This window comes from Lepidochelys kempii, chromosome 6 (assembly GCF_965140265.1).
Source record: "Lepidochelys kempii isolate rLepKem1 chromosome 6, rLepKem1.hap2, whole genome shotgun sequence".
NCBI classification, from domain to species: domain Eukaryota; kingdom Metazoa; phylum Chordata; order Testudines; family Cheloniidae; genus Lepidochelys; species Lepidochelys kempii.
Genome location: NC_133261.1, coordinates 98,341,393 through 98,629,750, shown reverse-complemented (window position 1 = coordinate 98,629,750; position 288,358 = coordinate 98,341,393).

Sequence of the window (288,358 nt, the reverse complement as noted above, 5' to 3'; positions counted from 1 at the left end):
AGGAAGTGAAGACCAAAAGATAAATCCCTTTCCTCTTTCTTACAATACCTGGGTAAGTGTAATAAAGAAACATTGGACCTGATTTTCCTTTCACTAAATTGCTGTAAAGTAGGACTAGCGTAATGGGTGCTGATGGAGTTACGTGAGTGTAAAACTGGGGTAGGTGAGAAGAGAATCAGGTCCATTCAGCTGATAAAAGCATATGCAGTTCATTACTTATTCTGACTAGTTAAGAGTTTGGGCTGGAGGATACAGACCTGGATATAGACTGGGTCTCTCTCTCTCACTTGCATTTCCTCTGTGTCTCAGACATCAAGCCCAATCCTGAGAGCTGCTGAAAACCAAAATTCCCACACTGACACTAGTAGGAGTTGTGAATGGTCAGCACTCCTTAGGATTAATTCAAACGATTAGTGTAACATCAGGGATGAAGTCCTGTCCCCATTTAAATCAACGGAAGCTATGCCACTGACTTCTGTAGAGCCTGTATTTCACCCAAGGTGTCTAGTCATGGAGAGCTTACTCACACAACTCAGACAAGTAGTCCCATCACAAAAAATTACTGTTGTACTTTGCCTTTGTGATCATTAGTATAATAATATTTGCTAAGCCTTATAAAGCCCCATTAGGATAGAGACCATTATTGGAATGGGCTGGAAAATAAGAATTCTGTTTCATGAAAAAAATTGAGTTTTCAAAATTTGTTTTCATTCTGCACTGGAATGAAAACACGCTTTGGTGACAAAACCCCAGAAAGAGTGGGAGACGTCCTCTTGTTTTGATCAGAAATTCCATCTTGGACCTGCAACACCTTTTTGATGAAAATTTTATCAAACCTGATATGTTTCCATGAAAGGTTTTTGTTTTGACAAATTGGCTTTATGGAAAAAAATGCTAGGTTGAAAATTTTCAACCAGCTCTAATTGCTATACAGATCAGAGATGTTGGCCCAGGAAGCCCCTAATAGCCATAAGGAAACAGCACCACTATTTTATTCCATAGGAGAATCTCTCTCTAGATGTCTGATAAACAGATGAAATAAATAAAGTACCTTTTCAAAATGTAACACAACAAGTAAAATGACTATTTTGGTTAATGTATAATGGGATTTATGCGCTCATGAAATGCCAATGGAAAATATACTCCTTGGCTTTTAACCAGATCTCATGGTGAGAAAAATTTCTCCTCCAATTCATTTTTATGTCTAGTTCTTTCCTGTTCTTTTCCCTCTGTTTCTGTGTATGTGTTGCTAAAAATTGATGAGAGCACGTGCCACTGTCATCTGAGAATTAACTATGATTCTGTAACAGCAGAGGCAAGAGTGACAAATTGGTTGGGGGTATTTTGCTCTGCTTCCCTAGAAAGCTTCAGTTCCAAAAAGTTACCCGATCAGATTGATTGCATGAATGGACTATAAGACGGACAGAGAGCTGGCTAGATCGTCAAACTCAATGGGTAGTAATCAATGGCTCAATGTCTAGTTGGCAGCTGGTATCAAGCGGAGTGTCCCAGGGGTCGGTCCTGGGGCTGGTTTTGTTTAATATCTTCATTAATGATCTGGATGATGAGATGGATTGTACCCTCAGCAACTTTGCAGATGACACTAAGCTGGGTGGAGAGGTAGATACTCTGGAGGGTAGGGACAGGGTCCAGAATGATCTAGACAAATTGGAGGATTGGGCCAAAAGAAATCTGATGAGGTTCAACAAGGACAAGTGCAGAGTCCTGAACTTAGAATGGAAGACTCCCATGCACTGCTACAGGCTGGGGACTGACTGGCTAAGGGGCAGTTCTGCAGAAAAGGACCTGGGGATTACAGTGGACAAGAAGCTGGATATGAGTCAACAGTGTGCCCTTGTTGCCAAGAAGGCTAATGGCATATGGGTATGCATTAGTAAGAGCATTGTCATCAGATTGAGGGAAGTGATTATTACCCTCTGTTAGGCACTGGTGAGGCCACATCTGGAGTATTGCAACCAGTTATGGTCCCCCCACTACAGAAAGGATGTGGACATATTGGAGACAGTCCAGCAGAGGGAAACAAAAATGATTAGGGGGCTGGGGAACATGACTTACTAGGATAAGATGAGGGAACTGGGCTTATTTAGTCTTCAGAAGAGAAGAGTGAGGGGGGATTTGATAGTCTTCAGCTACCTGAAGGGGGATTCCAAGAATCATAGAATATTAGGGTTGGAAGAAACCTCAGGAGGTCCTCTAGTCCTATCCCCTGCTCAAAGCAGGACCTACACCAACTAAACCATCCCAGCCAAGGCTAGAGCCATCCCAGATTGAGCTTGACTGTTCTCAGTGGTGGCAGATGACGGAACAAGAACCAGTGGTCTCAAGTTTCAGTGGGGAAGGTCCAGGTTGGATATTAGGAAAAACTATTTCACTAGGAGGGTAATGAAACACTGGAATGGGTTACCTAGGGAGGTGGTGGAATTTCCATCCTTAGAGGTTTTTAAGGCCCAGCCTGACAAAGCCCTGGCTGGGATGATTTACTTGGGGTTGGTCCTGCTTTGAGCAGGGGATTGGACTTGATGACCTCCTGAGGTCTCTTCCAACCCTAATATTCTAGGATTCTATGACTGGATGGAGTAGAGTAGTCATGAGGATGGACAAAGAGATCCCTTCCTTCTCTAATATATTTTATTCCTATCCTTGGGGATAAATAACTCTCCTAGGAAATATGAATAGGTCTTTGTGTGCCCATCAGTGGGAGACTGGAGAATAAGGTCCAGTCACGCAAACCCTTTACTCATGCCTTCAGAATTAAATGGAGAAAAATGTTCACTATAACTGTAGGTCTGAATGGAAGTTAGGTCTGAATGAAAGAACCCAATTTGCAGACTTCAAACACATTCAGATGCTACTCCCCCTGACATCTTCTTCAAAATTCCCATTGAGCCCCTTATTCTGGATGCAGCACATGGCTACATCACCCATAGAATCAAGGAATCATAGATTTTAAGGTCAGAAGGGACCATTATGATCGTCTAGTCTGACCTCCTGCAAAACGCAGGCCACAGAATCTCACGCACCCACTCCTGTAACAAACCCCCAACTTATGTCTAAGCTATTGAAGTCCTCAAATCGTGGTTTAAAGCCTTCAAGGTGCACAGAATCCTCCAGCAAGTGACCCGTGCCCAACACTGCAGAGGAAGGAGAAAAACCCCCATGGCCTCTGCCAATCTGCCCTGGAGGAAAATTCGTTCCCGACCCCAAATATGGCAATCAGCTAAAGCCTGAGCATGTGGGCAAGACTCATCAGCCAGGCACCCAGGAATTAATTCTCTGTAGTAACTCAGATCCCACCCCATCTAACATCTCTTCAAAGGCCATTGGGCATATCTACCACTAATAGTCAAAGATCTATTAATTGCCAAAATTAGGCTATCCCATCATATCATTTCTTCCATAAACTTATCAAGCTTAGTTTTGAAGTCAGATATGTCTTTTGCCCCTGCTTCTTCCCTTGGAAGGCTGTTCCAGAACTTCACTCCTCTGATGGTTAGAAACCTTTGTCTAATTTCAAGTCTAAACTTCCTGATGGCCAGTTTATATCCATTTGTTCTTGTGTCCACATTGGTACTGAGCTTAAATAATTCTTCTCTCTCTGTGGATTTATCCCTCTAATATATTTATAGATAGCAGTGATATCTCCTCTCAGCCTTCTTTTGGTTAGGCTAAAAAAGCCAAGCTCCTTGAGTCTCCTTTCATAAGACAGGTTTTCCATTCCTCAGATCATCCTAGTAGCCCTTCTCTGTACCTGTTCCAGTTTGAATTCATCCTTCTTAAACATGGGAGATTAGAACTGCACACAATATTCCAAATGAGGTCTCACCAGTGCCTTGTATAACGGTACTAACACCTCCTTATCTCTACTGGAAATATCTCACCTGATGCATCCCAAGATCGCATTAGCTTTTTTCATGGCCATATCACATTGGTGGCTCATAGTCATCCTGTGATCAACCAATACTCTGAAGTCCTTCTTCTCCTCTGTTACTTCGAAGCGATGTGTCCCCAGTTTATAACAGAAATTCTTGTTATTAACCCCTAAATGCATGACTTTGCACTTTTCACTATTAAATTTCATCCTATTACTATTACTCCAGTTTACAAGGTCATCCAGATCTTCCTGTATGATATCCCAGTCCTTCTCTGTATTGGCAATACCTCCCAGCTTTGTGTCATCCACAAACTTTATTAGCACATTCCCACTTTTTGTGCCAAGGTCAGTAATAAAAAGATTAAATAAGACTGATCCCAAAACCGATCCTTGAGGAACTCCACTAGTAACCTCCTTCCAGCCTGACAGTTAACTTTTCAGTGTGACCTACTGTAGTCTCCCTTTTAACCAGTTCCTTATCCACCTTTCAATTTTCATGTTGATCCCCATCTTTTCCAATTCAGCTAATAATTCTCCATGTGGAACTGTATCAAACGCCTTATTGAAATCGAGGTAAATTAGATCCACTGCGCTCCCTTTGTCTAAAAAATCTGTTACCTTCTCAAAGAAGGAGAAGGCTTTTCTAAAGCCATGCTGTATTTTGTCCCAGTTACCATTGACCTCAATGTCCTTAACTACTTTCTCCTTCAAAATTTTTCCCAAGACCTTGCATACTACAGATGTCAAACTAACAGGCCTGTAGTTACCCGGATCACTTTTTTTACCTTTCTTAAAAATAGGAACTATGTTCGCAATTTTCCAGTCATACGGTACAGTCCCTGAGTTTACAGATTCATTAAAAATTCTTGCTAATGGGCTTGCAATTTCATGTGCCAGTTCCTTTAATATTCTTGGATGAAGATTATCTGGGCCCCCCGATTTAGTCCTATTAAGCTTTTCTAGTTTGGCTTCTACCTCGGATGTGGTAATATCCTCCATATCCTCATTCCCATTTGTCATGCTACCATTAGCCCTAAGATCCTCATTAGCCTCGTTAAAGACTGAGGAAAAGTATTTGTTTAGATATTGGGCCATGCCTAGATTATCCTTAACCTCCACTCCATCCTCAGTGTTAAGTGGTCCCATTTCTTCTTTCTTTGTTTTCTTCTTATTTATATGGCTGTAGAACCTTTTACTATTGCTTTTAATTCCCTTTGCAAGGTCCAACTCTACATGGCTTTTGGCCTTTCTCACTTTATCTCTACATGTTTTGACCTCAGTAAGGTAGCTTTCCTTGCTAATCCCTCCCATCTTCCATTCCTTGTAGGCTTTCTGCTTTTTATTAATCACCTCTCCGAGATGCTTGCTCATCCAGCTTGGTCTACAACTCCTGCCTATGATTTTTTCCCCCTTTCTTGGGATGCAGGCTTCTGATAGTTTCTGCAACTTTGACTTGAAGTTTCTGCAACTTTGACTTGGGATGCAGGCTTCTGATAGTTTCTGCAACTTTGACTTCTGATAGTTTCTGCAACTTTGACTCCTCCGCCTTTAGATCTACAAGTTTTTCAGTCCAATCCACTTCCTGAACTAATTTTCTTAATTTTTTAGTTAGCCTTTTTGAAATCAAAAGCCCTAGTCACAGATCTATTTTTGTTTATCCTTCCATTTAGTTTGAACTGAATTAGCTCATGATCACTCGAACCAAGGTTTTCCCCTACAACCATTTCTTCTATGAGGTCCTCACTGCTCACCAAAAACAAATCTAAAATGCATCCCCTCTTGTCGGTTCAGCAACTACTTGGTAAAGGAATCCATCAGCTATCGTATCCAAGAAGCCGCGATCGACCGAACCTGCGGATGCGGTAGGTAAACAAACCGGCCTGGCCCGCCAGGGGCTTTCCCTGCACAAGCGGCAGAACAAGTTTGGGAATCACTGGTGTACAAACATCTTAATTTTTGCTGTTTGGCTTTGCTCACATTCTTTACCCGATTGGGCACAGACATTCTACTGCCAGTATTACCTATTAGGTTGGTATATACACTGCCCTTCTGCCTTATGTCCATTCTCCTACCCATGGCTGTATCCTTTCTTACTTCATTTTCTTCCCCCTCAAAGAGAAAATCTGGTGTGGAGATTACCTGGACATCTCCCAAACATCTCCGCTGAATTCCTAGTTTAAAGCTCTCTTGATCAGTTGTGCCATCCTCCGTCCTAGAAGTCTATTTCCCTCCTTACTCAGGTGAAGTCCATCCTGAGAGAACAGTCCTCTGTCCATGAATGCTTCCCAGTGGCCATACATCCCAAAGCCCTCCTTATAGCACCATTGCCTGAGCCATCTTTTGAGCATCATAATCTTGTCACACCTTTGTTGCCCTTCTTTAGGAACAGGCAGAATCCCACTGAAGATCACCTGAGCCTTGATTTCCTTAAGCGTCTTCCCCAGCCTGGCATAGTCTCCCTTGATATGTTCCAGTGAGAATCTGGCCATACCATTTGTTCCCCCATGAAGGATAATCAATGGATTCTTTCCTGCTCCTGTTAGGATCCTCTTCAGCCTCAAGTCCACATCTCATATCTTAGGACCTGACAGACCAACACATCCTTCTGTTCTCTGGATCAGCTCTTGTTACAGGCCTGTCTATTCTTCTCAGTAATTAGTCCCCAATCACGTAGACCTGCCTTTTCCTGGCGATGGTGCGATTCTCCAATCTATCCCCTGTTCCATCTGGCTGCAAGTCCTTTCCATCTGGCTGCAAGTCCTCTCTATTCCTATTGTCCCTTGCAATCCTCTGCAACCTATCCCGTATCCTTCTGGGGCTCATATTTGGTGTTATCTCCATTGACTTTTGCCCTCTTCCTATAGGACTATCTGCTCTTCTCTTCTTCCTTGCCCTCTCACCTTCAGTGACCACCTGCTGTGCCCCGTCTTCATTTTCCAACTCCGCAAACCTGTTCCTGAGCTCTATTTCTCTTTCACTGGCCCGTCTTTTCCTCTGCCTGGTTCTCTTAGTCACATGCTTCCATTGTCCACTTTCCTTACCCAGCAGTATCTCCTCAGAGTTCTTTGGTCCTGCCTCCATCTGCAAGTCTGAGCTTTTCCCTTCATCCTCCTCATGTCTTTGCTTCACCATCCACTCAAACCCCCTTCGAAACTCAACCAGAGTCTCCACCTGCATCTCCAATCCTCGGATCTTCTCTTCCATCAGCTCTGTCACGCGGAACTTCATGCGGACAAATGCCCTTTTCATTTTAGGAAAGTTGATATTTAATAATGTTTAATATTTAAACATCACCTTGATTTTATGGATCAGTTAATTACTGTCCTGTGTTAGGAAGTTTGTGCTACATAGGGAGCTCTGACATTTGCATCATTCCTTGGGGGTGGGGAGCAGATACATTTGCCTCTACAACTTGTCAGCTCTGCAGTCTGTGTGTGCGCATGGCCCCATTACTTCCCTGGCCCGTGATGGATGGCCTATCTGTCAATCACAGGTACTTACATGGCCCCCATTACCATTGTATCTGAGTGCCTCACAATCTTTTATATATTTATCCACAAGCACTTGGTGAGATTGGGAAGTGCCATTATTCCCATGTTTCAGATGAGGAACTAAGGTGCACAGAGAAGCTAAGTGACTTCCTCAAGGTCACACAGGAAGCTTATAGCACAGAAGAGAATTTTACCCAGCTCTCCCACATTCTACGCTAGGGCACTAAACACTGGACCATCCTTCTTCTCTGGCACTCCAGAAGATATTTTCAGGGGGCACTTCCTGTGCTTGGGGAAGTATTTGCACTGCATTTGTGGCTAGCACAATGGGGGCGAAAAGGCCAACAACAATCCACCCATAAATATATTCTTCATGTCCCTTTAAAAAGCTAAGGAAATCCTTTAAAGACCCTGTTTGGATGTCTGCAATAAAATGTTTACTTCTGGGAATTGTCTTTGATTCGGTGCAAGGTGAGTCTACCTTTCAAATAATGAAACATTATCGTCTTTCTTGTTTACTTGCATAGTTTGTTCTGCTTATTTAACGAAGAAGAAATTACTGAAAGGCAAACAGCATCCCTACAGCTCAGTGAGGCAGCTTTATCCATGCCTTACTGAACTCTGAAGTCACTGAGCTGTATGCACACATACAGCGCTATAAATGCGCTCATTGTAACATGAAATAAATATTGTCTATAAGCACTGGGCTCTGAAAAACACGCGCTCTTAAAAAGGTTCAAAGACTTACTGTACTTTAAAATCTAGTAATATCAATGTTGCTTGACTTCAACATCTGTTCAGAACATTCCTTTAGTCAGCACTGCTCCATTTTACAAGGAAAAATCTGAGGAAAATGTCAAACCATTACCATTACATCATGTTACTGACTTTTCACACCTCTATAAGGTACAAGTTTATACAAGCTTTAAAAAAAAATCAATAAGCTTGAAGTGAAAGCTTTCCCCCATTTTGTGCACAGCGGCATTCCTGCACTGATAGGCAAAGGATTTCTTGGCTAGACAAAGGCTTTTAAATGGCATTTGTAAATAAAGTGTTTTTAATAGAAATCAGCATTTTGTAACAAGCTGCTGGACAGCTTCCATCTTGCTGAGAAAGCAACATCATATGAGACTCTATCAGAATATCTGTTGTCAGAGACCATATTGTGGCATCAGCAGGGGGAAGTTCATAGCCATTTAAAATATAACTGAAGAAGAGAGGCAATATGTAGCCTGTGGGATTCAGACCTGCACATAGTAACCCAAATGGATACCTAGTGTGTCACCTTAACTTCTCAGGCAGAACTACAGGATTATTTGTGTGTGTGTGTCCTGCTTTAGCGAGGCTTTAAGGATAATCGGTTCTGATGCTACAGAGCATGAGCTTGTCAGCAGTGTAGCAGGGATAGAGAAGAGATTTTCCCCAACACAGAACTGGCTGGTGTTGGGACTTACCTTCTTCTGAATCGATAGGTAGACTGATATTAAGCTATAGTACCAAAGAAAAATGTCATGTATCTCACTGTTTTATAGTGATTCTTTTTTATTCTTGTTCAGTGTCACTAGATCATTTCTATCTATAGGAGTCTAAACTGCCTATCATCACAATGTCTGGGCACATGTTATGGATGGCTTCTTGGATCATCTCATACCTGGGCATCTCTTTTTTCCCCTCTATGTATCTATTTTATTTTGTATTTCTATACACATATTTCACAAGCCAATAAAGCTTCTAAACAAAAACATTATACATGTCTCTGTGGTTCCCAGTTCCAGCTGGGACCAGAAGAGACAGAAGAACACCCAGAGAAAGTCTGTTCTTTTGGTACTTTATACATGACCAGTAAGTACTAAGATCTCACAAAGGAGATTGTTCCCTGTGCATTTAGCCTGATTTTATAGGGTCAAGAGTTGTGACTAGTTCAGCTAAAGTTTAGATAAACAGCCAAACTATGGCTTACTTATTTGCTCCACATTGAACCTTTGAAACATTTGTGGTTCATTCATCACTAATGTATTTTTTACACTCATCAGTTCTGATTTTTTATATATATATGTTTGCTCTTCTGGTAAAACATGAAGTTGTCATCATTGTCATCATTCATAAAATAATAAATTTTGAGGCCAAAAGGGACCATAATAATCAGCTATTCTGCCCTCCTGCACCATGAAGGCAGGTTTTAGCCTAAACTGTCCCATTTCTTTACAATATGGCAAGATATTTGTCCATTAAAGGAAAAAGTATGAACAGAAATCTTGCCATTCACTTGGAATGGAGCAAGACTCACCTTCTGCTGGGCAGATGTAGGACTAGATCCTTAGCCAGTGTAAATCATCTTAGATCCATTGAAGTCAAAGGAGTAAAGCTAGCTTACATGGGCTGAAAGTCTAGTCTATAGACATTTTTTTTTCCAGTTTTACCCTTTCTAGCATTTGAGGGCAAATTTCTCTCCACCCATGTAAAGCCCTAGTATTTCACAGGTGAAGTGTGAGGGAAAAGGCCTGGCCAGAATGTGGGTGTAGTGTGCTTCATAATAAAGAAGGAAAGATGTGGTTAGACTAAATACAAAGAAGAAATGTTTATTCAAGCTGCTAGATGCTGATAGACCCTTGTTTAAAACCTGGGAAGGGATTATGTAGTGGATAAATAGTCCCAGCCCACGTATACCACTAGCACAGGATGTTACTATGTACCTGTAAGTCCCGTTGCTCTGTCCGCTCTCTCTATTATTCAGGACTCATGCAGAGAACAGTAGTAGAGGCCCCACTATGCAAGCAGTCCAGCAGTGCCCCCTCCACAGTCCCATTGCAGTGATAAAGAGATTTGTCGTTATTATTTACTTTCTTTTTTTTATTATTGCTATGTTATATTTGCTCATCTCTGAGTTTTTTCATTAAATCCCATCTTGAAAGAAGGGACTATATGCTACTTTAAAATCCTTCCTAATAAGGATATTCTGTTTGATCCCTAGAGTATTTTCCCTTATTTGTTTGTGCCTCTAAAAGCTTTCTCCAGTATTCAGCTGAACACTTGTGTTATTCATTTATGAATGGAGGTTTCCTTCTGTTAATATTTTAATATTTACTTTACAAAACTGCTGACCTTCTGTTTCTTCTTAGTCTTTTTCTTCTCAAACACCATCTTTGGTGCTTGAGAGGAAATAGAAAAGCCCTGGCCATTCAACAGGAAAAAAAATAAATCCTCCAGAATAAATCTTCCAGTCAGCAGAGCATGTTTAGTGTCTGGACTGTTTATAAAAAGCTTCAAAGTGATAAAGGGTCAAATTTCAGACAATAACCATCTAATACAGTTGAGAGGATGGATATTTGCATGGTCTTTTGCAGGCAAACATTGCAAAAAATATTCAAATAAGGTTCAGTCCATTTTTTTTTATTGCTTCAACTATTTTAACACCAGTTTGATGTTTGCTTTTAGTGAATATTTTATTGAACAAGTTTACTGGCAAGAATGTTCATGAAAACAACACACTTTAAGTGAATATTGCAGTAAGTACATTGTTAATTCATAATTGAAAAAAATTGGACCAATAATCTGAATCTAAGAATTAATTTATCCTGTCAGGAAACAGAAAAACACCATGCACCTAATCTAACACTTGAGCTGTGATCTTCAGTCTCAATGCAAAAATAGTAATTTCTTAAATTTCATGCAAAAGTAAAATTAAAGAAGGGCAAATTTCTCCTAAATTAAATGGCAAAGTTGTTTGTGGTGGATTTTGTAGAGAAATTTACATAAATCACCCACAGTTCTAATTGGAAATTTGGTGATCTCTAATCTGGTTTTTAAAATCCTTTTTATGTTCTTGACACAACAGTGAACAAAATGAGACTAAATTTAATTATATACTTACATTACTGGAACAATTTGTATAGTGGGGGTGCTGAGAACCATTGAACCAAACTGTAAACCCTGTCTATGATGGAAATCACTTCGAGCCAGGGGGTACAGCAGCACCCCCAGCACCCCTAGTTCCAGCACCTCTAGTTGGAATCCAGGTCTAATGATCCATTTGGGGCCCTTTTTGGTTGCTGTATAAAGATACTTATAGGTAGATCCATGGAAAGAGTGCCATCCCCAAAGTTGGACATGTAAAATGTCCAATGCATCATTAGATATGAGGCTGGATGAAAGCACCAGATTTAGACTTCCACAGACTTGGAGAAAGTCTGGGTCTAGGTCCAGATCTGAAGCCAAGCAACACAACTGGCCTCAATACTTATAATGGACCCAATTAGAACACAAGCCCAAATCCCTAAAATACAGGAAGGCTGTCCTAGGGCTTGGGAGACATGGAATTGAAATTCCTTGCTCTGCCACAGACTTCCTGTGTGACAAAAGGCAAGTCACTTAGCTCATCTGTGCCTGTTTCCCATCTGTAAAATGGGTATCATAGTACTTCAGTGCAACACAGGGTGTTTTGAGGTTAATTATCTTAAAGATTATGCTGTGCTCAAATACTACAATAATGAAGGCCAAATAAGAAACTAAGATAGAAATTTGGGGAATTTGAACAAAGATTCAGTTCTGAACCCCACACTTTGGGCCATCTATCACTGTAATAGTTATCTGAGTATCAAGGCAAATCAGTCACATTGGTCAGCCACATTATAATTGGCTTCAGCTAACATTCCAAAAACTGTAATATTTTTGCCTGCAGATTAGTGGCACAACAAAAGGTTTTAAATTCTTTCCTGCCTTTAAAACATCAAAGAAAACACTTCCAGCCTCACCCTTAAAAGCAATAGCCCTTTGGTCAGTATAAGTAGATGCAGACATATCCTGAGCCATGGGAGCTAGCATTTGGATTTGGTCCATGCTCAGTAGTCAAATGATCACGATACACGTGGGTATGTGGAAAGTAAAAGAAACACCAGAAATAATGAGTTTCAAATAGCAAGAAGGTTACTGTGATTAAGTCCTTGACTATGTTGTTGAAACCTTCAGTAGTATAACTGCATCTTTGGTACTGTCTATGTGGACACTAAGATTTACTAACGTGTTCCTCAGCATATGTATAGGGTTTTTTTTTAATTTTTTTTGTTTTTAAAGAGAGGCACTGCTTATAATCAATGAAGACTACCCCTTACAGGGGAAATGGGCCTTCTTTTGCTGTCCTATGAATTCAAGATCCTACACTGAAGGAGCAGTTGGCTAAAAAAAAATAATTTACAATACACCTATCAATTTTACTATTCAACATCCAATACCATCTCTCTGTGGCGATGGAGCTGCTGTACAGTCACAATAATTAATAGTTCTGTATAGTTGTCACCCTGTACACCCTAAGGAAATGGTGAGCATGTTTAGCTAAAGGCAGTCCGATGAGTTCAGAGACATCAGTTAAACAGGATGCAGTTATTCAATTTCCATTTCTTTTGGGACTACATAAAATTAGATTTAAGGTTGAGCTGTGAAATTTGGGTATAACTAGAGACTACTGAAAAAGCCAAAGAGTTGTTCTGATGCAGATTTGGAGTAAGAGCCCTTTAAAATAAAATTCAGATCAGTATCTAAAACAGGATTAGAGCTGGTCAGCGTTTTACATTCAAACCATTTATTTAAATGAAAAATTAATTTTTTGGTGTCAAACTGGAAATTTTTTGGAAAATCCATTTTCAATTAAGAGTTCTGTGTTTTCTGTCAAAAAAACTCAAAATCATGAAAACTGATTTTTTTTCCATTTTATTTTATTTTATTGGTTACAGCAACCAAAAAAAAAAAAAAAAAAAAAAGCTTAGGTGGCTAAAATGTCTCAGTATAACATTTTATTTTATTTATTTATTTTTGCCCAGCCGGCTGAATTTTTATTTATTTATTTATTTTATTTTTGGTTTTTCAACAAATGCTTATTTAATATGTTTATTTACTTATTTATTTAATGGGGGAGCAAAATATTTCCCAACTGGCTCTAAAATAGACTATCAACCCAAACACTCCATTGGGGTTGAGGTGTGGTATTTTTATTTGGATCTGTGCACTCGCATCTCAGCACAGGAAGGGCCTTACAAGTGAAACATCACGGTTTATAGAAAATTTATTTCAGGTCAGTTTTAGAGATTTCCAAAATGTAATACTATTTTTTTCCTCTTTCTCTGTGGACTCTACTGTTCGCTTTGGGTACTATGAGATTCTAGATTTATAGTGGACGGAACAGGAAAAATAGCACCAATAACATTTTTTGTTAGAACTCTCCAAAGCTTTTCTAAAATACATTTTTTGGGGGTAAAATATGGCCTTGTATGGGCTATAGTATGGTGTATTATAGTATAAAGGGTATATTGAATCACTTAATTAGGGCCTTGCCACTGGTGAGTAATTCGTCCATCCCAAATGGATACAGATACAATATTTACTCCCTACTACACTGTCCCAGTGGAGATGGGTAATATTATGCAGACTGTTATAGGTGAGGATGAGGATCTTGAATGTGATGCTGGTAGAATCATAAATCACATTCTTTGCCTCTCAAATACGTAAACACATATATTATAATACACCCATTTAACTGAAAAATGTGATGGACTCTTAACTATGGCCTTGGCCTTGCTGCCTTTCACTATTATATCACCACATATAGCAGTGGTGTCCAATTATTTTAGCCTGAGAGCTGAACATATTTTTAGAAAGGTCAAGAGGTCACAATCAGTACACTCAGGCAGCACAAATGGAGTAGAAACAACCCACAAGTCCCTTATTTGGGATTTTGGAGGCCTTATGATTGGCTGAAGATCCAATGTAACCAACTCCTACATTTTCTTTCCTGAAGTCCCTGCTGTAGTTAAGTGTGTCACACCATCTGGAATGGCTGACGACCATGAGTGCCAACCTCAGGTCCAACACCCCAAAGCGGTGGTATGTTCTGTAATTACATTTCACCAACCCAGTAACCAATGTGAACTCCTGAAGTACCACAACAATCTTACCATAGAGTCACAGACAGTCCCCTGAGGCACTCCAGTCTATCTTGCCACTCAGGCAAATTGGACTTAGTGATAAATGGTCATTTACACCAAAGATCAAAAAATATTGAGGTTGCTCCGAGTGGCAAGAGACCAGTCACTTATCCCAGGTCAATTTGTACTTTAGATCTCACACCAAAGACAACATTTGTAGCCAATGCTATAGTCAACTAAGTTAAGGATTAATTAACTAGGAAAAAGAAATAAGACATTATTTACAGGTTAAAGCAGGCTACATCTCTGTCACTTTTTGGAACCACAGATTGTAACTCATTATATATATAATGAGTTACAATATATATAAATATATATAAATTATGAGTTACAATATATATAAATTAGTTATGGTCTGTGGTTCCAAAAGGTCACAGATGTACTGATCTGTCAAAATTAAATGTCTTTTAGGGCTAACCCAGGTTGACTCTGGGGATCTCTGCTTTTGTTTCCTGTCTCCAGCTCTGTGAGAGTCCAAACAACAAAGAGAGAAAAAAAAGTTCATGTCAGCTATCTTTATTTCCCTTTTTCAGAATACATACTGATAGGATGAGCCCTTCTGCACGTAATATGTGTAAGGGCAGATAGCAAACTGTTTTTATCATGGTGTTTCACAATAGCCTATTTAGTTTTGATAGTCCTCCTTGATGGGTGGGGTGAACCACTCCTGCCTGAGTTCACAAGTTCAAAGCAGGGATTTTTACAGTAAAGCAAAATTTACATATTACCTCATAGCATGGGTACGGACGTGACAAGTCAGATGAATGCATGTAGCAACTTACCAGCATTTTATAGAGTATAAACACTAAACATATCCTTACAAGTCTAACACCTATCTTGAGCAATACCATCATACTAGATGAGCTAGTCTGGTTTCCAGCTATCAATTTGTAGGTGCTTAGCTGACACCTACAGCATTAGGTAGGCACCCAAGAGCTGGCACCTAGTTTACCAACATCACAGAGTGGCTGGAATGTGCTGTGCTCTGGCAATTCCCCGCTGGCCTGTGGTCAGTTAGGCCAAGTAACAGAAGACCTTTACATACATTTTTTTTCGTAACACAGTCACCCTTAAAAGCCATAGATTGGACACCACAGCTACATAATTATACTATATTAAATTATTATTATAAATCACTTATACGGCACCAGTTAAGATGGATGCTTGGAGTTAGAAGGATATACCATGTTCAGAACAAATGAATTAGGGGAAGTATGAAGGTGGTCCTAATTGCAGAAAAGCTGAGGAAATCCATGATTAGGTGGTTAGGGTATGTGAAAAGAAGACAATAAGAATACATAGGAAACATGGTGTTACACTTAGAAGTGGAGGGTTAGAGAAAGGTTGAAAGATCCAAAACTAGATGAGTGATTGTCATACCTTTTCGATCTGATGAGCTGCAGAGGGTCTGAGGAACCCTGCATGATGGCTGGAGTATGTGTGAGAGAAAGCTGTTGAGAGAGGAAGGAGTAGTTATTTAAATGATCTATTTTACAACTGGCCAAAATTTTCTGAAATTAGGTTTTTGACCGGTTTTAGCTAAGATTTTGACTTTCAATGAGGGTGGGGGGAATCAGCTAATATTCTGGGGAGCTGTTCGTCCAACCAGAGAGCTGGTTGGGATTTTTATTTATTAATTTTTGAAGAAGTAAAAAAAAATTGAAAAAAGTTATTTTTTTGCCAGTTTTTCCAACCAGCTCCATTCTATCATAATATGGACTATAAAACTAGATAGTCTGTTTCCTAAAGCCCCAGGCCTGGAAGGGCACCATCAGATAAGAGGAAAACAAGGGGGGGGGAATCTTTAATGCTCTGGAGGAACTGGAGATGCCTCTGTAGATCACAAGGAGCTGATGGAGGTGTCATTGCTAATAAGTGAAGGCTGATTTTTTGCCAATGGTTTGAAACTTTGATATCTCAAAAAATAAGATGGATGTGAATCAAAAACAAGCCTGAACACAGGCAGTTTCTAGAGAGGTGCTAGGATGAGTCTTAACAAAATACCAAGTGCCATCCTTTAAGACAATTTCAAACATAAGGTCCCTTTATACATTAACTACAGCATCAGTCTCTGCACAGTGCACCTAGAAAAAGAGGCCCTTTATATATATTAAGATGCCACACGGGAGCTGTTTATTTGCTTACCCCTCCTCCCCCCCGAGCCACCCAGCTGTTCCTTCCATTTGTGGTTTTAGCATTAATTACATGATGTCCTTAATTTATACCCACTGGTAAATCAGATCAGAGCATTACCTGGAGGGCAAGATTTAATTAGAGGAATTTCAGAACAAATTGCCTAAAACCCTTGTTTAGTGTGATTAAATGCAAGTGATTCTCCCCCCCCCCCCCCCAAAAAAAAACATGAATATTTACTTTGCACTAAAACCCGGCAGATTAAAAAAATAAAAAATAAAAACATCAGTTCAAAAGAAAAGACTATAAAGTGAGTAGTAGAATCACCAAAATAGCAAACTGGGTTTTCTTATCTGCAAGTGAACATCTATACAGTCGAATGCTGCACACTGTCTGGGCATCTCTGTCAGAAATAACAAAGTGAAACACTAACTGCATCGTCAAGGGGGCAGGGAAGAGGAAGGAAAGGGCAGGGAAACCAGTGCACCTCCAAATATGTACGCCTGTCAACAACATGTTTTTTGGGGGAGGACGCAAAAAGATTAAAAGCAGCACCTTTCCTCTGAGGCTCAACTATTGTTTTGCAAAAAATTAATCAAGTCCCACACACCCCTATGGGGCAGTGTTTCCTTATTCTGATGGGTAAACTTAGGTGCAGAGTGGTTAATGGCCATATTGTTACTCTGCTGCACAGCCCAATAAGGGCTGTAAGTGGGAATAACCGCCCTCTTGCCTCAGCTGTGAGAGAAAGGGCTGAGCTAATTGTATAAGCAGGTGGGGAGTTCTGGCTCCCCTCACCCCACCTCACTGACCAGAGTAGCTGGTTGGGTGCATAGGAAGGTGGAAGGGCCTTCATGAAAATATGTGAAGGAACTCTTTTCTATACAGCAAGGATAAGGAACCAGGGAAGGATTGTGAGGCCATGTGTACGCTATAAAATTGTAGACTTAAGTTGCGTCGATATACAGCTGCCACAGTAATTACATCAGCAGTGCACATCCTCACCAGGGGCGCTTGCACCCATTGAACTGTTAGTGTGGGGCACTGTGGGATGACTTCTGAAAGCCAGCTACAGTCAATATAAGCAATATAAGGCTTGTTTTCTCTACCAGGGTAAGTCGACTTAAGTTACGCTACTCCAGCTATGTGAATAACGTAGCAGGAGTTGACGTAGCTTAGGTCGACATACCCCCGTGTTTTCACTGTGCTGCATCGATGGGAGATGCTCTCTGGTCGACTTCCCTTACTCATCTCAGAGAACTGGAGTACCGGGGTCAACCAGAGAGTGCTTTGCCATTGATTCAGCAGGTCTTCACTAGACTTTTGAGATCAGTGATTTTAGTGCACATAGGCATGTATAGCACTGTAAGTGCTGCACTTACAGTCCTAGATTTATATCAGTTAGTGACTTTTGACTTCAAGAAGAGTTATGCCTCAGTAAAGCTAGATTAAGGAGTCCAGGATTGGGTCCATACCGATTAAACTGCTACTTAGCAGCATAAGCTGTGGACAGTATTTGATTCAAGTGCCCTGCTCCTAACTCTAGCTCCATGACCACTCTTGACAACTGTGTTTCACTGGAACTGTGGAACAACTATCACCCACAAGAGTGAGACCAGTGAGTTCTGAGGCAGAGCTGTCTTGGCCCTTGACTCATGACTATGGAGCTGTGTCCTGGATCCCATCAGAACGAGCGTGGATGGACCTCAGTGCCTTCAGAACAGAATGCAAATCATGCCTGTGGAACAGCTACAGAAGCAAAGATTACATTTGCTCAATCTGACTTTCCCTCAGTAATCACACAATTAAACAAATACACAAAAGATTTCCCTCTCTGAGACTAGTGATGGGGACAAAATAGGATCTTGTGTGTTTAGGATAAAATGTGCAAGGTACTGAAATATTTGTACATGGTGATCAGAGGAAGGTTGGCACTGGTTGGGGAATTAGAAGATCTAGGTTTAATGCCAAGCTCTGCCAGAGACTTATATGTGACTTTGGTCAAGTGATATAGTCTCTGTGCCTTGGTTTTTCATCCATGAAATAGAGATAACAATCACACCTTTCTCCCACACTTTATCTGACTTATGTATGTAAATATTTTTGGTGCAGGGAATATATTTTATTCAGTACTTATATAACATCTTACGTGATAGGGCCCTGATCTTGTTTGACACCTCTAGGCAGAATTGTAAAAAATAAAATAAAAAATGTATTGATACATTTTTGAGGAGTGCAATACATAAAACAACACTGCTTAGATAGATTCACATAGACAGAACTGAAGTGTAAAAAATGAATTGTGACACTGTCTACAAAGCCAAGAATATACAGACATTGAAAAGTATACTTTAAGCGTGAGATTTTCCATGGAACAAATTGGTGTTAGGCACCGAACTCCCACCTACACTCAGTGAGAGTTAGCCACTTAACTGTCATTTGTGTCTTTGAAAATCTCCCTTTAAATTAATACAGAAAAGGAATAGATATTCAGCAATAACATAGCAAACTTTAATTTCCGAACTATGCTTAGGGGCCATATCAACCTTGTGTTGTTACATTACACAAATGATTTTATGTTTGAGGTGCATATACCTTTGATGCAACAAACTACCAAAAACATTACTGAATAATAACATGGAGTTCACATATAAGGTTCACAATCAGGACAAGTAATCAGGGTTACTTAAGATAGTAGGCAACAAAATGTGTGCAACCCAAGCTCAGTTTCATATGCCTAGGTGAATCTGTTTGAATTAGTGAGGGTGTCAGGAAGGAATGCCTAACTTTATAAACTTGATTCACATCCTTCCTGCTAACTACTCTATCAGGACAGTGATGTTTATATTGCTTGATTGGAAGTTTATTTTATTTGTCCAGACATGAAGGAAAGATTGTACTTTTGCTTGACTGTGCCTATAAAATGGTCGTATCTTGGTGTTGGTACCCAATAAAATAAAACAAACTGACTAACTTTTCACTGGTATCCAATCAATACTCTGTTTCAGAGTAGCAGCCGTGTTAGTCTATATCTGCAAAAAGAAGAGGAGGACTTGTGGCATCTTAGAGACTAACACATTTATTTACTCTGTAAATACTCTGTAACCTGAAAAAGAGCTAGAAGTGCAGGATTATGAGGATTTTTTAAAATCTCTCTGTCTGTAAAGAGGCAAAAGGGAAAAATAGATTTGTGTGTGGGGGGGTGGACTTAAGATCCTTGAACCTGACATTCAGAGGTGTTGAGCATCCATAACTCCAAGTGAAATTAATAGAATCTATGAATACTGATAGATTTATATAGTCAAAGGCCAGAAGGGACCATGGTGATCATCTGGTCTGGTATCCTATATAACACAGGCCACAGACTTCTCCAAAACAATTCCTAGAGCAGATCTTTTAGAACAGGGATCGGCAAAGTTTGGCCCGTGGCCCACCAGGGTAAGCCCCCTGGCAGGCCGAGCCAGTTTGTTTACCTGCCGCATTCACAGGTTCGGCCAATTGCAGCTCCCACTGGCCACAGCTTGCTGCTCCAGGCCAATGGGGGCTGCTGAAAGCGGTGGACAGCACATCCCTCAGCCCGCGCTGCTTCCCGCAGCCCCCATTGGCCCGGAGCAGCGAACAATGGCCAGTGGGAGCTGTGATCGGCCGAACCTGCAGATGCAGCAGGTAAACAAACCAGCCTGGCCCACCGGGGGCTTACCCTGGCGGGCTGCATGCCAAACGTTGCCGATCCCTGTTTTAGAAGAATATCCAATCTTGATTTAAAAATTGTCAGTGATGGAAAATCCACAAAAATCGTTGCTAAATTGTTCCAATGGTTAATTACTATGACTGAGGGCAGGGAGAAGCCCTTATTTCCACTCGGAGGGTGCCTAGCCTCAACTTCCAGCCATTGGATCCTTTTATCTGCCAGATTGAAGAGCCCATTATTAAATATCTGTTCCCCAGGTACATATTTATATAGTGTGATCAAGTCACCCCTTAACCATCTTTGTTAAGATAAATAGATTGAGCTCCTTGAGTCTATCACTAATTCTTTACTCATTCTCGTGGCTCTTCTCTAGACCCTCTACAATTTATCAACATCCTTCTTAAATTGTGGACACCAGAACTAGACACAGAATTCCAGCAGTTGTCACACCAGTGCCAAATACAGATATAAAATAACCTCTCAACTCCTATTTAAGATTCCCCCTTTTATGTATTCAAGGATCACATTAGTCATTTTGGCCAGTGTCACACTGGAGCTCCTGTTCAACTTATTATCCATCATGACCCACACATCTTTTTTCAGTCACTACTTTTCAGGATAGTGTCCTCCATTATGTAAGTATGACCTATATTTTTTGTTCCTAGATGTATACATTTACATTTAGCCATATTAAAGCACGTTTTGTTTGTTTGCACCCAGTTTTTCAAGCAATCCAGATAACTCTGAATCAGTGATCTGCCCGCTTCATTATTTATCACACTCCCCCACCCTTTTTTTTGTGTGTGTCAACTGCAAACTTTATCAGTGGTAATTTTGTGTTTTCTTCCAGGTCATTATTTACAAAAGATTAAATAGTGCACGGTCGAGAAGCAATCCCTGTGGGACCCCACTAGAGAAACACCCACATTTTGATGATTCAATTTGTTGTACAATTACATTTTGAGATCTATCAGTCAACCAGCTTTTAATCCATTTAATGTGTACCATGTTAACTTTATATCTTACTTAGTTTTTAATCAAAATACCAAGTGGTACCAAGTCAAATGCCTTACAGAAGCCTAAGTATATTATATCAGAAATATCAAGTTAGTTTGACAGGATCTATTTTCCATAAACCCATGCTGATTGGCATTAATTGTATTACCCTCCTTTACAAATCGGAGTTAAAGTGTTTCATGTTGGGCACCCAAAACAGTGAGAGACCCAACATCACTGGCCACTTTTGAAATGTTGGCCCTAATTTCTGCAAGGTTGAGCTTTGCATTGATGGTACTCATGACTTTACAGAAAGAGCTCAGCACCACACATGATTGGACTCTGAATCCAAATTCACTTAATCTGTAAAACTGGTGGGAAAATCTCATTAAAATAGACTTTCTGATTGCTTTGCTGCACTATTTTTTCTAAGTATGGGAAGAATCATGGAATGTAGAAGGAAAATGAAATTTGTTTCCATTATTATTGTTATTCAATAACAGTAACAAGGTGTTTGACACTTTGTGATCAAATAATAATACTTAACACTTCTATAGATCCTCCCATCCAAGGATAGCAATCACTTTACAGCTGCTTATGAATAAACTTCACAACACATGATAGTATCATATTTTTAGATATCTGGAAGTTGAGGCACAGAAAAGATAAGGCCAAACTTTTCAAAAATAGCCACTAAATAAGGGTTCCTTAATTTTGGGGCCTCATGGAAGCTAGTCAGGACATTAATAGTTGCATTGTCAAGCATCCACAAGGTACAGTAAAAGATGAGTTCAACTTCATTAGAAACATATTTGTTGAGAATCTGAATAATTTAGTTAAATTTTCTTTGTTCATATTCATGAATCTTCACAAGTGCTGGTTCTGGAAAGAACTTGTTGAAGAATCGCAGAAATACTTTGAGGGACTGATCTTCGAATATTTTCACAAATCTTTTTCTTATTAGACTTCTAGATCCATTGCAAAGGAGTTCTGGAAAACCACCATAACTTTTGGATTCTTTCCTTGACCCTGGGGTTCTGCAGAGTCTTCTTTCTTATTCTGAACCCAAAACAACAACAACAAAAAGGGAGAAAAGAAAGATGGTCAGGTGAGAAAGGAACAGAAGGAGTTTTTACATATCTTGGATGAAATCACTGAAGTGATGACTTCAATGGAGTCATGGATTTCTCCTTGTTAACTATGGTGTTCTGCTCTCTGATGAACATACTGGTTCAAAAGCATATCTGTTCTCATTCCTCTGAGCTATAGAATATGGTTGATCTTTTTGGTTTTAATAACAAATGGCATTGATTTCACATGCAATTTTATACTACTAAATATAAATGGTAGATGTGTTAGGATAGCCACTCAACATTACTTTAAATATTAATTGATTATTAAAGACATTTTCATTTCATTATCATTGAGTACTCATAACTCTTTTACTGTTAATCTTCTGCAATATGGTTAATCAGTTTAAATTAAGTTGTTATATAGTCAATAACTGTGTCAATGTACAATAAGAGAAAGAGGAAAGGTCCAGGAAAAGGGCAACATAAAATAATTAGTTTCAGAGTAGCAGCCATGTGAGTCTGTATCTGTAAAAAGAAAAGGAGTACTTGTGGCACCTTAGAGACTAACAAATTTATTAGAGTGTAAGTTTTCATGAGCTACAGCTCACTTCATTGGCTGCATACAGTGGAAAATGTAGTGGGGAGATTTTATATACACAGAGAAAATGAAACAATGGGTGTTACCATACACACTGTAACTAAGGTGCCACAAATACTCCTTTTCTTTTTATAAAATGATTAGGTGCATTTGGGATGGGAAAGGAAGGAAAAGGTATTTTACAAAGTGATGCAGATTAGGGCTATTTAGTTTGGAAAAGTTAAGGGTAAAAATGTGTAGTGTATGAGATGCTTAGTTAATAGTACAGGGAAGACCACTTAAGCTCTCCCATTCACCCTTTTCCATAATTCAAGAAAAGAAACACTTGAATACATTTATAGGAATATTATTTTTAAAAGGAAATTTATACAAAGAATAATCCACCTGTGGATTTCTCTGCCATGGGAAAATATTGAGGGAAATGTTTCAGAAAGATTCAGATAAGTATTAGACTTTTATTTGAATAACAGTGACATCTGGATTTACCATAGCTAGGATAAAAAACTACAAAGGCTATTTCAGTCCTAATTATTCTGGGCATAAACCAAACACAAGCTGGAGTGAGTGTGGGGGGAAAAATCCACCAGTGCTGTCATAATGCCCAAGTAGGTGCATTGTGCAGCTGTTTCATCTTTCTCTGATGCAACCAACTTCCTAGTTGTTGGAGCATAATACTGAAATAGAAGGACCACAAGTCTTTTCTGATAATTACAATTTCTATGGGCTCATCTTGTTGCCTTCCTCTACACAAAACACCCATTGACTTCAACTGGAGTTCTGCACATGTAATACATTTAGAAGATTGGACCCTTTGTTCTTTGCCAAATACACTTTTAATTTAGGCTAATCAGTAAGACCTGATCCTGTGAGGTGCTCCTCTGAGGTGCAACCATTAAAATTCTAACTCCTTCAGCTCCTTTCAGGACCTCAGCCCTGTGTCACAACTGATGCACAAATAGTCCTTTTGTAATAATCTGTTATTGCAGAGCAGTAAGTGCATGGATATGTTCCAGGTGCCCTTTACATCATTCAGTCACCTTTCTGTCCCCTTGTCCTTACCTGACCTCAATGTGCCAATCATTTATAACTACAGATCATGTTGTCATGATAGGAACGTTTATAAAAAATGAACAACCTGCAGACTCTGACAAGAGGGCCATATTTTATGTCTTATGTGAGCATAGCTGGACACTGCATCAAAAGCAAAAGGTTGAATTATCAAAATAAATGTTATTAACTAAAGCACTCTTAATTTAGAAGAAACCAGATATGCACAATCACCGACTGGTCATCCACTTTCCTCCCTTCTGCTTGGTGCAATGCAGAGTTTGGAATAATCTGATGTTCAAATGAAAGCCACTTCATACGTGGTTTCAGTTAACTCAGGCATGCTATAGTAAGGAGAAATGCTTTCATGCCATAGACTTCCAGTCCGGATGTAGATTTCAAGCATTTCAGGTCTGTGGATTTGGCGGGTTGGTTTGGCTCATTATAACGATATGGGCTGATTGTGAAATTCAGAATAGGATCTGGGTTTGAAATTGCAGATATCGCCATGGTTTAAGGATGGCTGGATTTGAGATTTTGGTTCAGGCACATCTTCTCGTAAAAAGTCCTTTCTGGCAACCAGGGGAACCTGTAGGGATTTTATTAAAAAGGCAACAGTCTGATAGTGGAAAATTTCCATGAATAAGAATGTATTCATACCATTTGTTCAAATACATTGTTTTGTAAGTTACACCTGAATCTGATTCTGCAGGCTCATTGTACAGGAAGGTAAAGTGTGGCCAAACCAAAGTGAGTTTATATTTGGGGAAGAAGGTGTTAATTTTCTCTTTGTTTTGGGAAAGTTTTTAGTTGTTTGAGAGAAACATGATCCATGTACAGAACACTTGTTTTCTCTAACGCTGTTCCTATAAGTTCCTAAATCATTAAAGTCCTGAGCTCCCATAACTAGTGGGGAGATAGTGGTACATAGTGATAATGTCTCATGGTTACAAGAGGGCCTAGAGTCATAAAACTCAGTGATTTAAGTTCAAAGTTGTTCCGGATTTTTTTTTAAAACCCTTTTGTTTTGTAGTAATAATTATAAGAGTTCTCCCTACCTCAGCTTTGTTTTGAACTTCAGGCTCAAATGAACTTGAAAAATGCAAAGCAGAATGGAGTTGAAACAGTCATTTTTTTTTCTGGATTTGGGTCAAAAGTATATGAACTACCCCAAATCACGAATCCTTCTTTGGCACGTGAAACTTGGCCCAGGTTTTAGAAACTTGCGGAGCATATTGAAAAACTAGGGCCAACATTTAGTTTTGTAGGGGAAGTTTGTCACACAGCTCTACCCCAGGGTTCTTTTCCTTGCTTCAGTGACTCACTGTGGACTTTGGGCAAGTTAGTTAGGGTATGTCTACACTGCAATTAGACACCCATGGCTGGCCTGTGCCAACTGATTCAGTCTTGCAGGACTTGGGCTAAAAGGCTGTTTAATTGTGGTGCAGACGTTCGGATTCAAGCTCTGGCTGCAGCTTGAGCTCTGGGACCCTCCGACCTCCCAGGGTCATAGAGCCCAGGCTCCATCCAGAGACCAAATATCTACATTGCAGTTAAACAGACCATTAGCCCAAGTCCCAGGAGCCCAAGTCAGTTGGCCCATGCCAGCTTTTTTGGGGGGGAGGGAGGGGACGGAGGGGTAATTGCAGCATAGACATCTGGTCTCTGGATGGAGTCTGGGCTCTATTTCCAATTAGCTTCTTTACCTCAGTTTCCTCATATGTACGATGGGAATAATAAATATTCCCTACTGTACTCCCCTACGGTGTTCTGAATTGTAATTCATGAAGGATCATCATGAGCTTTGAATTCCTTGGAAGGAAAGTGTTTTATACAATACATGTAAAGTATTATAACCTCAGTGATTTTATAGTAAGAATTAGAGGTGTATGAATACTTCTATAAATATTCTTTCACGTGTTTAAAAAATTGGCCTTGCATGTGCCCCATTTGTTTTCATTCCCCACACCATTTTTTACGAATGGGTTTTGCTGGCTTGAATGATTGCAGAAACAAAATTTCACGTTTACACATAGAATCATAGAAGATTAGGGATGAAAGAGACCTCAGGAGGTCATCTAGTCTGACCCCCTGATCAAAGCAGGACCAATACCCACTAAATCATCCCAGCCAGGGCTTTGTCAAGCTGGGCCTTAAAAACCTCTAAGAATGGAGATTCCACCACCTCCCTAAGTAACCCATTCCAGTGCTTCACCACCTTCCTAGTGAAATAGTGTTTCCTAATATCCAACCTAGACCTCTCCCACTGCAACTTGAGACCACCATTACTTCTTGTTCTGTCATCTGCCACCACTGAGAGCAGCCTAGCTCCATTGTCTTTGGAACCCCCCTTCAGGTAGTTGAAGGCTGCTATCAAATCCCCCTTCACTCTTCTCTTCTGCAGACTAATCAAGCCAAGTTCCCTCAGACTCTCTGTGCAGAGAGAGCTCTGTTCGTAGCATTGTGGAGAGAGGGGCCTGCTAGCCAGAGCAGCCACTGGGGAGGAGAAGTTAGAACCCCAGGAGCAGGTGACATACGAGTAAGAGACTGTTTGCAACTGAGCCCGAAGGAAAAGCCAGGGTGCCTCATGGGAAGATTGGTGGGCAGCCAAGTATTGAACTGTTTGCTTTATGTTTAGAACATTTTGGGGCTAGGTTCCTCCAACCCCCTTCCCACCCCCTGATAGAGATAGGACTAAATGGACAATTAGCTGGTGGGCTGGAGCGCACCTCAGCACACACGTGAAGCAGAGATTTCTTCACCCCAGGGGGATGTGTGGGTGTGTTGGGACACGTGGTAAATCTATTAGAGGGTGCTGCTTCAGACAAGCTATTACAAACCCCACCATGAGAAATGCAACTGAAACACAGAGCACTTATAAATTCAAATGCTCCTATCCAAATAAGAAGACTATACAATTTCTATTTACTATAATCTACTTGATAGACAATGCTTACCCAAGGGCTAACCAGGTGGGGTACTTGAAAAAGAGTGATCACACATTCAAGTAAGGATGGGTTATTTTCCATCCTTTTAAAGAATATGCTCCATTTATTCACATTTACAACAAGAGCCAGTGAAACCGCTAATAGAGACGCTACATTGTAAAGGAGAGTTCGGTGCTGAAAGTGAAGGGTTCTATTCATGGATTCAGTCTAGCCTTGATTATGATTAATATTAATGTAAACCTAACAGAAAAATGTGATCTCAAACATCTCAAGAGTTTACCTAATGCATGAAAAATGCACAGAAAGCTTGTACTACAGAAAGATTGTACCTCAGGCACAAAAGCTGGATGCAAAGATTGAATCCCATGCTGATTTAATGTACAGTAACTTGTTCTGGACTGTATTTTATTTTGTATTATGTTATTAGAAGGGTGAACTGGTTCTGGTTCAGATAAAACGTGAACTGACCCCAAACTTTCATCCAGATCTCAAACCAAACTGAACCCAAACTATCCATAATATGAAGTTTAGTTGAATGCTCCCCAGAAAACTGTGCATGCTCTTTCTATTTCTTTCCAAAGGACACTCCTCCCTTTGGGTGATATTCTTCCTGTAGATTCCTGCAGGGAAATCACACACAAATATGACTAGCAGCATTTGGCCCTTTGCTTTTTATGTTAGTAAGTTTACAATCAACGCTGCAAAACAGGTTACTTACAAAGGTCACCATAGTGCAGAATTTCCTATTTTTATGAAGGAAGGGTCTGTTGAACTGTCCTATATCAGTCTGTGTCAGTGGTTCTCAACCTGCGGCCCAATCAGCACAGCTCTGTGGCACATGTGACTTCCTCAGGGCCATACACATAGTATTGGATGCTGCCCACAATGATAAATAGGTTGAGGACCACTGGTCTGTATCATTCCTACAAGTGAGTGAATAATTCACAATGAATAATTTTCTACTGATCTTTCCCTCTTTTTCTGCTCATGAAACATCTCTGATCAGACTGATATTTCTTTAAATGTATGTGTACTTGAAAATTTTCAATTAACAATTTTTTTACTGGTTAGATTGACAATGAAGAGTTCGCCACATGTATGCAGTGTGATCCAGATTGATACACTCATTTATAGCGTAGTAGCTTGCACTGTGAGATCCCATTGAAGCCAACTGGACTACTCATGGAGTATTATACTATTCAGTTGTGAGTGATGGTGGAAAACTCTCCCCTATGTGATATTTGCTATGTGAGATGTTGGTTATGATGTGTCAGGTAAGCCATATGAACTACTACAATACGATGGATGACTAAGAAAGTCCTCTAGGCACAGATACTCCATAGTCAGGAAAAGTGTGGGATCCTTATTGAATGGAGGAGGCAGCCTAGTGACAGATGATGTGGAAAAAGGTGAACTACTCAATGTTTTTTTTTGCCTTAATCTTCACAGACAAGGTCAACTCCCAGACTACTGCACTGGGCAGCACAGTATGGGGAGGAGGTGAGCAACCCCCAGTGGTAACAGAACAGGTTTAGGACTATTTAGAAAAGCTGGACAAGCACAAGTCCTTGGGGCTGGATGTAATGTATCCAAGTGTGCTGGCTGATGTGATTGCAGAGCCATTGGCCATTATCTTTGAAATATCATGGCAATCGGGGGAGCTCCCGGCTAATGGGAAAAAGGCAAATGTAGTGCCCATCTTTTAAAAAGGGAAGAAGGAGAACCCAGGGAACTACAGACTGGTCAGCCTCACCTCAGTCCCCGTAAAAATCATGGAGCAGATCCTAAAGAAATCCATTTTGAAGCACTTGGAGGAGAGGAAGGTGATTAGGTACAGTCAACATGGATTCACCAAGGGCAAGTCATGCCTGACCAACCTGATTGCCTTCTAGGACGAGATTACTGGCTCTGTGGACATGGGGAAAGTGGTGGATGTGATATATCTTGACTTTAGCAAAGCTTTTGATACAGTCTCCCACAGTACTCTTTCCAGCAAGTTAAAGACATATGGATTGGATGAATGGACTACAAGGTGGATAGAAAGCTGGCTAGATTGTTGGGCTCAACGGGTAATGATCACCAGCTCAATGTCTAGTTGGCAGCCGGTATCAAGCAGAGTGCCCCAGGGGTTGGTCTTAGGGCCAGTTTTGTTCAGCATCTTCATTGACGATCTGGATGATGGGATAGATTGCACCCTCAGCAAGTTCGCGAATGGCACTAAGTTGGAGGGTAGGGATAGGGTCCAGAGTGACCTAGACAAATTGGAGGATTGGGCCAAAAGAAATCTGATGAGGTTCAACAAGTGCAGAGTCTTGAATTTAGGAAGGAAGAATACCAGGCACCACTACAGGCTGGGGACCGACTGGCTAAGTGGCAGTTCTGCAGAAGAGGACCTGGGGATTACAATGGACAAGAAGCTGGATATGAGTCAACAGTGAGCCTTTGTCGCTAAGAAGCCTAATGGCATATTGGATTGCATTAGTAGGAGCATTGCCATCAGATTGAGGGAAGTGATTATTCCCCTCTATTCAGCACTGGTGAGGCCACATCTGGAGTATTGTGTCCAATTTTGGGCCCCCCATTACAGAAAGGATGTGGACAATTTAGAGAGAGTCCAGAGGAGGGCAACAGAAATTATTAGGGGCACATGACTTATGAGGAGTAGCTGAGGGAACTGGGCTTATTTAGTCTGCAGAAGAGAAGAGAAGAGAAGAGAAGAGAAGAGAAGAGAAGAGAAGAGAAGAGAAGAGAAGAGAAGAGAAGAGTGAGGGGGGATTTGATAGCAGTCTTCAACTCCCTGAAGGGGGTTTCCAAAGAGGATAGTGCTAGCCTGCTCTCAGTGGTGGCAGATGACAGAACAAGAGGCAATGGTCTCAAGTTGCAGTGGGGGAGGTCTAGGTTGGATATTAGGAAACACTATTTCACTAGGAGGGTGGTGAAGCACTGGAAGGAGTTACCGAGGAAGGTGGTGGAATCTTCATCCTTAGAGGTTTTTAAGGCCCAGCTTGACAAAGCCCTGGCTGGGATGATTTAGTTGGGGTTGCTCCTGCTTTGAGCAGGGGGTTGGACTAGATGACCTCCTAAGGTCTAAAATCCTTTGGCACCTAAATTTCCACTGTACAAGTCCCTTAGGTGCATATATTTCTGCCACTGAGTATGTGGACAATGCCTGAGTGTAGGTGTCTAGGAGCAAAAAGAAAAGGAGTACTTGCGGCACCTTAGAGACTAACCAATTTATTTGAGCATAAGCTTTCGTGAGCTACAGCTCACTTCACTGTAGCTCACGAAAGCTTATGCTCAAATAAATTGGTTAGTCTCTAAGGTGCCGCAAGTACTCCTTTTCTTTTTGCGAATACAGACTAACAAGGCTGTTACTCTGAAACGTGTCTAGGTGCCTATCTCTTGCTGAAGCCACAGCAGGATCCTCAAACCAGGTGAAGATAAACTTTGCGCTGCTTATCTTGCCTGTGGGGCTTAATCCATTAGCATGCCGAACTCAACACAAAATATCCAAGGGGAAGTGGGGCCTTGGTAAATTACTTGAACTACTTAGTCCTTTGGATTATTACTTGACCTACTTGGAAATCATTAAATTGAAATCCTTACAGGAAGTGATGCTGGATGTGTCATATATATATATATGATTATTTATTGTTTTTGATAGTGACCACAACGTGCTAGGTGCCTTCCAGACACAATAAAAAGGTATAGTCCCTTACTGTGACTGAGGAACTCACAATCACCCTGACAATTTCTTTCACATCTGACTGCCATTGGGAGTGGTTATTAATTATTATTTTATTATTATATTAATGACAGCTTGTTTACATAGCACCCAAAATCTACTGGGTTCTTTACAGACAAGCCTTGCAGAGAAGAATCTTATTCCAAAGATCTTGTAGGCTGTGACTACGATCTTGCAAAAAACATATGTATATATTTAGCTTTACACACCAGGAACAGTCTTATTGAGTAGTCAGCTGCTTAGATGCTAAAGTAATATACAATTCAGCTGCAAAAGAACTCTGTGGTTCCTTTGAAAATCAGGAGCCTAGTTCCAAGAATTACAAGAATCCACTTTCCACATGCATTGCATGTGGAAAGTTGTTTGCACCCTGAATAATGGAACAGGAGGCAAGACTGGGTGTGCACATGTAGCCATAGCGTCCTACCATCACCTTTGGATGGTGATAAAAATTCCTCCCTGTACATGTTCTTTCACACTTAGTAATTTAGAACATTCCTCCTAACCCAAACATATTGAGCCACAATGAAACTTCATTCTGAATGCTGATTAGCGTTGACCTTTCCTGTTGCGTTCAGGAAGGTACACATGTCTTCTACTTTATCTCGCAAAATTGTAATTAAAAAGGGTGCGGGGGAGAGTTACATGTGTGAAATTTTAATAGAGGTTCCCAGTGCAGCAATTGTACAGTATGTCATCTTGGATGCATTTTGACTGAATTTGCTTTACAAAATACCCACCAGACCTGCTTCTAGAGGCTGTTTTGCCATCTGCCCTATTAAAGCATCTCCATTAAGTGTGCCTGGGGTCTAATCTTTCACAATTGATTACAAATTGTCCATAACACAGAGGCTGAAATAGAATTACAGGAATTCATTTTCAAAATTTAAAGGTGCAAATTCATTAAATAGAAAACAAAAGGATATCTCTACTATAATCATTTTCATCTGGATTGGATGCTGATTAGGATGATAAACAGGCACCAGTAATAAAGCTCAGATGTTAATACTAACATTTGCCTCGTTGATGATCATGAAAGTTTTAATGTGTTCGTAGTGTAAACTTTGCAGCAGCTCTTCCTTTTTTCTTGTCTGCCTGAGAGAATCCCTCTACAAAAGAGTCTATGCCCCACCAGTACAGTTACATGCTGTACATTCTTTCCTAATGAGAATTAACCATGCCAAAAATGTAACCACACACCAGACATCTGCTAAGTTTGTTTTATTTTGTTCTTCTGTATCCCCTCAGCAACTCTCTGCCCATTGAACAATCTTCCTCTGTTATGCCTTTGGAAAAGGACACAGATCAAGCAAGAAGCTGATAGGAATTATTACCTAGTGCTGAGAACACAGAACTGAAAATAAGAATTTTGGGATTCAATTCCTGGCTATATTGCTGACACTTTCTTTTTCTTTGGGCAAATCACCTACTTCTCTGTGTCTGTTTCCCTATCTGTAAAATGGAAATAATATTAAGCTACCTCACTTAAGGCTTGGTTGTACTTTAAGACACACTGGAACTGGTGTGGAGTCTGACTGTGCTACACCATTTCAACATGGCCAGCACACTATACACTGTGCCCTTGGCCAGTGTATGAAGGTCTTTCCCTGCCCCTTTCGGTTATCTTATGCCCCAGCGTACACAGAAAGGGTAGTCTCTTTGCTGCAATTATGGAGTTAAGTACCACCCAATGTTGTAGAATCATAGAAATGTAGGGCTGGAAGGGACCTCGAGAGGTCATCAAGTCTAGCTCCCTGCACTGAAGCAGGATCGAGTATATCTAGACTATCATTACATGCAGTTTGTTGTAGACATGTCACTCCCAGGATATTAGAGAGATAAGGTGGGTGAGGTGATATCTTTTATTGGACCAACTTCTGTTGGTGAGAGAGACAAACTTTCAAGCTACAAAAAGCTCTTCTACAGGTGAGAGAAACATATTCAGCATGTCACAGCTAAATACGAGGTAGAACAGATTGTTTAGCTTAAGTAATTACAACATATTTCAAGTGACCATCCCAGGTGAAGTGGCGCAGTAACAGCCCTCCATGGGAGGGAAAAAGGAAATTGGGACAGTGGGATTGCTAGTGAGTTATAGATTGTTGTAACAAGCCATAGATCCAGTGTTTCTGTTCAGTGCATGATTTTTAATGTTTAGCAAAGTCATGAATTTAAGCTTCTGGGCCCATCTTTTGAAAGTGTTGTGCAAGTTTCCTTTGAGAATGAAGACTGATAGGTCAGATAGAGAGTGACCACTTTGTGAAAAGTATTCACCCACAGGTGATACAGTGTTTTTGTCATTTATCATTTTCCTTGTGTGAGTTCATTTGAGAGTGTAGTGATTGTCTGGTGTCACCCACATAGTTATTGTTGGGGAATTTAGTGCACTGGATGAGGTACACCACATGTTGAGAGCTGTTTGTCTAATTTGTCCTTAAAAACCTCAAATGAGGGGGATTCCAGTACTTAACTATCTTTATAGTTAAACAGTTTTTTTCTGATATCTAACCTAAATCTCCCTTGCTGAAGATGAAACTGATTACTTGTCCTACCTTCAGTGGACATGGAGAATAACTGATCACTGTCCTCTTTATTACAACCCTAAACATATTTGAAGACTGTTGTTAGGTCCCCCCTCAGTCTTCTTTTCTCAAGACTAAACATGCCCAGTTCTTTCTATCTTTCCTCAGAAATCAGGATTTCTGAACTTTTTAACATTTTTGTTGCGCTCCTCTGGACTCTTTCGAAATTGTCCAATCTTTCCTGAAATGTGGCACCCAGATTTGGACATTACTTCAGCTGAGGCCTCACCAGTGCTGAGAAGAGTGGGACAATTACATCCCATGTCTTACATATAATGCTCCTGTTAATACACTCCAGAATATTAGCCTTTTTTTGCAACATATTCAATTTGTGATCCACCATAACCCCCTTTTCAGCAGTACTACTGCCTAACCAGTTAGTCTCCATTTTGTAGTTTTGCATTTGTTTTTGTTTTTCTTCCTATGTTTAGTACTTTCCACTTGTCTTTACTGAATTTCGTCATGTTGATTTCAGACCAATTCTTCAATTTGTCAAGGTTGATTACCATTCTAAACCTGTCCTTCAGTGTTAGCAACCCCTCCCAGCTTGGAGTCATCAAAAAAAAATTAAGCATACTCTCCACTCCATTATCCAAGTCATTAATAAGAATGTTGAATAGTATCAGAGCCAGGACAGACCCTTGTGGGACTGCACTAGAAACTTCCTCCCAGTTTGGCAGCAAGCAGTTGAAGCCTGCTCTTTGAGTATGGTCTTTCAGCAAGTTTTGCACCACCTTATATTTATTTCATCTAGACCACATTTCCCTAGTTTGCTAATGAGAATGTTATATGGGACTGTGTCAAAAATCTTACAAGAAATCAAGATATATCATGTCTACTACTTCCCCATCCCCATCCATTAGGCCAGTAACTCTGTCGTTTAAAGTGAAAAAAGTGCAGTTGAAGCCAAAAAGACTAATGAAAACATTACAAGATGGTGCTAATGGATATTTATAATAATATGCATTGGAAATAAAAGTATAGTGACCCTGGCACAAATAATAATATTTAGCACCTATAAAGAATCTTTCATCTTCAACATGCTTAACAAACTTAAAGCCATTAATCCTCACAACCCCATTGTTAGGTAATTAATTATTAGCCCCATTTTACACATGAGACAAATGTTATAGACAAGTTATAACTCAGGCATTCCTGCTCTCAGTCCAGTGCTCCTGCCTGTTGTCCCTATTTCACACCACCCCTTCCTGACAACCCTGGGTCATCTCTAATGGATGCTAGCTAGTGTAAATGCCAAGTTTCAGCCAAAGGCTTGTGGGTCATTTTGGAACTTGTTAAATGTCTAAGCCTACATTTGAGCAAGTCGACTGGTTACAGCAAGCCTCATATGAGTAGAAGAAGGGCACTGAAAACCACAAGTTAGCACACTGGTGTTAGGTGGATCACTGCCTGCAAAAATGTCATGTCCATCCCCTAGTAAGTAGCTAACATATACATGGTATTCACTAAAGGAAGAATGAGGTTGCCGGCTTGGAAATTTTATGACAGTCTGACCTAAACATGTCTGTATTTCAAATCTCATAGAGTGTAGGAGTGGGTTCTGTCATGGGTTAGACCAAATGCCAAGACAAGTCCCTTTGGAACTTCTGATGAGGATATGGATTTTGAACCCTCCCAAAATTAAATGGTATTCGAGTCTGGGCCCATCTCTGTTAACAAAGAACAGGAAAAGTGAAAGAGGGAGGAGGCAAAGGGAGAAGATATATTGAAAGCTGATCAAAGAAAAGGGGGGAAGGGCCATCTGAATAGAATTTTCCCAAACTATCATGAACTTTGAGGCATGCTCTCAATGCAATTATATATATATATATATATATATATATATATATATATATATATATATAATGACTCCATGCAGATTTGCCTTTAGGGGCACAAGAAATAAGCAGCCTCCTGGGATCTGAGGGTGGTAGTCATGCTTGGGAGTGGCCATCCCAACATTCGCATATGGAGCAGTATTCTATATTTTGGTGGGGTACATAAAAGGTGCTCTGTCTTTCTCTGTCTTTCTGAATGTTTCAACATATCTCAAGATCCACTGCTTCAGTCATGAAGACACAGTCCCAGTCAGAAGGTGTTTTAAGCCTAAAGTAACAGACTAGAAATTTGAGCCTCCCGTGTGATAGGTGTGGTGAAGATGCAGGGAACTCCCAGTCCTATTCTAGCTCACCTGTGCAGGAGGAAGGCAGAATATAGACTCAGTGCTCTCTTAATGGCTAGACCATTGGACCAGCAACATGCTCATGACTAAAGTGTTCCTAATGCTCAAGTGAGCCAGGCCAACTCCTCTCCACCTCCTTGCTAGCACACACAGAAGCAGGCTGTATTGGGAGTTTGAAGGGGTAGGTTAGTGCACACTAATTGTCTGCAGCTGGTGTAGAGTGTGCTGATCAGCCTGCACCCTCATCCCTCATGTGCTTCTGAGTCATTGCACTGCCTGGATGCTACTTTCCCTGCCCTCTGACACAGTGCACACCACAGAATGGCAATATCAAGAAGAAACAAGACCTAAACAGCTCAAAGGGCATGCCAAAAGCTCTCTCAGCAATGGGGAAATGACTCAATAGGGAAATGACACAAAGAGAGACTTTGACACATGTCTCTTTAGACAGATGCAGACAGATATCTATTCATTCAGAAACACTAGGTGTGTCAGCCCTCCCCCTGTGATCTTGAATCCAATCAAAACAGCAGCTTCTTGTAATGTTACCAAATAAGGTAACACAGTGAAGAAGCCCAAATAAACAGACGCATCATGCAGCCACCTTTTTTTTCAACAGCATCAGTATGTCAGGGTGGAGGGCAGATTACTCAATATCAAACACTCTTTGAGATCACTTTGCTCTAACAGTTTGAACAACAGTTAATTGGGTAGAGCAAGAAGTCTGTTCAGTCCTAATACCCCTAATGGGCCAGACAGACTAGCCCCTACACACCCTCTTTAAAATGTATCTAGTTTCATCCTGCAGAATCTCAGTTTACAAGGCAAAAAGGACATACATATTCCAAACTGTACACAGCAAAGGTTCTCACAGCCCAGCTGGAAAGGATGGGGGGAATCAGGAAGGTGGAATTTCGGGGCAGGGGAGGAGTATGAACAAATGTGGAGGATAAGTGGCCTCTCTGGATGTACTGACACCAGATATCTGCTGTGGAGTGAACATGCCTCGGAAGAGGTTTGTTCCCCCCCTATTATAAACAATATGCAGAATGCCAATAGGAGAAAACAATGCAGAGAGAACCGAACAAGCAGACGCCATGACATGCTGATTCACACTTTAAAAAAAATCCGTAGTGACTCTGGTAAATCAATCTGCAGCCGCAGGGATTTGCTGTGAGTTCTGCTGAGGGAGGAGAAATGAAGTCTTGTTTTGAGGCTGCAGCCTGGACACGCCTCGAAGTTGGCCCTTCCTCCGGGCTGTTGAAAGCTTTCTAATTCTGGCTTCCACCTGCTTGAACATATCACAATTCACGTATATGCTAGAGTCTATCTTTAGCTTCTCCACAGTGGATATTTTAGGGAATGGCAGATTAAGACAAGGCAGTACAGTTTTTAGTACTGCCTATACCATCAGCAACTAGCTCTCAGTATTGACAAGAACATAAAAAAAAGTGATTGTTGCTTTGCAGTGTTTGTGATTAATTGGCTTTTGTTAAGGGATGAGGGAAGAGTGTTTCCAGCTAAATAATAGAAATGATCTTCTCTATAAAATTTCATTGTGCCATGTCAGAATACTTTAGCATTTGTATGAGCAAGAGGATCTAAGCATCACAAAGAAACACGGGAAAAGATGGTTTGAGTGACGTAAATGTGCTGTACTTAATATTGCTACTGCACACAAAGTCCAAGTACAGCTGGTGCGGAAATGCTTGTGTGAACCAAAGATAGGCTAAAGAGACTGCTTTCAGATCTGGATTAGTTTCATGTTAGGGTTCAAGGCAGAAGGCAAGGATTTGGGTTTAGATTTAATGGCTATAAAATTTAAAAGATGTTCTCAGGCCATTGTGTGCCTAAAACATGAACTTTTTTGTGAGCTCAGCATTCCTTTAAGATTTCTGCTATTCTGGGGCACAGCCACCACTGAAGTAGAGCTGTATCTTGTTTTATATCTGCCCTGAAATCCGAACCTTTTGGGATGTATTTGAGTTTAGGAATTCAGTCTGGAAAACCTGACCTTCCATGGGTTAGACTTGAAGATCTATTATTATTATCACTAGGTTGGATTACTCATCTGCACGCCCCTTTACCTCTGAGTAGAGGAGACTCTTAATGCATGGATGTCCCTACCTTTGATATGGAAGCAGGATCTGCCTGCCCTTTCAACCTGTATTTGGCAGAGCATCTCCATGAATCTGGGATCCATACTTGAGGAGAAGTGTGAGGAGGTTGGTTGGGTCAAAGGGAAGAGTGGCTAGGCTAGAGGAGGAGTCAGCAAGCTGTGGCCAAGGGTTACAGGAACCCATAAGTGCAAAATCTTCAATGAAGCTTAGTTGTGGCTGGTGCTAGAAATGAGAAGATTTAGGGGCAATTTTTTTCTGAGTAATTCCACACATATCCATGTTAGTAACCCTATTGATTAGGTGGAGATGGTCACTGTGGTCTATTTAGACCAAACTCTTATCTCATTTACACTGCTGCTGCAAATCCAAAGTGACTCAATTGATTTACACCAGTGTAAATCTGGAATACCTCAATAAGAGAGATCTGAGCCCGGTATAATATTGTCTTTCTTTTTCAAACTTCCAAGAGGGAAAACAATTTACCATTTAGGATGCCATATCTCATTAACTTTCTCATGTCATGATGGAGGTGAGTTTTTTGTAAAGTTTAAAGATAATCCATTCATCTGCTTTTCAGCTGTCAGGGAGAGGAGAAATTATGTTTTATGCTCTGAAAAATTTTCACAGCATAGTGTGCTTAGATAACTCAAAAACAGCTTTGATTTAAATAAGGTCTTTGTCCATAATGAGAAGAGTGCTTTGCCTTGTCTGAAGAAATAATGGATGTGTGCCCATTTGAAAATCAGATATTAATCGTTTACAGTACACTGTTCTCCTGATTTATTTAAAGATGTACCACAAAGTGGATTACTCTCACAGTGCACCAGTGGTCTATAGTTCAGAGGAGCAATCAAAATTTCCATACTGATCTTAACTTTTTCTGAACTATCCAAACCTTGTGGGAACTTGGGACTCTTGCACAAAGCAAGCTTACTCATCAGACTGCCTTTATCTCCTACCTCCAGTCAAGTTAAAAAAGAAGTATGTGCATCATAACTAAGGAGAAAAAAATGGACTTAATAGAGAGGTAACTGGGTGACATTGTATGGCCTCTGTTTTACAAGAAGACAGAATAGATGATGCAGTGCTCCCTTCTCACCTTAAAATCTATGAACCTTGAGATGTACTGAATGTGCAGTAACTTCCCACTTAATGTCCTCTCGCTTAACGTTGTTTCGATGTTACGTCCCTGGTCAGTTAGAGAACATGCTCCATTTAAAGTTGTGCAATGCTTTACTATAATGTCGTTTGGCTGCCTGCTTTGTTCACAGCTGGCAGCCCCCTATCAGCTCCCCTACGACTCCCCCACAGACCCCACCCGCCAGCTGACCCTGCAGATCAGCGCCTTCCCCCACTTTCCTGTGCCTCCTGCCCGCAGCAATCAGCTGGCTTGCGGTGTTCAGGAGGCAGGAGAGGGAGGGGGAGCCTGAGCACCGTGTCCTCGCTCCTCCCTCCTGCCTCCTGGACACGCAAGCCAGCTGATTGCTGAGGGCCGGAGGCAGGAGAGGGACAGGGGAGGAGCAAGGATGCGGTGTGCAGAGTAAAGGAGGAGGAGGGGGAAGAAGAGGCAGGTTAAGGGTGGGGGCTTGGGGGAAGGGGTGGAGTGGGCGGGCCAAGTGTTGAGCCCCCTGCCCCTGGTGCTTGAAGAGTAGGAGAAGCTGCCGCTGCTGCTGCACAACGTGCTTCTCCTAGCCTACAACACCTTCAGCCTCCTTGCCTGCCTCGTTGTCTCCAGTGCCAGTGGGCTGTGCCAGTGTGGGGTAAGGCGGGGGCACCTCCCAACTATAGTATTGTACTGTATGGCAAAAAAAAATTCCCTGAAACCTAACACCCCCATTTACATTCATTCTTATGGGGAAACTGGACTCGCTTAACATCGTTTCACTTAAAGTCGCAATTTTCAGGAATATAGCTACAACGTTAAGTGAGGAGTTACTGTATTCACTATCGCAAGTTCCATCAGAATGAGCTTAATTTTTATAATTAAGTGGACATAGCTGTACAAATGATGTGCAGGTGCAGTTATCACCACTGAGGACATGATCTGGGAAACTTCATATGCAAATTGTCCCCCCAGCTAAAGATGAACAGGAATGATGCTTGTGAGAGTTGATGTAACTGTGGGAAAAAAATGTACATTTGGAACAGCTAACACTGATCTAGCATCATCTCTACCAGTGAGAGCACTGAGGGTAGGAAATCAGGGTGTGACTCCAACTATTTGGTTACCATATGCATATTTTATAGCTTAACCTTCATGAATAAGAACTCATGTGCATGATTTAAACATCATAATTTTTTTACAAGTTACTCCAAGCAGTACTGGGACCTTATGGACAAACAACATGTTGTCTCTTCTGTTCTTGCAATTGTAGAGCACAGGGATTCAGCTGGTTCTGTCTTTTGGTCCTGGATAGTTTTCCATCCCTGGGCAACACTTTGTGAATGTCATGTGCATCATGTGTGTTTCATGTTTTACATATGTATGGAAGATATATTAAAAAAAAACAACCCAACAACACAACATTCCAGCCCCTGCCTACAACCCACACTGACAGCGCCGTCTGAATTGTCTGTTTTGTCCATTGTCAGCTTGACTTGCAACCATTCCTCCTCTGAGAATGATTTTTTTTCATTCTGGCAATAGTGGTTATTACTTAGGGAAACAGAGCAGGATTCTGGAGATCTGGAATACATGTAACAGGAGACCTATTTTATCAACTTGTGAAACGTTGAACCATAATTTATCTAGTTATGTATAATGACATATTAATTAGTGTCAATTCAAATAACATAACTAGATATTCTCTAGAAACAGCATTTTTTATTGTATTAATCATTTTTGAATCCATCTCTGATGGGTTTAGACCTGTTTCAGATATATTAGATACCTTAGCAAATTGTGGCACTCTGCCTAGCCATATGGAGTTTTGTTTACTGTTTTAGCAAGAACACTTTCCAGAAATTTGAGTTAAATTTCCAAGTTCTGGACCACTTTATTTGAATCAGTGAAATATTAAAGTTGAAACCAAACAAACTGAGCCAATGGATATTGACTTTAGCATCATGAAAAGAGAACAGGAGTACTTGTGGCACCTTAGAGACTAACAAATTTATTTGAGCATAAGCTTTCACGGGCTACAGCTCACTTCATCGGATGCATAGAATGGAACATAGAGTGAGAAGATATATATATATATATATATATATATATATACATACAAAGAATATGAAAAGGAGGCTAATTATTTAAGATGAGCTATTATCAGCAGGAGAAAAAAAACTTTTGTAGTGATAATCAAGATGGCCCATTTAGACAGGTGACAAGAAGGTGTGAGGATACTTAATGTTGACGCTTCTCTTCCTAAAATTGTAGGGGACAGGGATTCAGCTCGTTCTGTCTTTGGATCCTGGGTAGTTTTCCTCCCCTGGGTAGCAGCCGCTCCCCCTCTGAACACAAGTGTCGCCTTTTTAATTTATAGGAGCCTTTTAAAATTTTTGCTCACCCGGCAGTGCCCCGGGTCTCCAGCAGCAGGGGCCATCATGCGCTCCGGCTCCTCGGCGGTGGGGACCTTCATGCACTCCAGCTCGGCAGGGGCCTTCACTCGCTCTGGGTCCTCGGCGGCATTTCAGTGGCAGGGGCCTTCAGTGCCACCAAGGACCCAGAGAGCTGCCCAGTGAGTACAAGCGAGTGGCACCTTTTTTTATGTCCGCTGCCCCGTTCGCTCCACCTAGCTACACCACTGGCACTGTGTAAATGTCAAGTGCATCATGCGTGTTTCATGTTTTGTGTTTGAGGGGATATACTTAATTTTCCTATAATGAAGTAGGTGTTTCATATTTTTACATGTTCCCTTCTTAGAGGCGGGATGAGGAGAAAAGACAAATACTAAAGAAACTCTGCAGGGCTTCTCTCATGGTCCCACCGGCATGTGCTCGATGCTCCCCTCCAGATCTACCATGGATTCAGATATGGAGTAAGGCTTGGAAACCCTCCAGACCCTTAAGTTCAGTGCAGAAACCAGACTCTTCACAGCTCCTTGGACAGATGACTAGGAGGTCTGGTTGTTCCAGGCTAACCACTGACCTCCTCCTGGCAAAGAGCCATACTGTCATTGGCTGTCCCCGCTTTTCACCACTTTACCTCCCCAGCAGAAGGTGCACAAGAGAATTAACACTTGTCCAACTAGCACAAACTACTTGTAAATTTACACTAGGAAATCTACAAGTATCTCAGGAGAATGTTCAATGTACGTGCACTAACTGTTCCCTGGATTTTTCTCCTTCTTTCCCTAACATGACTCTGCATCCCTGAGCTGTAAATTGTAATATGTTGCCTGGGGGATAAAAGGGATGGGAAGCTCACATGATGTCTAAAAAGGCCCACATTCTCCCATTAGCTACACCCATTCATCTGGGGGACATTATCAACTTTATTTTGTTTAATCTGATTTATATATATATATATTTCTGTTTATATGATGTTTACAAGGATCTTTTCAGCAAGGAAGGAACTGGATATACAGGGGAGAGAATGAAACAGAATACACACACGCTGTTGCCAATTGTACAAAAAAAAATGGAAAAAATAGTTATGGGAATCTTAGCTGTTCATTTAAACTGTAGTAGCCACAAACCGAGAGATATGTGATTTTTCCTTTTAAGGTAGTAAGGGACTGTGCGCACATATTCTTCGAGGCAGTATTTGGCCCTAATTCTTGATACTACAGACAAAAGCAGAATAATTTGTGTATTAGCCTCTGGCCTTCTGGACACAAATTTGCAAGAAATTAGTTGGGAAGTTCAAAGCTTTTGCTGAGGATATGTTCTTGGGTGGCTGGTGCTGAGAATATATATAGGGAAAAAGCATATGTTAAGGATTTATTTTATTAGAGTAGAATGATTTTTTTTTATTGAGGCTCTTTCATAGTCATAGAAATATTTTAAGAATAGAAGTAGAAAAAGCATACAAGCAAGTAGATTAAACTTTGTTACTACGCTGGTCAAAATAAATAGATAATGATTTCTCAGTTTGTGGCACATATGAAATCGTCTCACACACTGAGAGCTAAACTATATGGAAACATCTAAAAATACAGCTTTATTTTGCCATATATCAGAGAACAGACTGCTGTGCCTCTTTCTTTTTTTTTCTTTTTTTTTTAAAGACATGTTCTTCAACTGGCATAAACAGTCATTGATAGTAATAGAGCTATGTCAGTTTACACAGGCTGAAAATCTGGAACTTTTTAAGATCTCAGATCAGTAAGGAAACCATTCATGAAAGCATTCCTATTTAGGAAAGCACTTATGCACATATTCAGTTCACACTGAAGTCAATAACACATAAGGACTTGCTGAATTGGGGCCTATCAGAACATCGGTGCAGTCTTGGCAGTTGTAATATATTATATTTTTTAAAGAAAATAGGAACAAAGGTAACAAGTTAAACTGTTAATTATCATAGCCCCCAAAGTGCTAAATTTGTGATTATGCATTTTCACAGCAAAAGTTGAGGAAAGCATAGACAGCTAAACTAAAGTAAATAATTGACTAATGTTCTATGGATCACCACTGCCTTGGTACAGGAAATAATCATTATGGATCTATATATGGATCTACAAGGAGTTGTTCAATGGAGCTTCTCATGGGTTGGACTCCCCAAGGAGCCCTATTGAAGTCCAAGGAGCTGGGGCTGTCCATGTGGAGTTCTCTGCACGATCAAGACCTATACTGATAACAGCTAATGGAGAGTGTCCTTTAAATGGAATAGTAGGGACATGTGGCTTTAGAACAGTAATCAATTCTATTATTTATTAGCATCTTTATACAGCACCCTGCACCATGGTGCCAAACTTTTCTCATGGAAAATTATGATTTTTCAGACTTCCTCTCCCATGATTCACCCCAGTCTTGCCTCTTGGTGAGGGGAGGTTGTATATCATTAGGGTCCCTGATCATTGTGTATCATGGGATACGTGTTGTACATTTGGGGATCCCAGCCCATAGAGGAGAATTGGAACACAAGGAAACCACCTAAAACTCCCAAGAAGCACCGCAGCAAGCTATCCAAATGGAAGTATTTTGTTTTTAGCTGAAGTATTTCTAGTTTGGGATGCTTAGTTCTTCAATGAAAAGTCAAAATTTTCCACAGAAAATTGACATTTTTAAGGGAAAAATCACTTGGGAAAACTCAGTTTTCTTTTGAAAAACAATTTTGACAGAAATTTTTCAACCAGTCCTATTCTATCCCAGTTCTTGCTGTGAAGTTCTGAGTGTCCTTTGTGAGCAGCAAAGTGTGACAACTACGAAGTCCTAGATAACTAGTTTATTACAATAACAAGGATGAATGCCTTACTCTGCTTTCTATGTTAGTGGTCTGATCATAGCACTACACACAACCCTGAACTCATAGAATCATAGAATCAGCTCTTTTCAGGAATGTATGAAAGACCTTTTTATTTTGAATTCCTTTGCTATAAGCTAAAGTTATGTGTCACTCCTATCTTCACTTGTACCCTCTGATGATCTTATATCACTTTATTATTATTATTATTATTATTATTATTATTATTACTATTACTATTATTACTAATTGTTGCAATTCACCTTCAAATCTTTAAACAAGTAGCAATGACTTACATACATTAAAAACGTGTACAGTTATCTACCATATAATAAAAATTGATTACTTTAGTGTATAAAATAAACAAGTAAGTACTTGCGTGACATAAAACCCCCAGATCTTGCTGGAATCTGGTGTCTGAGATTACGAGTGGTTTATTTTTCATACCTCTCTCTTCTTACTATTGTATATTCCAGTTACGGAGCTTGATATTAAATTGCACACAGTTTTAAACACATAGCTCTGTGGGCTGCAATGTTCTCCCACCACATTGCAAATGCTGCAGTAAACACCATACATGTGGTACTCATTTCACGTATATTTCAGTTGCTGATCTGTGGTTACTGTCATTCGTTCAAGATAACAAACACAAAATTATGGAGCGCAATGTGGTGCAAAGTAGCCTGGGAGTTTTCCGCAGAGCACGTCTTTTATATCTGGAGTTGTAATCCAGCTCACAGGAATGCCTTTCATGTATGAAAAAAGAGGTTATTATCCTATCAGCATACAATCTGTTAATAACAAACATCAGGAGAGAACAATTCATTTAGCCTGACAGCTTTGTTGAACAGGCTTAGTAACTGTTGTGAGCAATAGAATACACTAAGAAAAATATTATTTATTTCAGAAGACAGAGAGTATGTTTTCCTTTCTGGAATGGGGAATTGTTTTTTTTAGCCAAAACATAGCAAATTTCCCAAATTATTGTTTTACCTAGATTAAATTAAAGACTGGCCTCCTTATTTCTACCTGAAATGTGATGGCAAAATTTGTGTCGTTTGGGCACCTTTGTACCTGATTTATGTGCACAATATTTGAATGATCCCAATTATGCCCACATATATTTCTCCTGCAACATTGTGGGTACAAAAATGAGGCAGAGTTAAGGCCCAGATGAAAATCTGCCGCTTAAAGTCCTACTTTTGCCCTCTGTGTGGGGTTTTTTGCCACATGAATGTCTCCTTTCACACAATCTGTGCCTCTCCTGGATTCTGTGGCCCCACCCTACCCACTTTCTTAACTGCTAAGGTTAGTCCTAGATTCCTTGATGGAATGGGAGTTTCAGGAGGTTTGCACTCCTATGCCCCAAGGGCTCACACCCCAGCTTCTGTCGACAGAAATAAATCATCAACATGGATATGTGTGTTTACTGTAACACACAGTGTTTCGACTTTGTTGAATTTCCATATATTGGACAGCCTCTTTCTTGCCATTTACTATTCTGTTTATCTCTAATAAAATATAATTAGTATCACAAAGAAAAAAGGGTGTGTGTGTGTTTTATTCACAGCCTGAGTGACATAAGTTATACTGACATAATTGGTAGTGTAGGCATAGCCTTAACTGACAAAGAGCAGGAGGAGGAAAAGGGGCTAAGTGAAGTGACTTATCCCTGGTGATACAATGGGTCAATAGCAGAAATGGGACTAAATCCCAACTCGCCTGAATTACTGTCTACTGCCTTAACCACTGGACCATGCTGCCTCTCAAAGCTTTTACACATAAAAGGTCATGAGGTAATATATCTAATGTGAAAACTACGACTTAAAACTTTCATTGTTGTGTGTGTGTTTGATGTGAGTCAGAACCACATTTTTCTTTTAAAATCTGTCTATCCTCCCCCAATGCTTGTGAATGAGTTCTTATAGTTGTTCCATAAATAAGTCCTTCCCACCTATTATTTTACTAGTGTGACTAGCTCATGCAATGAGCCCTTGTGAATTGGGGCCTAGAAAACTTTATTATTTTTTCACTACTATATTGTAAAATACATAATAGGTTTCTGTCCATGTTCTTTATGCTTTCAAATTCGATGTAATATTTTCAAAGAAGTTAGGTGAAAGATTTAAGAAGGGCCAGATATAACAAGCTCAGTGTTCCATTTATGAAATACACGCCGGTGTCCTGTGGCAATGCAGGAGTTCAGCAACACAATTAAAGCTGTATTGATCTCTTACGGTCATTACAATGTAGACAGACTGACTATAAGTTATTTTCATTACAAACATTTACCCGCACCTCATTATTATTACTGTTTTTTAACTGAACTGAGTGCTGGTGAAAGATGCTGGGTTGGCAGGCTGAAGTCCTTTGTTTATCCAAAAGACAAGTACAGCAGCGGCAGCCAGCAATCTAAGTTTCCCCAAACTGCCTCATGAACGTTGCCTCAACCATTAGCTGAAAGGGATAGGGATAAGAGATTAGTGCTTCATAGCTGAGACTGAGACATAGTATTGCTCTGAGACCACCCGTTGTGGGGGTGACTTGGTGATGTCTGCTGCAAACCAGTCAGACACCACCACATAGTTTCACAAAAAGACCACTGTAGAGTCATCAGATATAGTAACAAATTTCATTACTGTTGGATCTGAGTCAGTTTTGAATCAGTCATCCAGAGGTGAGACATTCTATCCCAATGGCAATTCTCGATCAGATTTCCATCTCCAGTATTACCACTTTACAGAGATTACACACACACATGCACTATGGTCCACATTTTTTACAAGACTCCGTTGACTCTTCCACAGAACTAGTGGGTGAATCCAGGTGTGTGGGTGAAGACCATTTCCATGGTCAAATTGGTGAATCACACACCTACCTCCCCAAGGTGCATGCCTAAACTGGGGTGAGGATAGGGAGTCATCAAACACAAACAGCTGCACCTGCACATTTTGTGCATGCATATGGGAAGGCCCACTGAAAATAATAGTATTTATTCAGATGCTCAGGTAATTAGGAAGAATACGGGAAGAGTTCCCCTACTCTGAGAAAACCACTACCATCAAACCCACCCATAAATATATTTGTCTTCTTGTTAAGTAATCTGTTAGGTGGCTTTCTACAATGGCCCTCTGTGACATTTATGAAAAAGAGAAAAAAACAACAGCCCTTCTTACAAGTTCACACAGAGGCAGATGGGTGGGCTTCAGCTGAGACATCCCACATTAGTCCAAAATCAAATATGCTTTCAAAGGGAAACTCCCTTTTTTACTGAGCCTACTGTGATTATACTATAGGTTTTCAGTTGGATTTGATCCCAGGCCTTACTTGCTGAGGCATCTGCAGCAAACATTTCTGCTGCTCGCTGACATGTTAGCACTGTGGAGAATTGCCAAATCATACACTCCCACGCTTATGCTTAGGTCTTTGTATTTGCAAACTAACTTCCCCTTTTAAATGCTATATAAATGGAAAGCTCTGATACTGACAGAGCTCTGAACAGAGGGGTCTGCAGAGGTTGGGAAAAAAACAGTTTAGAAAATGACTCAGAGATACGGTTTTGATTCAGGAAGACTAGCATTAGTGGCACTTGAATCAAGAGGCTGCATGGAGCACAAAAGTGGAAGAGGGACTCAGATAAAGTTGGCAAGCTTTTCCATACTTATGAAATACTTTGTTTTCAAAGTACTCTAAAGACATGAGCTAATCTTCACTCCACCACTGTGAGACGGATCCCCATTGTAGATTTGCAGTGGGAGAGGTTTAGATTGGATATTAGGAAAAACTTTTTCACTAAGAGGGTGGTGAAACACTGGAATGCGTTACCTAGGGAGGTGGTAGAATCTCCTTCCTTAGAGGTTTTTAAGGTCAGGCTTGACAAAGCCCTGGCTGGGATGATTTAACTGGGAATTGGTCCTGCTTCGAGCAGGGGGTTGGACTAGATGACCTTCTGGGGTCCCTTCCAACCTGATATTCTATGATTCTATGATTCTATGGGCAACCCAAGACTATGGGAGATTAAGTGATTTATCCAAAACCACACAGTGATTCAATAGCAAAGTTAGGATTATAAAACAGTTCTCGTATCCTACTGTGCTACACCACACCGCATCTTCAGACACTTATTTTCATTCTATTAAACATAGTCAGAAAAAGGAGTGGAGAAAAAAATCTTCAGAATGGATAGCTTTTCCAGACAATTATTCACATTAGGGAGAGGCAGGCAGTTGCATGTATATATATGCACAAGCACAGAGACACAGCCCCACACCCACTATATTAAAATGTTTTGGAACTGAGTAACATTTTACATTTCTCTACTGTCTTTCCTCTGAAAACCCAAAGTGTCATGTATACATGCGGTATCACTGAAATACAGAGACCTCACGGAGGGGGGCGGTGGTTGGCAATTAACTGAAACCCAGTACCTTGAACACCAGTGGGGAAGGTGGATATTTTATTCAAAGACACTAGGACAAATATCCTACATTTACAAAAGGATCTTTAATGTTCAGGAAGGATTTAATGTGCCAAAGGGTCTTTAATGTTCAGGAAGAACAGAATGGACCTTCTCTGTGTCTTAAAGTCTCATCAGGAAAGTGCATGGTGCTCAATTCATATGCCTCAGCAAGCCTGGGATTTGAACAGAGGGTTCCAGGGACTGCAGATTTAAACCGAGTGCTTAATCCACCAAGGGTATGTCTACATTTCACTTAGTTGCCTGCAGCTGGCCTGTGCCAGTTGACGTGCTCATGGGGCTTGGGTTGTACAGATGTTTAAGTGTGTGTAGACATTCAGACTTGGGCTGCAGCCCAAGCTCTGGTATCCTCCCACCTCACAGAGTCCTGGAACCTGGGGCCAAACAACTATACCTCAGTTAAACAGGCCCTTAGCCCATCCCACATGAGCATGAGTTGGCTGGCACGGGCCAGCCGTGAGTGTCTAATTGCAATGTAGACATACCCCAAGAAACTCCAGCAGCTAAAAATGTTATGAGGCACTTTACCCCGTGATAAAGTCTGAGGTTCTCACTTAGTACTTACTGTGTCCTAAGTCTAGTTGACATATGTGGAAATTTGTGAGGACTGAGTAAAAACTGAATAAAGACTTCAGGAGTTGGCCCGCTAATTGAATAATGGTCTCATGAATTATTCGCTTTACATTCATTATATTTTTGTTATGGTAAATTAATTGAGAAATATCTCTTCCCTGGTGTATATCCAGTATTGATATCATCGTTCTGGAGGACCCTACTAAGACCAGAAGTATTTTCCAATAGTTGGGGAAATAGGCTAACATTTGGGAGACCCAGACTCAATTACCTGCTCTAACATTGACTTCCTGTGTGATGCTGGGCAAGTCACTTAGTTCACTGTGTCTCAGTTCCCCATCTGTAAAATGGGGGTAATATCACTTCCTTACCCCATCAGGGAGTGGTAAGGATATGTATATTAAAGATTATAAAACACTGTGAGATATACTGACTAAAAACTGTGATATATGAGTTAGATATTACTATTCCATTTTTTACTTAGTCTTTATTCAAACAAAACTCCTGTGGAAAATAGAAATTTGCCTGAGTAAGAGATAAATTAAAATTGAGTAAGGACTAGAGCTGGATAAATCCTGTGTATTTACTCTGATGTTATTTGTAAGCTATTTCTTTCACTTTCCACTGACAGTTGTGCAGGTAGATTTTTGTTTTCAGAAAACATTTGTAAAGAAAGCGAAAGCATTGCAAATATGTCTTCACACAAATGTCTGAGCTGGAAATCTTTGTGTGGCCACCTTAAAACCTCTTTTCAGGTTTGTGTGTCATCCAGTTAGGAAGCAGGAAAAAAACAACTTAAGTGACCAACCATGCAACAAGTATAGCAAAATATCAATAAGCGACCACACTCAACAATATCCATGATGAGTAGTATATAATCAATTCATAGATTAGGCTGAAATAGATTTACCTCATACAGTTGAGGCTCATCTGAAGCCCACTGAAGTACATAGGAGTATTTAGGCTTTGGATCAAGCTCTTGTTAATTAATTTTGAATTAGGAACACATTAGTCAAAATTGAAATCTGTTCACTAATTTAAAGGGGAAAAATGTTTGCAGCAAATAATTTGACTAGTGTTATTAAAGACCTCAGGATTTGGCTCATTATTATTTATATAGCGTCGGCATTGTGTTAGATGTTTCATGTGATTTGGCCTTTGGAGTGTCTTGTTAATTTAGAATGTCTTTTAAATGAAAACCATTGTGTTTCTTTTGGTAGCTTGTCTGAAATGTTTTTGTTTGTTTGTTTGTTTTGTTTTCCCCAAGGACCTTTTGCTGCAGCTTAGCATGCAGTGGTATTTCTTTCACGAATGTAGGCCAATTTTAAAAGTTCGTAACACTTGACATTTTATTTTCATCTCTCATTTTCAGTATAAACAACAACATGTCTGCTATTTAGATGATTGTCACTTGTAGTAATTATGCCATTATCTTTTAGTTTATCAGGCTTTCACAAGGCATTCATTATGGCACTAGTGGGGCAGGTGACCAATTGAGGATAAAATAACAAATGACCCAAACCTTGGCCAAAAATTCTTGTGAAGATGGCATTATTTAAAGAAAGAAAGAAAGAAAGAAAGAAAGAAAGAAAGAAAGAAAGAAAGAAAGAAAGAAAGAAAGAAAGAAAGAAAGAAAGAAAGGTATCTCTTTTCCCTACACAGAACCAGAACCATAAGTATCAAAATATTATGATGAAGACTATTGATAACAGGATGAAGACTATTGAAAACAGTGGCTCCATTGAAGTCAATGTCAAAACTCCCAATGACTTCAAAAGAGCCAGGATTTCACCATGACCTTTACTGGGAGTATATAAACTACAAAATATTGGATGAGGTAACAATGGTTACATTTCCCTTTTCTCTGTACTGGACATTTATGTTATTGTCTGCTGGAGTAGCTAGCTCACATTACGTGAGTCAGAGTTGATGCAGCATGTTACAGAGAAACACACATTATACTCTCTAATGCAGTTTTACAATTGCTATTTGTTCTGTTGCTTCCCTTAATCTAAAATAAATAATTCAGATTGAAAGCATATGTTTGGGTTTTTTTATATCCACAAAAAAGGCTCAGAACAAACTGCGTAAATAGGCTTCCCTTCCATAACCTGCCAGTGGGCTTCATCTGCGACCACTATTTCCCGCTCTGTGATATATTTAGTCTTCAGCTAGTATAATGAGGATCTAGGAATCATGCTACTAATGCATCATTTAAATATTATTGTTACACAATTTGTTTCTGGGGGTGCACACAGTGTGCTAAGGCACTGTGAAAATTCAAAAGAAGGTAAGACCATGCCCTGAGGACCTTGCGGTATTTAATAGTTAATAATAGTTTATGTAGCTGTGTTTTTTCTTAGTTTGTTTGAGCACTACTTTTTTGTCTCCACAGTTTATTAAAACTCCAAGATTAGAAAAAAAATTACTTTAAAATATGTCAGTTTTGCCTACCACATTGTTGTCTCTCCATATACCTAGACTCATGCATCACGCCTCCTACCACCTCCATACACAAATCTAAACACAGTCTTTAAAATAAATAAATGAATTCCTTAGCACATAACAACAGTGGCAGCCTTACCAAATCATTTGGTTTAGCATGAATAACGTAGACTAGAATCCGTTTTTGTTGAATCTCTCTTTAAAATGAACATTAATAAGACCATAGCCTCTGCAGTGGATTTCTTACTATAAACCTATATTCAATGGTCCTGATTCTCTTAACATTGGTTTTATAACAGTGTTAACAGAGTTTGAGTTCACCAACTTTGTGATAAATCAAGATCATGAAGCTTTGCAGACCAAATGTGCTAATCTGCTCTGGAATGTTGCCTCCTCCCATTTCAAACATCTGTATTTGTATTTAAGGTATAATAGTAATAACAAACTAGGGCAACTTTTGCTTCCAAGGCTCACTGAAGACATTTTAAAGCCTCATCATGCTAGAGGCCTCATTTTTCATCATAACATTCAGGTATCAATCAATTCTACAAACGTACACTATGTATATCACTTAGGTGTCAGAGATTTTCATCTCAGCCTTCTCCACGCATGGAATTAAACCAACAAAACCATTTTTTTCCCTCTCTTGCAGGGCTAAGATCCCTAATCTTAAAAACTGGAAGCCTGAGTGGGCTGAGATCCATTGCCCAGGACAAGGATAGTGCTTTTAAAACTCAGAGCAAGTCAAGCCGTGCATTTTCTTGTTTATAAAAGGCAACAAAGATAAGGGTGTACAGACAAATTACACTTCCATAATGATAATGTAATTAAAGGCATGTCTACACAGCCCCTGGCAATAAGGTTCCCAGCCCGAGTTGATAGACTCAGGCTAGCAGGGCTTATGCGAGCACTCTAAAAATAACTGTGTAGACAGTGCTTTGAAGTCGCGCCTTGGGCTGGAGCTCAGGCTCTGAACCTCAGGGAGTGGGATGGGCTTCAGAGACTGAGCCACAACTTCAGAGTGCTCTCTACACAGAGTGCTGGTGTGAACCCCACTAGCCCGAGTTTGCCAATCCAGGCTGGGCTGCTCGCTGCCATGAGCTGTGTAGACTTATGATCCCCTATATATATATTTATGAACTGCAATTCGATTGTATGTGACATTGGCCTGTGCTTTCTTGCAATGCATTAAAAGAAACGTCTTACAACGTTTAGAGAAGTTAAAGTGCTTTTCATATTCTTGCTCTTAACAAAACAAATGCATCTTGCTGGGCATATTCCTTAATGGAACTTGCATCTAATTGCTTACTTCAACAGGCTCTTCTCAATAATGAAATTTGAACACAGTCATTAACAGGTTACATTACTAAAACTGACAGAAGCATTGCATAGTTCATAATGTATATGTGTATACATGCACACACACACATAATATCACACGTAAAAAGCTATGTTAACATACCACAAGGCACGGGAGGCAAACTGCAGCCCAGGTGCTGTGCCCACGAGCTGCCGTTCTACAAAGACCTGGACGTGATACTCGGTGATGACCCCACCTCCACTGTGGATATTTGGAAGGCCACTGTGGATACTTTGTTGGCTTGTCTGCTAGGTGAGAGTGGACTGAGCTAGGAAGAGGAAATCTTGGACGAGGATGTGGAGTGGGAGGGGGACCCAGAGGCAGAGGATTATTTGGAGGTAAGAGATGCATGCAGCTAGGAGCTCTTCTCTACCCTGGAGGTGGCTAGCCAGTCACAGCTGTTGGAGCTTGACGAAGCGCAAATAATAGAGGAGGCCCCTGGTAAGTGGCTTTGATTTTGGGAATTGCTGATGCAAGTTGTTGGGGGCAGGAGGGTTGCAGAAACCAGGCTTGTGTCTGTCTGATGGGCGTACCACCACATGCCTAGTCTGAGTGGCGGAATAGGGTGTTGATTGACTCCCTCTCTTCTTTGGCAGAGCTTCTTTGTTCCTTGCCCCACTAAAGGCAACTTTCCCGGACCACTCTGCCATCACAGGGGGGTGTGAGGGGTTGGTTTGAAATCAATTTTTATTCCATTAATTGAAAGCAAACAGAGCCCTGCAAAGCAACAGGCAATTTTCCTAAACCTTCACAGTGCATCATCTGCACCAATCACAATCACCTCCTAGCATGACAAGCACTGGACTCCCAAGCATAGCAACAAATATTAGTGGCTTTCAGCTTCAAATTGCTGCCTCAAGGCATCCCTGATCCTTATAGCCCCATGCTGTGCCCCCTAATAGCCCTGGTCTCTGGCTGTTCAAATTCAGCCTCCAGGTGCTGGGCCTCAGCGGTCCATCCCTGAGTGAAGCTTTCACCCTTCCCTTCCCAAATATTATGGCGCGTACAGCACGCGGCTATAAGCATAGGAATATTGTAATCAGCCAGGTCCAGCTTCCCATAGAGGCAGTGCCAGTAAGTCTTTAAATGGCCAAAAGCACACTCCACAGTCATTTTGCACTTGCTCAGACCGTTGTTGAACCGCTCCTTGCTGCTGTCAAGATGCCCAGTGTATGGCTTCATAAACCACTTCATTAAGGGGTAGGCAGGGACTCCCAGGATCACAATGGGCATTTTGACTTCCCCTATGGTGATCTTCTGGTCCATGAAGAAAGTCCCTGCTTGCAGCTTCCTGAACAGGCCAGTGTTCCAAAAGATGCTTGCATCATGCACCTTTCCAGACCATCCTGCGTTAATGTCTGTGAAGCACCCATGGTGATCCACAAGTGTCTGGAGAACCATAGAGAAATAACCCTTGCTATTAATGTACTCGGTGGCTAGGTGGTCTGGTGCCAGGATTGGAATATGCATGCCATCTATCGCCCCTTTTCAGTTAAGGAAGCCCATTTGTGCAAAGCCATCCACAATGTCATGGTCTGCTGGACCAGGATGTGATTAAAGGCCCTGCACACTTCCGTCAACACGAGTCCAACGGTCAACTTTCCCACTCTGAACTGGTTAGTGACCGAACGGTTGCAGTCTGGAATAGCCAGCTTCCATAATGCAATCACCAAGAGCTTCTCCAGCGACAAGGTAGCTCTCATTCTTGTGTCCTTGCACCGCATCACACAGTCCCATGAATGAGGCTTTCCTCATCCGAAAGTTCTGCAGCCATGACTCATCGTCCCAGACATGCATCACGATGTGATCCCACCACTCAGTGCTTGTTTCCCAAGCTCAAAAGCAGCGTTCCACTGTGGTCAGCACCTCCGTGAATGCCCCAAGCAATCTCATGTTGTAGCTACTACACATGGTGAGATCAATGTCAAACTCCTTCTGCCTTTGTAGTTTCAGGAATAATTCCATGGCCACTCATGATGTGTTAGTGAGAGTGAGCAGCATAGTGGTCAACAGTGCAGGATCCATTCCTGCAGACCGAAGAGGCAGAGCGCCCAGTACACAAACCGTTGAAAGATGGTGCCAAATGTAGACGGAAGCACAGGGATTGCTGGGATGCGAAGCAATGCATCATGGGACACTGGAACAGGAACCAGGATGCCCCGTGATCCCCTCCGCCTTCCCACAACTCTTAGCGGCATAAGAGGAAGAGATGCTCTGTGGGATAGCTGCTCAGAGCTCCGAATACTGCTGCTAGTGCCCCAAGTGTAAACACACTATTGTGCAGGCAGCTGACAGTGTGAACACACAACAGCGGTTTCCCTTCAGCGCTCTCTGAGCGGCACTGTACCTGCTGGTGCTGTAACTCTGCCAGTGTAAACATACCTTCATTCTCCAGGCAAAGTTGAGCAATTCCCCTCAATTCCCCCTGCTTGAGGCCTGGTGTGGCCTCATGCAGATGAGTCACTGAATTGTAGTTCCCTTGTTGGACAATAGCTGTTGATGGGTTGTTTGACACCCTGCCCGGGCGCTGGTTACTTTCTTTGCTGTTGCCTCTGGGGAGCTAATGTCTGTCTGATTCCCCAATTTACAGCATATTTTAGTGACAACCATACAACACAATTCTCATAACTTCATATGCATTAATGATATACATATATGGATAGAGAAATGAATTTAAACCGATCATAATCTTTCCGATGACACCTTAAAAGGCATGCTCTATATGTAAGATAACGATTATATAAAAATGAGGAATATGGGGGTTACAGGATGCTCCCCCAAGGTATAGAATGTCACAATCATTACATATTATTTTTTCTTCAGGACTCCTTCCTCATTTAGAGCACAGAATGGATGGAACTCACTTAAGGAGTTCATTATTTTGTTTTCTCTTCATTGTTCAATGTGTGGCCCTAGGCCCTATTCCTATTTACGGCAAGCTATTCAAAGCTTGCTCTGAAGACATATTTATTAATTTCCTCATGGGTTCTTCCATGGTGTTCATCATTATAGGATTTGAGTGCTTCACAAATATTTATGAATTTATTTTAACAGCTGTGTGAGATGAGGGGTTATCATTGTCCAAGTTTTACATATGGGAAACTGAAGTACAGAGAGATTAGGGTCAAAAGTATCCACTAATTTTGAGTACCACATTTAAGACACCTAGGACCTGATGTTTCAGAGTACTTAGCATTATACAGCACTTTTTATGTCCAAGCCACGGCTCCCATTGACTTCAGTGGCAGGTGTCAGTGCTCACTCCTTCTGTAAATCAGACTCCCAGAAAGTGAAGAACACACGATCAGTGACCACCTTTGGAAAGTTTCATGTAAGTGGCTTGTCCAGAATCATATAGGAATTCTATGGCAGAGGCTTCTCCAGGCCCAAGTTAACCAATGTGCACGTGGGCACAGGGCCCCTGTTTCATATTCAGCCTGAGGCAGGCGTCTGACATGGAAAATTTCAGCCCAAGCTGTTGAAGTTTGACGAAATTATAAGCAACTGAAAACAGTTTGGTGTAATAGGAAGTGTCAGGCCATCTTAATAATAAGCAGCGCTACCAGCTCTGCCTATAATATATAATAAGTAACATTTTTCACTCTCAGAGACTTCTGACATTTTAAATCTTTAAATAATGCTGCATTTGTTGTCTAGTTAGAAAGGAAGAAAGACTAAAACTCCCTGGTTAAAGTAAGGTAAAAGCCAGGCCAGGCTAATGAGTTAAAAGTTGGAGTGAAAATGCTTTAGAGTGTTAATGATGACCAGATGAATCCAGGTACTACAGACAACAGATACAGTTATTATGTTACTATAATCTAGATAACTAAATAAACATACACACACCCTTCAAGAACTGGGAACTTCAACCTTCATCTGTCAGATCCAAAAGCACAGGTTGTTGCCATTTGAGATAAATCAAAATGCCTTTAAAAAACAATGGCTCAGATTTTGGTTAAGATTTTATGATCATTCAAGGTAGCAAAATGGCGGAAGACACTTCCTTACTACCTTGCACTGGCTACCCTTACTGCCGCTCAAAGTTTTAGTTTTTAAGTTTAGGGGGTTCTTTTGTTTGTTTTCTTCCTCCCTTCACCCCCAACTTCTTTCTGTTATTTTTTTACATGACAATTTTTCCATCTGTCAAAACATGTTTCTTGAAAAAAAGGTTTTTGACGAAAATTTCTAGACTAAAGTCTACCCTTCATAAACAACCCTAACCAGGGCTTTCTTTGTGAATCAAGTGTCCTCAAAAATACAACCCCCTGACTTAATTACAGTCTATAAGTGCCTATACGGGGAACAAACATTTGATAACACGATCCAATAGCTGAAAATTGAAGCTAAACAACTTCAGACAGAAAATAAGGCATCATTAATCATTCGTAAACATTGACTAAGTGTAGTGGTGGATTCTTCATCCCTGGTAATTTTTAAATCAAGATTGGAAGTTTTGTTTCTAAAAGATCTGCTCTAGGAATTATTTTGGGGAAATTCTTCTGCCTGTGTTATGCATGAGGTCAGACTAGATGATTGCAATGGTCCCTTCCGTCCTGGGAATTTATAAATCTATGAATCTTTCCCCCACCCACAAAAAGACAACAAAAATCCAACCACTATATTGCAGTGCTTGTTACACTGCCTCCACCCCCCAATGCTAAAACTATGGACTAGAATTCTCTCCCCCATTCCAGCCCCTGCTCAATGCTCTGATAATGCAAAGGGGAGGTAAAGCCACCAGATCTCCCCAGTGGGAATGTCTCCAGCAAAAGAATATCCCCAAACTAGCACAGAGCTGTCATAGCCAGATTCTACACAGCCCTCTTATTTAATCCTTTGTATGGGTGGCACATCAGGAATGGGAAAGTGGCCCTCTGGCTGCTTGATAGCGCCTGGGAGGTCACGCCAGCTGGCATACTTTAAGAAGCCTCAAGGCCACAGGGCCAGTACAGAACCAACAAGCTCTTTTGGGCTCCCCACTGTTGCGCTTAGTATCTGGCCCTATCACCCTAACTGAGAGAAACCAGTCTGGCAAAGGTTCTATAGGTGAAATCCTGGCCCCACTGAAGTCAATGGCAAAACTCCCATTAATCCAAATAGGACCAATATTGCACCCTGTTTTTTTTGTTTGTTTGGTGTTTGTTTTTTTTTAATAAACCCTCTCCACCATGAATATGGCTTATGTGATAATATGAATATTATCACCAGATTGATTAAGTTGTGAGGGTGTAGATACCCCTAAGCAGAAAATAGACTGAGATCACAGGCTCCCTTCACATAATGTAGGCCACTAAACAGCCATAACTTAAGACTCAGGGCTAGTATCTTCACAAAGTTGTCCCAGTTTAACTATTTCAGTTAGAGGGCTTTTATTTGTTTATTTTTTTTTTACCAATATAGCCTCCTAATGTGGACACAGTTATGCTTTATACCTTCTACCTTCTACCAGCATAGTTTATTCCCCTTTCCGAGGAAACTCAATCTTCTGAGTTTTTAATTACATTTTAAATCTTTCCAGAATCATTTGTCATATGAAATGTGGACTTTTTTCCACAGCAGCAATCCTACCCTCTTTGTGAATTATAAGCAGTATATAGAAGCAGGATTATACCACATGAAATGAATACCGTAGTGTCTAATCTTCTACAATGTGTAACCTTGACCAATGGAGTTTGAATAATAACACTACTGTAGAGGAAAAAATTCAATCTGTTTTGGGTGGAGACAAAAAAATCACTTCTAATTTTAAAAGTAAACAGTTTTGATCCATTTAATGAGTTTAAAATGGGTTCTTTCCCCGTAAGTGATTGTAGCAAATATATGTTTATCACAGTTTGACAGCAATAATAAACTGAAAGTTATGAAAAGAAAAAGAGAGAGAAAAAAGAAGCAAACCTTTTTTCCATCCAATATGTGTGATTGGAGCCCATATGAACTTCTAACAGCTTCTTTTCAGTGACAGACCTGATTAACTCAGGGAAAGGCGGGGGGAGGGGAGTTGCGGGGGAGGGGAGAATGTATCCTACCCCCTCACTCTCAAGGGGAGAGGTGGGTGCTTTGTCAAAAGAGCTTCCTTGCTGTCTGGAGGGCATATGAGTAAACAAGACAGCAGTCACACAATTCGTGGGAAAGAAAACACAAAATGTTTGAAAACCTGGCACTCGGCAGTGTGAGATCCATCCTCACTACCGGAGGTTCAGGACACAGGGGTCGGGAAATGGGGAGTTCTAAGCCCCCCCACATGTAAAGAGAGATCATGACTTCAGGAAAAAGACAAATAAATTCAAAGTAGTCATTTAGGCTCTTCACTTCCTGAGTTGTCGTCATTTGTGTGTGTGTGTGTGTGTGTACCAGAAAGTCTTTCACTCATAGAAAACTTGGCATGAAATGGAAAGGTCTTGGGCCAACTGCATAATTGTACTGTAACTCCAGACCTTAAAAAAAGGTTTTATATAATTATTTTGGAAGGTGTTTTTATTAGGGCATCATAATCTCCCACCTAAAAGAAGCCACTTCTCTGGCACTCAGGATTAATGTCATCATTTAATACTCTGGTTTCAATACTGACAATATTTTACTACAGATTTCTTAGAAAACCAAAGTGGAGAATGTTTTGCTTTCCAAAACAAGACTGAGCTGCTTGGTATAATTTCATATATAAGCAAGCTAAGAAACAACATATACCAACATTTCCAATGTGCTATACTTTGTGCCAAATCTTGCTGTCCTTACTCATGTAAAACACTCAGGCAGGATCAGGCCTGGTAGTTTCCTACTGCAGAAAGATTTAGAAATTTACTAGAAAAAACAGTGGCCTTCTGAAGAGGTTTACATATATGATTCCATTAATTTCCTCAGGAGAATAGGGATTAAATCGACTGTTGGAAAGGTAAAAAGCAAATACTTGTACTTAATGGGTGAAATCCTGGCCCCATTAAAGTCAATAGCTAAACTCCCATTAGGTTCAATGGCTCCAGAATTTCAACCAATATGGTCAAAGTCCTGAAGTTACTAATTACCCTTTACTCTCTCTTAACTAAACGAAACTCTTACTGACTTCAAAGGAATTGTATCCACCTTACCGTTGACCCCAGATGCCAAATTAAGACCATGATATCTATTTCAGTGACTAATGAACTTGACAAATTGGTCTACAATCAGCAAAATGAAATTCAATAAAGACAAATGCAAAGAACTACATTTGGGAAGGAAAAATCAAATGCACTAATAAAATGTGGAATAACTGACTAGACAATAGTACTGCTGAAAAGGATCTGGGGTTATAGTGAATCACAAATTGAATACGAGCCAGCAATGTGATGTAATTTCAAAAAAATGGTTAATATCACTGTGGGGTGTATTAACAGGACTGTCATATGTAAAATATGACAGGTAATTTTCCCACTCTACTTGACACAAGTGAGTTCTCAGCTGAGGTATTGTGTCCAGTTTTGGGTGCCACATTTTAAGAAAGATATGGACAAATTGGAGAGTCCAGAGGAGAGCAACAAAAATGATAAAAATGTTTAGAAATCCTGACTGATGAACAGAGCTTAAAAAAAGTTGGATATATGTAGTCTTGAGAAAAGAAGATTCTGTTGGGCCCTGATAACATGTTAAGGGTTCCTAATATGTTAAGGGCTGTGAAAAAGAGGACAGTTCAATTGCTCTCCATGTCCACTGAAGATAGGACAAAAAATAATTATCTGAATCTGCAGCAAGGAAGATTTAGGTTAGATCTTAGGAAAAATCTTCCTAACTGTAAAGATAATTAAGAACTGACAGGCTTCCAAGGGAGGTTTTTGAATCCCTATCACCGGAGGTTTTATGAACAGGTTAGACAAATACCTGCCAGCGATGGTCTAGGTATGCTTGATCCTGCTTCAGCATGGTGGGCTGGACTAGATGACCTCTTGAGGTCCCTTCCAGCCCTGCATTGCTATGAATCAGTAGAGTGAGCTCTTCCTATAGTAAACTAATAAGATAGATTCATGGGACATATATAAACTGCAGCTGGGAGAATACTTCCCTGTGTAGGTAAACAGAGGTGCTATCTCTTGCTTGAGCCAGCATGCTAAAAATAGCAGTGTAGCAGTAGCTGGGGATAGCACAGGCTGGCCACCTGAGTACAAACCCACCCAGACTTCCTGGCTCCACTGCTATTTTTAGCATGCTAGCTTGAGCAGAGTTAGCATGTGTCTGTCAGTCTGCACTGGGAAGACAGGAACCATATTCCTCACTGCTGTTTAACTTTACAACTTTCACTGTGTTGCATGGTAAATGACAGATACTTTTTCATTACATTGTTCAATTTCATTAGCCATGCATCTTGTCTGCAGATATGACTATATGCACATTTATGTATCTTATTGCATTTGTGGTTATGTACATACTCATCTGCTCTGCTCCAGGTTTTGGGGTTTTTTGGGGGGGGGGGGGCTGGGTTTTTGTTGTTGCTGTTTTGTATTTTTGGGTTTTTTACATATAGATGTCCACCACAGAAATAATGTTAATTAAAAACTAACACACATTAAGACCACTTTCAAAAATGGGGTCTCTCATTTTATTTTGGGGAGTGTAGTGTAAAGACAACCCAAGTTATCTCAGGTTGAGAACCCCAATATTGAGCCAAAATCAATGGTCATTTTTAAAACACTTCTCATTAATTTAACAAACTGCCTGGCAGATGAACCTACGGAAGTTAAGAAAATTGGTTAGTCAAAGTAAGACACAAATTCAGCTAAAATTCATAATTTTTTTTTTATTCACAGTCTCCCTAAGTCTTAAAGAAACATCTCTCCCACAGCCTAGACCCTCAGATCAATGAGTAAGTGGACTTAGCCCAGTTCCTAAAGGGCAATTGCCCCCAGTATAAAAAACATAATGACCATTACCACTAGTTGCATCTTTGCTCGCAACCTCAGCTGACAGCATGGAGGATTGCCCATGGAGAATAAACTATGCTCTCATCCCTAATAAAGATTAGGGCTGTTAACAAAATCACTCCCCTAAATGACAACGCTGTATCAGCAAAAACTTTAGCATATATGCAGTTATGCCAGCAAAAATTCCTTCTGCCAGTAGAGCTTATTTAGTTTTGGGAACTGATATAACCTACACCAGCAAAAAAAACAAAACAAAACTGTTTTGTGGGTATAAGCTGCCTTTCCACAAGAAGAGTTTGCCAGTATTATTATAACCATACCGGCAAACCCTTTCAATGCCAGGTCTACACTACAGGTTTTCGTCCATACAGGTGTGTCAGAAGTGTGAAGAGGTTTGATCTCTGATAGGTATAGCTGTGCTGGCAGAAGTCCCTAGTGGAGACATGGCTATATTGCAAAGGATGCATTTCACGCATGGGGGGTGGTTTCACTATACTGGTGTAAACACAGACCTATACAGCTACATCCACCCTAGGAGCCTTTGCTAGAACCAGTAATAAAGCTGATAAAGTGCTCCTAATGCTGCTGTGGCCCAAGTGAATACAAGACCATCTTAAGGGTGCTTACATTGCCATTGCTATACTTACTCGGTGGGTAAACAGAAGACATTAGTTGCCAATATTTTCCATCTAGCTTATTTTATCAGCACTAAATCCACTTTAAAATAGCACTCTAAGGTTGTTAAGAGTTGACTGACTACAACCCTGGGGATTGTAAGCACTTGACTTGCTTCATGCCTCAAAGGCCTCCACGGAAATGACTATGCTATGACACACACAACCACACCCATCATGCCACATTGCTTACAGATGGCAATTTTTTTTTTTAATTTCTCAATATCGTATGAAATGGAAGAGCACAGAGTGGAAAGCAATAGTTTTATCCAACCACCCAGACATGCACAAAAAATTGAGCTAAAATCGTTAGTGAGTCTATTTCCAAATTATTGGGTTAATGAGAAATACACATAACAGAAATGTCCCATAAACTAACCCTTCAACAAAGACATCACCAGGTGAAAAAGAAGATTCTAATAAAGCTCCTAAATACAATGCAGGTGTTATCAAAAGTGGCATTACCTGTACAGTAATTAGTGTACTTAATTTGTTCAATACACTTTGAGATTTGCAGGTAGGACTAATATCTTTCTTACAATGGAACCCCAGAGGCAAAATGAAATAATAAGAGGCTAAAAAAATAATTGTTATGCAAGGAAATGTTAAAAACTTCTCAGATAATAGGCATGACATGTTCTAGTAGGAGATTAGAGTTCAATGTTCTTCTTGTTCTCTCCAGACAGCCCTAATTTGTTTCCAATTAGCAGAAAATGTATTGCAACTGACTTAACAGACCAAAGTGGTCACAGGAATATGGGCCCTGTGTGTGATCTTGCCACAGAAATCTGTTCTCTGTTGTGTTACCTTGTCATGAAAATTTGTCCCTTCTCAGTTGTCGGCCCTGTCTTTTTTTTTCTGTAGGATATCATTTGTGAAAGCACATATTGACTCAAACATCCCCTCAACCACATTAGATCCCACTACAGAAGAGAGGATTTGTAGTTGCTCTGGTGGAAATAATAATGGAGTAATTGAAACCAATTATCATACTGTACTTAAGCCACTTGTAACAGGCTGCAAGGATCTTGCATGAGAATTACACAATGTTCAAAGATTAATGAACTTCCATTCTCAATGTGTTTTTTTCCATGCTGTTGTTAATGCCCCTAATCTTTAATATGAAAATGTTTTCTGCGCTGTTGTAGGAGCGGGTAATTGTTTCCTTATGAGTCTAATCTTTCTGATGCCTGTGCAGTGTGGTGTGGGTCACTGTGGGCACTGCAGAGAACAGCAAAGCTGAGAAAGGGAAGAGCACAGTCTCAAAGATACTTGCTTTGATGTGACCCCTTCCCCCCCTCCATTTAAAAGTTGGGAAATTCTTTTCATTCCCCCCTACTTCCCCCCGCTGCCCCGCTTGCTAAATTGTGTTTAAAAGATCAGGAAACTGAAGAAATGCAGATGTTAATATCTCAAAAGGGAAACCGCTTCAAGAAATGAATGAAAAAAATACCAAGCTCACACTAAGAGAGTCCATTCAATTCCCCATGTGGGTGTGACACTCCCACCAGCAAAGTGTGTTAACCCTTTCATTGCAGAGAACATATCTGCAGTAATATGGGCATTCATCTGATTAGAATGGAATACAGATCTATTCACCTATTGATCACATGCATGATTCTAGTTCCAGTGGATAGTGACCCACGTTACTGCTGTCCAATGGTGACCTGTGTGAAATTAGTTGGTGAGTTCACAGTTGACAAATGTCCATACAACACAAAAACCCAGCCATACTAAGCAATGCCAGTTGTTATGCTTGTAGGCAGTTTTAGGGAATTTAATGCTTGTGAAATATATCAGATTAACAGCATCATATATAGTTTGTTTCCATTCCTGCTAATCTGGCATATGTCACCAGCACTAAAAATTCACTATTAAAAAGAATTTATTTGTTTAGCAGCTTCAAAAATGCCAGGAAGTTACCAGGACTTATGGGAATGTATCCATGTGACAGCACATCAGGTTGTAGAATAGCTGTGAAATTATTCTTTTGTTTATGTTGCTCTTCATTTTCATTCCTTTTCATTCTCTCAAATCATCTGTAGAATTGGTATTGTGATCTCCCCTGGGTATATCCCTTCCACCAGTTCAACTGAGCAACTGATTCCCAATTTACAAATATATATATATCAGGGATCGGCAACGTTTGGCAAGTGGCCCGCCAGGCTGGTTTGTTTACCTGCCGCGTCCGCAGGTTTGGCCGATTGCAGCTCCCACTGGCCTCGGTTCACTGCTCCAGGCCGATGTGGGTTGCGGGAAATGGCAGCCAGCACATCCATCAGCCCACGCCACTTCCCGCAGCCCCCATTGGCCTGGAGCGGTGAGATCCCTTTGTAACTTCTTCCAGTGTGCTTTGGCCTTCACTATCTTGAGTAATTTTGTATTGTCTGCAAACTTTGCCACCTCATTGTTTACCTCTTTTTTCAGATAATTTATGAATATATTGAACAGCACTGGTCCCAGTACAGATCCTTGGGGGACCCTGTGATTTACCTCTTTCCACTGTGAAAACTGACCAGTTATTCTGACACTTTGTTTCCTATCTTTTAACCCTTTACTGATCCATGAGAAGAGGACCTTCCGTTTTATCCCATGACTGTTTCCTTTGCTTAAGAGCTTTTGGTATGGGACTTTGTCAAAGGGTTTCTGAAAGTCCTAGTACCTTATATCCACTGGATTGTCCTTGTCCATGTGTATATTAGAATTCTTTAAAGGGGTCTACAGATTGGTAAAGCATGATTTCCTTTTACAAAAGCCATGTTGACTCTTCCCCCCAAAATTGTGTTCATCTATGTGTCTGATAATTTGTTCTTTACTATAGTTTCAATCAGTATGCCTGGCACTGAAGTTAAGCTTACCAGCCTGTAACTGCCAGGATCACCTCTGGATCCCTTAAAAAAAAAAAAAAGAAATCTGCATTATATTAGCTAGCTTCCAGTCATCTGGTACAGAGGCTGATTTAAGTGATAGGTTACATACCACAGTTAGTAGTTCTGCAATTTCATACCTGAGTTTATTCAGAATTCTTGGGTGAATTCCAAATCCTCCTCTTCTGATGCCTCAACCTGGGACAGTTCCTCAGATATGTCACCTAAAAAGAATGTCTCAGGTATGGGAATCTCCCTTACATCCTCTACAGTGAAAAACAATGCAAATAATTCACTTAGCTTCTCCGCAATGGCCTTGTCTTCCCTGAGTGCTCCTTTAGTACCTCAGTCATCCAGTGGCCCTTCTCATGGCTTGACAGGATTCCTGTTTCTGATGTACTTAAAAAAATGCTGTCAGTTTTTGTGGGTTTTGCTCATTGTTCTTCAAATTCTTTTTTGGCTCCCAATTGTACTTTAACACTTGACTTACCAGAGTTTATGCTCCCTTTCTATTTTCCTAGGTAGGATTTGACTTCTAATTTTTAAAGGATGCCTTTTTGCCTCTAACCACTTTGCTTACTCTGTTCTTTAGCTGTGGTGGCATTTTTTTGGTTCTCTTACTGCTTTGTTTTTATTTTGGTATACATTTAGTTTGAGCCTCTGTTATGATGTCTTTGAACAGCTTACATGCAGCTTGCAGGCATTTCATTCTTGTGTCTGGTCCTTTTAATTTCCATTTCACTAGCTTTCTCATTTTTGTATAGTTCCCCTTCTTGAAGTTAAATGCTACTGTGGTGGATTTCTTTTGTATTTCACGCCCAACAAGTTTAATTACACTGTGATTATTATTCCTGGGTGGTTCAGCTATACTCGCCTCTCGGACCACATGCTATGCACAATTTAGGACAAAATCAAGAATGGTCTCTCCCCTAGTGGATTCTAAGACTAGCTGCTCCAAGAAGCAGTCAATAATGGTGTCCAGATTTTTTTTTCCTGTATCCTGCCCTGAGGTGACATGCACCCAATCAGTGTGGGGATAGTTGAAATTCCCCATTATTACAGGTTTTTCTGGTTTTGTAGTCTCTTTGATGTCCCTGAGTTTTTCACTGTCACCATCCTGGTGAGGTCGTCAGTAGTATATTCCTACTTCTATACTCTTATTATTCAAGCTTGGAATTTTTATCCATAGAGATTCTATTATACTGTTAGATTTGTTTAAGATTTTTATTATATTTGACTCTGTGCTTTTTCATATACAGTGCCATTCCCCCACCAGCATGACGTACTCTGTCATTTATATATATTTTGTACGGTGGTCTTACCAGTCCCATTAATTATCATTGTTCCACCAATTTTCTGTGATGCCTATTAAATCAATATTTTCCTTTAATAACAGGCACTCAAGTTCACCCATCTTAGCATTTAGATGTCTAGCATTTGTATACAAGCACTTATAAAAATTGTCAATACTTAGTTGTCTGCCTTCGTGATGTGATGTAATTGAATGAGAATCTTTTTTTCATTTGACCGTGTCTCTTCAGCTCCTACCTGTACTTTATCAATATTTATCCTCTCCTCTTTACTAGAATATAGAGTATCTCCTTTAATAATTCCTCCCTGAATATGTCTGCTTGAATCATGTGCTCCTTTGCACCTGTCAGCTTTCTCCCGGCCCTTAGTTTAAAAATTCCTGAACTTTTTTAATTTTATATGCCAGCAATCTGTCTCCATTTTAATTTAGGTGGAGCCTATCCTTCCTGTATAGGCTCCTCATTTACCCAAAGGTTCCCCAGATTACTAATAAAACTAAATCCCTCCTCCCTACACCATTGTTTCATCCACACAATGAGATCCTTTAATTCTGCCTGTCAAACTGCTCCTGCACATGGAACTGGAAGCATTTCAGAGAATGCTACCATGTCAGTCCTGGATTTAAATTTCTTACCTAGCAGCTGAAATTTAGCCTCCAGGACATCTCTCCTACTTTCCCCTATGTCACTGGTATCTACATGTACCAAGACCATCAGCTTTTCCCCAGCACTGCACAGAAGTCTCTCTAGATGTCCTGAGAAGTCCACAACCTTTGCACCTAGCAGGCAATTCACAATTAGGTTCTCCCAGTCCACCGGTGTACTAACTTCCAAAGTGGATTAAATAACTTGGGAAAAGGCACTTTTATTCCAGAAAAAGAGCAACCACATATGGAGTTATTCTGGAACCTGGGTGTACAGAAGGCCTTAGATCTTGAATCCTGACAAGAACATAGCCTGAGATAAAATGACCTGATTAGTTAGCATATTGCCAGGAAAGAATAAGACACTGTGTTTTTTTTTAAATCCCCTGAAGCATATAAGGATATATATGTTATTCTTCAACCTGCTGTATTTCTAGCTATCTGGTATCTATTAGTTAGGTGACAAACTCCAAAATTTACCCTTCATTATTTTACAGTTGGATAGAGGATTGAAAAACATGTAATTCTGGGTTATTTGTTAGAAATTGGGCTGTGAGCACTCATGCTTAATTTGTGAAGCAGGAGCCGGGCCTAGTGGACAGATCCAAACCACAGCTCAGAGCCAAAATCAGGAACCAGTAGCTATGCCAAGGGTTAGAGATGGAATCAGGAACCAGGGTCTGGGTGAGAAAGCTGGAACCAGTAGCAAGGTGAGGTAGCCCGACTGAGCAGGAGCAAGGTGGGGGAATGGGACTAGGAGTGGGACTAGAAGCAGGCTGGAGCAACCCAGAAGTGAGGCAAGGAGAAGCAAAAACAGGGAGGTTCACAGCTATGCAGGCGTGATCACACTGAGTGGCCAGAGAATTGCTGCTGTTGCACTTGAAAGCCAGACAGCTACCTTTCCTGACTGGTCAGGTGGTGTAGTCAGTCAAGAAGCCTGGTGCAGGCCAGTTGTTCCTATGGGGTTGCCAAGAGAATAACTCTGCTGCAGACCCTGATCCCTGACACTATCGTAATCTCTCTTCCTACCCGGCCCATACGATCACCAGGTTTATTTTTGCTTCTTCATGTTGCAACTCCTATCATTGCAATGCACAGCAGGCAATTCAGCTGATGTCAAAGGCTAAGCAAACAAACAAAGCAACTGGCTTTGAATACTCCTGTTAGAACCCATCCCTGATTTACAAGTTTCCTTAATTAAGTAGGGGAAAAAACAAATACATAGCTTTCTCCTTATGAAGGGAAAACAATTCATTTTATGTTGTTGAACTCATTGAATGGCTTTAAAAGGAGAAAAATTATGTTGTTTTTCAGCAAAGTTAAGGGCTCAGATTTACTATTGGGTTCACATGTGTGGCTCCCATTTGAGTCAATAGGAGCTTGACATGTGCATCTGAATCCAGAATTTGGCCCTGAAATGATTTGTGACTGATGGTGAATAGCAAACAAGTTCTCTAAGCATAGATCAAGGATCTTTGGGGATATCTCCGGTTTGACTGCGGGAATGCAAGGTCTTGCTACAACTTGTATCGCTGTAAACAATTCTGTCATCCTGCTTTATATAAACAAGTTTCTCTTCAAAATTTAATCATTGTAATGGGAGAGAGATATTTTTATTAAACAAAATAAGCTCAGTTCCTTAGACACTACCATCTGTAGTTATCAGCTCTAATGGAGACACATTTTTAGCATGGCATGCAGTCTAACACGGTTCATGGATCTAGTGGTAAAGGGAGACACATGGCTCTCTAAACAGCATACCAGGACTGCCAAATTGAAGGCAATGTGAGGATTCAGATTCTAGAACTTTTGCGAAGGAAACTTTGCATCTTGATAGTACATTATCAACTTATTGTGGCACTATGTCAAATTGCTGCAACTCAGTATCTCCAGGAAGTGAAGCTCTTGTATCATCCTAAAGGTGTTCCCCTCCCAGGTCTGGGAAGGAGTCTAGACAACATCGTACATATAGAATAAGGAGTGCAATATACAGCTTTAAATGTTCACCTGTTGTGGATGAAAGGAGTGATTTTATTCTTACTGGAACTCAGCATTATTGAAAGGAATTCACCCTGTAGGGCTGGAAATCATTTAAAGCACAGGTGGAATTTTCAGCATCCAGGACTTTTATATTGCCAATATTTTCAAAGCTCTGTGGCATACACTGATATTTGAATCCTGGGTTTCCTGCAAGTAGAGGCTGCTAACTGTGAGAATATAGGAGCTCTGATAGTGGTGATGTGTTTGGTATGGGAACCTAGATACGCTGGAGGGGTTTTGTGATGTGGGCAAATGGAAATTAAGATAGATAATACCAATCATACTGGCCAAATATGGGCTTTGAACCCACATTTCAGTGCTTGGTTCACTGAATAGTGCTATGTTAGTGAAATGCCACATCCATAGTAAGGCAGTAGCTTGGCTTGGTACTGTGTGATGTTCTTATGTTAAACGGTCAGAGAAAAAATGCTAAATTGATGTTACCAGCTTCATACTGTATACATAGTATCAGCTTCCATTCAGATCATATGCAGTTGGAATATAATGCATAATATTGATCTTGGGTTTTTTCCCAGTCTGTATTTTAGCTTCTAGCCTTGATCTTAAAAGTTAAGATGGATGTTAGGTATTATTATCTAGCAGAAAGGATAAAAAATCAATTTTATCTCCCGGTGCTTCATTCCCTCATCTTCCAGAGCCCAAGCACTGGGGCTGTAACAACCAACAGCATAAAATCATTTATAAGCTGGTGTTATGACAACTTTTGGCACAGGAATACATTACTATATGTACCCTGATGCTCATGAAATCAACTTTCTGATTAAAGATACTAAAAGGGTATGGCAACCAATCAACTGTTTTTAATGGGAGTAATAATTTCATAAAGCACACATTGCAGGAGGGTGGTGGCAGCATCCAGGCTGAGGGAACTGTGAGGTAAATATGTTTTCTGATAAGACCGATGATGATAAGGGACGATGAGAAATAATGTTGTATGTTCTTTGTCTTTTATTTATATTTTAAAGGTAACCTATAGAGGCAAAGACTGATAATTCTAGTAACTTGAGCCTGAACTTCACCAAAGGGTATATAAAATAAGGGAGTTTAGTCTAGTAGTTAAAACAACAGGACTTTTGGATTCTGTTTCCAGACAATTTGATTTAAAGGCCCTGGTTCCAACAGTCCTGAACATCCACAATTCCAGTTAAAGTCAATAGGCGCAACAGAGTGCCAAATGCCTCTGAAAATCAGTCCCTTAGCTCCCCTGTGCTTCAGTTTCTGGCTTCTGTAAATGGGGACAGTAATAGCTATACCTACCTCACAGAGAGATGAGGGCAGGGAGCTCCACATGAGGCTTAATATTTCCAAAGTACTTTGAGATCTTCCAAGGAGAGGTGCTGTAAGTGAAAAGTAACCAGAGATGGGCTCCCAGGAGAATACTTGCTCTGAACCCCAGCTCCCATCTGAACTTTGGGGAGGTTTGAATCAAGATCCAAGCATCCCAACTGAAGCTTCTGTGATAGGCCAAAGTAGAACACCAAGGCCCTGACCCTGCAAACTGTTATGCCTGTGCTTAACTACTTTCAGGCTTCAAGTTAAGCACAGGCATAAATCTTTGCAGAGCTCAAACCCAGACACTTAGAGTTTGGTTCCAGATCCAGAGTTGAAATTCACAGGTTGGATCCATCTCTATTGTCTACATAAACAAAAAAATTGCATTGTACTTTAATTATTTATTATTATTCCTGTTTATCAACAGATCCAGTCTATTATAACATTCTTGATTCTTTTCCGTGGTCAGGCTTGATGCTTCAGCATAGTCATATAAATGGAAATGCCACTGCATAGTGCATGGTACAGCATCATATTAGACTTACAGCTGGCTGGCTGCGATGGGGAGTGAATGTGAAATCTTTACCAATCTTTTTCGGATCTCAAAAAAGTTTTGACGCAGGTTCAGTTTTGAATTTGAGGCACAGAGTTGGTGTGGGGGGGGGCAGTGGCAGGTGTTTCATATTGTATTGGAACTCAATGAGCTCTCTGAATGCTGAGTTCTCTAAATTACACGGAGGCACTGAACCATCACACAGATGGCCCAGGATTGGGGGATGAAAAGGCCACCTTTGTACCCACTGCCCTGTGCTGTGTTTTAGGATCCCTCGCTTTAGCTGAGGGGCTGGGCCTATGTCTCCTTGTCTTTCCTAACCTTTTAAAATATCTTTAATCCATTCCCCCTCCATCCTTCATGATTTAATTTGCAGCATATAGGCCCAATTCTGCTGTTAGCTGCACCAGTACATTTCTGGGTTAACTCCACCGAAATCTGATTTACACAGATTTGTTTCACTGAGTGACATCTGTATAACTGAAGGCAACACTGAAGCATTCCCCCCGTTTTCATTGCTTTAACATGCTAATTGGCTTATGCTTGTATATAATACATTCTCATGTAATATTGACAATACAATGTTACTAAAAATGGAGGAGAAAAAAATTATCAAACTCCATTAACATTATTTAACTAAGCTGATTATACTTTTAAAAAGCAATCATGCTACCTGCAGTTTGACCAATAAAATAGTGGGACGCTATCAAGACAGAAAAAAGGAGAGAGATAGTTTGATTCTGCTTTCATTTAAAATAGTGTAATGAGGACTAGCTATATTGAAAGAACAATTTACATCCACTTGTCATCAATGTTAGTGACTGCACACAGTTCAAGGTTATAGAGAATTAGTGGTTATATATTTTAAAAGATCAAATCCTTAACTGTTATTAATAACACCTTGGTTATGATAGCTGAACCTTTAAAAAAAAATCCAATTTATTTTTCTCAGTTTCAGTATTGCCAACTCCAAGCTTTAAAAATCTTGAGTTTGGCCCACAAAAATAGTGGGATTGGCTTTCAAATCACAATGTTTAGATCAGGGATCGGCAACCTTTGGCACGTGACCCACCAGGGTAAGCAACCTGGAGGGCCGGGCCGTTTGTTTACTTGCCGCGTTTGCAGGTTTGGCTGATTGCAGCTCCCGCTAGCTGCGGTTCACCACTCCGGGCCACGAGGCCTGCAGGAAGCTGCGAGGGCCGAGGGATGTGCTGGCCACTTCTTCCCGCAGCCCCCATTGGGCTGGAGTGGCGAATCGTGGCCAGTGGAAGCTGTGATTGGCCGAACTTGCTGATGCAGCAGGTAAACAAACTGGCCCGGCCCACCTGGGTAAGCCCCCTGGTGGGCCGCGTGCCAAAGGTTGCCAATCCCTGGTTTAGATAATAATAAAAATGTGGGGATTTCTTTTTATTTGCCTTCTGAGTTCTGAGTCTTTAAACTGGGTCATGTTGCCAAAAACCATAAAGGCTAGAAACATATTGGGGGTATTTTAAGTGAAAACTGAGGTTGTCACCTTAATAACATGACTCCAGAAGCTTGGCATTCCACAACACACCAAATATCACACGCCTCATGCAATTTAAGTTTTTGTTTAATCTTTACACTTCACTCATCTTGGATTCAGCTAGATTTCTCAGTTTCACTTTCTATTTATAGTTAGTTTCACTTCCGGGTTTTCATTCACTGGCATCAGTGTTGTTCTGCAAAGTGTTCTCGTATGTGTGTCTAAAATCATAGTATGGAATTTAATTGAGATTTATATCCCAACTCTATAGAATTCTATAGATTAGTTTAAAATTCTGTGGAAAATCAATCATTTTATTTTCAAAGGGGCATTTTGTAGCCCAAGTTTTAAAGTGAATTCATATTGCTCTGAGAAATGAAAAGCAGAGCTTTACTAGGATGGAAAGGTTGTTATATCACAGTGTAACTAAACAGAACAAACCCCATTCATTTTAATGATGTTTATACATGTGCCAAGATATCTATGAAAATTATCCATGTGTGTTGTAAATATAAAACCTGACACTGACGCCAATTTAAATCCCTATTGAAAATAATCATACAGCAGGTAAAATAGTAATTTTAGTGTGCAACAATTCTGTATTTGTTATGTAAACAGCACTTATATGACACTCAATAGAAGATGAAAACCTGTTTTCATTACTGAAAACAAGTAATAAAGAGATAAGTGATAATTCTTAACAATTTATATGTCCTCATTCTGCTGTGCTCTGGTCTATTTCTCTGTATTTTTTTGTAATGCATAATAAACACACACACAGAAAATATGTTCTGAACGGCTCTGATATTTGGAGTCTATTCATATATGGGAATCCTGTAGTCTAGCATTGCTCTGCAGCTGCAGATCCCTTCTCTCATCACCTGGTTGGCTTCTTTTAGCTCCCCCACTTTAGTGGGGGTGGAAGTGATAAGGAGTAATTCTTTCTTCCTCCCTCTTCACAGTGGAGGGGACAGGGAACCTGGTTTGTGGTTGGTGACACGTTCTTCTCTTCTTGTCCTACAGAGAAGCAATGGAGCTAGCAGTTCTTCTTTCACCTCCCCAAACAAGGGTTCAGAAGTCTTTTTTCCTCTCCTTCTCACAGAGACCAGAGACTTCTTCTCTTCCCCATCATAGAGAGATCAGATTGGGCTGTTGTATTAATAATGCCACCACCACCACCACTTCAGAGAGTGATCAGGCACAGGAGTGAGAGAAAGTAGCTCAAACATATCCAGTTCTTCAGCAGAGAAGTGATTTGCTAGCTATGAGTGGTTTTAAATGTGTGCTATTTGGATCCCTCAATGCTAGTACAGATTGAAAAGGATAAAATAAGGCCACATATGTGTCATTATGATCCAAAGTTCACATTCCGTGAAGTGCATGTAAATCCAGAAGAGTCAGTAGAAAACTAGTGTAAAATTAAGTTTATCCACAAAGGATCTGTGTGTTGCTATTGGAATGGTGGGTGTGGCTGGGGGGAAGGGGTAATACAGAGCATGGTATTCATGGGCAGAGCTGGACTGCTGTCATGGAGCTGAAAAGAAACCCAGTCGGAAAAGAGACATGTGAAGATATTGTAACCACAGTGCATCAAAAAATCAGAGAGTGGCACATATGTTTTTTGATACATTTCTGTGAGGACTTTGTACCATGCAGCTTTCTGGAATGGTATTTGCTAAAAGCCTGACTACACTTCTGGTTAAGAAACAGGATGCCAGTGGCCAGTGCTAACTGAAAGCAAAAGAGTTTAGGAGAAGAAAACAATGTTCTAAATGTTTGGTTTTCTTTTAGTTCAATTAAAAAGTCATTGAATTATTTTTAAAATACTTTATTCTGCTATTTCTCTTTTCTGCCTCCCATAGTGATACCCTCACCTGGGAAGCTGACAATCTGTGATTGGTGTGTGAAATACACAGATCATGCTTTCCTGGGAGAGAACCCAGGGGAAAAAGAGAGGGAGGAAAAAGCCTGTGAGATTCTTGTCATGGTGTTTTCCCTCCGTCATTTCGTAGGGATGCGTCTGTGGAATTCACTGGTAGTTCTGCTGTCAGGTCCCATACATCTCAGGGGAACTGGAAAAGGATGGGACTGTCTGGAAAATATGTCTTGTGGCTCTTTGCACCAGCTCTGGGGAGGCCTGACCCACCTGCTAGAGTTGCCAAGGATTCCAAAGGAGGTGCATGGCTTGGGTTTGCTTTTCTAGCTGCCGCCCCACAGAAACAGATCTAAAAGTGATTCCACACTTTGGAAATGGGTCACTCAAAAGTAATTCCTGCCTCTGGCTTCAGTTACTGCTGCCCGGATTCCCTGTGGGCTTGGTTTTCACATTTGAGGGAAGAAATGGAAAAAAAAACAACTGTTTTTCAATGAAAATGTTTAAAATTTCAGTACTGAAAAATGTAACAGATGTAAAACTAAACCAAACAAACAAAAAAGTAATTAGGACTTAATAACAGAACCCATTTTGGGCCCTGGTTTAGACCCAGGGAAGATAATGTCTTCTGATTTCCCTCTGTTCATTGACACAGTTCTTCAGAACCCCAGGATGCTCAAGGACGCCCCACCACACCCCTTGTATTTTAAATAGCCTTTTAACTGTTCAGATTTTCCAGGGAATCAAGGCATGTGTCAGCAATTGGACCCCTGAGGACTATTAATAAGGCTCCTAAAAATAAGCACAGGTGGGTTTCTCACCACATTAGACAACAAAATGGCTCACAGAAATTCTTCTGTATCACAGGTCACTGCAGAAGGAATCCACTTTAGTCCAATTCAGATTTTGGTTAGCAGATGTCTTTGGACAATTAATCCCTTTTCAAGTTACCCTGACTTTGACAGAATGTTCATTTTAGCCTTCTGAAAGTCTCTCTGTTTCTCATTGATAAAGAGTGATGCAGAGAATTAAGAGCAACATATCTTTCCAAAGCCCATGCAACTAATAATTATGGAATAGTAGTAATTAAGAATAATAAGTAACATGTGCATCAACAAATGCAGTTATAGTCTCGGAGGTATAATTCTACCAAAGATTGTATGAAATGGTCACATTTTAGATGAATTAAACCAAGTTTGAATAAATATCTACCATTTCCAACAACTGACTAGTGTGAACAATTGGCGTCCACAGTGAAAGTGGTGAAAATTATACTCTCTTTGGCTAAATTGTGTATTTTCTCCCACCAGACATTTGCTGTTCAAAAGGGATTATTTTTCAATGAAAATACATATGTTTGGGAGGGCATGGAGGTGGAAGGCAAATTGACAGTTTGCTGCATAAACCTGAGAAGAATGAGACCATATTTTCAGTAAGATATTGATTTATGTAGAGAATTGCACATACTGCTCCTTCCACCGTCACAATCTTCCTCTTCATGAAATTTCTGATGCCAGGGGGTCTGTGCCCTGAATTACCCTGCAAAAGTCAACACAATCCAGATTTGCATCTCAACTATAGGCTCTAAAATGTACTTTAGTTCTTCAGTTAAACCACATGATTTTATTAATTAGAGATAGGCCTGACAAACCCCTAATTTAAAACATCCCTAAATTGTCTAAGAATTCAAAACTGGCTCTCAGTCTGGATTTCACAGCTAGCTTGTATCTCATCAATGGGCTCAATCAAAACCTGGATTTGAACCTCTGAACTTTGGGATGATCAGAATACAGAGCCACACTTAGCAGCTCAGGCTCATAGAGTGATAATTGTGTTCGTTTCTATGATCCGTTAAAAACAAATTCCTCATGGTTTTCCCCATTCCCACAAAGCTACTTCTACAGAGTGGGTTGACTGGACCTTGAGTAGTTGTACTATATCACCCCAAGGTTCAAGACTAAAAAAAAAAAAAAATCCATGTCCTTGACCAATGGTTTGGATTAACTGAAAATGAGACAAGCCTCCGACTAATCCATTTCAGCTTTTGAATGAAGCTTACCAATGGGGCAACTTGGGAGTGTTTACTTCAGTGCAGATATACCGTGTGAGTGTACATGCTCAATAATGCTGATGCACTTGCTGACTTTAATATTGAGCCTTTGAGTATTAAGTCTCAACTCCCAAGGAACATGGAAGCCAGTGAGACTACTCACATGAGTGACATTAATCACATAGTAAAGGTATTGCAGGGTCAAGCTTCATAGTTTTAAAAAACATTGAATAAGTTTTCTGTTTTTAAAGAAAATCATCAGTATCGTATCAGAAAAATAAAATTAAAAAAAAAGCATAAAGGAAGGGGAACGTAGTATATTTGTCCCATAGCCGTTTCCTTGTCTCTCTTCTTCTGATGGGTATAACAAGGCATTAGGTTGCAATCCATAACAATGCAGTTTTCCATTCAAGGTGAGTGTAACTTCAATTCTGTCTTGCAGCACAAATTATTCACCTCTCAAGTTATCCTTCTGACACTGAAATCTGTTGCACACGAAAATGTGTCTAGCAGCCTTGAAGTGGAAACAGACAAATTATAAAGAACAGGCAGTGCGGCATCTAAATGATTTGATGGCATCTTGCTAACACATGGAATCTATAACATCATACAGTGGTACTCGCAAGTTCAGTGTAGTTAGGGAAAGAGAGCATCCATCAAGCCATTCAGTCCTCATTCTTTGAATGGAAGGCTGTTTACATAGTGTCTGCAAATGCTTTTCCTCTACTGCTGTTGTGCTACCTATTAGAAAAGGTGAAGAGGTTATGTTTTGATATCTCCTGGAGATGTTGATTAAGGAAACAAAGGAAGCTGGTTCTTAATATCCCAAACAAAAAAGGGAAGTAGGCATCATCACACTCCTATCCCTAAAATGAGAAATGGGCCGTGCCTGGAGATTACAATAAGGAACCAGAAGACAGATCTATAACACAAAGAGGATATATAGAGAGCCAAACATTCAGAGCACTTTCACCTCCCATTGGGTCAAGTCCTGAGGTCCTTGTTCAGTTTATATCCAGACCTTATCCACGATCTGACCCCTGTGAGGAGATGATTGCCCTGAATTATCATTGAGGCCAAAGGGAGTTTGAGTTCTCAGCACTGCTCAGGATGTGCTCCAAACATTGTAGGGTCTGCCTTATTGAAGGCAGTTCCCATTTGGTTAACTCATTGGCTTCCATGAGAGTTGGAGGTACTCAGGTTCTTTGAGGATTTGGTCCTTAGAGAAGAAACAGGAAACAACTGGACTACAGAAAGTGGAACCTAGCCTACTTTGAAAGTCCCAGATCTAACAATGTCCAGACATGTTGGGACTTTTTCAGTATCTTGTTAAGACATTCAAAATAGACTACACACTGTCCAACATTCATAGAATCATAAAATATCAGGGTTGGAAGGGACCTCAGGAGGTCATCTAGTCCAACCCCCTGCTCAATAGCAGGAGCAATCCCCAATTAAATCATCCCAGCCAGGGCTTTGTCAAGCCTGACCTTAAAAACTTCTAAGGAAGGAGATTCCACCACCTCCCTAGGCAATGCATTCCAGTGTTTCACCACCCTCCTAGTGAAAAAGTTTTTCCTAATATCCAACCTAAACCTCCCCCACTGCAACTTGAGACCATTACTCCTTGTCCTGTCCTCTTCTACCACTGAGAATAGTCTAGAACCATCCTCTCTGGAACCACCTCTCAGGTAGTTGAAAGCAGCTATCAAATCCCCCCTCATTCTTCTCTTCTGCAGACTAAACAATCCCAGTTCCCTCAGCCTCTCCTCATAAGTCATGTGTTCCAGACCCCTAATAATTTTTGTTGCCATTGTGTCTATTGTTTTGTTTGAATGCATTGCTTGTATATATTTCTGTTATGGGTAATTCCTTCTCTGTATTTCATCATTCTTGGTGTAGTATTGTTTCTCTCTTAGGGTCTGAGCATGATTAACAGTTTGGGAAATCATTCTGGCTACTTTGATTTACCATTCAGCAGTAGCCCAGGCAGAAAACAATATCCTACAGTTTAATCTGGACAGACATTTCTCCTTTGCTTCTTGTTCTAAACTGTTGAATAGACAACTGACAGTTTTCACACTAGAGAGCTGCTTTTCGGCTCCCCCAGGCTGAAAAATTCAACTTGTCCCGCAAGGTGTTTCCTGGCCAGCAGGTTGAATTCCATTGAATAACACTGAATTCCTAGGAAATGACACTTCCTTCCTGCACAACAAATGAAATATTAGGGTTCCAACCCTGTATCTGGGTAAGGCCAAACTATACCACTAAGTGGAAATTCTTTCCTATCCTTAGAAGCGGACAGCACATTTATCCCTAACCCAACTGTTAGGGTCTGATCTTGCTTAGGCACCGGCAAAATTCCCATAAAGAGGAAGGATTGGGTCCAGTATCTTTTACTTCAGTTCTGTATGCTTTCACCCACAGCACAATGCAGATTTCACTGTTGAAACTGTTTTGCTTTCACTTGTGGTGCCCAAGCAGAGGATTCAACTCTATTATTTCTGTTCCCTGCTTGTCTGTCTTGTGTAACTAGCCAGCACTAATAAACAGTCTAATAAACAAAGGAACCTTCATTTTGATTGAATATTTGAGAGTAAAATATACTTTTTGTCAGTATCTGAGCTAGTAAATCTGAATCATTTGAAAATTCACGGAAAATGAAGGCCAATTGATTATGCACATTGTCAAACTGAAATTTGCTTTTCACTGGGAGGAAATATTGTTTTTGATATCTTTCCCCATTATTTGCTTACGTCAAGTAAAATTCATATTATAATGCAAGATCTAGCCACCATTTTCTAATTGTTTAGGTGCCAATACAATGGCAGTGATTACTGTGTTTATATATCACAAAATTTCTAGATAAGCATGAATTTGTGTTTGTACAATGCCTTTCATCCAGAAGTTCCCAAACTGTATATATAGGGTTTGAAATGCAACCTATCAACCTACCATTTAAATGCAACCACTGCTAGAATGGAACATAGCAGTTATTACACAACACACATCATCATTACATAACAGTTTTGAATACACCATATCCAGTTAAATATAAAGTTAAGTCTTATCCAGAATGTAATCGTGATATTACACCCCATTATGCTTTATAGAAATATGCTTATGAGTGTAAATATGACATAACTGGAATATGTTTTATGCCATGTAACACATCCTTGCAAAGGTTATGTTCTATTGAATGTATTCATCCTATGTGTATGCATGTATCATTTTTATATCTGAAGCTATGAGTGTTGACTCTATGCTTTTGTATTTAAAGTTTTGCTCTAGGACGCACACAAGGCAAATTTGGTCAACATAGTGTGAAGGGGTTATTCAAGTAATTGGGAGCTAACAATGTACCTTGGGAGATGCCAACCCACATCTAAGCTTTCCTGGGAATGTTCAAACTAACTTGTAAACAATGGTGTCGGCCTGAAAAGGACTAAATCATGCATGGACATGTGACTTGCCCATGTGACTTCAAAACTCCATCTTGTAGCTGTGATTCTGGGAATCCCCTCCATTTGGTCTTCAGCTGGCTCAAGTGATAGCCTCTCCACCCCAAAGAGGTGCCTGAAAGAAACTGGAACAAAGGACAATAACTACAGGTGTGTGAGTGATTGCTGGATCCAGACTAGGAAGGAGTCTAGTTTGTCAAAGAAGCTTATTGGAACATCTCTGAGGCTGAGATTTACCTGCATTTAGTTTCCTACTGTATTAGGTGTAGACTTGCGTGGGTTTTTGTTTTGTTTTGTTATTTTACTTTGTTCTGTCTGTTATTACTTGCAACCACTTAAATCCTACTTTTTATATTTAATAAAATCACTTTTTAATTATTAATTAACCCAGAGCAAGTAATTAATTCCTGGGGGAGCAAACAGCTGTGCATATCTCTCTGTCAATGTTATAGAGGTAAACAATTTATGAGTTTACCCTGTAAAAGCTTTATAGAGAGTAAAACAGATTTATCTGGGGTTTGGATCCCATTGGGAACTGGGTATCTGGGTGTTAGAGACAGGAGCACTTTTCAGTTAAGCCTGCAGTTTTGGGGGGACGTGGTTCAGACCTGGGTCTGTGTTTGTAGCAGGCTAGCATGTCTGGCACAACCAGGCAAGGTACTGAAGTCCCAAGCTGCCAGGGAAAACGGACTTAGAGGTAGTCTCATCAGATCAGGTGGCAGTCACAAGTGGGTTTCTGTGGCCCAACCCATCACAGTAATTATCCAGAGAGGAAAATGACCTATGCACCAGATCCAATACTCCTACTCTTAGAAAAAAGCACATGAAATTTTTAATAACCACCTGTGGTCAACATCTGGATGTCTCATCCCAATGATACATCTTTAAATAATGTGGTTGAAGAATATTTTACCAAACAGTTTATAGTAGCGCCAGGTTGTCTGCATATGTCTGCATATGACAGAAATTGTTCATCCTACATCTGATTATATTATATCATGCATATATTTCATTATTTGATATAACATTGTTCTAAACTTTATGTAAAGAAGGCAGACCTAAGAATAGCCCTTAGAACACCCACAGTATTTTGATCAAACAGGATGTAGATGTTGTATACAGAACTAAACAGACATATTAAACAAGAAACTGGCAGCTTTTTACAACAAAACCCTTACCCTTGTAAGTCACAAAGATTTCAAATGAAAGGGAATTGCCTACACACAGTTTTTTCATTAATACTGTACAATGCTATTTCTCTTATTGTTTCTGACCCAGTGTTCACAAGTTTTCATTTGGCAATTGTCCTAAACATTGTTCTGTTTTTTTTATTCTAAACCTCAGGTGCATGATAACTTACAAGTAATATTGTAACTTCTGCTGCATAGGACTTCACTAGATTTTATGATGGTGGGTTAGGTATTCACACCACTGCTTCTGATGCTATGAATGGTCAGCATAAAATGAACACATGATTAACTTTAACAAGTCACAGACATAGACAATAAAATGAAAACTGTAATTTGCATGTATAAGTCCAGATAGTTAAAGCAGACCCTATAAAAACAGGAGCAGTTTGACGATATTGGACTCTTTTTAAAAAAAATTGTATAAAATATCTATTTATTTGTCTGTGTTTAAATATTTATTAAATCAGAATATATAAATGCATAATATATGTGGATATAAGTGTGTAGGTGGTGGAATTTTAAGGGATTGTTACACAATCATAACCTTAACAGTATCAATGGGGAAACACCTTTATGCCAAACCACCTCTTAATGAGTGCACAGCACACTTCCACATCTGGAACTGGTATAATGTCTGAATTGAGTCCAGCATTTGGTAGTTTTGGATTCCTGACAACTTTTTTCCTTTATAGCGAAGCTGGATTTTCAAGCCCTCAAAGTTGCATGCCCAAATGTACAATGGTCTTTTGAGTTCTCAGAGCATGGCCAGCAACCATTTCAGAAAGATGTTCACTTCCCACAGAGAAACAGTAGGGAAGGAGGATTAATGTGTCCTAACACTAGGAGAGGATTTTCCTTAAAACAAAGGGTTAAGAGGTGCAATGGATTAGTGCACCAGCTTCTCATCTCTGGGGAGCAGGGCTGCAAAATCTGAAACTTTGACCTGAGTCTGAGACCTTTCCAAAAAATTACCACTGGAGGAGGCTGTGTGTTTGTGTGCATGTGTGTTCTAGAGTGGGCTCACCCAGCACTAACCACACAGTGGGAGCTCCTGCCCTGTGGGGCTGGACCTGGCTCCCTGTCCAAGAATATGAAGCTGCCACATGGCGTCCCAAAACCACTTAGGTTTGTTCTAGCCACGCCTCCATCACACCAAATGGTGGCAGAGCCAAACCTGCTTGATTTACTGAATATGATTATCCTATTCATAAGCATGTATCATTTTTGTATCTGAAGTTATAAATATTGACTATGTATCCACGTTTCAGATGTGGTTACACGTGGGTGACACCCACTGGGCAAAATGCTTCCAGCCTACACAGCTGGTTATGAAGGGCCTGCTCAGAGTAGTGGGTCATTAGGAAAAACAATAAGCCTTAGGAGAAGGTTATCCCACACCTGGTGAGCCTTCCTGAAAATGCTCCAGACAGACTATGAGTAATGGATGCTATGACTCAACAGGGCATGCTAGGGCATGTGACCAGACCACATGACACTCATCTCCATTTTGGATACCCGTATTTTTTCAAAAATGGGATGGGAACTGATTTTGGAATAAAGGGTTCCCGCCATATGTTAAAGCTAGAGAAGGCAGGGTGTAACATCATCGAGGGGCCTCACTCTCCACACAATGACACTCCTAAGGAACAAAGACTGAACTGGGGGGAGTGTTAGTCCCAAGCTAACTAAAAGGATTTCTAGCCTGTGTATGGAAACCTGGTGGATTTCTAGTATCATCAACCAGGGTGAGAATCTGCTAATTCATATCCAGTCTATCTAGTATTTTAGGCTTACTTTGTGGCTTTGTTTATTTACTAGGTTATCTGCTTTGATCTGTTTGTTATAACTTATAATCACTTAAAATCTATCTTTTGTAGTTAATAAACTTGTTTTATGTTTTAATCTCAACCACTGTGCCTTTAAGTGAAGACTCTGGGGAAAAAATTCACCTTGGTTTAACACAGGCTTGTCGCATATTGCTCTGCACATTGAGGCAGGGGAGAACTGGGTAATAAATTCATACTGGTCAGGGTTTCAATCAGGGCAGGATGGTATAGCTCTGGGATCCTGGGCTGGGGGTTCTTTTGGCTGCAGCCTCTCTATTGTTCGTTCATGCAGTGGCTGATCTAAGCCTATATGTAACTGCAGCTGGGTGTGTCCCTGCCTGTCTGAATGATGGTGGGAGTGAAGCACCGGGAGCGGTCTATAGCCTGTCACAGCAGTACAATGCTGAGAGGGACCCCAGGCTGGTGAGTCAGAGGGCTCAGAGGTAACCCAGTTCCAGGTGGCACCCGGGAGGGAACCTGTCACAGGAGCATAAAGGGCAGATTTTGTATTGAACCAGGATTGAACTCACTCACCAGGAAGGCAGAGGGTTTCAGGTAAAGCAATGATCTGAGTAGGCGGCTCTCTTTTGTAGGACCCAGAACTGAAATAGCAGCTGAGATGTAGTAGCAGAGCCATATGGATGAGAACTGGAGTAGCAGGAGGGTGTTTCAGAATCAGGATCAAAAAGAATTACTGGAACTGTGTGTGGATGCATAGGACTACGATAGCAGAGGATGCCACAGGTTAGGATAAAACTGTATCAGTAAACCTGCAGGGGACCACAGCAGGTGAGGATTGAGATGGGTTTGCACATACATATGGAGGAATTTTCTATGGCACCTATCCACACTAAATATGGTCCTATTAGTCTTTAACTTCATGAGCGTGCAATTGACTCAAAATTTAAAACCAACAGTAAATACACGTTAAAAAAAAAAGAACCAACAAGCAGAAAATGTAAACTCTCACTAATGTTTGCACTGATCTCATTGCTTTCCAGTCATCACAGTTCTCAACAGGGAGTCTAAAGCATTACCATTTGAACTGAGTAACTCTATTACATTTTAATGTATTTCACTTAAATAAAACATTCCATGAGGTATCTTGTACAACAAGAGTAAAAGGAGTGTGTGCCAATAGCTTACTGTCTCTGAGAGTCCAGAAAGGAACAAGCTGCTCTGAAGGCAAACCTAATCAACCAGAAAATTTAACAACACACAATATAGGCTGTCCTAATTAATCCTTAATGGATGAGAGAAATATGACCTCACTTTTCTCTGCTCACCTGCCTGATCCCTCCATTCACTGCCTTTTTCTGTCCCTCAACATGGTCTTGCCCTGTTAGGGCAAGAGTTTCCTACTCCTACTCTTTGATTTGGAACAACCTTCCTGTAACTCTTTGCATCATTGACTCACAACCCCTTGTACAATCCAATCTGAAAATATCTCTTTTCTCTCTTGGCTGTGCCTTTTAACTCATCTCTCTTCCATTGTTACTGACTTTACAACAGTGTTGTCCTGCCTACGGTCTGTGAGTCAAGAAACTTGGGTACTAATTCTGAATCTGGCAGACATGCTTTTTGATAAACCCATGACATTTTTCTGTAACTCGGTTTCCCCAACTGTAAAATGGAGACAATAATACTCACTCAGCTTTGTAGTATTCTTTAAGATCCTATGATGAAAATAGCTATCTATATGCCAGGTATTATTATTATTTCTTTATTTCAGTTTATCAGATGCATCCACCATCAACATAATTATGAAGGAATGATTTAGTGTATTCATGACACAATGTATCTGCTATCTACAATATGCATTAAAGTGTTTTGGGAAACAGTTTTATGAATGATTCTTCTTCTTCATATGACCTCGCCAATATGGAGGTTGTCGCCCACCGTCTTCCATCTTTCTCAGTTGCGAAAGAGCTGTAAAACTTCCACTTTCCTTTGGTTACCAGCCCCTCTGGCAATGTTTCCAACATAGCGGGCTCTCTTTCTTCCTTTTCCTGGTTTGTCTGTGATCTTGCCTCATAGTATGCGTGCTGGTGTCATTCTGCGATTGGTGAGCAATGTGTCCACAGAAAAATATTATTCTCTTACCTGTGGTCACAAGTATTGTACTCTTATAAAATTAATCCTTTTCATCACCTTGTCATCCATAGTTTTGGTTATCCAGCTAATTTTTAACATTCTTCCACAACACCAAAACTCAAATGCTGAGTCATCTCTCAGTGTCCTTTTAAAGTGTTCAGCTCTCACATTCATACAGGAGGGCTGACTATATGTAGCACTTCAGCAATCTAGTGTGAATGTGTAATTTTAATTATATGAATGATGTAACCCACATTAATCCTGAATTCCATTATACTGTGATGAGAGTAACTGTGTGATTGGTGAATATCTTTCCCATTAGCTTGTAAAACTGATTTGTTACCAACCCTTAGTTAGATTTTCACAGTTGTGCTCTCGTGCATATTTGCACACATCTCAACTACCCAATTGCATGTGCAAAACACATATTAGCTTGTCCACATGATCAGTTATAGTCTAATATTTCTCTGCACACATTTTCAGGTATTCATCACATATATGCAGCTAATAGTGAAAATTTGCCCCTCTCCCACTTAGGGATGAACTGGTTCAAATATATGAAACCCAACCCTGTCTATTTCCCTAAATTCATTCTCACCCCTGAGAAAGCGTGTAGTGAGGCTTTGGGCGGTTGGGAGCTCTACAGTCTCTTTCCATTTTCTAAACATTCTGGTGATGGTATTGAATATAGTGCATCTTCTTTTTAAGCATAAAGCAAGGAAATGTGACACTCTTAACAATCTTCCTTTAGAATAGCTCCCAGGGTTTGGAGGAAATGGATTCGCTGATGTTGTTAACCATACTGAACAGTTCACTGGTGCAAAGAAATATATTTTTTCTTCTTGACATGGCGAGGGTAACTGAACAGAAAGACTCTTTTTCTTTGTCACTTAACTGTCTGTTTTTCTACCAGTCATGCAACAAATACATTTAATATTCTTTTGAAAGGAATTCAACTGCAAGATATAACAAGACATATCATTTAAGCAACACTAGGGTTCCATTCCCAGCGCTGCCAGTAACATACCTTGTGACGCTACCATAGATAATTCACTTAACCATTGTAAAATGGATATACTTATACATACCTACTTGATAGATGTGTTATGAGGCTTAATGCACTAAAGCTTGCTCAGGTGCTTTGAAATGTATGCATGGAAGGTGTTCTAGAAGGGCATTTTGTGACATATTTAACTGACACAATATAAATCACATATACATGAGAAAAGCAGCAGAACTTTGAGAATGCAAAATGTTAAAACTTATCAATTTCATCTGATTTTGTCTTAGGAGCATTTTTTGTGTGAGTGTGTTTGGATTCATGAATGCTCATCCAGATCTTAAATTGTACCCATATCTCAATGTTTTCCAAAGTTCATCTTAGTTCTGTGAATGTACGTATATCCATGAAGCCATCATTTTATTGTCTCCATAAATAAGGTTGCTTTTACAGTTGTACTTGAAGCAGAAACTAAAATCCTTTGATGGCAAATGAAAAACAAAAATCAGGATAAGGGAAAAGCTTCCGTTTTCTGAACCTTATTATGTAAAGCTCCAATCCTGCAAACACTCACATGCATAATTAAGTTTAGGAACCTCAGTAGTTTCATTGGTTTTAAAAGGAACCACTCAAGAATGTAAAGTTATGTATTTCCTTAGGTGTTTAAAGGATCAGGGCCTAAATATGCTGACTATTGTTAAAATTATGTGCTTTTGAAAATCACCTCTGTTTGAAATTCACTCATGACTGTCTAACTTTCTATATATATATAATATGTGTGTGGATAGTATTGAAGGAGTTTCTGAAATCTACAGCAATGTGAAATGTTCAACAGTGAAGTGAATGTGCTGTTATTGAAAAACTAAAGGCTTTTTCTTTCCTTAATAAAGAAAAGGCCACCACTGTACAGTGTATTGCTGCAAGAAAAAGACCATGATTTTTGCTCTGATACGATGATAAACACATCCTATAAATAAGAAAACAAATTAAACCAACCCCAATCACCCTAAGAGAAATAAAATGCATTGGTTTCATACTAAGTTTACTTCTGCAATAGACTGGAAACAGAGGAAGAAAGTCGTGCAGAGAAAATGAAAGTTTCTGGTCTGAAAGAATGATAAAATGATAAAGGCTTAGGCGCCAGGATTGAGAAATTCAGATCAACTATGGGCAGTTTTAGGAAAAAAATAGAGGGATTTTTTTCGTAAAGCTTCTTTTAGCTGATAGAAAGCATCCTGACCTAGGGCTGCTTCTAAGAGGCTTTATTATAGATATTCACAGAAGCTGTTTGAGCCTGACTTCTGTTACACACAGTAGATATTACTGATGGTTGAACCCCACAATTTTCATTTTTCTTTAGTTTAGTGTGGATAAGCATTCAAAATGTAGTAGCTTGATCCAGTGCCAGTTTTACATGTTCTTACAGAAGTAAAAGAATTACTTTGTAGGAGTCAGTTTTTCAAAAACCTTCCTTCTCTGTCCGCAGCTGGCCCTCACTACTCACTTCTTCCAGTTCTTAATCAAAAAGGGAAAACATGCTTGACTACTGCTGCTCTTAGTCAGAGCATTGCCCACCAACGCAACACCACAAGTAGTGAGGTTACACATGCCCTGTTCTCACATCCCTAGGACCAGTTCTGACCTGATCTGAAGTATATCTGCATGCATCCGATGAAGTGAGCTGTAGCTCACGAAAGCTTATGCTCAAATAAATTTGTTAGTCTCTAAGGTGCCACAAGTCCTCCTTTTCTTTTTGTAAGAACAAAGTCCCTTGGGAGAGTTCTGCTCCTTCCTACTTCTAGTGGGGTCAGAAATAAGATGAGACCATTATTTCAATTGGTATGTCACCAATGTCAGTCCCAGACTTTTTCATTACCTGTACTGGAGTTTGGTCCAGGCAAAGAAGTTCACCACTGGATCTGAAATTCATCAATATTCGAGTAAGCTGAGCTCCAGTGTTCTTGTTAACACTTATTTCTAATCTCCTGGATTTATCCCTGTTTGTTGATTCATCCAGCTCTGGTAGATATTATTTAGCTTTTTTTTTTTTTTTTTAAAAGGAGATGTCGGTCTGGGATTATTTCTGTTTTAGTCTAGGGATTTATACTGTGTTCAAATTTACAACCTGAGATCAATATTAAAATAATTAACTATTTGTCTAGTTGTCTTCATAGAATCATAGAAGACTAGAGTTGGAAGGTCTGGAGGTCATCTAGTCCAACTCCCTGCTCAAAGCAGGATTAACCCCAACTAAATCATCCCAGCCAGGGCTTTTTCAAACTGGGCCATAAAAACCTCTAAGGATGGAGATTCCAGTTTTTCCTAATATTCAACCTAGACGTCCCCCACTGCAACTTGAGACCATTGCTCTTGTTCTGTCATCTGCCACCACTGAGAACAGCCGAGCTCCATTCTCTTTGGAAACCCCCTTTCAGGTAGTTGAAGATTGCTATCAAATCCCCCCTCACTCTTCTCTTCTGCTGACTAAATAAGCTGAGTTCCCTCAGCCTCTCCTTATAAGTCATGTGCCCCAACCCCCTAATCATTTTCGTTGCCCTCCACTGGACTGTCTCCAATTTGTCCAATTTCACTGTTAGCTCAACCTATAACTCAAGTTTTGCCACTAACCTGACTCCAACTGACACAACAAAATCTCTAGCTTTGGTTAAGTGGTTTAAGCTAGCTTTAAACTTGAGCTGGCTGCCCTGTTACAGAGTATATGTCTGGAATCTGGAGTGTTCCTGACTCTGGACATAGTAATGAAGTGGGGTTGCAGTAGCTGGATTTACAGCAAATCATCAACTTCTCATCCAAACATTCTGCTAATCCAATTACCCTGTATAGCTCCTATGTTGTTCTGAAGTAGGGTCACTCTCACCCTTCTCTCACTTGAACTGAGCTAGTCAGGCTAACAGAGTGGAGTAACTGGAGTGTACTAATGGGAGCTTACTGCTGCAGTGAAGACAAGCCCTTAGGCTATGTCTACACTACAGAGACTAAGGGCATGGCTACACTTGCAGTTGTAGAGCGCAGTGTCCTGTCCCAGATTCGCATCCCAGCATTCCCTTTGCTTCTGTCCACATTTGGCACCATCTTTCAATGGTTTTTGTACTGAGCACTCTGTCGTCCCTTTCGGTCTGCGGGAATGGAGCCTGAACTGCTTTGGAGTATGTTGACGAGTCTCGGCAGCGTGTCACGTTTGGCTGTCGAGTTAGTCCTTAAGATCCAAAGTGACAGTGAGGACTCCGACGATGATATTGACTTGAGTAACGCAAACAACATGAGTAGTTTGCTTGTGGCTTTCACAGACATGCTCACCACCATGAAACACTGCTTTTTGGCTCGGGAAACAAGCACTGAGTGGTGGGATCACATCGTCACGCACGTCTGGGATGATGAGCAGTGGCTGCAGAACTTTCGGATGAGAAAAGCCACTTTCATGGGACTGTGTGAGGAGCTTGCCCACCCCCTGCTGCGCAAGGACACAAGATTGAGAGCTGCCCTGAAAGTGGAGAAGCGGGTGGCTTTTGCAATCTGGAAGCTGGCAACTCCAGACAGCCACCGATCGGTCGCTAACCAGTTTGGAGTGGGGAAGTCGACTGTTGGAATCGTATTGATGCAAGTTTGCAGAGCCATTAATCGCATCCTGCTCAGAAGAACCATGACTCTGGGTAACATGCATGACATTGTGGCTGGCTTTGCACAAATGGGTTTCCCTAACTGTGGAGGGGCGATAGATGGGATGCATATTCCAATTCTGGCACCAGCCCACCGAGCCTCCGAGTACACTAATCAGAAGGGCTATTTCTCTATGGTTCTCCAGGAGCTTGTGGATCACAGTGGGTGTTTCATTGACATTAGCGCATGCTGGCCCGGAAAGGTGCATGACGCACACGTCTTTTGGAACACTGGCCTGTTCAGGAAGTTGCAAGCCAGGACTTTTTTGCCAGACCAGAAGATTACCGTAGGGGAAGTTGAAATGCCCATTGTCATCCTTGGAGACCCCACCTACCCTTTGATGCCATGGCTCATGAAACCCTACACAAGGAGCCTTGACAGCAGCAAGGAGAGGTTCAACAACAGGCTGAGCCAGTGCAAAATGACTGTGGAGTGTGCTTTTGGCCATTTAAAGGGTCGCTGGCTCTCTCTGTATGGGAAACTGGACCTGGCCGATAACAGCATCCCCGGGGTTATAGCCGCATGCTGTACCCTCCATAACATTTGTGAAGGGAAGGGTGAAAGATTCACTCAGGCATGGAACTTGGAGGTTCAACACCTGGAGGCTGAATTTGAACAGCCAGAGAGCAGGGTTATAAGAGGGGCCCAGCGCGGGCCTGCAAGGATTAGGGATGCCTTGAGGGAGCAATTTGAGTCTGAAAGCCACTAATATTTGTTGCTATGCTTGGGAGTGCAGTGCTTGTAATGCTAGGAGGTGATTGTGAGTGGTGCAGACGATGCACTGTGAAGGTTTAGGAATCACAGATTTGCTTATGTCCTGTCTGGAGTGATGTGCAATGCGTGCTGCACTTCAGGATGGCTATACTGCATGGTGATGGGGGTTGAGTGCAGAGGGTAAGAGTCGTCGTTTTCAGGGCTGGATGGTGAAGCTATAGGTGTTGGAGGCAGCGGGTGGCGGTAAGAACCCGGAAGTTGGGGAAAGTAGTTTGGAGGTGACATGATGACACAAGGGAAAGAGTTTTGGGACAAGGGCTGTTAGGGGAGGAGGGGTATGGTAGTGCTCCGCCTGCATGGCTGCAAGCGCCTGGATCAAGTCCGCTTGGCACTCTATGATGCTTATCAGCAGCTGTGTGCTTTGATGCCGGCGATCCACATTCTGCTGGCGACCCCTCCTTTCACTGTCCTGCCACTCCTGCACTTTTTATTTTCATTAGTTGAATGCTGCATGACTTCATGCAGCATGTCCTCTTTGCTTCTACGTGGCCTCTTCCTGATTCTTTGCAACCTCTCGGCTATTGATAACACAGATGGCTGAGATCTCAAGGTTGCATCTGAAAAGGCAAAATGCAACACTTAACAGAGGCAGCATTATTCACACCAGACAGAGCAATGATTTCCCCGTACTCAAGGGCAAGCACAGTCTACACAATAGGATAATTTGCCTGTCCCAAAGCGAGCCCACAAAACCCACGGAGCCCCAAAATGATGAGTAAGCACAGGGTCAAGCATGACTGATTGTTTCACGGCTGTACTGTCCTCTGGGTTTCTATGCCTTGGGGAGAGCCAACAGCGGCAGGGGGCCCCTATACTGAACACTGTCCCCACATTTTCCACAGGAGTTGTCCTGGAAGATATCTCGCTGCTGAGGGTGACCAGGGAAGCAAGGGAGGGTCTTCTACTGCAATGCGGATTCCGCCCTGGCCCATATGCAGCTTGCCTGTATGCAGCAATTGTCCCCCCGCCCCCCAGGGCACAGTGGTACAGACAAGTTAGCCTGACTGAGACAAGGACCACAGTGGCTCCCCCGAAAAACGTGCACAAGCACATTGCCCAAGTTCTGGCTCAGACCTTTGAAGAGATCACTGAGGCTGACTACCGTGATGTGAGAGAGCACATCAACGCCCTATTCCGTATCTAGGTATGCATGCAGCCCTAACCCTCCTCACCCCAAGAGCCCGCACCAAATAACTTCCTTCCCAAAATAAAAGCTGCTTCCCGGGGACCTCCTCTGGTGTTTGTCCTTCCCCAAGCACCGGCTGCCGCAATTGGCTACCTTCCTCCTATCTTGAGAACAGCTCCTGGCTGCATGCATCTAGGGATTCCAGGGTGTCTTCCTCCACCGGAGCACCCTCACTCCCGCTTTGCTGCTCCTCCTCCTCCGCCTCCTTCTCCTCCTCCTGTCTTGTTGCACTGGCCTCTGAGGTGTCCGTGGTGGTACTCGACATGGAGATGGGGTCGCCCCCAAGTATCGCATCCAGCTCTTTGTAGAAATGGCAGGTCGTGGGGGCAGCACTGGAGCTTTGCGGTAGGCATTCTGCAGCTCCTTCACTTTAACCCTGCACTGTTCTGCGTCCCAGTCATGTCTCCTTTCCAGCATGGCCCTTGATATCTGCCCGAAGGTGTCGTAATTCCTGTGGCTGGAGCTCAGCTGGGACTGGACAGCTTCCTCCCCCTAAACACTGATGAGGTCCAGCACCTTACCGTTGCTCCATACTGGGGATCACCAGGCGCGTGGAGGCATGGTAAGGTTGGAAAGATTCGCTGAGAGCACTCCATGCCTGGCTGAGCAAACAGGAAGGGGGTTTTCAAAATTCCCAGAGAATTTAAAGGGCGGGTCTGATGGTTGGTCACGCGAGGGCAGGGCAGTAGAGTTCTAAGTGATGACTAGAGTGGCTAGAACAGGCATTGTGGGATACTTCTGGAGGCCGGTAACAGCGCAATAACAGACCAGGACGTCCACACTTGTGCCGCAGGGCTCCAGTGGTGGCACAGCAAACATTACTCCAGTCGATGAGGTGGAGTACCAGCAGCGCTGTCGCCGCGGAGACGGAGCGCTCTACGTGCCTTGCCAGTGTGGATGGGTAGTGAGCGAGGGCACCCAGGGCTCCTTTATTGCACTGTAACCCGCATACTAGCATAGCTTTGTTAGCCTGGCTACACTGGCATAACCTCATAGCATAGACACAGCCTACACTGATGGAAGGGTTTTTTCTGTCAGTGTAGGAGCACCACTTCCCTGAATGATGAATACAACATTGATGGAAGCATTCTTCCATTGTCATAACTGTGTCTACACTCGGGGTTAGATCAACATAGCTATGCTGGACAGGTGTGTGGATTTTTCAAACTCCTGAACAACGTTGCTATTGCAACCTAACTTTTACGTGTAGACTGGAGTTTTCTAATTCTAAACTCTTTGAAAATAATCAACAAACAGGAAAAGGGGCTCAACTCTGATAAACTATCCATTGCAAGCTAACTGCCTAATGGTAGTTCTTATCAAAGTCAACTTTTGTTTCATTCTCTTGGTGATTTTTTTCCAAATCTACTGAAGAGGAAAAAAAACAGTTTTTGTTTGTTTGTTTGTTTGTTTTTCAGAGAAAAAATGTTTTCCCTAAACTCATCTGATGGTTTGGTTTTGTTTTGTTTTCAAAAATGGGACCCCATTCTGTTGCTTAGTAATGGGGATATGGTTTGCACATTATGCCGCTGACAGGCTGCTCCAGTATCTATAATGTCCCTGTAGAGAGAATCAGCAAGTCAGAGTCACAGACTTCACCTTCAGCATGAAGTATAGTAGCCAGTGTTGGTATTAACAAGAGCGTTGTTATAATAAGCACATTCTTCAAATACAAAGCTGAGTCTGGAGACGCTGTTTTAGAATGTTTTAGTTCAGCAGATGTTTCTATTCAATATCAGAAGTGCCTCAGTTCTTTGAATGATCAGGGAATTAAATGGCTTCCTTAAAATCTGCAAAATGGATGTTTAAAATAACACAGCAATATTTCACTTGTAATGTACCTTTTAGTGTCAGCTTAGGCATGTGGAGGAATCTTATATTGTTGTGGTGGTTTCCTTTTGAAACCAGCGATTGCTGATTGTTAGAAAGAGGATTGTTCTTGGTCTTTTTCTGATGAAACAAACAAAGGCTCTAAAGGTCTGTGTTTAAACACTGTATTATTTACATTTCACTTAATGCAAGTATTTTGTATAACTGGTAGCAGGGTAACAGAGAAACTGATAATTTTTACCCTTTGAAGAACACTGGTGATGCAGAGACAAAATCCTATTATTCAAAAGGAAGAGTGAGCACTTTGTTGCACATAGTGGTTAATGTCTATTAAGTTAAATGCTTCAGGGGTGATTGCAAAGGTGCCTGGTTATCTGCAATGCACATACTGTTGGCTGCAAGCATTGAGTCAGCAATTAATACAGAATTGCAGACGTCTCTACTCATGGAGCAGAATTATGCATCTCTGAACATTTTCAAACTTGCTTGTCTTTCCCTTTGTTAATTAGCAGATTGGCGTGCACAAGAGTTGGATAAGTGGCCATGTGTTGTTCTAACTCCTCATTCTACTTGTTTTAGGGTCCTGGGAGACCATAATATAGACAGAAATTGACTTACAGTGCCAATGACTTTTTCAAGAGTAGTGAAAAATCTTTATTACATATTTATGCAGCATCAGTAATCCCAAGGAATTCAAAAGCACTTTAGAAAATACACATAGAGCAACATCGTTTCACCCAACACTGATGTCCCACCACTTTTTATGAGTGTACAGAAACACTCCACAGCACTTTAGGATAGGAAGTGAATAGGGAAACCAGATCTATTTAGACTTTCAGAAAAAAGGTTAGATGGACAGACTGTAATGACATATTCTGGAATTTGGCCAGGAAAACTATGTTTAACACCCCTGGTCTTCTGAAAAGTTCTATGTGATCTTTCATGACCAGATGTGATCAAGAAATCAGTTTTATGTCTCATCCAAAATGGAAGTACCTCCAGCAATATAGAGTTACCTCAAACCATGTTGGGAAATGGGTTTCATACTGACTCAAAGGGATCTGTGTCAATTTACATCAGCTGAGAGTCTGGCTCCATTGATTTAAATGGAATTACTCCTAATTCATATTAGCATAAATGAGAGAAGAATTAGACCCAAGGTTTTCTTGCTTTCCTTCTTGGGGAGAGGCAACTCACTCATGAGACCCTAGCTCATTTGTTAGGTATTTCCAGAGCAGAATAAAAGTTGTGCCAAATGTTGGAAATCACATGTGGTCTGAGCTCAGAGACCAAAAACTATTTCATTAACAAGCATATAAAGTTTACTGAAACTTGAACCATGATCACACAAGGGACGACCTGGTACCCCATTTACCATGTTATGTAGCCTCTTTGACATTTCCTCAAGGACTTTCTGGCTTTATTTGTTCAAGCCATTCTGTGACACACGGATTTGTATCATGTCTAATTGGAACTACAATGCCAATACAAACACACAACACTACACACTTGTTTCTGGGGAAATTTAAAAAGACTGAATTTATATTAACTCTAAATTACTGAGAAAACTGTCACATATTGTAAAAGAAAGAAAGAAAGAAAGAAAGAAAGAAAGAAAGAAAGAAAGAAAGAAAGAAAGAAAGAAAGAAAGAAAGAAAGAAAGAAAGAAAGAACATTCATGATAATGTTCTTACTGAAATAGCCAATTTTCCATTAATGTTTAAATGGAAGTGAAGAACTACTCTGAGCAATCCTATGTTGTTTCAAACACGTGTTTTGCATACTGCTAATCTTTTCAATGTAAAAAATAATGCTGGGGATTTGACTTTAAGGGAATTGATTCCAGCAAAATTCGGTGGCAGTTGGATCCCTAACTGTCTCTTCTGACAATTTTCAGTGTTGTAGTTGTTTTGGTCCCAGGACATGAGAGAGACAAGGTAGGTGAGATAATATCTTCTAGTGGACCAACATCTGTTGGTGGAAGGACAAGCTTTCAAACTTCACAGAGCTCTTCCTCAGCTCTGGAGAAGATAATCAAAGTGCCTGAGCTTAAATACAAGGTGGGACAGATTGTTAAGCATAAGGGGTTCACACATACTGGACTTAAAATGAAGTGGACGGTTAAGGGTTAGCAGGTGGTAGGGTGTGTTACAAGCTGTAGTAATGAGCCATAAAATCGTGTTTCTGTTAAGTCCAAGATGTTGTGCAGGTTTCTTTTGAATGTTTATCACTATCATCTCAAATGAATTCACATAGAAAAATAATAAAAAAAAATACCCTATCACCTCTGGGTGAACACTTTTCACAAAGTGATGACTCCATATCTGACACCTCAGTCCTCGTATGAAACCTGCAGATCATAGAATATCAAGGTTGGAAGGGACCTCAGGAGGCCATCTAGTCCAACCCGCTGCTTTTCAAAGCACGACCAATCACCAATTTTTGCCCCAGATCCCTAAATGGCCCCCTCAAGGATTGAACTCACAACCCTGGGTTTAGCAGGCCAATGCTCAAACCCTTGAGCTATCCCTCCCCCCCACTTCAAGAGGCAAGTCTGGGAACTCATAAGTCTTCTGGACACTATGGGTATGTCTACACTTCAGTGAAGATGCTACTACATGACAGGACAGCGTCTCCCATTGGCGTAGTTAATCCACTTCCATGAGAGATGGTAGGTATGTAGACTGGAGAAGCCCTCCTATTGACATAGCATTTTCTACACTGGGGTATAGGTCAGTATAACAGCATTGCTCAAGGGTGTGGAGTTTTCACACCTCTGGGCAAATGTATTTATACCTTTGTAAATTTAGAGTGTAGACCTAGCCTAAAAAACATGGACTTAACAGAGACACTGGTTTTATGGCTCATTACAAACAATTTGTAACACACCCTACTGCCTACTAACCCTTAATTGACCACTTCATTTTAAGTGCAGCATGTGTGAACCCCTTATGCTTAACAAGCTGCCCCACCTTGTATTTAGCTCAGACACTCTGGTTACTTTCTCCAGACCTGCGAAGAGCAGGAGGATAATTAAAAGGGGGAAAAAAAAACGGTTTATGTCAAAGTCTATAAAACTCAGCTTTAAGGAAGAAGGTTTTAATTTACAAACTTTTTTTTTTCTCTGAGTGTCTGAAATGCCTGTTAGAAAAGTAAATAGATCAAGAGAGCATTGGGCATTTTGAACAATTTTATTACTTGAGATCTGCCCCAGAGGAAAAAAGCAGGTCCTTTTAGACTTGTTGAAGGTTTTTACAGATCAGTTTGTAGCCAAAGCTCCAAGATTTTTCCATTCCTAGATTCCCTGTACTTTCCTATCTCCTTCCCCATTAGGCCTACTCCTGCTGACTGCCATTATCAAATTTTCCCAGAATGCATACATCAGTCAGAATCTTATCTAAGAGTGAGACAGTTATCTTAATCCCTGACATGGAGCTGGAGGTGAGTGTAGCAGGTCTGTGGTATCCTCTGATTTCACTAAGTTCTAAGGTCACTTCTGAACTTGGTTTTTCCTCACCTGCCTTTGTGTTTTGTGTCCTTCAGTGGATTAAAAACAGGAAGAATTGGTATCCTTTTAAAAATATTTTTTAATGTAACTAAAAATGAACTATTTGTGGAAAGTATTATCTAGTGGCAGGAGTTGTGTCTGAATTCTTTGGGCCCAATTCTGCTTTTGTTTACATGAGTGAAAATTCAGAATAACTTCAGGGAGCTCAGAGGAGTTGCTCCAGAGTGACATTCTTTCAAATGAGAGCAGAATGTAGCACTTTGGTTCCATTATTCACAGTCCTCAGTTTAGTCACCTGTAAAATATGCATAATGATACATATTAACTTCACAGTTATTTTATGTGGTGAAGGACCTGATTCTGATCTCATTTACACTGTTATAAATCTGGAGCCAATAGAGTCATACCAGAGTAAAGAGTACAATTAGGCCATCACTGCTTGTAACGTGCTTTGTGACCCCCAAGTGAGAGATTCGATAGCATACAAAGGACTAGAATCTGAACTCACTTGCTGCACTATACACCTTGAATAGCTCCACTCCAGATTTACATCACTGTAAATGAGATAACGTTTTAGCTTAAAGATATTATTTGTCTATAAGTTTAGACAGGTGCTTGTGACAAAATGACAATGCTCATTTTTAGATGACATATGTGAGGCACTGTCCCGGATTGAGGTGTCACTAAAGGAGGTTTTGGATCAAATTGATAAATTAAACACTAATAAGCCACCAGGACCAGTTGGTATTCACCCAAGAGTTCCAAAGGAACTCAAATATGAACTTGCAGAACAACTAAATGTGGTATGTAACCTATCACTTAAATCAGCTTTTGTACCAGGTGATTGGAGGATAGCTAATGTGACACCAATTTTTTTTTTAAAAAGGCACCATTGGTGATCTTGGCAATTACAGGCCAGTAAGCCTCACTTCACTACCAAGCTAATTGGTTGATACCGTAGTAAAAAACAGAATGATCAGACACATAGATGAACATGATTTGTTGGGGAAGAGTCAACACGGCTTTTGTAAAGGGAAATTATGCTTTGCCAATCTATTAGAATTATTTGAGGAAGTCAACAAACATGTGGACAAGGGTGATCCAGTGGATATAGTGTACTTACACATTCAGAAAGCCTTTGACAATGTTCCACACCAAAAGCTCTTAAGCAAATTAACCAGTCATGGGATAAGAGGGAAGGATAGAAATAAATGGTCAGTTTTCAGAATGGAGAGAGGTAAATAGCGGTGTCCCCAGGGATCTGCACTGCCATCAGTAATGTTAAACGTATTCATAAATGATCTGGAAAAAAAGGTAAACAGTGAGGTGGCAAAGTTTGCAGATACAAAATTACTCAAGATAATTAAAAAGCAGACTGCAAAGAGTTACAAAGGAATCTCACAAAACTAGGTGACTGGGCAACAAAATGGCAGATGAAATTCAAAGTTAATAAATGCAAAGTAATGCACATTGCAAAACATAATCCCAATTATACACACAAAAGGATGGGGTTTAAATTAGCTGATGCCAGTCAAGAAAGAAATTTTGGCGTCACTATGGGTAGTTCTCTGAAAACATCTGCTCAATGTGCATTGTCAGCCAAAAAGAGCTAAGAGAATATTAGGAACCATTAGGAAAGGGATGAATAATAAAACAGTAACTATCATAATGCCTCTATATAAATCCATGGCATGCTCACACCTTGAATTCTATGTGCAGTTCTGGTCATCCCATCTCAAAAAAATATATTAGAATTGGAAAAGGTACAGAGAGAGGCAAAAAAAAAAAAAGATTAGGGCTATAGAACAGCTTCCATATGAAGGGAAATTAAAAAGTCTTGGACTTTTCAATTTGGAAAGTCTAAAGGGGAATCTGATAGAGGTCTGTAAAACTATGAATTGTTTGGAGAAAGTGAATAAGGAAGTGTTATTTACTCCTTCATAAAACCCAAGAACCAGGGATCACCCACTAAAAATAATAGGCAGCAGGTTCATAAAACAAAAGGAAGTACTCCTTCGCACAATGCACAATCAACCTGTGTAACGCATTGCCAGGGGATGTAGTGAAGGGCAAAATTATAACTGGGTTCAAAAAAGAATTAGATAAGTTCATGGAGGAGAGGTCCATCAATGGCTATTAGTCAATCACTTGATGATTACCTGTTCTGTTCATTCCCTCTGGGCCACCTGGCACTGGCCACAGTTGTAAGTCAGGATACTGGGCTAGATGGACCTTCAGTCTTATCCAGTAGGGCCATTCTTATGTTCTTATGTTCTTACGATGATAAGGGATGCAACCCCATGCTCCATTGTCCCTAAGCCTCTGACTTTCAAGTGTTGGGACTGGATGACAGGGGATGGATCACTTGATGATGACCTGTTCTGTTAATTCCCTTTGAAGCCTATGGCATCGGCCACTGTCAGAAGACAGGATACCGGGCTAGATGGAGCTTTGGTCTGACCCAGTATGGCCACTCTTATGTTCTTGTATTCATTAGAACTAATGAAGTGCTGTAGAAGATTCTCCCATGCAGCTCTGCCACTACACCTTCATCGTGAGTGTAATATTTCTACCATTTCAGTCCAAGTGTGGGGAGGTTGCTGTACAACTTTGCTAAGGCACCATAATCTTGTCATGTAACTTTAAGACCTGGAAGAAACTGTGTGGTTTATATCTACAGCAATGACAGCCTCATCTTCCTCTGTTAACTGAGTAAGTTTTGATCATACCACATGCCCCCAAGGGTGAAAGGCCAGTGAACTATCCCACTGGACTATTTAGCCCTAGCATTCAGGATTCCAGTGGGATACAAAAATGGGCAACTGATCTCTTCAGGGCTTTCTTTAAGAGACTACAGTCCATGTACTTTAAAGTGGATTTCTGTGGAACTTATTATTTCAGATACATCAGAACTTGATTTTCAGATAATCAACTTCAAGAGTAAAAGATTTCTGATTTAGAAAATATTAGTAATATCATTGCCATGTTAGAATGGATCCGGATAAAATTTGCATGTTGTTCCTTTTCAACATAGCTTGCTGAGATCATGCAATATTAAAAAATTAAAATACAACTCATCTGGACCCATTGTTACTGCAACAATTCATTAAACTGTCCAGGTATAAAATGTGAGTGATTTGATGGCTCAGGGGATTGTTAATAGCATATGGAGTCTTTCACCTCTAGCTTGCTGGTGTGAATCCAGCCTAGGTCAGTAGTCAGCAATTCTGAGTTTTACCATCTAATGATTCTTCAGTGGCTAATGGGTTGTGGTTTCAGTCCAGTTGACAGGTGTTTACATCACAAAATTTGCCTACCACATACAGCACCTGTCTTGATCATCTCAGCAGAGTGGCTGAGCCGTAAAGGAGCAAGTAAACTGAACTTTCCCCTTATCTTTAGTGGTCCCAGGTTTGAGGCACACTGGGAAAACAGTGTGGTAAAACTCATACAGTGGCCAGCTGTCTCCATCCGCTGGGTCACAGAAAAAAAAATGAAGACTAATTTCTAAGGGTTTCAATCCACTGTCTTTCACAAACACGAAATTAAGTAATAAATACATCAATAAACTGCTGTATGAATAAATTTAGGCTGGGAATTAGATGAAGGTTTCTAACTCTCAGAGTAGTGAGGTTCTGCAACAGTCTCCCATAGGAGTGGGGTCAAAAAACCCAACTGATTTTAATATGGAGCTTTATATGTTTATGAATGGGATTATATGATGGTGGGATGCATGCGATAGCAGGGGTCTGGATTCGGTGATCCAGGAGGTCCCTCCCAGTCTTATGCCCTATGTTCCTACAGTTCTGTTTTCTGTGTCCTCACCTCACCATATGTGTGTAATCTTACTACCTGTTTGCTCAGGGAAAGAACTGGGAGGTATTTCAACATGGAAGGCCCTACAGAAAGAAAGACACACTCTGCTCTCTCGCGTGGGAAAATGCAGGTAATTTGCTTCAGTTGTTGATGAAACTAGAAGTACAGTATTTGGTTGATGGAAGTTGAAGAAGCAAAACTATAATCCTAAAACAGTAACCAAGGGGCAAGATATGATACATTTACTGGCTGGCACCAAATCTAAACTCATTTTCTTTAGATCAATGCAAATATTTCACTCTTCTCGGGAATTATTGAAGGTTCTTTTAAACATATATATATTTCTAAGTCACCAGGCAAGCACTCTGCCCTGGAGTGTTGCTGCCACTGATTTGGGATTGGGCCATCCTTGCTGCTTTGATATAACATAAATTTCTGTGTGGCAGGTGGTCTTTCCTGCTGTTTACAGTGCAGCTATGGGAGGTCTGTCAGATGTAACAGCTCTTCCTTATCTGCATAGAATCTGGGTAAATCACAATGGAACAGATGGAAATATAGTCATGTATTCCACCCCACCTCTCAGGAGCAGCTCATAACATTCCACAAGCATGCTCCACTCACCAAAAGAGAGGGAAAAAAATCTGATAGATTGGTTTCCCAAATGCTAGGGGATAATCACTTTGTTTATACATAACTCTAAATATGGGCATTAGGAAAAGAAAACAAAACCAGCAAACAGTTTAAATGATCACAGCTGCTCTGTATGTGTATTTTACAATTACATTCCAGATTTCAGTAAATTAATGCTAGGAAACTGGAAATTATCCCCTAATCCACTGTGCCAGTTCTAAGTAAACTTTTTTTTTTTTTATGCTAGAAGCTGATAAACCCCTCCCACCACAATTTTGTAAAAGTACCATTTTGTTGAGTCCCATGAGACATTTGTTGGGGTTCTTGCCTACAAGAACTGCCACTCAAGGATCTTCTATTCCAACTAAAAACACAGCTGTTAAGTAAAGGTGCAAATTGTGTGTCAATTCTTGACACACAAAGGCCTGCATTTGTAATAATCCTCATCACCCCCAAAGGGTTAGCTGGACTGAAGAGCTTTTTCACTTTTTAAATCATACTGAGAATTCCAGCTTAGTAAAAATTATAATGAACAAAAGCTAACACTACATGCTGAACCTCTGAAACAAAGTTTATTTGATGGAACATGGATCAAGTGGATCAGCTGATTAAAAACCAGTAATTTTGTTTTAATACCAATGGGCCAAACTTTCAAAACAGCTGTGTTACCATTTAAGCATAAAATAAGTGGTTACGTTAAAGAAATCTCAACAGACTGGGTACAGAAGCTTTTGGGAAAATTCAGCCCTTATTTAGGCACCTAACAGGGATTTGAGTTCTTTTAAAAATGTGTCTGGCTACATACATTTATTAAAAACCTACCCTGCCACAACTCTGCCCTCCTTTCTTAATTTTTATCTCTGTCCCCACTCTCAATTAGTCTCACTGAATGGTTACACAAGGAAAGAATTTGTACTGCCGGCAGTTCTATATATCTATCTATAGTGATTAAAAACATTCATAACTATAATGCTATATATGTCTTTTAAGTAATTCACTCTTACAGCATCCCCAGGAGGAAGAAGAACAATGAGCCTGTGATTATGGCACTAGCCTTAGACTCTGGAAACCAGGATTCAAGTGCTGCTTCTACCATAGACTTCTCCTGTAGGACCTCTTGTGAAAATAAGCCTCAGCTCCCCATCTGTAAAATGTGGATAATAGCACTTCCCAGCCTCACAGGGGGTTTTGAGAATAAATAAACTAAAGACAGTGAGGTCCTCAGATGATACAGAAATGGGGGCCTAATATAGATAGTTATTGTTTGCCTTAAGAAGGATTTCCATCCACCTTTAATGGACGCAGTGGTCTCTTGAACTGTGACCATTGCGTATTATATTAATCGCAATCGCCTCATTCTTACCCTGTGCTCTGTTATCTGTTGTATTCACCTGTTGCTCCTGCTGGTAACTGTGAGAAAGACACATCTATGTTAGTTACTTTTTTATTGGTAACCAGCAGGAATATCTTTTCATTATGTGTATGTTCAGAGCTAGCACAATCGGGTCTTGATCCTTTACCGGAGTGTTTACATCAATAATAATATTAGCAGTAATGATGATAATTGAGTTTCAGTTTCATATGCAAAACCAGGAAAACAATGAATAATATTTTGTACATATATATTGCGTCTTTTGCCATATTATGCCAAGATGCACACAACACAGTAGAATTCAGGCTTATTTCATGTCTGGACTACTGGGATTCCTGTGTCAGCTACTTGTAATGCAAAGCCCTCTCTTGAATGTAAAACCTTCCCTTCAGGCATGCTTTCATTCTGTGAACTGTTTCCATTAATTAAAGGTAGCATGACAAAATCTCTGTGTTGTCCAAGTCAAAAACCACAAACCCAAAACTGGAAGTGTTTTAGTAATTCCAAGTTCTTCTTTGGAAGGCTACTTAAGTTTGGTCTTTGTTCCAAGAGTATAAGAAATGAATAGAGAAGCACCCACATCTAGCATTCTGTTCATTGGAATATAGCATAAGGAGAAGTACTGTATGATAATGAAAACATGCACTTCAAAAAGAAGTGAAATTCATTGGCTATTCTCATATAAAACTCAAGGATCTTCTATTCCAACTAAAAACACAGCTGTTAAGTAAAGGTGCAGATTGTGTGTCACATGAGCTTTAATTAACCTCTGTATGAATTATTTAGGATTAATGCATGATGCTTTGGAGGGTAAACAACACCTTCTGAAGGCAGTTAATATTTTAAAGTAAGAGCACCAGTCTGTGCTGTCATTCTCTGCACTAATTATTTCCCCTCCCCTGCAGAGCTCAGTTTATGCAAGGTTATCAGGAAGGATGTTGTTAACAGAGGCAGTATGATCCACTGGTTAGAAGAGGGTCAGGATAATTGGGTTCTGCTATTCCCTGGTTTCTGCTATTGATTCACTGTCGGATCTCGGGAAGTAACTTAACTTTTCTGATCTCAGTTCAGGAAAGCACTTAAGTATGTGTTTCACTTTAAGCATATGCTTAAAGTTAAGCACATGTTGTCCATAATAAGGTTTCTTTCCTGAACTGGGGCATCTATGCTTCAGTTTTCCCATATTTAAAGTTGATATCATTATCTCTACTCCACAAGGCTGTTGTGAAGATTAATTACTATTTAAAAGTTGTTTTGAGACCCTTGGACAACAGATCTTGTATTAATTGTGTCATGCAGCTAAGCAATTACATAGCAGCACAAAGAACTTGACTGCTACGAGATCGCTTTGCCAAGAAAACACTGCAAATTGCACCAGACTGTGCTCAAGATCTGAAGTAACTCCATGGACTTGAATGGAGCATACACAGCAACACTGAAAAATCTGGCTGCTTCTGCTTAGGTGACAAAATATGTGCCTATCTTTAGGCACCCCAGTTAGAAAATTTTGATCTAAATCACTTCCTCAAAGTTTAACGGCATATCTCTGAAATAGCCAGGAGAGGAACCCAGTTTGGGGCCTATAAACAATGGCAATGGACCCAGAGATAGATAGACAGGGATTGCATTACAAATGAAACATATAGGCAGATATGTTAGGTTTTATGTGTCCTCTTCCTGTACTTTAACCATTAAACACGATTCATCTCTAAGTCAACAGATATAAGGAAATGTTGGGTAAAAATAAGGAGTCTGGTGGCACCTTAAAGACTAACAGATTTATTTGGGCATAAGATTCTGTGGGTAAAAAAACCCACTTCTTCAGATGCATGGAGTGAAAATTACAGATGCAGGCATTATGAAGAGAAGGGAGTTACCTCACAAGTGGAGAACCAGTGTTGACAGGGCCAATTCAAAAACGTTGGGTACAAATGTTTGTTTGAAAAACAACAATCCCAGTAAAATAGTAACCTAGCCGAGAGGCAAATAAAAGTTAGCAAGTAATGCTTCTGCATGTCGTATCCAACTTAAAAATATTGTTGTGTTGAGCACACTTGAGCACTTCAGTGTGATGTCCAACTAATTTATCAGGGCCACTAAAAAACAATTTGCTGAAAGTTGAAATCTTTTCCTTTGCAGGCCGTCCAATTAGTTTTTTATGTATGGGGCTTTCAAGTTATTTAAATCATGACCTAGACAAGATTTGCCTGGCAGTGTGAACTGTGATGTATATTAGGGAAAAGCAGCATACTGATGAATGCAAGATTTGAGACAGGTATCCACAAAATGCTTACGGATAAAATTTGATGTCTTCCATTGTTGTTTACAGTGTTGCTGTAGCTGTGTTTGTCCCAGAGTATTAGAGAGACTAGGTGGGTGAAGTAATATCTTTGACTGGTACAAGACATAAGCTTCTGAGCTGCATAAGGACAGCTCACCCACCTTGTCTTTATTGTGGACAAAATACATGTAAAATCTTTAGCAAACTTTTCTTGATCTCTCTAATGGAATCTTGCACTGTCCAAGAAATTCATGGCTCTGTAGCTCCCCATATCTCTGGCTGTTTTGCTGACAGAGGAAGGCTATAAAGCTCCTGCACAGCTTATGTCACACTGTAGCTGACTCCATTGTCTAAACAAGAGAGAAAAGAATTCCCCTTAATGATAAAACTTATATGTTCGTCTTCTTTAGATTTTGTAGACTTTTCTTATTAGGAATTCAGTCTGTCAGAAGAAACAAAGTCTATGTGAAGAAAGTTTTATTGGCTCTGTGTTATGTTACAATATTTTTATTAGATGGTGACATTCCTGAGACAGCACCTGCTGTGTGGATTTGGGCTGTTATCCAGAAAAGAAATAAAAAAGAAATGTGTGGTATAAATGTGAGTGGCAATGGGCTTGCCTTGCTGTAACAAAAGCCCACACGACAGAACAGTTGGAAAGTTAGAATGAATCATAGTTTCTAAGCATTGGGGATACATATATTTATAAGTGGCATTGTTATCGCCATGGCTTTTGGAGCAACAAAGATATAAAATGTCTCTCCTACAGCTGCTCTTCTTTCCTCTCCAAATGCCATTTTCTGCACAGTATGGATGGAAACAGAAAACTTTTCCTTCTCCAACATCTATGAATTTGTTAGGTCTCTCCAGCCCAATCTCCTGCCAATGCAGCAGAATCTGTAGTGAGTGAGGGCCAAATTCTGCTCTCTATTACACTCATACAAATCTGGAATAGCTCAAAATTGGCAGTTTATGGATGTATCCAAAAGTAGAATTATACCCAGAGATATTCTGGGCTTCCAGGGTTGTTGTCTTTCTAAATAATTTGTTCTCTATGTGCTAAGATCAAATTCTTTTCATTCTCAAAGAATTGAGGGTTCACTCTACAAAACCAAAGAACTTCATGAATCTGAACAAATTTGTGCCATAATCTAAAAAATCATTTCCAATGTGTCAGTTCTCCCCCCTCATACTAGAAAAGAGATCTGGATATATGGTCATATCCTAAAAGACAGCTCATAAAATCAACAGGCTAAGAAGCTGTAAAACAGTTGAAAGGACTACAGAGGCATTTCAGAGTTGCAAATTCTGAGGTGTGTTTTGTTTTGTGGGGGAGGGTGAGTTGGTTGATTAGTAGGATTTTTTTCCCTTTCAAATCCGTAGGAAATGTACCTAGAATTCACTCTGATTTGGTAAAGACAAGTTGCATTTGTAAAAAACATCCAACCCCTCTGGTCCTTTAAGAAGGGAGAAGAAGAGTTGATTATGAATCTATCGTCTAGTAATGGGACTCACCTCTCCTTTCTCTGTACCACCCAATAAACCCCCTCTCAACTTTCTAGCTTTCATCAAGTTTTCAGAATGGCAACATTTCAGTCTTTGAGCCATATGTCTGTTTAAGTTCAGGGGTGTTGATTTTATGGGATTCAACCACATGACCCTAAACTGCTGGGAGGCAAGTATGTAAATCCACAATGCTTTGATGGGAGACTAGACTTCAAGAGAAGGATACAGGTCACTTGTTCTTGATGTGAAATCCACAGCCCTGTACTGGACATGTCACTCCACTCAAGTTTGTTGAATACAGTCTAGGCTATGCAGTTTCTTAGGAGGAAGAATGGATATTTCAGGTAAAATGAACAAACAAATCATATTATTGTTATTTATTTGAAGCAGCACCCTCTTTGTACTATGCATTTTCCAAAAACTCAAAAAGGACCTCACATTGAGAAGCTTTCAATCTCTGGTGTGGTCCTTGGAAATCCTTTAGCTGTGCACAGCAGATGCGTAAAGTTATTATGCCAATAGGTGTGAGGCAAGTATAGTTAAATGATAGGCATATATTTCTTCACATAGTATTAGGAAACCTTAAGTCTGCAAAAGTGAGTAAGATAAAAATAAGGAGGCAGTTTCTCAGCTGGTGTAAATTTACACCACCTGAGACTCTGTCCCTAGTAGTGGGCTGTGGTGGAGTGTGGGTGTTTCTGAAGAGACAAGTTAATGACGTGCATAGCTATGTGCTCCCCACTTATTCTTTACTCTTGTTGCTAGGCAGGAGAGATATTAGTGGGAACAGAGGTGCACTCTTGATAATGCAGGATCACCATCCTCTTTGCACTTCCTGTCCGGCTGACCATATTTTACATGCAACCCTCTGCATCTGCACTGAGCAGGATCTATCCCTGAGGCTATTCTGTAAACATTATTCTAAAATCTGGGATGTATTATGTGGGGAGGAAGGAAAGGTAAGTGGAAATAGGATTCTCAGTATATTTGGCATAACCCTTAAATATCTCCCCAGCATCAATCCAAGAGGGTTATTTCTAGAACTGGATCAGATTTTGAGAATCTTAAAAGCCCCAAAATATCTTTCTTAAAAATAGAGTGCTTTTGATTAAACCCTGGAATCAATTCCATTGATTCAATTATTGAAGATAACTGAACACTAATGGTTTTTTATGTTCCTTAACCCCTCATTTACATAATAGAATGGATATTAATACTGTCTATCTCTCTGTGGAGAACTTTTCTGACTGAGATGGTGAAAATGTGACTTCTCTTTCCTGTTTCAAAGGATCAGTAGTACAGAAATTAAACTATATTTTCTCTACCTAATTTCTCTCCCTTTCTTTCTTCTGGTCAAGAATGTTCTGAGCCATGGGTTCATGACAGTGTGGCCTTAGCTATGGGTCTCTTGCTTTTGGGAAAAAAGAGGGATAGATCTATTTCTATTCTATTACTTAAATTAGTGATGAGTAACCCTCAAAAGATTCAGTGACTTCTCTGTCATGTGTGTTGTATTTTGCATCCTGTGACCTGAACAAGAGCTCTGTGTAGCACAAAAGCTTGTCTCTTTCACCAACAGAAGTTGGTCCAATAGAAGATATTACTGCACCCACCTTGTGTCTCTTGCATCTTGTGCAGTCATTTATGCAGACAGTTGGGATGAAATGCAACACTGTTTTACAAAAGGCAGATTTTGCCAGACCAACCTGATCTCTTTCTTTGAGAAGATAATTGATTTTCTAGAAAAAGGAAACGTGGTAGATTTATATTACCTGGATTTCAGTAAAGCATTTGATACAGTTCTAAATGGGGAATTATTCATTATATTGGAGAAGATGAGGCTTAATATGAGAATCAAAAGGTGGATAAGGAACTGATTTAAGTGGCTTACAGTGAAACGTGAACTGTCCGGCTGGAGGGAGGTTACTAGTGAAGTTCCTCAAGGATCAATCTTGGGACCAATCTTTTTTAACATGTTAATTAATGACCTTTGCACAAAAAGTGGGAGCTTGCCAATAAAATTTGTGGAAGAGGACCAGAATATCATACAAGAAAATTTAGATGACCTTGAAAACTGGAGTAGTAAAAATGGGATACAATTTAAAAGTGCAAAAAGGGACTAACAAAAAGAATTTTTGCTGTAAGCTGGGGACTTACTAGTTACAAGTGCCAGAAGAGGAGAACAACCTGTGTGTATTTGTTGATCACAAGATGACTATGAGGTGCCAATGTGATGTGGCCATGAAAAAGGCTAATGCAATCATAGGATGCATTGGGTGAGGTATTTCTAGTAGAGATAGGGAAGTGTTAGTACAATTATACAAGGCACTGGTGAGACCTCATTCGGAATACTGTGTGCAATTCTGGTCTCCCATGTTTAAGAAAGATGAATTCAAACTGGAACTGACACAGAGAAGGACTACTAGGATGGTCAGAGGAATGGAGAACCTACCTTATGAGAGGGGACTTGGCTTGTTTAGCCTAACAAAGTGAAGGCTGAGGGGAGATATGACTGCTGTCTATAAATACATCAGAGGGATAAACACCAGGGAGGGAGAGGAGTTATTTAAGTTAAGGGCCAATGGTGGCACAAAAACTAATGGATATAAACTGCCATCAACAAGTTTAAGATTGAAATTAGATGAAGGCCTCTAATAATCAGAGGAATGATGGGGAGTAGTGGGTGCAAAAAACCTAACTTGTTTCAAGACTTAGCTTGATAAATTTATGGAGTGGATGATATGATGAAGTTGCGTACAATGGCATATGGCCCTCCCCAACTGCAATTAGCAAATATCTCCAATGGCTGGAGATTGGGCCCTAGATGGGGAGAGATCCGAGTTACACCAAGAACAGATCATATCAGACCAACCTAAGACCTTTCTTTGGCAGGATAACAAACCTTTTGGATAGTGGGGGAGTGGTAGATGTGGTATATCTTGACTTTAGTAAAGCTTTTGATACCGTCTTTCATGACCTTCTCAGAAACAAACTACGGAAATACAACCTAGATGGGTACATAACTGGCTGGAAAACCGTTCCCAGAAAGTATTATCACAGTCAATCTGGAAGGGCATATTGAGTGAGGTCCCGGCAGGGATCAGTTCTGGGTCTGGTTCTGTTCAATATCTTCATAAATGATTTAGATAATGACATAGAGAGTACACTTATTAATTTTGCAGACAATACCAAGCTCAGAGCGGTTGCAAGTGCTTTGGAGGATAGGATTAAAATTGATCTGGACAAATTGGAGCAATGGTCTGAAGTAAATAGGATGAAATTCAATAAGGACAAATGCAAAGTACTCCACTTAGGAAGGAACAATCAGCTGCACACATACAAAATGGGAAATGACTGTCTAGGAAGGAGACTGTAGAAAGGGATCTGGAGATCATAGTGGATCACAAGCTAAATATGAGTCAACAGTGTAACACTGTTGCAAAAAATGCAATAATTCTGGGGTGTATTAGCAGTAGTGTTGCAAGAAAGACACGAGAAGTAATTTTTGGCTCTTCTCTGAGCTAGTTAGGCCTCAGCTGGAGTATTTTGTCCAGTTCTGGGCATCATATTTCAGGAAAGATGTGAACAAATTGGTGGAAGTCCAGAGAAAAGCAAGAAAAAAGATTAAAGGTCTAGAAAACATGACCTATGAGGGAAGATTGAAAAAATTGGGTTTGTTTAGTCTGGAGAAGAGAAGACTGAGAGAGGGGATATGATAAAAGTTTTCAAGTACATAAAACGTTGTTATAAGGAGGAGGGAGAAAAAATTCTCCTTAACCTCTGAGGATAGGACAAGAAGAAATGGGCTTAAATTGCAGCAAGGGTGGTTTAGGTTGGACATTAGGAAAAACTTCCCATCGGGGTGATTAAGCACTGGAATAAATTGTCTAGGGAGGTTGTGGATTCTCCATCACTAGAGATTTTTAAGAGCAGTTAGACAAACACCTGTCAGGGATGGTCTAAATAATACTTATTCCTGCCATGAGTGCAGGGGACTGGAATAGATGACCTCTCTAGGTCCATTTCATTCATACCATTCTGTGATTCTTTCCCAGGTATCTGGCCCACATGCTCAGGGTCTATCTGATTGCCATATTTGGGGTCAGGAAGGAATTTCCATCAGGTTAGTTTGGCTGACACCCTGGGCTTTTTTTGCCTTCCTCTGCAGCATGGGGCACAGTTCACTTGTTGGTTTTTACTAAAGTAAATGATAGATTCTCTGTCATTTGAAATCTTTACATCAAAGATTTGTGGACTTCAGTAACTCATCCCAGAAGTTATGGGCCTGTTGCAGGAGTGGGTGGGTGAGGATCTGCAGCCTTTGATGTTCATGATGTCAGACTAGATTATTATGATGGTCCCTTCTGACCTTAAAATTCTATGAGTCTATGCCATGCACAGTGTGTGCGAAACACTGCTGAATCAGAATTCATGGGGATAAATGATTCCCCAAGGTGCAAGGCAATGAAGACCCAGACCCTCAGAATTCCAGTTTGGTTCTGATAAGCATCCTATGCTTCTTGTTTATCTTCACCTCTTGAGGCTTCTAGATCAGACTTTCCTGGAAGATTTCCAGAAGTTGGCAGGGAATGTGGCCTGGTGGTTGGTGCACAAATGTAGGAATTTGGAACTCCTGGGTTCACTTAAGCTCTTGGTGTCTGTTTTCTGGAATTTGGGGATATTAATACTAGTTTGCCCATCAAAGGGTCATTATGAATTCATACAACACTGTGAAAATCATGTGAAAAACATTATGTGGGAGCTGAGCATTGTAATTTGCCATTTATATTTACCCTACATATTATGATGTCTTGCTGGGATGGGATTATCATAAAGAATAGCCTCTCTTCATGGTATAGCAGTGCTTTTGCAGAAAGACATGTGAGGATAACTGAAATATAACTGAAAAATAACTGAACATGTCAGAGACTTGGAACAAGTTCAGTTGGTGTTTTAGAAATGGGCAAAGGTTAAGGAGTGTCCTTGTCTTTGTTTACTGATTCATACATTCCTACCTACTACTTATTTTCCCCTTCTGAAGACATTGCTAGTTGCATGGGATGCCAGAAGTCTTTGCCTTTTTCTGCTGTTCTTGTGATGGTTTTTGCTACCTCTAACAGAGTCTTAGTTTGACCCTCAGCAGGCGTAAATCAAAGTATTGACATTGGCTAAAATGGAGTTATGTTTAGTTATATCTGCTAAGGATCTGGCCCTTATCTTTGCAACACTCCCTTTTTATCAGTTTCTTTTTTAGATGAAGCACTTATGTCTCCCCTCTAACTTTGCACCCCTCTCTTCCTCCTATTACTTCTCACTGACTCCTATTATTTACAAAAAAAAAATAATTCTTCCCTTTGCCTCCACTTCTCTTCCAGACTGGGCTGTTCTTTCTGGCCCCAATGTACATAGGTACACCAATTGCTATAGGCCACCTAACCTGGGAGCTCTTACCCTCACTTACCCCCTCTACCTTTGCTATCACTGAAAAACAATGTTGTTTTCACTAGTTAGGCAAAAGGGACTAAACCATTGAGTACCTCTCAGACCTGTGCTCATTACAAGGCACAGCATTCATTTTAGACCCAAATTTGCCTCTGTTTGACACAAATCTCTTGTTATCCCGCTGTTTATTGCTGTAAATTTTTAACATTAGAAGCAACACAATTTGAAATGGAAGTTACAGAAAACTTTGTGTTTAATTAAGCCAAATCCCATGGAATTTTTCATGCTCCCTCCTCGGCTCTTTGAATGGCGTCTTTCAGTATGGGTCTTTGCCTCACATTTTAAAGGCTAGTGGCAAGCAGGGGGCTATGGATCTAGGGGTACCATTTTGCTAGTAACTTACAGTGGGCAGACAGCTTCATTGTCATTAAGGGATATTGCTCTGAAGGAGCGGGAGGTTATAGGAGCCAAGCACTGATAAAACTCTTGCAGAGATCATCCTGTCAGGGGGGCAAGGCAAAGCACTCCATGAGAGAGAGAGAGAGCCCACACCAACTGAGCCTTTGAACAGTGCTGTGAGCCAGTAACTTTTCAGAGGAGCAGCATCAAAGCATGATACTTAGTCAAGGCAGATGTTCAGAGGAGGTGAGTCTTGTCACCAGTACATTACTAAGTGGGAGCAGGAGTCCACAGAAGCAGAGTCCAAGCTTTTTAGAGTTCATCTGAACCAAAGCTTCTGAAACATTGCTTAGAGGAACCAGTGCTCAGGCATGCAGCTCAAAAGGCTTTGTATTTCCCATAAGCTGAGTCCAGACTTAGCACTTAGAACGATCTATGGCTCTAATTCCCCTTCCAGGAGAGGAGGAACAGCACTTCCTCATTTTATTACAATTTCTTAATTGCACTGGCCCAAGGGTTTTCTAATGAGAGCTCAGTGGCTTTGCCATCTCTCTGGAGTCTTCAAGCATCAAATCCTGCAAAGTGCTGAACATCCTCAATTCTCATTGACTTCATTAGGAGTTGAGGGTACTTACCACAACTAGAAATTGCCTAGATTAGAATTTTGCAAGATCAAGCCCTATATTCCCACATCCTATTTAATTTTACTTGCTGCTATTGCATGTCATCTCACAACAAACTTTTAAAATCTGCAATAAGGGTATGGCACTGCACAAATGCCTTAAAAAGTAATTTCATAGTAGTTCTGTGTTTTTTTCTCTCCTAAATGATTCATAGATTATGTAGATATTTCCATTGTCCACCTCATTTGTGAGGTGTGATTTAGAATGGAACAATAGACAATGGTCCTGAAGGCTCACTCATTTACTCTGAGGTAAATCAGGGGTAACTCCATTTATATCAATAGTGCTACAGTGCTGTAAGTGAAAGGAGAATCAGGCCTGCCTATGTTGCCTTTTTCTTTGAGGGTTTCTTTCCTCCTGTATATGAAAAGACAGGAAAAAGAGAGAGATGGAGGGGGATGGGGTAGCACATATTTGAATACCCATTATCCTTTAATGTTCATCTCTTCTGATCTGTCACATATCACATTTTACATCCTTGCAGGCATATGGTGAGTATTAGTGATAATAGCTGCAGCATGTCGATCCTGGCCCTACACACCTCTCTCTGACACACTAGATTGCTGAGTGACATTTGCCTTGACAGAAAGAGTTTTGTTTTTCACACTCTTCCATACACCCAAGGATGCCCTCAATAAAGGTGAAGAACAGGGGGTTGTGTTTTTGTCATAGCTGATTTTCATGGTATCCAGGCATCAGATTAATACTTGGACTGCAGGGTAAATGTATAAAGCTGAACCATTAACTCTCACCAAATCATGGATGTGATGGATGTTCTGCTCACAAAATAACTACAAATGGATTGACGTTCCCTCAGTTATCCATGATTCACATTTATTTGATGAACATTGTGTAGAAATTTTCACTCTATGGAATTGATCACGTCTATTCAAAATGTCACCTGTTTTGCTTAATTTTGATTGGTCAGTCAAGTCACATGGTAATGTTTCCATTCCCTGAACGTTGGCACAGCCTTGGAGTAAGCTACACCATCGCAGGAGCAACCCCAGAAGGCATTGTACCTCAGAAAGCACAATGTCTCCTGTACTCTCTTCTTGCACTAAACAAGTAATCTGCTACATCCTTTTACATGGTGCGGCATACTCTCCTCCCCTCTATGTCACATCCAGCCAGTACCTGTCACTGACGCATAGAGGGGTATCTTAAACCCTTCCCACCTATCCTTTTACTGATCACTTGCTCCTGGGGAAAGGGATGCGTTAGCGGAACAGCCTTAGCTCTCTGGTCCACACCTGGAGTTGCGATTTGGGAAGGTTTTATGTATCCATACAGAGGGATGGGGAAGACTTCGCTGCTCCCTTGTATGGTTGTGTGAGATGTCAGTCCAATCTAGCACAGGGTGAGCACAGCAGAATGGCTGGCATGAATACCTGAAGACTTAACCTTCAGCTTTTGCAAATACTCAAGTGTGCAACCTGTGCCAATATCCATGAAGGTAAGGCTCAATCACTTGCATGTCTGGAAACAGCAACAATCAAAGGCTCATGATCAGGGCCAGAGAGATTTAATGAAAAATTGCTATGAATATTTGCTAAAAATATTTCATATTATTCACTCTAGTGGCTGGTTGGTCAGAAGAGAACAGAAATCAGGTGGGATGTGGGCAAAATCTGGACTAGTCAAAGTACAGAAAAAGAAATATAGAAATAAAACTGCAAATGTGGGAAATTGGTCATGTGGTCCCCTAAGCCAAATAAATGATGTCTGCTCTATATTACAGAGGAAAGCAAAATCATCCCCGTTAATATATCATGAGGTAAGCACAAATTGGGTATTATGTATTTATTTTAACAGTTGAGCCTGATCCACAAAGTTCAGATCTGGACCCACCTCCCTTATACCAGAACAGGGAGAGCTGGTAGCATAATGTTTCATAGAGTCAGCTGTTCATTTAGGGCTGAATTAAAGTCTTTTTTTTTTTTGCCAACTCTCTGGGTGCAAATATCTGGTGTTAGGGGGCTTATTCCTTCACCCACTTACTTCCCTGGTCCTACTCACATGAACAGAGAGCAACAATACCCAAAGTCCAAAGGTGCAAACAATTTGATGTTTATTGGGGTGAACTTCCAGCAAGCATGATTCTAGTTTCCTTCCTTAGTGTCCCCCTTCCCAGCTCTGACACCACAGAGCCTTACCTGTGTCCCTGTTCCCATTCCCCCCCTTATCAAAACATGATTCCAATTCCCAACTCCCATTCCCTGTTCCCATTCCCCCCCGACTTCCTGATTGACTGCAGACTATATAGTAAAACTTGAGTTCTTCTTAGCTATACCTTAACCAATCATTTTACTGAAATTTAACTAACCAATCCTAACATATTGTAACATGATTATTTAACCAATTATATCCCACCACCTTAATTAGTTTACACCCAGCAAAATTAATTATACAGCAGACAGGAACAATCACAGAACCAGACAGAGATTATGCAGACAAACAATAGGGAAATGGGGACTACAGGACAGAACAACAAAGAAATGAGGTTTTCACATCCTGGCTATTGATAAGTGAGTTCTTGCCAGACAGGATGCTATCAAACTAAGTTTCCTTTTACATCTTCTAGGTACTTCCCTTTCTCTGGAGGTGATCGGCATTATCAGGACAGGATTGTATTCCTAACAGCCCAATAGCACCTTATTTCAATGAGACTAGTTTGGAATGTGAGGATGTGACCGGTCGCTTTCCACCTTATGGCTGCCTCTGCTGCTTAGCCAAAGGCCTTAGCCTAAGAACAGGGCCTCAGACTGTCACAGTAAGAGAAGGCCCTTACACCAGCAGACAGTGATTTTGAGTCTTTCTTTTATACCTCTATAACTAGCTAAGTGATAAGAATACACCTAAATTAAATCATCCCAGCCAGGGCTTTGTCAAGCCTGACCTTAAAAAATTCTAAGGAAGGAGATTCTACCACCTCCCTAGGTAACGCATTCCAGTGTTTCACCACCCTCCTAGTGAAAAAGTTTTTCCTAATATCCAATCTAAACCTCCCCCACTGCAATTTGAGACCATTACTCCTTGTCCTGTCCTCTTCTACCACTGAGAATAGTCTAGAACAATCCTCTCTGGAATCACCTCTCAGGTAGTGGAAAGCAGCTATCAAATCCCCCCTCATTCTGCAGACTAAACAATCCCAGCTCCCTCAGCCTCTCCTCATAAGTCATGTGTTCCAGACCCCTAATCATTGTTGTTGCCCTTCGCTGGACTCTCTCCAATTTATCCACATCCTTCTTGTAGTGTGGGGCCCAAAACTGGACACAGTACTCCAGATGAGGCCTCACTAATGTCGAATAGAGGGGAAGGATCACGTCCCTCGATCTGCTCGCTATGCCCCTACTTATACATCCCAAAATGCCATTGGCCTTCTTGGCAACAAGGGCACACTGCTGACTCATATCCAGATTCTCGTCCACTGTCACCTCTAGGTCCTTTTCCGCAGAACTGCTGCCTAGCCATTCGGTCCCTAGTCTGTAGCTGTGCATTGGGTTCTTCCGTCCTAAGTGCAGGACCCTGCACTTATCCTTATTGAACCTCATCAGATTTCTTTTGGCCCAATCCTCCAATTTGTCTAGGTCCCTCTGTATCCTATCACTGCCCTCCAGCGTATCTACCACTCCTCCCAGTTTAGTATCATCCGCAAATTTGCTGAGAGTGCAATCCATACCATCCTCCAGATCATTTATGAAGATATTGAACAAAACCGACCCCAGGACCGACCCCTGGGGCACTCTACTTTACACCGGCTGCCAACTAGACATGGAGCCATTGATCACTACGCGTTGAGCCCGACAATCTAGCCAACTTTCTACCCACTTTATAGTGCATTCATCCAGCCCATACTTCTTTAACTTGCTGACAAGAATACTGTGGGAGACCGTGTCAAAAGCTTTGCTAAAGTCAAGAAACAATACATCCACTGCTTTCCCTTCATCCACAGAACCAGTAATCTCATCATAGAAGGCGATTAGATTAGTCAGGCATGACCTTCCCTTGGTGAATCCATGCTGACTGTTCCTGATCACTTTCCTCTCACGTAAGTTCCCTGAGGGAGTCGAAGTCTGCTTTCCTGAAGTCCAGGATCCGTATCCTGCTGCTTACCTTTCTTCCCTGTGTCAGGATCCTGAACTCAACCAACTCATGGTCACTGCCTCCCAGATTCCCGTCCACTTTTGCTTCCCCTACTAATTCTTCCCTGTTTGTGAGCAGCAGGTCAAGAAAAGCTCCCCCCCCCAGTTGGCTCATCTAGCACTTGCACCAGGAAATTGTCCCCTATGCTTTCCAAAAACTTCCTGGATTGTCTATGCACCGCTGTATTGCTCTCCCAGCAGATATCAGGAAAATTAAAGTCACCCATGAGAACCAGGGTGTGCGATCTAGTAGCTTCTGCAAGTTGCTGGAAGAAAGCCTCATCCACCTCATCCCCCTGGTCCGGTGGTCTATAGCAGACTCCCACCACCTCATCACTCTTGTTGCTCACACTTCTAAACTTAATCCAGAGACACTCAGGTTTTTCTGCAGTTTCGTACCGGAGCTCTGAGCAGTCATACTGCTCCCTTACATACAGTGCTACTCCCCGACCTTTTCTGCCCTGCCTGTCCTTCCTGAACAGTTTATAACCATCCATGACAGTACTCCAGTCATGTGAGTTATCCCACCAAGTCTCTGTTATTCCAATCAAGTCATAATTCCTTGACATCACCAGGACCTCCAGTTCTCCCTGCTTGTTTCCAAGGCTTTGTGCATTCGTATATAAGCACTTGAGATAACCTGCTGATCGCCCCTCATTCTCAGTATGAGGCAGGAGCCCTCCCCTCACAGACGTTCCTGCCTGTGCTTCCTCCCGGTATCCGCTTTCCCACTTACCTCAGCAAGATCAGGGCTTTGGTCTCTTTCCCCCGGTGAACCTAGTTTAAAGCCCTCCTCACTAGGTTAGCCAGCCTGCTCGCAAAGATGCTCTTCCCTCTCTTCGTAAGATGGAGCCCGTCTCTGCCCAGCACTCCTCCTTCATAGAATACCATCCCATGGTCAAAGAATCCAAAGCCTTCTCTCCGACACCACCTGCGTAGCCATTCATTGACTTCCACGATTCGACGGTCCCTGCCCCGGCCTTTTCCTTCCACGGGGAGGATGGACGAGAACACCACTTGTGCCTCAAACTCCTTTATCCTACTTCCCAGAGCCACGTAGTCCACAGTGATCAGCTCAAGGTCATTCTTGGCAGTATCATTGGTGCCCACATGGAGAAGCAGGAAGGGGTAGCGATCCGAGGGCTTGATGAGTCTCGGCAGTCTCTCCATCACATCGCGAATCTTAGCCCCTGGCAAGCAGCAGACTTCTCGGTTTTCCCGGTCAGGGCGGCAGATAGATGACTCAGTCCCCCGGAGGAGAGAGTCCCCGACCACCACCACCCGCCTCCTTCTCTTGGGCCTATATACACACATCTGGCCTATACGTGTGATTGACAAATACACACACTGACCTAAGAGGAGCAGAGTTATAGAGTGTTTTACTGATTGAGTTTCTGTAAAAGCTAATATTGCAGTGAACAAGCTGCTTTGTTATTCTCCAATCAGAAATCAGAAATGGAAAATTCCTATTAGGTCACATCTAAGTCCACCCTTCAGGGTCCAGTACAGGATTATTCCCTACCTTATATTTTCTAGTGTTTCATCTAATCCAGTTATAAAACAATCAGTTTATGGGGCTTCTACCACTTTCCTTGGGACTCAGTGCTGTTGACGATTATACATCTCACCACCAGGCAATGCTTCCTCATAGTCAACCTCATTTTTTTTCTTAGTTGCTTTCCATTACTCCTCACTATATTTGCAGCAAAAGAGGGTTATTAGAATTGTATGTTTTTTGGAGGGACCACAGCTCTCATCTTGTATAAGAACCAACACACATTATATCATTAACTAACATAAAGCTGTATCCTTTCTTTCTTTAAAATAAACAATATCCTGTTAGTTTTTTGCTGAGTCTTACAAAAAGAGCTTTGATAAATGAAGGGTGGGTTCCATTAAAGCCCACTACGTTTATTGCTTACAGCTGCTCGTTGGCTCATCTTGATATTAAACCTTAGTGGCAAATGAAAGAATGAAATAAAAAGACTGGGCCATGTGAATAGCCTTCACACCAAAGAAATCCTAACCACCTCAAATATACCTTTGACTGCGAGAGGCACAATGTCTCTGTATGCCTTTGTATGGGTTTGTACAATGGGATGCTAGTGTTTTAAGTGTATGGGACCACTTTTGTGACTCAGGCTATGGTTACACTGCCCCACAGTTCAAACTACAAGGGTGTGAATAGAGGAGTTCACCAATGTCCTGCCCTGTAACTCTATAATGTCGATGTTACAGATGTAAAATAAAAAGTTCCTAATTTGCATTAATGGAATTTAGACAAGCCCTAATGCCACACTTGATTTCTGCTGCTATTAGGCATTGTCATTTATTGTTTTCAGTTGGAGTTGTCGGTGCTCAGTGTTTCTGACATAATGACTGAAGGTGTCTGAAGTTGGGCACCAAAAAAAAAATTGACGCACCCCCAAATTTGTGGACACTTATGAAAATTTTGATCTTCAGCATCATTCTTGTGCCTCATCCTTGTGGAGATTAAGGGCAGTTTTGCTTCTTTGTAAAGTACTTTTTGCTAGATTCCAATAACTTTACTCACACTAAGTATCATCTTACTCTGTGAGTAGTCACATTAAAGTCAATGGAGGTTACTTGTGAAAAGAGGTGATCAGAATTTGGATTCTAGAGATAAATAGCTGAAAAGCACTATACAAGCGCTAAGTATTATTGTTATTAATAAAACATACTTGCTGAGCTCCCTGGGTGGTATGTAGACCTTAGAAATGAAATTCTTTACAGAACATCTTCACTGTTTGCCAAAGCTGTGGTTCAGGGAGCTTTTATGAGTGTTCAGCAAAATTTTCCAGTGATGGATATAGAGAGATTACCTTTAGCCTACATTAACTATATAATTTCGTTAAATCTGATGATCATGTTTTCTCACTTGTGAAGTTCTATCCTGTTTTCTTTTAGAAAGGTGATACATTCTTTCCCCCACCCAATACCCCCACCTCCGCCCCCTCCCTCTGGCTCACACAATAAAGACATCTTTGTAATAGGAATGGCTCAATTTTAAGTGGGGCCTGTATCCCCAGGATGTAATTCTCTCATGATAACTACCTTTGTGTCTAATTACTTAATTAGGTAATCACATAATAGCTTTAAGCAATGAACTTGTGCAAAACACAGTAAATCATCAAAGTTCATTGTTCCTGGACAGGAAAGGGTAAATTTTATGTTGCATAGGTTTTGTTAATCAACCTCACATATTAGAGATGACAATTTTTAATACCCTCTATTAAATGCAGCTATTGATTGGCTATGAAGATTCATTTTTGTTCACTGGCACCATTTATGGTGTCGCAATTAACTACTCAAACAGAAAAAAAACCCAAAACCCAGAATTCATGTTTTCTTTCCAACATACCATTAACTCTACCCACTTCACATTCTTCTTTGACTGTCAGGTAAAAAATAACTGAGTTTGGGTGTTGTGGCTTTTTATTTTCAGTCTCATTTTCCATATCACTGGGGCCAAATGCTGAAATCCTTTCTGAACCTTTCCTTACTCAGGAGCCTCGTTGAGTTGACCGTGAGTTTTTCCTGAGGAAGGAGTAAAGGATTTAACTCAGACCATGCACAAAAAGTTCCAGAATGTTGCTGTGCTCAAAGTTGTTCTTAGAAATGACATTGCTAAGAATGTAATCTGATGGTTAGTAAAACAACCCATTAATTAGGAATATTTGTGAGGCCCATTAATATCTTTACATTAAGTATATCCTGCTTAATTGTTCAGGAGGGTTTTTTATTCTGATAATCTGATAAATGATATTATTATTATACATAACAATTGTATTATATTAATTTGTATTTCCGTAGAAGTGCCAGTCATAGACCAAGACCCCATTGTGCTACATGCTGAGCATGAACAAAAAGACAGTCCCTGCCCCCTGGGGCTTACATCCCTATTTTGTCTTGAAATGAAAGGAAGAGAAAACAAAGTGGGTCCTCCTGGAATATCCTTTGGATGTAGGATTTCCTTGATGTCTGTGGGGTCACATATTTTCCAGCTTTAGATCCAGAGAGTGCGTTATTGTAGTTTGCATGAATGATGAATGATCTCATTTTGGAATCTTTCCATTGCCATAAACGTTAAAGCTGAAAGCACAAACGTCATAAAGTGCTGAGGCTCCACCCCATCTCGTGCTCTTTTCTTTATCTGGTTCATGGGACCAACTTTTTCACATGTGAGTCCCTGAAATTATTCTCCTAATTCTCAGAGGCGCTAGGAATCCACAGCTCCCATTGACTTTACAAATGTTAGGCTCCCCAGGGGGTGAAATGGCTGTGCACCACCACCAATTCAGGTGTGTCTGTTAGTCACACAATCTTCCCTTACCCTGTGTGGACACTTTTCATTCACTTTAAGAAAGGCTTTTTTTGTTTGTTTGTTTTTGGTTTAGCTAAACCCAATTACTAATCAATTTAAACTATATTGAAATAATCCTGGTTTAACACTGGTTTAACCGGGATGCTGGAACAATTTTTAATAGTGGGGGTGCTGAGAGCCGCTGAACCAAACTGTAAACACCATATATAATGGAAACCACCTCAAACCAGGGGGTGCTGCAGCACCCCCAGCACCCTTATTTCCAGGACCTATGGGTTTAACCCTGCCTTTTGCACCAGTTTCAATAGATTGATTTTAAAACACACTTTAAATTAAACAGATGCCACTCTGTGTGTAAACAAGCATTATTAGAAACTATTCAGAACTACTCTCTAGTAAGGCCCAAATCCAAAGCCCATTTAGGTCAATAGAAGTCATTCCATTGATTTCAGTGCACTTTGCATCATGCCTAAAGTGCCAAGAGAAAGTTTCCTATTTTATTTTGAATAACAAGTGTCAGATACCAGCATTGTCAAAAAAATAAAAAAATAAAAAAAAAAAGAAAGAAAAGAAAAAAAACATTACTTTGACTTTCTGCCTGTGGTGCAAACATATAAAACAAAACAAAACAAAAAAAAATCCCAATACCATACTGAAGACTAAACTAATAAAACCATATAACCATTCACCACTAAAGAGGAAATGAGCTCGCTTTGGAGGGAAAATAGCTGTTGTCTGTTGTGTCATGTCATGTCATGTCTCTTGTATATACTTTGCAATTCCAAAAGAAAAAAATCATCTGTAAAGAAACAAAGGGACTTACATTCATGCTTAATGATCCAAATGTGATACATTCAGGCTGTTCTAACCACTGACATCTCTAATTTGGTATATTTATTCCTTCATGTGAGCTGTGATCAATGTGCAAATTTAAGACTTAATTTTTAAAATTCGGTTTAACATTGATCCCAAAATTGCTGCATTTATTTCTGCTAGTTTCCAAATGCCAGGAGGATTCCCATTTATTAGATTTTATATGTCTGTAAACTGTTCATTGTAGTGACATATGTCTACTTATTTTATTTTTGTTTTACCATAAGGTAATATTACCAGGAGAGACCAGACTTGGCAAACAGCCTTTCAGGAAAGGCATTTCTTTTTCCTTTGGTCTCGACAGCTTTGAGCCTTGCTGAACGATTTAGCATGAAATGAAATTCATTTTCCAAGCTCCATTCAATCCTCACTTTTATTATGCAGACACAAAAAGGCTGATCACGCCAAGTGATGTTCTCTAACCCTGCCACACACAGCTATAGAAGGCTGATTGCAGTGAAGAGCAAATGCTGATATCACGGCTTAGCTTGTCTCCCCAGTAAACTACAGCAAGAGGGAGTACGACATAAGATTGAATCTGTGACTTTCAGAATCAAATAAAATACCTAGTGCTGAAATGACTTTTACCCATTCTGCTCCATGATTCCCAAGTCTTAGCATTGTTCACAACACATTTCCTTCCAGGTTTCCCAAAGTGATTTGACAGCGACTTTCAAAAAGTATGGGTCATTTGTTATTTTACATTGAAAGATAACTTTTTTTTAACAGTCACATTTCAGACTACATGAGTTTGGGATGGAATGGTGACTCTTCAAACACATCTAAAGGGAGAAAAAAATAAGCCCACTGATATACGCTGTGATTTATCCATGCTTGCAGTTACCAATAATTTAGTTACATATTATTTATCCAGCCTTGTGTCTTGCATTAGACTATCTGTGTATTTTAGATGTCTGTTCTTTTGCTGAAATTCTTTTTGAGGTAAGAAATTAATTCATACAATGTTTGATTATACTCATTTGCTTAGGCCCAGATAATGCAAAGACTAAATCAAGCACCTATCTTTAATGCGTGAGTATCCCAATTCAATAGGATGATTCAGATGTGTAACATCACACATTTTGGTTGTCTTGGCAGGATCAGGGCTGTAATGTCTAGGGCTTAGTTTTACTCATTTTTTGAATACAGTAGGCCAAATCCTGCTTCCCTTATTCATGTGAGTATTCAGTGGGATTTGATGAATGAGTAAGGTGAGCAAGACTTGACCAAATATTTGTAAATTACAACAGGGTACTTTTAAAAAATAATATTTTCTTCTATTTCCCTATACCTAGCTGAAAATATCTCCATAGGTTCATTAAAATATTTTCCTTATTTAAACAAAAAGATTTCCTACTAAAATTTAAAAAAAATCCATTAGATTTTTCTCTCTCTTTTAATAATTTAAATAACCACATCTCCTTGAAGCTCATCTTTCAGATATTGTGGGACAAGCAGAGGGACAAAGTGACACCGCAGCCAGATATCACAGATCTTATTTGCCTTGTGAAAAAAGTTGATTACACTAGAAAAATAGGCTATTACAAACACAAAGGATAGCGAAAACAGATGGTATGCATTCCTCCGGCATATACTGGTGGCTGTTTGGGCATTAAACATTTGTCTGATCCAGTTTCCTCCAAGTAAGAAATCTAGACTCTGCTCACAGGGTGCCTTTCTTTGAATGCTGCATATTAAACAAAGTCCATCATTGCTTGCGGGACATATGGGGAAAACGATGAAAGTAGGATGGATTTTAGAGCTCATTCCACCATTTAAAAAGAAATAATAAGAGTTCTTACTTCATTGAAACTCAGTAAACCATCATGGGGAAATATTTTGTTTCCAATAAAATGTTTAAAATAGGAGAATGGAAACACTTTTAAATAAAATAAGGAAATGCAAAACACTCAATTATCCCTGCTAATGGCAAGATCTCATTTTATGCAGCTAGTACTGTCATGGAGACATTTTTGTGTGTTCCATTTGTAAGGCCTACCTCCTCATTGGCTTCAGAAAGGATTTCAGTGTAGAGACCTGCTTGAAAATGGATGACATAATGTGAGCCCATATATTTTATATTCCTGTTATCACAATAGCAGAATCCATGACATTCTATAAACCTGCCTCACACCCATCACCTGCAATTACAATGAGTTGCTGTTACTACCATACATGGTTGTTGTTTTTAAGTCACCGTGGATTAAAGAGGAGAGAAAAATGCACTATGGTGCTAGCCCATGAAATAGAATGTGTGGGAGTCACGCACAGTGTATATTTATTTACTTACGATGAGCCCCAGCCATGAGCCATCAGCTTACAGTTTCCCTTACAATCACCCTCATTGGCTATTCATGAGCAGGCCATGAATAGCAGGATTATGTCCCTATTCATTCTGGTTTTGCTTCCCAAATAAGAGCTATTAAATAGTCACTTTTTTCAGATTGGTATTATTAACTGTTTGTTAGTGCCATATTTTACTAATAGTACTTTCCTTATAGTTCTACACATGCAGCACACAGAACTGGAAGTGGCTCAAGAAGAGAGCACAATCATTGGGGTTTTTTTAGAGAAATAGCTAGCATATATTAGCAAGTGTAAACTGAATAAAATAATCCCCATGTGGCACAGTGCAAGGCCTATTCCAGTGAGCAGAATGGCTTAAAATGTTAATCAGAAAAATCTGGGTCTCCAATATTCACATTGCCTATCTCTCCTCTTAAGATTTAAGTCCTGAAGGGAACATTCTGATCATCTAGTCTAACCTCCTCCTGCACAACAAGGGCCATTGAATTTCACCAAGTAATTCCAGCATCAAGTCCATAGCTTCTGAGCAAACTAGGGCATATGATTTTAGAAAGACATGAAAGCCTGATGTAAAGACTTAAAATGATGGAGAATCTACCACAGTGCTAGGAAAGTTGTTCCAATGGCTCATTACCTTCACTATTAAAAATGTTCATCTCATTTCTAGTCTGAATTTGTCTAGCTTCAGCCCCTCTATCCCTGGACCTCTGCATCCTTCTATAGTTTCTCAGATTACTGAGTGTCTTTTGAAATAAATGTTTCTTTCTACATGGAACTGCACAAACGTGAGTATTTGAGGAACGCACGATGACAATCCTCTGGTATAATTAGGAGGGGCTTCAAGACATGCTTCACTACCCATCTGTTTTTCCAGGATATTCTCAACAGGCAGACGGTAAATCCATGTCCTGAATGTTTATGGCTCCTCCTCTTTCTGTTGACTGGGAAGGAGATCTTCAAACCTCCCTCTGCCCCCGCCCCCCGCACTTTTTTTTCTGAGCATGTGCAACCTGAGTTGGGACTGAGTGAGCAGCTGGATAGCAGTTCAGAGACTGTCTCCTATGTCTTTTTTAGAAACTTTCCTGGCTTTTTTTACCCATGTTTGTTTATTTCAAATCCAGTTGATTGGTAACACTGAGATGTATTTCATGCAGTTCTATCATTTCAGGCCATGTCTACACTATAAGAACAATACTAGAATAGCTACAGCACTGCCAGCATAAACACATAGTGTAGGTGAAGCCTACAGAGATGGAAGGGGTTTTCCAATGCTGTAGGAACATCACCTCCCCAAATAATGATAGCTAGGTTGATGGAAACATTCTTCCTTCGATCTAGCTGTGTCTGCACTGGAGGTTAGATCAGCATAACCATGCCATCTTAAGTGAAGTAACTATGCTGACCGAACCCTCAGTGTTGTCCTTAGTCTCTTCCCCTCTGAAGATGAGGGTGACTGGCCAGTGAAGATCACAAGAGAGATTGAGATGAGGCCATATTCCAGGTGATCTGGGCTGATCCTTTCCTTCCTTAAGTTTTGTTTGATATATTGTGATGCAAGTTTGTAATTTGTCCAAGGTGCCTGCGGTACTGGATAGACATGACCTTAAAATCTCAGGGCCCCACTCAACGCAGTTCACTGTAAGCAGCACAACAGAAGCGGATTTTTAGGGATAAGGGACTCTGCAGATGAGCTCAGGAAGGTCATACCATGCATAAGAGGCTGCCTGGGAGAAGGCACAGAGGTGATGCAAATGGGAGGACAAGGCTAGGAACTAGATAATCACTGAAGTCCCTTCTGATCTTAAAATCTGAAATATATCAACACTGGTGGGTGAGAGTAGAGAGGGTGACCTGAAGCTCCATAAGGAAAGATAAATAGGGAGATGTAGACTTCTGTTGAGCGTTGAAGATGGGGATATATTTAATTAAATACATTAATTTAATCAAACAAAGAACTTAGCCTTGATATTGAAATTATAACAAACATTACATCAGTCAACCATTTGCAAGATTTCATCCATAAAACCGACACAATGAACAGCATGGTGTTTAATTTTTCAATCCCTGAAAGGCTGAAGGGCAAAGTCAAAGGGGTTAGGATTTGATCAAACCTGTTGTTTCATGGCAATTAAAGGTATTTCATATATGAAATTTAGCTGCATCCTCTCTTTGGCTCTGTATGACATTGCATCTGCTTATCCAAAAATTATCAGAACTTTAATTAAATTGAAGAATAAAACTACCACCAATGACTTCTCTACTAATTGAATCTATCCTTGCAAATTAGTGCAATTTGGGGATAGCCACACCAAATTTTGATTTACCTATAGTGAGGTTTTTAATACTGAGTGAAATGCATATAGCAAATCCAGAGGAAAATTATTTTTCCTAAGATGATATGGCACAACCTTCAAACCCAAAGAATACAGGAGCTGTTTCCATCCCATCATTCATTTAGAATCCCCGGAGTGTGGTGGATGGATGAACGAACAGACAGACAGAAAGATAAAAATAATCTGATTTGTTATTACACTGAATATTAATTTGCCTTTTTATTTTAAAGAATATCAAGGGGGGGTTGCTATTTTTTTTGTTTTGTTTTCTAAAAAGCAGGTCAGAATTTTGTCAGCTAACAGCCTTAATGCTATCGGGGAAAGCAAACAAAGATGCTTAGAAGCAAATTGTACTAATATATGATATGGTAGGGCAGCAAAAACAGCACTCCACAGGACAGAGACAGACACAAGCCCTCAAGAATGAGGCTGGGCATTTAGATTCCACAAGCTACCCTACTAGAAAAAAGTTTTTAGATAACTGAGCTGCCTTCCCCAGCTCAGTCAGTAGGGTGAGACGGAGAGATTTGCACAACATGATTGACAGAGGCATGACACACCAGTCCAGGAATTTTTATAATGACATAGTTCAAAATCCAGCAGTTTCTCTTTAAGGCAGTGGTGAGAAGGTTACAGATTTGTTTTTAACTTTTTAATTCCTAAAGTCTTTTTGGGACAATCAGTAGGCATGGACATATTTCTCTGGCTGACAGGGAGTCCAGTATAGTATCCTCACACGCGTATTTGGAGGTGCCACAATCTCTACTGACATTTTCAGTATTAATGGGAGTGGCAAGAAACTACTAATTTTATTTCCTAGATGACAGGAAATGGCAGGGATAGCTATTACTTGGCACAAATGAGAAAAGGAATTAGTATGGATGCGTGAACTAGTGCAGAGAGACTATACAGCCCAAAATTTGAAATTTGTAAAATTTCTACACCAGAACTTTTGGTCTGTATAGGTGTTTAAATCAGCAAGTTCAAATAGATCATCCAGGTTATCTAACATATTTTAATAGCATATTTTACTATTGAGCCTACATGCACAAATTTGCCTTCCTTACATTGGACAGAAGTTGTGACAGTGGCAGAATCATTTAGAAATTGCTTCATGGAGATGAAAGCTGTGTCAAAAGATATTCAGTTCAATATTTGCCCCCACAGATTTCCATCTGCAGCCGCAGTTTCCAAGGACAGATTGTAAAATGGTTAAAGACAAACAACAGATCTAAAGGATGAAGGATCAGCTGCTTTGCCACATTTCCTAGAAGAAACAAAATGAAACTTTGGGACAAAATGTCCAATGGTGACAGAAAAGGCAACACTGAAAACATAAGTGCACGGTTTTAAGTATAGTTAAAATATAGTTTGGGAGAATTCAATTTTTATTTTTTAAATATTTTTGATATACAATATTGATGTTTATTTTAAGCATTTTCATTTTTTATCTATTCCAATTTTCACAGTTGTGAGAAATTCGGGGAAAGGGAATTAGACAATAATTATTTAATGACTATAGACACTAAGATTCAAAAAGTTTAAAGCTTTATAAGCATTAAAATACAAATTGTCAACATCACAAATCAAAATAGGCAGAGTAAGTATCCTCAAATCAAAATCTAAAAAGTTCTCAATCAGCATGTTCTTACTTTGCTTATCTGTAAATTTTGAGTATTGTTGACAGAAATATTTTTTATTGGTTTATGTGTGAACAGTGAAATTGACATTTATCCACATTTACCCATAAAAATCTAATCCTTCCAAAACCTGGATCTAATCCCCAGATAACTGATCCAAAGTTAAGTTCGTATCCAGGGTTATAGATTTTCGATCAGGTTATAGATTTTGGATCAGGATCTAAACCTCAACAGAAGTTGACTCCTGGATTATCTAATTTCTATTTTAAAATAAAGGGTCATCTTTTCCTACACTGAGAAGGGAATGGCCACAGAAAGAAAGAAAGAAAGAAAGAAAGAAAGAAAGAAAGAAAGAAAGAAAGAAAGAAAGAAAGAAAGAAACCACAAATCCAGATGTAGCTGTGAAAGCAGATGGCAGAGACCTCATTCAGTTGTAAGAGAGGCAATCGGAAGCATCAAAACTTGGTGATTGACAATGCCTAGTGACTGATGACACAGCTTCTGCTCCTGTGAACTATACCTGTGCTACATATCAGCCACTTTAAAGTGTTTGCCACTGGGAAAAGAAGAGAGTGAACAGCTCAGTGATACAAACACAAATATGTCAGTCTTTTCAGCCAGTCTCTGCCTTCCCCCGGTGAAATATCTGTTTTATCAGCTGCAGTGCTACTTGTGGAATATGGTTGTTTGTGGTGAGGTTATTTTTTCCCTTCCCTCTAATGAATAAGCTCATTGTTGAACATTTAGTGGTTACAATTTTATTAATCTTGGCTGTCTGCAGAGATGCAGAAACATGTTGGCTAGTCAGAAGGGAGGTTCTTTTTCATGTGGCATCACAATACAAACACATTCTTGTGTGTTTTTGTCCTACTGCCAGATCCAAACAGAACCTACTCCTCTTAGTCTTGTTTCTAGTGGCTCAGGTTGTATAAGTAAGATGTGTGCCTGGGGAAGCTGATTACAGGAGAGCTTAAAGCAGGATTAATCTGATCTGGAGTGGGGAGGGGAGGGAAGTTATGTAAAAGAACCACAGTGTAACTGTAACAAGGTGCGGGGTTCTTAAAAGTTCAGTATCTGTATCTCTGCAGGGAGGTACAGGGAGAGATGAATTTTGTTAGAGAAGTCAACTTTTTATGAAAGCGGTGACACTTTGGGTGGGGTGGGGGAGGCAGTAAACTCTCCCAGTGAGCAGTTTCTCTTACTCTGTTTAATGCTCTCCAAGTTTGCCAGCTAGAAGAAAGATTAACCTGGAGAACTTTCCAAAACAAAAAGAAATACATATTTCAAGCGTGATCATTTTGTTCAGGCTCACACCATCTCTCTTTTACTCTTCTTTCTCTGATTAGTATCACCTATAAAATCTGCTCATAATTGTTAAAAAGTATGTCGAGATTGAAGATACTCCATGTAAATGTGAGATAAACACAGACAATTACGTTTGCACACTTCACTCATAACTGACACGCAGCCACCTCTGGAGTGGAATGTGCCAGCTCTTTAACAGCATACTGCAGTGCTATACAATCAGTTAGGATAGGAAGGGCCCAGTTCATACAAGATGCTGAATGCCTCTTGCAAGATGCTGAGCACACTCATCTTCCACTGAAGGCAGTGAGAGTTGAAGGCACTCAACACTGGTTCAGGCCTGATATGAAGAATATTATTTTTCTCTTTAGAAACCTTGTCCTTCCTCAGCCCATCCCCTTCCTGTTATTAGTAGCCTTTCCTGTCCCCCGCCCCTTGTATTCCATCCATTATTAGACTGTAAACTCATTGAGGTGAGAACTTTGGCCCACATCCTACTCTATGGCTGAGGAGTACACACAGCAGCTCAGGGCCAGGTGGCAAAGGTAGCCTTTGCATTCCCCATCCTCGTCCAGCTGTGCACTGGTCCAGTCTCCTGACGTCATTACTTACTGAATTGTGTCTGCGTTTGCTTCTGGTTTGTTGACCACCCATTTTGTTATTGCCATTTGCTCTATAGTGGTGGACACCGAGCTATCTAGGTCCTGATTCTGATTTCACTTACACCCATGTAAATGTGGAGAAACTGCAGCAAAAGTCAGTGGAGTTACCCTGGTGTAAATAGGGTCTGAGTGAAAAGAGTCACATTCCCACACTACTGTTGTTACTGGGCTGTGGTCTGGGTGAGACCTCATGATATGTTTGTACTTAGCAGAGTTCTCCCCTAGTTCTCTTATCAACATTGGCATGCTGTACGTCCCTTTGTTCTGATCGCTCTGTGGATTATGCTTTATAAATTATGACAGGCACCCAATAGAAAACCAGTCGGCCAGGAAGGGCTGTGTTTGTGGGTCTGTAGTAATGATAAAACTGCCCACAATATCTGAGTGCAAAGGAGGGAGAATGTGTTGCACAGCTGTTGTTTTGTTCTATACGGTATGAGTAATCCTTAGAGGCTGTGACCTAGGAAATACTGCAGCGATGGTCTGAATGGCTTGGGGACACGGTCACAATCTCCACCAAATGCTACTTTTATTAGCACATAAATCACTGGGCCAAGTTCATTTAAAATGTGTAAGTCCTTTCATTCTCCGCCTCTGGCCGATAGCAGGATTTGGCGAAGTGTCTTGGATGGTAGCTCTGTTCATAAGCAGCTGCACATGCCCAGGGAAAGGAGGACTTGATGTAAGACTTTGAGGGGAGATGGGGCAACAAAAACAGTATGGCTATGGGAAAACAATCCTGTCAGAAGTCTTTTGTTTGGAGGGAGTTGGGGGGGGGGGAGAAGAGGGTACAGAATGTACCACATTAGTTGGGTAGTTAACTAAAATTAGGGATTAAACAGAATAAGTGACAGAAGGAAGCCTTTGAAAATATGTCGGTGTGAATGGACATAAAGCTCAGCTGGAAGTGGTGCTGGAGCAGTGAGAGCAGAGATGGTGAAAGAGTCAATGGAAACAGAAATGACCCATGTGGACTCATTGTTTTTTGGGGGGGGGGGTCCATTAGAGACCAAATTTTAAAAAAACATAGCCTCCATTTCTTCCCACAAACAATTGCACAGACATTATGAAAACACTGCCAAGTAGCAGAGTATATAAATTAGGTAGGTAAATGTCTAGATTTTACTCTCATACACAAAACATTGTTTGCAAATTTCTTCCTCCTATGTGTGCAAGTGCTGGATGCTATCACATGTCTTTTTAATTTTCAGATAGATTCAAAATATATATGTTTGTATATGTGTGTGTGTGTGCGCACTCATACAACAAATGAATGGAGGCCAAATCCAGATCTTTTTGAACATTTGTTCCAAAATACTCTAAGTGTTGCCAAACTATTATTCACAGGAATATTATAGCTGCAACATGACTGATTTCCTGAGAATTTCATTGTTTCACTCTTGCAAAATCAGGCAGACAACTAACAAAGCGAGCGAGGGAATATCTCTATAGCTAGACAGAGAAGGAAGCCTCAGAGTTTATTCAAGTCTGTGAACCAAATTCTGCTCTTACTGACAGCAACTCAGCCACACTGAAATTATCTTCAATAGAGCTGCACCATTGTGAGGGAAGAATTTGACTCCCTATCTGTACTGAAGCATCTAGGGCCTGTATACCTGAAGCTATCTAGCTGGCTAAAAGCACCACGTTTCAGATGGAGAGTAATGATTTTAACTACTAGGATAGCATTGGGTTGTACTATGGAACTCTGCTTCTTATAAATCCAATCTGTGTAAACAATTAGAGCAATAGATAATTATACAGCATAATTAAAATCAATATTACAATCTCTGCTCCCCTCCCCAACATTTCTTTTCTGTTTGCTTTTTCAACAACTCTTTCTCCACGTAGGAAAACGTGTAGGTAGATTTTCTGGTTGGTTTGATTGACGGGATTTCCATCCACTAAAGCTGACTAATATGATGGCCAGTATTTTACAATTAGCTCTGATGACTACCTCTGTCTACAGCTGTTAATCCCTTATTAAGAGATCAATGCAGCCCTCATTGAAAATCTCTAGGCAGGGATAGATTTGATTCTTAAATAAATTATAATGAAATCTAAATGGAATTAAGCAGACGTTTTGAACATGAACATTTTGGTAAATTGCTGCTGCCACAGCCACAAGACGTTGAATGCTTTGGATTGGTTAAAGGGATGAAATGATTTTCTGCCTTATCACTTCCAGGGCTATGCTGTCTCTCTTGGTTTCTTAGAGTGAGTTTCTAATAAATCACAAAATGTCACTTCTACCAGACATTAGTGAAAAAAATAATAATACAGAAGGGCCAGATTTACAAAGGATTTAGGGGCCTAAAGATGCAGCTAGGGACCTAGTGGGATTTGCAAAAGCCTCTAAGCAGGTTAGGTTTTAAATTACACCATACACACTATCTGCATCTTTAAGTGCCTAAATGCCGTTGGAAATCTCCCCTATTGTGCATAGAAGGAAAATTACTAGGGAAATAATGATGAACAATTTTAACATTTTTTTTATATCACTCTGATCTGTGACAAAGTGATGATTATTGTTATATATGCTATAACAGAGGCAATCTAATTTCAGGCATTCGGACATCACCTGATCTTGAGGATGTAATCCCCCCTCCCATGTACAATACAGGGAAAGTAGCTAGGTACATGCCCATATTTTATGCTTTTCTCTAGATACCAGGCTATGGGGAAACTGAACGTGATGAAATATTGATATGATCTGTTATGGGAAAATCCTACCAGGATGTCAAGTGTGCATTTTCCAGCTGAGACAAATTTATCATGGCTCCTACTATTTTAGTCAAGGCAATGTACCTCCAGCAGAGCTTTGAGGGCTCCAACTGGGGTTTCCTCAACGTCTCATTGAATTTAAAGGTATAACCCCATGTTTACACACACAACCATAAGACTCCGTTACTCCTTCAGAACCACAGGCATTCAACATTATTTGGCAGAGCAATATGAATAACATTAGAGAAGAACAAAACTTTTCAATGGAAAATGTTTTCATCCAAATATCACCTTTATCAAAATTGCTCTTTTGTGAAAAAAAAAAATTCTCAAATTTTTCCTTTTTTAAATGAAATTGGGAAATGAAAAAAAAAATCCCCCCCCCTCCTTTTCTTTTCAACTGTTTTTGTCAATTATTTTTTTGGTGGTGGGAGTTGGATTTGAAAAGTTGTTTATCACTTTTCCTGTTTTTCCTCATTGTTCTCTCCCTTTTATCCTTTCATCACTCTCCTTTTCAGTGTCAAAATGGAATAAAATAAAAGGGAAGAAAAGGGAGGGAAGGGAAAAAACAACAATAAAAGAAAACTTTTGAAAGTCATTTTTTTCAAAAATATCTAATACAATTTTTTGCTGATATTTTGAATAAATGGAGTCCCATTCCTCTTCAAAACTGCGGAATGAAACGGACTTTAACATTTTCCATATTTGTCACATTGGGCACTTCACTGGTGGTTGCTTACCAGAGAGATACATAGGTATGCATATAAGCTGAGAAATAATAACAACAATATAATTCAAAGGAGATGATCTTTCTGGGTGTTACACATACATCAATTGACAAGAACAAATCACTTCCTCTGATTGTTTTATATCTTGATGTTTTCTTTTTCTTCTTTTTTTTTCATATTTTCATCACCACCTGGTTCCTAGTCAGAGAAACCCAACCTCTTTCTTTCAACTTGATACCGAGGCATTTGTCGGATTGCTCATTCCCTGAAACCTGCCTCCAAAATCTGAGCTCAGTGGTCTCTCTGTTTTGGAAATTTGTGTCACACAGTGGCCACCTGTTTATAAGGAAGCTATAATGTCATAATCGACTACAACAGCAACTATGTTGCAGATAGTCAATCGCACAATAATATTCCATGGATATGATTTTTCAGTTACCTGTCCACTTCTTCTGGAGATCAGTTTATCAACTGAATGAAAATTGGACCCATCCTGTGGGACTGCTGTGTGAGAAACTCATTTTCCTAGGGCTTGGTGGACTGGCCCAATAATCTCTACTTTACTATAGCTCGTGTAGCTGCGATTATAATTAATCAAATGTGTATTTGATGTAGAGCTGGGTGAATAACATTTTTGGGTTTTTTTGGTTCATTCACAAGTTCAAAAACTTGAAAAAAAAGCTTCAGGCTGGACTAAAATATAAAATTTTCTTTCTTTGGGTGGTAGAAAAAATCATTTGGGGTTGAATGAAATGATTTGTTTTGACAAACTTGAAACATTTCATATCAGTCTCAACCCCTCTTAAATGTTTTGATTTTTTTTTTAAATAGAAGTAGAGGACATTTTGAAATAAAAGGTTATTTCAAACTGAAGAATTGAAAATGCTTCTTTTTGAAAATGTCAAAACAAAACATTTAAATAAAAAAATACTATGTTTGTATTCAGAAACAAATAGTTTGAAAACTTTGATAAAAACCTGGGAAATGTTTTGGTGTTGCCAAATCTGGTTTTTTGTTTTTTTTTTTTGGCCAAACAACATTTTGGCCATTACATTTCACCCAGCTCTAGTTTGGTGGTAATGTTTAGTTTGTCCTGATCCAATTTCATCATAGGGAAATAGAAATGGCAACAGGATATTTGGTTTACTTTCCATCTCTTGCAGTCTATAACCACATAGATTCAAAAGACGGTGGGAGTGGTTGGAGGGAGGGGAGAATAAAAAGACTACCAACAATACCATAACAGAATCAGTTCTCAATGAAACATAAATAAAGCCACATGAATGATACACATCTTGTTAACTAGTCCTGTTTGTGTCTGCAAAATGAGTGTGACAGTCTACAAAGGATTTTTTATTCTTGCTTAATCAAATATTTCCAGTTTGAGACAAATTTGTGATTCAAACAGAGAATCTGGCAGAAGGATATTTCCCCCGGGATTGCATTCCCACTTTAAATCTGGCCCTGGACTAATAAGCCTGTTGCTGGCCTGGGGGTGGGGGAATCTACAGCTCTGAATTTAGGAGGAACAACATTCATCTTTTGTGAAAAACAGCTCAGCTGAAGAGAGTCTAAGTAGGTTCAACTTTGACACAACTGTTTGAGGAACATATAACATATGGCTGGTGACCCATTTTCTGCTCTTTAAAGGTTTATGAATTGTGCCCTAAATCTCAGGCATCTACAACTTGCTTTTTCAAGGGAGTTTAAAAATACAGAATTGGAGTGAAGGCAAGATCATGGTGCCATATTAGTCAAAAGGATAATATTATATTGTACAAAATCCTGGGATAATAGTAATACCTTTCCTTGGCTGGGGAAAAAAAAACCCCACAAAGCACTATCTCTTCAAATGTCAGATGAAGAGTTTTTTGAAATCCCACAGGTTTCAACTCCACATTTTTTCTTTTATAGACTCATAAAAAGCATATATAGAAACCCAAAAGTTTTTGCCACTGGAATGGAGGACTTTCAACCCCAAATATTGTAGTTACACTATATGACCCCACCTCTCTGGTGTATTCCACACACAGAAGCAAGTCTAAGACAATGGAGAGAATATATGCAAAGTTTCAGGGCCTTTCTAATTTCCTGGTGGAGCTGTAACAGCCAATGAGATGGATAGCGTGAGATGGAACCTCAGTGTTTTATCACTGTCCTGGGCTAGTGTAGTGTAGTAATGCCAGTTAGTTAAGCCTGACTCTGGAAAACTAGGGAATAGCACAATGTTTTCTCACTCTATCTACCCCTGATTCAGTGGCACACCCCTACTCGTCAAAGCATATAAGTAAATAACTCTCGCTTATAGTAAGTATATTCTAATGTGCTTTGCAGTGTAAGGACCAAGTTAAGCACTCACTTAAATGCTTTGCTGAATTGAGACACTGCCAGAAAAATCTTAGAATCTTACATCTCACAGCTGCAATAAAATTATAAAGGGGAAAAAATTCACAGCTAAATGTAAGAGACAAAAAATATGGGAATGACATTAAATATAAACTAACAACAGTTTCTCATTTTCAGAAAATCAGTTAAATTAACAAATATGCAAATATGCCTTCTCCATGTGGCGACAAGTGTCAAATGAGGTTAGTATTGTCATTCCTGTTCTGGTTAAATTCTATCCAGCAAAATCTAAACAAAGTCTCCAGTTTTCCATGAGCAAACATTTAACCCAGAGATCGATGAAATCCTCCTACCATTCACACAGATTGAAAGAACCCAACACTAGTAGTTAGTGGCTCATTATAACAAGCTATGTACATTTTAGGTTCCTTTTAATTGTATTTAATGATTTAGTGTTGTTGAATGGTGTATGACAGCTTTGAAGAATGGAATCTCCTGTTTGTCCTCAGATCAGGTACAGCACAGGTAATGGGAGTTGCCTTTCCTTTCCTCGCTTCACCATAACATCTCCCAATTGCTCCCGGAAAAATTGTATCAGCCCTCACCTGGAGGGAACCATCTTTAGGAGAGAAGAACATAAAAAGCAGTTGGTTCCAAGGACCATTCATTCCTCTCTACTGAGATTGCCTACAACAGTGGTTCTCAACCAAGGGTACACGTGCCCCTGGGGATACATCAACTCATCTAGATATTTGCCTAGTTTTATTACAGGTTACAGAAAAAGCACTAGCGAAATCAGTACAAACCAAAATTTCATTCCAGACAATGACTTGTTTATACTGCTCTATATACTATACACTGAAATGTAAGTGCAATGTTTATATTCCAACTCAATTATTTTATAATTATATGGTAAAAATGAGAAAGTAAGCAATTTTTAAGTAATAGTGTACTGTGACACTTTTCTATTTTTATGTCTGATTTTGTAAGCAAATAGTTTTTAAGTGAGGTGAAACTTGAGATATGAAAGACAGATCAGGCTCCTGAAAGAGGTACACTAGTATAGAAAGTTTGAGTGCCACTGTCCTACAACATGGCAAATTAGTGAATGTTGCAATGGTGAGTCCTGCGATGTGCTCATCTAGGCAAACACATCAACACGTGACACATGTTGGTAGAACAATAAACATATTTGCAAGGGTTTTTAATATAGTAAAACACTTTACATTTTAGACATATTTCACTTATATATAGTTACATTAATCACAGTTGGTGTGGGAGGGTGTACTAGGCAGCTCCCTGCACCAGCTAAGACTTGCTCCCTGAGGAGGAGATTTACTTCTGTGGAAGGAAGACATACTACTTCCACCTCTACATGAGAAGGTTTCCTAACAGTTCTGCCTATTAACCATTTCTGAGACAAAGCTGGCCTTTCAGGGTTCTTGCCTTAAATGAAGTGGTGACTATATTCCACAGACTACACCTACCACCATGTGCCTTTTGGCATCATTTACACCTGTTTAAGCAGGTGATGAATTTGAGGAGGAAGGTGCTAGATAAATATACAACATGACGACAAATGATGAAACTCAGCTTTTTGTTCACTTTGAATCAGTGGTGGACAGGTTACTAGTGCACTCGGATTTCTCATTTTGTGTAGGTACCTTGCTGAAAGGTTGGTGGTCTAGCACTAACCTTAATAGAGGGAGGTATCCTACTGATGTGGCTCACTTTTAATAGGATTACTATAGCTGCCTATCCCGAGCACTTAAATCAGACTGAAGGAAGTGTCATGTCTATCATTGACCAGTGATGGATTTTCATCAGTTCATAATGAAATGGAATTGCTTGGTCAGCTTGTTGAAATAAATCTAATGCTATTTTGGAAAAAAAGAGTATGCTTGGTTTTGGCAGCTGAATTTCAGCACTGCAGAGGAGTGAAGCTCATGTAGCAGCAGTTTGGTGTGTTATCATGAGCATCCTAAATCCCACGGAAATTTTCTTCTCTTTTTCTTCTTTTAGCTTCCCTTCTCTCCCATCTCGATTTTACCTTTTTCCCCGCTGGGCACCTTGCTTTTCCATCCACTGGCTGATGCTCTCAAATATATTTTTTCAATGTACCTAGAAGAAGGCAAGATCCTTCCCACTTAAGGCATATTTTGGGATGGCCTATATATTGCTAATTTAGGGATAAATCCTGCCCATCCTTTTGGGAGTTGTTCTGAAGGAGACAGTAATAACAGTCACATAATATGTCTTAGTGAGTTTAGGGCAGGATAGCTAGGATAGGTGGAGGGGCATCCAGTGAGACACACCTTACTATTGCTCTAGAAAGGATAGCACATAGTGCACACTATAAATATAACTGTGCTCTCCTTTGCGGTAGTGGGGTACTAGTGGATGGGGTAGGCAGGCCACTACTTTCTGTAAATAGATTAGCATATAACCAAGTGTTTGAAATTATTTTTGGTGCGCCTACATAATAAAGAGCTGGATATGGCCCCTAGAACAACCTCAAATGTCAAAATCATGGAAATGGGAAGCACAACACCTTGGATATCAGCCACCTGCTAGTACCTGTTTCCTATTTGCTCATGGGGATCAGATGGATCAGAACTTTCTCCATAATATCAAATCTCAACCCCACCCTAGAGCCAATTTAAATATTTCATAAACAGACACATCTCAATTCCAACTACTTGTCTGTTACACTCTTTTTTATGTTCCTATATGGAGGTATAAGTTCCTATTTTTTTCACTTGTGTGTGTGAACAGATTTGTATGAAATCAGTTAAATGAACAACATATTTTCCCAAAACTCAAACCAAATTGGAATCAGATTTTTAATTTATCCACTAGTCCTTCCATTTTGGGGTTCCAGAACAGGGATCTGAAGTGGTGAAATGCCATGAGAGAGACTGGTCCTACAATATTTCCATCCTAAAAGGTGACATGAAGTACTAGAAATTTTGCAAGAAATAAGGTCTGCCCCCAAGAGATTTCCAGACCAGTTTTGCACTCTAAAGGATCCAGAGTTGCCCCTGAATAACTTCTGAATACTTACACTAGGAATGACCTTGGGTCTGGAATTTCTGGTTATTCAGGAAAGGGGTTTATTCTGGTTTATATTAGCATAAATGAAAAATAACTCCAATGAAGTCAATGGAGTTGAACTAGTGTAAAATGTGCGTGATATCAAAATCAGGCCCAAGACTTGTAGTAAAAAGTATTCAAACACTGAATGCTGATTACATGGAACAAATCTTTCGGAAGCCAAAGAATTTCAACTGTTGCAAAAGGCTGAAATTCTCAAAACTAAAGAAGCTTGACTCTGGAAGAAAATTTACCTTTCTATCTAGATCAGTGAACTTTACATTTACCAATATGAATGTGCAAGTAGGAGTTCCACTATATTAAAGTCCTGGGGATTAATGACAGACTTTAATTTTGCTCAAGAAATTGGAAGTTATTTTACTGCTCTTCCCGTATATAATTTTCTCAAAATTGTCTAGAGGCCAAGTTCCTGCAGTCCTTCTTCAGTTAAAACTCCCATTAAAGTCAATGATGGTTTGACTGATTAAGGATTTGGCACTTATAAATTATGATTATGTTTAGAGAGGCAAGATGAGAAATGGAACAGAACTTTCCTACGTAACATAAGATTCATTTACAGGAAGGTAGGAATTTCCATGATTTGTATATTGTTGTTATAATAATGAGATTGATAAGCATTGGTACATGTGTACAGGAGTGTGCTTGAGATGGTTTGCATAATGGAATGGGAGCCTGGATCTGCCCTTGTCATGCTGATTTTCCGATTCTCTGTCCTTTCAATTAGGGAGAGTTTCCTGCCCAAGTCCTGCTTTGCCAGCTGGGCAACCTTTTGGATAAATATAACCTGAGCTCTTCCAATGGCCTTTGGGAGCTGCCCTAGGGCCCCAAGCACCCTTTCTTATCCTCATGGTGATGGACATACATTCAATCATCCACTGTCTCCATCTGTACCCTTAGCTCAGAGATACTATCCCTGAACCCACTCAGGGCCTGACGCATATGTCTGCCTTGGGCTTCCATGCGTATTCGTTATATTTCTAACAACACATCTCTAACACATCTGCACTTAAAATTAGGCCGGCATAACTATAGTACTCGGTGTTGTGAAAATTTGCATGAAAGCATGCAGTTAGGTCAATGGAAGAAAGCTTTTGTTGACCTGTCTACCATTGCTTGGGGAGAGGGAGTTTCTAAAACAATAAAGATAAAACCCTTTTGTCCCTGTAGGGAACATCCGTACTGCAGTGCCAGAGCTGTGCTGCCTCAGAGCCCGTACCACAGACATGGCTTAAGTTGTGTAGACACTTGTCCCCCTTGCTCCTGGCTCAGCCAGGAAAAGGCCTCCAGCCCGTTCACCTGAGAGAAATGGGGAGGGATGAGAGCCCCAGAATTCCTCCCCCATTGGGAATGGCCACAGAGTTTGCCAAATTCCCAGTAATCTGTGTCTGTCCCTCCCTCTTAGGGCACAGATCACAGTAGGACTTTACCTGTCAACATCTCAGTTTTCAGACACCCCCCCACACACACACTTCCTCTCTGGTGTTTTGTGCCCATTCATTTCCATGGTGCTGCTTTTGTCCCGTCTTCTGCCTGGTACTGGAACCACTAGTGCCTTGACTCCTCCTGCTCCAAGTAGGGCTGCTTCTCTTTCTCCTGCTCCCACAACAATTGTCCTTCTCTCTCCTTCTCCTCTCTGGGTCCAGAACATCCTCTTCTCCTGGCAATACTGCCCCAGCTGTATGTAAGGATGAGTGCAGGGGCCGGCAACGTTCAGCACACGGCCCATCAGGGCAATCCGTTGGCAGGCACAAGACATTTTGTTGATGTTGATAGCTCTCGGCCACTGGGAGCTGCGGGGGGCCTTGCCTGTGAATGGTCAATGTAAACAAAATGTCTCGTAGCCCACCAGCAGATTACCCTGATGGTCCGCGTGCCGCGGTTTGCCAACACCTAGACTAGTACATCTCAGAGTCAGGATTCCTGGGTTCTGTTCCCAGCTCTGTCACTATCTCTCTAAGTGACTTGGGGTAAATCGCTCACAGATCCTGTGCCCCATTTACAAATAACCAAAGATAAAAGACAACTCGATTTGGTGTTTGATCAAACCACAGTCAATTGTCTTGGCCATTTGCCAATCCTCAGCGGCTTAAACAGGCAGAGAACAGGAGAGACCAACATGCCATTAACACCTGAGGGCCCTGCAAGGGCAGGGAATTGTTTATTGTTTATGTGGGATACATCACATGATACTAGCAGATGATTCACAATCTGTGCTGCAAAGGAAGGTGAACCGCACCCCCAGGTCCCTGCCAATCTGATCTGCGGGGAAATTCTCTTCTGACCCTAAACCTTGCACTCAGTTTGATCCTGAGCATGTGGGCAAGTTTCACCAGGTAAGCAACTAGAAACACAGTTTGTCTGTGGCCAACAATTGATTCCTCAGCAAAGGTGCAAAAAACAAATGAAAATGGAATGCATATGGCCAACTGTGCATTAGGAAGGAAAACATCTTCCTGACCCTTAGAAATGATGAGCTAAAGCACTGAAGCATTAGATTTGATTGGGATCACTGCAGTAAGTACTATGAAGATGGTGAGGACACTGCAGATCTTCTTGTTCTATTGATAGCATAAAATTGAAAGAATTTGGTAGGAAAGGAGGAAGGGAGAGGTTTGTTGTTTTCCCCTGGTGCAGAAAGCAGGGATGCAGGAGAGGGATGGGGTCAGTGTAACTCATGGGGATAGAGCCCTGAATGTGCTCTGTACTTTCACAATGCAACCCTTAGATGACCTTGCTCCAAAGAACTTACCCACAAAATAATGCATGACATAGAAACAGAAAAATCCTGTTTGATCTTCCCCCTGTTGTGTGAGAGCAAAATAGACTGACAGCATTGTGACTGTGTGGTCTGATGGGCTTTGCTGACGGGCTCCAATCTCACTCTCTCTCTCTCTTTCTCCTCTGTGTGTATGGACTGTGGATGCCTGTGCACTGTTAGACCTGTGGAAACAAATTACATGATTATTACAAGAAAACCAACTTCCTCTGGGTATTGACTGTGCCTTCCTTTCATCATTCTGACTCTCAATGATAGGGAGTGGATAGACAGCAATGGAAAGATGGTGCTATCCCCAATGAGATATTCAGTTTTGCCATCCCTTTTGCATCACTCTCTTCGAACTGCTCCTCTCCAAGCATCTTGCTACATTTCCTCTCTACTCTCTCCCTAAGGCATCCACCTCAGATTACATCAGAATGGAGTCCTTGCCTTACATTTACACTCAATGTCTTCCATTTCTATAGAGGCAACTTGATAAATTCACCAGAAACACCCAAGGCTAAAATTGTATTCTTTATAGAAAAGCTTTGGGCTGACACTTCTGAGTTATTGAAAGGTGGAAAGTAGCTCCTTAATGGAAAGAGTCAATGGAACAAGGTGCTCTCCTCCCCAGGTCTTTCCATTGTTTAATTTCCCGATTTAACACCCTTAGTCCCATTCCACATTTCTTATTTACTCACCAATTCCCTTACTCACCAAAGACCTGCCTTTTTATCAGTGGGCTTAGGACCCTACACCCATATTTAGCAGAGTTCTTCTATCTGAACATAGATCTGCTTCTGAATTTCTGCACTGTTCCATCTTCATAAAGAGATGAATCAAAACTCCAGAGCCAACCCTTCTACCTCCCCCCTTCTCTTTAGGGTGTCAGAAATCTCAGTCCATATCTATTTGGTTTTGGGTTTTAGAATAATTTATTAAAATGGGACTAAGTGGCTAATGTTGTTGGCAATGAGATATTTGGCCAATTTTTAAAAATATCTCAGCACCCACAGGCAGAGCCGGGTTTTCCAACAAATTCACCTCCCATTTCAGCACCTAAATAAATGACCATAGTTTCAATAGTAAATCTGGGTATTATAATGGGAGCTGCTAGAGCTGAGCACTTTTAATATATCTGCTTGTTATTCATGTGCTTAAATAAGAGATGATCTCTTTAGTAAATCTTGCCCTAGAACTTGAAAATTTGAGCACTTGAAAATCAGCCACTGAGTTTTTTTGGAAAACCTAGCTCATGGAGTCTATCAGTTGTGTTGGCCAGAAGGCATCTCCCTCTCATACTGAAGTGCATGGGAGGGAGCCAGAGGTATGAAAAATCTCATTAAAGTTACACAGAGTGAAAAGTCCCCTCCTGCTTCTCCCCAGCCAACTGCTGATAAACCCAGCAGAGTCCTTATTGTTCAGAGAGTCTGCACTAGGACATCTGTGATGTTCCAGGAAGAGGGGGACAGTTTCACAGAGAATCATTCCCCATCTTACATGTGACACAATTGGCAAGCACACAGAGGAACCATTTCACCCTCCTCTGAACTGCAGCCTGTTCACATGTGGTGAAATACGACTTTTGGCTTAGAAATGTAAGGGGACTGTTGCCCCCTTACTAACATTCAGTGGGGGTGTTTTACTTGCTAGCTCCCAGTACTAAAAGGGGGAAGGGTCGATGGGGAATCAGGACCCTGAGACTGACAACCCCCAGGTAAAATGGGGAGAGGCCAATGCTCCAGGTCAGCCTGAATGACAGGGTGCGCAGGCTAATCAGGGAGTCAGGAGGCCAGGGAGGTCCTGTCCTCTGTGTGAGCTGGATTTGCCTGGGTCAGACAGAATGGGGCCGGCCTAAGGAGAAAGCAGGGGCTCAAGCTGAGCTGGGGAGCAGAGCTGTGCCAGATCCAGAGGGACCAGAAAAGCAGCCCAGAGAGAGCAGACCCTGTCCTGGGAGCAGAGTTGCAGCCCCAAAGCCAGAGGCACAGACCAGAGAGAGCAGACTTGCCCTGGGGGGAGAGCTGCAGGAACCAGAGCCAGAGGGGCCAGAAAAGCAGCCCAGGAAGCAGATCAGTGCTGGGAGCAGAGTCACAGAAACAGCCTGCAGAGCAGACCTGTCCTGGGAGCAGAGCTGCAGCAACCAGAGGCAGAGGGGCCAAAGAAGCAGCCCAGGGAGCTGGAGGCAAAGCAGCAGCAGCAGTGCAGAGACAGAGTGGTGCAGCTGGGGCTGGAGCAGTCTGGAGCTGGGAGCGGTGAGCAGCTGGGGAGACGGAGGGGGACCCTGGGCAGCAGGCCCAGCACAGGGAGATGCCTCAGCCAAGAGGCTCTGCAGGCCAGGCTTGGATCATAACCCCAACAGGGCGGGGGCAACACTGGGAAGAAGGGTCCTAACACTTAGAGCCTGAGAGCGTGTGGCCACCACCAGAGCAAGTATCCAACCCACAGCATCCCTGCAGCAAAGCCAGGGCCTGAGAAGAAGGCCTGGGACTTACAAGGAACAGACTGTGAACTGCCCTGACATTCCAGAGACACTGTTTGTAATGTTCCCTGCCACAGAGCAGGTTGATGTGTTTCCTTTAACCTTTCTCATTTTCCCTTATTCTTTTTAAAATTAATTGTTGATCAAATAACTTGCATTTGCTTTAACTTGTATGTAATGGTCAGTGGGTCAGAGAAGTATCCAGTGCAGAGAGAGTACCCTGGAGCGGGGACACCCTAGCCCCTGTCCTAGGTGACCACAGCAGGGTTGGGGGTCAAGCCCCCCAGGAATCCCGGGCCCAGGCTTGTTGGGGTTATGAGGGTTCTGTCAGACACGAGAGTGGAAGGGGAGTCCTCAAGGGCAGGGAGGCCACTGGGTAAAGGAAGTGGGAGCGAGGACTCAGATCCTTTCGCTAGCCCACTTCACCAGGGTAGTGCAGAAGCCAGGAAATTTCCCTACAATAGCGGGACTATTCCTTCGCTTACAGAAAGATGCCCCTGGAGGTCAGAAAGCAAAGAAGAGTACCACATCCTATTCAAGCTACAGGGCATATCCGGGGTGGGGGGAGGCAGGGTGGTAGAAAATATATGTATTATCTCGTTCAGATTTGTTCAGGATACTACTGCTAACATGCCAGCTCTCGAGAAAAATGCCAGAAGAGCTTTCACAACAAATGGTCAAGACCTCAGTTTTATGTCTTATCTGAAATAAGGAATCACAAGCGACTTTTCATGCCTTATATGGCAAAGTCTAATGCTTGTTAATTCTACTGTACATACCTCTCAACATGACAGGATCCAAATGTTAGACAAGACGCAAAATGAGGGACATTTGCGTGATAAAAGGACAGGGAACTCTAAAAAAATGGTTATTAAATTTGCCTGCCATCAAATGTTCGTTCAGTTTAAAAAAAATAGCTAAATCATGTAATCATTATGAAGGTCTTTAAACTCTCAGCATTCAGAAGGTAAATCTCAGTGATAGCGCTAGCAAACTATACCTTGTATGTCATAAATTATGGTAATTTAAGAAGAAGCATCTCTTGCTGCCTAGTTGTTAACTTGAGTTGTTAACAGTTTTAAAATGTTTCCCGTATATTTGCAAGCCGTTCAAAATATACTCTGGCTTATAACTGGCAACAGAATTTCGCTTACAGAATAAAATATTTTATTCAACAGAATCTTTTACATTTCTGCTGCTCTAAAACTGAGTAGAACCATAACTTGTTGAAAGATAACTATGAATACTCCTCCTCTCATTTTTCCCTTAAGCTCCCCCAACTCCATGGAAGAAATGAATAGTCAGCAATCAACTGAAACGTTATCTGATACAATCAAACTTTTTTAAATAATAGGGTTACATTGAACTATTTGATCTTTCCATAATCTCTAGCAAACATACCCTTTCAAGCATGCATTTCAAGACACAATTCACATTCCCAGCAAACTCAATGAGACTTGGATCAAGCCCTAAGTTTACGGTGAAGAGTGAGCATAACATAACCACTTGACCACTGCCAAATGTTCTGTCTTCATCCAGATAGACTGTACCTGCTATGCTGCCAAAAGCTGCAGGTATACCCAGAAAGAACAGCAGTCATAATGCTGAAAATTATGGCTCTGTACAAATAAAATATATGTGCCATGCTATTAAGCTATTGATTAGATTCTGCTTGTACAAAACAGATGCTTCCATGTAGAATACAATTGCTGTGTTGCGGAACATGCTGAATATATTAATGTAAAATGTAATGTTCTGCTCTTTTGCTGAAAGTATCAGATACACAGAGATAGAACATACAAACCATGCTGGTGCCAATACTAGAAAGAACATTCCTTCTCAGGATGCTGAACCTGACGCTGAATGTACATTCGTTGATGTACTTCCTGAAAAATATATATCCAGGTATTCGCACCTGCCATGTTACTGAGCAGCAGTCCTAACATACTATTGCCTTAAGCAAAATTTCATTTCATTTCCAGTAGTTATCTGGGCAAAGAAATCTAGAATGATTGATCCCACAGAGAAGCAGATGTATGTCACACACTCACATATGCAATTCTGGTAACTGAGTATTGTTCGGAAGGAACATCCTTTTTATTTATATATTTATTTTATTAAATCAAGCCAGTTAGCTACAACTTTTCTTGTTATGACAAAATATTTGAAAATTTTTCTTCTTTCTTTCTTTCTTTCTTTCTTTCTTTCTTTCTTTCTTTCTTTCTTTCTAGAATAAATGATATTTCCCACAAGAAAACAAATAAAACGCTCCCTATGTCATTATGTATCCAACAAATATTTTTGTATTGCAAAATAGATCAAGAAAATGATAGTTTCATGCAGATTGATATCGGGTAGATCAATGTGGGAGACATGAAACGCATCAGTAAACATCTGCCACATCCTAAACTCCGGACATTCAAGGCATCATTTCTATGCAGAAAACATTAGTTATGGAGAGGTTTTGGGTTGAGGACACTTTTATTATTAATATTTGTTTATTTATGCGAAGTTGCAAACAGAGGCATGTTTTAAGAAATATAATCACACAGACGTTAATATGAAATACTATTTAAAAGAAAAATCATGTACAATAATCATTCAGTTATAGAAAACAGATGAAACAAAACACCTCAAATTGTGAACAAGGATCAAAGCACAGTAGATTTTCTGGTTTTGAGATATACATTACACAATAAAAATAATAAGCAGCCAATGCACTCAGCTGTGCTGCCAAAGAAGAAAGGACTATGATGCTGATCCAAAGTACAATGAAGGCAATGGAAATTCTCCCATTGACTTTAATGGCCCATGCATTTCAGCCCTTGGTTTGGAGGCACGAAAAGAGTATCAAGGGTTTTTTTCTAATGAAAAAGGATCGACTTTCATTTTGCAGTTCCCGCCTGCCAAAATCCAATTTAATATATCACTCTGCATTTGTTACCTGGCACAGTGAGTGGAAAACTTGGAAAAGGTAATTAATGTGGGGGAGAAGATTCATCATAAAAGAGACAATCCTTGCCCTGAAGGGGCTTCGTCTGAGGGGGAACACTGCATTGTAAGCACCTCACCTCCAACAGAATATCATCTTGTGTGACTTAGTGTATCTCAGGTGAATTGTAATGGGATAGTGGACAGACAAAGATTCTAAATACCTAATATTGTAAGGCTTTGGTGACGATCATATCTGAAGAGATCTATAGGAACATATTTGTTTATACAGTACCTACCAAATTAAGTAGGGTCCTTGTCATAAATATAAAGGGAAGGGTAAACCCCTTTGAAATCCCTCCTGGCCAGGGGAAAGCTCCTCTCACCTGTAAAGGGTTAAGAAGCTAAAGGTAACCTCCCTAGCACCTGACCAAAATGACCAATGAGGAGACAAGATACTTTCAAAAGCTGGGAGGAGGGAGAGAAACAAAGGGTCTGTGTCTGTCTGTAGTCGTCTTTGCCAGGTTCATGATTTGGTGCTACAACAAAGCAAGTAATAAATATTATTGATAATTATTAATACATAATAATTATTTATGTGTTCATTTCCGTTTTACAAAATAGGCAAATCCACCTCTGGTGTTACCCCACTCATTTCACTGACGCTACATCGGTGTGAACTAGGCTCATTGAATCTTGTGTACCTCATATCAAGATCTAGGAGACAGCTGAAAGAGTAGCAGACAACACAAACAGGCACCAGAAAGTTACATATCTGGAGAGATGGAGAGAGAGAGTTAAATATGCTGCCTGTTTCATCTCTGCTAGACAGTCCTGTCTTCATCAAACATTTTAAAGCATCCTCATATGTACAGGTTTCAGAGGAACAGCCGTGTTAGTCTGTATTCGCAAAAAGAAAAGGAGGACTTGTGGCACCTTAGAGACTAACCAATTTATTTGAGCATGAGCTTCTCACGAAAGCTCATGCTCAAATAAATTGGTTAGTCTCTAAGGTGCCACAAGTCCTCCTTTTCTTCATATGTACAATTTTGTTCAGCATTTAGTAGACCCACCCATCTCTGCTAAAAGAGACTGATTGTGTTGATCCCTCAGGTGGTCATTTCAGACAGGTTTCATTTCATATTGTGTCACTCATCTCAAAAAGTGATGTGATAGCAAATTATTTTGTGGACATCAGAGTTATTGTTGCAACAGTAGATAAGTACTATTATCACTGTTCTACAGATGGGAAATTGAGGAACAGACAGGAAGTGCCTAAGGTCAGACAGGAAGACTGTGGTAGAGTAGGGAAATAGAATCTGGGTCCTCAGGCTAGCGTCCCAAACACTCGATCTCCCTTCTTCCAGCTGGCTAAGTAGTGGATGCAAAAACCAAAAGAAAACCCCATCCCTACAGCGGGAAAAAAAAAGAAAAAAAAAGAAAAAAAAAAGATTAATCCTGTCCAAAGCTGTAGATCTCCATGATTTACTGTGCATTTTATGCCACATAGCTCTATGGTTATCGATAAGGTTACACCCAGACTTGGTGGATGTGGGTAATCATTTATATTATCATATTTTTGGCCCTTGAGAATAAAAAAATATTTAATTATTGCCATCTTATGAACTTTTTATGATGTGCACCCCTCAGTTCCAAGCAGGGATTAAAACAGTTTAAATCACACACACACACACACACACACACACATACCCTCAGTTCCAGGCAGGGATTAAAACAGTTTAAATCACACACACACACAAACACTCACTTTAAAAAAAAAACACAAAACATTTTCCTGCATTTTGTTTACCCTGTAAAAATCAAATAATTAAAAAAATCCTCCTCCATGCCGTATGTATATTCTTACATTACCTTTGAGACTGACAGTGTTAGTAGACTTGGCACATATCTTCTGCGTTTTGAAATACAAAACGGTGAGCAAAGGTGACTTATTCTCCTGGAATATAAATGGCAAAAGTTTGTGACTGGCTTTAACTTCCTAAAAGTGTTCCTTCTTTCAAGTGTTTTGGGGCATCCAGTGAAGCTGACTGAAATTAAGCTGTCATTCAGAGCTTGTGAGGGGCAGCACACTTTCTTCTCTCGAACCCTTGGCTCCGCCTTTCGTTGATGTGATATTTCAGTGAGTAATTCTGCCAAAGGTGAAGTGGAGAGACCCCTACCTCTCAGTAAAAGATCCCAACTCAGAGTGGTAGGTTTCATATAGGGATGTCTTTACACTGTTCAAGCCAGCATTGACTGGCAGTCTGTCTCTAAGGGAAGAACTGATTTAAAAAAACAAAACAAAAACCCAACTCACTCTTGTGTCATTTTACATACCTTGACTTAGATCGGTGTTAAGTGCAGAAATAGGCTCAAGCCCAGTTCCAGTGTCCATGGGACAAGCATAAACCTTGAGTTCCACCTTCCCCAGATGGTGAACAGTACATTAAAAAGAGTTTTAAAGACAGCTTGGGAAAGATTCAGGTGGGAGTCACCTGAGCCTTTAGAGTCAGATGAAAGCTACTAGTGAACTACTAGACACAGTGTGTTGGTTGGCACATTCTATAGAAGGTTTGGGACAAAAAATTCAAAAGTGCCTAAGAAACTATAGCTCATTTTTCAAAGCTGACAGACCCAGATCCTCAAAGATATTTAGGTGCCCAGTTCCCATTGGTTTCAACAGGAGTTAGGCGCCTCATTGCCTTTGAGGTTTTGGGCTTTAGACACATAAGGTAATATTTTAAAAAAGGTCTAGTGGCCAGATTCACACAGGTATTTAGGCAAATGAAGATAGTAATAGGCACGTGGGATTTTCAAAAACACCGTAAGTGAGTTAGATGCCTAATGCCCATTGACTTTCAATGAGACTTAGGCTCAGGTGAGCCAGGTTTTTAAACGCAGTTAGGGGTTTGGAGATGTGGACAGGCGCCGAGTGGGTTTCTGAAAATTGTCTCGATGCCTGCTTCCCACTGATTTCAGCGTAGCACTCTGGAAGTGACAAGCTTACGCGCTGCCCCAGTACGTTGTGTATTTGCCAGGGACGCCTGTAACATTGTTCAGATGTTGCCATTCTTCATCAAGGAAAACTACCACTGGAGTCAATCAATCAGCACATGATTCAATATAGGACTGCAAAATTGCACCCTTGCAATTGTAACACAGATGGGCACAGCACTTTAAAGTATTTACTTTCTGAGGCTCAGCACATGCTACGCAGCTAGGTTCACTCTTTTGACTGCCACAATCAAACAGATAAGAGTCAGACTGCTAATGAATCAGAGTGCTAGCATGTTGGGCTGCTGGGGAGTGAGGCTACCTTCTAAATGCTGGATGTCTGGCAATATAGCTTATTGGCACAGCAGAACCAAGAGAGTGCTATACAAATTGGGTCTATGAACATTACAGTGACACATTCCACTGATGCATTAACATCTGGCAGGAATAGAGAGTGAAAGCAAGAGAGAAAGATGGGGGAGCTGGTCACAGGCCTCCGTTAGTCTTAATTATCTTCCATTTCCACTCCTGCTTCCCAAATCAGGAACACAGATGGAAAAGTAATTAATGCATAAACTAATTAGCAATCTCATTTGCCAGTTGCTACATGATAAAGTAGGCTGTGTGCAGACAGGCTTCTGCAGGTAGAAAAAGAGGGTCTGGAGAGTGAAGCTGGGAGGAGGGTGGGTAACTTTTCCATGTGTTAAAATGCTGCAGCCAGGCTGACAGTTTTCAAAAGGTCCCAGGGAAATGTCAGCACCACAGCTGGTGCAAGTATAAAATCGCCAAGTCCTTGCTCTGCTCTACTGTAGCAGAGAGGAGCAAAGAGATGACTACTTGTGCAGAAAAACCCTGAAAGGAGCAGCAGAAGGAGCAGTGACTCTATGGCATGTTCCCCCGCCTCCCCAGGGGCCCTCAAAGGATCTTTCACAGCATTTCCACATGGCAGGGCATCCATGCTGCTTTATAGAGGGGTCAGATTGTTTTACGGTGGGAGTGTAGAGGGAGGGGGGACTAAGGTGAAGAGTAGGCACTTTGTATTGCATGCTGTCCTGTGAATGGATTACAATGCTACTGGGAAAACCATCAAAAGTACATGCTGCTGCTGGGTGATGTGTTAAGGTGCAGATATGGCAGGAGTGGCCACAGCTCCCACAGGAACTATGCAGTTAGCAAAAGGGGATGGGAGGGTGAGCCACAGAACAGCACAGAGTGGTTAGAGTCCATGAGATTAAAGCTCCAAGGATGCTTTATGGCTCCCAAAAAATCATTCTCCCCTGAGGGGAACACTGAAAGGAACAACTGCAATGTGACCCTCATGCAGTCTCCTGGGGCCTCTGTCCCCGAGCCATGGAGGATAAATGGTCTACAAAATTAGAGATGGGAAAGACCTGTTAAATTCCATAGTCTGTATCCCTGCCTGCTGCAAGATTGTTTCCTTTATTGTAGCTTGTAGTGTGTTTTGTCCTGTTTACTTCCACTTATAACTGACTGAAATGCCAAACCTAAACCCCTGATCTGAAGCAGCTAAGAAGTGCCATTCTTAGGTGATAATTGTTAACGTTGTTTAGTGTATTTGGAGCAGAAATTTAAGAGGATATGGTTTGGTCACATGCTGATGTAGATGATATTTCTTATCCACCCTCTTGAAATCTACTAAGAGTTTTCCTTTTTGCTTGAATTCTCGATTATATTTGACTGTCTCAGTAACAGGAGGATCTCCAGTTCTCATGCAAGTACAATACTCTAAGAAACCTCTTACTTAGCAGAGGGAGATCAGGAAGGAAAGCAACATATTTTTCACTAGTTTATCATGACTGTACTTCAGTGCTTTCTAGGGAATATTTCTTGAAATGCCAAAGCAGGTGTCTTAAAATGCCTCAGACCTTCAGCAGTAACCCTCTATCATAAAAATCCTGCTATGCATGTTAAAATGTAATAGCTGGAATATATCATATTAACACATCAACAGCTACATAAAAGTAACATTAGAGGATGGACTTACACCCAGCAGAAGCCAGGAAATTCAGAGATAGTGATTCCACTCAAGCATTACTTCTCTTTGCACTCTACCTGAGCATTACAGGGGCATGTAACTAGTGTGTGATGGTACATAGCTGATGTTCTGTGAGACCTGGGCTGAGCAAGGTGAATGAATGAAGGCAAAGAAAGCATGATAATTGCACGCTGGTGGCCAATTAGAAGGATTTCAGAGGAGATTGACTAAAATGATTAAGGAGCTGGGAAGACTGGTATGCAATGAATGAGGAAATGAGGACTAAAAGAATGTGAATCAACCCTACCTCAAAGCTAAACCTCCACCTTCCCCCTCTTTCTGTTCTACACCCACATTCTTTCTTTTTGTCCTGGGAGAACAGAGGTGACTGTGTGTCAGGGAACCATAAAGTGGGGTTGTGTAGGGAATGATGGGGTCATTCATTTTGGTGGGATTAGTCTGCAGAAGTTTCAAATAATTGGATAAGCTTCTCCAAATTAACCCACTCTCTAAATGTTTTGAGGTTCCTATTGCTGCCTATAAGGAATAGTTAAAATAATTAAAGTCAGTGTGGATAGCTTAGCTAAATGGTGACCAATACCCAGAACATAGCTGGCCCTACACAGGTGTGAAAGAAGGGGACAGAGCACAAGGAGCTTTCAAACAGAAGAGCTAGCCATCATGTGGCTGAGGCACAGAGAAACTGACCCCTGCCAGTACTGGTGGTACCAGCCTCATCAAAGGGGGCAAGTAAGAGGAGCAGGAAAGGAGGGGCACTATCACCTTAATCACCACTGGCCAGATGATTTGATTGTGTACAGAGAAGAACACACATCCTATATCTTTACATACATGATGGTGGAGCTACCGCTGTTCCTCAGGAACCCCATGAGGAATTGCAATATGGCCCATCTGTAAGCTCCCCAATAGAACTCCCCAGTCTGAGGCCCATCTGTAAGCTCCCCAATAGAGGGATGTGCCTTTGAGTCACAATGTGTTTGAAACCATCTTCAGTGTTTGAAATATGGACACTGAGAAGGTATAGGAATGGCTTGGGTGGTCAGAGGAGATATGGGTAAGCATAACAGGATGTATCTGAGCAAAAGAAAATTTAGGCTGAATATTAAGCCCCATTTCCCAATAACAAGATTTTCTGGGCTCTGAAGTAGCCATCCTAGGGAAATGACAGAAGCCTCATCTCTTGAGTAATGTCAAAGTAGATGAAACAAAGCCCTGGGGAATGGTGAGTCCAGCACTAACTAGAGGGATGGACAAGAAGATCTGACAAATCTTTGCTGCTCTTTTTTTTAAAATTTTCTCCACTGTGGAGGTGCGTATTTCACACAAACAGACGATGATTTTTAAAGCTCAATATCCTCCTCTTTAAACTAAGCTATGGAATCCTTTCCAGTTCTTTCTAATCCCACTATCTTTTGCCTCTCATTTTTTCTTCCTCTGAATTCCCAAACAAACTAGATACTCTTACATGTACCCATACATTCATCCATATCCTCCAGCAATACTCTTTTCTTCTCTGTAGGCCTGCCAGTTGTTTTCTGGTTCCTCCCATCACCTTCAACCAGCCAGAATCTGGGAACTTTAGAACGGCAGAAAGATAGATAGTTCCTCTCCCTTCCCAAAGCCCCAAACAGGGTCTCTGCCTTTCTGCAATACCTCCAAGTTCCCTGTATTTTTGAGGCTCTTACCTGTATCTGATTGGGTATGGCCTATGCTTCAGTCACGCCTCGCACATGCTAGTGTTCCCCAGATTAGAGACTATAGTCCATTCTGTGCCAGATTGCATTAGATTTACCAGGGGCCTAACACATACACTGGCAGGCACCACCATGGAATCGTCAGAGGTAGAATAGTCTCCTAGGCTAGGTCATGGAGAGGGAGTGGGGTCCTGAAGAGTGAAGCAGGGCTAGCAGGAAGTTAGCTAGAAGTAGCAAGAGATCCAGGGATTTACTTACAGGAAAGAAGGGGGTGTGGGTTGATTTTAATGGGCCATGTTTTGCACGAGTTATGTCTTCCAAATGTGTTTGGCCAGTCTTACTTGAAGTGAGTTCAGTTAAATGCATTAATCGCATAAACCTAGAATCTTCCCCGGGAGTGTTCCACATTTCAGCACCATGTGAACTTTTATGACCAAGTTATTTCCCCCGTAGAAATTCAGCAGGGCTTTATAATGGAAACAATGACAGACAGACTCTTAACTATTGTAATGCTAGTTGCGGGCTGTTCAAATACAGAGACATTATTGGAGTCCTAGGAGGAACTGCAGCTACTTTTCAGTGTATATATTGGCCTGACAAAAACTTGTCATCTTCACTTTATTCAGGAAGTCCCGGAATGCTGCAGTTTCTGCTGCCCTCTAGAATCTAGACCTCTTAAATAATGCATAGTTTAGGACCCTTACCTACACTGATAGATTAGGTATTAATATAGCATGGTAGTACTCAACATGAGTAAAGGGGGTGAGGGGAAATAACCCTTGATTAGGCACCAAAACATGAACCAGAAGTAAGATAAAACCTTTCTACAGTCTAAAGCAGGTTGATTAAGTTTAATTTAATTATTTTTCACTCTCACTATCTCAGCAGTTCTCAGTTTAGAGAAACAATTAGAAATAATTGTCAAAATCCAGAGGGAAAGGTTCTTCCCACATTTGCTGCCCAGCCAGAGGCAGAAGGTTCTTGGAATCTCAAGAGAAAACCTGTCCTTGCTTTAAAAAAAAAAAAATCAAAGCCAATCTGACAGATTGAAGAAACTCAAGTAGTTTGGTATGATACAGAACAGCATCCAAGCTTTTGAGTGATTATCCGCAGTGACCCTGAACTCTTGAGCCTTCCAAACAGTAATTTTAATGTAGGTGAACTGTGTGCATTTTTTTGAGGTCTGTTATTAATAACATTTGTTAATAGACCTACTGATGTTTCCAGCTCATAATCTTTGTACTCAGAGGCAGAGGCTGAGGCCTATACAGTATTTTCATCTTCAAAAACCTTATACAAACACGAGCAAAAACCATCTCCTTACACCACCCCGGTATTAATCTCATTTTACCCATGGGGAAATGAGTCAAACAGGTTAAATGATTTGCTGTAGGTGACAGATGGAGTCACAATCAGGATGGGCTGAGAAGTCAGACGTTTCGAGCTCCCATACCTCTCTCTGACACCTACAGTATGAACTAAGACACATGCCTGAGATCCCCAGCACAGTTTAATAGCACGTTTATGCCTGACCTTTCCCATTGCTGGTGGGTTTCTGTGTGTTGTCAGCAGGCTATCTTAAAACCAGGGAGGATGTGTGAATGATTCCCACATTACTGCTCACCTCCTCTCCCACAAAGTAGCAATGCTGATGAGACTGGAGACAACCCCCATATCATCTGAGATGAAGTAAGCTCTTTTTGCAACACTTCACACCTCTGTCCTCTTGAGCTGTGGGATTCCAGATTGGTTCTGCATTTCCCAACTCGTAGTTCAGAATAGCAGACATCCTCCACCAGGCCAGATATGTGAGCATTGTTTGCTTTTTTTTTTTAAGCTATTTTTCTTTCTCCCCTCCTTGTTTCATATTATTATCATGACAAATGCAGCTGAACTGCCATTAGAACTGAAGATTTATTCTTTCTTTTCAACAAAGTGAAGATTCAAGACTAGAGGTCTAATTGAAGGTCAAAGAGTTCCTAATAACACTTGAAGTTTGGAGTTCAAAAGTCAAATGGCTTTGGACTGCCATCTGGGTCCCAGGAAAATAAGAATGAAAACTAAGATATCCCTCCCACTATGGTTTTATTTCCCCCCTACACCATTCAGTCTAAGCAAAGCAATGCTACAACAATATTAATACTTTGCACCTTTTATTTAAACTTCAAAGTTGAGGAGGTATCACAATTCCCACTTCACAGGAGAAACTCAGTCCAAGAATTATTAAGTGATTTGTCACAGAGTAATTGAATTGGTAGTAGAACCCAGATCTCCTGACTCCAGTCCTCTGCTCAAACCTCTGAATACACTCCCATCCCATATTGTACAGTGTGGGCCAGATTCTCAGCCCTGCTTTAAGAAACTCAGGTGTTACACAGAAGCAGAAATTACTCACATATCCATAGCTGGAGATTATCCCAATGTGAGGAAGTCCCAAGCTGTCATAGAACCTGTGTAGGTGGCTCCTGTGTCAATCCCACTGAAGCCCAGGGCAAAGGGGATGAAAGTACATGGGGAGGGGACATAAGCAGAGCCCTGTTTTTCCTAGCTATCATCAGCTGACAAATGGTTTATGAACTAGGGTGGACCCAGGCAGACAATCAGCAGGCTGTAACCATCTCACCAAGAAATCCACTTCTCCGCTTTGCCAAGCAGATCTCATCTACAGAAGAAAAAAAAAAAAAGCCTGCCTCTTCTTATTCTCAAGCAGCCAAATGTTGAGCTCCCACTAATGTCAATGGGAGTTTGAGTAAAGCCATCATTAAAACCTGATCAAGGAGCTCAGCATATGTCCAGATGAGAAGAAAAATGGTTTATATGTAAAAGTCTGAGCCAGTATGATTATCAAAAAGAACCTTGTACATTTTATATGATGAACTGTTCTTCATCTGAGTTATATTTCAACCTTTTGATTAACTATTTAAAAAGTATAACACCAGAAAACATGCAGTAAGCTTCGCATTTTCTCTCCTTACTTAAATGCCATTCAATTCTACATGATTCAGCAATTGAGGTACCGACAACTGGGAAGAGTTCCCAGGGACAAGTGGTTCTCTTTTATTTGTTGTTCTACAAAGTGCTTCGCATGCTTTGGTCTCCACAATAATAAATAATGGTAGTTAACCATAGGGAGAATTGGAGGCAAAAACCACAAACTCTTAAAAAAAACGAACACCACAGCACCAACTCTCTCAAGCTATCTCCCCCCACGCCCCCCCCCAAAAAAAACCACTTCAAAACTAATCTCATAATAGTAAACCATTAAGAAACTAAAAATAAATCAATGCTGAGCCTTCTGTTTTCATGAAAAAAGTTTTCTTCTGTCCCCCATGTTAATGTTACCACAAGATAATGAGCTTGAACATTTATCTATATTTATAAGACCTGTTTGACATGTTATTAGTATAGAGAATTTTGTAGCTGAATAGAATGTTACCTAGGGAAATTTACATATGTAAATTAGAGAAGTATGGAGATGACATTGCTGGAGTTTTCTGCTTTCGTTGATAATTATTCAATGTAACATTGTTGCTCAAGTACAAATTTACACAGTCTTCTATATGACTCTTATTTTAGTATATTACTTTAATAACTAGCCACTATAAGTCATAAGAGACTTTAGCTAGATCGGATTGGCTAGCTCCCAAGGGCCATTAGGTCTTATAATTTTAATTCAAAATAGAGTTTATGTTCAACATATTTGAGGAGTAAATTAAGTGTCAATCTGGTGCTGGCTGGTTGGGGAGGATTATGTGACTGTGATCATATAATGCAGAAAATGTTTCCAGAAATCTAGCATAGCAATTAAACTAATTGAAATTAGCTTGAATTTTATTTTTAATACCAGTTTGATTCATTTATAAATCAGTTTCATAATGTTACCATAGAGCTACAGTCTTTATTAGTGATCACACATTTATACATAATATAATCTTTGGGTTTTCATGGCTAGATATAGTAGAGTGGCAGAGTTTCCTTACCTTCTTACCAATTTTTAAACTACAGTGCATCACACCACTGTAGTGAAGACTCATTCCTATGCAATGGGCTGATCTGAGGTGGGTCAGGGTGCGGGCGGATTTCTTTCATCCCCTGGAGCTATGAAGTGGCAGTACAACCTCAGGGCTGCAGTAACCCACATATGCTACTCTCCCCCTCCTAGGCACGAATGGCCAGTACATCAGCATATTTACTCAATCGGTTCCCTAAAACTGATTTAGCTCTGTCCCTAAAACTGCCATCTACCTGGGGCACAGGGATGCCCACAGTGCCCAGTCCATGAGCAAGATCCCAACATCTTGCTCAAATACTACTGCATCCAAGGCCCACAGTTAAAGGCAGGAGAAGGAATTTCCCATAGGGACCCTGGATAGAATAAATCTGTGTCTAGTGAAGTAAAAAATGAGCATTCCCAATTGATTCAATGTCCTGCAGTGTGCTGAATGCAGTTGTGCTTAGAGTGGGTTTAGGGTGAAGGTCTTCTCTGAAAACAATGAGTTCACTCTAAGAGAGCATCGTTTTATGCCACATTGAAATCATCACCCTATGAATTGCTGGAATTGTCAATTGCTGGAACACGTTATTACTGCATGATGGTGTGTATTGCTAAGTGCCTTATGATGGAAATCCTGTGCAATAGTACAATAATAATGTGCAAATTATGTTAAAGCAGAGATAATTCCACTCCTCCCGTTGCTGCAAAAATAAAATATGACATTGACAAAACTGGTGTTGGATAATCCAGCACCCTGGAGGGAGCAGAGCAGGAGGAGAAGACTGCTTTACAGATACTGCGGCACTCAGAGGATACAATGGTCTCACATTGAAACCATTTGTGTCAATTACATTTCCAGATTTTAACATTCCATGGAATTGACTTGTCAATGTGACAACTGGGAGAAAAGAGATGAGGCAGGACAGGAAAAGGCAAAGTTGAGAGGAAATTAGATCAACTTTGCATGCCAGAGCCATAGTGCATAGTTGTCCTAGATCAGTTACAGGCATTAGTTAGGGGCTGCTAAAATTGTGGGCCAGATTTTCAAAAGTTATCAGCACCCACAGTTGGGATCAGATTTTCTAATGAGCTCAGCTCCCATCTGGCTACTGAAATAAAGTAGCCCAATTTCAAAAGTGCTTGGCATCCAGCAGCTCCTATTGATCTCAAAGTTTTCATGGGCAGATGCTAGACATTGAGTCCAATCCCTGTTATCGTAAGCAATGCCGTCATATAGCCCCATTTATAAACATATCAAGCTCCATCTTTTAAAAAATTGCCACTGCATGATTCATATGGGGTGTGTATGTGTGTGTGTATGTACATATACACACTCTCTCACACACAAATAAAGAATTGGCTGTGTGAAATTACTTATTGACTCTAATTAGAGCTCATCAACTAGGGCTAAATTCCTTGGCTGTTGCAAATTATGGACCAGATTCTGACATCCTTACTTACATTTTTTAATACCTCACTTGTTGCGCTATCCCAGTGAAATCAATGGGGCTGCTAACATAGAAAGGGATGGCACAACAAGTGAAGTATTACAAAATGTGAGTAAGGAAGTCAAAATCTTGTCCATAATTTGCAACAGCCAAGGAATTTAGCCTCTTTTTCTGCTAATCTAATAGCCTCAGATATATTGGGATCTCCTCAAATTTATTCTTTATTTGAAAATATTCAGGAAAATATTTTGCATTTTTTTACCGCTGTGGATTCATTCCCATCCTGTAGATATGACATTTGCTATTCTACAGGGATTGTTTGGTTGTGATTGGTCAGAGAAATCCCATGGTATTGTTTCTGTCCCTTAACTGAATGAGGATCCAAGCACTTCTGACGTAGCTACTGATGTTCACAAATTAAAAATTTGATTTTTTCCAGGAATTGCTCACACACATTTTTTAAATTAAATTCACTTTTGTTATGCTCCCTCTCCTTTCCTCTTTACTTTCCATAGCCTTTCATGAGATGAAGTTTTACTTGCTTTTAATGATGAAGAAAATGAATTCCAATGGTGCACATATGGATATTCATGGAAACCAAATTTTGCATTCAAACAACAAATAGTCACTTTGGAAGTGCTTGCACTTTTATATAATTGGGTAACAATTTAAAAATGCCACGTGACTTATCTAATTCCTCAAATTTAACCAGCAGAGATTGAATTTCAGACATTCACGATCAATCCATAGATTAAGAAACTTGATAATTCAGCACAAAAAATCCCAATAATAATAATAATTAATAAGAATCATGAAATTGAAATCTGCTTGTACATGTTCCATGATGAGAAAAGAATGTTATGTTCTCTGAATAAATTACACGTCACTTTATTTATTCTGTTCTGCTATAGTTTTTGGCTGAGACCAGGAGCAGAAATATCAGGAGAGATGCTAAATTTAAGGTATTTCTGAAATGGATGAGATCATCTTAACTTTTGTATAAACTATTGCTGAATAGGACTCAGTTTAATATAAGCGGATGATGTTTTCCTTTGAATTCTATTTGCATTGTGTCTTTTCCAAAGGACTAGCAGTGGGCTCATTCTGGCTTCAGTAGAGCAATGTCAGTCCAAATTAGGAACAGAAGGATCAGATTTAGATATTCCCTTACCAATTGCCATCCTGTTTTTCTCCAGTTTACAGAGTCAAAACTGAGTCTGAGAAATGGTGAGAAAGTTTTAGTAACTTTGTATAAAGCAGTTAATGTAGCATACTGTATCAACAGTTGTGTACTGAATATTGTACATGTTATACCCACCATGGAGCATTAATATTTACTCTTGTTGCAGAGGCAGAGAAAGTGCAATGGCTTTGATTAGATTTCAGGAAAAGGAAATAATACAACACAATGAAAAACTGCTAATCTGATGAAATAATTGTACAGGTAGATTGAATGGAAATGGTCATTTATTTTTTAATGAGCAATACTGTTCCCTAAGTACAAGTCACAAGTGAAAGTACTGAGTTCTTTTCTGAATATTTTTCTTGGTACAATCTCTGGACTGTATCCAAGGTCAATGAAGATTGTGGGTTCCCAATCCCTGGAAAAAATAGATGCTGCATGACAAAGGAAGAAGAAAACAGAGAGTGACTCCTTGCTAAGTATGCCACTGTGAGGGAGGGAGGATTAGCTCTCAGCAAACACAGAGTAAATTTTACTACAATGAAGGAACATGCTGGAGTTCTACAAATATAGAGGCTTGTAATTGCATGAGTTTGGAGTTTAGTTATTGTGTCTCATTTGGCCTTTTGGATGCGTCTTCCTCACCCTACATCCATACGTAGGCTCAGTTTGTTCCACTGATTCACACCTGTATCTTGCTTCAAAGCTACCATACCTAATAATAGCTGCTGTCTCACCAGCAGGGCTATTCAGGACTCAGCTCCTCCCACTAGTAGGGTAAGAGACCCCCATCTTTTAAAAATCTTTACTTAGGAAATTGAAACATCTTGCCACCATGCACACCCAAATTGGCTGGATTTATGACAAATATATTTGCAAATACTTGTTGGTGTTGTATTTTTCTTAGATTCAATCATAAAAACAGAAATGTAGGGCTGAAAGGCACCATGAGAAATCATCAGGTCCAGCCCCCTATGCTGAGGCAGGACCAAATAAACCTTGACCATCCCTGACAGATGTTTTTCCAACCTGTTCTTAAAAACCACCAATGATTGGGGATTCCTCAAATTCTCTTGTAAGTGTATTCCAGGGTTTAACTACCCTTATAGCTAGAAGGTCCCCCCCTCCCCCGCCCCCTAATATCTAACCTAAATTTCCCTTGCTGCAAATTAAGCCCATTACTTCTGGTCCTACCTTCAGTGGACACGGAGAACAATTTACCACCATCTTCTTTATAATAGCTCTTTGTTTTTCAATACTAAACATGCCCAGCTTTGTAAATATTTTCTCATTTTTGTTGGTCTCCTCTGGACTCTCTCCAATTTGTTCCTATCTGTCCTAAAGTGTGTTGCCCAAAATGGACCACAGTACTCCAGCTGAGGCCTCACCAGAGCCTAGTAGAAAAAAGACAATTAGCTCCCATATCTTATATTCAACACTCCAGTTAATGCACCATAGAATGATATTATCCCTTTTCTCAACTGCGTCATATTTTGACTCATATTCAGTTTGTGATCCAGTATCACCTCTAGAATCTTTTCAACAGTACTGCAACCAAGCCAGTTATTCCCCATTTTGTAGCTGTGCATTTGATTTTTCCTTTCTTTGAAGTACTTTGCACCTGTCTATTGAATTATCCCCATTTTATTTACATTGTTGCTGCACACTATTTAAGAACTGCTACCTTTCACTACAGAGGTTGCTGCAGTTCAGCGGCAGCTGAGGTAATACAGGCATTATATATATTAGGCCTAATCCTGCTTGCCGTACTCATACTTATAGTCCCGTTGAATTCAATGGGATTTTTGTTGTGCATAAATTGAGCAGGATTTGACATATTTTGAAATTCTACCTCCACAGAAAGAAATAGCAAAACTCCCATCGTTTTTAATGGAGCCAAGATTTCACGCATAGTTTGTAATATGGTTTTGGTATCCTTTGCAATGATACATTCTATAGAAATGTCTGATACAAGATTTCTGTCACAAGTTGGCTGGAACACTGTGATTGAAATCGGTCCAGCTCCCCTGTGCCACAGCAGGAGATCCCAGTTGAGCCTACTAAGAGGACAGAGCTGCATGTGGGCTGTAAAGGGTCAGAGGGAATTTTAGGGTTGACAGAGCTAAAAGGGGAACTTCAGAGTGAAGCTGCAGGGAGATAGGGTCTCTTGTAGTGGTCCCTAAGGACGGGAATTGAGGCTGAGCAGAAAATTTTGTGTTTCCTTTAGGAGCATGCAAAAAAGGAAGGCTGGGTCTTGTGTCTTCTCTGGCTGGTCAGACAACAGAAACTGTACTTCAGGGAGTATGGGTTGGGCCCAGCTTAATGTGATGTGGAAAATTTTTGTATTTGCTTTTTTGGAACTTAGTGTTAATAAAGAAACCAGACCCCAAGAAGGGCTGTGATTGGATGAGCAAGACTATGTGGCATTTTGTCTAAGGAGCCCTGTGGAAGGGGAAAACAGGGGCAGGGTACAGCAGAGTCGCCCTTGGCCACAAGGAGGTGTTTGGATGGCATTCAGTGTATTGCAATGGTATTAGAGCGAGTATCCATGCATACATCAGTTCCTTAGTGAAGGGCCTATCTTTTTATTGTGTTTGAACAGAGCCTAGTTGGTGTTCTGGTCCATGGCAAGAGCTCCTAGCTTCTACTGCCACATAAGTAATAAAAGTAGCATAAGTGAATGGTTATTCAGCCTTGGAGTTTAGTTCCCACCCTAGGTGTGCTGCATATTAGAACACTTAAATGGTTGCATGAATGATTGTGCTTTGGCAACAAAACCTATCAATTTCTATTTGTTTTAGAAACTTCTCTATGCTCCTTCACATAAATGTCTCCTCTAATTGTAGTCAATGACACTTAGCACTTCTGATTTAATTTGTTGCCACCAAGGAGGTTTAATAGATGCCCTTAATCTTCTTTAGGTGACACCCCTTTACAGGTGTTCCCCAAGCATAAAATCCTCATTCAGGAGCAACCACATGAATGTTGATGGTGCTTCAGTCCACAGTGAAATTTTGAAGAGCCAGAGCCCTTTGAAGCCCCACAACTCTTCCCAGACTCACCTTTGAACAAGAAAGTGGGGAGAAGTATTGCGGGGGCGGAGAGGGGAATCACATGTTGAATATTTAGAAGAAGGAAAACAGGGCCATCATCTGCCATTGTGTGAATGGAAGACCAAGGAACTTACTAATGAGCCTTTAAACTCTCTTTGGAGATAAAGAAATGTCATAATAACAATGGATGAGCAGTTTAAGGATATTAAACATGGCCCAAAAGCCTCAGCCTTGGAAGATAAAAGAAGCAGTTACTCAAGTTGCCTGAGATAATTTTTCTGCATGTAATAATAGCATTCCTCCTCCTGATGTCTCAGCCTTGAAACCTGGCACATGCTGATAAGGTTCATGACTGAGAATTTCCCAGGTTTAGGCCACTTGCCCTCCCACCCCCTTTCTTTTTTTTTTTTTCGGCTGCTTCAAAGTACTTCATGTTATCTGCTCCTTGACTGGGAGACAAACACATGGCAGAGCTGATATTTAAATTCCTCCCAATTCTTCTAATCGCTTCACCCTGTCAGGGAAAGAGAGAGAGAGAAAAAAACCCTCTGGAACTTGGGAACTGTGAGCCAAGGGTCAGCTCTAACTGGTTTCATCTGCAATCAGTTTGTGCCTGCCAGATTGCTTATGGTGAGAAAGGAATAAAGCTATAGTTTGAACTGTGTCCCTTTGGCTACTGTCCAGGTGTTCAACCAACAGAGATACAAGCAGATCAGTCCTTGTCATTCCCTGTCATCTTATTTCTCCCTCAACCCCCCTTTTTCTTTTAATGATGCTAAGCCACAGAATCAGGCATGTGATGTTACAGTTATTCAAAGACTGGTACCCTCCATAGGATCCAGTGCTCATCTGGAGGCCTTAATAACCCATTTCGATTAGCACATCAAGCATAAATTTGAAGTGTCTCCAGAAGAAGGAAAAAAAATACAAAACAAAGTTTTCTTCCTTATGTGGGATTAGATTTAAATGATAATAAAGCTGCCAAAGTGATCTGAAAGTTGTAGCCAAAAGGGGTGATGCCCTTCCTGGCTCACTGGTTTTCTATTGGGTGCCTGTCATAATTTATAAAGCATAATCCACAGAACGATCAGAACAAAGGGACACCCGGCATGCCAATGTTGATAAGATAACTAGGGAAGTACTAATATGTCATGGGGTCGTTCAACGCTAGTGATTTTTGGATCCTCTCTCTCAAATACCTTCATGACCCAATCTAGTCTGGTCAGATTAAATGAAAAGCGAGGAGCGGGGAGGGGGCGGCGCAGGAGAGAATGGTGCGGTTTGGGTTTTTTTAAAAGAATGTTACCTCTTCTGTGCAGCCACAAAGCAGCTGAAATTCCTTTCTGCAAAAATAAGAGAGAGTGAGTCTGTTTTAGATAAATCTCCTTCTCTCTCTCCCTCTCTCACTCTCTCTCTCACACACACACACACACTTTCAGTATTTTTTTCTTTTCTTTTCTTTTTTTAGTTTAACAGAGGCAAGAGCTTAAAATAATTATGCTCGCAAAGCCCTCCCTTCAGAAATGGTTGATAACATCAATGATTCATGTGTTCTTAAAATGGATAGATAGGATACTGTAGGCAAAAAAAAAAAGGCTTTTACTTGTGTTCTCTTCGATGTTGGAGGAGTTTTTGCAGCCTCGGCTAAAATCACTGAAGCTGAAAGTCAATTTCCCCAGGGTCCATCCACAGTATCAGTAGCCTGCCGGAGAGGGGTTACATATCTTGTCCTCATCCTACTCATATTCTCCATCAATAGACAAGCTTCTGTTCTTTACCCTTGTTGGCAGGTAAGGTACAATGCTCTTTTAAAAAAAAAACAATAACAAAAAGCAATTGCTTAATAAATAAAAGAGTTGATGGGATCCTATTTTCTGGAGATCAATTCCTCAAGATATTTGCTGTAATTTTCTACCCTTCTTCCCCCACATACACTTTCTGGTACTTGTTAAGGAGCTAGTATATATGCCCAGATTTCTCTTCTGCAAATGGATTCTGGCATACATTTAATCTCTTTTCCAGGTTAGTTCATTAAAAGACTGTATAACCCCATGTTCATAGGATATCTTGTATGACCTTAGGTCTCTTTGTTTTTACACAACACTCTGGCTGGCTCCATCATAAAGGTACAAATAGGTATCACACATGCAGTAAAATATTTAATAACTGGTTACCGAGTGAGTGACTTTACATTTTGGAAAACGTCACTGCCTAGGGCAGTGAAAGTCATATTTGTGCATTCAAAGACATAAGGTCTGAGTATTTGCTCAACTGTTTGTTTTCCAAGGAATTCTGACCGATTGCTCTAAAACTGTTAGGCCAGAATTTGACTCTGGAGAAACAGAACCAGTCTGAAGAAACAGAGAGCAGAAAACAAAGAAAGAAAAGGCTTATGTTGCATAGAAGTAAATGAGATAGAATGTAATGCAGGCTGAAGCCAAGTGCCTCTGAACATTAATTTTCACTGGATATCTTTTAAACTATTGACCCAGGAGAGTTGCAGGATGTTTGCATGGCTACTGACACAGATTTCCAACTGGAATTCTGTGACACTTTAAATCACGTGAAACACTTGCTAAGGTAAAAGTGTATATTATACCCTTTGTAAAAAAATAAAATAAAATAAAGTAACCTTTCTTTCAACCACAGGAAAGAGATGTTTTCTTTCTCATCGTTTCTTATCATTCAAGTTAACAGCAGTAGTTCAGGAGTTAGCACTGACAATGGGGATAATAGAAGAAACCTTATAACTTAGAGAAGAGCCTCAAGAATCCATTCATGGCCTGAAACCTCCTCCAATCACAGAGAACATAGAGGAAATATATTGGGGAATCAGTCAGACATGATCGTTAGCCATTGGCCAGTGAGAATGTTGCAGAGCAGAGTCAGGACACCAAAGCAAGTCTGGAACAGTTACCATCTTCATCTGAATTGTACTGGACAGAGCAGTGAAGGCCTTACAGCATTTGTCCAGACACAGGAGGTGACAAATGGATAGCAAAGCCCCTTTCTTTTGTGATTAGAAGTGTCTGTATGAGGGGCATATTTGAGCCAATATCTCTGTACTGTGCACATGGCTGTCCCAAGGGGCACAAGTGAGAGGGAAGACTCCTTATATATCTCCACCTCTGGTGTACCCATGAAGAGATAACTGTAATCTAGCCCAAAGTGTTTAAGAATAGAAGAAAACAATGTTTACCTTGAATAAGGAACTAAGATTCCATGAAAAAAGAAAAGGAGTACTTGTGGCACCTTAGAGACTAACCAATTTATTTGAGCATGAGCTTTCGTGAGCTACAGCTCACTTCATCGCGAAAGCTCATGCTCAAATAAATCGGTTAGTCTCTAAGGTGCCACAAGTACTCCTTTTCTTTTTGTGAATACAGACTAACAGGGCTGTTACTCTGAAACCTAAGATTCCATGTACATTTTAAGGAAAGTATTCAATTTGGAAAGAAATCTTTCTGCCTCTGAGAATTTTCCCTATCCAGGAGAATTGATTAACCCAGCAGGACTCCATGACTGTGCTTCATCTTTACACTGTGAGACAGATAACATCAGTAGAGGGTGAGGTCATAACTCCAGTCACCTCAGTAAGGTGATTGATTCCCCTTCACACCAGCCTCAGCTTTCTACTGTCTTGTAAGGTTTGAGCCCGAGGCTTTTCACTCAGCTGTCTGTCTCTTATAGGCTGGGGGAAAGTTGGGTTATGGCACTGTCTGTACAAGACAAAATATCAAGTTGGATATTGCCAGCATATTGCGAATACTGAAGTTCATTATGTCTCACAATCTCCTCCAGAGGGCTACAATATGCGCTGAATAGGAAGGGAAAGAAAAACAGGATCAAATTTTGCAAAATTCCATCGGTAAGAGTTGTTAGGAAAAAAGAGTAATTGCCCATCAAATTCAAACAAAAGGTGCACAGGTATGGATAGAGTCCTCATGCTCAATATCATGGTGCAACCAGGTTACAATCTTCACTGCATGATACATGGAAATAGCAGACCCAGCCTTGTACTCATCACACCACCAGTGAGCTGACTCCCTTGTCTTCATTTCATTGTGGAGAATCACTTTAGAGTTCTGCTTCACAGAGTCCTGATTGGAGGAGCCAACAGTGCAGGCTTTCTGCTGCCTGACCTCAGAACCCTGTAAGTTTGCATCTAAGGTATTTTGGATGTTATGCAGCAACACAGGTCATTCAAGATTTGGCCTTCAGTCCTCAGCTCGATTCTTCAGTAATGGCATTTTTTTATTTAAAAGATGTATGTTACAGGATATATCTGAGTTTCTGAAAACATACTTTTCAGATCAAGATTTGATTCTCCTCTGAATTTTAGCTTTCTCATAGTATGTTTCATGTTTTCACTTAAAGTTTTGCTTAATCTCCTGAACACCTTGCTCTATGCTGGTTCCATTTTGCTGGAGTAGCATGAGCCACATGGGATGTTTCTCATAGAAAGAAGGAAGGCAGGATTGAATTGCAAGACTTCTTTCCATCGTCTTTCTCCTCCAACCCCCTCACGCTTTGATTAACTATTTGTTAAGTTCTTTGTGCTATCTATAAAGCCTAGAAACTATCATTAGGCTGCTTATTTTTAAACAAAATATAGTAATAGGGGGATGTTCACATCTAAAACATAAAATCAAAAGTAGCACCAGTGCCAAACTGACACACTGAGAAAAGAGCTTCTAAAAAAAGTATAGGAAAAAGAGAAGCTGCACTAGAGGGGTTTAGAATTAGATCCATTGATTACATACCTAGCAAACAGGATTCTTCTGCTTAAGAAATGCTGACTTTTTAATCTCGCTTGGTATCAGAATACCGAAGCAATTCAGAAAAGCCTAACTGTGTTTAATTCCCAGGATCCTTGAAGAATCATGGGGGAGGATGTCAGAAAACTGCTCAGTGTGTTCATTAAGCCACATGTGTAACAGTGTTTAATAAACTATTTTTAAGACATGAAGATTTTGTTTTGCCTAGAATTAAAGTGGAGGAGTCCTTCAGTTATTTAAAGATCCTACCGATGAATTTAATGCTTGGAAAGGTATCGGAGCAAGCACACTAGGGCTACATAGTGGTCCCAACCGCGAGGAATAAGCTCTCTAAATTGATGGGAGCAACAGGTGCTTAACCTGGCCTGGCTTTGCTCAGTTCCTCTAAACATGTCTGTATGTCCTAGTCAATCCTTGGTCAAGAAGGGTGCCAATAGTATTTTGTTTTGTTTGCATTATGACCTGCTATCAATTGTACTGAGGCTATCAATATATTTCCCATATATCAATAAACAGCCATTTGTTGATAACTTTTATCTGGCACTCTCTGGGCTTGATTTAAATGAATGACACAGAGAAGGAAGTTTTCCAACTCAATAAAGAAACTCCAGTCAGTTCCTTCTGTCAGGATAGGGGAAGAGAAAGGGTAAAAATATCTTGATGTTTTGCAGTAGACATTCTACTGAGATAACACAATTCTTTTCCGATAATGGAACAAATAAACTTTGGAAAGACAGTACTGGGTCTGCAGTTTCAAGTTCTTAAGTGTGAGCTAAATTTTCTGCTGGTGTAAATTGTCACAGCTACATTGAAGTCAGTGAAGTTACACCCATTTGCACCAGCAGATAATTTGGCCCTATATTTCTGCCCGTCAATGGTTTTGTTCATAGATTGCATCACCAACTTTATAGAATCACTTTTTCAAAACTAGCTGCATACAAATCACACATACAATTGCATGAACCCATGTTTTGCATGTTAATACCCACTGGGTATTTATGGGATAATTATGCACGCACATGGCCAGTCAGGCACCTATATGAATATGTACATGTGCAGATACTATGAACCCATCAGATATTCATGAGCCAAACTTAGCTGTACAGTACTGCATGTGCCAATGTCTGAAATAATTGCCCATAATGTCAGTTTATCCAAGTCCCTGAGATAAGGAAGCCAGTGAAAGAGGGAAGCTTATCTGAACAGCTGAGGGTATTTGCTTTGTTTGGGGGGAAAAAAAACAATTATTTTGCTTACCCCATGAACTGTAAAGAAAAGAGACTTCTATAAAGTTTTAAATGGCTTCAAGTAGACATATGGAATTTTTTTCTTCTGTATTGCTCAAGTTGCCTCTGTCTGTTTGATATGTACAACTAACATTACAACATTTTTCATTTTCTTTATTTTATTTCTATTTTGTAAATCTCTTCTCAGAATGAATTTCTCAGCAGGACACCCATGACATGAATATGATTCGACAAGCTGACGTGAAAGCTGAAAGGTTTGTAATCCCAAATTGTTCATATGTTGTGTTTTACACATCATGGGCTGTTGTTCAGATGCTTTCAGACACTCAACCTGAATTCTGGTGCATGCTTCTGACAGGCATTTGTTCTGCCTCTTCCCTTGTGACGACGGGTCTAGGAGAATATTCCAAACACTTCTCTGAATTGTTCACAGGCATGGCTGACATATGGTTTCTTACCCATAACTTCCCCTAATTTTGTTTTTACAGAAAAAAAACATTGGAAAAATTGAAATGAGCCCTACTATAGTCACATCGTTGGTATGCTCACAAGGCAGCTGTCAGGGGTTTAGTTCATGTAGCTCATACACACTGGAACCATTAGATTCTCTTTGCAGATCACGCAAGTGGGAAAGTCCTGCAGGTTCACCGAGACACTTGGTCCTCAGCCGAATGCACTCATCTTGGGAGCTCACCCACTCAGCTGCTGTCAAAGGCCCAGATCAAGGCTTTAGTTATTCTGAAAGTGAATATTATATTCCTGATTTTTTGAGTACTTTATGAAGAGTAGTACATTTTTGGGGCTGTTTCTCTTTCTTTTAGTTTTTGCATTCACTTTATAACATACAGGTGCTTTTGTATTAGAGGCAATGGCTCTGGTCCTCTGGTGCTGCATGGATTGCAGACTGTAGCCTTAAAGTCAGCCACACTGTCAATGGGTGAATCACGCAAACATAGGGGGATCCTTTGATTCTGTAGAGATGGTGTCATGGCTCCTACATCACCCCTTCTTCCTGTTCTCAGTGTAGGGGGTCATGTTGGGGGGAGAGGTGGTGGGGTTGGAAATTCCCTGAACCCACTGATCCCCATCTGCCTTACGAGCCTCTTGTAGTTTTTGGCAGCTGTCATAACTTTGAGCAGATGGAAAGCTGCTCTAAGTTAGGCCAAGGAACAGGACAGAAGACAGAGGGCTAGGTAGAGCTAGTCAGAAAATGTTGTTGGGGAGGAGATATTTGACAGAAAACGTAAAGTTTTTGTTGAAAAACTGAACACTTTTTATCAAAAACTAAAATATTTTAACTGAAAAATGAAAGATTTTTGTTTGGAAAAACAAACAAAAATCTTTTAATAAAAACATTTTGTTTTAAGTTAGTTTGATGTTAAACTCTGTCTGCCTGGACTGTCATCATGCCTTGTGGGAGCAGTAGTTTGGGTTCCTCCTGACATTATTTTCATATGGGCTGAGTGCCCTAGCTCAACTGCATCTCCCATGATGCACCACAGTCTCCACTCTTGCTGACTCATTGTAGTGTATCATGGGAGTCCCATGGCTTTCTTGCATCTTGTGAGATGTAGTCCACCCAGGGAGCCAAATCAATAGAGCATGAGGCACCCGAAGCACAATTCTTATGCGGCACTGTGGCAGCTCAGGAGGACATAAGTTAAGACTTACCTGACCTGAAACAAAACATTCTGACATGTCCAAATTGCAAGTTTCCATTTTTGACTGAAATTCGCCTGAAAGGCTTTGGTTTTCACTACAATATTTTGGTTTTCTTTCAGCTGTTAATTTTTTTGATGAAAAATTGAAACTTTCCACAGAAAGCGGACACTTCATGAAAAGTTTTGTTTTGTCTACAAGTCAATTTTGCATAAAAAACAGTTTCCACGTAATTTTTTCAACCAGCCCTAGGGTTGGGGGTTATCACTGAGTTAGTTACAGTAGCCTTATTCCACAACTGTGCTGCTGTAACTTACAACAGGTAACTATAGTCCCTAAGTGACCATACACAACCTGAGAATTGCTGTAGGAGAGAGGACATCTACCCCACTCCATCTCAATCTATCCCCATCCCATCATGACCCCTCTCTTCCCCAGCGTGTACATATGTGGGTGGATGGGAGAAAGCTGATACAGGAACCATCTCCAACAGATTTATGTCAGTTGAGATTTTCCCTCTGGAGGGAGAATTCTTAGAAGGTCAGTTGTGGGCATATTAACATCCCCTTTGAGCTGCTCATGTGGCACCAAGGGTATGAAATACGTCTGAAGATATTTCCCTGTATTACTTAGTGTTCACTCTCCCCATGGTTCATTGCTTCCTTGTACAGAATAAGCAGATTTGTTGTGTGTGGTTATACTTGATGTGGGAACACAGTTTGCAAACAATAATTGGGAATGTTTTGAAAAGCTTTTGTGATGTTGTGGTTTCTTTTAACATTTTTGTTTATATCACTGCTAAATGAAATGATTGGCTTCTGCTCACTTTTATTCTGTCAAATAAATCTATATAAGATATTTTTTCTGGAAGGTTAGAAGTCACTAATAAAACCAAAAATAGATACAAAAAAATTTAAAAACTGAAAGCAAAATATGGAACCCCACTACATAAGATATTAAGTATATAACATAGCTTAGAGATACCACCATTTTCTATGACAGAAAAGTAGAAGCGAATTGGAATTCTGAAACCCAACTGATCTGTATGTGCAGCAGATTACATTTAGCTGTATTTGCCTCTGGGGACAGCCCATTCCCATTATGTCTAATGACCATTTTCTGGCTTGACCTCTCCCAGCCTAAAATCCCTGATGTAGTTGCTGACCAATGAACTGCTCATAGCTGGCATCTGTTGATCCATCAGCGGAAGGTCCCTTTGTGGCAATGTAATCACCTACTGTAAATGACCCTAGCAGAAGTAGCATCTATCATTCGTTAACAAACCATTTCTTCCCATAGCAAGCTGTGCAGAGGGAGCATCACCCCCTGGAGAAATAGTTGGCAGAAGCATCCACTATATAATGCTGGTGTCATTTTTCCCACAGTCTCCCTCAACAACATATTTAAGGGCACACAGCTGTATCGTGAAGTGCTCACAAAGCAACGGTTAGTAATAATTGCCTCATTACCACCTATCATATATATACACACATGTTATTTTTCTATATGGCCTAAAGAGTGGGTGTGGTGGGAATGGAATGACTATGTAAAAATGGTACATTCAGACATAGTGTACCTGCTTCCTGAGTCTTTGAGTCATGTCTGCTCACCTTACTGAAACAAATGTGTTTTCACTGGTGTTATCCCTACAGAATCAACACAGCACAGAAAACACGCACTGGCTTCTAGTCTAGCAGCAAAGTTGTCAGTCAAGTTCTGTCACAGAAACTTTATTGTTGGTGGTAACCAGACATCCTGGTTTAGCAGGCCTTTCTCTTTTTTCCCTTTTTCCCTCAGATTGTGACAATGTTCCAGTTGATTCCATTGTAATTTGATCAACTCCCATCCCCCCAAAGTTCCAAGGGATTGACCCAGCCCTATGTTGTCTGCTTGTGACTGTGTGTCTGTGTGTGAGTCAATAATAACAATGGTACCTAGCATTTGTATCGTACTTTTCATCCATAGATCTCTAAGTACTTTACAAGGGAGGTCAGTATCGTTATCCCCATTTTAGAGATGGGGCACTGGGACATAGAGGGGTGAAATGACCTTCCTGAGGTCACCTAGCCAGTCAGTGGTCGAGCTAGGAATGGTCCCCAAGTCTTCTGAGTCCCAATCCAGTGGTCTATCTATTAGATCACACTGCAGCATGCCACCCAGTGGGAGATGGACAGAATAAACAGACAGATGAGGAACAAAAAAACAGAGTAGGACTCAGAATAGGACTTCAAGGGACAGAAAACAGAAAACTGGGTAGAAAACAGTAAAGGGGACACAGAGAAATAAATACTGTTTGCTTTGATTGACCTCTTTATTGAAATTCTACCTTTAATGAGGAGCTGAAAAGGAGGTGTCTCACAAAGCATTTTAGTAGTGATCATGGGGGATTTCACCTTTGAAGCACTGACCAGAGATCATTCAGTATCCCACAGGATCAGTTTCTTATGATGGCATTTATGAGGCTGGCACTGATGGAGATCATGCTTTTCCGTCTTCTCTGTTTCTAACACAGTTGGATGATTAATCCATATTCTCCATGTATTGCAGTAAAGCTCATGAAGTGGATTTCTTTCCAAGCCTGTTTGTGTTCTGAACTGAGCTTAGCAACTGAGACAGGTGAATTTTGGGTATACAGAATTTGTTCTCATCCTACCAGCCTTTTCTCAATTCATGACTCCAATATTACATTTTGTCTCCACAGGCAATTTATCACCCCTAAATATATCTAAACCACGTTTCATGAAAGATCAAAATTCAGTTGTCTCCAATTATTAACATGACAAAAGGACATGAGAAGAACTCCCTTGACTTTCTATAATAGGGAGAGTTAATGCCATTAAACTGAATGCTCTTCCAGTCTTTCATTGTTCCTTCAAACACTCCCTCATTATATTTAGATGAGGATTTACAGCCACACCAACAGCTGTGTAGCTCACTGGGTTTGTCTGGAGCCACCCAAGATAAAAGCAATCTTTTTGGTATCAACTTGACAAAAGAAGGAGATGCTGGTCAGATTTCAATTTCTGTTATTGTTCAGTTCAGTTGTGATGGCTGGTTTATTTTTTTAGGCAGCTATCATCTATTGCATCACAACTGTAATTTCGCTACATTGTTTTTCTGTTTAATTTTTGTAGCACTCATGAAGATAAGTGACTAATAGCACCAATGTAATCCACGCTGAATGCAGGCAGGCAGAGTGCAACCTTTCCCTACCATTCGCTACCAGCTCTACAATTGCCTCCCTCCCCCCCCCCCCAAACTATTTCAGCCTACTAACTCTCTTGAACTGAATCATGCTGGTTTGTGCATTGGTTTTGAAATTTATGAAAATGGGGCAATAAGATCACAATACCAGCATATTGAGCAATAACTAGGATTTGAATTACAGCCCTCTTATGTGAAAAGTAGCTACTGCTTTCCCCCAGGTCTTTCATTTTATTCAAATGTACTAGTGCAATTAGCACTTGTTTGCAATAGAATCTTGACTAAAGAAGAGACGACCGTCTATACCAGTTACTTCAGATATTCTGACCTTCTGTTTGCAACGGGATGGAGAAACTTGACATCATTGACAATTTTAAATCAAGAGTGTATGGGTTTTATATTTTTCTAAAAAAAATCTGCTCTAGGAATCATTTTGCAGGAGTTCTATGGCCTGTGTTATCTCGGAGGTCACACTAGATTATCACAATGGTCTTTTCTGGCCTTGGAATCTATGAATCTATGTCACAGTGTAGTGTTTTCTATTGAAAGGGTCTCAAGATGACTGGATTCCATTTCTGGTTCTGCTGATGTTCCTCTATATGGATTGGGGTAAATCATTGAGACTGGGGATGATGATATCTTCCTACCTCAAAGGTAGGAAGTGAGGCTTTGTTAATTAAAATTCATAAAAAACTGAGTTTCGCAGGAGAAAAGACTTTCAGAAGTACAAAGTATTATTATGCCATGCACATATTGTGCTGTGTTGAACGACAGCAGGATGTGACCACCTATCACTGAATCCAAGGAAATGGGTGATAGATCTAATAACGAGTATAAAATTCTCACATTTCCCCATTGCTTATCTATGAAAATTCCTAACGATTTCACTTTACCCCTGTCTGCCTTCATCCAATTTTACCTGAAATTTTCTAATCCCCCAAACTAAAAAGATGCCAGGTGGTATATGGTTCCCTGAAGATACTTTGAGTTCTGTCATGCAATTATAGGTGTTTTTGAACACATGTTTCAAGAGATTATTTACCACTGTGTAATGCATTATTTAACAGTGTTTACCATTTCCTGCCTTGTAGGGTAATCAACATTTAGGACCCTTTCCTTCAAATCCTGTGATTTTAGAATCTTTCTAAGATTCTAAAATAAAAATGGACAATGAAGTGGACATGAGTGGCATCTGAGTATATAGATCAAATTAGATTTCATTACTATGATGATTCTTGTTCATATACACATGATTAAGATCATTACCAGTTATAGGGTTGGGAAAGATTTCTACTCCAGCCTCATGGACATTGGTTTTGTTTGTTATCTTTTAACCTTCATCTACAGGAATCACCTTGAGTAGGAATTGTCGGTACAAAGATAGCTGGAGGGTGGGGGGAATTGAATTGTAGATCTAATTTCTTTCCATTTTCTACTGTATTTCTGAGCAAAAAGAATCATGATTCACTGTTGACAGCTAAATGCATCAATACATTGAAAAGACTGCGTATGTGAAGGGTTAACAAACTGAGGCAATACCCATGTAAAGCTGATACAGAAGACTGAGCAGGCCAGACTAAAAGTGAGCAGGGATTAGAATTAACACTTAAATTTACAGAGTGGAAGTGACTGTCTCTGGGCTGAATTCATCTCTGGTGAAACAACACTGAATATATTGAGCTGCATGGGAGAATGTGACTGACAGTATGATGGCGTATTTGGTGAAAAAATGAGAGGAAAAAAGTAGGATGGGGAAATATAATGTCAGGGTTTGTGAATCTTTAGGAAAGATCTTGAAATTCTTGCTTTGGAAATAGAATAATAAAAAATAGAGAGAGAAAAGACCTGTTAGGTGAGATAGTCCATCCCTTAACCCACGTGCAGTGAAAGATTATTGCTTTTTTCCAGTTCAACTTAAAAATGTTCAGTTAAGAGAAAGACAGCTCTTGCTTTAGGAGATTGTTACACCATTCAATATTCATCTGAAATTATGCTGTCTTTAATTTCATCCCATACTTGTAGTTATATGCCCTACTACTGATCCAAACAATTACTCTCCCTCCTTGGTGTTAACACCTCCAGATTCTAATCAGTAACTAATGCAGATCAATAGGGATATAAAACAGATCCTAAATTAGCTTAGCTGTGCTTTGATTTTCAGCCTTTTGGAATCACTGAGTTTAGCTAGCTATTAAAGTATCACATTTATTGCTGACAAGTACTAAGCCTCACAGTACTTGACGCAGGAACCAACAGAATATCCATGCTGTACAGAATGGCTAAGTGGGATTTCACAATGTGAAAAATTAGAGCAGTCTCTTTGTGGTTGCAGAAATAGATTGGCCTTCATTTGTTCAGATACTATGGATGAAGTTTTATTAACTTCACTGATCCCATTAAAGCATGCTGTGAATCATAAACGTATTGCAAATATCACCAACAGTTTTATAAGCATTTAAGGAAAACAGATCCAGTTTTGTATCTTTAGACCTGACTTGAGATTAGACATAGGACAGAAGATATTTCTGCTGTCTGCTGTCTCCTTTTAATTGATAGAGGACAGTATATGTTATTTGTGTGTATATATATATACACATATGTATCTAGATAGGCATATACATTCATCTATTGTATTATATATGTATAGTTAGACATGTGAAAGCATTAATCTAGTGACATCACTCTAAATTAAAATTTCTATCTATGTATCTGTCTATGTGTGTGTCTATCTTTTAGTTTTGGTAAAAACTTTAAAAACTTTTATCTCTCCCCCTTCCATGAGGGATTAGTCCATGAGCTGGTCTAAGACCTTACGTTCTGCTCTGGGATGGGCAAGCCTTGGAAAGACTAATTTATGGGGACTATATCACTAGGAAACCACACAGCAGTTGAAGGTCCATTCAGTCTGTATAGGATGGGGTGACAATTCATAGAGGAAACTCAAGAACAGGGGGTGATCCTAAATAGATATCTGTATCATAAGAGTTTTCTTATTATGTTCCATAACCACTTATTTAAATCATCCTAACGGTTGCATAATGAGATACAAGAGAAGCCTGGACTATTTTCCCCCATTTTAGAATTCTTGCTCCCACAGTTCAGGAGGCTAATAATGGTCTTGGAGCTAAGATGGTCTATTGTCTGAGATTGTTAATTGGACTGCCAGTCTTCTGTCATCAAAGCAATGGACAGTTTGAACTCATGGGCCTCAGAGGTGTTCACTTGTGCTTGTCCCAGCTAAGAGAAAAGGAATGTGGAGAAGTCTCAATTCTTCAGTCACTTCATACTAGACTGGCCAAAGAATTAAAAGTTTAAAATTTTTAAAAGAATTTTAAAAATATAGAATAGCGTCTACATAGCTAGCTATAAAAGGCTGATGACCTGTTTCTGGACTACAGCGAATTAGGACTAGATTCATGAAGGAACTTAAGTGTTGTGATGCTGAGTGTCACAAAACCTAGCCACATACAAAGTCACTGGGATTGGAAAGCCTGCATTAGGTGCTCAGGCTCCCTATGCATGGATGGAGGGATACAGACACCTAAGAATAGGATTCACAGAAGCCAGCATTCTAAGTAGAGCCCCACACAAGCTAGCCAATGGGAGATGCCAAAGAAATGGGTAACTTATGGCCCACCCCCTCAGCAATTTCAGTGCCCAAGCCTAGTCTAGAGAGAGACTCCTATCTCTGCTTTGAATTCTTATCTGTGAACCCTCTCTTTGAGTTAGGCATCTAAGGTATTTCTTGAAAGCAACAGCAGCACCCTCATAACTTTTAGCCCAGGGGTTAGAGCACTCACCTGGGATGTGGGAGACTCCAACTCAAGTCCCCTTTTTGCCTGATAAGGAGAAGGGATTTGAACACCACTTAGGTGAGTGGCCAAACTGCTGGGCTATGGGGTATTCCAATGCAGCTCCCTTAATCTCTCCTGCTAAAGCTGTTCCACTTTGGATAAATAGTGAAAGATTTATTGGCTCTGGTGGACTGAATCTTGCACCTCCATATCCTGGGTGTGTGCTCTAACCACCAGGGTATAGAGCAGTGGTGGGCAACCCATTGGCTGGGAATGGAGGACTCCGGCCACTGGGAGCTACAGGTGGTTGTGCCTGCGGATGGGCAATGTAAACAAACTGTCTCATGGCCCACCAGCGAATTACCCTGATGAGCCATGTGCAGCCCATGGGCCACAAGTTTCCCACCACTGGTATAAAATCTTTCTCATACTTGCTTGCTCTTTCTATCTCTGTCTGTCCCAATGATAAATTAGGTATTTATACACAGTGGAACAGCTTCAACAGGAGAGACTAAAGAAGCTCCCAATCAGAATATTCAATAGCCTCTGAGGTGGGGCAGTCTCTTGAGTGGTGGCAGATCTCTGTTTAAATCCCTTCTTCACAACAGGTGGGAGGGGGATTTGAACTGGGGACAGCCTCCTCATCCCAGGTAAGTATCTAACCACTGGGATAAAGGTTATGAAGGAGGTCCTCTTCCACCACCCTATTGTGTGGGAGTTAAGTGTGCTCTTTTCCATTTATAACTTCTATGAGGCTATGAAAAACAGGAATAAGAAGTCAAAAGAGGACATGACTGTTTCTCAGATGACTTGAGCCATTAAGGAGGTTCAGCTTCATAATACATTTATTAAGTGTGGGAAATCTGTTTTACTGAGTTTGTGATTCCATTTGAATATTACAGTGAAGGGACACTGTGCACACACCACCTTGCTGATGTCAATGGGAGAGGACCAAACAGACCAAGGAGGACATGAAATGGCCACAACAGTTCAGTTGTTCTTGATCTTCTCTTCTGATCATATATATGTGTTAGTCACTTGGCATTGTTGGGTGTTCTTTTTTCTTTTTTTTTTTTGGGTGGTCATGTAAAGTTCCATTTGTCCATCATCAGTATTGTTTAGTGACTACCCATAAACAGAGTAGACAGAAGTATCACAGTAGGGGAAGAAAGATACCCAATACACCTTTTTAGTCACATCAACTTTTAGGGTTGACATTAGTATTGTACTTCTGACAGTTATAAACCAGCATATACATTTGTGGGATGTGCTGTGCGATCTTTTGTCCCATCCTGAAGGAATATGGAAGCCCAACCATCCTCTGCCCAGTGACATCCCTAAGAGGAGGAAACAGAGCTAGACAACAGTAGCCTCAGATTCTGGAAATTAATTAACAACCAGCATTCAGAGGGAGCTCAGAAAGATAGTACCATTTGGGTGCTAACTAGGTACAGCTGAGCCTTAAAAGAAGGGCTTTCCTTTTAGAGAAAGACACAATGGATTGTACTGAGCAAGAGCCAGGACAGAGCTCTCTAGGGAAGCTTAGCTGTAATCAGGTGCAACTAAGTCCAGTTAGGCTCAAACCCTTAAAAAGGACAGTCTTTATGGGCCATATTGAATAAAATTTCATTGAGTAGAAACCAATACTGAAAACATAAGGACTGCTCTGTTTCTATTGCTTGTTGTTTTCAGACTGTGGGGCCACATAAAGAAATGTGGACAGACACTTCAGTGGTTTGTGTTGTTCTGGTTCCACTAGCAAACAGACACGCATGAATCCCCCTGACACTCAACACAGGGTTTTCATAGCTTTTCTTAGGACTCCTTCTGCATTTACATCCAACTGCATGTATTCTGGTCCTGTTGTAGCTTCATAATAGGGTGGTCACAAAAGTCTAAATTGAGTGTATTTATGGTTATAAGAATCCAAGACACTCTGGGTATGTGCATACATTTCTGAACCCAAGTCACACAAAAAAGCTGGCAAATCCAAGGAAAGTGTGAATCAGTGACCAGAGCTGAGCAAAAAATGGATTTCCTGTCCCAGGAAAATTTTTGAAATTTCAAAATGTTTTCCCATCCCAAATTTTGTCAAAAAGTCAAAAATCTTTTTTTGTTTTTGTTTTGTGAATCAACAGTTTGAGGTACCCAGTTCCTGTACACTACACTTCTGACAACTGTTTTTAACAGATGGATGGATATTCATGATTTGTTTAGCTCTCTTCTAAAAATTTGGTCAGTGTGGAGTTGTTTCAATCTTACCCACAGCTCTGTTTGGATCTGTTGCCCTGTTTGTGATGACATGTTTTTAATTTACAATATTTGAGAAAGTGACCAGAAAATTCTGGTATGGAGGCAAGATTATTTATCATTATTGTTTATTTATATCATACAATTATACCTCTTCATCCTGAAGGAGCCTAATTCTACAGACTATGTGCACAACAATTACTTCACATACCCTTCTAATGCAGCTACATCTGAGGTAGGAAGCAACAGTTGGTTAGCTCATAGAAACACTACATAAAGGTATCAATTCACCACTCAGAAACTTTGATAGTGCATAATTAAGATTGACTAGCAATGCCTTACACCCTTCCAGGATGTCACCTGCACCCTTATTTAAATCTCTGAAAACCAGGATAATTGATGGTGGTTTGATAAGTGCAGGAGGTCAGGTTAGAAGCTGATGGTCTCTTCTAGCCTTAAACTGTGTGACTCTATGCATTTTAAACTACATTTCCTGATGTTCACCAATCCTTTGGAACATGCCGACATCGAGTGGCATTTCAGCAACATGCTTTTCTTTGATCACACTCAGTGCCATTGTTCAGGAGACCTTCTGGCCCATTGTTACCATTGTTCAGTCCATTTGCTCAAGTGGGGAGTATGTAGTGTGATTATGTTACCCTACTGCTGCTGCTTACTAGAGGTTTTTCATCTCTCTATTTCATTAATGATATTTCCCCTGAGAATATTTCTAAAGTAAATATCTAACCAGGACTATGTATGCAGGAGGCACCTTACCCGTTAGAGCAAGTTTGTGTGTCTTTGTCTAAGATGTTGTCTTTTCTGTATGCCAGTGTTTCCCAAACTTGGGACGCTGCTTGTTCAGGGAAAGCCTCTGGCAGGCCAGGCTGGTTTGTTTACCTGCCGCGTCCACAGGTTCAGCTGATTGCAGCTCCCACTGGCCGCGGTTCATTGGGGCTTCGGGAAGTGGCGTGGGCCGAGGGACGTTCTGGCCGCTGCTTCCCGGAGCCCCCATTGGCTGGGCACAGTGAACCGCGGCCAGTGGGAGCCGCGATCGGCTGAACCTGTGGATGTGGCAGGTAAACAAACTGGCCCGGCCTGCCAGGGACTTTCCCTGAACAAGCAGTGTCCCAAGTTTGGGAAACACTGCTGTATGCCATAATAAGCAAATTAGCAGTGTTAGTATTCTTCCCATTTCATTTCCCTTACAGATAAGGACAACAGCACTGTCCATGCTTAGTGACAGAGATCAGCTTGAGTATTTGACTAATTTGGAGAGACTTCCTACAATAACACAATAATCATTTTCATGCAGTCACAGCTTCTGTGTTATTTCAGGTCTGGTTCACATTATGGTACGTCATTCAATGTATCTAGTGTGTAAAATATTGCAATGTAATCCCCATTGTGGTTCTGGACACTAAGGAAAAGGCTGGTTAGGAGCACTAATATCAAATGCAGATCTACAGAGGAGAAAATTCAAATTCCTATCTCTTATAATCGAGGGGTTGGGCTTGCTGTTCTAAACCATTGTGTTTCTCGTGGAATCCCACGTGGATTGATTCTTGGGTCTTTATTATTCGACACTGTTATCAGTGACCTGAAGGAAAACATTAGGTCATCACTGATAAAATTTGCACAAAGATTAGGGGATTGATAAATAATGGAGAGGACAGGTCACTGATATAGAGCAATCTGGAGCACTTGATAAGCTGGGTGCAAGCAAACAGTGTGCATTTTAATATGGCCACCTGTAAATGTGTACATCTAGGGACAAAGACTGTAGGCCATGCTTACAGGTTGGGGGACTCTATCCTGGGAAGCAGTGACTAAAAAAGGTTTGGGGGTTGTGGTGGATAATCAGCTGAACCTTGGATGCATAAACTGGAGAATCTCATGTAGGAGTAGGGAAGTTTATTTTACCTCTGTATTTGGCACTGATGTGACCACTGATGGAATACTGGTTCTGGTTCCTGCAGTTCAAGAAGAATGGTGATAAATTGGAGAGGTTTCAGAGCAGAGCCACAAGAATGATTAAAGGATTAAAAAAACATGCCTGAGAGTGATAAAGTCAAGCAGCTCAATCTATTTAGTTTAACAAGAGAGGGTTAAGAGCTGACTTGATTACAGTCTATAAATATCAACATGGGGAACAAATATTTGATAATGGGCTCTTCAATCTAGCAGACAAAGGTATAACACAATCGAATGGCTAGAAGGTGAAGCTAGTCAAATTCAGACTGGAAATAAGGGGTCAATTTTTAACAGCTAGAGTATTTAATCATTGGAACAACTTATGAACGGTTGTGGTAGATTCTCCATCACTGGCATTTTTTAAATTAAGATTGGATGTGTTTTTTTCCAAAGATATGCTTTAGTCCAAATAGGAATTATTTGGGGAAAGTTCTATGGCCTATGTTATACAAGAGATCAGACTACATAAGCACCATGGTCCCTTCTGGCCTTGAAATCTATTAATCAATTTTACTGTGTCATTCTGATGTCACACTGCCTTCAGGTTGCATATACAGTCTGGCTTACAACTGAGACCCAGTCATGCTGCACATTTGCAAATGACTTTTTGTAGCTTGACAGCTTGTTTCGAGCCACATTGCAGAGCTAATTTTATCCTGAATAACTATTTAAATATTGGCAAAGAGTCCTGTGGCACCTTATAGACTAGCAGACGTATTGGAGCATAAGCTTTCGTGGGTGAATACCCACTTCATTGGATGCATGGAGTGGAAATTTCCAGAGGCAGGTATAAAGCAGGTATGCAAGCCTGCTTGCATATTTATACCTGCCTCTGGAAATATCCACTCCATGTATCCAACGAAGTGGGTATTCACCCATGAAAGCTTATGCTCCAATACGTCTGTTAGTCTAAAATGTGCCACAGGACTCTTTGCCGCTTTTACAGTTCCAGACTAACACGGCTACCCTTCAGATATTTAAATATTGCTAGCCTAAAGGGACTATGGGTTCTGGACACTAGCTGAGATCAGTCCCAACATGGTGATACCATTTTGTGAAGGACAGAGCAGTCTGAATTCCAGATGTGTGTGTGAGTGGGGCGAGGAAGTTATGAGAACTATAACATTTTGCCACATGATCTTTTAGGGGATTATGTCTTGTTCAAATTTTTCAAATTAGCTCAAATTTGGACCACCAGCCCTACCCTGGACTCCCATGAGGCACAGCAACTTCAAGACAATCCAAGTAAAGCATGTGGAATTTAAAACCCTCAGAATAAGCAAGGTTTAAAGAGCAAACTAATCTCAACATGTATGCTAGTGGTGCTGCAGCCCCACTATAATGACAGGAAGTGAAAAAGAAATACCACATAGTTTAGGATGGGAAGTGAAGAATATCCTATCCAGCTGACTCTTCTGGGGGGAATTTAGGCAGGATGCTGGGGCAAATCTCCTTTTCTTACAAAAAAAAATTCAGGGGATATTTAATATCTCCTCCAAAAGGAAAATATCTCATGCCTATTAATAAACATATTACTTGGGTCTCTACAGAATACACGTTATCTCATGCTTCCAAGTCATTGGTTCTTTTGTTCTTACCCATCTATGGAATTTTTCCCCCCACTTATTAACAGTGCCCTTCAATCTCTGCATTAGTTCAATGCTTTAAGATCTCTGAGACATACTGGTGTGAAAAGCCTCGGTGTCTGACAGACTATGTTCCTCATTTTGAAACAAAAAGACCAGTAATTACCACTTTGCCTTGACATGTATTAGACAGTTCCCCAATCCTTCAAATGTCATTCAAAATAACAACATTTGCCTATTGAGCAGTCCTGATCTGTTCTCTGTATTTTTAAAAAGGTGGAAAATATCCATATCATCCCATCTCCACAGCACTACCAGTGCTAACTCCTTCTCAAGATGTTTATTTGTTAAATTGCTATCACTGGGTGACATTTATCTGCTTGTCTTCAGTTTGTCTCCATTCTTTACCCTGTTCCTCCACACTTTGTATTCACCAGGAGTCAGACCTTTGATTACAGTATTCTTGATGTCAGATTTACCATAATGAATCATATTCCCTCTCTCAGGTCTGATACTTTCTAAGGGTACAGAAAGCCCTTACTACTTTGTACAAATCTCTGTATGACAGTTGGAAAGTACATCATCATCATGCTCAGACATTTCAACAGCTGGTTTAGACAGAGGGTGAGCCGAGGACTTTTCAGAGTGTTTGAAATCTTTAAAGTTTCGAAATGGTTCTTTCTTTTCTATTTTCATTCATTTGTACACAGCTTAGACTTTTTTTTTCCCTTTGTCGTCTGAAGTCCTGTTTTGAATGTAGTTTGGTTTGGGGAGGTCATGTTTTTGTTCTATTTGTTGTTTTATTTTGCTTCTCTTTTCATTTACTATACTCACATGTTTTCATTTTTATATTGGTGGCTAGCACACTATTTAGTGTTCTTTAAACTTTTAATATTTAAATTTTGGTGTTCACTCTGACTAGCTATTTTGACATTCTACAATCCATGCAAAATTCAGGATATTGCGTAATTCTTTTAAATTGGCAGGAGTAACAAATTCATTGTTTGTTAAAATGTGTCACCTAAATTCCTTTATCCTCATCACTGGTTTCCTGATCTCTTCTAGCAATAATCTTGAGATGACTTTTTTACTCAAGTTCTCAGTTCTTTACTGTATATGGTAAATGAGCCTCATTTGATATGTCTATACTGCAATTAAAAACCTCCAGCTGACCTATGCCAGCTGACATGGGCTCATGGGCTTTCAGCTAAGGGGCTGTTTAATTATGTTGTAGATATTCAGGCTTGGGCTGGAGGCCAGGCTGTAGGACCCTGCGAGGTAGGAGGGTCCCAGAGCTCAAGCTGCAGATCAAGCCCAAATGTCTAAACCACAGTAAAATAGCATCTTAGCTCAAACTCCATGAGCCTGGGTCAGCTTGCACTGGCCAACCGTGGGTGTATAATTGCATGTAGACATACCCATTTTTTCATCTGACAATAGTCTAAGTACAATCAGTTTATACTAGTGAAGGACAAGTCTGAAAGAGGTTCAGATCAAACCAAGCATCCAGTTTGTTAATGTTTACCCAAATATTAATCCAAATTCATTCATGCTATAATGCTGGGATGGCAAGCTCACGTGAAAAGGCTTTCTCAGAAGACTTATGGCACTTCTGTCTCTATTCCTAGCTAGACATTCTGTGGGATCAAACTTTTCTCACTGTATTTCTTCACTTCTGCTTCCAGGCCCAAGTAGAACAAATCCAAACTTTAGAACAAACAAATCCAAACAAATCCAAATTTTAGAAATTCCAAAAAAGGTTTGATATGAGGTGAGTTTTTAAATGATCAAATGATTGTTCAAAAGGCTGTTCTTCGTGTTAGCTCATTTATTCATCCCTAATTTAGACCTGTTTATACGGTAAACAATAATGGCTACTATATATTTTTTATTATCTAGTGTACCGTCGTTATTTCATGGACTGAGATGGGTACAAATTTTGCTTCGTTTATTTCTAATCAAGACTAATCAATATACTTTTCTGATTCTCATATCTCTTCAGTGTCTTCTGCTGAATCATTGGCTGTATCTTAAGGTTCAGCTGATTAATTAAAAGGCTGTACTGTATACATCATTGCTATGTTATCTTTGTCTGAGTGATGCCCTCCTAGTATTTATGGGAATAATATAAATCCAGCTAACAGTTTGAGTTTTAGATGGCCCAAACTGCAATTCCCAATCATTTGGAGCCAGGGCTTTTTACCGCTGCTTATATGGAATAAACTTCAGATTGATAGATGACGTGCCTATTCTGTGTAAACTTACACAGTCTTCTCAGGGTAGTCTACTCTATGTAAACTTAAGCCTTCTCTGCTTTATCTGGCAATCCAGTACTCTCTGTGAATGTATTTGCTATGTAAAATATTCTGGAATGCTTGCCTAAGGGCATCCCTGTATAACTTTAAACTGGTTTTATCCATGTTCTGAGTGTAGTAAAAGGCCACACAAGGCCTATTTCATTCATGTACTTTTCACCTCCAGCTACATTGTCAGTATTTTTCAAGCATAGTGAACATCATGCTAAATTTCCCTTTCTTTTATTCCATATAGAAAATAACATGTATACACACTAGCTATGCCCCCTGGACAGCTTACTTTCATTCTACAGACAACTGTACACTGTGTTGAATGGTTTTCTGTGCAGAAATGATGCATAAGTGACTCATTGGGAATATGACTGTCTATTGATGCACCAGTACGGATTTCTGCAGAGCCTTAGGTTTTCCTTAGGGGTCTCCTATCCAAGTACTGAAAATATATGAACTTGCTTAGATTGTGAGATCCAGCGTGACCACTGACATGGTGATCTGACCACATGTACTTGTTAGAGTTCCAAGGAGCCTGCTGCAATGCACAGCCTATCTTGTCTGAAGCCATAAATGCCAGCAAACTCTCCATGTTCCCTTCCTGTGAGGTTCTTTGCTGGTAGTAGCGCAAATCACGGTGTGTGCCAAGATTCAATGAAAAATGCATCTGTAGTCATTTATCTGGAAATGGTTGACAACATACAGAAACCTTTTCCTGTTTCCATGAGGTCTTTCTCTAATATTCAGCTTTGGTATTTATTTTAATGTAAGCAATTACAAATTAAGTGCCATAATCACAGACACAAAAAATCAGATGAACTGAGATATAGGAGTAATAAGGCAGAAAGAAACACACAATCTTTTCTCAGTGGTTCAAAATGCAGAGGCATCATGAAGAAATAAGGAGTAGACTTCCCTGATCATGGTGCTGATCTGTGCATTTCTCTTGTGTTGTGTTAGAGCAGTTTAAAAGCTGCTCTATCTTCTTCTGACCTTTAACAATGCCAGAGTGCTGAAAAGAACCCAATTTTAGCATGAGGTAGGGGGTCTCTTGGACACACCCTGGTTCTGTAATCACACCCTCTTTTTCTTCTCTGTGTCAGCAGCAGGGAGGTACAAGGTGCATAATGCTATGGTGATGGGAAGCAGCGTAAAACCCTAAGATAGGCAGCTGTCAGATTTACTCCTCTGCAGGATCATTCACACTGGGTCTACTTATCTTGGGCTGGTTTAACCAGATTTATGGTCAAATTACACTACAGTGTAGCACAAATTGGTTACTCCACACCCAGGGATTTAACCCCAGGCATTTCATCCAAGAAACCTGCTTTGTTCACTGTTCCAAGAAAGAGTGTGTATGTGTGAGTATTGGAGGGGTTGCTCTATTCTTCCTTTATAAGCAGCACATGTAATTATTTAGAAGGCAAAAGAGCTTTCCACTAAGTCCTCACTTGTCAATTCATTGTGTCCACAGCGGAAACTTCATTACTTCACTAGCAGAGAAAAAAGCCCTTTTGAATTTGCTTAACAACACAAATTCCCGGAATCCTGCATGGTCCTTTGCATGGAAACAGACCTATCTCCATCACATGTCTGTTCTTTCTGGAAGCTATGAGTTGTCTGGGAGAAACTCTGGTTATTTAAAAAAAAAAAAAAAAAAGGAATGAAGAAAAGAAGCAAGCAGGGAGTTTTCCCTTGAGTAAGGGGGAAAATTACCATAATTCACCAGCTCTTTGTGATTTTAGTCAGTTCAGAAGGGACCTTTGAAAAAACGCTAACTTGTAAAATTGTGTTATATTGATTTCAGCTTGCATGGGGAGTGAAATTGGTGTCACCTGCACAATAGTTCAGGAACTAAGCAATGCAAGGTGTAGCTGCCCCTCTCCCCCCACCAGTGAACTCTACAATTCAAAATCTGGGGTCACATCATTGTCAGACAGCTGTTATGGTTCTAATGAGAGGCTATAGTGCTGTCAGTGGCAGATTCCCTGTACACACATCACTTTGCACCAATATGTTCCAGATCATTCAAAACCTCATTCTCCTTCATTATACACCCACCCTCACTGTCCACATGTGGCAGCCAGAAACAATAACACTCTGTATGTGTCATTAACTCAGATTCATTACTATACTATTACCAAACAGCTGACACAGTATTAAAAACCATGTCAAATGTTCTCAGATATCTAGGGTTAAGGCTTTTACAGCCACAGCTGTGATTGGAGGGCAGGGTGTAAAGAGCCATTGTTGAAATGCCCCTGGCTGGAGACCTTTTATCTGCTGAGGTCAGGGTAGCATAGTGCCTCCAGGGGCACTGAAGTGGGGAGAGCAGAGAAGTAGAATCACACAATTAGTTTAGAGATGAAGCTTAGTGTGACCATATTTTCACAAAGGGAAAACGGGACACTGGACAGGTCCGGCCCAAGGCCACCCACTCACTCCCTCTACCCCACGTGACCCCCTCCAGCCCTCCCTGCCTCCTGCCCATGTGGGGCCAGCTGAAGGCTACCCTCTCTCCCCCATGTGTGGGGCTCGCATGAGCCCCCCACCCCCGCACTGCTTTCCCATGTGGAGTCTTCCTGAGTCGCCCATCTCCACGCTATGTGCAGGACTGGCCTGAGCCCCCTTACTGCCTGCCCCAGCCACTCTCCCAAGCCCTCCCTCCCATGCAGGGCTGGCGTTGCTGCTAGCTCTGCCTCCATGCCCTGCTAGGGGCCACACCCCACATTTTTGGCAAAACTATGCATTTGTCCTGTTTGCTCTTGCCAAGTGATAATCAGTTTTGCCAAAAAAGTCGAGACAGTCCTTAAAAAAGAGATTGTCCTGGCCAAAATGGGACATATGTTTATGGTTCTACCAGGAGTATTCATAGGGTGGGGGAATCATTAACATTCCCTTACACCTTGTGCTCAAAGTTCACAAGCAATAGGATTCTACCTGTTCCCTGCACAGATTCTGACACCTTTCCCTTTCCACCCTGCAGGAACAACCAGATTCTTGCTCTTAGTCTTGATTGGGGCTGGGGGGTTAGCTAGTGTGGAGTGAAAGTCAAAAAGTTCAGAGGTGTGGTTCTGATAAATACCCAATAGCGTGGATATTTGTCAGAAGTAGTTCAGGTTGAAAATATCACTACATCTGCTCTCTTACAAGACCTACAGTATTTCTTCATTTGGCTTAACTGAAAGCCTGATCGTGCAAACATATACTACCAGTCATAAGGCATGACCCAAAGACCATTGGAGTCAATGGAAAGCGTTCCATTGACTTCAAGAGACTTTGGATCAAACTCATAGTCCGAGGAGTCCCACATACCAGATTCTATTTCCTTTACAGGTATTGAATAATCCCTCTCAAATTAATGGAACTACCTGTCATGTAAGGTGCTATCCGACATAAATCGGGGGATCAGGTAGCAATCACCCATTAGTAAAGTGTTTGCAAGATCAGGCCCTAACTTTGTAAATAGCATCTTGGAAACTAAAGATGAGGAGGAAATTATTATATTATTTCAATCAGCTAATGATTACGATGTTATTTCTTTTATTTTGTGTTCACGCGTTACCACATCTTTGTGCACAGGGGGCCAGAGCTGACTTCCACTGAAGTCAATAGAGAGGCTCTCACTGACTTTGCTGAACTTTGGAACTCACCTTGAATAAATGAATATTAATAAATAATTATTTTCTCTCCAGGTTCATGGGAGTTATTGTATGAGCATTAAAAGTATCAGGGCCAGCCTTAAGGGTGGGCCACCCGGGCGACCCCCTGGGGCACCATGTCAAGGGGGGCACTGTGCAGCAGCGCAGATGTGCACGCTGCCGGTGTAGAGACAGAAACTGCTCACAACTGACAAGGGAGCATCATGTGAGGGAGGAGGGGTGCACAGATTTTGCTGCGCTTCCTCCTGGCAGAGGAGCATGGTGGGTAGAGGAGAGCGGTGATGCACAGATACTGCTCACGCCCCCCTCCAATGTTCCTCCATGCCTCCCAGGGGGCTCTGAGTGGGGGGAGCAAGGAGCAACACCAAGTGCTCTGTGCATCCAGGTCACTTGGCCCACCTGTGCTGTGCTGTGAGGCAAGCGTCAGGAACTGCTGCTCTCTGCCTTCTCCTTATTCATCCCAGGTGGGGAAAGTGATCTGGATGCAGAGAGCTCTGACATTGCTCCTTAGGGTGACCAGACAGCAAGTATGAAAATTCAGGACAGGGGGTCGGGGGTATTAGGTGCCTATATAACACTAAGCCCTAAATATCAGAACTGTCCCTATAAAATTGGGATATCTGGTCATCCTATTGCTCCTTGACACTTCCACACACACAGAGCCCAGTAGGGGTGCAAGGAGAAGCAGCATTCGGTGGGGGGAGGGAGGAAGGAGGAGCAATGCCAGCTGCTCCCTGCATCTAGCTCAATTTCCACACCTGGGCACAGGAGGGGAGTGCAGAGATTAGAAGCAAAGAAGGGCACAGTGCAGGGGTTAGTGGTGGAGGAGGTGGCCAGGGGTTAGGGGCAAAGGAGGCACAGTACGGGGTTGGGGTGAAGGGGGGAGCTTGGGGAGCCCATGGGGGCCAGGGGGAACCTCAGGGGCCAAGGGTGCCAAAATACAAGTTCACTCAGGGCACCATTTTCCCTAAGGTCGGCTCTGAAAAGGAGAATGCAAACGACATCCATGTTGAGCTTTTTCATTGTTTGCAATCATGTACTGACTTTGTTCCCTTTGTTAAAGCAAATGACATTCAAATAATAATTAAAGCGATCTTTCCTAATTCCATGTACATCCTTGAAAATTGTTTTCAGCTAAGCAAGTTAATTGTCTTATTTGGCCTGTACTCTGCTCTGACACTAAAAAAATCCTCCATCATCCTCATTATAAATTTTCCTACTGTTGTTCATTATTACCAAATGTTTTCCTTCTCCACCACCATTCATTATATAGTTATTGTGTATCTTATGATTTAATTTTAATTGCCCTCCCTTAATTTGTACAGTATAGCAGTTCTTTATGGAAACAACATAATATATACTCTGTGTTTCCAGTCAAGAGGTTTTCCTAGCTCAGCTTTTTAATGTTGTGTTTGTTAACATATACTAATCATTTTCATACTTCTTGGTTTGCAATTATATTTATTCCCCTGACTGAAGTCTCTACATAGCTCAATGAGGATGCAATCCTGCTCACTCAGGGTGATGATTTCACTTGGAGTTGAAAGTGCTCAGCACCTTGCAAGATTGTCTTCATTAAGGCCTGATCTAGCTTCTATTTAAACCAATGTGAGTCTTTCTTGAATGGGAGTTGGAGCTAGCTTAATATATAAAATAAAATAATGATAACAATTATTATTATTATTATTCATTATCATCACACATCATATTAATATACTTCAAACTTCTGTAGTAGGTTCCATCTGGGAATCTTAAACTGATTTATAAACATTTGTGATTTAGGCCTCAAAATACCCCCTAAACTAGATACATCTTATTATTCCCTTTCTACTAATGGGGAACATAATCAATGGAGAGTTTAAGGGCATAATCTGAAAGATTCTGAGCTCAGTTCCTTCAGTGAGCTCACTCAGCACTATGTAAGATGAAGCCCTAAGGACCCAGTCTTTCTCCCATTGAAGACAATGGCAGAATCCTGCTTGACTTCAGAGGATGTGAAACCTTAAATCTGTGACACATCCAACAACAGTATATATATCTCCTGGCACATAATCTTGTACTTTTACCACTAGACCACAATTCCATTCTCTAGGCTACTTATGCTCAGGCTAAGTAAATATTAATAATTGTCTTTGTATATACATTACTACTGAATTTGGAATTAATCTGAAAATTCCTGAAGCATCTCTGCTGTGTCATAGTATCACTCAGTAGTACCATATATAGATTTTTTCCCCAGGCTGTATCATGCTTATTTAGATTAAATTATGGGATTGATGTTTTACGAAAATGCAAAGCTTTACAGAGACTGACAGTTATAGATACACTGAAGTGTTGTAAAAGAGCAGGGCAACCAAATAGGGCTAGGAACCGGAGAGATCTAGCAGGTCACTATGTGGTTAGAGGGGAACTAGCCTGAAATCTTAATGATCCTTTTTCTCCCCCCATTTAGAGATTCCTAAGAGTGGCAGGTGGTCTGAGGGTTTCCACTGAATGCTCAGAAAAGCCAAATTCAGCAAAGTTCATAGTTATTGATTTTGTTCTAATAGCTCTGTGTTTCAAAAGACTGAGTCTCCAGGGAACAGCTAAACTATTTGTATTTGTTTGTGTTCTCCTATCAGTGAGGGTGATCCATTGTTCACAAGAACTGATTATTTATGCCGGCTGTCCACACTACCCGCCACACAATTTTTTTATTGACCAGATCCATGTGTGAAATGACCACTGTGCACATCCTTGTTTGGAGGAATTGTTTGAAAACTGGGCTGGCCTTCTGATTCATCAGACTCCAATCTGTCATAAGAGCAGATGTTCAGTCTGTGAGTTGCCTCCCTCATTAGTCCTAATGCCTGAAACAGGGATCAATCTTCATGCACATTCTATAGGGAGGCAGCACTGTCAGGTGGTTACTGCAGGAGATTGGGAGTCCGTAAATCTAAGTTCTATTCCATGGTCTTCCACTGATTTGCTACAGGGGTTGTCAGTAAAAAGAAGCTTTTGCTGACATGTGCCTGAGATACCACAGTGATTTTCTCAGACACTTTTATTTTCATAAGATTATGGACCCCATTGTGTAGATGCAGAAACTGAAGCTCAGTGAGGTTATATAACATATATGAGGTGTGCAAATGGAACTTCACTGTCTGAAATAGAACATTCCCTGTCCTCTGTGGGGCAAAAAGAGCATGGAAAGCCAAAGGAGAGATGATCATTGGAAGGACAGGGACTGAACTTATCAACATCATCTGACACTCCCTGCAGCACCGGGGATGCACTCTGTGATTCTGAAGTCACAGAAGTCTAATGGGTTGAGCCAGAGAGCAGTCAGAGCCAGAGCAAAGGGTCACTCTCTATGGCATACCTTACTTCAAGTTCACAGGTATTTTCTAGTGCACGGTAGTGCAAAATATCAGTTATGTTGTACTCATTCTATACACTGAACTGCCCTCTTGACAGGAAGTGATTAGGGCTGCTGGCACGGAGGCCCTGGCAGAATGGCTGCCAGAGATCCTGGGTCAATGGGAGTGAGGAGAAGTTCTCTGAGAGTACAAAGCCAGCAAATGACACAGTCCTTCTTTGACGTAAAAGACCTGCAAGTCTTTCCTTTGGGTTACAGCACAGCTATTGGCTTGGAAGGCCACATCCTCAGCTTCCTCCATTGGAAACGGGCTAGGGAATATCCCCTTCCACATAAAAAGAAACTGTAAGGCACCTTTGGACCTTCTTATGATTTTTTCCCTCTAGAAGGGATTTTTGACCCACCCTGCTTCCATCCTCTCCCCCACGTTTCCTAGCACACTTCCTAGCACAAAGAAAGCAAGAAACAATGTCTGATTGTTTACCACCTTCCAAAATAGTATATCATCAAAGCTAAAGGAATGTCCTTCCTTACTGGACACAGAGCTGGCCAAGCCAATTTGAAGCACTCTCATCAATGAAGAACAGAGCCTTCACCATCAAATTTGGTCAAAGGGCAGTCATAAGTGATGCATGCCATTCTCTGTCTTTGGCTACATGTGCATGTGGGATCCTTTTGTTCACCCTAGATGTGAAGACTGGCTGCACATTGACCATGGCCCATTTGAAATCTGTTTACAAGGACCCATGAGCAGCATGGCAAATCAAAGCAGTTATAAGAGACTGGTCTCTCATGTCAGCTGCAAACCATACTTCATGCCACATCAACTGTACAGAGAAATCTGAGCAAGTCAAGTGTCCTCACAATGGGTGCCTCAAAGACAAGCACACACTTGGGTGGTCAAAGTCTGTGTGTAGAGGTGATAGGGTCAGGTTTGTCCTGATTTTTTCAGCCATTCTGGCTGTAGATTCCTCAAGAATGTGTGGAGGAATGATGATGCTTGACAGGGGGAGCCATGGTACTGCTGTGTATCAAATCATCCCAGTTATGATATGCATGGTTGAGTGTAGTTCTACATCAGCCAACTTGATATGCGATGAATGGAGCCAGACCAGAGCCCAGTATTCTGCTGCAGAGTAACAAAGGGCCAAAGCGGATTATCTGAATGTTTCCTCCCCATGAAGTGTAGGCTAATTTGTTTAGAAGGTTGATATGTAGTTAAGATATGTGAGACATCTACCTAAGGTTACTCCGAGATAAATTGGGTGGGATTCATGTTTCAAGTGATGTCCATTGAGAAACTGGTTAAAAGAAGGCTATCTTTGAAGAATCAATCAAGATCTCTCTATCCATATTCAAGTAGATTAAATGAATGAGATCTTAAAAACCCCATTGAGATTACCCCATCTGCTTGGTGTTTCTTTCTCAATGACTGGCAAAGCTGTGGTGTAATTATTTACATTCTCCTATTTTCTAGGTATTTATATACTTGCCTTAGGAAAGACTGACAAATGAGCTGAGCAGTTGAACAGATGGGTTGAGAGTCTAACAGATGGTCCTACAGTTTCATAGGTGAGGTGATCCATATCCATTTCCCCACATTACAGGAATGCCAGCAGGGAGAAAGAAGAAAGAGCAAGAAGAGACCAAAAAACAATATTATAAAATATTACTAACACCCTGTGATGGGTTAAAGAGCTTCAATTAGTCATTCAAAGGGAAATGTATTTGACAGCCCATGCTATGACATATTACAAGTACTATCTAAGGGCAAATTGGGCTAAATCATAGTTAAAATTAAAAGGGATCATGGTTTAATTTAAGCTCTGGCTACACCCAAACATCATTTGTCACAGCAAGTTAAAAGAATATAGGAGTAGCTGCTAACCCGATTAGCCTTTTAATATTCATTATATCTTTTGAAAAAAGGCAGAGCCAGAAATCTGAAGGCATCCTCTGATCAGGTCTCCAGATAGTGCTAAGAGTGCTACTGACCAGGAAGAGGACTGTGCTCCCAACAGTCATGGGAAGGAAGTGTGTGCAAAAGAAGGGATAATCCTAACAATAAGTGCCACCCTTTGGTTGGAACTCGGAAACATCTTGATGGGGCGTGCAGGAGCCATGTTCAGCTCTAAGGCCTTAGATACGGAGACCTTATAACAAAACACTTTGCCTGCCCCAAGAAGGTTAATTACTGCCATTAACATTGCCATCCTAGATTCTATCTAGCTCCTTACTAGCTAATGTATCTCTCTGCCTGGAAGTTTCTCCTGATATGCAGGCTAAATTTCCTTCTTCTTAATTTCATCCCCTTACTCCAATAAGCCTACCTTTGTAAAATCCTGTATATAATCTCTCTCCCCCTTCTTGGTCTTTATGTAACCCAAACAATGCCTAGGTGTGCTGTTCTTTCCCATCTAGTGGCACTGCGGGGAGAGAGCTCTATAACCTTAGCTAAGGGCCATATGGCTTTTAGCTCATGCACTAAGCTCCAGAGACCCATGGTTCAATCCTGCCTGCAGACGAACGGGGTCTGTCAGTGTTACATTTACACCTTTGAATTATTTGTAAAATGTTATCATGTCCTCCATTAGTCAGTTGGTGCTTAGCCAATCTACACGTATTTAACTCTTTTAATCTTTCCTTATAAATCAGCCCTCCAGCACCATAATAATTTTTGCTGCTCTGTGTTGAACTCCCTCCAGTTTGTCCATCTTTCCAGTAATGTGGTGGTCAGAAGTGAAGACAGTTCTCTCATGTGTTTTTCAGTGTGGCAAAAAGCTACGGATTTTTATCTGTTGCAACAAATACCTCATATTTATATAACTGAGGGGGAAATTACCATCTCCATTCTATACACTAACAAGTTCCAGTTCTGTATTTCCAGGCCTCGAAAATGATTGCATGACTGAACGCTTTAATAATCTTTTGCCATATTAGCAAATATATGATGATTACATAATCTAGAACAAAATAAATCCCTACCCAAATGCTATTAAGGATAATCTGTGGCACTTTGTATGAAGTCCTTCATAAATATTATTCATTTGGAGCAAGCCTTGCAAATTCCAAAATGAGTTTTCTTATTACTTATCTGAGAGCCAGGAGACACTTCAAGGTCCAGGAATGGCCAAACCTGCATTAAGCACTTAAGCCAAGTGATCAGAAGAAATTAAGATATATCCAGTTTAAACACTTAACGTTTACATTAAAGCCCAGCAGACATTTCTTCATGGAATGTAAACACTGGGGAAATTTTCAATTTGAATTGTCTTCATCCAAATATAAAACTGTCACTCCCACACATGATCCCCACAATCCACATGTGCGTACCTTCACAAACACTTCACACCCCACAAGGTGAAGTGAGGTGATTTGAGCTGCAGAGGGCTCTATGGGAGCCCCTAGTTAAGAGACCCAGTCTTTGGGCCCCAGGAAAAACAATCTCAGCTTTCACTTAAAGTTGTGGGGAGGGACGAGGGAGTAAATTTCTAGCCCTTTCCTTTGCAGGGAGAGCCTTGGAAAAGTAAACTAATGGGAGTTAATATAAACCAATGTAAACCAAGCAAGGAACAAGCAGCTGGGCTTCACTTCAACAGCAGGAAGCTGTGGGGAACCTGAAGTCTCCTCCACCCCAATACACATATACACTTTCAATGAAAAATGAGTTGGTTATGTTTAAGATTCATCTTGCTGAGCGTCCTCAAAATCCAGGCAGACCCCTGTGAACGGCTGTGGGAATGTGACAGATGAAAAACAGTTATGTTTGAGGGGACAGCAAAAACATTGTTTCACAGGCTCATCCTAGAGAATGCTAAGGCCAGCTCTTCCATTACCAAAAAAAAAAAAAAAAAATCCTTTTTCCATCTGTATCTGATGAGAAGACTAAGTCCCCTCCTGGTGGATTCAGAATTATCTATGGTCACCCACACATTTGTGACCTTCAGGCTTGATTGCTGTAGCGCTCTGATCTCCTACAAGGATAGTGGGTTTTTTTATAGGGATGGAAGAAGTGGGGAGAGTGTTTTGTCTAGGGATTCCCAGCTTTATCTATAACACTCGTAGAAGAAATGCTAGGGAGCTCTTTGTTAAACACTACTCAGATGTCAGTCACATCACTTAACATTCCTCTGGAAGTAGTTCAGTTGCTATGGTGCTTAGGGCCATATCAGAACCTGAATAGGATGGACTATAATGCACTTATCACCTGTGACCTTTTGTCATTAAGCGTAAATAATTTTCCCTTTACTAAACTGAATGAAAATGACTCTGTAAAACATTCCCAGGCTTGATGGTGAATTGTTCACAAATATTCATACTTAAGTGTCAAAGTGGCAGAAGCAGATTTGGTGCAACTGTGTCCATGGAGTCTGTTGAAAGGAATTGTCCCTAGGGGGGGCAAAGAAAACTGACAAAGCCACTCATAGCCATGACTGTAGCTATGAGGCTGTAGTAACTCCCATTGGTACTTCAGGTGCAGTGAGCAATGCAGTGGATGGTGGACAATGTAAGTTGCAGTAGGCTGTGGATCAACTGCTCTGCTTCCATTTCTCTCCCCATGCTTAAAACGTACCCTGTCTCCAGACTTAGTTGTATAAGGATGTCTAGGGCTCCCTCATGGAAATGAGCTTCCCAAACATTGTCTTATCCCCTACACAGAACTGCACCCATTATCCTGCATGTGGGGTCTTGTGAGGCTGCAGACAGGGACAGGGAAGACAGGATTGGCCATTTTGGAGGTATAAATTCTCCATCATCTCCATTCCATTGGGAGAAAGGAGGGACTTTCCTTAGGAAAGTACCATCTTCCCTCTCTTCAAACCTTTATGAAGTCCAAAAACCAACTGAGATTCCTATGAATAAAAAGCAAAGGCGTGGGTGGGAACCTTAAACACTACTCAGTAAATTTAACACAGCATTGAAAGCGATTTTCCAAGGCCTTGAATACACCATCAAAACAAACACAAAAGGGGAACTCAAAGGAGCCAAGTCAGTTAAATACTGAATCACAGTCACCAAAAGGATGATGTTTTTCTTGACGCTTTCACAGATTATCTGCACTGTGATAATGATAGTGTGTTTGGATCTGAATTGTTACATCCCTTGATCTTTGAACTAATCCACTAACTTGCATTCAGTTCTCATAAAAGACGGAGCTCTGTATGCTTTTTGTTAGACACTGACTTTCTCTCCATGTAGGCTTCAAATAACTCAGGCCAAATCCTGAGCCCGATCATTTCTACAAATGTATCAGCCTGGAGGATCCTTGCCTTGTTGATTTCCTCCCATCCTGTGTGAAGGGAAATAAGCCACCTGTCTCTGTAGCACCGTCTCCCCCTGGTCAAAACACCTGGGGCTGGGGATCCACAATAAGGAAGGGGGCTGAGGAAAAGGATCCTCTGCCTTCTAAAGTCTAGGGGAATTCAGTGCACAGTTCATGCAGCTTGAGAAAGTAACCAGCTCAGGATTCTTTAACACTGGCTTCAGGGGAGCTGCACTGCTCTGGAATAGGAAGGGAGTACAGGGCACCTCAGAGTCAGCACAAAGGCATAAGACCTGAACAAAGAGAGTCTTGCTTCCTGCAGATCTCCAATATCCACTTGGCTTTGGATCACAATCCTTACATTTTTTATATGGGGAGAAGGCACAGTAAATTGCACTCCCCAGGGAAACTCCATGAGAATATCTCCTTAATCCCTCTCCTGGGGCTATTTTCACAGGAGACATCATGAATCCTCTTAAGAGGTGCTGAGAGTCTCTTGAACAACTGCTACTAACACTAAAGCCAATTGTCTAAATCCTGTAAGGTGCCAACCTTGCTAGGAGTTGACAGAACTGAGTACTTCAAAGATGGGCCCACACACTGTACAATATGCATTAAAATAACAAATTCCCAGTTTGTCTGGTACTACAGCAAATAGAGTGATGAAATAATACATTGCTCTTGTACTGATGCAACTTAGCATTACTGTAGAAGACGGATGAAGGGAAGTCAGCTTCCCTTTGAGACGCATGGAGGTGATACTTAAATAGCTTAGGCCAATTCTTGCTCACCTTACTCTTGCAAATGTTCTTACCAGGGTCAATAGGACTAGCTATGTGGGTAAGGAAAGTAGAATTCAGCCTCCTTCCTTGTGTGCTTGTAGTGTACTGCATTTGGATACACATAGCCATGATTTGCTTATTTCAAAGTTTCAGTGAGGTTTTAGCCTGCAGGGAAGGAAAGAAGGAATAGTTACTATTTACATTATTTTGACACCCATGGGACAAAAGTTTCAGAACACCTGAAAAGGGATAAAAAGTCAAGGCAAAATTCATTCATTGTAAAACAAGACACATTTCATACCCTGAGCTGTTAACAATACCTTAAAATATTAGAGAAGAAACTTAGGGCATGACTACCTAGCTATTAAAAACCCCATGCCACTGAGTCTCAGAGCCCATGTCAGTTGATTTGGGATCCCAGGGCTCAGGCTGCAGGGTTAAAAATATCAGTCTAGACTTTGGGCTCTGATTGGAGCCAGGATGTGAGACTCAACCCCCTGGCTGGGTCTCAGAGCCCGGGATCCAGCCCAGGCCCAAATGTCTACATTGTAATTTTATAGGCCCACAGCCTGAGCCTGTGAGCTCAAGTCAGCTGACCCAGGCCAGCCACGGTCATGATGTGGGTCTTTTATTGCAGTGGAGGTATACCCTACGTCCCGAGCCCTAAAAGTTAGTGAGTATACTGAGCCCCGTTGACTTCAATGGGACTCCACAAAGGTACAAAGGTCTGCGTAGATTAGAGTTATTTGCAGGATTGGGGTCTAATTTTCTATAACAGTGACAGTGTACTAGACCAACTCTTTTCTCTTTAAAGAGTTACTGGAAAAACAAAACAAAACAAAACAAAAAAAAAACCCAACAACAAAAATCAAACATGACATCCTCCCCAATGATAGAATCTCTAAAGAATGGATTTTTTAAAAGATCTCCAATTCCATCGTGACTTTAACACCAGAATAAACAGGGCAGCCATCCAGCAAACCGATGTCCACATCTGAAAACTAATTGCAAAGTCTTAGAAGAGCAAGCAGACCTAAAGAACAAGTTATCATTTACAATGCAGCTTTACACAATGCTGCAGTAGAAATGTCCCAGCTCAGGAGAGGAAAATGGAAAGCAGAATTTGAGCAAAGTGCTCCAGAAAATAACTTCAGAATAAATAACATTCAAAATGTGCCTGTCAGCATCCATTTACCATCAAAGAAACAATACCTATGGACATTGATCACCACAGCAATTAACAACAAAATGAACTCAATCAGACTCCAGCTTCTCCCTAAGAAGATAGGGGCAGATAGGTGTCCAATACAGATGAGCAAATAACCTGTAGTCAATAATTTATTTATTTATTTTTGTTTTTTTACTCTGTTTTTTAATTGTCCATGAATATATTGCACAACTCTCCAGATTTAATTATTCCTTGATATTATTCATGAATAATTTCAGCAACTAATTCCTAGTCTGAATTGAGGTTTGTTACACAATTCACTATAGATCTGATCAAAAGTCAGTCAAGGTAAATGGAAAGAGTTCCATTTACTCCAGTTGGCTTTGGATAAAGCCCAGTTTGTGTTGTATTGTATTATTTATATAAGTCACTAAATTAAAGTGAATTTGAGTTTGTCTATGTGATTCTAAAATTTAGAATTTGCAGTTTGCACAGTAGTTACATCCAGGTGCAGGATAGAAACACTACTGCATGACTTTGTTATTACCTAACAGTACAAACTGAGCTGTGAATTTTACTCTTGGGTGCCTAATTTAAAGACCACTTTTGGCTGATATTTGAACATTCGTTCTTCGTGTTAGTGACAGAAAAGAGGCACAGACACATTTGAATTGAATTGTCAAATACATCCCTAAAGAAAATGTTTCCCACCACTTTTTCCATAGTAGTCACCACACACACTATTTTCTGGGGTTGTACACAAAGCCAGACATTTTGGTTACGCAGCCAGATATACAGGTTTAAAGAAAACCTTTGAACATATGTTTTTATAAACACCCAACCTATTATGTTCTAGGAGACACTCTAGGAGATCTATAAAATAACAAAAGAAGGTATTTATTATGAATATTAACAACAGCAGCAAGAAAATGCATCCTCCCATTATGACTCAACCCTACAGTAACCGTGCAGCTGAACTAAATTTTAGACATTTGAGATAGGAATAGCTGGCAACCTAGATTAGACAGTCAAGGGTTTTTTTTTTTCTGAATCATGAATCACACAAAAAGAGACAATGAGGCAAAACTAGAAAGAACTTTTGTTGTTAATTTCTCTTTTATGTGTTGAATAAATCACACCTGCATACTTACCTGAGTATAACATTTCTGCACAAAATGTCCACATATCTATGTGTATATAAAACTTCTATGACAACTACTTGTGGACCAGTTACTGTGTACATAAAATATGTGTGCATATGCGTGTGCATTAGCCATTTTGCACCAAGTACTCATGTATATTCTTTTTCAGAGCAACATTTCACCATATACCTGTGAATATATATTCTTATCTGTATGTAAACATAAACTTCATATCTGAAATCTAAAACTTTTCCCTTATGCTTACTTGTCTGCCTGATCCTGCACCATGCAACTCAGTAAGAGTTTTGTCATTGACTTCAATGGGCTCAAGATCAACCCCGTAAATGTGCATATACAACACAAATAAAGAATGAAATATAATTTAGAGGCGTATTTAAGCTCCTGAAAACTGAGGACTCATAACACTGGCTGAAGGTGTGCCACAGTTGTGCAAGTTTCCCACTCTGTGCTATTCTAACACCTCATTGACTAGAATCGCCTTCTCCTATTCTAGACCTGATCCCCCAAACAGCTCTACCAAAGCATCTCAGTCTTGACCTACAGAATTCATAGCTGAATTTCATTCCTGTCACCACACAATAACACCAGTACAATTCTATCCTGACTTGAAGCATGCCTTCCTGTTTCAGGCCTCTGGCCTCACACAGCTATGCTGATGTATCTTAACCCTGACTGTAACATCCTCTGCTGCTCAAAGAATCATGGAAACATATAAAGCAAAGGTGAAAAAGAACTATAAAAAGAACTGTAATATCACCTCGTCTCTCTGCTGGCCAATAGTTTGTTCTTTGTAATGTATATTTTGGTTCTTGGTCCAATCTTGTTTTAATGGTCTTACTCCCTGGAACACTATTCCCCTACCTAATAAAGCCCATTGTCAGGAAGTTTCGTTTTTATATTCTACCTTTTTTTTTCTCTCAATTTTCTTTCATCACTGGCCTGGCCTCTCACACAGCATGTTGCACTAGACCTGCAGCATTTCCTACTGCTCTCATCATTAGAATCTTCTATGTGGAAATTGCCAGTGGTGCTGATTTACATCAAAGTGTAGGTCTACACTAGAAACGCTATAGCGGCATTGTAGCACTCTAGTGTGGACACTTACTACAGTGACAGAAGGGTTCTTCCATTGCCATAATAAATCCACCTCACCGAGAGGCAGCAGCTGTTCTTCGATTGACCTAGCAGCATCTGGGGCTTTGGGGAGCTCTGTTACATCACACAGGGCATGACATTTTTCACACCCCTCAGTGATGTAGTTAAGCCAAGCTAACTTTGCAGTGTAGCCCAAAGTGGTTTTGCAATGTGGACAAATGGGGAGTAGGAAGAAATCCACTAAACTCAGTTTCACTTGTTCAATTCCAAGTTTGAGTCCTCAGTTAAATTAATTTAAATCCAAGTGTCCAGAGCAAATGGTTCCCTTTACTAAGCAGTCATTTAAGAAGGATCTGCTATCATTAAAAATAATTATAGATGGAAAGAAAATATATTCTTTTTACAGATCTTCTGTTCCATACAATGGCACCAGACAGATATTTCCAGTATGTGCACCAAATTCTGATCTCAGTGACACTGAGGTAAAAAATGAAGTAATTTCCCTGATTGTTTTATCAGCCTGGGTTTCCTGTGCTGAAAATGGGAACATTATTTTGTGAATGAGAGATTTATTCTGTAAACAAATATATTAGTTGAACACATATTGATTTCAAAGAAGCTCACTACATTTCTATATTATATATTTTGGTTTAGTGCATAGAAACCCAACATTCAAATCTCATCCAAATTGAACCTTTGGTGGAGTTCAAGAATGCTACTTTTAATCAATTTTTTAATTATATTTTCCCACGTCTTTGTGTTTCCTGATTCTGGCTGGAAGTGGAGATGCTGAAATATCTTCAAAGGTTCTGCTAGCAATTGTAAGTCAAGCCCAAGAATAAACTGTAATAGAAGAACTCTCACAAGAAAGACTGTTAACTCAAGAGAGCCAGCTGAGTTCTGTAGCCACAAGAGGCAAACCTCTCAACCTTTTTATCATCAGGCACCTAAATATGATCTCTGGTCTATTGGTATAAATGAGGCATAACTCCAGTCAGTCAGTGGAGTTCCCCCAGTGTGAAACCAATGTAAGCTAGATCAGAATCAAGCCCCCAAATTGTAGCAACAACCTCCTAAATGTCTAGCAAAGGATTAATGTTAATAACAGATTTTTCTTCCTTTTTTCTTTTTTTGCCATGTAAACCATATAAATGTACAGCTAAATCTCTAAAAACAATAGCTATTATTTTCTGATTTCCTTATTGGCAGAAGTACACTGTATGTGTGCATTTTGTTTTATCTAATTATTTTTATTTCAAAGGAAAAGATACCAAGGGCCAGATCCACAAGTACTATCTGTCATCCTGGCTCCATTGCCCCATTGAGTTCAATGGAGCTATGCTGATTTACATCAGGTGATCTAGACCAGCGTTCATCAAATAAGCCTGATTCTCCTCTTGCTAAGTTTTACACTGGTGTAGCTCCATTGATTTGACTAGAATTATCCCTAATTTATACTAATGTCAGTGAGGAGAGAATTAGTACCCTTTCCATTGACTTCCATGGGACCCCAATCAGGCTCCAAATATGGAGCACTTCACAAAATGGAGAGATTTGTCTATTTTAGCCAAACATCCCAAACCTTGAGGTGCTTAGTGCAGCGAAACTACCAAACTCTTTGAAAGTTCTCATCACAATTTCCAACAAATCTTCCTCTCTAAAAAGTATTTGATGTAAACATGCCTATGTACAGCTTTGTAGAGTGTGATCTGGTCCAAATTAACCCTAGTCCGTTAAGCTTTAAAGCATGCTTCAGTGCTCATCTTCCCTTCCTGGTGGGGAACTCTGTTGTGAGGTAGGTAAGGGAATATGTTTTATTATCTCTTTTCTTCTTCCAGGGGTGCTATGTTTTGAGAACAGGGCCTCAATTTAGGACAGCATTTAAACACTTGCTTAAGTCCATCCCTATTCAGCACAGTACTTAAGCACATGATTAATTTTAAGCCTGTGCTTAAATCTCATAGAAGTCCTATCCACATGCCTAAAGTGAAGCACATGCATAAGTGCTTTTCTGAATAGGAATGTAGGAGTCTGCTTATGTAAACATACCTTGTGTATTTTGAGATGGATGGGAGTGCCCAGAGTCTGGAATGAGTACTCTTTTTTTAGTTATAGTATAAATAGAAGTTATATTACTTTGGGACAAATTCTGCTTTCATTTACCCTGGTGTCTTTTACACTTATTGTCCATTGACTTCACTTTATTCACTCTGTGTTTACACTGATATAAATGAGAGCAGCAGTTGGCTTTTGGCATTTAGAACGAAAGGAGACAAGCAGAGTTAACTTGCCAGATTCATACTACAGTCTCTGCATTTACAGAAAAGCAAAGTTCATTTGAGAATCATTTGGGGGTGGGTGGTTTACGAAAGGAGAGGGGCAGGTGATGGTGAATGTGATATATCACCATTTATAATGTCAAATATATCTGCACCAGGGAATTAACATTCCTTTCCCTCTCAGAAGCAGACCTGCTTGTAATCTCTGGGACTTCAGTAGGTGTCCTCAGATAGTATAAAACCTCAAAGAAAAATAAATGGAGCTTCCATTTCAGGGAAAGAGACTCAAGGTTTTGGCAGAATTTGGAGAAATCAGTTGAAAGCCTTCAATCCCTCTTTCTCTGTTAGACGTACAGGAGGTTAAACCTTCAATGGAAGAAGTGAAACTACCAAAGCCCACTAACTAAATTGAATCAGTCAGTATCAACATGTGTAAGTGACAAAGAGGCAAGATGAAAGATTGGGGTAATTATTTATTTTCAATTTTAATGGCCTTTTATTTGTGGTTTTCATGCCGATGTTTTTTAATGGTAATTGCCTTTCCCTCTACTATTTACTTTTAATGAGACCCTTAAAACGGAGCATAAATATTGTAAAATCACAACAGTAATTATCCTGGTTGACTTATAAAGGAGTGTAAAAACAGGACATTGCTGAATTTAGGGGTGAAATGCACATTTGATAAAATGATTTAAGATATGGTTAAGATCACAAATCAGAAGCATAACTGATTTTCAGACTTAACATTTACAAATTGATTAGGAACATTACTTTGAGACTAAGACCCAAATTTTAAAGGTGTTTAAGCATTGGTCTGCTTAGCGTTGCAAGGTCTGACTGTCTTAGGTGGCAAAGTTCCCGTAAGCCAGATGCATGCGTGCAGTGACATTAGTGCCAGAGCAGGGACAGAGGGGAGGCAGCTTGAGCAGCCCCAATTCAGGAGCTTCAGTCCCTGGCATGGACTAGGACATTCCTATGGGGCTTTGCAAAGACACATATTCAGTGTGTAAGCACACTCCACCTGCATCCCCTCTGATTCCCTTCCGTATCCTGCCTCTTCTGCTTCCTCAGGCCCTGCTTCTGATCTGCCCCAGGCCTATCCTGGAATGCCCCCTGGACATGGGGCTCCTGTGGAGACAGTGCACAACTGCCAGATCTGCTCCTCAACAAAGGGATCTTCTGCATTGGGGATGTTTCCCAGGTGGGGAGAAAGCTTATGCCAACTTTGGACCCCTTTGGTACTAGGAAAGATGGAAAAGTGCAACATGTAGAACACAAAGACATCACAATAGCAGAATTACCTACATGGCAGCACTGCAGTTAGTTATTAACTACAGTGTATAGCACTTGCATAGTGCTTTATGTTTTCAAATTACTGTACAGGCACTAATTAAACTGTGGGGTGGTCACTAGTTACCTATTTGGAATCTTTTTCTTTAAAAAAAAAATATTATTTGGTGAAGTTTTTTCAGTTGACCTCCAAAGTGCTGCATTGTCTCCCCTCCCCCCCCCCAAAAAAAAAAAAAAAAGCAAAAGCAAAGGACAAACAATGGCATCTGTTTTGTTGGTTTTTAATGAATATTATGCTTTTTTGTGTGTGTGGTAAGTAGCTTCTGTTGCTCAATCCAAAAGCTATCAGAACTAGAAGCAAATGTCTTTCCCATTTTTCCATGCAGTTCTTTTAGATAACTCACTGAGAAATGTGGCCTAAAATTGGGTCTCCATTGGCTCTAATACTGCCTTCTCAACCACAACAGAGAGAGGATACACAGAAACCTGTAGTCCAGCATACATTGGACAAACAGTGACGAGTCTCAGATGACTGTTAAAGGCTGATCTTGCTACGTTTTCGTTTATATATTATCACTGGTACTGAAGGGTATGCTTGTGTTCATTTTAAACAAAATGTGATTTGGAGGGTACTTATGGATAAAGAAGCATGCTGTGGCTCACCACCCTAGGAACATTCTAGAAAAGGCCAAGAGGAGGGCGGCGAGCTCAACATGTGGGGTGGAGAAATATAATCATGTGATGACAAATCCATATAGAGAAAGGTTAAATATGATTGGTTACAGGTTTGTGTTATGTAACTTGTTATGTAACTGCCATGTGCTATAGAATAGCAATGGGAGGGGCTCCTTGTTGGAGGGACTCTGGCTGATTTTGTACCAGGGGCTCTCCCTTTGTGCACATGGAATAAAGTCTTGTTGAATTTAATTGAATTGAATCAAAGACCTTTGATTCTGCCCGGCATCTGACTCATTTGCTTATTATTGGGAACCACAAATCCCAACAGTATCAAACATTTGATTTTAAGTTGAGCAGTTTGGGGCCATGACTGACCTTTTGCCAGTAGGGTTGAGTTGATTGGATCACCTCTTTTATTAATTATTATTTATTTAGTGCTAGAATCTCATCAGGAGTGTGACCCCTTCATACCAAATGCTTTAAAAAACACACCATGAGAAATAATCCTCCTTCAAAGACCTTAAAATCTGAGAGTATGTCTACACTGGCAAGTTTCTGCACCACAGGTTATACCATTTTTATTAAAATGCTGGAATTAAACCACTGTTGTGTGTCCACACTGTGTTCCTTGTGACGCTGGAGCGCATCCACATTAGCAGCTCTTGCAACGGCAAAGAAGCAGTGCATTGTGGTAGCTATCCCACTGTGCAACTGGCCGCAGGGTGCTTTGGGAAGGGTTTGCAATGCCTCATGGGGCAGGCACAACATCACATGGTGCAGGTTTCCCAATCCCATTGTTCCATGGGCATCCTACTACATTGCCAGCTGCTTTTCAACTGAAGTGGGGGGAGGGGGAGAGTGTGTCAGAGAGTGTGAGTGTGTATGGAGGGGGGGAGAGACAGTGTGTTTTGAGGGACAGAGAGTGTGTCAGATGCTGTCTTGTAAGTTCAGACAGCGGCGGGAAGCAACCAGTCCTGAGGCATGGGGAAGGGGAAACCCTGACATCAGCCCCAACCTCCCTCCCTAGGGTCTCTGCACAGCCATCTCTCTTTCTCTCTCTCTCTCTCTCTCTCTCTCTCTCTCTCTCACACACACACACACACACACACACACACACACACCCCCTGCCTTTGTGTTCAACAGCACGGGCATTCCACATTAATGGTTTGCTTTGTGTCCCAGAGCAGATTAGCACAGCATGCAAGGGATGTCAGAAATGGTGCTTTGAAAGAGGGGAAGCGCATGTCTCCAGGGCAGCCGAGTTCAAAACAATGAGCAGAGCCGTCACCTGAGGCATTACGGGACTGCTCCAGAGGCCAATACAGCACAGAAAGCAATCAAGTGTCTACACTGGCAATAGAGCGCTGGAGCCTCTGCGCAAATAGCCTTACAGCTCTCACAGAGGTGCTTTTTTTTTCAGCACTGCAACTGAGGAGTTTCTGCGCACAAAGTGGCTTGGCCGGGTGTACACATCTGCAGTTTGAGCGCAAAACGCTGCTTTACTGTGAAGAAATTTGCCAGTGTAGAGAAGTTCTAAGTAGACAAAGGGAGAGAGGGGAAACAGTTGTGCTGTATGGATACACAGGAACACACCATCCCTGCCCCCAGCAAGTTTCCAATCTAAATCCCAGTCCATTAAGAACTGGATTGGGATCTCCAACTGATTTAATGCCATCAGAACAGCTCTCCCAGTTTATCCGAGTTCCACATGTCATATAGGTGAAAGGATTCATGTCCCATTCCTAATCTCCTGCACCATTCAGCCCCCTGACTAAAAATCAAACAAAACAAAAGAGAAAAAACACTTTCTAACGTGCTTTCACAATAGCGTGAATTAATAGACTTTATAACTGAGAGGCAGACGTTTGCAACTAAATAAACCATCACACAACAGGGTGATATTTTCTCTGAACAGATCACCTGACAACAAACGCTGCCAAGTATTTTCTAAACCCCATCTTTGAAAAGATTACTGTGAGTCCTTAAGTACAGCATATCAGCATGGAATCATTTGCCTCCAAACAGAAGAAAGTTTACATGCAGAAGCCTCATGCAGTCAACCACAAGGAGTAAAGATACCAGAGGTGTAGTATTCAAAAGCCCGGTACTTATGGGGTGTTCAAAGAGATTGCTACCCCAGAGATTTGGCAGCAGCTCTGCAGACTAAAGAGATTTTGAGAAGTGTGATACATCTTTTAAAAAGGGAAGAAGGAGAATCCAGGGAACTACAGACCGGTCAGCCTCACCTCAGTCCCTGGAAAAATCATGGAGCAGGTCCTCAATGAATCCATTTTGAAGCACTTGGAGGAGAGGAAGGTGATTAGGAACAGTCAACATAGATTCACCAAGGGCAAGGCATGCCTGAGCAACCTGATTGCCTTCTATGATGACATAACTGGCTCTGTGGATATGGGGAAAGGGGTGGAAGTGATATAATACAATCTCCCACAGCATTCTTGCCAGCAAGTTAAAGAAGTTTGGATTGGATGAATGGACTATAAGGTGGATTAAAAGATGGCTAGATTGTCAGGCTCAATGGGTAGTGATCACTGGCTCAATGTCTAGTTGGCAGCCAGTATCAAGCTGAGTGCCCCAGCGGTCAGTCCTGGGGCCAGTTTTGTTCAACATCTTCATTAATGACCTGGATGATGGGATAGATTGCACCCTCAGCAAGTTCACAGATGACACTAAACTGCGGGGAGAGGTAGATATGATGGAGGGTAGGGATAGGGTCCAGAGTGACCTAAACAAGTTGGAGAATTGGGCCAAAAAAAATCTGATGAGGTTCAATAAGGACAAGCGCAGAGTCCTGCACTTAGGACAGAAGAATCTCATACACTGCTACAGGCTGGGGACTGACTGGCTAAGCAGTAGTTCTGCAGTTCTGGGGATTACAGTGGATGAGAAGCTGGATATGAGTCAACAGTGTGCTCTTGTTGCCAAGAAGGCTAATGGCATATTGGGCTGCATTAGGAGAAGCATTACCAGCAGATCGACAGAAAAGACTGTTCCCCTCTCTTCGGCACTGGTGAGGCCACATTTGGAGTGCTGTGTCCAGTTTTGGGGCCCCCACTACAGAAAGGATGTGGACAAATTGGAGAGAGTCCAGCGGAGGGCAACAAAAATGATTAGGGGCTAGGGCACATGACTTACGAGGAGAGGCTGAGGGAACTGGGTTTATTTAGTCTGCAGAAAAGAAGAGTGAGGGGGGATTTGATAGCAGCCTTCAACTACCTGAAAGGGAATTCCAAAGAGGATGGAGTTAGGCTTTTCTCAGTGGTGGCAGATGACAGAACAAGAAGCAATGGTCTCAAGTTGTAGTTGGGGAGGTCTAGGTTGGATATTAGGAAAAACTATTTCACTAGGAGGGTGGTGAAGAACTGGAGTAGGTTACCTAGGAGGTGGTGGAATCTCCATCCTTATAGGTTTTTAAGGCCCGGCCTGACAAAGCCCTGGCTGGGATGATTTAGTTGGTGTTGGTCCTGCTTTGAGCCGGGGTTTGGACTAGATGACCTTGTGAGGTCTTCTATGATTCTTTATTCTTTTCTTTTTCTTTTAAGTGCTTCTTCCCCACCCCCCCGTGCTTGTATGTGTGAAATTAGTGCTAATAGATGGCACTTGATTGACAGCCTTGGAGGATAAAATCTTATATTTATTCACTGATTAGGTACAGCATAGGCAGGGGTAGTTCTAGCATTTGTCACATTGCCCCAGCAATGTGCCACAACGTTGATATGGAAGGGCCATCTCTGGGAGTCAGTGTCCATTCAGTTATTGAATTCTGTCTACTATTACGGGCTGGGATATTAAAAGAAGCTTAAGAAAATTAGGTCCCCATATTTCAATGAGATTAGGGAGTCCAAGGACAGGTCTACACTATGGGGTCAAGTGACCTAAGTTATGCAACTCCAGCTATGTGAATAAAGTAGCTGGAGTTGATGTAGATTAGGTCGACTTATTGTGGTGTCTACACCTCAGTGGGTCAATGGGAGAAACTCTCCTGTCAATTTACCTTATGCTTCTCATTCCAGTGGAGTACCAGAGTCAACGGGAGAGTGATCGGCGGTCTATTTAGCAGGTCTTCACTAGACCCGCTAAATTGACCCCAGTGGATCGATCACTGCAGCATCAATCCACGGTAAGTGTAGACAAGCCCTGACTCTCTTAGGATATGTCTACAATGGAGGTGAAGGTATAATTTCCAGTTTCCATTTGTGCTTGCTCAGATTGAGTTAGTGCACTAAAAATACCAATGTACCATGGCTGCATGGGCGGCAGGAGGAACTAGCCACTGCGATTATGTACCTAGATTTCAGACAGATTTCAGGGTAGCTAGCCCATTCTGCCTCCCATGCAGCCAAGGCAACACAGCTATTTTTAGCACACTAGCTTGAGCTGAGCTAGTGTGTGTATGTCTACCTGAATTGGAAATTACACTTCCAGCTCCAGCGTAGACATACCCTTAGTTTTCTTTGAAAATCCCAGGCCTGCTGTTTATCTTTAGGGAGCACCATCATTGAGGTATCTAGGTGCTCAACTCTGTTGACGCTGCCACCAAAACAGTTAGCAACAGTTGTGGGGGTGATTTTACGAGGGGGACTTTTGTTGGCTAAGAACTGGGCTGATGGCTGAACCTGAAGCCCTGCATTCATTTTAAGTACCATAGGCTCATCAGCAGCTATCAGATGATAATTATTTTGGTCACTACTGATGGGATTTGAGTTGCTTTACGTCACAATTTCTGACAATCGTACAATACTCTGGGTTTTCTCACTGTTTTCTTCTATTCTTTGTCTCTTTCTTTTCCTGGGGCTTGAGCCTGAGGTTGAAAAGTATCTGATTAATTATGAGCAAAACTGTCAATGCCAACGCTCTTTCAGGGATTCCTAAGTGCCAGTATATTATGTATATTTAACTCAGTGGTGCAATGAGAAGTCAGCAGAGAGCAGACACAGGGTTGCTGCACCATCCTGACCAAACTCTCTGTTTTATCAGTCGACTGTGGGCATTGCCTTTGATTTGCTTAAAATGTAAAGAGAAAATAAACCTCCTTACATCATTTTCCTTGTGTAAATTTTGGATTAATGTACATCTTGGGTTTATCTATGAATAGCTGACCAACAGGTAAATAAAACTGGGAGGGGGGGGAGCCAAGAAATCCTTCCCCACAACCCTAGAGATTTGCAAATGAGTTGCAGAAAAGGGTAATGCACAAATGACCTAAAACATTGGTTTTCCTAAGGGATGATTGATGGCCCAATTAGACTGTGGTGCCTAGAATGAGTGCTCGGTAAACACCTACACATAAATACATAAAGCCACTTTATAGTAAAAAAAAAAAAAAAGATACATAGAAGGAGGATGGATTTTTAAGGTTTATTAAATAATTATGTATTGTCCTTAATTATATCATCTCAAAGCGCTTCACAAATTACTGTTATTCATATTTTGTAATAAATGTATTAAGTGTTCCACAGATATGCAAAAAACTAGTTCATTTATTCATTACAATAAAAGACAGGTTCCTGACTTTTTGCATTCTAAATTAAGGCAAGTTGCAGAAGGATAATACCTACTCTTAACAAAAAAAAAAAAAAAAAAGAAAAGTAAACTGTAATTACATAATCTCTCTTGAATATGGAGAGGTATTATTATATTACAGAAAAGTAAACTGAGGCACTGTCTGCCTTGTGTGCCGTTGATTACCAAAGTACCTGAACACATCATAATTGTGCTCTTGTGAGGTAGAGAAGTACTAATATCACCACTTTACAGATGCACAGCTCAGGCACAGAGACTAAATTACTTGCTCAAGGTCACCCTGGAACTCTGTGGGGGAGCAAGGAATTGAGTCCATGTCTCCCAAATCTAAATGTGGTGGGCTGAACTCTGGATCATCCTATTTCTCATTGTACCTATTGGGTTCCGGGAAGCGGGTGGGCTCCACTGCTTAAGGCCCACCCACACCCCACAGCCTAAGGGGACGATCTATAGGACCTGGAAACCAAATTATTCCGGCGGACAAGTAATGAAATAACAGGGACAGGAGTGCAGTCAAAGGGACAAAAGAAGGGAGCCTGACAGGGACACCGAGCAGAGAACCTTGGACAGCACCCACTGCTCCTCAAAGGCGTCAAGAGAGCCAGTGGCCGCCGCCCAGAGGAACTCTGCCTGGATACGTGAATGGATAGAGGACTATTTCTCATTTTAGTGGGGTGGTTTCCCGCTCCGGCCCTGAGAGGGCTGAGGCCAGCCCTGGGAGAGGGCTGGGACTGTGGGGAAAAGCCCAGGCTGATTAAGGGAGCAGCCACAGCTGACCCCTACAAGAGGCTGTGAGCCAGGAGCTCGGGGCCTGGCTGCAAGGTGCCAAGCAGGACACCTAGATTGGAGCAGGGCTGGGGAAGGGCCAGAGGAGCTGGAAGCTCCAGCCTGGAAAGTGTCAGGCTGAATAGGTGCAGGGTTGCAGGGGGCAGCCCATGGGTAGGCGGAGGCAGCAGGTCCAAAACCCCCTTGCCTGTGTTGAGTGGCGTATACACTGCAGTCTGCCCCCGATACAAATGGCTAAGTAGAGACTGGAAGTAGCCCAGACTGAGGCGAGGTGGGGTTAGAGGGTGGGGGTTCCCCTGGGTGGGGAGACCCAGAACCTGAGAGTGTGGGGGTACTGCCAGGGGGCAGCACCCCAGAGAAAGGGGCACCTTATCCTGGGAGGGACACTGGGGCCGGCGGTAAGGCGGATCACTGGCCTACAGAGGGCGCTCCGGTGGCTGGACAAGCTAATTCCTGACAACTATCAGCAGGAGGTGCCACCGGGTGAGTCCGAACCTTTACACTCATACTGAGAGGTACTGAGAAATACCACTGAGAGATTGCCCAAAGGTGTGCAGTGAATCTGTAACAGAGCTAGAAGCAGAACCAAGGACTCCTGACTCTAAGGCTATGTCTACGGCTGGGGATATGATTCCCTGTTTGATAGACATACTCTCACTAACTCCCATCAAGCCAGTGCACTAAAAATTATTAGTGTAGCCACAATAGCGTAGGCAGTGTCAAGTGAAGGCACAAGGATAGCCACCCCAAATATGTGCACAAAGGATCCATCTGGGTTTGTACTCGGAACGGCTAGTCCCCATTCCACCACTGCTTCTACCAGTGGGTACCATTGCTGCACTACTATTTTCAGTGTGCTTGCTCAACATGAACTAATGCAAGTATGTCTGCTCAAGCTGAGACTCACACCCTCATCTGCAAGTTATAAATGTAGCCCTAATTCACTTGCCCTACCCATTGCCCATTAATCAAATAAAAGCCAATTGAAGCAGGGCTGAATTTCCAGACATATTAGTTTGAGCTGCCTCTAAAGATCAGAAAAAAAAAATTGTCCATTCCAAAATCTGGCTAACCTATAGAAGCACTGAGATTGTTCTTGTATAGTAATCCAGGTGATACACTTTTTATGTGTTCACCAGAAAAATTGCCCTTCAGTTGATTAATTAAATTATTACATACTTTTGCAGTGATGCCATGATGGTGGGGCGAAAGGCAATGGTCCTTCAAGACACTTAGAAGCAATAAAGCCCACACACGAAGACACTGATCTTAAAATGGCCTTGAGTATGAAGAAATTCTGTTTATCATGACATTTTCAAAATCAGGATCAAAACAGGTGTATTCTCTGTAGTCACTAATGTTGGCAATTACATCTAGTTGCCTATGAATACATCTTGCACAATTTGCAATTACTGAACAAACCAGGAGTACTATCCTGGGAGTTTCTATTGTGTGTGAGAAGCTCAGCAATTCTGCTTTCCACACAATAGCTGAGTTGTTAGTTCTCCTTTCTCTCCCCAACTCATTACAAAAAAAGGTTACCTTTTTTCTATTCTCCTTCATCTTTCTCCTGTCTTCGTATCCACTTCATTTATTTTTATACAAATCACAAGGATTTTTGACATTACAAACCAGATTGTATTTTCAATAGATATGGGCTTTAAGTCCAAGCATATAGACCTGTATTTAATTTTCCCTGAAGCCAATAGAGGCTTAAAACTCAGGATTAGATTTGACCCATTGGCCACTCCTAGGCACTAGGCAAGTTCAGAGATTCCCATAGTTTGGGATGTTTGGTTCTGGGGTCTGGTTCATGTCTATCTTTATTGTTTATTGAATGAATGTACATTGGAGAGTTTCACTCCCTCCTTTGTCTCTGTCTCATTTCCACAGCTATCACTCCTCTCCTGCTCTTATAGAGCCATTATAATGTAGGGCTAGAAGGGACATCAACAGGCATCAAGTCCAGCTGCCCTCACAGAAGCAGAACCAAGTAAATCTAGCCATTCCTGACAGGATCCAACCTGTTTTTAAAAACCTCCAATGATGGTGATTACACAACCTCCCTTGGAAGCCTAGTTCAGAGCTCCACTATCCTTATAGTTAGAAAGCTTTTTCCTAATATTTAACCAAATCTCTTTTGCTGCAGATTAAGCCCATTACCTCTTGTCTTACCTTCAATAGACATAGAGAACAATTGATCACTATCCTCTTTATCACAGCTCTTAATATATTTTAAGACTGCTAATGAGTCCCCCCATCCCCAAGTCTTCATTTCTCAATATTAAACATGCCTAGATTTTTTAACCTTTCCTCATAGGGCCGTGTAGTGGACCCTTGCTCTCCCATGTGGCGCGAAGTCCCTCGTTCAGCTTGTTTCTGGGTTTCCCACACCATCTAGAGGTCACAATGGGAGATCTCAAGGCATAGGCCATCTCTCAGTTGGGCTTGTCTGGCCAAGGCATGAACCTGCAGAAGGGTCTAGGGCCTTTGGCTCTGTCCTGAGGTGGAGAAAGGCCCTGCAGATCCTCTGCTTCCCAGCCCCACAATAGGGCTGGGCACCAAACAGTCATGGTCAGGCTTCAGCCTGGGGTTGGGGAGGCTCAAGCTGCCAGCAATTAAACGCAGCCTATAGGGGTTGGCTTCGGCTGGGGCGGGGCTCGGACCGTATGCCAGGCTATCACAGTCCATGGAGCTGGTGCAGGCCTGGGCTTGTGGAGGCTCATGTGACCCGCAATTAAACGCAGTCTTGGGGGCTGGCTCTAGCCTAAACGGGACTCAGGCAGCCAGCAAATATAGTCTCTACAGCTGGACATGGCCTAGACTTGCAGAGGCTCAGGCAGCCAGCAAAGCAACAGTCTATAACAGAGCTGGTAAGGGTGGCTCCTACTCCAGAGTGGGAGCTTCCTCATGAAGTGTAGGGCATTGGCCACCCCAGGGTGCGGTGGCAGGGGGACGCTGGCCCATCCTACTCCACCATGTACCAGTCCAAGGCTCTGGCAGGATTGGCTGGATTGGCTGGATTGGCTGCTGCTGTGTTGGTGGGGATCCCGCCGCAACACGCCGACTGAGCCACCCCGGCTCTGCAGCTGGCTGCTCTGGGGCTGCTCCTGGGCCACTTCCTGCCTTCCTGGGGTTTGGTAACTCTTGCTTCCAGGGCTTCTCCGGTTCATCGGGGAACGCTGTGGCCAGCAGTCCGGCCACTCCTCGTTGTGGTCTCCCAATTCTGTGGCTAGTGGACAGCTGGGTGTAGGTTCCCCTCCGGGGCACGGCAGTACAGTAGGAGCATCCTTCTCCTCTGCAGATTCCATGCCGACTGAACTGCAGGGCCTTCCTCTTATACTTCCGGCCCCTCACCGGCACATCCGGTGAGGGGGGTGGAGCAGGCTAGGCTCCGTCCACCAAGGGGCATGTAGTGGACCCTTGCTCTCCCATGTGGAGGGAGGCCACTCGGCCTCATTACAGGCAGGTTTTCTAAATCTTTTATCATTTTTGTTGGTCCCCTCTGCAGTCTCTCTACTTTGTTCAAATCTTTTCTAAAGTGTGGTGCCTAAAATGGAACACTGTACTCCAGAGTCACAAATGTCTAGTAGAGAAAGACAATTAGCTCCCATGTCTTACATAAAACACTTCCGTTAATACACCCCAGACTGATATTAGCCTTTTTCTCGACTGCCTCATACTGTTGACTCATATTCAGTTTGTGATCCAGTATCACCCCCAGAACCTTTTCAACAGTACTACAACCAAGCCAGTTATTCCCCATTTTGTAGTGGTGCATTTCATATTTCCTTCCAAGAGAAGTATTTTTCACTAGTCTTTATTGGACTTTATCTTGTTGAATTCAGATAAATTCTCCAGTTTGTCAAGGTTACTTTGAATTCTAATCCTGCCCTCCAAAGTGTTTGTAACCTCTCTCAGCTTAGTGTCATCCACACATTTTATAAATTTACTCTCCATTCCGTTATCCAAGTCACTATTAAAAATACTGAATAGTACCAGAATCTGGACTGTTTTCTGTGGGAACCCACTGGATACACCCTCCCAGTTTGACAGAGAACAATTGATAGCTACTCTTTGTGTATGGTCTTTAAATCAGTTGTGCAACCGCCTTAGAGAAATTTTGTCTAAGCCTACATTTCCCTAGGTTGCTTATGAGAATGTCATATGGGGACTATGTCAAAAGCCTTACTAAAATCAAGATGTATCACGGCCACTGCTTCTCCGCTATCTACTAGGTCAGTAACCCTATCAAAGAAGGCAATTAGATTGGTTTGGAATATTTGTTCTTGATAAACCTATGCTGGTTATTCCTTATGACCCTATTATCCTCTAAGTGCTTACAAATGGATTGCTTACTAATTTGTTCCAGTATCTTTCCTGGTATCAAAGTTAGGCTGATGGGTCTATAATTCCTAGAGTTATCTTTTTGTTCATCTTTTTTAAAGATAGGTGTTATGTTTGCCCTTCTCCAGTCATCTGGGGCCTCCCCCAAGAATTCTCAAAGATAATTGCTAATGGTTCCTTAAGCTTGTTCCTTAAGTTCCCTACGATGAATTTCATCAGGCCCTGCCAACTTGAATACATCTAACTTATCTAAATGTTCTTTAACCTGTTCTTTGTCTATTTTGGCTCATATTCCTTCCTCCTGGTTGTTAATATTAATTGTGTTGAGTATCTGGTTACCATGAACCATTTTAGTGAAGACTAAACAAAAATAGGCATTGAATCATAGAATATCAGGGTTGGAAGGGACCCCTGAAGGTCATCTAGTCCAACCCCCTGCTCGAAGCAGGACCAATTCCCAGTTAAATCATCCCAGCCAGGGCTTTGTCAAGCCTGACCTTAAAAACCTCTAAGGAAGGAGATTCTACCACCTCCCTAGGTAACACATTCCAGTGTTTCACCACCCTCTTAGTGAAAAAGTTTTTCCTAATATCCAATCTAAACCTCCTCCACTGCAACTTGAGACCATTACTCCTCATTCTGTCATCTGCTACCATTGAGAACAGTCTAGAGCCATCCTCTTTGGAACCCCCTTTCAGGTAGTTGAAAGCAGCTATCAAATCCCCCCTCATTCTTCTCTTCTGCAGGCTAAACAATCCCAGCTCCCTCAGCCTCTCCTCATAAGTCATGTGTTCTAGACCCCTAATCATTTTTGTTGCCCTTCGCTGGACTCTCTCCAATTTATCCACATCCTTCTTGTAGTGTGGGGCCCAAAACTGGACACAGTACTCCAGATGAGGCCTCACCAATGTCGAATAGAGGGGAACGATCACGTCCCTCGATCTGCTCGCTATGCCCCTACTTATACATCCCAAAATGCCATTGGCCTTCTTGGCAACAAGGGCACACTGCTGACTCATATCCAGCCTTGAACACCTCAGCCTTCTTGATGTCAACAGTTATTAGCTCTTCTTCTCTGCTAAGTAGAGGATCTATACTTTCCTTTATTTTTCTCTTGCTCCTAATGTATTAAAAGAACTTCTTCTTATTGCTTTTTATGTCTCCTGTTAGGTGTAACTCATTTTGTACCTTAACCTTTCTGATTTTATCCCGGTATGCTTGTGCTATTCGTTTGTACTCTTCCTTAGAAATTTGTCCTGTTTCCACTTTTTGTCAGATACCTTTTTGATGTTCAGGTCATTAAAGTGCTCCTGAGGGAGCCACATTGGCCTCTTCCTATGCTTTGTCTATTCTACCTCTTTCTCTTCCTCCAGTCTCTCATCTCCCTTTCATCTAGCAACCCACACAAGCCATCCCCAGTTCTTTAGTTCCACATATATAGCTCTCATCAGCTTTCACAGACTCAGTTCCACCTCATCTACCTGGGTATCTATTTAATCTAATGCACTAATCACCTTGGTATCTAGGTTTGATATATATAAAAAAGAGATTAGGTTTCAGCGGCACCCTGTAACTGTTGCACTGTTATCTATGGGCCAGGAGATGGAATTTCCCTTGGTCCCTCCTTCCACTGAGGATAGGCTTGTGCAGACTAATGTGTCTTGCAATCTTTTCTAAGGGATACAAGACATAGATTCCGTCTTATCTCCTGTAAGTGAGGATTCCAAAGCCAGAAGCTCTTCACTGAAAATACCTCATCTCCCAGCATGGCAAGTTTTGTCCTAGATACCACCAGCTTCATCATCATCCCTGTTGAACTCTTCTCAGGATGGTGTGGAAGGAGATGCCTTTGGACTTGGGGGGTGTGGGGTGTGGCCCCCCGGGGGGACATGAAGGAACATCTGGGGGGGGTGGCCCTAGCCAGCCCCCATGGGGGCAGGGAGGGAGCACCACCCAGCCCCTCCCTACCCCCAGCTGTGTTCCAGTCACGCTTCTAGCTGCATCCGCAGCTCCTGACCCCGCACCCGGCTCCATCCCTAGCCTCCGCGTGACTCTGCTTCCAGCCCCGCACCAGCCCCCAGCCTCAGCCGCTGGCCATGGCTCCATTCTTGGCCTGGGACCAAGGCAGGGGGCAAGGCCGGGAGTGGGGCTGCACCTGGCCGTGAGCCTGGCTGCTGGCCCCACACTGCATCCTTGCCCCTAGCCTCGGGCCCCTAATCGTAGCGCTGATCCCAGTCCCAGACTCACCCCCAGCTGCAGCCCCAGCCTCAGCCCTCTCACCTCCCCTGGAGCTGTGGCCCTGCTCCCAGCCCCAGCTCCAGGGGGCGCAGACAGGGGTAAAGGGGGCATAACCCTGAAAAGTTTGGGGAACACTGCTTTAGACTGTCAAGCCCCAGTCCATTGAAGTCTTTGAAAATGGGGACCATGACTTTATAATAACCCTCCTCCCATCTCTCCTCTACCCCATATCCCTCTTCACTCATAATCTTACAAATGTCTCAAAAGCAGCATTGGTAGTGTCCAGCAGAAGTTCACTGCACCCTTCTCCCTGACCAACCTCTTTCCTCCAGCTTCTTTGTACACCTTTTCCCCTCAAACTGATGCTGAGGGTTCACATTTTGTCTCCTCTAATTCTCTACTAGTCTCCAGTCCTTTCAACTCCATCCCTTTCAGCCTCCTAACCTCTCTAGGAGATTTTAGATGCTAACTTTCCCACCCACCCACAGCTGCATCCCTCCCTCTGCTCTTCTTCCATGCAGGTAGTTAGTCAGCAGGTACAGCCAGTCTCCATTTACCTTTCCGCTCTGCCTCTGGTTTCCACTCTCCACATGTTCCTGTGCACCTAAAGGCGTTTTTGACTTTCATTCAGTAAATGCTAAATAAATTCAATTTGCATAACATACCCATGAAAGTCATTTCAATTGGAGCTGATTATGTGTTTACTAGGAGAAGGAACAGGGGGAAAGTGGATTGCAATAACAAGCCTGTGTTTTATCAGAAGAAAAGCCATCTTTTAGCTTGTTTGACAAACCCACATCTTGCCATTTCAACACTTTTTGCATTTCTGAATAGACATTTGAGCATAAATTGCTTTTATTATAGCATGTAGTGTTGTTTGATAATAAAGTTTTAAACACTATTTATTGTGCTACACACAAAACTATTACCTTTTGGCTAACAGCAATAGCTCATTGAGTGACAAATAATGATTTAAATAAAGAAGTATGGGGAACATTTGATACTCCAGGAAAACATAACAGTACTTACTGATTGATGCCTCCTCCCCCATCCTCTGTAACACATGATGAACACATTCTATCTTTTCTCTGGCAAGGGCTAATTATTATCCCCCCTGCAGTTGTAAAACAAATTTCACTGCCTGACCAGCAAGTATCTACACAATTCAGTCCGATATAGGAAGAATGAAAAAAAAAAATCCCCTCAATCACAGTCCCTTTACTGCTGGAACATAACTAACATCACTCAGGAGCCCTTCTTGAGTCCCTGTCTACTGAAGGGTGTGGGCCTCACACAGCACACTCAGCTGCCCAAATCGGAAAAAAAAAAAAATCACACAGAACAGAAAGAAAATGATGGTGTTTTTCTGCCACAGAGAATAACAGAATTTGTTCTCCAACCTAAGGGGTTCTTTGACTGAGTGCGGTCTAGTGCTTATAGCGCTCTCTCTGCTGGGTCACATCATCCCATCGGTTAGAGTGGTGGAATGCACTTTCATTACCAAAGCAAACTTCTGAGAGGGTCCCAGAGTTTCATAGAAACAATATTTTGTGCTTCTCCCATGCAGGGCAACACCCCTCTTCCCTGCCCTCCCTCCCACACGCTTTATGTGTAATTGTCTTCTGAGGGAGGGGGCAGTCTTTACTCTTCCCAGAGATCTGTGCTGTGGGGGCCTAGCCTGCTGACCCCATCGGGGCTGGAGCACTCACAGAAAAAAAAAAAGGGTGCTCAGCACCCACCAATCAGCTGTTTCGTGGTGTGTGGGAGGCATAGGGGGAGGAGAGAGCAGAGCGGAGCGGGAAGAGATGGATTGAGGGCGGGGCCTTGGGGGAAGGGCAGCGTGGGGACGGGGCCTCGGGGTGGAGCACCCTACCAGAAAAATGAAAGTCAGTACCTCAGCCAGCAAGTAGGCCTGACCCACCCCGCAGCAGGATAGAAGACACTCCTCCTCCTCCTGCTGCCAGCTGTTGCTGTTGTGGCTGTTGAACAAGTGTGATTTCCACTATACTGACAATTGCCAATGTGGCTCACTTTTGTCTGTCCTCCCAGGTAAGGAGTGAGGCCCATTTGCAGGCAGTGTGAGGGAAGCCAACCCTGCTCTGCGGATGAAGATAATCCCATGCCTTTAACCTCACAGTTTGTCGGTCCAGAACCCTGCATGAGTATTACACTAAAAACAAAATAAAATGCTTTGTGGAAATACACGTATATGTTAACTCTAGGCAAACTATTCCAGCAATGCCAGTGGAGTATTGGTGCTAGAGGCATACACGACAATGTCTTGTTAGTCTGCCTCTCTCGCAACTGGCTCCAGTGCTGCTGACCATGCATGCCCCCCTCAAGCAGTGATTCACCAAGCAGTGATTCGCCAAGATAATCTTTCCTCCCCCATTTCAGATCTCTTTATAAAACTCACATATTCTGAAGTGAGTGTATAATATTTAATATTAATTAGTACCAGGGCCCTGGGGTACATGTGCAGCTTTTAGTTGAACTTCCCAGATGAGCACCTAGCTGGAGTAATAGTCTGATCTTATTGGTGTCCATTGCCTTCCTTCACCCAATCCCCTGGCTATTCTTTGCTAACCCATATGTGGCATCCTATCTAATAATCATACATTTTGAGGACTGTAGGATCCACTACAATCATTTAGTCTCAGCTATGGCATAACACAGCAGAATTTTCCCAGTGATTAGAATGGAATTATAGTAGTTACTTATTATAATAGAAGATTTTAAGCTGTTTGGGCAGAGGTTGTCTTTCTAATGGTAAAAAGCTCTGAACACACTTTTGGGTGCTTCAAAAATATTGTATAAATAATCGATCATTATTAATAATTAATAGTAATGGTTACAACATACCATTTAAAGCTACTGATCCATGTGTGAAATTACAAAGCAATCTATGTAGCTTAATCAATGGATGTAGATAATTATTGCTATGCTCACCAGGAGCTCTTATTTGAATAAGAGAACCTCACATGCTATTTGAGAAATAAACAAACAGGCAATAGATAAGGCTTTCCACTGTGATTTTAATGATCCTTGAGCCTATTCCACAATTTCAGCCTGTATGCAGATTTTTTAATGGGGAGAAGGGAAGTGAATTAGGTGAATCTATTTCATTCTAGTCCATTGTGGACATATATTCATATGTCAGAAAAATCAAAATGCAATTGGCATTCTCTGCTCAAGTTATGAGTAGGTCTAGAGCAAGAGGAAGCATTGCACACTCATTGACAGAGCTGTGTGGGTCCAGAATTTGAACAGCAGGGAGAATGGTGGTCAGGAACGAGATGCAGTACAAAATCTGTTTCAGCTCATATATGAAGGTACTAGAATTTGTCTCTGATTTCTGAGACTTGAAATAATAAAGCAAAACTCAGTACAGTAAGGTAAAGAGCTAATGGCTATATTGAATCCATGTCATCTACCTGGAGTTCTAAATAAAGCATGAATTAATTGAGTTCCACCACTGGATTAGGAACCAGAGAGGACACAGAGGAAGTTGAATTATTTTTTACTTATTCACTTAATTCATGAAGCTGGTCAAAAAATTATTATTACCTGTCTCAGCCTATGCTGTGTCCTGTGTAAAATCTGGAATGGATTTGTAAGATTCTCTCTAACTGGTTGAGTCAAACATTTGGTCCAGAATATGAAGAGAATATTTCCAGGACATTACACAGGGAGTGCGCAGATCAGGTTTTGGGTGCACTGGAAGAGCAGTGCATGGACTTGGGACAGAAGGAGGAGGATATTTCCTGTCAAGACAAAAGTGTATTGACCAGAATATATGGTGGAGACTTGTGTGATGACTGCCAGTAGTATTCCCAGATAAACCCAATCTGTTAGTCATTCAGAAAAAAATGACAGAATAATGGAAAGTAGAGATAGGGAAGACCTATAACTGTCAACTTTCATACGTACTATATTAACATACAACTACAAAATAAATCCAAGCCAATCTGAGTAGGCAGGAAGATTTAGAGCAATTTGGAAAAAAAATCAGCTTTATACAGAAATGATGTTTTAACCTTAAACTTTTGTGTGGCATGTCCACTCCTGAATGGTAAATATTGTGCACATTTTGTGTATTCATTGAATGCAGGTTCGATATTGGAATGAGATAGGTAGACATCTTTTGCAGCTATGTACCATGTGATCCTTGAGTGAAATCTTGGTTATTTAAAGCAGCTCAGTCAATGTGCTGCAGATTATTATTGCTGCGTGCTCTCAGAGCTCTTATCTCAACAAAAAAAGACTCATGGGTAGGCTAAAAGTACACAAACAAATATGTGAACAGATCAGCCCACTTTACATTGAAACAAATTGTAGACGTTGCTTAAATGTTTCCTGAGCCTTTTGAACAAGTTCAGCCTAGAGAATTACAAGGCACAATGAAAATGAAAATAGAAATACCATTATCAACTGAGCCATGGCAGCATGAATTCCAGTATATGTGCAAAAAGAAAAGGAGTACTTGTGGCACCTTAGAGACTAACCAATGTGCATTACCAGACCTGCAATACATGCACCACCAGGGGTAGGGTAGTGAGCTTCCTCACCCTGAGTTTATATTGTGGGGTCTAAGAAAAAAAATATTTCATGAGCCAGTTTGTAAACCTAGTGGTGAGCTAGCTGGGAATATTTTCTATTCACACGTACAGTAGTTATGGAAAGTTTTAAAAGGGGTTTCCAGTAGGGATGAGGGAATCTGCTCAGGTAAAATAAGAATTAACTTTCATCTTCACCCTGAATTCAAACCAGACTGAACCAAAACACTCCCTGTTGTTCAGAAAAAGATCAGTCATTTTTTCCTACACACTTCCGTATTTTATGGAAAGTACTGTGAGGTGGGCCCTTTACACCCATGATCTATTTCACTTCCATATCCCCATAACCCTCTCCCGGTTCACTTCCTCTCTGAGACCCTCAGATTGTTCTGGCAACTTCCACCAGCTGCTTGTGCTACCCTGCAACCTCTAGATGGCCCTCTTACATAAACAGGAAAGACAGGAGAAGGAGCCAAGGCAGAACTTTCCAATTGTGAACAATGAGGGAATGTGATTTCTGGTGCAGCCCACTGAATCAAATGAATCAGTAGAAGGGGAGCTGGGGTTGGAGTTCTGGGTAGAAGATCAGGTATGCGTGTGTGGTGGAGGGCCCCATGAAATTCCACAGCTCACCTAGGCCTCAAGTGGCCATTACTTTCTGGTTTTGTCTGGAATTTGGAGGTTAAAGTGCCAAATTATCATGAGGGATTTTGTTCTTGGTTATATTTACACATCAGCTGGAAGCACTGGATATGTTTTAAGAAAGTCTGTTCTCTTGTGATTTCCAATCTGATTTAGCAGGCAAAGAATTCTAGATGAGCTTCAAGTAAAAACCTAAAAGTCTGGTCTTATACCCTCATCTCTTTGAGATTCTTGTGTCTTAGTCGTTTAAACATTATGAAAAGAACTGTGGAGTTTTTACTGTTTGGGAAGATTCCAGCTTATTTATTTGGATAGTTTGGAGGGAGACAGACAGACAGACTGAAAGAAACCCACTCTTATATACAAGAGTAAAATGATGGCAGAGGCAGAAAAGATTCAGCTGTCCTATGGAGTGGTAAGAAAAGGCTTGACAGCTGCTGACTAATTATGGCGCCTAAAACCGTCACCAAGCCCTAGTAAAGATCAGCATTTGCTAGTGTCTTCCGGGCATTACAAAGTAAACAAGATGAATGAATCCCTTGGAAGGAGGGAGTTTATGTGTAATAACTCAGACATGTCTCTGGGTTTGTTTGAGATACTTATTGCTATTGTAAAATGAAGAATGACATCACAAATTTGCTATATTCCCCGAAGAGATATCCTTAACCAACACATTGACACACAGTTCACAGTTCTTTATTTTTCTCTGACTATACCTTTAGCTCTTTTCTCCATGGAAAACTTTAATCATGCCAGTCTGCCCATTTGAGCCAGCCCTGTACCCGCCCCTTCCAAATTCCTAAGTGAAACCATACACTGAGTCTGAAATATTCCCAGCACTTGTCCAGAATACTTAAAATTATGCAGGAAAAGGCCTTCATTGATCAAACCTGATGAGTTTATGACTGCAAATGTTTGAAATGAGCTTCATTTAAAACTTGGATTAACCAGCTGCTGCATTTGGCTCCAAACTTCCTACCCTAGGAGGGTGAGATCAGTGTGTGTGTGTGTGTGTGTGTGTGTATGTGTTTGTGATCAGAAGAAGCTACAAAGGGCTGGCTACAAAGGGCTGAGAACTCTGAGTCAAATATATTTCAAAGAAAAAGAGTCAGAATTCACAATCACTGTTTGTTGGTAATAAATAGAATTTGGTTTCTCACCAGAAAGAAAAAAAGTGGGCAAGATGTAGTGCTGAGACCAAGTCTTCACATCCAAGTTCATGTGAGGTCTGCATCAGAGAAAATATTAGAACAGTTGTCTTTCTATGTGTTTGATACACACAGCGTCCAAGATAATCCCTCCAGGGCAGCACACGTGATTTATATTATACTGTAGTGTTAAATCATTTCTAGACAGGATTAAGCAAAGCAAGAGCTGGAAAAAGAGAGGTGAAATGAATTTCAGAAGCCCAATGGAATAAGCAAAACTGAACCATCACAGACTTGAATTAAACCCAACTGCCACTGAGTTTTGGAAAAGTTTGGCGAATTTATTTAAAGAAAATTGTGACCTTCTGCTCTTTTTTTGGTTTTGGCTGGGAGCAGAAGAAGCTTACAGATCTGGACCACCTTTGGTATTAGCAATTAACAGAGACCTGTGTTTTTCAGTCTATCTCACCTTTCTCTGAGCTTCAGGATCAATCAAAGTCCAAAATCTCAAAGATAAATACAGCCAGAACAACTGAATCTTATTTAATTTTGACAGGGTACCACATATTGTCCCTAGCTTTATTCCAGACTCGACTGGGCTTGGTTCAGAGATTCATGAAACTCAGTGAACCGCTTGATGAACCTGGGTTGGCTTTTATTTTGTAATGAAACACAAACCAGGCAAAATTTCTGTGGTTTCTGAATTTGTAATGGAATGTCTGCACTGTGCTAATAGTGAAATACCACTATTAAGGCACTTCTCATGATATTTTTGACCCAACTTTTGCAAATGGGATTTCTGACTGGATCCTTGTGTCAGGTAATGTTGTAACTTTTCAAATTAGAAACTTCAAGGTCATGCTGTGATTGTGTTTGGGCCAGTTTGGGATGGTTTGATGTTATGTAAGCTCAGCTCAGTGTGGGACAACTGGCAAAATAATGACTCTCCTGCACAAATCGAGAAAGTTGGGGAAATTCAGTGCCGGAGTCAGTGACACACTTTAGAATTTGGGAATGTATCTATAATTGGAGGGTACTCCAATCTGAAGACCACTGCATTTTGGAGCAAATTGAGCTAATTTTTGTTTCAGTCTGTACCACTTGGGCCCATATGTAATTTAGAGGGCTCTATTATTGTTTGTATTTGTTTTAAAAAAGTGTGTGCACGTGTGTATTTCTATAGGAGAATGGTACTCCATGATATTGTGAGAGAAAGACGTATTGTTCACAAAGCAGGGGCAGATCATGAGTGCACAGAAATGCTGTAGGCCCAATCCTTGGTTCCAAGAGGGCCCATTCTGTGCTGTAGTGGTTTGAGTATATGTATGATGATAAAGTTTCTTAGTCATGGATGTCAGGGGTCTGTTGCATTTCCTTGCATCAGAGAGGTCACAGAGTTGATTTTTTATCACTATTCTAGAAAGCCTAAAGCTGCCAATATATTTCACAAGGGACTTTCTTAAACATAATCCAACATGAGCTAATATTTCATTTTAACTGCAGTGCTGGGAAACATAAATGAAGATGTAGGCTAGAAATATAGATAGAAGGGTGTTTTGATTCTGAACATAGTTTATTACAGGGAAAAATGTCTTACCTGAAACTGTTTCCGTATGTTTCCTGGTCTTCAGCTTTCACTGCATGACACACAGTGGAATGACGATTGATGCCCTTGTAAGTAAATGATGAATGGAATCTACCCACCTGCCACACAGGATCAAATCCGAGATATTTCATTTTGCTTTGACCATAGCTTCTTACAAGTGTGTAACGTGTCCAGTGTATCCTCTTACCAGCTGTTGCATACAACACGTAGGCTAGGACACACTTTGAACATTCTGAGAAGACTAGATTACAACTTGTGGTTTTAGTGGTAGATTTTTGGAGGCTTTCATTCTTAACTTTTCAGTCTGCTAACTTGTTTATAGACTTTTGGGGAGAAGGGATTTTTTTGGGCTGGGGGAGAATGCAAATAGTATTTAATTTGAGATTCTGAAGGTTCAGAGTTTGGCTCAGATTAGCATGTGTTAACAATAAAATAACCCGGATGTGCAGAGTACATGTGTTACACAAAGAGAAAAAAAATGTTAACTACGCATGACCACATATGTCTGATAAATGGTTTTTTAACTATTTCATTTTCAAAATCCCTTTGAAGTGTGTCCCTAGAGCACTGAGGTCAAAGTAACTGCTAGATTTTTCAGAAGAAATATCCTCTCTGGTGCTATTTCAAATGTATTGTGTTTGGAACTAATTAGAACTGCACAACCCCTGATACCGTAACTTAAAAATGATTTTTTTCAAACATGTTTCAGATGGATCAGCCACTTTGAAGCTATTTCTTTTGTTTAAAAGGATGTTGCCAAGTTATAGTTAGTTGTGTATCTTTTTAACATTTTCATTTTTTTAATCTTTTATTTGTAAAATCCAGTTACAGGTTTGAAACATTTTTTCTTCACTTTTCCAATATAATTCTTTTCAATTTGGTAAGCACTAAGATTTTTCCTCCCTAGCTTTGAAGGCATCTGTGATGGGGTAGATAAACCCCGAGATAGGGATGAAGGAACAACTCAGGGCACAGAAAGTCCCACCCCCGCAGGCCTGCTGGGCACGCTCCAGTTGGAGAAGGGGCATAAAAGGAAATCTATTCAGTACAACAGGGTGACAGGTGGACAAAGACAGACCGGCACCTCTTGTTACTGAGGGGTTATGCCAGGAGAGTATCCCCAGGTGAACTGCTGCACAAAGCTGGGATTCCCAGCCTAGGTGGTGCTGCTACCACAAACGCTTACCGCTTGATGGGGCTGCTGCCATGGACTCTAACCACTAGGCCAGAGGGCCTGTCTCCACTATAGCATTTAACTATATGATGACTGGTTTATTGTAACAGCAACAACAATTCCAATTTCTATAACATCTTATCAGATCATTATTAGTTTATCAGATTCATCAACTGATTAGCATTATTAGCACTGTAGTAGTGATGAGAATCCCCAGTTATGGACCAGGATGCATTTGTGCTAGGTGATGTACAAACAGGTAAAAAAAGATCCTCCCTGCCTCAAAGAGGTTACAATCTGAGGCCTTGTCTACACTTAAAAGTTTTGCTGTTTTAACTATGCTGGCATAACATAAAGTGGCAAAAAATCTTAGTGCAAATGCACTTATACTGATATAAAGGTGCTTATTCCAGTTCAGCAAAGCAAAATAAGCTATTCCAGTATAAAGCACTTTATAATGGTATAACTGTGCCAACATTAGGGTTTCTACCAAAATTTACTCTCTCAGTGAAAGAAATGTCTCTTCTTAAAAGTTTTAGCAGCATAGCTATTTTAGTAAGTGTAAACCAGGTGTGAATAAAGCTAAGCCGATGCCAATGACAACTCTGGAAATAATGTTGTTTGGTCATAGGGAAGCTAGCAAGGAAAAAAAAAAAGCACCTTGCCTGTGTACACTTTAGATGATTAAAACTGAAAGAATAATGATACTGGTTTTGATGCTGAATGATTTACCTCTTTATTATGAAATCTCTGAAAGAACTGGTGAAAGGTCTGTGAGTAGTATAGATGCTTATACTCTACAGGATAATGTCTATTTATTTCATGCGGTAAATAATGCTAAGATGTTCAGGGTTTTTATTTTATTTTTCCTTCTATCTCAAGATATTTTGGGGGACCATTTTTCCTTCGGTGAAAGTGAAGTAAAGCATCCCTTTTGTTTTATTTCCCTACTGCAAATTGGATATAATATCACTATGAAATTATATATATTTTAAAGATGTGTATTGCTTTTCAAAACACTTGCAATTATTCATAGGCGCTGACTCCATGGGTGCTCTGAGGCTGGAGCACCCATGGAAGAAAATAGTGGGTGCTCAACACCCACCAGCTATCCCCCAATCAGCTGTTCAGAGAGCCCCACCGATCAGCCCCACCCCCTCTCCCAAAGTGCCTGCTGCCAATCAGCTGTTTGGCAGCAGTCCGAAAGCGCTGGGGGAGAGGGAAGAGCGGGGGCAGAACGAGGTGGAGCTAGGGTGGGGCATGCTCAGGGAAGTTGCGAAGTAGGAGCAGGAAGAGGCAGGGTAGAGCCTCAGGGGAGGGGGCAGGAAGAGGCAGAGCGAGGATGGAGCCTCGTGGGAAAGGGTGGAGAGGGGGCAAGGCACTGGGGCCAAGCGAGAGGTGGAGCTGAAAGTCGGCACCTGTGCAATTACTATTTGCATTTTGTTCAGCTTAGGCAGTGCAACTGGGCTGGTCAATTCCATTTTTTAAATTTTTATACCCGGATTCAGCAAAGCACATAAGCCTATGCCTTACTTTCAGCGAATGAAACTCAAAGATATGCTAAAAGTGAAATGCATAATTAAGCTGAACTTGTATCTGAGTTTCATTTTCTGATTTTCATGTGTACCTCTTTTGCCATTGTGTTTAGCTTCACCACACAGCAGGAAGATTTTTTTTTTAAAAAACAAAGAAACAAAAAAAATTGCAAAAATATTTCTATTTATAGCATGTGATGGTAAAATACTTTGTTTTGTTTGTTTATGTTTGTATTTGTTTTCAAAAGCCAAATGTTGAGTCTAAAATCAGGTGCCTGTGTCTCTGTGGTTGCTGCTACAAAAGCAAGATGGAGTGTTCGAAACCATGGATCAAATTTGTTTTCAACCATGTAAATTTCAGTAGACTTTCCAGGGCATATCTAAAAGCCTGAACAAAGCAACAGAAAGATCCTCATTGACCTCAGTTGGCTTCAAATCTGTTTCTGAGACCATTGTGCTCCATTTTTATTTGGTAGGGTCTAAAACCACAAGTGGCCATTGCAATTCTACCTCTGGTAATTACTTGACATTACTAAAGTAGTATATTAACAAGAGCAAGAAACCTTGGTAGTCAGAATACATGGGGGCTTCCCACCTCCAATCCTCCCCAGTGATCTGATAACAATAGTTTTAATGTAAAGTGGGTGACATTTATGGATTACACACACTGTCAGAATTGTATTTGGAAACTGACTGCTAAACTAAATATATATTATATTATTTATTATTAATTATTATTATTATAGATACACACAATATATTCTCTAATTTTACCAGCTCTTTGTTTCCTCATCATTTCATGTCACAATGTCCCCAACATGGAAATAGATCAATTTTCAGGTACATCCAATCCCTCTTCTCTCTTAAAGTAAATACATTAACATACATCAGTGTTCTATGGAATGAACAGAAGACAAAAACAATGCACAGCATGGATTGTGTGCGTAATCTTCCCTCCAATGCAATCGGGACTCTCTGTGTGCAGATCTCTCCCTTTCCATTAGGAAGAAATACGCAACCACTTCTGTCTTTTCCACTCCCCTTTCTGTGGAGAGTCTTCCACAGATTCAGGAATCCACTCATGGAAAAGTGGCAAACAGAGGTCAGGGATGGGATATGGGTACATTATGGCTTCATTTCCAATGACAAACAATCTGCATGCAAGTTCATGAAGCCTGGCACTACATCACATTTCCCATGTCCCTCTGACTGCCCATTGGGGGATTTCCAGGGACAGCAATAGGTAGAGTGGAGCCATTTGGCCAGTCCTGGAACCTACAACTGCTCTAAGTGAATGTCCATCTGCTTCCATTGAAAATGTATGGGGATAGGAGGAACTCTCTGCTTCTTCCAAGGGACGGGTAAATCCACCACCTCAGCAGAAGAATATATAGAGGTGTTATCTCCCCCAGAGTATGCCACCTACTACTGGTGTGAATCCATTATGTACTTACTATACATGAGCTGATGAAAAATGAATGCCTGACCGCTATGGAGACTCATGTCCTCTGTCCTAACAGCAGGTACAGTATTGGCAGAGGTAGTGTATGTTTTCCACCCTGTCACTGTGGCTCACCTAGAAGGAACTACCTGTGAAGGTAGATATTATAAGAGCCCTAAGAAGTTTTCAGAATCCTGCTAGCAGCATATTCTATGCATGCACTTTACATATTATATTAAGAAAAGCAAATTCATCCAAATAATGAAACATTTTTTTTTTTAGAAATGAAAGGAACTAAGTGGGATTATTGAAAATTTAAATACCATGAGAAGCATTAAATGGTGCCTTGTTACAGCCTGGGGGGACCTAGTTTTGACAGATAGAGGAACTGATCGCAGAATTGAACACTAATGGTAACTTAAATACAATTAATCATGACTTGGTCACATTTATAATTGCAAACAAACTAAAGCCCAGATCAGTGATATATATATACTCTACACGGCCAATTTCACAAAGCTGAAAACAATTATGAGTCAAATGAGCTGTGAGGAAGAACTTAATCAGAAAAATGTGAATGATAATTGGGAATTGTTTTAGAACACTTGACTAGATGCTCCCAAAGTCACAATCAAGGAAGAAGGCCAAATAGGTTAAAAAATATCTAGTTTAGAGATGAAGTGAAGACAAATTAAAGAAAGGGGAAATTTGTAGGAATTAATATAAATCAGAAGCTACCAAATGTAGAAAAATGATAAAGGAAGCAAAGGGACACAAGAACACACGGAGAAATCTATGGCCATCAGAGTTAAGGAAAATAAAAAAAAAGGATTTTTAAAGTATATTAGAAATAAAAAGAATCCTAACAATGGTTGTGGTCCATTAGTAGATGGAAATTGTAAAATTATCAATAATAATGCAGGAAAGGCAAAAAGTGTCTAATAAATATTTCTGTTCTGTATTGTTTTAAGGTGTGTTTCTAGTGATGTCCTGCAGGGATCAGTTCTTGGTCCTATGCTATTCAATATTTTTATTATAGACTTGCAAGACCAAAAATCATCATTGATGAATTTTGCGGATGCCTCCACAAAAATTGGCAGAATGGTAAATGATGAAGAGGACGGGTCACTGATACAGAGTGATCTGGATCACTTGGTAAACTGGGCACAAGCAAAGAATATGCATTGTAATATGGTAACAAAGACTGTACGCCACACTTGCAGGATGGTGGACTCTATCCTGGTAAGTAGTGACTCTGAAAAAGATTTAAAACTCGTGGTGGATAATCAGCTGATCTTGATCATGATCTTCAGTGTGATGTTGTGTCCAGAATGGCTAAAGCAATCCTTGGATGTATAAATGAGAATCTTGAGTAAGAGTAGAGAGGTTATTTTACTTCTGTATCTTGCACTGGTGTGCCTGCTTCTGGAATACTGTATCCTGTTTTGGTGTCCACAATTCAAAAAGGACACTGCTAATCTGGAAAGCATTCGGAGAAGAGCCACAAGAATGATGAACATAAGAATGGCCATACTGGGTCAGACCAAAGGTCTATCCAGCCCAGGATCCTGTCTACTGACAGTGGCCAATGCCAGGTGCCTCAGAGGGAGTGAACCTAACAGGTAATGACAAAGTGATCTCTCTCCTGCCATCCATCTCTACCCTCTGACAAACAGAGGTTAGGGACATCATTCCTTACCCATCTTGGCTAATAGCCATTAATGGACTTAACGTTCATGAATTTATCCAGTCCTCTTTTAAACCTTGTTATAGTCCTAGCCTTCACAGCCTCCTCAGGCAAGGAGTTCCACAGGTTGACTTTGTGCTGAATGAAGAAGAACTTCCTTTTATTTGTTTTAAACTTCATTTGGTGCCCACTAGTTCTTATATTATGGGAACAAGTAAATAACTTTTCCTTATTCACTTTCTCCACACCACTCATGATTTTATATACCTCTATCATATCCTTCTTTAGTCTCCTCTTTTCAAAACTGAAAAGTCCTAGCCTCTTTAAACTCTCCTCATATGGGACCTGTTCCAACCCCCTAATCATTTTAGTTGCCCTTTTCTGAACCTTTTCTAATGCCAGTATATCTTTTTTGAGATGAGAGGACCACATCTGTATGCAGTATTCAAGATGTGGGTATACCATGGATTTATATAAGGGCAATTAGATATTCTCCATCTTATTCTCTATCCCTTTTTAAATGATGCTTAACATCCTGTTTGCTTTTTTGACTGCCGCTGCACACTGCATGGACGTCTTCAGAGAACTATCCACAATGACTCCAAGATCTTTCTCCTGATTAGTCGTAGCTAAATTAGCCCCCATCATATTGTATGTATAGTTGGGATTATTTTTTCCAATGTGCATTATTTTACATTTATCCACATTAAATTTCATTTGCCATTTTGTTGCCCAATCACTTAGTTTTGTGAGATCTTTTTGAAGTTCTTCATAGTCTGCTTTGGCCTTAACTATCTTGAGCAGTTTAGTATCATCTGCAAACTTTGCCACCTCACTGTTTACCCCTTTCTCCAGATCATTTATGAATAAGTTGAATAGGATTGGTCCTAGGACTGACTCTTGGGGAACACCACTAGTTACCCCCTTTCCATTCTGAAAATTTACCATTTATTCCTACCCTTTGTTCCCTGTCTTTTAACCAGTTCTCAGTCCATGAAAGGATCTTCCCTCTTACCCCATGACAACTCAATTTACGTAAGAGTCTTTGGTGAGGGACCTTGTCAAAGGCTTTCTGGAAATCTAAGTACACTATGTCCACTGGATCCCCCTTGTCCACATGTTTTTTGACCCCCTCAAAGAACTCTAATAGATTTGTAACACATGATATCCCTTTACAAAAAAACATGTTGACTTTTGTGCAACAATTTATGTTCTTCTGTGTGTCTAACAATTTTATTCTTTGCTGTTGTTTCAACTAATTTGCTCAGTACTGACATTAGACTTACTGGTCTGTAATTGCCAGGATCACCTCTAGAGCCCTTCTTAAATATTGGAATTATATTTGCTATCTTCCAGTCATTGGGTACAGTAGCTGATTTAAAGGACAGGTTACAAACCATAGTTAATAGTTCCGCAATTTCACATTTGAGTTCTTTCAGAACTCTTGGGTGAATGCCATCTGGCCCCAGTGAATTGTTACTGTTCAGTTTCTCAATTAATTCCAAAACCTCCTCTAGTGACACTTCAATCTGTGACAATTCCTCCGATTTTTCACCTACAAAAGATGGCTCAGGTTTGGGAATCTCCCTAACATCCTCAGCCGTGAAGACTGGAGCAAAGAATTCATTTAGTTTTCTGCAATGACGTTATTGTCTTTAAGTGCTCCTTTTGTATCTCGATCATCCAGGGGCCCCACTCGTTGTTTAGCAGGCTTCCTGCTTCTGATGTACTTTAAAAACATTTTGTTATTACCTTTTAAGTTTTTGGCTAGCTGTTCTTCAAATACCTTTTTGGCTTTTCTTATTACATTTTTGCATTTAGTTTGGCAGTGTTTATGCTCCTTTCTATTTACCTCAATAGGATTTGACTTCCACCTTTTAAAAGATGCCTTTTTATCTCTCACTGCTTCTTTTACATCATTGTTAAGCCACGATACCTCTTTTTTAGTTCTTTTACTGTGTTTTTTTAATTTGGGGTATACATTTAAGAATGGATTAGAAAACATGCCTTACAGTGATTGACATAAGCAGCTCAATCCATTTAGCCTAACAAAGAGAAGGCTAAGGGATGACTTGATTATACGCTATACCAACATGGGGAACAAATATTTAACGTTGGGTTCCTCAGTCTAGCAGAGAAAGATATAACAAGACCCAGTGACTGTAAATTGAAGCTAGACAAATTCAGACTGGAAGTAAGGTGTACATTTTTAACTGTGAGAGTTATTAATCATTGGAACAACTTACAAAGGGTTGTGGTAGATTCTCTGTCATTGACACTTTTTATCAAAATTGGATTTCCTTTTTTAAAAGATCTGTTCTATGAATTATTTTGGGGAAGTTCTATGGACTATGTTATATTGGAGGTCAGACTAAATTAATAGAATGGCCTCTTCTGGTCCTGGAATCTATGAAGCTATTAATCTGTTTTGGTTCTGACATACTGATGGCATTAGCTTTTTCAGAAACATTATTGATAGTATTTGTGATCCCTCTATACTGTGGAGTGACACATGACTGATTTATAGTTTATAAGCTCCTCATCTGTACAAAAATGCATGGAGGGGGGCAAAATAATTGGGGAAAAATACCCTATAGGACTCGTTAAAGTAGGGAGTGGTCAGGAGCAAGGCTAGTAAATGAAGTGGATCCTAGTTTTCACTCTTATGACCAGTTGCTGAGAAAGAACATTCACTATTTGCACAACTCCAGACTTCATCAAGTATGGAAATACCCAACTTGCCAGTACCTTATTGCATCCTAACAAACTTTATGGTCCTCCAGTGTGGAGTCATGGATTGTGCAATGGGTAATAATGCTACTTTGGGAAGCATTTACTCTGCAATATTTTTTGTGACTCCTCTTGAAGGCTGTTAGTGTTGGAACAAGCCTATTAATACAACCCTTGGACCTACCACTGGCTATATGATGAGTCAATGGCAAAGCCTGGGGTAGAACCCAGGAGTCCCCTGCTCTAACTCATATGCACAGTCCCTCCAAGCGTCAGGGGAGGTCTACATTGCCGCTAAAGTTGATCTAACTTACATTACTCAGGGGTGCTAAAAAGACACCCCCCTGAGCGATGCAAGTTACAGGAACCTATGCGCTGTCCACACTGGTGTTATGTCAGTGGGATATGCTCTTCCATCAACATAGCTTCTGCCTCTTGCAAAGATGGAGTAATTATGCCAACAGGAAAACACTGTCCCATCTGCATAGAGCATCTCCACCAAATGCGCTACAGTGGTGCAGCTGCATCAGTAGCGCTTCTAGTGTAGACCTGCCATCAGATAACTACAGTCTTTTAAAAGAGCCATTCTCCCTGGCCAATTTTTGGTATGGTATAGTCTCTCTCAAAGATGTTTGGATTACAATGTAGCATACACGCTATACTATCCAGTTAGATTCGTCTAGCTGAGAAAACCCTGATATGTCCGTGTGGGCTCATTGAGTGTATTTCTCCATTTGTCCCATCTGCTAGAGCTCGGTTACCTGCACACTCCAGCCATCCTGGCTAGAGCCCTTACTGCAGTGTAAAAGACACATGTACAAAGAGTACAGTTTTGGATTGTGGTGGATTGGGCTAAATGGCTTAGTCTTCCCAGAGTATCTTTCACCTGCTGCTAGACAATAGCTTGTATATCAAACGTCTGCTCTCTTCCAGAGGTCTTTGCTAGGTGTTCTCTGCAGAGAGATCTTTATGTTGGAACATTTAACAGAGGGTATGTGTACACTATAAAATTATGTCAACCTAAGTTACACTGGCATACAGCCACCACAGTACTTAAATAGCTTTTATATGGCCACACTATGCTCCTTGTGTCAGCAGTGTGCATCCTCACCAGGAGTGCTTGCACTGATTTAACTGTCATTGTGGGGCATTGTGGGATGACTTCTGAAAGCAAGCAACAGTCAATGTAAGCAAGCAGTGTCTATACTGACACTGCATCGACTTAACTACATCGACCTAAGAGCTACAGCTCTCATGGAGGTGGAGTTAAGTTGGCATAATGGGTGAGTTACATTGGCGGGAGTGACATTTTAGTGTAGACGCTTACAGAGTTAGTCGATGTAAGCTGCGTTGTATCTACCCAACTCTGCAGCGTAGACCAGGGCTTAGACCCTGTTTCCAAATCACGCAGTATGGCACATTTCAAAGGTGTGAAAAAGGATTGAATGTCTCTGAAATAACTAAAGAGTTTACCTTGTATTTTGTTTAATTTTGTGTTGTTGCTGCCAACACTAAGTAAAAATCAAAAGCTGTGTTAATGTATTTTCCATAAACTGATTAAATGCTACCAAAGAAGTCCTCAAAAGGAACTTGACCTGCTTTTAAGAACAATAAAGTAAAAACTTAAGCAAAGTCGTAAGGATTTTGACTTCACAACTTAAAACAGAAAAAAAAACAACGTTGTTTATCCCCTTTTAGGTGTAATTTTGCTAAATACCATTAGCATAACAAATCAAGTAAGAAAAGACTTAACTTTTCAATACCTAACTATTATTAAAGAAATTTTTCCTCCAATACTCTAAGGGCTAGATTCTACCCACCCTTACTCATTTTAAGTAGTACCTTACTGCACCACTAGTCACATTGATTAGGTTGACAGACTCAGACCCTAAAGGCCAAAGGAGCTGTGTACTCACATTAGGTTAGGTTGTTTTTTGGATTACATGCCCATGCAAGGGAGCAATGGAGCCCAAGACTCTATTTACAGCTCTGTGTGGGCTACCTGGACCTTGGCTGCAGGCATTTAGGAATCAGTAAGCCCTACTCCTCTGCTTACTGCCAACAGGTGGATGGGGAATGGATGTGGATGGGCAGGAAATGGACAAAGAATCTTGTCTCTCTCCCTACCCCCATTGGTCAGTGCATCTGAGCAAGCACAGGAGATGATATAAATTGGTTCATACTCCACCGCATAACCCAAGTCAGGCACAAAGAGGAAGTATCAGAGGAACTGAAAGTTTCTCAGTCACACAGTGCTTCCACAGGCTACTCCTGGGTTGGTGCAACTTATGTACTACCCATTGCTTAGGGCTGTGCTTAAAATCATGGTCTAGCACGTTGAAGTCAATTGAACTATTTACTTGAGTAAGTGCTAGTCAGTATTAGTATGTGGTACAGAAAAGGGCTGAGAGCCCAGCCCAGATGAATTCAACAAGTGTCCCATCACTGGCTTCAATAAGAGTAGAACAGGGACCCTGGACACCATTGCAAGTGACAACCTAGTTAACATTCCAACTAGAGAAACAACAGATTATGTGACCAGCAGAGCTGTTTAGGAATTTTTTGACCAAATGTTTTTTCATCCAAAAATATTGATTTGTTGATACCAAAACAGTTAGCAGGAAAGTGTTGATTTTGATGAGTTTCCTGTTTTGAAAAAATTGAAATTGACATTTTCTGAATGTTCCATTTGGGGGAGGTCGAACGAAATTTTCATTTTGAAATTTCAGTTAATTTATAATAAAAATGTAAAATAAATAAAAAGATAAAAATAGAAATTATTAAAATAAAATGTTTTGATTGACCCAGTCAGATTTTTGTTTTCTGAATTGCAAAACATTTGAGATTTTTGACTTTTCATCCCAATTTGGGATGGGAAATGTTTTTGAAATCGCCACAGTTCTCACAGGATGGAAAAAATATTTCTCACTGAGCTCAAGTGACCAGGAACTAAATTATTCTCTCATTATTCATTCCTTGAAATGATCCTTCTAGAACAAACGTTGAGACACACTGAGAGAGAATGCTGTGTGAGAGAAACTTGAACTGCCTCTGCTCTACAGTTTTTGTTCTGTGGCTAGAGAAGTGTCAGACAAGCATATTTATTTAAATTGTTTTTAAAAATGAAATATTTTTAAGCATCTTGCTTAGATTTAACAAGAGCCTTCCTCTCAAATACCAACTGATAATTTAAACCACATGTATTGAGGTTTAACAACTACCATAAGTAAAAGATGCATATGTCTATTACTGGAGTTGCTAATCTTCAGTAAATGAGTGTGCAAACTGCAACAATAGCTAACTGGCATCTATTTAACATTCTGTACAACTTTCTTTCTCCAGCTGATCTCAGCTTTTCACCCATCAATAACAGACATTTTCCCAAGCTTTGTCAGGCACAAGTCAAATTTTCAATATTATAATGATTCCCTTCATTGAGCTTGTCATAAGTATAAAGGGAAGGATAACAACCTTCTTGTATACAGTACTGTAAAATCCCTCCTGGCCAGAGGCACAAAATCCTTTTACCTGTAAAGGGTTAAGAGCTCAGGTAACCTGGCTGGCACGTGACCAAAAGGACCAATAAGGGGACAAGATACTTTCAAATTGCGGGGGAGTTGGGGAGAGGTTGAGAAGGTTTTGGTCTGTCCTGTGTGCTTGCCAGACACAGATCAAGGAAGCAAGCAATTCAACTCCATTAGAATATGTTAGCTTATTTTTGTTTTGGCTTGTGATTTTCTCTGTGCTGAGAGGAAGGTGTATTCCTGGTTTTCTTTTTGTAACTTTAAATTTGGCCTAGAGGGAAATCCTCTGTGTTTTTGAATCTGATTGCCCTGTAAGATTATCTTCCCTTCTAATTTTACAGAGGTGCTTCTTTTACCTTTTTCCTTTCTAATAAAGTTCTGTTTCTTTTAGAATCTGATTTGATGCCTATAATGCAATGGCTTCTCTGCTATGCTATAATACTGAAGTGCTAATCATCTATGGATATTAAGGATCCCGTAAAACTATTAATAAAATTTGGGGTGTTAACCCTATTGTCCTGGCCAAATTCAAGTTTGGTATCTTTACATTAGCTGCCTAAAATTGTCTATGCAGTTTCAATAGGATACCATATTCTCCTTCACGTCCTTTCATAACCTCTTGTATAGTGTTGCAAATATGCTTTCAACAACTGCAATGTTCCATTCCAGAGATGGCTGCATAGTTTCATAAATTCCACGGGCAGAAAGAAACATTACAATCATCTAGTCTGATCTGTAATATAAGAGGGAGGTAAGGCAGTGCCTGTAAATAGAGTGCAAAGTGCTTTCAGATGAGAAGTATAATATAAATTATGAACATTCATCTTGTAGTTTGACAGTTATTAATTGTTTGGGATAGAAAGTACTCCTATAATAGTAGTTGTGGATGCACATATAAATGTAATGGGTCAATCTCTGAACATAAATATGTGCTCCACTCAGACATGCATGCACACACACACATGCACAATTTAGAGCTTTGAAATAAAAATGTCTCAGATTACGAGGAAATAACTGAGTCATTCATGGAACACTTGATCATTCCTCATTGTGTTCGGTAATAAGATGTAATAGTTGCTTCACGTGAAAAAGCCATCAGGTGTTACAAGACAAATGGAATATAAAAGCAGTGTTTGAAAGGGGGAGGAGGGTTGTCAAAGACTGAATGTACCTATTGAATCTCAGTAATTGCCACTTACTGCTTGATTTAATGAAAGCTACTGAATAAAGGCACCATCACCAAGACTCATGTTCCAATTTGTACTGTACCCTTTTCTGTCTTCCAAAGTCATTGTCACCATTTCTAGCAGAGAACCACTTCCTTCTCTTCTTCCTCACTCACTCTCATCTGCATGCATTTCCCACACCATTAATGGGGGCAGTCGAAATGACCGCTGCCAGATATAGGCTTTGAAGTTGACAGGCTTGCAATAGACTCAACCTTGGAGACACTGAAAAGATATAACCATGAGTTTGCTCAAAACTCTGTGCATTCTTATGTGTCCTAGAAGAAAGATTTGGCCTTTGTTATACAGAAGATCTTGCCATCTGAGCTACTTGTAGACAGAACATTTGTTCATGGTCTATGAAGTTGTTTACAGCTTCTATTCTCTCACTCTCTCTCTCCCCCTCATGCAATCACAAAATGAATTCAGACTAGTTAAAGGGGACTCATTTTTCATACAAAGCACTTTGTTGCTAATAATATAGTCACAGAGACAGGAAAGTGCTGTTTTCATCACCCTCAGCTCTTCAAGTTACACAAGTCCCATGCTGATGATGGCATTGGTAAGGAATCAGTAGGATAAACATATGGTACAAAAGCTCTCCACTGAGGTGCTAATTCTTTTCATTGTTAACTGTTGCTGGGTCATTAACTTTTTCTGTCTTGGTTAGTTTTTTTTCTGGCTCTTTTGTTGTGGTTGAGAATTGGCTTCTTTTAAAAGTAGAAATCAATTCAATTAAATTAAGGACTGAAATTAATACTGGGACAAACTTCAAAGCAAACAAGTTTTGAGATAGAAAAATTTCAGGTCTGGATTCTGGTTGGGACTGGAAACTGAAGTGTCCAATTACCACAGGAAAGTCAGTTCTTATATGTGGGCATGTCAGGCCTGACTGGAAGTTGAAATTACCAAGAAAATCTGTTTCCATTGATTTCTAATTTAATTTTTCATAATGGACTCTAGAATGCAATCTAGAGGTAGTTAACACAGTTGGGGGTAGGGAGTGCGGGGGAGTTCTTTGTTTTGTTTTGAAAATATGAAAAAAAAAGTTTGTTTCAAAAGTTTCCACATTAAAAAAATACCTGAAAATTTTAGCGATCACAATGTAAAGACAGACAGACAAGTAGACAGAGGTTGGGAGGGAATGGAATGCTTTTTTCAGTGGTGTATCTGTGTGTGAGGATGAGGCCATGACACTGCTTTCCCCCAACACACATCTGCCAGTAGAGCTGGGATAGCATTGGGGTTAGGGGTACATGTGTCATCTTATAATAGGTCAGTTTTTTCCCTTTGTGGTCCATCAGCACCCCCAGATCCACAGGGTCTGACTTTCAGAGGTACTGACTTGAGCAGCCATAGCTCCCATTGACTTCAGTAGAAGTTGTGGGTGCTCAATTCCTATCAAAATTAGACTAAAAATGTCTTAGGAGATGACTTCTGCAGCTGCATATTTCTGCACAAACTCCTACTACAGCCAGTGCTTTTAAGCCACACTATGGCTGTGTGTGTTTGTTTGTATCTGAGAGAGAGAGAGATTCAGGCCATGTCTACATTACAGGCACTATACCGGTACACTACTTCACCTATGCTGCTGTAGCACAAACACTTTATACAGGAATGGAAGGGTTTTTTTTCATCACTGTAGATAAGGCCCCTCCTAAAGTGGAGGCAGATGGGTTGACTGAAGAATTCTTCCACTGATCTGCCTGTATCTACTCTGGGAGCATAGCTACTGTGCTCGGGGGGGGGAGGGGGTGGATTTACCCCTGAGTGCTGTAGCTCTCTTGGCCTAATTCTTAAGTGTAGAGATCAAGCCTAAGGGTAAAATTTTCAAATGGACCTGAGTGTTTTGGGAACCTAAGTTAGATTTTCAGAAGTTACTTAGACACTTAGGAGTCTAAGGCGAAGTCTACACTACAGTTATATCGACAACCATAAGTCGCTTTAATAACATTGGTTGTGCATGTCCACACAACACTCCTTGTGTCAGCAGAATGTGTCCACAGTCATTGCTCTTGCTTTGATAGTGCGTTGCATCATGGGTAGCTATCCTACTGTGCAATTCATGACCATCCATCACCTTCTGGCACTGGGAGCACTGGGAACGGATTGCAGTGCATCATGGAGATGTTCTTGCCATCCCATGAGACAGTTATTTCTATCCCATTATTCCATGGGCTTCCTACTTCTTTGTGTGCCATTTTTCAACAGCCTTGAACCCATGTGCCTTCCATCTCTGCCTGACAGCCAGAATCCTGAGGTGGTGACCAGTCTAGTGATGAGCATTCTGAACACAAGGACGCTGGTCTGCAATATTTCATGAGCTGCGAAACAGAGAGTGAATCAGTGATGCCTGCCCTGCTGTCTGCCATGGAAACAAATAATTTAAGATTGCTGTTGGCATTCATGGTACAGCTTGCCATGGTGGACAACTAGTACTGGGCTTGGACACAAGCACTAAGTGGTGGGATCACATCGTGATGCATGTATGGGAACTGTATGCGGAGCTCACCCCAACACTGCAGTGTAAGGACACCAGAATGAGAGCTGCCCTCATCGTGGGAAAAGCGAGTGACAATCGCTGTGTGGAAGCTGGAAACTCCAGAGCAAATCAGTTTGGAGTTGGAAAGTCCACCTTGAGGGTTGTGGTGATGCAAGTGTGCAGAGCCATTAATCACCTCCTGCTACGAAGGACTGTGACCCTCGGTAGTGTGCAGGAAATAATTCATGGCTTTGAGAAATGGGGTTCTCTAACTGCGATGGGGTGATAGATCGGAAAGCATATCCCAATTTGGTCCCCTGATCATCTTGTGATGGAGTACATCAACCAAAGGGGCTATTTCTCCATCGTCTCGCAGGTGCTGGTGGTCACCGGGGCCGTTTCAGAGAGATCAATGCAGGCTGGTCAGGGAAAGTGCATGACACATGCATCTTTCAGAACACTGAACTGTATAGAAAGCTGCATTCTGGGAATTTCTTTCCAAACCAGAAGATTCCAATGGGGGATGTGAAAATACCCATAGTGATCGTTGGAGACTCTGCCTACCCCTTGCTCCTTTGACTCATGAAGCCTTACATTGGGAACCAAGATGCAGCAAGGAGTGCTTCAAAAACAGGCTCAACAGGTGCCCAATAGTGTGTCTTTATGTGATACATTAGGCAAGGCAATGTTTACTTGCTATCTTGAATGACCCCTGTAGTGCTTGCTTCCTGAGTGTTAATTATACTAAGTAAAGATTCCTACCTATAGCCGCTATATTTCGAAGTTAGCGCTGACCAATGTGTGTATGTCACAAAGAAAGACTCATTTTATTTTAAAGACTCAAGTGTAATAATAGGACAAAACACAAATTTTTGGTCAAACAAGGGGCATGACAACGAGGAACAGTCTCACGGTTAGGGCGTTTCCATCTGTGTGTCACTCCAGCGTTCATTGGGAAACCAGCCCTGGGTACTTTGAGGAGCTGGGAACAGGTGAGGAATGCAGTGGGGGAGTTTGGGGAGGGCACGGACCAGAGTTCTGCAATGGCTACAGGGGGAATTGTGCATGGATAGCTCAGATAATAAGATAATGGGAGACTTCATCATATCTGTCTGGCCCTCCAAGAGCTTTATCATCCATTCCTATCCCTGTGTCCTTTCCATGCTATCGAGCCTCAGTCTTTCATTAATTTTCTCCCTCCATGCTCTTGTTTCACTATGTGCTGAATCTGTTGACTGCAGTACTTCACAAAAAATATCCTTCTTACTCCTCCTGGTTCACCACCTTATCTGACAGAGGCGCTCTGCCAGTGTGGAGGAGTGCATTCTCAAGGGCACATCTGCAGACACTAAAGAAACAATGAACAGAGACAGTATTGTGAGTGCGCTCACCGCCATGAATCATAAAATGTATACACGTCTCTTTCTCTCTGTCCCTCGGCTAGCACACTGGTTGGCACAAGTATCAAATAGGATGAGTTCACCTGCTTCAGCTCTTTGATCTTAGCACGGCACTGCTGCATATCCCTCCCGTGCCCCTTCTGCTGCATTCCACTAGCAATCAGCCCACAGGTATCAAAGTTCCTATGGTTGGAGTGAAGCTGCAACTGCACAGCCTCCTCTTCCCATAGACTCAACAGATCCAACAGCTCTGGAATGCTCCACATGGGGGACCGTATGCTGCAGAGAGTAGGCATAGCCAGCTGGGACAATACTCTTTGAACTGTGCCAGCTGAGCAAAGAGGAAGAGAAATTTCAAAAATTCCTGGGCCTTTAAATGGGGGAAGGGCACAGACCTGTGTACCTTCAGGGCAGCGGAGTTCAAACTGCTGACTACAGCAGTCCTGATGGGCATCGTGAGTTACCTCCTGGAGGCCAGTTAGGGTGACATAACAAAGCGCAGTGTTTACACTGACACTGCGTCACTCTAACTACGTTGCAAAGAGCTTGATGCTGCTCTTCGAGGTGGTTTTATTACGTTGGCGTAGCAGGGGAGATACATCGGCGGGAGGAGCATTTCAGTGTGTACACCGCCACTGTTTTGTCGATGAAAGCTAACTTTTGTCAAGAAAACTGTGTAGTGCAGGCGAGGCCGAAGTCTTATTGACTTTCCATGGAAGTTAGGGCTTATGTACACAGGGAAAATTGAGCTATTCCTGCATTTTTTAGCTCTTCTGGAATAAGTCCCTGTGTGGATTTTATTCTGGAATAATTACTCTCCTGTGTGTGTGGTGAGTCTCCACATGGAGAACTATTCTAGGGTAGCTATTCCCATCAATTTCTGGGTGTTAATGAGCCCCTCAGCTCCTAGTACCTCAATCACTTTAGAGAATGGAACTTAGGCTCCCAGGTCATTTTGAAAAATGTACCCTAAATAACTAATGGAAATAACTACTGGGTAGAAAATCATTGTAGGATTTCCTCATGCCCAGGAGGTATATCTCAATAGAAAACCCATTAGGTGAATTTCCTGTTAGCTGGATTGCAGTGTCACTCTCAGCATGTTTTCCATGATAATATATGCATTGCCTGGTACTGTACTTCCTGACAGTGTTGCTAAGGCCTCAGGTTTTAACAAAGTGGAAATACAAAAACCTCTATTGAGAGTCGTCCTTCCCGCTTTGTTTCTATCTTAAATGAAATGTGGGGAAGGAAAAAAAAATCAATAGTACTCTTTAATGGAGTTGCAAGAGGCTGTTTGTAATAGTTTCGGAACTCTGGTAAACTAGTCTCTCTAAGCCTCCTTGTTCTTTTTCTCTTAAAATCCCACTTGATTGAAACACAGCTTCTGTTCTGGCGCTGGTCTGGACTGGCTCTGCCATTCCCATGCAGGGATAATAATTTAAGATTGGCATAAAGAACTAGCCATCAGTTTGGAAGAAACACTGGGGAGAGATGGGCTTTTCTCAGTGTTTTGAACCACTTGATTGTGACTAAATGCTCCATGTAGGCCCAGATAGAGTGATTCTGCTGTGCTGCTGAGTGTTCAAGGTATATCCAAGTAGAACATGCCATCTGTGCTACAGAGTGTGCCAAGGGCATCCACGTAGAACATGGTTGCTAGCAAATGTTTCAGATGCTGCATATCCCGGTTGCATACATCTGCTGTGATGCTGAATTCTCTGGGTACATACAAGCAAAACAGAAATGATGTGCTGACACAGCTCTCAGGTGTGTTAAGACAGGATGTCGCTAATGTGCTGTCAAACATTCCAAGTATGTGCAAATAGAATACACTCATGTGCTGCTGACTATTCCAGGCATCTTCAACTGAAACACCCTGTCACTGTGCTGTACAGCCTAATATTCCACGAAGTATTAATGCAACACAGCCGGGACCATTCCCCAGGGGTCACAAGCATTTTCCACATACAAACCAATGCACAGGTGGATGTGGATCTGGATAAGATTTTGCAGTTGGGAGTGAGAGAAAAAGCAAAATGCTACTGGTCTTGGGAGCATAAATCCTTCCTCATAGATGGAGCATGACTGTGCTTGTTATTCATGTGATGATCAAATAACAACCAATCAATAATGGGCTCTTAATTATCATTTTAATTTTCTATTATTGGTATTACTTATTAAACTGGGAACCGGAGTAGAATTGTGCAGTTGGGCAGGGATCAAGACAAAGAAATAAATTTTGTTTAATTTAGAATTAGTTTGAGGGAGGAGTGACTATGCAGGTGAGAGAGACTGAATATGGAAGAGGTGAATGGTATTTAGCACTTCTGTTTAAAAATATCCCTATCATGGAATTTAAAGTTCATATCCAGAGCTGGATTGACGCTTGTTGAGTAGATAGCTTGAAATTTATAGATCTTTGTTTCCTGCACCTTTAAATTTCTAAAACAAAACAAAAAAAAAACCCTTACTGCCTATTTGCAGTGACAGAACTGTTTTCTCAGATGTGCTGTACCCTGGTATAGAGAAGGAAAACACAGTGGGTTCAAGTGAAGGCATGTTGTTTGTTCTTTCTTGCTTATCCTTTATCTAAAATACATACCATTTAAGACTGAAATATGTGTTTAGCTATTTGTGTATACAAAAACAGAACAATTCTATTTTTAAAAACAGGGAAGTATATAATAGGTTTCTTTTTTTGCAGTCACAATTAAGAAGAACCTGCTCTCAGTTAGCTTAAGTGATGCAAGACTCTAACCAGCGAGGGTGGAAGTGCTCCAGGTGAGCTGTATAAAAGAACAGCCTCATTTCACCAGCATTCCTTTTAGAAACCATACCATGAAGGGATAGTACTAAGACACTGAAAGCCTGTGAAATGTACAGGGAATTATACAGAGGTTAATGCTGGGTTTTAACAGCAGTTGCAGGTATACATCAAGTCTTTTAACTTTAGTGCTAATTAGCATCTGAGAGGGGTTCTAAAAAAAGATAGTGGAACAGAACAAGAGCCCTACCTATGTAGGTGGATCAAGGAAATATCCTTTTTGTCTATGCAAAAAGGAGAGTTTCCAAAGGCTGAAAAATAACCTAATCTCTGACAGTCTGATGAAAGGTCAACTAAACAAGACAGTAGCTGTGATCAAGCTGAAATATTACACAGTACTCCCTCTCTCTTCAAATAAAAGATTGTTGGACTTTTCTATACTACTATAGGTATTTATTAAGTGCATCAAAGCAGAAGGTATAGAACAGTATGTAAATTCTATTTAAACCATCAAATACTTCTGGGGAAAAATGTATATAGGCTTTCTCCCTGTGACCTATCCTGGCATTCCTAAATTTACACATATACTCCATAACACACTCCATGGAAATTTGCATCCTTCACGTTTATAATTATATACTGACAGCCCCAACAGTCCCCCAAGACTTTCTGAAGTCTGTTCCCATATCAGTCATTGGAATGGGGGAAAGAATGTGGAAACCTGTTATAAACTGAGCTACTCAAAGCTTTATTATTAAATAACACCATAGCTGCAGATGGTGACTTCCAATATGCACTGCTTGCTTTGTGAAGGATACTGGCTCCAAAGAATTTTTGCTAGAAAGAAATGAACAGATAAGATGAAGAGAGGACATAATTGCTGGCTATTGCATTACATCATGACCTCCTAAAGATATAGTGAGAAGTGATGTAAAACTGTAAAAAAAAGTTATTTTTACATTTAGACTGTCTTGCAGAACAGTTATAGAAAATCCTTTGCACTGGATATTAAATTCCTTGTTTAATTCTACCATTTTTAAGAGTAATTTTTGTAAAATCCTAAAAAAATCTAAGACCCCTATTGATTACATCACTGTTAGTTTCTACAGCATTTTTTCCATAAAAGGAAAGGTAACCATTATCAAAATCAGTATTTGCCACCAGTTACCACTATCACAAAGTATTGTTAATGGCACCACAGGGAAAATTGTGGTATTTCAGTCCAGTTATGTGATCAATATTCACAAACAGAATCTTTGTAATAGTGTTTGCCGAACCCTCAACAGCTACGTCAAAATAATTAGGATGATGACTTCGCTTTGTCCAATGTAAGATTAAAAATGAATCTTATTTTCTAAAATCATACTTGTCTCCCAGTAACTTTTAAGAAATGTCATATTTTATAGCATCAGTTCAGAATTTCCCCAGGTGTTACTGGCTGTTTATGAGAAGAGCCCATGTTTTAAACGACAGCTGGTGTCCTTTTGGGAGGGGGAATAGAGTGCAACCTCATTGGAGAGCCATGTCAATTGCAAATGACTATTTGTAGATATGCTGGAATTGAATGGAAGCAGGGTGGCTTTCTAAGGTCACCTAGGGCAGAGAAAGGGGCTATGAGGCCCGCTGTTTGGGCCACACAGAACCACATTGAAATGTTACCTTAGGGGCTGTGCATAAGCAAGTGACCAGACTTCTTGTACAATTGCTCATGTGATATACTGCAGCACCTGGACTGTTTTAGAAATGTTTTTTTAAGACTGTGCTCAGTGTAACTATGAAAACATATTGCACTCAAAAATCATTTTGCTCAGATAAAGAAAAGGAAACACCATGGGTCTGATGGATGTAAAGAGGCAGAAAACACAGTCTAAGCTCCAGATCTCTTTCAGCATTGGAATGGGGGAATTGGAGCCCTAGGCTATGTCTACACTGCAATTTTGTCAGTAAAACTTTTCTCAGTCTCGAGTGTGGACAGTGCTTTGTCGGTGGGAGATGCTCTCCTGCCAACAAAGTTACTGCCGCTCGTTGGGGGTAGTTTTATTTTGCCAGCAAGAGAGTTCTCTGCTGCCAGCAAAGAGCGGCTACACGGGAGACCTTACAGCGACACAGCTGCGCTGCTGTAAGGTATGCGGTGTAGACAAAGCCCTAGTGGAGTGGTGGTGTTTTATTAGCTGAGCTGAAGATTTTTTCATTTCCTCTGTGGCTGAATCTATACGGGAGAGAGGGGCAACATTGATTGATTGGTCATGGAGATGCAGTGTCAGTCCCCAAAGAAAATATCCTTTCCCTTACCTACTCCAAATAACCATTCTCTTTCTTTTCTGGGGGTGGGGCTCCCTACAGACACCAGTCAGCTGAATAATAATAACAAAACAACAAAAAACAATAATACCTAGCCCTTATGCAGTGCTTTTTAAAGCAGTAGATCCTAAAGCAGTTTGGTACTTCAGTGTCATTATCCCCATTTTATAGAGGGGAAACTGAGACACAGATAGATGAAGTGATTTGCCCCAGGTCATTCAGCAATCCAGAGACAGGTATAGAACCCAGATTAAGAAACTAGAATGATACAAAATTAATATGAGTCCCCTTAAACGAATTAAAAACTGCTAACTAATAGGTCTCAACATGTAATTTGAAATGGAGAATCGTCTTAGAATAGTTGTTTTTAATGGGGGGTGTCCCAGAGGAGCTGGTTGTTGGCCTACGCTATTCAACAGTTTTATCAGTGACCTAGAAGAAAACATAAAATCATCCCTGATAAAGTTTGCAGATGACACAAAGATTGGAGGAGTGGCAAACAAGGAAGACGGCAGGTCATTGATAAAGAGCAATCTGGATTACTTGGTAAACTGAGTACAAGCAAACAATTAGCATTTTAAATAAGCCCAAAGCTGAAGCCATACATCTAGGAAGAATGCAGGCTATATTTGGGAGACTCCATCCTGATAAGCAGTTACTGTGAAAAGAACTTGGGGGTTATGGTGAATAATCAGCTGACCAAGAGCACCTAGTACTATTCTGTGGCCAAAAAACTAATACAATCCTTGGATTTATGAACAGGAGAATTTCCAGTAGGAAAAATGAGGATATTTTACCTCTGTATTTGGCATTGATGCAAGCACTGCTGGAATACTGTTTTCACTTCTGGTGTCCAAATTTCAAGAAGGATGTTGTCAAATTGGAAAGGGTTCAGAAATGAGACACAAGAAAAGTGAAAGGATTAAAAAAAATGTATAATGATAAACTCAAGGAGCTCAATCTTTTTATTTTAACAAAGGGAAGATAATGAGATGACTTAGAATCATAGAATACCAGGGTTGGAAAAGACCTCAGGAGGTCATCTAGTCCAACCCCCTGCTCAAAGCAGGACCAATCCCCAATTTTTGCCCCAGATCCCAAATGGCCCCCTCAAGGATTGAATTTACAACCCTGGGTTTAGCAGGCCAATGCTTAAACCACTGAGCTATCCCTCCCCCTTGATCAATCTATAAGTACCTACATGGGAAACAAACAATTGATAATAAAGGTATCTTTAATCTAGCAAACAAAAAGTATAATAACAAGATCCAATGGCTGGAAGTTGAAACCAGACAAATTCAGAGTGGAAATAAGGTGTAGATATTTAACAGGGTGGGTAATTGATCATTGAAACAATGTACCAAGGGTTGTGGTAAATTATCTATCACTGGCAATTTCTAAAATCAAGATTGGATTTCCCACCCCTAAAAGATATGCTCCAGTTCAAATAAGAATTACTTCAAGTAAATATTTTGGCCTGTGTCATACAGGAGGTCAGACTACATGATCTCAAAGATCTCTTCTGGCCTTATGATATATGAATCTCCTGAATCCCACCCTAGTTCCCTGTCCAATAACCCACACCACCTCCTCACATTCACTGCCTCAGGCAATGTAATTCTTACCAGCTCTATACATGATGATGGTATTGTAGGATTTGGGAGGCCTGCCTTTCTTCAAACCCAGCACTGTGGGGGCTACTCTGTTTGTCCCATGGAGGATTTTGGAGGTAGGGAGCAGTAGATCTGCTATGATAGAAATCCACTAGCCATTGCCCCATGCAGAGCACATATGCAGGAGCACCAGCACCTATTACAGCCTCAGGACTGCACTTCATGGTTTAAAGAGAGTTTTCCTTTCCCTCTGGACCCTATTAAATTCCCACTGCACCAAGCCTAGCTGTCATCCATGGCTGGGGGAATAGAGATTTTTTATGTGTGATTAGACATACGCATCATGGGTATGGATGAGTGGAACTGTTTAGAAACCATGAGAACTAGCTCTCAATCTCAACTCCACCTGAGTCACTGAATCTTATCCTGCAGCAGCTCTCTTCCATATCTGCCATTGCTATATGTACTATGGTGCACAAGCTTGCTTTTAAAAATCCCTTTAAATCCATCAGGGGGTTTCAGCAGGTCTGTCTGCTGGACTGGCTGCTGTCTTAAAATATCATGCACTCTTGAACTTCCTCTGGCTCAAAGGCAAATGCATTTGGCAGAGTATCAGGAACATAGAAATGTGCCATACTGGAGTAGACCTATTGTCCATTCAGTCTGATATTCTTTCCCAACCTTGGCATATATCTGTTGATTTGCAGGTGGCTAAGTTATGGGGCAAAGATCTCCATGTCAGACACTGTCAAATGACTGTAGTAAGTTTGAACTGATGTGGGATTAATTGCTTTAGCATAAAAATATAATTCACTGTCACTTCACTTTCAGGAATCACAATTTCCAATCTAAATAACTGGCAGTAATAAAAATACCACATTTTTTGAGGAGCAGGTGCTGAACACTGCTGTGCAGTGAGGAATGTCCCACATAATGGATAGGCTGGTCAGTTCTAACTGTGTGCGTACATGATGGAGAAGGAAGAGAGACTGTGAGTCTGCAGCAATATGTTATCCAAACCAAACAGGCTTATTCCCCAGAAATAATAACAAAGCCAGCCATACAGAACATTGCTTTGCTGGATTTTCTTGAATCCTCTGTTCATCCTTTGAAACAATATAACCTTTTGAAATTCCTTCTTTTCCAGTAAAATCATTGCTAAACTGGGATGAAATGGACCCTTTCTAACTGCACAAAGTTCCCATTTACTGTGTGCATTTCATTAAGGGAATTTGCTTGCTGATGTTTATTTTATATCTCTGCATCTGCTTCTTCTTTCATGTCTGTCTGTGCCTCTGCCTCCCTATCTGTATAGATGGTAGGTAGCAACGACATGACATTATGATGCAATATAGGGATTTTCTCAGAAAGAGTTGGGATGGCAGTATTACTCAGATATGGTAACACAAGGTAGTTATGCCGTTATACTACCCCACATGAGCATGCATTCTGTTCATGCCGCTTATGTTACAGGAGAGCTAGCCAGTCCTTCGAGGAGAAGAGGATAGGAGCCCAGTGATCCTTAATGTTGTGGGAAAGGAGTGTGGCAGAAAAAGATCCAGCCCTACTTTCCAGAAACACTCACCTCCTCTGGAAGGCAATTCCTACTAAGTGGTCCCAGAGTTTCCTCCACAAAATTTCCTCCTGCTGGTAGAAAGGGCCTCAAAGCCATCTTGTGCCTCCAAAGACTGTTCCTTCCAATGGGAGATAGGTGCCATCCCCCCGTAGGTCAAGCATGGGTTTGGAGGCTGAAGATAGAGTGGAACAAGAAGAAAAATAGCCAATATTCCCTCAGTTATTCAATGAATGTATAAGGCATTTAAGCACCAAACACTAAACTTATTATAAACCATTGCAATCAAAATACAGAACTAACCAGACCAAATGTACAGTGCGCCTGTACCAAAGAATCTAGGGCAAGCTCAGTAGCCCACTGGTCATTTCAAAAGAGGAATCAGTTGACAATAAATACAAAGAGAGAGCACAAAACGGGAGCAGCAATTTCAAAAGGCTAGGAACAAAGGACAAATATATTGAGTCACTTTCGGGGCAATGATTGTGGGAGAAAAAATCTGCTCTTAGATAAAAATCCAATGTGCCATTATCCAAGGAAGCACTTTTCACCACAGGTAATATTTTACTATAATTTTCCATAGAACCAATCAATGTTTATATGGTAAATGCAATATATATTCAATGAAAAAGTATCCAGGTACAGGTGCATTCCTTTGATTGGCTCTAAAAGCTCATTCAGGCCATTTAATTCACCATAAGGTTGAAGTAGACACAACAAGGCCAAATTCTGCCTTATTATTCTGATATAAATCTGGAGTAACTTTATTAATAATAAGAATCCTTAACTCTTTTTCATCCATAGATTTCAAAGTGCTTAAATATAGGTCATTTAATAGATGGGAAACTGAAGAACTGGAAGGGAAATGACTTGCCCAAGATCACCTAGCAGAGCAGTGGCAGAGTTAGGGTTGTTACCTGTCCATGTTTTCCCAGAGTCTCATCCCATTTCTGAAGTAGCTGCCCAGGGAAATCTGTAAGGATGGTCAATACACACTGCCAACTCTCCAGTTTTATGGATCATCCCAGATGTCTTGGGTATTTTTGTACCTCAGAGGTGGCAACCCTAGGCAGAGTCATGAATTAAACTCATGTCTCCTGAATCCGGAGTCCGGTGCTGTGTCAGTAGAAAACATTGCCTTCCCATTAGTGGAATATACTCCATTTATGCTGGTGCAAAATCCAGGAGTAAATCCATTTCCCATTCCATTGGAGTAAACGCTCCCCAGGCAGCAGGATCAATGAGTGGGGTTCTCTTGCTTGGTTAAGGGGGAGCTGTTGCTTATCCTCTGTGTGATGTAGAGCCCAGACTTGTGGGGGGCTGCAACACAGAAACACATAGTGGCAAGATGGAACTGAGCATCACCAAACTGGCTTGGAGGTGGGACTGGAGGACCTGATTCCATGCATATCCTCCTGTCTTCCTCCTGTACAAAAATAGAACCTCACGCTCCATCCCTTTGTGTGTCTGTCTAACACTGAACCTGACGACTCTGGCTGGGTGCTGGGCCCTGGACTTTGGCTGAAGATAAGAATTTGGGCCTAAATTGATGAGGTTAAATCAAATAATGAATTTGAAGTTCACACTTGAAAATCTATTTTCTTTGCAATAAAAAGCCTTAATGACAGAAATGAATCCCAGTTCTGCACTTGATTTAATATATTCTAGTTTCTCTTTCTGCCCAGGATGCAGGGGGAACAGAAAGATACCAGCACACATGGTATGGAAGATGAAAGTGATTATAATGCATAATGTAGGAGGAAGAAAATTATGGGGAAATTATCTATAGCAGTTCACTGATAATTATATTGCATAGATTAAAGAGTAACTGAAAGTATATATGTAAATTACTTAAATGTTCTATCAAAATTTTCCACCGTTCTGTAGATTGTAAGAGTTGCCTGAAATTTGTGAATTAAGAACACAGATTAAAATAAAGCCAATTTATTTTATTTTATGTGGTTTGTGATACATGACAGATGCATAAATGATTGGTTTGTGCTTATACAATCCTTGCAAAATATGCATGTTATGAGTTATGCATTGATGAAAGGAAATGCAATGTGGAACAGTCTACAGTTTGGAAAGATGAGGATAAAGCCTAATAATTGCATCTGGATTTCACTTTTATTTTCCTGAGTGCCTCATCTATTAAACTTTTTATATCAGTGGAAAGATAATTAGGCCATTCATGTACTTACTAACTGCGGCTGGAAATGTGTGATTTCACAATGTTTTGTATACACGCATATTCATTTTTTACTGTGTCTGCTTACACATTGCAGACTTGATAGGTTCCAGCAAAGCTATTTATTTAATCTACTGTTCAAGACAAATATGCAGAAAAACTGAATTTTCCCTTTTATCTGTTTATTTTCCTTTTAAGAGTGATGTTAGTGCAGGTATTTCACAGGAAGTACATGCCACTCATGGAAAATCATTTGGTGAACCTGGAAGAAATGAAAACGAGGAATGAATGTTGTGATTTTTCTTTACAATCTGGACTTCAGAAATGAGGGTTATAGTGGGCAAGAAGGATGTCCAGGTAAAACCCTTTGCACTCTGTAGGTTTGAGTCTGTTATGCCAATGAAAATCAGAAGTAATTCTACTGAAATCAATGAAGTCTCACTGGTATAAAACTGGTGTGAGGTCAGAATCAGACCCTAAAAATGTATTCGGCCAACCTAATTAGGAAGTTAATTCTTTCAAGTGTTTACCTTGTGCTTCTCCTCCACTTGTTTGTATTATCTCTGTGTTACCTTGTGCTTCTCCTCTACTTGTTTGTATTATCTCTGTGTTATTTTTTCATTGTATGCACAGATTCTATTAGAACATTTGTTTTTTAGCAATGTGCATCTGCAGTGAATAGCAAAACAATGCCCTGATTTCAGATTGTGACCTCCCCATTAAAGCTAGTGAGGAAATTTTTGACAAAACCTTTTTGTCGGAAAATGCAAGTTTCTTGAAACCATTATTTTTATAGAAATGAAGCTTTTTCAATTCAACTTTCATCAGGAAGGTTTCTCAGGTCCAGGGTGTTATTTCTGGTTCTCAAGAGAACAGGAACTTTAACCCAAATCTGCCACATTCCAGACAAGTGGCCTATTGGCTACTGTATGGTGGGTATGTCTCTTCTCCCCCATCCTCCAAAATCTTTTGTATGGTCTCAGTTATGTTCCACACTGAAATGAACTCAACATGGCAAAAGCTTGAATTTTTTTATAGAATGGAATTCTTGTTTTTTAGCCAGCCCTACACAAGAGGCTATTGGGGTGATCTAAGGGAGGGTCCAGGCATATTTGCACTGATGCAGATCCAGTCACCCCAGTTGCTTTTACAATTGGCACGGAAGAGCTGTAGCTACTATACCAGCCAAAAAGACTGGTATAGCAGCTGTGGGAGTGGGCTAAATGGCTAAATTTTAACCCCCGACCTCTCTGAATGCTAACTGCACAGTACCTGAGTCCTGGCACTTAGTCTGTCTGGGAAGAATTTCATCCATTGTGTAGCATCCTCCACTGCAATTAGTCCTCTTGAAATAAATGGGGATTACTTGCATAGTAAGATACTACTCAACTAGTGTAAGGGTGCTAGACCTAGGCACTGGAGGAGCATAGCTGCAACATGTTTAACAAGAAATGGGTCCAAATTGGCATCAGGACTGTCACCCTCCACCCCCATATTGTGGGAAGTTTGGATTGAGGCCTGATTACAGAACTAATCTTTTGGGACTCTGGCACATTTCCAGTAACAATTCTCAGGTTACACAATTCTGTGAAACTGCCTTGAGGTTCATCTAGAAGTAGCAAAAGCCATCTAATGAAGGCTTCTACATCTGGCACCAAATTCCAGCCTCAGATGCCTGACATACATCAATGAAATGTGTTCACACATCTAATTAGAGGTGGTTTGTGTGTGTTTCAGGACAGGTGCTGCTGTCTTCCTTATCTCATGGAGCAGAATCTGGTGACTCCTCTGCAACAGAGAAAGCATGAATCTACAGTATATCAATGAAAAATGCTTTGAATAGTCTGGCCCAGAACAAGGCCCTGTGCCTTGACCGTGGAAATACCTGTTCACCTAGTCTGGGAATTTGGTATCAGTGTTTGGTATCTGATTTCTGCTACTTTCATTCAGAATGGTTTAGGGATACGGGCTTTCTAAGTGACAAGTTTAAAAGGATGTTTTTGTTAAATATTTTCAATGGTTTGTGTCAACTGTGGGAGATAATACCTTGACTGATCTGATGCAACACTTCATAATACAGTGATGAATAGGTACTGGAAATGTAAAGAGACAAACCCACGCAAAGGTCATTAGACTTAATAAATAATAGTTACATGAGGCTTCAATCAACAAGGACAGAGGACATGTTTTCTAAAAGGAGACTGACTAAATGCTAAGTGACAGTGAAAGCAGCCTATAGAAGCAGAGAGTAATAGTTTAGCAGCTAGTTTCTATGGTGGTGGGCACAATGTAAGGGTATGTCTTCACTACCCGCCAGATCGGCAGGCAGCGATCGATCCAGCGGGAATTGATTTATCGCGTCTAGTCTAGTCTAGTCTAGAGGCGATAAATCAACTCCCGAGTGCTCTCCCATCGACTCCTGTACTCCAGTGCCACGAGAGGCACAGGCAGAGTCAATGGGGGAGCAGCAGCAGTTGACTCACCGTGGTGAAGACACCACGGTATGTCAATCTAAGTACATCGACTTCAGCTATATTATTCACGTAGCTGAAGTTGTGTAACTTAGATTCCTCCCCGCCCCAGTGTAGACCAGGGCTAAGCTTGAGATGCAGCATAATAAATAGGAGATAGAATAATGTCCTACAAATGATCTGAGATGGAGTAATGAAAGGGGAAAAATTGTGTTCCAGACAAGCTTGAGGAGTAATAGTAGAAAAACCAAGGTTAAAAATCCAAGCTAAACCTCTTACCTGTGCGGTCAGCTAAGAATAACCTATCCAGGGAACTGAATCATTGAGGCTCTGTCACTGTTCAAGAAAACACTGTATGTAATAGGCTCAAGAAAGTCTTGTATTTTTACATAGGGCTGGAGTATATGACCAGAAGAGGAGATGGGTGGGAAATGTTTTCCCAAAGAGTGTCACTTTTTGAGATTTCAATTTCCCCCCCCTTTTGTGCATCAGTATGAAACTGAGACCTATCAAAGGTTCATTTCCATGGATTGAATCAGGCTGAGCACAGACTTGAATCTGAGTCTCCTGGATCCCATGAGGAGATACCACCAGCAGCCTATTAGATAGTCTGGGGTGGGGCTCTCTTCAGAAATTCCTATCTGGACCTGAAAAACCTTTGTCAATGAAAGTTTAATTGAAACTCATACATTCCTGGGGAAAAAATGGTGTTGACAAATTGGCCTTTTCTGACAAAAACTAATTTCACCCAAAAGTTCCTCACCAGCTCTACCCTGATGGTGGTGCCTCCCTTCTCTCAAGACATCTGAGAAGTCCATTTCTTCACCAGGCTTCAACTATCATAATGTGTATGCTGTAATTTTGACCTACAGATTATCCAGCCAAATACTGATTAGAACCTATGAAAACAGCAGGATTTGTGGTGTTGGGAGATGAATGTGAGTTAAAAGCCATAAAACTGCAACTAGTAAAATTTCAGGAGGAAAAAGGAAAGCTCACTCCAATAAACACCCAACAACATGGAGTGATATAATGCTATCCTTCTTTCTACCAACTGTTAAATGTAACACAGAAATGCTTTAAAAACCATAAACTGACAAAAGATTGGCTTAATTGTCTCAGTACACTTGAGATACTTTTTGAATATGGAGCTCTCAACATATTCATGAGTAAAGAAGTTTTTTTTTTTTTAATGCTAAATACAGATCACCTTTTCTTTGAAAAGCAAGTGCAACCGCTTGGAATAAGAACACATCAGTGCTCCTGCAGTCTGTGAACTGCTGGGGCCATTGATTGTGGTTTCCAGCAAAACCATTTCTAATATTCATGGCTGAAGCTGAGTGTCTTCTCTCTTTCCAGACACAATTCTGTGTTGCTTCTTTTGAGGCAAATGTGCTCTGCAGCTTTCTGAAGCTACATGGAGAAAAATAAGTCATAATTCATAGCAAGAGGAAGGGCATCATGTTCACATCAAGAGAGAAAAGGGAAGAGGTCAAAAGGGGGTGCGTACACATCCATCACAGTGCACCGGACAGCGCTCCAGTCTGGCAGCTCCACCAGGCTCTGCTCCGCTAAATCAACTGCCATAGGGAAACACAGAGTACTATGCGGTTAAGCTTTGAATAAGATCACATTATGTTCAGACTGCTGCAGAAGTTGTCACATATACCCCAAGGGTCAAATTCTTAGCAGATGTAAATTGATGTTGATCTATTTAGTTCACATTTACTTTGGAGCTACCCTGATTTACACTAGCTGAGGATTGGGTCCCGAGCCTCTATACTCTGTATTCATGGTATCAGACAATGCTTTGCCATTATATTGTTATCTGTAAAATAAAGGGCCATCTGGAATTAACTAATGCAGAATGAAGCTGCTTATCTCTTTAGAAGCATCTCTCGGAGCTCATTACAACTACACTTCAGCATCTGTGTTGGCCTCCAACTCTTTCTGGATGCAATTTGAGGTATAATTTCCACCTATATATCCTTAAATGGTTTGGAACCTGTGTAACTCAGAGACTATATATATATATATTTATATATATTTTCTTTACAAGAACTTATCTCTGTTAGGGCTTTTCTACACAGGGACATCTAGGAAAATTAATCCAAATGAACTAACGGTGTGCATTTGAAGTGACTTATATATATATAATGGTGTTGTACTGTGTTAGCTGATGCAGTTTAGCTAACACTTGCATTGTTTAACTGGGAGTGGGCTGAAGGCAGGACACTTTTAGTGAAGGGTCTTCAGCTCTGGAACTTGTGTTGCTTGTTGTTCTCTCAGAGCCCAAATTTGTTGACTGTAAGGTCATGGGCTAAGTTGGTAATAGTGAATCGTGAGAGTCTGAGGGGCTTTGTCCCCTGACCTCAGTTTCTTTTAAGATAACATCTTCAGCTTGTTAGTAATGGTAATTCAGTCTGTAGTGATTATTTAGACAGGTCCCTGGTGCATTTCCTGATTGCTTGTGCATCTTGCTATGTGTCAGTAAATTTAGAAGTAAAGAAGAAATTATCAGTCAACTGTGTAGGAAATCCACCAACTCTTCCTTTTAATTCCAGAATAAATGGGATGCTTTGAAAGAGAATACTGACAAGTTAGCTTGTATCATGTCATCAGTGTAAAATAATCTAATCCACCTTAACTAAAGGTGTGCATTTGCAGTAGGTTAGTTAAACTGTATAAAATCCCTGTGAGGAAATAAATTAAGCAAAACCAAATTAAAGGTCGCTGTAATTCGGAATGAGGGTGTTCATACAGGGGTTTAATATGGTTTAACTAAGTCACTTCAAATGCACACCGTTAGTTCATTTGGATTAATTTTCCTAGATGTCCCTGTGTAGAAAAGCCCTAACAGAGATAAGTTCTTGTAAAGAAAATATCAGAGGCCATCATCCCATTAGACATCATCTGGCTTCTTCTCCCCAAATCGCCATCAATCACTTCATGAAACAACACATGAAAAGGGGCACAGTAAAGCAGCCATAATCACAAGAACAGCACAAGAAAGCAGCAGCAAAACCTAAGCATAATATGTTCAACAGCAATCTAAACACTTGGTATATTCTGGTTCATCCCAAAATAGCAATCCTCCCTCCCCCACACACACAGCAAGACATGTAGGTAAGTTGTCAATCAAAACACGTAATAACCGTGAACAAAACCTGATAACATTCTGAACAGCAGATATGTAGCAGCGGGCCCTTGGTAGCTGCACACACCCAACGCTGGTGCACACAGCCTTAAATAGGAAACCAAACACTGAGTTCAGGGAGCAAGAAGGCAGCATACAGTCATTACAATTTCCTTCCCTTTTCTCTAAAAGTTCAGCTGGAAACTCAAGGTGACAGATAATGCCTAAAACCTCTACAGCATCATTTGCAAAACCGTACTCGCCACATTCAATATTACGCCAGCTTGTTGTAGTTGGGTTAGCCCCTGGTCCAGAACAGTATTGTCATAGCAGAATGTTATCCAACTAGCAACATGCACCCTGGAAGACTAAGCCAAAAGAGAGTTGTTGATAGCATTACCTCCCAAATGGCATGCTGAAAGTCTATAACAGCTGTAAACTTTCAGCCAGAGGTATCTGCTGGATCAGTAGACCAACACAGAGAAAATCCAGGATCCACTTACCCACAAGTCTCCTCTTTGAAGCTTGGCAATTGAAACTGCTCGTGTTTCACATATGTATTAAGTGCCCTAAAATCTGTGCACAGGCAGATAACATCATTTATCTTGTATATGATCACCATGGGTGAGCTCCAATCCATAGGCTAGTGCACCTCCCAAATGATGCCATTAGCTTTCATGAGCTGCAATTCTGCTTTCATCTTGCATCTCGTCCACAAGTGCAGAAGGTACATGACATGACATGCAAAGGGCTTGGCCTCTGAATCTAACTGCAGAGAGTATGCGTATCCCATGACAGAACACCATCACTGATAAATAAATCAAGTTTCAGAGTGATAGCCTTGTTAGTCTGTTCAGCAAAAACAACAAGGAGTCCTTGTGGCACCTTAGAGACTAACACATTTATTTGGTCATAAGCTTTCGTGGGCTAGAACCCACTTCAGATTCATGGAGTGGAAAATACAGGAGCAGGTATTCATACATGTGTCCATTAATACCATCATAGGACCTAACCACGTCAGCCATACCATCAGGGGCTCGTTCACCTGCACATCTACCAATGTGATATATGCCATCATGTGCCAGCAATGCCCCTCTGCCATGTACATTGGCCAAACTGGACAGTCTCTACGCAAAAGAATAAATGGACACAAATCTGACATCAGGAATTATAACATTCAAAAACCAGTAGGAGAACACTTCCATCTCCATGGTCACTCAATAACAGACTTAAAAGTGGCAATTCTTCAACAAAAAAATTCAAAAACAGACTCCAACATGAAACTACAGAACTGGAATTAATTTGCAACCTGGACACAATCACATTAGGCCTGAATAAAGACTGGGAGTGGTTGGGTCATTACAAAACCTAAACCTAATTTCCCCCATACTAATTTCCCCCTACTGTTACTCACACCTTCTTGTCAACTGTTTGAAATGGGCCACTCTCATTACCACTACAAAAGTTATTTTCCCTCCTTTATCATCCTACTGTTAATTGAATTGTCTCATTTGACTGACCTCACACTTGGTAAGGCAACTCCTATCTTTTCATGTATTTATACCTGCTCCTGTATTTTCCACTCCATGCATCTGATGAAGTGGGTTCTAGCCCATGAAAGCTTATGCCCAAATAAATTCGTTAGTCTCTAAGGTGCCACAAGGACTCCTCATTTTTAAAAAAATAAATCATGGTGTCTCTGAATGATATATTGAGTATCCTCTTCTATTCTAGCTGCCATAACCACATCTGAGGTGTCTTGTGTGAGGTCATGCATAATACCAAGCTGTCAGCACAGATAGTATAAAAACAATGGCACATAATTCACAGCCACACCTTTAACAATATAAAACGTTCAGGCAAGGCTATTTCTTTGTAGACAAAGAGCATACAACTTCACCCATTGTCTGCACAGCATACAAATTACAAAATTTTACTATCACTGTGAACATGCAAATGTCCAGATTGTGAAGTAACCCAGAGGGAAGAATGTTAACTTCAGTACCCATAACCTTCATGCACTTCAGCAGTGTATCATTAATTTCCATGATACGGGATGTGATGCTGGCAGATTAGATGCCAGCTCTAGTCCAGGCTACAGGCATTAGCTAAGAACTGACAGTCTCATAGCTGGAGACCAGACCAGGTCACCTGTATGTTAGTTTTGCTAAATATAGATATTAGTTTTTTTTAAGAACATATTTAGTGTTTAGACTCTATGAAATGCTTATAAGTTGCTGCAGACATTAATCTCACTTGCAATGTCTGTATTCCATGCTTTAAGAAAATATGTTTTTCTTTATAAATTTGAAATTGTTTGTTCTGAACTTGTGAACTCAGGTATGGGAATCACCCTTTGCCTCCCTGCCAATATCTTCCCATCTGGTAGAACTGTCAAAATCAGATGGGCCATCAAGGGTCATCATAATTCAAAAGATTGGTTAATGGCCCTATTGCACCTGGGAAATATTATGTGCAAGGAAGCTCATCTTGTGGGCTTGAAAGCTGAATGAAGAAAATAAAACAAAGCCATAGGAAATGTTTCCATCTTTTGAGCTGTTTGAATGTTGAAGGACCAAAGACTCTAAACTGAAGCCAGAGATCCCCAAGGTCCCTCCATGAAAGACATGTTGCCTCTTGGGTCCTCCATGAAAGACATTTTGAATCGACAAATCACTACAACTCTGCCACACTTAGGATTTAGATGGTAATTCATTTGTGTATATATGTTTGCTTGCTTTAACCTGTAAATAACTCTTATTCCTTTTTCCTAGTTAATAAACCTTTAAATAATTTATTACAGGATTGGCTACAGGTGTTGTCTTAGGTTGCCGATCCCTGTCCTATACCATTCTCACACGGCCCTCCAGGGTAAGCCTCCTGGCAGGCCGGGCCGGTTTGTTTACCTGCCGCATCCACAGGTTTGGCTGATCGTAGCTCCCTCTGGCCTCAATTCGCCGCTCCAGGCCAACGGGGGCTGCGGGAAGCAGCAGCCAGCACATCCCTCAGCCCACACCACTTCCATCAGCCCCCATTGGCCTGGAGTGGCAAACCGCGGCCAGTGGGAGTTGTGATCTGCCGAATCTCTGGACACGGCAGGTAAACAAACTGGCCCGGCCCGCCAGGGTGGTTACCCTGGCAGGCCACGTGCCAAAGGTTGCCAATCCCTGGTATAGGATCTGGGGTACCAATTGATCTGGAATAAGTGACTGGTCTCTTATGACTGGAAGCAATCTGAATGTGGTATGATTTTTGGTGTAAGTGACCATTTATCATTAACTCCAGTTTGTCTGGGTAGCAATATAGACTGGAAAGTCTAAGGGGACTGTCTGTGACTCCATGGTAAGACTGTTATAGTGATCTAGGAGTTCACATTTGTTTCTGGCTTGGTGAAATCTAATTTATATAACACACCACCAGTTATTGACAGTGTGCCCTGAGGCAGGCATTCACGGTTGTGAGCCACTTCAGACAGCATGACAATTGGCATAGTCTTGGCAGGATTGACATACCACAGGTCAATTGGGTTTATAGATTATAATCCCGTACTGTTAAAAAAGTTTAAATTTGATATTGAGAGCTTTTAACTGTTAACAAGTAGTGAGAATCAGTGAATCACAGTCATATGAGGATCTTGGAACAAAGAACATCAAGCATTTGTGCTGGCAAAGGGGATTATCTTTTAAGAGAAAAGCCTCAGATGAGGAATTGAGAGCATTGCTCATAGACTTTGACCAAGGAGCAGGGTCTAAGCACTCCTAAAACTCAGATGCCACAGTGATCACTGCAGTAGAACTGGTTTGGCTGAAACTCCTGGAAGCCCCAAAAGCATGTGAGTACCAGAGACTCATGGTAGAACTCCAAATCAAGAAGAAGAAAGAAGCTGAGGAGAGAGTGCAAACCCACCACTGAAATTGACGAGCAAGCTCGCCAAAGGTGCATCAAACAACTAGAAGTTGAGAAAAAAGCAGATGAGAAACAGATGGAAGCTCACTCACCGCAGTTGAAAGACCTAAAGCAGCAACCTCAGACTGTGATTACATTCCCTCTCATCAGCAAGGAATGGGAGGAAGCCTGCCAAATCTCTCAAGAGACTGACTGCATTAAATAGTTCCTGTGCGCCTCTGAGAGACCATGTTGGATCCATAAGATTCCAGAGGGCAAATGGATGTCTATCCTCTTGGCCCGGTTGATTCAGAAAGCCAGACAAATTGTTAATGATATGGAGGAGGGTGAGGCTGTGGTGTATAAGTGATTTTTTTAAAAGTATTGAAAAGGTTTAAGATCACCCCTGATTCTATCAATTGAGGTATAGAAATCTTAAAATGTTTGCCAATGTCAGTCATGTGGAATATGTGCATAAGATGTGTAATTATATGAAAAATGGATAATAGGGGCAGGAGCTGAAGATAGTTATGACAAACTGATTTGATGGTACAAAAGCAATTATTATGGACAGCCACTGATGAGGTAAAAGTCTCCATCTGTGACAAAAACAAAAACAAACCCAAAACCTTACACACTTTTGAAGGCAGCAGAAAATGCTGATGAATATATTGACTGAAAGGCTCATGCTGGACACAAACCCCAGGGAAAGGAAATCTTCCTGTTCTCCAGGTTAAAAGGGATGAGGAGTCTAGGAATAAATCTACCCCCAACTTTTAAAAAAAAAAAAAAATCAACCCTCAAGGGAGCCCAAATTTTAAAACCTCTTACTCTAAAAAAGGCAGAGAGTTTGCCATCACTGTGTGGCTTTTGGCACATAAAACCAAATTGCTCAAAACTTAAGGTCATCCCACAATCTACACCCACAACCCCTACTGTGAGTGCCGGTGCTACCACCTTGATCCCAGAGGAGAATGGCCTCATAAACTATATTAGGACAGAGTCTTGGGAAGGTAGGGAAAAAGTTTATTAAGAGTGCTAGAGTGAATGGCATAGAATGTACAGGGTGGAGAGATACAGCATCACAAGTCACTTTGGTTAAGGAAAGTCTGGTAAGGGAAGAGGACAGGCTTCCTGGCAAAAATCTAAATATTTTAGCTTTGGCTGAAATTTCTGTGACTGTGCTCCTGGCTAAAGTCCACCCTGAATGGGAGGATTTTGGGGATTATTGTAGGCATCAGAAATTTGCTGCCAGCTGATATTTGACTAGGTAATAACATTTTAGCCATGTCTAAGCATATTAATGATATAACCCTATCCGAGAGAAAGCATGGCTCACCTGCTTTGTCTCTGGTCAGCAGTGAAAGCTATGAAGGGGAGGGAAATACCCTCAGTAAAAGCTTACCTTCTGAAGAGGAATTTGAAAATTCTTCTGTTGTGCCAGAGTCTGCCTTGGGTTTAAGAGAAACTCAAAATGAGCTTGTGGCTGCCCAACAATCTGACCAACACAGTGTTGCAGCTCAGAATGATGCCCCAGCTGGGCAAGGAAAAGTTAGAATTTTTGTAGAAGAAGGTTTGTTATATGGGAAGGCTCCTACAGAGAAAAAAGGTGTCCTGGTGAGATGTGAAAGCAGGTAGAGGTGCCTGAGAAATACAGGAGAGAATTGCTCTAAGTAGCTCATGATTGTCTATTTGCAGGATATTTAGGAGTAGAAAAAACCTGTGACAGACTGAAACAGAATTTCTATGGCCTCACATGTTTGAGACAGCAGAAGATCACTGTAAGAGTTGTCATTTTTGTTAAAAGCATAAGGGGATCCTGCAAAGCACTATTGCAGCCTTTGCCCATTATTAAAGAGGTGTTTGCTAGAGTGCATGCAGATATTGTGGGACCTCTCACTAAGTTTTCCAGGAATGGAAAGAGACACTACTAGTGGTAGATTCTGCCACCAGGTATCCTGAAGCCACAGCTTTATCTAATATTGAAACTGAAACAGTGGCTACAGCTTTATTCACCATTTTTAGCAGAGTAGGTTTTCCCATAGAAATCTTGACAGACCGTGGTGCAAATTTTATGTCTGTAATCTTTAAAAAGTTATGGGAATTATGTGGAGTAAAGCATATAAAGGCTTCATCCTATCACCCAGAAAATAATGGGCTTGTGGAAATGGAACTTTAAAAGCTATGCTAAGAATGTATGTATCCAGACACGAGAATGACTGGAACGTGTTATTTCATTATTTGCTATATAAATACGGAAGTGTTCCCCAAGAATCTACTGGCTTTGTCCCCTTTGATCTCCTGTATGAGAAGCAGGTTAGAGAACCCCTAGATTTGAAGCGAGGCTCTTGGGAAGGCAGTACTGAGGAAACAGCACAACCAGTAGGGGAGTATGTCACTCGTTTTAAGAAGAATTTATAGGTTATGATGAATTGAGTGCAGCAGAACCTTGAAAAAAGTCAGGAAACTCACAACATTTGGTATAATCGGCATGCCAAAGAAAGAGCTTTGATATTGGTGATTTGGCGCTAGTACTGGTCCCTGTGAGGGGAAAAACAAAATGCAGGATTATTGGGAAGGACCTTTGGAGGTGATTGAAAGAGTGAATAAAGTCACATATGAAGTAAGGTTTCAGAGAAGCAGCCGTGTTAGTCTGTATTCGCAAAAAGAAAAGGAGTACTTGTGGCACCTTAGAGACTAACCAATTTATTTGAGCATAAATTTTCATGAGCTACAGCTCACTTCATGAAAACTTATGCTCAGATAAATTTGTTAGTCTCTAAGGTGCCACAAGTACTCCTTTTCTTTATATGATGTAAGGAAGCCCAACAGCAGAGGAGCTGTGTAAACTGTGCATATGAATAGATTAAAAGCTTACCATGAAAGGGAGATGGCAGTAAATATTATTTGTTGTGTTGATAAGGAAATGTTTTCCACCCCTTTGCTTGATTTGGTCACTGAGAGCAGGGAATTTGGGGAGGGTTTAAATCCAACCCCAAATCAGGAAACGCTGGCCCTTTTAAAGCACCACAAAAAGGTATTTCCCAATCAGCCAAGTTTAATGGACAAGACTGTACACTCCATTGAAACTTCAGGGACCTGCCCTGCTCCTAGCAGAGCATACTGGAGTAAAGGGGAAATGCAGAAACAAATCCAGGAGGAGGTGGAGAGCATGCTTGAAATAAGGGCAATTTCCTATTGTGATGGTATCTAAAAAAGACAAAACCATTAGATTTTGTGTGGATTACAGAAAACTAAATGTTATCACCCAGCTTGATGCATACCCCCACGCTGAACAGAGGACCTACTAGATCTGTTGGCGGGTGTGTGTGTGTGTGTGGGGGGGGGGTGATTGCAAAATTCATAAATACTGGATTGGACTCTTGGGTACTGGCAAATTCCCTTAGATGCTGATGCCCAGGAAAAAAATCACTTTTTATACTGGAATCTGTATTATATGAGTTTAAGGTTATGCCTTTTGGATTAATAAATTTGAGGCTTGTCAGTGAGGTGCTGCAGAGGTTACAAACATTTGCCAGAGACTATCTAGATCAGTTTGCTCTATTCAATAGCTCCTGGCAAGACCACTTAAAACATGTGGGAATTGTGTTACAAAGGCTGAGAGAAGCCAATCTCATTGCCAAGATCTCCAGATACAAGATGGGGGCTGCAAAGGTAACTTACCAAGAACACACCACCAATTTGGGGTGTCTACCCTGGTCATAAGCCACTCTAGAAAGTGTGACACAGGATACCAGTTCCAGCATTTTGCCACAGGAGATCCTAGTCCCTGATAAAATGGTCCCAGGTGGCTCCACGTTCACAGTGTGCACTTCAGGCTTCCCGTCTTTGTGAACCAGTGTACTGAGGCAAACCACCTTAGTGTCCTTCCTTCCCAAAAGCCCAGCACAAAGCAGTTCTAGCTGAGCAGGCAGGGAAATCGGCCAAGTGGCCTGCATTACCACAGCAGAAACAGTGAGGCGCTGACAACTTTCACTGCCAAGGCCATGGAGAGGAAGTAGGTAACAGCATATGAGTCTGGGAAATGAAAATAGGAGGAAAAACTGATGGTTTAAGCATAGACACCAAGGTAGCAGCAGACTGAGACATAGAACCCCTCTCAGCCCTAGCCCTCTGCTCAAATGCCTCACTCTGAGCAACTGCAGCATCAAAAATAAGCATTCTAGCATCTTCCGCTGGTAACTATTCACCCTGGTGGTCATTGGCTATACCAATCAGAAAAATAACCCTGAGCGTGATCATAATGTTCCCCAAACTCATAATTCTAGGCCAGTCAACACATACAAATTCATGTGTTCTTTTGTTGGGCTGCTGGTGAGCTCAAAAAACAAAAAAAAACAAAAACCCAACCTATAGTCCTTAACAGAACAGAATCTCTGGTCAGGAAATACTGACTGAGGCACTGCACAACTACATCAAAAGACGACTTGGGCTCCAGGAGTCCATCATAAATATCAATGTCATTATGGCTTACGCTAAGGTAACCTGGCAGCATCAGAGAGTTTCAGGACCTGCACATAGTTCTAAAAATTCTATTGCCAGTTAACAACTGAAGAATGTACAGGCAGCATGGATTACAAATCAGAAGCACTTATCACCATCAAGTTATATTCCGATGTATCCCAGAATAGAAATCCAGAACCACACACAGAAAAATGAAGCAAAACATGCAGGTAGCTTTTCAGTCAAAACATGCAATAACCATGTGTACCGGTTAGGTCAGCAACAAAACCCACTAATGGTCTGAACAGCAGGCATTTAGCAGAGTGCCCGAGTGGCTGCGGTCACTCGATGCTCTGCACATGCACGTAGTCTTAAAGAGGAACTGGAACACTAAGGCCAGGTCTGCCCTAAATATTTATAACTACATCACTTAGGGGTGTGAAAAATCCAGATAGTTATCCTGACCTAACGCCTGTTTTAGACAGCTTTATGTCAACAGGAGAATTTCTCCCGTTTTCATAGTTACTGCCTCCTGGGGAGGTGAATTAACTACACTGATGAAAGACGCTCTCTCACCGATGTAGTAGCATCTTCACTAAAGCACTACAGAAGTACAGTTACATCGGTGTAACTGTGCCATTGTAGTGCTGTACATGAAGACAAACCCTGGGTTCAGAGAGCAGGAACCAGGAAACAGAACAGGAAGTAGGAAGGCAACATACACACCAAATATCACAACACTGTAGTGATTGTTTGAGTGGGCTAGACATTTATCATCACCTCTGGTTTAGATACAACTATCTGGGCAATCTGCTTTTGGTGAAAATTTATTTCCATAATGAAAAATTTCATTCCAGATGCATAGGGAAGACCCTTTACTGTTTTGGGAAATCATTTGGTCATATTCAGACATTAAAGTTTGGATCCTGAATATCCAATCTATGTGTTTCGGGGTTCCAAATGTGGTGAGTTACTTATTTACTGATTATTCTTGCAGAACCAGGGCCTGGCAGACTTTTATAATTTTCTAATGTCCAATGATTGCTGGCATTTGGCTACTTCCATTCAAATTAGTTTCTAAGTATTTCCAGGGGAATTAGGCTTATTTTAAATTCAACATCCATAAACAACATGGCAAGAGAGGAAAAATAGTCTGCAAACCCAATTGATCAAGGAGATCAAAGAAATTGCAAATGAATCCAAATAAAGCCTTTGTTAACAAAATCTTCAGCAAAGTGATTAAGAAAAAGGAAGGAAATAAGAATGCCCGAAGCTTCAATTCTAACTAGGTGGCCTTGTATGCTAGACTGGCTGTGTTTTATTTATTTTTTTCCTTCCAGTGTTTGGAATCATCAAGCAGATATTTGTTTTTTTTTAATTGGCATGTGTCTATATCTATCTATTTATTGTCTTTTAGGTTGGAGGAATTTAGCTCCAAAGATTTGTCTTTTGACAACTGAAACTGACCTCTGGTAGACCACCCACAGCTAGTTAAAATACTGGCACTGAATGCCAAACAGAATGTAATGAATTAATGAGGCTGTCTTTTTTATTATAGTGAATGGATTCCAAACTAAAGTTTATGTTGAATATGGGAGAGAGGGGGCAAGGAGGTGGGAAAAATATATCTTGGTCATTTTGAGTCTTATGGGCACCCTTGCAAATGTATCTCAGGTGACAAGTAATTTGTGTGGTAGTGTGTGCAACTATCTCACACATAATTGTAGGAAAGTCTAATAAATACATCACTGTGGTATCTAGATAGCCACCTATTTAGATTGCAAGCTCTTTTGGGCAGGGACTATCTTTTTTTATACAGTGCCTAGCAGAATCGGCTCCAAGGTGCTCTGATAAATACAAATTATTAATAATAATAATAATAATAATAATCATTAATTAATTCACAATTAGTATAAGAGTTGGGTATAGTTGGTAGAATAGTATTCTTCAAATGCCAAAGCTGACAGATCTGAGGGGCAGACGTGCATGTGGGTATATGGATTAGTTGTGAAGCATTCCCAGAGTTTTTGAACAGCAAACAATAAATAGCGCATAACATAATAACATGCTTCCAGTACTAATCTGTGACACTTTCAGGATTCATGAACATGTAATGTGCCTATAGAAGGAGAATGTACTCTACTGCACCTCTTCAGAGGGTATAGCTTAATTCCCACTACAAACTCAGATAGCTATGGTGCCCAATGCATAGTGATGTTTCTCACTTGGGGATTGATTGGTAATGTAGTGTAGCCTGGTGGTCAGGGCTTAGGCCCATGACTTGCAGAGGGATTATTGGTAGGGGAGCATGGGCCTTCTCACTCCATGAGGCTCTGACCCAGGGCCCTTTGAGGACTATCAGTGATCTGAACAGCCAAGGGCTGCTTAAGGCTGCCCTCCCTGGGCCACTTCCTATCACCGCCCTGCAATTGTCCTAAAATCGCCATCTGGGATTAGATGACATGAAGGGTGTCTGCACACCACAAGTCACCTTCTGGAGGCTGCATGTAGCAGGTAGCTCTCTTTCTTTCATGGGCAGCAACTGCCTGCTTCTGCAGTATGGCTTGCTCTCCTGGGCCAGCTCAGTCCTAGGACTTTCCCCTGATGGGGTAGTCCAAATAAAGTAAAGGGGAACTAACAAAACTTGAAGTCCATATGAGAGGGAGAGGGGAATGCTTTCCTCTCAGGCTGTCTCTGTAGCAGGTTCTCCCTTCCTTCAGGCAAGGACCTTTGGGCAGTTGTCATAGGGAGAGATTCTACCTTCCCTTCAGCTCTCCTCAGCTGCAGGTTGGAAGTCTTTCCTGGTCTGTCACCAAATGAGCTGCTCCCCTGCCAGTTAGAGGATTTCCTACAGGTGGGGTGTGGCAGGGCTGGCTGAGCCCAGAGCAATTCCTTAACCCCTGGTTGCCCAGTGTGGGGTTTGTATACCCCACCAGAGATGGTCTCTCATCAACATCCTTCACAAGTCAAAGCATGATGAGACCCCTCCAGAATTTCTTCCTATCATTTCCATATCCACTGCGTCTCACTCCTCTGCTGATAGCTGTCCAGTCATTTTGTCAGACAAGAACCTGCAGATTTATCAGTGGCCATTCAATAGTGGGACCTGCTCAGCTAGTCACGACTTCTGATGCTAGTCTACAGGTGCTTATTCAGAGGATAAGATGATCTTGGTGACCTTGGCAACCTTAAATAAAACTCAGCAGCAATTGACTGGTATTAAGAGCAATCCACTGCACCCTTCAAACTGTATTACCTTTTCTCCCTTTCAGGGGGATTCTCTGAATGACTGGCAATACTTGAACCTTGGCATATGTTAGCAAGCAGAGACAGTCCAAATCATCTTCTCTGAAGAAGGAAGCATCTCTTCTGATATCTTGGGCAGAAAGGAATGTTTTATTTCTATGAAGCCTGCACATAAGAAGAAAATTAAACTCCATAGCAGACTGCCTGAGCTGGTTTCTGATAGATCAAGCAAAGCAGTCTCTATTTCCAGGGGTCTATCTTCATCTGACCAAGTCCCTAAGGATGTCGTCACTGGTTGCCCAGTGTGGGGTTTGTATACCCCATCACAAGGTGACAGAGAAATGGCACCGTGTCCTACCTGTTCCTAGTGACTAGAGCACTGGGCTGGGATTCAAGAGATCTGGCTTCTATTCCCATCTCGGCTACTGGTTTGTTGGGTGACATCTGGTAAATCATTTCATTTTCCTGTGCCTCAATTACTCCATCTGTAAAAGAGGGATAATGAGCCTACCTCTTTTGTAAAGTGCTATATAAGAACAATGTGTTGTTATTAGTCCCTTTGGGGTGTTTTAAGATGATAGGGTGAATGGAGGGAGCCACCACTGAATTCCAGGACTGTGCTCCCCCTACTAGTTTCCAGCTGCTTCACAGGGGCCCAAGAGCCTGACTCCTTGTACCTGCCCTCTTCTTTCTATGTGAACCTGCAGAGAAGCCAACCACAATCTTCCCTACATGCTGTAAAATAGAATAAAACAAAGCTCTGGCTAACTTGTGACTACTTTAGCTCCTTTCATGTAATTTCTGGCACCTGCTTTCCCTATTTATACCATTGCACGAATGTTCATCTTATCTACATGCCTGATATACAGTGTGTTGTATCACAGAAAAAGAGATGGTAGACTTTGCCACATCTCCACTCACTATATCATTTAATTCAGCCTATATTATTTTTGAAGGGGACACTGCTCCCACACTATGGAGATAGTAGCCAGAGAAGGAAATCATTTAGGCTTTGAGACTGAGGTTTGGTTTAGAAAAAAGACCCGTTAGTGAGACAGGTAGCATGAAGGCCATTTGGGCTGGGACTCGAGAGACCTATTCCTGATCTATTCCTGGCTCCTACCACTGATCTGCTGTGTAAGTCACTTTACATCTCTATTTCCCTTCCCACACATTTTTCTCTTTTGTCTAGTTAGACTGTAAGCTCTTTGAGAGACATCTAGCAAGACAAAATATGTTCAGCACATTGCACAATGGAACCGTGATCTCAATGGAGACCTAAAGTTGTTACCATAATATAATTAATAGGAATATGTAAACATATTTTACAGGTAAGCCCAACATTTATGAAAGTCTTGGGGGACATCTAAAACCTTGAAAAAATTGAGGGTTTGGATAATCAGAAGCTTTAATCTTTCAGAGTTGCAAAGATCCAAAGAGCTGAAACTAAGCTGTGGTGGAACTTGGATCTCCACAATCTCAGAGCTTCTTAGCTTTAGTCCAATGGAGTGTATAAATTCCATTTCTACAGAGTTTAGATGCTGCATAGGAATAGAATTTCAGGCCATGTAGTCTTTGAGGGCATAATTTATATTTATTTAGCAGCAGTTTGGGGGAAAAAAGGATTGCATTGTATATTATTCTAATCACAGCAGTGTCTTTTTAAGCATAATTTTTGCCTCGAGCCCATAGGGGTTCTAGTAATTTCTTATATATAGATATATAACAGTGGATTTATTGTGATTTATCTTACTGCAGACTCAGAAACACGATCAGTTATATTTACCAAAACTAAAATAGCCAATGGATGCAATGTGTTATCTACTGATGATGGCAATGTTATTGCTAGAGAGCACGACTTGCATAGAAAAAGCCATTGTGTATTTGTTTCCAGCTCCTAAGCTTTCAACAAAGCATTTTAGTCACATATACAAGTGATAAAAGGCTTTCATAGTTCAACAAACAACAGGCTACAAGCTTGCAAAATGTGTGAGGGATTTTTTAAATATATAAATATCAGGAATTTCATATTTTCTGTATGCAGTGAATGGAATGGAGGAAATCTACACATGATGGAACAAATTCTTCTTGCAGCTATTCCCATACAATGCTGCTGATGCTGAGTGGGGCTAAGCAGAATATACCCCAGTGATTGTAAGCTTTATAATTACCGTTGCTGAAAGATATTTGTGTAGATCTGGGCTTCCAGGAATCAAAGCATTGTGAACAATAGGCTGTCCTTCTGTTGGGGACTCCGTGGAAGTTAGCAAGTGCTCATCAGTATATCACTTGTGATTATTGCACCATTCCCATATACCTGATATAGATTGAAAGATTTATTTTCAGGTGTGTATTTTTTCCCCGTCTACAAAGGGTTTTTTATTTACCCTGTGAACTGAGATGTCTGAATAATATTTGATGGATAATTTATTTCACAAATTTAACAATAGCTTTGAATATACTATTCATAGAATAGTTCTTCCCTCAACCAACCCCTCAATTCATCCAAGTTTTGTACGCTGGGTAAACTGCGTTTGCATTAATATGTACAAATTTCATGGTTTAAAAAAAACAGAAACAATCCACGAATCTGTGAATGATTGTTTCCCATTATTTTCCCATCTCTACTTATAAGGGCCTTTTAGTGTGGAGGGCTAATTGGCTTCCCACAGATATGATCCCGAGGGTTCAATATTGAGATTGCCCCTCTACAGAATTTTCAGCCGCACTTCTCCGTCACTGGCATCTTGTTTGGAATGCAGCATCATGTTCACTTGCAGCCTTTAGCAGAGGCAGTAGGAGGCATCCTTTAGTCTTCTTCAGTCTTGAGAGACCATGAGTATGTGCCCCCGAGAGGTAAAGGATTCACTCAGTTGGTTTTATGGCAGCCGCGAATATGGCTGAAGAGACCCTCTTGAGAGAGACAATCTCTGCTGCATCTGTCACATTTAAAGGTGATGTTTCGACCCTTTGGGCTCTGCCTTCTGCGAGCTCTTTTCTCCTCTGCTAAGCTGGACTGCTTCCTCTCGTAACTCAGGAGACCTTTGTTAAGCTCTTGTTTCCAAAGGCAGCAGTCTTGAGTGCGATCTTCCCATTTGTCCACATCCATATCCATTTCTTTAAGGTCTCACTTGCATACATCCTTGAAACGCATTTGGCAATTCAGATGCCAATTTGCCATAGAGGATGTCCTTAGGGATGCACCCATCATCCATTCGGAACACATGCCCAAGCCAGCGGAGGCATCTCTGTTTGAGGAGTATTTGCATGCTGGGTATGCTGGCCTGTTTGAGCACCTCACTGTTGGTGACTCTGTCCCTCCAGGAGAGTCCAAAGATTTGACAAAGGCAACACATATGAAAGCTGTTGAGCCTCTTTTCCTGATGAGAGTATAAGATCCATGCCTCACTCCAATACAAAAGTGTGCTGATAGCAGATGCACGATACACACAGATCTTTTGTGTTCTGTCAGTTTGTTGTTTTGCCATACCCTCTTGTTCAGTCTAGACATTATTGTGGTGGCCTTGCTTTGGGCATGGCCTCCTCCTTGATCTTCACCTTAATAATAGTATCTGTGTTTGGTCACTCCCACCGTTTTTGAATCCTGCTAAGGATACCTGTTGGCCCTATAATTTATTACATTCCTCTTTTTTCTCCTCCTTTTCAATTTCCCTCCCTCCATCCCGTTTAACTTCTTTTTAACCCTTTGATGGGTTTTATTTGCTCGGAGCCAGATGGGAGTGATTAACACCCTGCCCCATTGTCAAGTGGTGTGGAGGGGAAGAGTGAATGTTCAGCTATCTGACTGGACAATGCATTTGGTGCCCTTGGCATGCACGGAGCTCTCTATAGGCCAGTGTGGAGTGGGGAAGGGGCAATATTCCTGTACTCATGTTGACTCTCTCTGCTAGATTTGGGGTAGATTACACTCCCCAAATGGAGTCCAGCACCTGCAGTTGCAACGGGCCATTGTAGAGTGGGTGTGAGGCGAGCAAGGATTCTCCATTCTCTTCTCTGCATATCCGTACAGGGCAAAATCTAATGCTAACATCTTTAAGGGTGATCTTTTATGTAAATCTAGTATAATGTCTTTATTTAAATTTATGCATTATGATGTACAACACTCTGGGCAATTTCCAAACAAGACTATTAATTAACTTTTAACTACTATTGATTTTAGTCTTTAGTTCTTTTTAGTGCTCAGCTGGCTTTAATTTACCACTAACTCCAGGACAGTCCTATTTTAGAATCCTGGATCAATTTATAGCAAAGCATCATCTGCTACGTGAAGAACAGGTGCTCAGCTCTTAGAGAGCTATTACTTATATAGCTTGGCAGCAGCTACTGAACCGAAGTTAATATATTTCATCAGAATGTTCAACCTGCAAACACCAAGTAAACCTTTAAAAAATTATTGATCGGCTGTTGTACGTGGGATTGGATAACCTTGCATAAGTGACTGATGTTTTACTTGTTATCTTACAAGTCTAGGTATGTGACTACTGCTGTTGCACAATGGGGGACTGATTTCTGCAGGTGTTGTGTTCCCATAACTTCAATGGGAAGTTTGAGTGCTCAACATCTTTGAAAAATCAGACTGCAATTCAGGATATTTTACAGGGCAAGATAATCTCCCATGGAAAAAGCCAGCCACTGAGAGAATATTCAGACTCATCAGAGCCTTTAAAACTACACTGGTGATAGTATGAACAAATATAGACAGTGGAATCGTAACTTGTTTGATTACATAATATGGTGTGGGTAATATTTTCAAAAGCACCTAAGTGAAAGTCAATGAGCTCCTAAATGCTTACGTCATTTTTAAAAATGTTATCCTATATATATATATATTTATATACTTGCTCTATCTTCTCCAATCCAATTAAAAATAATTGCTTTTTAACAGTGCTTCTAGATCTCTCATTTCTTTGAATCCAACTATATCTAAAATTATACTCTGTGGGTCAGATTCTGTTCTCCCTAACACTGGTTTAAATCCAGAATAGCCTAATTGACTTCACTGAAGATATTCTGGATTTACAGCAGTGTAACTAAGACAAGAATATGGTTTTACATGTATAAACCATTCTCTTGTATTGTTCCTTTTCTTATATAGGTCATAATGATGATCTGTTTTTATTAAATTCAGATATCTACCCAGACTCCTGGCTCTCTGAAAGATCTGTCCAAACTTGGACCATTCATGAAACCTTCCAACAAGCAATTTGCTGGGCATTCAGAACACACTTCCACTCTCTTGACTCCTTTTCTCTTGGCAAACAATAAGATTTCTGTAGTACTCACTCTTATTTCGTCTTGCCTTCTTTGAATGAGTCAATCTGCTTTTGCCTTGAAGTTGTTAAAGGACTAATCAAGAAAGTTTTTACTGGTAAGTGATTATTATAAAACAAGGTGGTTTAGGGTGATGGGCTGTCTCGGGGGAATGGAAAAGAGATACAAGTACACAACCCTTCATCTCTACCTCACTAGTTTAAATCTATTTCACATTGGAATGACTGAAAGTCCCTATCATCTACTAGCTTTTCAGTGGTCTCAATCCAGCTCATAGGGTTTTTTCCACATTAAAACAAACAAACAAAACACATTAGCAGATGGTGATATTTGTCAACCATGTTAGTCTCAGTGAACACGCCAAGAATTGAATGAGTCATGAAGACTGAATAACCCTCATCCCTATAGGTGATAGCTCTAGGACTATATGAAGGCAGGGCAGCTTGTGCTGCTGCTATCAGTATTATCTTGTTTACTGGACCAATTGAGGACTTCAGTCTCCAGTTTGGCACCTTCACCACCAATATAGAATCATAGAATTAATGGACTGGAAGGGACATTGAGAGGTCATCTTGTCCAGTCCCCTGCACTCATGGCAGAACTAAATATTATCTAGACCATTCCTGACAGGTGTTTGTCTAACCTGCACTTAAAAATCTCCAATGATTGAGATTCCACAACCTCCCTGGTCAATTTATTCCAGTTCTTTATATATTCCCTTTATTTTTATTTTAGATATCCTAAGTAAACAGAACATTGGCTACTCCACAGGAGGGTGAGAACCAAGTTTTAGGCACTGAGATTTGAATGGAAATTTCTGGAGAAATGTTCAGTCCCCATAAGCATGGCATTTTTTAGTATTTTGTGATTTTATTGTAGCTTTCATACAGTTAGAAAACAGCAAGTGTAGGGAGGCACTGTGCACATTTCTCTACATGGCTCCATAAATGCTGTAACCCTACTTTTAAACTTTCTTTAATGAAACTGGATGAAATATATGGTAGTTTTGTGAGCATCTGGGATTTAATTGAAGCCATCTGATTCTGTTCACTGTGACCTAAGCTGGTTGCATCCCATTCTCATAGAAGTGAAAGTCCTTATGCCATATAGTTCACATCCACCTCTATGATTTATAGTCTATTAGTAGTCACAACCATCGAAACAGATTGACATTCTTCACCCACTAAATTATAGAAGAACTCATCCTCATTTTGCATTTTGTCTTAATTCTTTTCTTTCAGTTAGGGCATGAACCTTAACTGGATAGGCCTTTTGCTTCATTTTCTAGTCTGTTTCTTAACCCATTACTGCTGGATCTTCCAGGACAGAGCCATATTTTTTACTATCACATCCTGTATCAATGACAGTAAAATATTCATGTTGCAATTAGCATTGGGTCAAAGAATGTGCTTGCATAGCACACTGGTAGTGGTTATTTTGCCAGCTGTCCTCCTGACAATTAATATAAATTCATAGACCAAGTTTTGATCTGGTGCATTTGAAGGACACAGAATCTCAATCACACAACTTGCTGTTACATTCATTGCACTTTCTTATTTGATGGATATATGTGGATTATTAGCCCATCATGAGTAGAAGCGATGAACATTGTAGAAGGCATCTACTGTTGAACATCATCAATTTGCATATAACTAATCTACGCACTTTATAACTTGCACACATGAAAATGGTCTCATCGCAGTTCACGAGAAACATTTAATATCATTTTGGTAAGATTTCATTATTTTTGCATAATAAACTACAAAACTTTTCCTATGGCCTTGAGAAGTATTATCAGTAGTGAAAACTAATTATAATTGGCATTACTATTAGGGTTTTGCTTTTAAATTATTATTCCTCGGTTGGTTCACTTACTTGCTAATACACAATATTCAGTCATTCCTAAAGTTTCTGTGTCATTAGTGAGAATCATTAAGGCTTTCCTGTAAATTGATCAAAAGAATTAAAGACTGCTATGTGTGCCTTCCTCTTTCAGACAAATATACCCAGCTATTTTAAAGAACTTGTATGGTACCTTTAACAATGGATATCCAGGAATTTATGCACACTATTACATGTAACAAGTTAATAGGGTTGCTGTTGAATACGGGTATAAAAAATGGTCAAGATTAAATGAGGACAGTCGTGACCTTCCATTTCGAATTTGATGCAAATGAATGTTAAGGGTTCACAAAGTGTGAATCATTCTTCCACGACTTCTGGCACTGAATATAATGGGGCTGATGGCGGTGGAACCCATTCTTGCAAAATTTCCATCTGAAGTGACATATTTGATTATGTTTAAATAAACTGATTTAGAAAGCTTCAAATAAGCACCCAGCCATTGGAATTTTACCTCAACCTAATTTAGATCCTGATACTGAAAAGTGTTTAGCACTTCTTTGTTGTTGCTCAGTGCCATCAACTTCCATTGTCATCAGTGGGAGCTGAGGTTGCTCAGCTCAGTAACTATATCTCTCAAATATTACTGGATACCTAATTGCTAGTTCCCAGATGACCAATCTGTAATTCAGCCATAACAGCAATCACTTTAATTTGGTCCAATCTCTAATTCTAGCATGTCATCAGGCAACAACAAGAACAGAGAAATTGATTTCACCTGACAGATCATAGCTATGTAGGACAGGAAGGGACCTTGATAGGTTACCTAGTTCAGTCCTCTGTACTGAGGCAGGACTAAGTATTATGTAGACCACCCCTGACAGGTGTTTGTCTAACCTGTTCTTAAATATCTCCAATGGTGGAGATTCCACAACCTCACTAGATAATTTGTTCCAGTGCTTAACTACACTTACAGTTAGGAAGTATTTCCTAATGCTTATGGCTATGTCTACGCTACTGCCTATGTTGGCAAAAGTTATGTCACTCAGGGTGTGAATATTCCACCCCCTGAGTGACATAAATTACACCCAATATAAACGCTAATGTGCACAATGCTATGTCGGGAGGTGAGCTTATCCTGCTGACATAGCTTATGCCTCTGGCAGGGGTTGTTTTTTTTTACAGCAACAGGAAAGCTCTCATCTGGTGGCATAGAGCATCTTCACCACACGCAACATGCACTGTAGAGCTTAGCTGCAGCACTGTAAGTGTAGAAATGCCCTAACCTAAATCTGCCTTGCTGCAATTTAAGCCCATTGCTTCTTTTCTTGTCATCCGGGGATAAGGAGAAGAATGTATCACCCTCCTCTTTATAACAACTTTTTACATACTTGAAGATTGTTATTATGTCCCCCCCTCCCCAGTCTTCTTCTCCAGACTAAACATGTTTTTCAATCTTTCCTCACAGGTCATGTTTTCTAGACCTTTAATCATTTTTGTTGCTCTCCGCTGAACTTTCTCCAGTTTGTCTACATCTTTCCCAAAATGTAATGCCCAGAACTGGACACAGAAGTCCTGCTGAGGTCTTATCAGTGCTGAGTAGAGTGGAAGAATTAGTTCTCATGGCTTGCTTACAACAGTCCTGCTAATACATCCCAGAATGAGTTTTCCTTTTTTTTTTTGCAACAGTGTTACACTATTGACTCATATTAGTATGGGATCCACTATAACCCTCAGATTCTTTTCTGCAGTACTCTTTTGGAGGCAGTCATTTCCCATTTTGTATTTGTGCAATTGATTATTCCTTCCCAAATATAGTACTTTGTATTTGTTCTCATTAAATTTCATCCTATTTATTTCAGACCATTTCTCTAGTTTGCCAAGATAATTTTTCATTCGAATCCTCTCTTCCAAAGTGTTTGCAACTCCTCTCAGCTTGGTATCATCCACAGTCTTTATAAGTGTACACTCTGTGCCATTATCTAAATTATTTATGAAAATATTGATTAGAACCAGAACCAGAACAGATCCGTGGGCCCTGACTTGATATGCCTTTCCAGCTTGACTGTAACCATTGATAGCTACTCTTTGAGTATGTTTTTCCAACCACGCTATATTTATAGGCTATATTTCCCTAGTTTGATTCCAAGAAGGTTATGTAAGACAGTAACAAAAACCTTGCTAAAGTTGAGATATAACATAACCTTTTCCGGTCCTCTAGAATCTCTCCTGTCCTCCACAAGTTCTCAAAGGTAGTCACGAATGGCTCAGAGATCTCTTCAGCCTGTTCCTTAAATATTCTTGGTTGTACATCATCAGGTTCTGCTGACTTTAAGACATCAAACTGGTTTAAAGAAAAGGAGTACTTGTGGCACCTTGGAGACTAACAAATTTATTTGAGCATAAGATTTTGTGAGCTACAGCTCACTTCATCGGAAAAACTACTGGCTGGTGAATATCTGAAAGTTGTTGGGAAGCCTACACACTCAAAAATTTGAAGGCCTTTCCAAATGATCAGAACATCCTGCATCCACAAAATGGGACTGGAAGAAGCTTTCTCATAAGATTTTTTGGTATTTTGTCATTCTGGCCATGCCAGAAATATCATCAGCAAAACCTTTACCCCTGTATTTTGGCAGTTGAAATAAAGTACAGAGGCAGAGAAAATGAGTTTTTTCCTTTCTCTCTAAAGACTAACATTTTCAAACTTCATAGGTCAATTAGTATTTTAACTGGATCAGTTCACCCATTCCTAATAAGCTCAATATGATTCTGGTCAATGTAATGTAAGACACCTCTGATTTGAATGTGTGTCTACAATTCCTATTTGGTTTAAGTTTCAGGCACTGATCATTGAATTTGGAGGGCAATTATAGAAAATCAACCTTTATTAAACAGCATTTGTTTAGAAAATGATTCAAGGGGGTGAAAAATAAATTTCACATGTATTTTGTTGGGAGGAGGCATAGGTTTGAGTGGTTACATTATAAAGAAAATCCTTTGGAAAGCTGGCCTCAAATTTTGAGGTATTCAACATCAATATTTAGGTGCTGAGGGAAAAATTATTTGACTCAATGTTAAGTGATATGTCGCCCATTCATTGCCTTTCATAGAACAAAAAATTCTGAAAAGAGCTCCTTTATATTATGAATGACTGTTCTATAGAGATTTCCTGAGGGAATATTTTCTCAAATGCTTTATAAATATTGAAATGGTAAATTTATAAATGGTAAATGTTGCAGGTTTTTCTTAATTCCCAGTTCTCCTCAATTTTCTTTACAAGACAATCCTCATTCTGAATAATTGAGCATTCAATCTTAGATCCTTAGCTGTCTTTCCACTCAGCTGATCCAGGTTGTGACATAGTGGTTAGGAATGGCATGAGGAAAGCTTGTGTTGATACTACCTGTGCACATTCATTCATATAGACTATTCTTCTGATACCTTTCACAAGAACTAAATTCACTCCCAATGATCTTTGAACAATTTAATCCTGAGATTACAAAAGGGGAAAAACAAAACACTTACCTTAGATCATATAAAGTAGGCAAATATCTGAGTGAAGTGCAGAATAGTTAATGGTTTAATAAAACTCTAACATTGTGATCCTGGTGACACAGATGTACAAGCTTAGCTTTTAGAAAATCAAATATTGTTCCTGTTGATGTTGTGACAAGTAATTTCAACAACAATACACATTTGGCCAACTCAATAATGTAGTACGCCCCATCCTTTGAATTGTGCATGGTTTTCACTGTGCTAAGAATGACAACAATTACAGATTGCCTCACATGCATCTGCCAAGCAAACAGATGGCCTTGTAGATGGAGAATGAGAAAGAAAGAAAGAAAGAAAGAAAGAAAGAAAGAAAGAAAGAAAGAAAGAAAGAAAGAAAGACAAGCTAAAATAAAACCCCAAATCACAAAGATAACTAAACTAAAAACGGATACACAGGGGCAGGAAAAAATGATTTACAGTGTCTGGAAAAATGGAAACTGCACCTTTGACATTTTCAGGAGAGCACAAAAGCATTGGATTGAGATATTTTGGGTTCATAATTCACCACTTCTAATTCCATCACCTTTGGTTTGAGTAGGCCATTGTTATATCTACAATAGTAATGCTCCTAATTCTGATCCTGGTAAGACTGATGTGCAAGGACTTCATTAGGAACAGATTGTAAAGCAACTCTTAGTATTGTTGAAAAGTGTAGGGTATACAGATCTGGAGGATGAAGTGGTCTGTTTATCCATTAAATGTGTGTAGCATGGGCAGCGGAAATACAAGCTTCTCTCACACAGCACCATCAATGGAGCTCACCCTTATTTTTGGAGACTGCCTTTATCATAAGCTGGGAGTTCTGTCTTTGTGGCTTGTTCAGCTCCACCTATGCAGAGCATGCTAGTTAATTTAGTGACAAACACAGAGGTGGTATTTATAACATGGATAAGTTTCCAGCAGGAATATGTCCAAAAATGCTAAAGAAATTTCACACAGGCCACCAGAATTACCTGGTTTAATGATATTGGTTACTGCAGGTCCGAGCTTGATTTAGACCAGTGGAAGGCTTGAACTGATGCACTCTGACCATCTCATCTCCCCAACTCGGGCAGTGTTTTGTTTTTTTTTTTAGTACCCCAGTGACCAATGGTCGGAAATATGATCCATATTTGATCAATGTCAATAGTAGATTATGAACTATAAACCCTAAAGATTATCAATATCACTATAATTGCCATAGGTCCTAGGAGCCCTAGTCATGGACTAGGACCAGATCGTGAAATGTACTGTACAAACACAGAAGAAAGACAGTCCCTGCCCCCAAAGATGTAAGTATGATGTAAGTAGAAGATGTAAGTATAAGACAAGAGACAACACAGATGGATAGAGAGAGATAGACAGGGGAGTACAAGGAAACCATGACACAGTGTTGGTCAACATGATAGACTTACTTAGGCTTAGAATCTCCAGTGCCTAGTGGCACATGAGGCAACCCATTTTTCACACTCCCTTCTGACCAGAGCAAGAAGTTTGACTCCATCGTAAGTTGTCTCTATGATGGCATATTTTAAAGAATCCTTATTGAGGTTACAGGGACGAACCATCCCGATGTGTAGAAAGAATAGTAAATATGGCAGGCGACCAGCTTGGTTTAACAGTGAAATCCTTGATGCTCTTAAATTAAAAAAAAAGAAGCTTACAAGAAGTGGAAGATTGGACAAATGACCAGGGATGAGTATAAAAATATTGCTCAGGCTTGCAGGAGTGAAATCAGGAAGGCCAAATCACACCTGGAGTTGCAGCTAGCAAGAAATGTTAAGAGTGACAAGAAGGGTTTCTTCAGGTATGTTAGCAACAAGAAGACAGTCAAGGAAAGTGTGGGCCCCTTACTGAATGAGGGAGGCAACCTAGTGACAGAGGATGTGGAAAAAGCTAATGTACTCAATGCTTTTTTTGCCTCTGTCTTCACAAACAAGGTCAGCTCCCAGACTACTGCACTGGGCAGCACAGCATGGGGAGAAGGTGACCAGCCCTCGGTGGAGAAAGAAGTGGTTCCGGACTATTTAGAAAAACTGGACGAGCACAAGTCCATGGGGCTGGATGCGTTGCATGTGAGAGTGCTAAAGGAGTTGGCGGATGTGATTGCAGAGCCATTGGCCATTTTCTTTGAAAACTCATGGCGATTGGGGGAGGTCCCAGATGACTGGAAAAAAGGCTAATGTAGTGCCCATCTTTAAAAAGGGGAAGCAGGAGGATCCTGGGAACTACAGGCCAGTCAGTCTCACCTCAGTCCCTGGAAAAATCATGGAGCTGGTCCTCAAGGAATCAGTTCTGAAGCATTAGAGGAGAGGAAAGTGATCAGGAACAGTCAGCATGGATTCACCAAGGGCAAGTCATGCCTGACTAATCTAATTGTCTTTTATGACGAGATAACTGGCTCTGTGGATGAAGGGAAAGCAGTGGACGTGTTGTTCCTTGACTTTAGCAAAGCTTTTGACACAGTCTCCCACAGTATTCTTGCCAGCAAGTTAAAGAAGTATGGGCTGGATGAATGGACGATAAGGTGGATAGAAAGCTGGCTAGATTGTCGGGATCAACGGGTAGTGATCAATGGCTCCATGTCAAGTTGGCAGCCGGTATCAAGTGGAGTGCCCCAGGGGTCGGTCCTGGGGCCGGTTTTGTTCAATATCTTCATAAATGATCTCGAGGATGGTGTGGATTGCACCCTCAGCAAGTTTGCAGATGACACTAAACTGGGAGGAGTGGTAGATACGCTGGAGGGTAGGGATAGGATACAGAGGGACCTAGACAAATTGGAGGATTGGGCCAAAAGAAATCTGATGAGGTTCAACAAGGACAAGTGCAGAGTCCTGCACTTAGGACGGAAGAATCCCATGCACCGCTATAGATTAGGGACCAAATGGCTCGGCAGCAGTTCTGCAGAAAAGGACCTAGGGGTTACAGTGGACAAGAAGTTGTATATGAGTCAACAGTGTGCCCTAGTTGCCAAGAAGGCCAATGGCATTTTGGGATGTATAAGTAGGGGCATTGCCAGCAGATTGAGGGACGTGATTGTTCCCCTCTATTCGACATTGGTGAGGCCTCATCTGGAGTACTGTGTCCAGTTTTGGGCCCACACTACAAGAAGGATGTGGAAAAATTGGAAAGAGTCCAGTGGAGGGCAACAAAAATTATTAGGGGACTGGAACACATGACTTATGAAGAGAGGCTGAGGGAACTGGGGATGTGTAGTCTTCAGAAGAGAAGAATGAGAGGAGATTTGATAGCTGCTTTCAACTACCTGAAAGGGGGTTCCAAAGAGGACGGCTCTAGACTGTTCTCAGTGGTAGCCGACGACAGAACAAGGAGTAATGGTCTCAAGTTGCAGTGGGGGAGATTTAGGTTGGATATTAGGAAAAACTTTTTCACTATGAGGGTAGTGAAACACTGGAATGCGTTACCTAGGGAGGTGGTGGAATCTCCTTCCCTAGAAGTTTTTAAGGTCAGGCTTGACAAAGCCCTAGCTGGGCTGCTTTAGTCAGAGATCAGTCCTGCTTTGAGCAGGGGGTTGGACTAGATGACCTCCTGAGGTCCCTTCCAACCCTGATAGTCTATGATTCTATGGCAGCATCCCATGATGGCACTGATCATCATAGAAAGTCACCTTTTAATAGATCGTCCTGTGATACATCATTCTTCCTCCTCTAGTCCTTGTCTTCCCTGCAGGGGAAATCCTGCCTAAGACATACTTTGTGCTTCTGCCATTGTAGTCTGATGACATAGAAATTACTGAGAGTTTGGCACTCTAATTATTTAGTCCACAGTCTGCTGACCCATTCATCTTCATTTTGCGTACTTCCACCATCTGACACATTTCTGAGGCATGCAATCTCATTTTGGTATGTAGATATATCTTCTTATTCTTCCAGATGTTTGTTTGACAAACAGGAAAATGGTCCACTGGTTTTACCAATTCTAGCCTTCACCTGTTTAGTGAGCTGGTCATTAGCAGATATTGTAATTCCAATATAGATGCTGAGTGATCAACTCTTTGGTACTCTTCTCCACCAATCACACATCTCCCAATGTTGACAGAACTCTCCTATCTCCAAGTTCCAAGGAGGGTAATGAGACAGCTTTGTGCATGTTTAAGAGGAGCTCATCCCAAAATTGAGGGACAGCATGGGAAAGTCTGAAGGTCCTTCTTCAAGTGCTTAATGGAGGCTGGCATCTAGATATAATGAATTGCAATAATCCAGCCTACAGGTCACAAAGGCACATTGATCATCATAGAAAGTCACCTTTTAATAGTAGCAGCATTGAGGAGTCTTAAAGAATTCCAAGGCAGCAGGCTGATATGATAAT